Source organism: Schistocerca piceifrons, chromosome X, assembly GCF_021461385.2.
Source record: "Schistocerca piceifrons isolate TAMUIC-IGC-003096 chromosome X, iqSchPice1.1, whole genome shotgun sequence".
NCBI classification, from domain to species: Eukaryota; Metazoa; Arthropoda; class Insecta; order Orthoptera; family Acrididae; genus Schistocerca; species Schistocerca piceifrons.
This window is the reverse complement of record NC_060149.1, coordinates 744874131-745130498: the sequence shown is the minus strand read 5'-3', so window position 1 is coordinate 745130498 and position 256368 is coordinate 744874131. Positions and strand designations below refer to the sequence as shown.

Here is a 256368-nt window from a genome sequence, read left to right as displayed (position 1 = left end):
TGAATGTGTAATCTCAATTTAAAATGACTCATTCAACACCATTAAGATTAATCATACAAATGAAACTAACTAACTCACAACCAAATCTTGATAGAGATTAACAAAAAGGGGTGGGTGCTTAAACATAAGCATTTATTTTCGACAAAAAATGGAACTACTGGAAGGAATGAAACGTATGTTTGATTATAATTGCAAGCATTGCCTACTTTGTTATCCCAGAATGTGTAGTGGAAGTATTTTTTCGAGTTAAAAATTTGTATGAATGAACCAAAAAACAAACTGCAACTTTCCTTAGAATTATACTTTTACAGACACAAAAAATAAAGTAAATGTTGTGTGACTAGTGTCTCCCATCGGGTAGACCGTTCGCAAGGTGCAAGACTTTCGATTTGACGCCACTTTGGCGGGTCGATGGGAATGAAAAGATGATGATTAGAACAACACAACACCCAGTCTCTGAGCGGCGAAAATCTCAGACCCAGCCAGGAATCGAACCTGGGCCCTTAGCATTGACATTCTGTCGCACTGACTGCTCAGTTACCAGGGGCGGACGACACAAAAAATGACAGCATTCGATGTCAAGTGGGTTAGTTAACGCATTCACTGCTGCACACATTGGGATGGATGATTCACTGTCAGACCATGGCATCAGGCATGAGACTCTGGTGTGGGTGCCAGCAGGTATATGGCATGAGGTGTAAGGCTCTCCTGTGGTCACCGGCAATCTCACAGCAATCTGTGTGTTAATGTTCTATTTCCAATTTTCTGTAATCTCTGAAACATGTCAGACTAAGAAATAAATTTTGTTATTTTTCACATATCTTTGCTTATTGTATGCGCAGAAGTGGCTTTGTTTTTGCTTTATTTTTTTAATTGGTATTGGTACAAAAGTCCCCATCCTTGAACCAAAATGTTAACCATATACAAGGCACTAATACATTTTAAATATGTACAAATGCTTTAAAATTTATAAATATAACTATGATTATTATTTTATAAATCAATATCACATAGGTGAGTTTCTCAATTATCGTCATAATAAAATTGATTATGTTATTTATGTGTTTTTTAGAAAAGATAAAAATTACACATGTCAGTTACATTGTTTATTGTTATGAAGGGCTTGCCCAAGAAATGGGAATGTTGGGATGAAGTAGGTGGTAATGAGTGGTTTATGAAAGCAAAGTATGGGGAAATGGTTACTCTGGTTGCTTGGGCTATTAAATGATTAAGGGAAGTGGAGAGATGTGTGGAGCAGCAGAGTGTGTATCCCACATCAAAAATGCTGCTCTGGGGAAAACAAGACATGTATACTGAGCTGGGGAAACTTGTGACCTTAGCCTATTCATGGGCAAGTGCTCTACCAACTGAGCCATCAAACCACAACTCACTATCGTCCTCACAGCTTTACTTTGGCCAGTAGTTCATCTCCTACCTTCCAAGCTCAACCAGTAAAGCACTTGCCTGCGAAAGTGAAGGTCCTGTGTCTGGCACAAAGCTTTAAGCTACCAGGACATTTCATGTCAATGCACACTCTGCTGCAATTTTTTTCACAAAACCTGGAAATGTACACATATTTCAAATAGTTTTCCTAAGCCACATCTGATGCACCAGAAACAAGCACATGCTATACTTCCAAACACGAAAATCATTGTTGACCCACTGTCTATGTCATATAGGAAATGAGGTTTTGTCTTTGTAGCATGGGCCTGGCTTGCTACATATAACTAAAAAACCTCACAAGAGAAGTGTGCCTCTTGGTGTCTGCACTGCAGCAGCTGTCTGCCCACATTGTGATCCTATTTTCGAACGTTTTTTGGATTCTTTTGTGAATAGTTTAAACTTCAACAATAACAAGCATTATATCACTGTTATCGTCTTTTCAGGTACTTTCAGGTGCCATTAAAATAGTATATAATTCTATTTAAAAATAAAGCTTGCTTCAGTATCGCAATTGATACAAGAGTTAAAACTCTTCATCACATACTAAAGTACATGCCCTTTAGCGTAATATCATTTGCCTAAAACCTCGTTTTGGTATCTGGAACTGTTTATGAAATAAATGAGGTATTCTGTCTTAAGTGACTCACCCTGATCTGTGTGTGTGTGTGTGTGTGTGTGTGTGTGTGTGTGTGTGTGTGTGTGTGTGTGTGTGCGTGTGTGTCTGTCTGTGTTGGGGTCTGTAATAAATGTGTTTCCAGTGCTAAGTGCTTTAAATTACTGATGAGCCTAATTTGGATTTGGAACTGATTGTGATTGTAATGTGATGTGTTTCTAAATGTTTCCAGCAGTTCCCTACGGCTATTCAAGGATGACTCTTTGCTGCAAGAATTTCTAGATGGCAACAAATCTCAGCATTCAGCTTAAGCACACTGACTGATGTTATATACAAAGTGTTAGGGGCATAAGTGCAGATATTGTGATCATTGGTTCCTTAATATTTACCCAGTTCAGTGTGTTGTTTTTTCCTCTCTATGTTTCAGTATTCGCACATACATGTCACATAATTTACTACCTGATGTTTTCTGTATGGTCATAACTACCCCACTAAGTGGGCTATGCCTATCAGTATAGACAAACCGTTTTGTGCCCGTGTGCCACATTTCAGCACTTGACCTGTTACCCAAGGAAAAATAAGCATTAATTGCTTGCACTTGGCGCTGATATTGGCTATAAGTATTAACCTGCAATGGCAGTAAATACTGATGTAATGTTGTTCAGTCCATTGTCCTCCGTTTCCAATAAAAATATGTGCTAAGTCGGCTGGAGCAAAATGCCCAGATTTTGCTACCATCTACAAAACTCAGTGCAAAAAAGATTCATCTTTGAATAACTGTACGGAAACCCAAAAAAATTTAGGAACTCAGCGCATCTTCACCGCAATCATTTCTAAAGCCATAATCAAGGTCATCAGTGAGGTACAACACATCACGCTGGAAGCATATTTATTATGGACACCAACTTCCAGACAGCACAGAACTCAGATCCCAAATGGAGTGTGCTGCTATTTACACAGACATCTAATATTCCAGAAGATAGAAATATTATAAACATAATATGAATCTAGAACCTTCCAGAAATGATAATTATCAAGTTACAAATAATTACTGACGACTGGGTATGAACTGGAGAGCCGCAACAGGGTAGCCAGCGACATTAAACATTATGCTATTTTGTATGCAGCACAGCTCACTGCAGTATACACATTATGGAAGAATCGCACCTTGGCTTAAAAGCAAATACACACAAAACAATGTGCATGAGTGAGAAGAGAAACTTACCACTTTTGATTTTAATTCTATATGGCTGACCATCCTTAAGTATTACTCGATTGACTGGTTGATTTTTATTTGGTCCCATTTGATTATTTTATGTGCAGAGAGTGTATTTTTAATATATGAACAGTCATATTATCTAACGACTCAAAATACTTAGCTTGCATGTCATCAACTGAATACAGAAAATTGCCTAAAATTAACAGTAATTTCGTATACATTTACCTGGGGTTAACATATAGGGCTTAAAGTTATTTAAAAACTTCTAAAATCAGGTAACCACAACAAATACTCAGGAAAACATATGATCGTTAGCATAATTCATGTTGATCTATAGTTCTATATCAAGGTATAAATACTATTTTCATAAACTTCTTCTCACAGCTACCTACAATACATACATAATCATAACAACCCATTCCCAATTATATATGTATAAATTTCTCTACATCAGAATTCTTTCCACACTGAGTAAGTGTTTCCTCATATTTACAGTCACTTAGACTCTTCGTTAGATACTTTATCAGTTCTATAAGATTAGTTGTAGAGTGGGTAATGGGCGAATGGATGACTCTCGTTTACTAGATGAGTCCTGAGAGTCCATAGTTTATCAGCAAAGGCAATCATCTGCAATACTACTTTGTGACATAATATGAAATGTTATTCGCAGTTATCAGTGATATGATGGGAACTGGTGTGACAAGGTTATTGCAAATACTAACAATAATTGTAATAAAATATTAATACTTGGTTTTTAAATGAACACAATGTCATTTCTCTGTATTGTTGTTTATTTATTTACAACCCAGGTGTGGGCTTTTATGCCATTTTTAAGTGATTGAGTTTATGTCATTCACATATACTGCAGGACATCAATCTAATTTTATTAACTAGAGGTACTCGCACTATTATTTACTGATCTTTTTACAAAATGATGATTTTACATCTGCCATTTCGTGAGGAGCGAATATTTTTCTTAATTTATGGCAATTTTGAGCTTGGTGTCCTGCAATATATGTTAATGACATAAGCTCAATAACTTTAAAATGGCGTAAAATGCCGATACTTGCTTCTTAATTAAATAAACAACAATACAGTCAAAAGATGGTGTGTTCATTTAAAAATTATTGTATAACTGTTGCTCAGCAACATCAAAAACTGTTTAATAATATTTGTAATGAATACTTTTGAATTTCTACACAGTAGCTGTACAATACATAAATATGGTAATAAATACACTTTTGTTCATTGCAGATACATTTTTGGCACATTTTGTTTTTGACTAGTAACGATATTATTAATGTTTAATGTATCTCAGATTCCTAAATCTGAACGTTTTTCAAATGGACTTGTGACAACGCAGGTTGATGACCAACATCCTACTTTGTACGCACTCCTGTTTCGTGTATTAAGGTCTATATAAAATTTTCACTAACTTTCTTTTCAAAATTCCGACATTAATGATCCTACATTAAGCACACAATGTGCATATTATCAAAATGGTAGAAACAAATTTCCCCAACAAAACTTTATTACTCAAATCATTCAGTTTGTCCAGGCCGCAAAGAGCTAATTAGTTTCATCAGGAAAGATGTTAATCAAAAGTTATTGCAATTATAAAATTTCATGCATCTAGCTATAGGGAAAGTCTTATGAGCTGTTAGGTAAATTCAGAGGGCTATTTTCCTCTTTTCAGTAAAGTGCTTACATTAGCCCAAACTGCCTTAGTTTAAAAGATATTGGTAATTAAGGGTTTCGCCTGATCGAAACTTTCAGTTCCAATTATAGACAAACCACCACAAATTCCTGAGATCTGTTAAGATACTTTTGATCGTCTGACGTCTCTGAATCCAGTGACAGACATACTGACGAGCAAGAATCCCTAATTAAAAATAACTAAATTTTCAATAACCAAACTGTAACATATGAGATGGATCCCATGGTCAGAAACCCAGTATTCCCACTACGTAGGCACATATTAGTACTGCATATTTCATTAGCTGCTGCTCATACCAAATAATATGTAAACAAAATATTATCATAATCTTGTTAGCCAGTGAAATGCAAACATTCTCACCTATTGCATTTATAAACTCTTTTAGATTAAAGAAGCTGAACAATATCCTAGACCAAGTATTTGTAGGGCTAAACCTAGCGTCATTTCAGTCAGCCTTACTTTAGTTTACACACAGGGTTGTTACTGGCTGCATACAGCCCTTGTCCCTGTTTTGGTTCAGTTTAGCCTTGGGACAGATTAGTGCTAATATTTAGATTCTTTTAATGGATACTGGGTTGGTATACTTTATAGACAAATGTGTGGTTTCTGTTTATCTGAGGAATGTTGGTGGTTAAACAATTATTGAGTGGCATATTTACTAAATCACATGGGAAAATTCTTTTGAAAACTTGATACATACTGCATGCACTTTTACTTTCTGACAAGATGAGAACTATTAAGCTCCATGTATGTCCACACTATCTGTTTGTAAGCAATGGAGACTATAAGAGATCTGGTCATCACCAGTACCATCTTAAAAATGTGGTTAAAGATTGGTAAACTTCCAATTTGGAACTACAAAAAGAACCACCGGCATACTCATTTTCAGGATAGATCCTACAACAGCATTTTCAGGTGGTGATCCAGTGAAACTGCACAGCTACCATATGCTAATATCACAACAGGCAGATTTAATTATGTGGCATAATGATCAGAATGAGATTAGTGCATAGTATTTTCTAACCCTTAATAACGGTTTTAAAATAATGTAAACAGTATTTTGACAGAGATTGCTGAAGATTACTGTAGTATCCAGTTTACTATTCCTACATCATGAAACTATTTTTGAGTGGACTACATTATTATCTGGAAACATTGTTTCCACATCTATACCCCATAAGCCACCATACAGTACGCAGTGGAGGGTACCCTGCGCCAGTACTAGCCATATCCTTTCCTGTTCGCCTCGCAAACAGAACGAGGAAAAAAGACTATCTGTATGCCTCCATATGTGCCCCATTTTCTTGTATCTTATCTTCATGGCCCTCACTCAAAATGATTGTTGGTAACAGTAAAATCTTTCTGCAGCCAGTTTCAAATGCCTGTTCCTTAAATTTTCTCGATGGTTTTCCTCGAAATGAACGTGGCCTTCCCTCCAGGGATTCCCATTTGAATTATCAAAGCATCTCCATAATACATAGACGTTTTTCTAACCTACTGGTAACAAATCTAGCAACGTGTCTCTGAATTACTTCGATATTTTCCTTTAATCTGACCTCATGCAGATACCAAACTCTCGAGCAGTACTCAAGAATAGGTTGCAGTAGCACCCTGTATGCAGTCTCCTTTACAGACAAACTACACTTTGCCAAGATTTTCCCAATAAGACGAAGTCGACCATTCACCTTCCTTATCACAATCCTCACATGTTCTTTGCATTTCATATCAGTTGGTAATGTTACACCCAGATATTTAAACAACGTGACTGTGTCAATCAGGACAATACTAAAGATGAATCCGAACATAACAGGTTTGTTTCTCCTACTCATTTGCATTAACTTACATTTTTCTACGTTTAGAGATTGCTGCCATTCATCACAACACTATAATTTTTCTCTCTGTGATCTTGTAACCTCCCATAGTCACTCAACTTCGACACCTTCCTGTAAACCACAGAAATATCAGTAAACAACTGCAGATTGCTGTCCACACTGTCTGCCAGATCATTTACATATACAGAAAATAACAGCAGTCGTATCACACTTCCCAGGGCTCTCCTGATGATACCCGTGTCTGTGATGAGCACTCACTGTTGAGGACAATGTACTGGGTTCTGTTACTTAAAAAGACTTTGAGCCACTCACATAGGGAACCTATTCCATATGGTCATACCTTTGTTAACAGTCTGCAGTGGGGCACCGTGTCAAACGCTTTGCGGAAATCTAGAAGAATGGAATCTGTCAGGTGCTCTTCAATGAAGGGCCTCCATCCATTGTTTGCAGTACATCATGTGAGAAAAGGACAAGCTGAGTTTCGCGCAAGCAATGATTTCTCAAATCGTACGGATTCATTTACAAAAGCTTTTCGCTCTGAAGGAAGTTTATCATATTCAAACTTAGAATATGTTCGATAATTCTGCATTAACAGATGTTAAGGATATTGGTCTGTAATTTTGTGGGTCCAATCTTTTACCCTTCTTATACAGTATACAGAAGTCATCGGCGCTTTTTCGCAGTCGTTTGGGACTTTCTACTGGGTGAGAGATTCGCTTAGTAAGATGCCAAATTTTCAACTATTTCGGTTGTTTCACTATGACAGGGATGCTTATTACTATGTCCTTCACAATGGACTCTGTGCGATGGTAAAACGATGGTATGTTCGTGTGATTGTCCTGAGTGAACGAGTTCTTAGACGCGAAATTTAAAACTTTGATTTTCGTTTTGCTATATTCTGCTGCCACATAAGACTGGTGAACGAGTGGCTGGATGGAATCCTGAAACCCGCTTAGCGATTTTACGTAGGACCAAAATTTTCTCAGGTTCTCTGCCAGATCTTCCGCTAAGGTGTGACTGTCGTAGCTGTTGTATGCTTCGTGGCTAGATCTTTTCACAGACACACTAATCTCTACTAAGTTTTTCCAGTTTTCATTGGTACATTCTCTTTTGAGCCGAGAGAGTGAAATCCTTCGCTTCCTCCATATTTTCCGAGTTTCATTGTTAAACCATGGTGGGTCTTTTGCGTCCTTATTCCATTTATTAAGCATCTACTTCTCCAGAGCAAGATTTACAATCTGCTTAAACTCTGCCCATATTTCCTCTTCATCCATCATACTGGAACTGAATGGTGTCCAGTTTGCATTAAGAAGATCGTGACAACTGCTTATCTGCTCTTTCTAGCAGAAACACTGTCCTAGACTTCTTGTCTGATTTATCAACTTTCGTAACAATAGTAACTACAATGACTAATGATCACTAATCACCATGTCTATACTGATGCCATCGATAAGTTCTCGCCTGTTGTAGCTACAGGGTCTAAGAGATTTCCCCTGCTTGTGGACTGCTGAACTAGATGCCCATGTCAGTTTTGGAAAATGTGGTAAAAAGTACTTCCCAAGTGTGTCTGACTGTATCGCCTGTCACAATGAATCCAGAGGCACCCCCGTCTAGACTTGGTAGGTTAAAGTCGCCTCCAGCTAGTATTGCACGATCTGGACATTTACACGCTATCATTATATTTTTTTTACTGTAAACACTAAATGTAGTTAAATCTTTACCATGTAAGAAAATATGCAGCTGAGCACTTCCATCATGACTACTAACTGGTATTATTCAAATTATGGAACAGATTTTTTATTAGGAAAACGATTCAGGTTATTTTTATTTTTTGACCATGATAACTGCTTGAACAAGATCATGCTCAACATTGAACGCTAATTTTCTTTTCTTTCTTTAGTTCCGGCAAGTAATCTACTGAATGGACCAGAAAATTCAGTGTGCCACACCGTAACAGTTCTGTAATTCAAATATTAACCACTTCTAAAAGTCGCATTCATTCTTATGAACTTCCATTAGAACATTTCCAGAAACGCAGCATTGCAGGAGACTGTGGAGCACATTGCCAATATGCTACTCCAGGCTTTTTTTGGATTTAAGTGACTAAAGCTAAATTTGTGCCCGCACGGTTGGCCGTACGATCTAACGCATGACTTTCCAGGTGGGAAGGAGCGCCTGGTCCCCGGCGCGAATCCGCCCAGCGGATTTGTGTCGAGGTCCGGTGAACTGGCCAGTCTGTGGATGGTTTTTAGGCGGTTTTCCATCTGCCTCGGCGAATGCGGGCTGGTTCCACTTATTCCGCCTCAGTTACACTATATCGGCGATTGCTGCACAAACAAGTTCTCCACGTACACGTACACCACCATTACTCTACCACGCAAACATAGGGGTTACACTTGTCTGGTGTGAGACATTCCCTGGGGGGGGGGGGGGGTCCACTGGGGGCAGAACCGCACAATAACCCTGGGTTCGGTGTGGGCCGGGGGAGGGGTGAAGTGGAGTGTGGTAGTCGTTGTGGGGTTGTGGATCACTGCGGCTGCAGCGGGGACGGAGCCTCTCCATCGTTTCTAGGTCCCCAGTTAACATACAATACATAAAATACAAAGCTAAATTTTCACAAGACAATTCGCATTCATAACGAAGGCTCTAATTAAGTTAATACATTTGTTATCCTTTGATGGTTTCTTGGCTAAACAAATTATTATTTATGATCAATAACTGTTGCCTCATAGATCGGTAGTGGGAAGAACGGTACTTACAAAACCACATACTGGTATATCAGCTTCATACACTTTTCACCTTTCTTTCCTACATTGAAACTCTTCATTTGTATCAAAGATTGATTGTAGAGTGTTTTGTAAATTCTTAACCTCTAACTGCTGAGGTATGGTCTGTGAGACCGACACATGTTCCATCACATGGTTACGATACTTTCCTGTACTCACTTTCCTGCCACCCTTTCAGCAGCTTCTGAAAAGTGCAAGCCGAATTAGATAATAAGTAATCTACCAGCAACAACTCGGTTGTCTCGAGAACATTACACTTGATTCTAGAGGCTGAACAACCGTTATCTGATCCTGCCTTGCCCTTACAGACGTACAGCAACAGCAGGACCATCCTCATTCCTCAGAATGTCCTTACTATTTGCCACCTGTAGAACAAAATTACTCCATCACCCCCACCCTACTTCCGAGAATGCACGATCCACAAAAGAACAATATCAGCAATAAAGACATGAAAAACTAACAGCTCCGCAAAAAACAACAAATGTCCCTACGACAATAAAAATGCATACTCTATCATATACTAAACAAAAAACAAAAACTCACAAAATTCCAATTATACAACTTGCTTACGCGACCTTAATCTATATGGCACAGCATCTACCTTGTTGCTCACCAATTCCAGGTTCCTCCTTCTTACCTTCTATAACTTTCAACACCTGATTGATTGCCAATAACTATGGTATCCCCTCTACCATTCCTTTAAACGGTTTTGTGCGATACATTTGCGGGGAACTGTATCTTCCCATTGACCGGTTATGTCATTACCACGACCTGGAGCACCTGTTCATAATGCACGGTCTGTGGCGGAGTGGTTACACGACAATAACTTACCTGTAACGGACTGGCCTGCACAGAGTCCTGACCTGAATCCTACCAGCTTCGTACCAGACCTCACCGACCGACATCGATACTTCAGTGCAGCACTCCGTGAAGAATGGGCTGCCATTCCCTAAGAAATCTTCCAGCACCTGGTTGGACGTATGCCTGCGAGACTGGAAGTTGTCATCAGGGCTCAGAGTAGGCCAACACCATAGTGAATCCTACCATTACCGATGGAGGGCGTCACGAACTTTTAAGTCATTTTCAGCCAGGTGTCCGGATACTTTTGATAACATAGTGTATTTCCTGCAGGTGTTTTATTAAATGGCCCGAGGGACGTCCAACCTAACATAGAAAACGGACTGGACGCTTCTAGTAACCTTCGCAACGGAACTTTGTGATGCGTAATGTCGGCCCTCTGCACGGAAGGCACGCAATACTTAACATACTGCTCCAAGTCACTCTTTCTGCTCCTCCACCAAATCTGCTCTGGTACACATCTGTCCGTCACACGTCACCCACCATGGCCTGACAACATATGGTCGTGAGCTTGCTGCAGACCTTTTTTCCGAAAACTCGCTGGAACCATGACACTTTGTCCACCCTTCGTCACTTTACACAGCATACCCTCATGCACAACGAAATGTGGCAGTGTCTTAAATGCCTGGCACTCCTTGCCCCACGCCTGTGTCTGCTGCCACTCTTCAACGCTAGCGTACTTAACATCGCTACCCTGCAGCTTAAAGAATCTGCATTTGCGTGTGATCTCCCTGGCTTACGGATTATCTGATACTCGAATTCTTTAGCTTAAACGCCCACCGAGATGGATATTTCAAACCAAGCAACCATTTCAATGAGGCATGGCCTGTCACGACCTTAAACTTCCTACCATACAGATAACATCGAAAATACCGTATATGACCGCCAGCATCTCTTTCTCCGTTGTTAAGTAGTTATGCTCCGTCTAGTTTAAATTGCTTTGAAGTGTAAGCTGTGATCTACCATCTGTCCCAAACACAACCTACTGCCTCATTTGAAGCATCGCACGAAAGGATAAACTCTTCCTCGAAATCCTGAAAAACCAGTACTAGATCTGAAACTAATATTTCTTCAATTTTTCTAATTCCACCTCACATTCCTGCGACCAATGGAATTTCGCCGCTTCTTCAGTAGTTTGTTCAAGAGTCCGGCTATTTTCGCAAAGCCAGAGGCCAATGAACAACTCTACCTGCTTAGTTGTTTGTGGTACAGGATAATTTTGAACTGCATCTGTAAGACGAGAATCGGTCTGTAAGCAAGGCTCGCTAATCACTTGCTCCAGTTAGTTTACCAGTGATTGTGCAAAATGGCACTTGCCAACACTTAACGTCAAACTTGCTGATCGTAGTCTATTAAAGATATCCTCCAACAGTCTCACATGAAACGTTAAATCCTTTGAATAGACAGTTATGTCATGGCCCCTCTAACAACCGCTGAAAAGTTGCCAGTGCGTTCTTTAGTCCAAATGGAGCGCTGTTGTAAAGGAAATGCCCTGCTGGGACGATAAACGCTGTTTTCGGCCTATCTTCAGGCGTCACCTCCAATTGATGGTATCCTCTGCTGTGGTCCTTAGGTATGAAGAACAGCTGCTGACCTAGATTATGCAAAGTTTCCGTGATTCATGAATTGGATAAGCATCGAAAATGATTTCTGTGTTTACATATCTGTAGTCACAGCAAAAAGATGTGCTCCGAAGACTATCACTCGGTTCTATGATCCCATCTCGTAGTTATTGTTCAAAAAAATCTTCTACCAATGGTTGAAGCTACTTTTCTATACGGTATAGCTTCCTATAAATTGGTGCGCTATCGCCTGTCAGTATGTGGTGTTGTGTCAGCGGGGTCGCCAGTAACTCTCCGTCCGCACACAATAAATCACTGAATTTCAACAACAAGATACCCATAGTCACTCACATGCACTAAACTCCTGAGGATAAAACAAAGGTGAACCATCCAACTCCTCATTGCTTAAGATCGGCTCAACCACATATAATGTCTCGCTTAGCAAATCGGTATCCACTGAAGCACACACTATCTTTCCCATACCTGTTTGTATTTTATTCAGCTGATCGATCTTTTCTGAAAACACACGCAGTTTAGTTGGTCTCACCCCCACGATAAGTGAACCTTCCGCCATTGTCTCAGTTGCAAGTGTTTCCCCAAGCTGAAACAAAGTCCCAATGAGTTAACTGTGCACTGCAAAAGATCAATCTCAGCCTGATGTTTTTTGTGAAAGTCTAGCCCGAGAATCACTGAAAAATCTTTACCTACGCATGGCAACATCTTCATGCTTTCACTAAATTTAGTTTGGTACTGTCGTACCCAATGATCCCACCCTATTATCGCCAACCGCACGTTACCTATACCGTGGTGGCCCCAGTCTCCTCTTTCCCGTGAGGACCACACTGATAACGGACACCTTTGCACCTGTGTCCACCATAATTATGTGTTTCCTGCCACGCATTAAGCACATTGTATCCCGTCTATGCACTAACTTGTGACGTGTTAGTGGTCTATCGGGACTGCCTTCCGACGGTTAAAGCAATTCTGTTTGCGTTTAACGGCTGCCTCCCTTGCCAGTGCTTTCCACCCTTCCTACCTCTACACTCAAATGTCTGGTGGACCACTTCGACACACACATAGCACTCTGGTTGCTTTCACGGTTTCCTTACATGCCCCTCCTGACCACATCTATAACACTTGACTTCAGAAGCGAACACGCTGTGGGACACTCTCTACTTTGTGGTCATATTCGCCACCTCTGTAAGTGTTGCTATCCTAAGAGCTGACTGAGTCCTCTGCTTCTTCATCCATACTCTCTGTAACATTTCAGTGGGTATGCCACGCAAAAAAAAAAACCACCGCTCTATTTTCTGCCTCCTGTAACAGTACCCTATTAGCTTCTGTATTCTGGGTCCATACATATGTCTTTGCATTTAGCTCACAGATGCTATCCGAGAACGCTTCCACAGACTCTATGCATTGCATCGACAAAGTACTTAATTTCTCCCGGAAACATCGTGCACTGTTCTGCTTTTGGTATCACTGGCAGAATCTAACGGCCCAGTCCTGTAGCGTAAGTGCTTTACTCAATATCTCGTGGTAAACAACATATGCTTTGGCATCTCCTATCAAACGCATATTAGCAATATAGAGGATTACTTCATCCGACCATCCATGTGCTTTCTCAGCGTCCCTAACAGCCTTAACGAAAACTGTCACGTCCTCCGTGCCATTCCCGAGAAGGCATTAATCACTGCGACACAACTGCCGGGTCGTATGGAACAGAAGGCACTCTCAATCCAAACTTACTTCCCCACGACTCTGATTGCGACTGACCGTGACTCTCTTTACGAACATCTAACTCAAGATTAAGTTCGAAATTTCTCGTTGCATGCCATCAAACTGCTCTAGTAACGCTTGCACTTGCTCAGTTAAAGCAGCAACTGCATCTAAGGCAGTAGCGTGTGTTTCCACCTTTTGCGTTCTCTGCTTCCATCCTAATTCAACTAATATCCTAAAAAAAAAGCAGAATACAAACACCCATTTAACCCTACAGAAAAATGTAACCTCAAATTAATTCCTCCGTCGAATCATCGACCACCCACACTCAGTACAGCTACTATATAGATAATGTGTGATGACAGCGTACAGACCGGCAAACGGAAACGAGGTAAATGTGTTACAGGAGAAGCTAATGAAATGGCTGTACTAGCAGCAATGCACCACAACCGACAGATAAGTGCCCAGCAACTACACTACTACGTACGGAACAAACGGCTGCTACAGCTCTGGTACGAAACAAATCGTGCCCAGACAATTTGCAAAATGAACACCTTACTGGTACTAAATTATCACGTCAACATGACCTCTAAACAAAAATAAGTCCACAGGTTCCTGTGACTTCACAAAAGTAACTCTAAATATAGTGTACTCTACCTCACACAATTAACTCTGTCAATGAGAACAAACATCGAAAATAATACAAATAAACCTTAGACTCACTGCACCACATCGTGCTGAGCTGTTACCACTGAACCTACGTCAAGTGCCGCTGCTTCACCCACCACTCAATTCTCTCACCAAAATATAGTGTTGGACATGGACGAACAATTTCCGACACAATGTATTGTGCTGGAAAGCAAAATGACCACTTCCTGACCCCCCCGAACTCAGGGGTTGTACTATATCTGAACTACCGAGAAGTATGGTTTGGGACAGAGTTGTGACTTACGCCAATACATACAAAGAAACCCCGGCAAGTGTGTCATTGATTTTATTACATCGAAGGTACACAGCGGGCCTTCCATTGATCCTGGAGATGGCACTGCGTGGCATGCGTTCGTGAGTCAGCGCAAATGTCAAAGCTGGAATCTACTACACCATCTTCTGGCCACCCAGCCTTGCAGATGTAGTGTCCCTACTCATGCCACTGAGACATGGCTGGCTGCTCTCTCAAGTGCAACTCGCGGACCCCATTTAGAGTGCTGAAGGGAAACACCCGACCACCGTTGCTGTAGTGAGCCCACCAGCTCTGGCCGTCTGCCCAGGGCAGCTCGGTCAGTGACCACAAACAGCTGTGCAACCGGGAGGCGCGCGAGTTAAAAGACCCAGCCCCGCCCCTGGGGACAGCAGCTTGCGGTCTGCCAGACTATGTTACACAGAGAGCTGAGGCTAGCAGCCCTCTCGCTCCTCGCGCCAAATCCCGGTCTGCCACACATTTTCACTCATTGCCGCTGATTTCACGTCATGTCCCAATGCAGTTGACATCACCCATCCCTTCCCTTTCCTTTCCTTTCTCCCCCTTGCACCTTCAATTTACATATGACGTATCGCAGCTGCAGATTCTGCTTGGTGTCTGTTCTTTTGGTCATGTAGTTACACATGTTTTGTCTAAAGCACTTTCTTTGTTTTACCACAGATGGTGCTGTAATCGGAAGAATATAAATTGGTATGCAACCGTAATTTACGACGTGCTACTGAATGTCTCTTGAATTTCCATTGGCACATGGATGCGAGGGTAGGAAAGGTCAGTATTTCATAACTTCTAATTGAAAACCACATTCACAGCGTTGTATTCCTCCATCTTGTCGAACAGGGGACTACTCGACGCGCCACCGTGGCCGCGTAGCGAACTAAGACGTATCGTAACAGGCTGTAAACTATTACCAGAGCCCCTGTATTGTGAAGATGTATAAAAAATAGTGGCTCTAGATATTACAATACTTGTGCAGTGTTTATTGCCTGCACACCTACCTATCATCTGGAGAACAGGGGTGCGAGTGGACGATAAAAGTTGCAACCATAGAAGAAAACATTGAAATGATCCTGATTTACGGAGACTGTAGGAGAAATGTTGAGGCTGCTGTATGCCGAGCGTTTTCCAGAGAAACCTCTCTCTCGTTCGTTCTTTTACAAGGTTGTCAGCGCCTTCATGTGTGATGACAGTGTACAGACCGGCAAACGGAAACGAGGTAAATGTGTTACAGGAGAAGCTAATGAAATGGCTGTACTAGCAGCAATGCACCACAACCGACAGATAAGTGCCCAGCAACTACATCGCGATTCCAGTATGTTTCAGATGTTTTCCAGATTAGGTACCCATGTTGTTGCAATGTGGACAACCGCTTATACATAAGACTATATGCAAAGGTAGCCACGATTACCCTCTGACAGCTATTGGACGCTAGCTACAGCAAGATGATCCTTGTACATTAAGCCTGCACTGCAGTTTTATATTCTAATGGCGGCACCCTTTATTTCTCCCCTTGTTTGGAATGTTTTACAGCTGGTTTAATATAATGTTCTTATGTATATAGGACTGGCATAATTTAATACATATTTTATTCATTCTGCATAAATTCAGACTTTCTCCTGTAGTTATATGGTTTTGTAGCATGTGGTCCCACTGTCATTACAAAATACTTTACGTTAAGCATGGATCTAGTGCATAAACGAGATGGTCTCTCTATATGAGTCAGTTTATACTTAATGTGACATCTGTCATTTGTGCTTTTATAACAACTGTAATGTTCTGTCGGACAGACAGCCTGATGATGAGCCAATGCCTGTAACACATCAATTAAGTTTCAGTAACAAGTGGATCCTTGCTATTTAGTAACCTGACACAGTATTAATAGTATACACAGTTAATTGTAGAGTGGTTGCAGGTCTTCTGTGCAACTTGTCTCACAAACTAAACTAAAATAAATAGTTTTTAACTTCCTAGTTCTATAGTTGTGCCAGCCATACTCGTCAAACTTTTTCTCTACATAATAATAAATAAACAGATAGCTTATCCAGAGTTTGTACTCTGACGAGGAGTTAAGGAGTTCTTATATCCTGAAATTAAATTCTTTCTCATCAATGACAGTCGCTATGCTATTAGCCAATGAGTCGCTTCTCAGTCAAAGACCTTCTGTAGCAACAGATTTTGTAATGGAAGAAGCTAGTGCCACACTGCTGTCACTAGCAAGTGACCTAAAAATGATGTGTCATTCGATGCTCTCGTGTACTCTACGGCATTGGCCCCTTACCTAGCTTGCATGTATTTTACGAATCTCTTGCCGAGTACAAACTCCCAAACGACTGGGAAAAGGAGCAGGTGATTCCAGTACGTAAGAAGGCTAAAAGAACGGACCCAAAAAATTACAGTCCAATATCCCTAACTTCTTTTTGCTGCAGAATCCTTCAACATATTCTCAGTCTGAATATAATAAATTTTCTTTAGACTGAGGAGCTTACATCCACGAATCAGCATAGTTTTAGAAGGCATCACTTTTGTGAAACTCACCTAGCCCTTTTCTCACATGATACACTGCAAACTATGTATGAAGGCCAACAGGCAAATTCCATATTTCTAGATTTCTGGAAAGCATTGGAAATAGTGCCCCATTGCAGGCTGTTAACGAGGGTAGAAGCATATGGAATAAGTTCAAATATATTTGAATGGTTCCAGACCTATTAAATAATAGAATCCAGTATGTTGCCCTCGAAGGCCAGTGTTCATCAGAGATAAGGAAGGGTATCGTCAGGAGTGCCCCAGAGAAGTGTGACAGCACTGCTGTTGTTTTCTATATACATAAATGATTTGGTGCACGGTAAGGTGTTGAAGTTGAGTGACTTAAGGAAAACACAAGACGACTTAGACAAAATATCCAGTTGGTGTGATGAATGGCAGCTAGACCTAAATGTGGAAAAATGTAAGTTAATGCCAAGGAGTAGGAAGATCAAACCTGAATGTTTGTATACAGTATTACTAGTGTTCTGCTTGACACAGTAAGTCGTTGAAATATATGGGCGTAACGTTGCAAAGCGATATCAGATGGAACAAGCATGCAAAAACTATGGTAGGAAAGGCAAATGGTCGACTTCGGTTTATTGAGAGAATTTTGGGAAAGAGTGGTTCACCTGTAAAGGAGACCGCATACAGGAGACTGGTGCGAGCTATTCTTGAGTAATGCTCGAGGGTTTGGGATCTGTACCAGGTCGGATTGAAGGGGGGCTTCAAAGTAATTCAGAAGTGGGCTGTTAGGTTTGTTACCGGTAGGTTCAAACAACATGTTAGTGTTACAGAGATGCTTCAGGAACTCAAATTGGAATCCCTGGAGGGAAGGAGACGTTCTTTTCAAGTTAGACTTCTGGAAAAATTTAGAGAACCGGTATATGAAACTGACTTTAGATCGATTCTACTGCCACCAATATACCTTGCGCATATGGACCGAGAAGATAAGATACGGGAAATTAGGGCTCATTCGAGGCATATAGACGGTGTTTGCAAGAGATAGAGGAAACGAAATGACTAGAAATGGTAGAGGGTTCTCTCCGTCATGCACCATACTCTGGCTTGCGGAGTGTCTATGTAGATGACAGAGGCCATACTGATTTATTGTATTTCGCAGTTTTGGTACTACAGTTCACAGTATGCCTTTTCAAGGCAACAGCACATTGCAAATTTATCACAAAAATGTCAATCTCGGCTCGATTTCTAATAATTAAATGTCAGTAATGATGATCAGCGGTAAAAGTCTCAAGATACTCCAGTATGAACAATAAAGTGGGCCCAGGTTGCAAGTTTTTGGCATAGCGTATAAGTAGTCTTAAACATGGATTATGGTGTGTATTGAAGTAAGTTCATGTCCTGCTATCTCCTAAAAATTTTTTTCACCTTACCATTTGTAACACATTCTGGGACTTGACCGCTCTCCCAGGAATGAATTTCTCAGATTTTGTGATTTTTGTCTGATTAGAAAACGAACAATGAAATTGTTGCTGGTGAAACAACCAATATTGACATTCATGTTCTTGCTTGTCAAAAATATTTGGCCATTTTTACCAAATTTATCGCGATTTCAAAGGGAATGGTTAGGCAGTAATCTAGGAATACGATTAATGGCTGCCAGTGAAATAGGCAGGGGTAACATGTGAATTCCTTGCTTGTTACAAATAATTGGTTACTGATTTTCGAGTATGTCATAATGTTGAGGATATGGTTAGCCAAGAAATTAAGAGAACAGATAAATTTTTTTGCGAATTTATATTCTCTGAACATCACTGACTGTCACTAGCACTACGCCAGGTCGTCAAATGTTTAAAAATGATTTTTCCTAATGAGTATCTTTGGATGGGACAATACATAACTAGTCAGAATTACGTTTCAGCCAATTTCAGCTCCTTGCCTCACAGGAACACCAAGTATCTTTGCCCGGAAAGATTTTGGTGGTTGGGAAATAAGCGCACTTGATGATTTAAGCCGAATTTAGACACAGAAAAAGTTGCAACATGCATATCCCCAACAAAACCTGGGCGAGCCAAATGGTCTGTCGAAACCTCCTGCTGGTTCTCTGTCATGATACTTACACAGAAACTAAAATACAATGGATATTATAAAAAGGCTCTACATATTACCCCCTAAACATTGTTTGATATTTGTATGTATATATTTTCTCAAGTCAATAAATGTCGATTTTTGAAACACCAAGGTCTTTAGAGCTGGAGAACATGCTCGGATTAGGGCAAGGATGGGGAATGAAATAAATCAGACATGCCGTTTCAAAGGAACCATCCTGACAGTAGCCTGGAGTGATTTAAGGAAATCATGGAAAACGTAAATCTGGATGGCGAGATTAAGGTTTGAACTGTCATCCTACCAAATGTGAGTCTAGTGTGCTAAGCACTTCGCCATATCACTCAGTAAGTGCAAAATTCACCATACAATATTTCTCAATGAATCAGTTATGAACTGTGGTCATCAATAAATACTATTCTTGTTAGTTACTCCAATCTGATGCTACATTCTGACTTTTTGTATCACATATGAAATATTATAACCTCACTTCGCCCATTTGATACTTTACTAGGTGTAGTGATGTTTTGCTGGTATTCTTTCTGTTGTGAACACACCACTAGCTGACCTTTCCATTAATGGACGGGATGTTAACTGGCTCCTCAGAATAATGATTAATTACACAAATAAAAACAAAGCAGAACTGTTGAAGAAGTGTCTTACTTTCCCATGCACCTTTCAGTATATTTCAAAACAGCACGATAACATCAGAAGAATACCATATCACTTAGTTCAGTATTGGATGGATGAAATCAGAATATGAAATACGTTGCTTCTTACAAAAAATTGGAGTACACATAACTACAAAGTTGATGGGGTGAATATATCATTATTGCCACTACCAAAGGAATGAGCAATGAAAATAATAATAAATGTTCTTCACGCTTTTATATGGTAAATTTCTCAAAACCCTAAGTGAAAAAATACGAAAAGTGGCATCCAAACATTTTGAAACATCAAGATTTATTAGCTCGAAAAAATGTATACATACAAAGACATCAAATAATATTTAGAAGGAAACATGTCACCTTTTTACTTCTTCTGTTGTGTTTTATTTTCTTTCTCTGTGCTGATAACATAAAAACTCTTTTTCTCCTTCAACAGATCTGACTTTTTCACTTTCATACAATCATCCCCTTTTGAGGAAGAACGCTCACAGGAAAAACATTCAAGCCCTCATGGAAATTTTGGAACATCTCACGAAAGCACAGCACACCATAAAATTAAGACAAAGAATACCCAATAGCACAAAATCCACCAATAGAACGCAACGTTACGTTACTTTTCGATGATAGCTGACGATACCACTTCGTCTCCTCCACCAACTACATGAATATTCTTTGCGAGAATCCTTCACAGTGACATCGTAAGTGTAGGGAGTCAAGGTTACGTTACTTTTCGATGATAGCTGACGATACTAATTCCTCTCTTCCACCAACTACATCAATATTCTTTGCGGGAATCCTTAACAGTGACATCTTTTTTCACTATGTTCCGTTTCAGTCTGAGTGAATGTCACAATCTGGAAGGTGTTGTGGGATGTTTTGACGTGAACCTGGATCTACAGTGTGAATGGTACTTCAGTAATTCAGTAAGAATATTACAGTTATAATAACTGTGTACCTAGTTGCCAGATATGTAGGTGTTAGTGGAAATTTAATGTGGACTAGCATATCATTTTGAATATGTGTATCTGACTTTTGTGTAGAGGAAACAACAGCTCAAAGGCACTTCAAAATTAGATTTACTCATTCGAAAATAGTTTTCAAGCTACATTTCCTCCTGCGTCGACTACTCTTTTATTAATGTGCGACCCCTCCAAACGATGTCTACGACAAAGCCTTTCCAGTACTAAATATTTGTGGAACTGTTTTCTTTTGATTGACGTTTCAGTATGCTTTAATACTGCAGAACTATGTTTTCTCTTGAACGAATTATTTCTGTTGATGTCACCTTGCAAACAATGCCAGTGGATATTATGGTTGAACGGCTAGATATAGTTACTGGACTTCGAAGCCTATGATGTGGAGATGCATATGGAAGTTTACAGTTTCTGTGGAAATCCAGCTTTATTTCGCGCCGGTACAATGCGTTTTCCGCGCTGTTCTGAGAATGAATGTAAACCGACAGTTATCACGTTTTTGTACTCTCTTTTGGTATCAGTTACCCTAACACAATAACTTGTTGAAGACGATTAGCGTTGTTTGAGATTATTCAGAGTTGACTGTACAGAATAAAACATCAAAACATTGCACAATTTCAAATGGTGGCATGCACACAGACCATCACCGAAAAGGAACCGGAAGTTAAGGTCAGGGTTTCTCGGGAAGAAAGTTTTGACATTGATGCTGATCGGGGGAAGAGTGTCATCGTCTGCCAACATCGAAAGTTAACTATGTTCACCGCACTCACTCTTGTTATAGCAGTGAATTACATGCTTTTGCATCTCCTTAGTCTTCATTTTGATTACTTCGTTTCGTTTTGTGTGTCGCTGCAAATGTTCCATGATGACTGGGATATTTTTTACATTGACAGTTCCTCCAAAACAGGCGAGGAATCTGAAAGTGAAAAATGATTTAGGTATTTCAATAATCGAACTGAGTGGAATCTAAGTGGAAATGTCAGCACTATTGAAGGTGCTAAGTGCAGTTGTTCCTCACGTTATTTACTACATAGGAAAAAATCACAACGTTTAGGGGAGACAGGCTCTATCTATGGATTTATTATTGTCTGATGTGTTTTTATGCATATATTTTCCCTAGTAAACAAACCTTGACGTTTTGAAATATTTCAGTTCTCAGCAGTTTACCATATAAAATTGTATTCTGACTTTTTGTATCACGGATGGAATTTCATCAGCTCACTTTCACTGTTTGGGGCTGGGCTAAGTGAACTGACGTATTGATGAAGTACTGTCTAGTGTGACACTCCACCATTTGATGCAGATGTCGCTTAATGTTCTGTTCTATTGATGTCTATTGTAAATGGGTCTTAATTCTGTTTGCACTGTGAAAAGGTTTTCTGTTCCCTGTTAATAGTAACCTCTGTTAACTTGTATTGCTATTATAGTACATTTATAGTGTTTTATACCAGACCTGCCCAGGATCTGCGCTCCCAGAGCGTGCTAGCTCTCCATGAGTGCTGCTGAGTCTGCTGAGCGCTCTGGCTTCTCCAATCACTGCACTATTCCCAGCAAGTGTGTAAGAGAGAGTGCTTTATGCTGATTGCTGCACACACCAGAAACTTAGGAAGAGGTGTTTGCAACACAGTGCAACTATTTCTACGAATGTGTGTACTGCAGCATCCTTTTAAAGCAAGAGTTTATCACATGTGTTTATTTTCAACTTTTTATTTTTCTGCCAAAGCAATAACTTCTATTACACAACTAAGTAGGTGCATTATATAGTGTTAATATGGCTAGCAGAACTACATAAAGCTTTATCAACAGCTGTGTTGTTTATATGTCGATTTCTGAGTATGTAATACATCCAGGACTACGGTTCGTGTACAGTCAAACCACATACAGTCACATAAATTAAAATTTGTTACACCTTAACGTGGGTGATAAAAGTTATGTAGATTTCGTAATTGGAGAAAAGGCGGTCGTTGAGCTGGGTATTACAGTGTAGATCTAGCAACTCAACTTGGGTGTAATGGGTACATTAGCAGCCAAAAGCGGGAATGGTCTGACAAGTAGCTCAAAATCCATCTTCAGTGGTGGAATGTCTTCAGATCTCCTTGATAAATGTCTGGTCCACAAATGACTGGCTTGAGTTATGAGAAATGTTCCATGTCAAGAACTTTAAGATGATTTTTCCATATGATTTCCTTTTGTTTCATAGTATCAATGTTGTCCACTATATCTGTTATAAAATGATTCTCCCCTTGGATTAACACAGTTATATTCTGATTAAAATTACTTGTTAGTTGACACTCCACGCGTTCTAGCTGGTTTCCTCCATTCAAAGTTCTCAACGCCACACCTGAACAGTTCGTCATTGCCAAACTGTCACAACAATTAGTTCTTTTCCAGTTCCTTGTCTGGCTTTCTTTCTTGATGTGTTTGTGTCCCAAAGCCTGGGTCTATCACTTTTATTGCGTATTTCAGCACAAATGCTAACCACACCAAAGGCCCTGCGGAGTGGCTATACGGTATGAGTGCCGTGTCATGGATTGCGCAACCACACTTGCCGGAGGTTCGTGTCCTTGCTTGGGCATGGTTTCCTTAGGAATTCACACACACACACACACACACACACACACACACACACACACACAGAATGATGCTAACGAAATATGTATGTTTCATACATAGCACTAATCAAACACTACTAGATCTTTCTGCACAAAACGTGACACAGTGTCATTCATACAGATATTATGATCACAGATTGGCTTACATTAGATAAACTTCACACAATATTGTGTGAAGCCAAATTTTTGAAGGCTGTTAATTAATCCCCGTGACTGGGACTCCAGAGTCATAAATACAATAACCTTTTACAGTGTAGTGGCATAGTGGAGTGGTTAGCATAAACACCTGACATGTAGAAGATCGAAGGTTCGAATCTCGTCAAATACAGCGAAATATTTTTTTTTGTCTAAATCTTGACAAAAGACTTTGATTATCATTCTTCTTCTTCTTCTTCTTCTTCTTCTTCTGCTTCGTTAGGACCCTTCATGATCACTTGTGGTTTGTTTTGCACGTCTTATTTCTTTCCAATACCTCTTCATTCTCTCACTTCCTCGGTTTCTTTCTTCTTCTGTTAAAAAAAACTTTGATTTTGCTGTCTGGACACCTGTGTCCATCCACCAACCCTTTATACTTCTTCCTGTCCTATACTACCGCCTGCAGATTCTTTTCTTTTGTTCCTACAGCCTTCCAGTCATCTCTGACTTCCTTCACCCAGGTGTTTCCCGTATTGCGTGTTGTATTCCATATCTTCTTAGTCAACCTCTAATCATGCATCCCCATGATGTGCCCAAAAAACTCTTAACCTCCTCTCCCGTATCTCGCTCGAAATGGTTTCAATATTTTCATACAGTTTCTGTCGTGGTCTGTGCATCCAGATATCCCCACGTCTTTTGGTGCCCCATATGTCTCAAAATTTTCTACTTCTCCTTCTTGCCGAGTGTGATGTTTCAGATGCATACAGAGCAGCATTTCTTACAGTTGCTGTGTAATGTCGCAGTTTGGCATTCCGTGACAGATTTTCTTGCCATATGTTGTTTTCACTGCGTACTGAAGCTTCTGCAAAAGCTGTGCCCTGTCTACTGCGCTACTGTTGCTCTGTATGCCACCAGTTATCTTCTCCCCCAAATAACGAAAACTGTTGACTTTCTCAACCACTTGGCCATCTATCTTCCAGTCAGACTCAGTGTTCAATGTCTTCGTCTTCTTATATGCAATCTTCAGTCCGACTTTTTCTGCTGTTTCGGATAGATTTTTTAGTGCTGTCTTTGTCTGTTCTACTGTCTCATTTAAAAGTGCCATGTCATCTGCGAATGCCAGGCAGTCCACTGTTGCATTATATTTGACTTTGTACACTATTTGCACACCTTTGATCTTCATGTTATTATCTAGTTGTCTCCACTGTCTCACTACTTCGTCCAAAACCAGGTTAAATAAAGTTAGTGACAGCCCATCCCCTTGCCAGACTCCTGTTTTTATTTCGAAGCTGTCTGACAGCGTACTGCGATGCCTGATCCTGGCTATTGCTTAACATTTCCTTTATTATTGCACGTGTTTTAGCATCCAGTCCTCTGTCGTCTAACACATCAAGCAGATTACTTCTGTCAACTGAATCGTAGGCCTTTTGGAAGTCCACAAATGTCAGTATCATCTTTTTTCCTTTCCTGTGTCTGTGTTCTATCATCCTTTTTATTCCAAATATCTGTTCTGTACAGTTCCTCCCTTTTTTAAAGCCACACTGGTACTCTCCTATTGTCGACCCCAGTTGTTCTTCAACTCTGTTCAGCAAGATTCTCGACAAAACCTTGTATCCTATGTTCAAGAGAGAGATTCCCCTGTAGTTATTCAGTACTTTCTTGTCCCCTTTCTTGTGTAGTGGTATTATAATGGCTTCTTTCCACTCTATGGGCATTTTATTATTTCTCCAGATATCCATTATTATATTGTACATCCTTCTTTCTATTTCAGGCCCACTCCACTTGATCTCTTCAGCACAGACACCATCATTGCCAGAAGCCTAGTTGTTTTTGAGGTTTTTAATTGCTTCTGCTACTTCTGCCCTGCTGGGTACATTGTCTAGACTATCCTTCGTCCCTAGAGCGTAAGTGTGTCCACTTTACTGTCAGTACTTCAGCATTCAGCAAATCTCTAAAGTACCTAGCCATTTTCTCTCACACTTCTTTCTCGCCTATTTTTATTTTGCCATCTTGTCCTATTACAAAGGGTTCTTTTGCCGTAAAGCCTTTAATTCTGCTCTTCATTTCTCTGAAAAAGATCCGTGATTTGTGTTTCTGCAAGGCTGTGTTTGCTTCTTCAAGTTTCTCATTCCGTCTACTTGTCTTGGCATTTCTGATAGTTTTTCTAGCAATTTTTGTCGCATTCTGGGCGTTCGACCAGTCTTCTTGTTTTTTACAGGAATACAATTTCATTCATGCTTTCCTCCTGGTCTCGAATGCGTTCTCACATTCATCCATCGACCACTCCTGCCTCCTTTTCTTGTTGTTAGTAGCCAGTCGCACTGTTTCTTCTTCCATCAAATCTCTCACTCTCTTCCAATCATTCTGAACTACCATTCTCTTTGTATACTCTGCTCTGTGTTGTTTCAGAAGATCTAGGTCCTATGTTTCCTTGCTCTGTTGGGTAGCCATCTGCATTTTGTTTCGAGAAAGTAGTGATCTGATTCCATTCTGCTATTTTTCCTCACTTTCGTGTTCATAATCTCTCTATGATTCTTATCACTGATTGCTACATGGTGTAGCTGTTTTTTCCCAATCCTGTTTCCAGGGCTGGCCCACGTGGTTTTCTTGCTTGCCTTAGCATTCTAATGAGTGGTCATTATTCTCATCTTGTGTCTCCTACGCTAGTCCACTAATCTCTCACCATTCTTGTTTGTTCTCTTATGGGCTGGATAATCTCTCACAGGTCCTCTAAACTTCCTTTCTGTGCCTATTTGCGCGTTAAAATCTCCTACGAAAATAGTGACACCTCTTATGTCCACATCTGTCACTACTTTATTCAAAGTGGACTAAAAATGTTCAGTTCCTACTTCGTCTTTTTTGTTCTTCTCATTTGTTGGTGCATGGCATTTATTGTTGTATAGGTTTTGTTTCCTATTTTCATTGTCAGATTTGACAGCCTCTCGTTTATGACCTTCCACGCAGTGATACTATCCAGGTATCTATGATCCACTACAAAGGCTGTGCCAAACATAGAAGGTTGCTTTGGCCCCCCAGCAGCAGGTTTCACTTTCAGAATTATGGTTTAGATTGGATTTTGAGCTTCTGCTAGGTTCGCAGTTTTAATTTCGCACATGATGCAGGCTCCCCAGAATCCGATAGCCTGTTTGACCTCGGTCAACGAGGGATTAGCCCCCTGGGCGTATTTGTAATTATCACGTTTCATGACTGCTTCGCAAGCCGACGTTTCAACTTTGCCTACCACATTTGCAGAAGTGTGGTTACTACTAAGGTGGTTAGCCCCAGAGGATGTAATCAGGCAGCCCCACTGGGATCAGACGCCTTTTGTGACCACTTCACTGGAGTACAGACGACACTCAGTTGTGAGAAGGTTCATCCGTCTTGATGACAGTTGGGATTCGCCAGATCTTCTTTTGAAGTGACTGGCCATCTTCTTTCACCCCTCAAGTCGTTGCCCTTTGCACGCTACGATTTTGATTGAGAATGATAAGGAAAAAAGATAGGCTTAGGATAGTATAAGATAGGATGCAGGATATCGATAGGTCGTTGTGGGACATTATATCATTCTTATTTAATTAACTGGTTGAAATGGAATTTTTTTATTTCTGATACTTTGCCACGTCATTTTGATCATTGTTCTGAGTTTTTTCTGTTCTTACCTTTCTTCCTCTCATTCTTTTTTCGTTTGGAATTTACTTATGTCGCCTACAATCTGCAGCCAACTGCCTACCAGGATTGCTCATCGGTTAGTAATGCAGCATGTGAGGATTATTTCTGGTAACGAGTGACAGAGAGAAATTACGGATTGCTTTTACCGCTAAGAGTGAAATTTTGCTGCTGAAGATGGCTGTGCAAACAAATATATTACGAAATTTTTCTGTCTTGAGCTTCGTCATTGAAGTTAGCCTTAAACGTCATGAACGAAGCAATCGTGATTTTATTTTCGCCTCAGACTGTTGATAGCTGTTTTTTCAGATACACTGCACGTCAGGGGGTTGTGGTTAGGTTACTACATGAGTTTAAATCCAGCGCCACAAAAGCCATTGTCTGCCACAGTTCAGTCAGTCATTGGTCACTTAAAATCGGCTGTCGACAAAGCATCTTCCATTTCCGTCACACCCCGTGGCAGCTGCTCCCAACATTTCTCTGTGTTACACATTAACAGCATTTGTGAAGTGTCAGCTGTGTTCGTACGTCGTTTGTAACTCAGCAGTAGTCAGAGGCAGGCGTGGTAACACTGTAGTGGCAAGCGACAGATGTCAATTATCAAGTAATTTTAAATCAGGCTAAAATGAATCCAAATAATCAGTGACATTGATCATAACAGGTTTTGTCTCCACTCCACTTATGCGTAACTCATTGTTGTCCGCAATGGCCGCCTTGAGTTCGGCAGTCTTGGCTGTCGTTCATCAGAAAACAAGTTCATTATATCATCTTTGTGGTTGGAGCTGTAATGACGCTCCAATAAGATTTATCCCAGCCAATAATAGAGCAATACCATGTTAAGCACTTTGCATGGCCAATAAACAGTACGAAAATTATGGCAATTCCGATTTGGTATTGAACAATGTGGAGTATCTAATTTTCCTTTTTTGACAAATGGGTAGACGCCATAGTATTCCCAATGCAGAGTATAAATCTAATTTAATGCAAGTAATGTGGCGAGCAAATTGCTTGTCATCTGACAAGCCGACTGCTTTGGTATGGTGATGTCCAACTGCAGCCTTCATTTCCCGTTTCCCGTCACCTCTCAGCCCCTCTTGCTGCTGCACTCAGAGCACTAAGCAGGAGCACAACTGGAACACTCACCTGTCTTATACTGATAAATCATTAATGGTTTCGCCATTTTAAGGTTACTGCATTTAATTGAAAGTACTTCAAAAACATTTCAATTCTCTCAGCCCAGCCACAAACAGTGAAAGTGAGGTTATGAAATTGCTAAGATGGTGAAACCAATAATAACTGATTTGAACAGCTACTGGGTGTGAATTAGTAATTTCTATCCAGCACCTTTTACACATTACAGTAACAGAAATTATTATGCAGAATGGAAGGAGTTGTCAAAGATAAATGTTTTCAGTTTGTTTTCAAATTTTAATTCGCTATCTGTCAGGCGGTTTATGTTGCTGGGTAAGGTATCAAATACTTTAGATGCAGCCTTGTGCTCCCATTTGGTGGTAACAACAACCATAATGAGGGGTAATAAATGTTATTTTTCTTCTGGTATTGTAATTATGTACATCAATGTTCCTTTTGAACTACAGTGGATTATTTGCAACAAGTTTCATTAGGTGGTAAATTAACTGTGAAGCAGCAACCACAGTGTCCAACCCCTTAAACAGGTGTCTACAAAATGATTGTGGGTGTGCATCACATATTTCTCTTACAGTACATTTTGGAGCAATGAAGGCTTTCTTTTCTAAAGGTGATTTATCCCACAACATTATTCCATAAGACATTATTGCACGAAAATATTTAAAATATGTCAACTTATTGATTTATCTCTGCCCAAGGTTTGCAATGATTCCAAGTGCAAATGTGGCTGAACTAAGTTGCCTTAGGAGCTAAAAAAGGTGCTTTTTCCAGATTAAATTCTCATCACTAGGGAGACCTAAGCATATTGGAGTGTTCACCCTTCTTATTATTTCCTCACCATGTGATACACCTGTTGTTGGTGTACTACCACTATATGCGAAGAATGGAATACATTGTGTGTTTTTAAAATTGAAAGTAAGACCTTTCCAGGATAATGAGTCAATAATACTTTTAAGAACATTGTTTACCATTTCTTGGTTTTCTGTATGTATAGTTACATTGATTACTGTCATCTGGAAAGAGAACTAATTCTGCTTGTTGCATTTTAGATGGAAAATCGTTTACACATATGACGAACAATAGTGGATCCAAGATTGATCCTTTGGTCACCCCATATGTGATTTCTCCACTGTCAGAATAATGTCCCTGGACTACATTGGTTGAATTACTGAGTACAGTTATCTGCACTATTTTAGTAAGATATAACATTATCCATTGCTGGGCTATACCATTAATCCCATAAAACTTCAATTTATCTAGGAGAATGTTGTGATTGTTGTCAAATACCTTCAATAGGTCGCAGAAAATACCGACTGGTGCTATTTTATTATTCAATGGTTGTAAAATTTGGTGAGTGAACGTGTAAATGGCATTCTTAGTAGAACATCTCTTCTGAACTCCAAACTGTGATATGCTGAGGATATTATTGTTGCTCAGGCGAGATATTACTTTAGAATACACATCTTCTCAAAAGTTTTAGAAAATAATGTCAGCAGTGAAACAGGTCAGCACTTATTAACATCTCTCCTATCACATTTCATATGGTGGTATTTGACAATGGTGTATTTCAGTCTCTCTGGAAAAATGCCTTGAGTTAACGATGCATTATGTATTTTCGATAAGACAGGGTGTATTACATGGGATCAAATCTTTAGTACTCAATTGGAAACATCGTCAAAACCAGATGGGTTTTTGCTTTTAAGAGAATATATAACTTTATTTATTTCAGAAGGGAAGTTGGTGATACATTCATATGACTGAATTTTGTGAGAATTGCTTTTGCAACATACTGCTGTGATTTTTCTCTTGAACTGTTCGTTCCCATGCTTCTTACTAAGTTTAAGAAATGATTATTACAAATATTTGCTACCTGTAACTCTTCATTTACAGCCCTTCCATTCATTTCAGTAGTGATATTATGTTGTTTTGTGGCTGCTTGTCTTGTGTCTCGTTCCACTACATTCCATACAGCCTTAAGTATAATGTTGGAATCACTAATGTCTGACATAATGGGCATGTTCCTTTATTTTTAACAACTTTAGTAATTCTGAGTAGTTTTTGTAGTGTATAACTACTGCAGGATCTCTCCTTGTTCTTGTCAACAGACACATTTCCCTTTTCCTTTCACAGCATACTTTAATCCCTTTAATGATCCATGGTCTTTCACATGGCTGTTAAATGTGCTTTCTGATTAGCTTTTGTGGGAAGCTATTTTCAAATAATGATGCAAATTTGTTATTGAATGGATGAAATTTCATGTTAGCATTTCATTATAAATTTCATCCAAAGTCATCTCGTTTGAAATGTCATTGAAAACCAGAAAGAAATTTTCGCTCTGCAGCGTTTTTAGCACTTCCCTGCAAAATGCAAAGGTCTTGAGTTCGAGTCTCAGTCCTGCACACAGTTTTAATCTGCCAGGTAGTTTTATTATTGAAAACATTTGTCCTAGGGTCTTTAATTATTGTAATTGATGTCCATTGAGAAGTATCCAGAGTGTAAGGCAGTATCTTATCCATCTTAACTAACTGTGATTAACGTTCAGAGAGGGCATTTGCTACAGGGTAAACAGTTATTTTCTTGTTTTGAGCGCCACCAAAGAAGAAGTTAGGGTCACAATCTTTTTATCCACCTCTGTTGGAAATTGATGTACTGGGATCAAATTGCAGGATCCCAATAAGGTTTCCAGATCATTTTTCGTTTCGGAATCCCTTCAGTAATCTACACTGATATCACCACAGACCATCAATCGCTTGCTGCTGTCTGACAGCTAGCATAGTAAGGAATCGAAATTACTTATAAACAGTTGAAAATTTCCCAGTGATGATCTGTCTACAGTTACAATTAAAAATGAACCAGTTTTCAGTATTAATTTACAAGCGCACATTTCTATGTGCTCGTCACCACAAAATTTACTGGTCTCAATGTTTTGAACTTGTGTTCTGTCTTAATATGTCTAAAAATGTCTCCTTTCCCAGATTAGTTCTGCATGAAGAAGCTCCTAGGGCGTAATCTTTTGTATGAAACCTATATAACCCTGTATTTATGAGGCGTTCAGACAGCCATAAGAAATCTATCTTTTCAGAGTTCTCTAAATTTTCTAAACAGACAAGAAGCTCGTTCACCTTATAACGCCAGTCCTCTAACATGTTGATGAAATAAGCTAAACTTACTTTTCTGTGCAGTCTCAAGTATTTTGTGGGCTTCTGTTATTCTGACTTCTTTCAAACCAGTGTGTTGAGTCTTGATTCTGACTTGAAAACAGATTGTTTTCTGACACCAGTAACAACAGGGACCTTGCCTTGTGTGATGATGGCCCCTCATACATTTTCTGCAACAATCTCCTGTTCAAATGTTGGCCATGCTCAGTATATACTCCTTTCCCAATTGTAGCAACAGGCACTGCACTCATGAAATTTCATTTCAGTCAGCAGTAGTCTGCTCAACGCAGTGCTCACATGGTTCACAACAGTCTTAACTCAGCACTGGTCATGGCGCTGCAGGAACTCCACAAAATTCACAGATGTGTGGGTAGCTGCTACACCTGTTAGGTTATCCATAATGGTGTAATTTCTGTCCATAACACAGACTGTTATCCACTCAACCTACTACAATAACCTGATCGCCTTTGCCAAAATCTTTACACAAATTTCCAATGTCGTCTGCCTTCTGGCTAAGGCTAGGACTTGGCTTCACAATACTTGTGATCAGGTATCTTGTTCTTAGTTTATACTGTACCATCTGGCCTACACCCCTCCAATATCTACTACCTAGCAAGAAGACTTTTCTTCCTACTCCCTTTTGGTACTGACCTACACTTAGTTTCTTTGCTAGAAGTCTGCTGCACCAATGATTCTCCCCCTCCTACTTCAGGTAACGAGTCAAATTTATTTGCTACTATTAGCTCAAATGTAGATGAAGTTGAAAATATGTTCTCCTTTTGCCCATTGCTTGTTGCAGTTTGCAAAATCGTTTTCCTCCTTCAGCCTTTATAGTTCAAATTTCCTGCGTTCTAATTCAGTGTGAAGGGCGCAAATCTTTGCCTCCTGTTCTCTTGTCTTTTCTGCGTAGCCTACAGTTCTGTTCGGAGTGTCTCACGTCACCAAAACGTGTAGCTGCGCTGACGTTTTTGACCATCATGTGACCATACCCACGCAGCTTCAGACAACACATGCCTGCACATGTTCTACCAATTTGAAAGTAATTGCTAGAAGTGTGCTACTCTTTCCTACTCCCATATCACCTGCTTTTTCTTATTTTTTTTGTTCCTTTTGTTTTATATTTGCTGCTGGAATTTACTTACTTCTTCCACAGTTTATACTGTTAAATAGATGAATACAGCAAGAAGGTTCAAAATGATGTAGGCTGCAGCAATTGTCCACAGATGAAGAGGCTTGCACTGGATAGGGTAGCGTGGAGAGCTGCATCAAACCAATCTTGGGACTGAAGATTACGAACAGAAACATTTTTTTCTATGTGTGTCAGAAGCACCATGGATACAGGAATATAAAAAAATGAATAGCACACAGAAAAAATTAATTACAGGCATATGAAAATATATATACAAATCTGTGTGCACAGAAACAAAATGTTATAGGCATTTGGCCCATAAGCGGGCTACGTCGACAGCATTTGGGGTTGCCAACATCAGCTCCTCTAAAGTGCAGTGTGAAGGACATTCAGGGCAGCTATACATGTGCTGGGTCGTCTGCACCTCTCCACAGTCGCAGAGATTAGATGTAGTAGAATATCCCCACTTCAGAAGGTTATCTCTTGACTGTGCAGTGTTGGTGCGTAGCCTGTTTAATGATCTCCAGACCACCCAGTCCTCATCGTAACCTGGTGCCAATTCTTCCTTTGGTTCCATCCAGTGCCCTTCTCCCGACCGCTTCCATCTCTCCACCCTAGATCCAGGTTGTTCGCTAAAATCTTCGGTTGCTCTGAGAAAACTGCGTCTAGATTTCAAGCCTTTGGTGGCTGGCTGAGTTTTGTGGAGGGGGTGGCTCTCTGCCATCTCAGCCCTCGCTCTTTCACTATAGGCTGTCGCTTCTCTTCGCACTGCAGGAGGTGCAATCCCAGCAAGATGGTAGAGCTTGTCTGTTGGCGTCGGTTTCAGACATCCAGTGACGAGCCTGCAGGTCTCGTTCAGAGCAATGTCGACCTGTTTAGCGTGGGTAGGGTTGTACCAGACACTGCTTGCATATTCGCCTGCTGGGAAGCAAACTGCTAGTGCTGTGGTCCTCACTACCTCTGGCTTTGCGCCCCAGGAGGAGTTCGTTATTTTCCGATTATTTCTGCTGCTCACCTTCATTTTGGTGTTAATACAGTGCTGCTTATACGTCAGAGCCCTGTCTAGGGTTACTCCTAGGTATTTGGGGTTAACGTAGTGTTCTGTAGGATTGTCATGTTGCTTCTGGAGTGAAAGGATCAGCCGGTATACAACCGCCCAGGGGACGCCCGAGTATGTGTATTGCATTCACATATTCTTCGTGGAGGCTCCTTTCTTGTCCCTCAACAGCAACACCTATTTGAACAGTCACAATGTCGTAACAGCAACATTGTGACTGTTCACATAGTCTCCTATTACTTGCCCATTACATAATAAAAAAAACAGGAGCCTGCATAACGTAAATACAAGTTAATGGTAGAATAAATTAATTCTTAAACATGGGCTTATAGGAGGTTTGAGTCTTGCATCCTTCAAGCTCTAATAGCCTGTTTTGTATTCTGAAAACTCGCTTAGCTGTTGCCAAATTACCTCACAAAATGACGCAACATTGAAGGTTGAAAAGAAAGTAGGCATGGTAGGTATCCTTAATTGTTTTTTGCGTGACATCCATATTTTAAATATCATTCAGGCTGATGTTATTTACATTTTCCATCACATACTCAGTGACAGATAAATAAGTACACTGCACCAGCCGGTAATCACACACCTAGATCTCAGAGGACATGGTCAGCACATACTCAGTACGTGTACAGCATGCTAAAAAAATGGTTTCATCCTCCAAAAAGCAGAAACTATTCTAAATGAAAAACAGTTGCTTAAACGCTACACTTTCTTCTGTTAACATTTTCTTGTCTGTATCAGTATCTATGAGAACTATATTATACACTAACAATATTCCAGTGGAAAAAAATCTCTCAAAGGAATATTTAATACAGTGTGTGACTGAATCATATAGGGCATCCTTCTCTATAATTTGCAACATTAATTGTATTACCATTGCACGCTAAAAAGATGCCTTATTCCGAAAGTAAACAAAACTTGAATGAGTCATCCATCACAAAAAGGTGATGTACACAGACATGATCATACATATGGTAATAATCTTGATTTCGCTTTTAGGCTGAATAAATCTCAGTAGCTTTAACTTCACTGGAATGATGATATCAAAAAGTACCTTTATCAGTCATACAAACATCTAGAAAAATATTAGTTTTGTATCCTGCACTAAGCAGTAACAGGGAAGTGTTTATGAAATTTGAAGGTTTTTTACTTGGTTTAGACAAACAGTCACACAATACTGAAGTAATTCATATGCATACAGTTATAATTACACTTACAATGTCTATGTAAATGTATTTAAAATAATCCCCAATGTGCCAGCAGTGCGTGGTATCGTCTTATTGTACTACTTTTGCAGGAAAAGCTGCAATGCTATAACACATTTCCCAATACTTAATGCATGATGATAATTAACTAGATGACATACATTACAAAAAAATGTTGACCAATGTTTAATCTCGAGCCTACTTCAACAACAGGGTCATACACATCTGTTACAAAAATAGTACTCACATACTTTCTGTCAGGTGAAAATTGTTAAGCACAACAGAAATGTAATTGGCACCAATAACAGTCAGCCATTTGTAGTATACTCGGTAATTTGTTTAGTGGATGTAGATAACTGAAGGATCAAAACGGGGAAAAGTATACAAATTTCAAAGCTACGAATATACAGTCACATTTAACTCGAGCATAGAGTTCAGCACCAGATGTTCTTCTGTCAATGCAGCCAGTCATGTACAGCAGCTAGTCACGTGATATCGGTTTCTGGTCCAAAACGTCAACGCAGCCAGGCGTTTTACTGGCACAAGGCTCTCGCCAGCTCCATGGGAGGTCCTCGCTGAGTTCCTCATTCAGCTCCCCGTTACAGTCACCCAAGTGAAATTCAAACCCACAGTCTTCACATATCATTTCCTCCTTGACTACCCTCCGGCAAAATCCACACTTTTCACGCATTGCAAGTCCGATCACTGCTGAAAAACAGAATTGAATCACTTAACACACTTCACATAACACTAATTTTCGTTATTTACGAGCCACAAAAATTCGGCCAACAGGTTAGGGCTTTCAGGAATATGATATAACGTAAAAATCAATTATTTTCCTAACAACAAGAACTCAGAACTCACTTAACTGCAGCATGTCATTTAACTTAATCGTGATAGAATGTAACTTTAATGTACGCAAACTGAATGTAGACAAATTATCAGTGCAAAAGTTCCTAAATGAACAATTAACGATTTACGCTACTTACTGGAAATATGTACTTAATAATGAATGGACAGTCTCTACTTAAATTACCGAGAAGAAAAACGGAACAGTGAAATGCGATTCTCTAAGTTACCCGAGCCAGAACGTAAACAAAGCTATGACTACAAGCCGACCTTACAATCGTTTCGCGTGTCCTGGAATAATATATAAAGAAAAGTGATAACTTTAATAGTAAGTTTAAAAAAACACTAATACACTACTCAACGAATAATTTATATTGCACTAACTGTTATTACAATTTAAATAAGTTATCTTTACGAGAACGCTAACGCTCGACCGCCTCGACTGACGCGGACTGATTACCGTTGTTTACGTTGCGCCGTCGTCTTGAAACATAAAGTTCTTCATTTTTAACCATTTTTCTACGAAAGAAATGGTTTTTGTAATACACTAAATGTATTCTGGAGCGATGCCACAAATATTTTCTCTTCTGCATTCGACTAGTCGAATGCAATTAATCGATTATACGGTTGTTGCGTTACTCGCTGTGGGTGTGCTTTGGATGCCGAGAATGTTTGATAATACGAAAGTATTGACCCGTTAGGAGTGTCTGAATCGATAGGCAGGGTCTCGGTGTTGAAGCGTTTGCAAGTCGGTTTGTTTGGGAATATTAGGCGGGGATGCGTGTTGATTACTTGTAGGGGACGTTTGTTTGGCGTTGTACCCGTTGCAACGTCAAAATATGTAGATGGAGTTCTAAATTGTCGGTGTAATAGCCGTTAAGTCGGCGACTTGTTATGGCCGTTTAAGTTCGTAGTTTGCTTTGTATAACATCTGCCGCGTATATAATCGTTCATCAATTAGTTAAACATGGAGGAAGACAGGCCACCCGCAAACAGCATCGATATGCGTCGCGTTCTGATACAGGCATTGGGCGGTATTTCACAAGAAAAGAAGAAAGGCAAACAAGTGAAAAAGCAAGCAAAGCAGCTGAACACTCCTGTAGGAGAACAAAGTCAACGCCGAGAGACTAACACAACCCAAGCAGGACCACACGAAGAAGAACTGTAAGTGTGAACAACTGTCACACATTTATTTGCCATTCTTCCCAGAACTGAGTCTCACTTGTTTATTCAAGAGTTGAAATTTTTGACATTTCAGGCATAGAATGTTTATGATCTAATCAGAAAAATTTATTTTTACAGTAGTAGTTTTTCTTCCAGTTCATCTGATAGCCGTAAAGAGATGTATTGATACTAGATGAACTGTGTAAATAAAAAAATTCCCTTGTTCGTTCCATTCGGTTTTGACGTTTTTTTGATGTCCATGTTTGGAAAATATCTGTGCTGGGTGTATACATGGACGTAAAGAAATCATAATAAAATAATATACCTATACACAGTAAAATATTGTTTGTGTACTGTGTATTCTTAATTATGTTATCTCTAATGAAATGAAAAATCTGTATTTGTTTTAGCTGCGTGAGATCTTGTAACATTATTTCCCTTTTACGCTACTTCCTTTCTACTTTCTTGTAGCCGGTAAAACTATTGGCAACTAAAATGGCCGACGCTCTGCCTAAATATATTTTTCTCATGTGTGTAATGTAAAATAAATATGGAAGTGTATATTGTGATTCTGCTAACGATTTAATATTCCATTGATCGACTATGACTGACGTTCTTAAAGTGGAGTTAAATGCAATAGATGTTTGGCAACAGTACTTTTCAAATACTCAACATAGGCCTACCTTAATATTGTCTAAGAATCAAGATTGTCTCTCTCTTCATGGTGGTGTCCTCTCTGGCATGAAATACCAGCTGCAGTTCACACTTTGTAATTGGTACAGTTTTCAAATTAAACCTTTATATTACATTGCTTTCAAATAAGTCTTTGCAACTTTATTTCCTCTCAAGCCCGCCCCCTCCCCCCCCCCCCCCCCTCCCGAAGTGTTGCATCAGGGATTATTGCAAAGCAAGGGGAAAAAAGCAGAAGCTTAATAAATACACTCTCTGGGTAAAGCATTTTTTTTTGTAATGTTGGTGTAGTTTGCAGATGGAACATTGACGCTAAGAAATATGGTAATTGTTGATTGACTGATTGTGAATTCTGATCAGTGAAATACTGGTATAGTTTTATATTCTGTGGTTAGTCCCTTCCATGACATTGCAGAAGCCGATCTCGCTCCCCCCCCCCCCCCCCCCCCCCCCCCCCCCCACGCCTCTGGGCATTCCATGCTGTGTGATCTAGAGGGTTGTAGCATGACAATCACGGATTTTGTATTAGCAATCAAGCCTGATCCCTTGGAAAACTTTCACTATCATTAATTAAATAATCCCGGAGATATAATGATTTGTTTGTCCTCGTAGCACAGCTCTCAGTGGTCCACCCGTGAGTTTTCGGCCAATTTGAGAGATACCATCACCGGCAAGATTTTCTTGAAAGTAACAAAACTAAGCAAACTTTTACAACTTGATGCGCTTACACGTAATAAAAAAAAAAGATTTCCTGAGCGATGTGCCAATGGATAATTTGAAACGTAGTCGGCCGAAAAAATAAAGTAAAACAAGGCTGGTAAGTTTAGCTCTTAATACTTCCGGACGTGAATGCAGAATACACCTGAAACCTTACACCCAATAACTTTACCTAAACAAAGTGACAGTGTATGAAATTTAATTCATAGTTTACAAACTGAGCGCAAAGTTGACGATTATTCTAAAATTCTTTTAAAACGCTTCCATGTGAAAGACCCTGTTCTAAACCACCTAAAAACTATATTTGGTTTTGCAATGCCAGCATATAATGCACTAAAAACAACAAGATGGAAGTGTATTGAAAAAGAGCCCATATTCCTCTGTTACTTAAGATATCTGACATGTCTTTATTCTACAGTTGTTTAGTACCCTCCCTAGTCTTGATGACTAGGAAGTTAGATAAAGTGCAAATAACTCGAGAAACGTCAAACTGGGACTGGCTGATCGTGACCTATTTCTGTTTTTCTGTTTCGTAAATTAACTGTGCATTACTAACCCAGCGGATATCATGGTAGTAAAGCTGTTGCACAACAGCTACAGCACACATCGTATAAATAGCCCGTAGGTTTTATACCATTGTCACATTGTGTAAATTTTGGTTAAGTTCATAGCAGTTTTCTAAAATTTTTTAATGGATCTGTGTTACAGAGAATTATTAGTGTGTCCATTATTGTGTAATGCTCTTGGTGTGCTGGTTTAATTCTGGTTTAAGGTACAGCGTACTTTGTGTTAGCATAATATGCTGTTAATGCGGAACATTAGTGTACTGATGGAATTATTGTATAAATGTCTTGCTATGATCCATGGTGGCTTAACCACTTTTGGTTCCTTTGAAAGTGAGAAAACTAGCATACCCATCACCATAGGGGTCACGCCCGATAGCTGTGCAAGAGCAGCCACGGGGAAGTTTCTTTACCACTGGCTCCAAAGCTTGGTAAAGATTTCTTTGCACAGGATCCCAAGCTGATGATACATTTCTATAAGTGTCAGAGGCCAAAGCTACAGGTAGAAAAGTTCCCTTGTATGATCCTAAGCTTATATTTATTTCAATTTTTTACCTGTTTCGTCAATTTGCTGTAGAATGTCGTCCGGAAAACGACACTACTGGCCAGAGGATGTCACTGATGGGATTGACCGGGAAGAAATTTTGATAATACAGAGAATACACTTTTCAAATGTGGTTACTTCAAATTATTAGAGCCACAAAAAATAGAAAACTATTCTTTTTATTGTACTCTATATTCGAATTTCATTTTCTATAAAGAGAATTTTGTACGAAAACTTCCTGGCAGATTAAAACTATGTGCCGGACCGAGACTCGAACTCGGAACCTTTGCCTTTCGCGGGCAAGTGCTCTACCAACTGGGCTACCCAAGCAAGACTCACGGCCCGTCCTCACAACTTTACTTCTGCCAGTACCTCTTCTCCTAAATTCCAAACTTTACAGATGGTCTCCTGCTCAGGTTCACAGTTTTAATCTGCCAGGAAGTTTCATATAAGCGCACACTCCGCTGCAGAGTGAAAATCTCATTCTAGAATTTTGTATAGCCAAAAAAATTACTGATTTGCATTTTTTTAAATTTTTTTTATACTGAAGCTATTTCCTAGTCATCAGGACTTTTGATAATTTCCCCAGAGAGCATTTTTTTGCCTTTTATAATCCCACTGCAAAACGAAATATAGTATTTTAGGTGGTTGAGAGCATGGTATTTCTAATGAAAGCAGTTTAAAACATTTTTGACATTTCTAGAAAGATCGTCAAATTTGCGCTCAGTCTATAAACTATTGGAAAGCAGTAGGAGAATGAAATTTTATATTATAAGACCTTGTATTGGTAAGTTACTGCGTGCAAAGCTTCAGGTTTATCCCGCAATCACTTCCGGAGAGATAAAGCAAAATACTGCCTTTTCTTCCAAAGCCTTTTTCTTTTGCCGACTTTGCTTCACCTAGTCGTAGTCTTTTAGCGCCTTATATGATCGCAGTCCAAAACAAATTTAGTTTTTTAGGTGTTTCAGAACGTTGTCTTTCTTATGAAAACGGTTTAACAGAGTTTGCAGAAGACACTTTTGTAAAAGTGGGCCGGCCGCAGTGGCCGTCCGGTTCTAGGCACTTCAGTCCGGAACCGCGTGACTGCTACGTCGCAGGTTCGAATCCTGCTTCGGGCATGGATGTGTGTGATGTCCTTAGGTTAGTTGGGTTTAAGAAGTTCTAGGGGACTGATGACCTCAGATGTTGAGTCCCATAGTGCTCAGAGCTATTTGAACCATTTTTGTAAAAGTGGGACGCAAATAATCATTTTTGGCGTATTTAGAAAATTCGTCGACTCTTCGCTCTGTTTGTAAAGTAATGGAAAGCAGTATGAGAATGAAATTTTATATTCTGAGGCCTTTTCTTGGTAAGTTATTACGTGCAAAGTTTCAGGTGTATCCCGCATTTACTTCCGTAGATATGAAAAGCTAGACTTCACTTTTTTTTCGAACGTCTTATTTTTCAGCTGGCATTGCTTCAAATTATCCATATGCAAATCGCCCAGGAAATTTTTTATATTACCTCTCTTAAGAGAACGCAAAAAGTTGTACAAGATTGCGTAGTCTTGTTTCTTTCTTGGAAATATTGCTTGAGATGATATATCTAAAAGTTGCGGAAAACTCACGGGAGTACTGTTCGCAGCTTTGCCATGGGTCAAACAAATGACTATATTCCTGGAACTATTGAATCAGTGATCGTGAAACTTCTGTGGTTTCGATTAATTACTCAGTGCAAGACTCTGAACTGGTCCCTTTTAAAAGTACACAGCCAGAGTCCTTCCTTGTCCTTGTTCATCCCAAGTTTCTGGTCCATCTTTAATTACCTCATTGATGACAGGACATAATTTATTTTCCTTTTATAATCCTATGGACTGTGGTAACCAAGGGATTCAGAGCCTTTTGACAGTCATAAATCTATTGTTTCAGTACTGTATCACTTGCTGCAGAAAGTTTGCTGTTATGGAATACTCATCCTGAGTTGCCATTGGGTGGTTAAGTTAGATATGATAGACAGAAAACAGCACTGTATTCTAGTTAGTCATCTGCAGACATGAAAATAATTGACATACTGTTTAAGTTGTGTATAAATGATTTTTTCAAGTAATAATGCCTGCAATGTCCAGCTTTGCACAGATAACTTACTTTTTGTTTTGCTCATCACTTGCGTGAGACTGGACGACACAAGATAATACGTTCAAATTGCATTGGATTATCAAATTCTGGCTATGCAAGTTTTTCCACCATCAGGATATGAACTGTACATTTCTGAAATAATTATCATTACACCAGGATGTTTTGACTACGGAGGTTAGTTACACAACATTAATGGCTTACTGTATCGTCGAGAGAAGATACCTGTATGAAACTGTATCTTTGAGAGAAGATACAGTAAAGGTGATTACTGTACAAAATGTCATGGTACTTGAGAGTAATGCGACATAAGATGCCTGGAGCTTTTAAAAGAATGCACGTTACTTTGCGCTTTCTGAAGTAAGCATTTACCATGCTGGTGATGGAGCAGCTGGTGGACACCTAACTGGAAAAATATCACAATAAAAGTACTCATCCTGAAATAAACAAATAATCCATAGCAAGACCGGAATGGTTAAGTGATCTGTACTCACTTTGTAATTTCTATTGATATTAAGAGTAAAGTAAAAGCGTGAGGCTGGACGACACAAGATAATACGTTCAAATTGCATTGGATTATCAAATTCTGGCTATGCAAGTTTTTCCACCATCAGGATTTGAACTGTATATTTCTGAAATAATTATCGTTACACCAGCATGTTTTGACTACGGAGGTTAGTTACACACAGATGTCTTGAACACACCAACAAAAAAGTTAAGCATCCAGAAGAAGTTAAATGACATGAAATGAAGCTTCATGTGATGAAAGATTTATAGTTTTATTTCAGTGATTACTTCATAAAATTGAATGAACTAGAAATTTTGCAGTATATGCACAGTGCTGGTCCCTCATTGGTAGGATGTTGCTCTCTCTAGAACTTGATGCATGCAGTGATTTGGTTGGGAAATGTCATACAGCTATTGTATAATCTTGTGAAAAACTGGCTGTTAATATGTATACTGACATTGTGATGAGATTGGCATACAAACTGCTGCAACAGATGGACACTCTAGACCGGCAGTACACCCGTGGATATTTTGATTATCAAATACGCCGGGAGAAACTCAAGAATCACAACAGATGTTCTGTCTGGTACAGATTGGGGATCCTTGCTGGTCAAGGGATAACCACATGTCGTGCAGACATGTCACAGAAACACAGATCATGTGTGGATTAATGGTGCCAGAATGCTGTCCCATGTGAGTTAACACATGACTCAGAATTTCTTTGGTTTACTTCTATCCCACTGAATTTCCCTGAACCACTATCAGAGGTGACGTGAAGTCATATGTGGTAGCTGCTCACACCATCACACTAGAGAAATACCCATGTATCTTTTGAAAACATTGGCAGAATGTCTCTTGGCCATGGCACACATTACTGGCAGACGCTGGTAATCCAAAGTAGTGCTTAATGAAGATTGAAGATTCATCATTGAAAATGATGCCGCTCTTCAGCATTAAATGCTGTGTGCGTACGGAGCCATTCCAAATCCGGCAGTCTGAGTTGGTGTTGGGTACCCTTTACATGGGATAATAGTTAAGCAGCCCAGCTGCTGCAAGTCTCCGACCAATAGTGTTGGCTGATATGGGGCATTACAGTGAAATCATTATTTGTGCATGGGGAGCTAAAAGTATGAATTTACAGCACATGTAGTTTCCCCTCACATTCCCATTCATTACAGCATTTGGCCACTCGTCCACAGTACTCTTACCATCTGACACATCTTCAGCCCATTAAATACCCCGACTTGCTTCGTAACAGAGTAACAACAGTAATTCAGTTCTAGAAGTCTCAGACCATAAATCTACATTATCATTTACATATCCATTCATAACATATACATGTATGGAACTGCATCTACATTGGATCATTACTTCCAGGTGCTTAACGTTTTACGTCTGTATATTTGTATGTGAGGAACTGCAGGTACCCATGATAATTCTGGCTGCACAGAGGTGTCTGTGCTTAATGGACTGGGGCATCATGGCAAGTCGTATTTAGTTTCACCACTGCTGGAAAAAAATTAGGCTAGTCCATAGATTTAGAGGTTTCTAATTCACTCAAGATTTATTGTTGCAACAGTGCATATGGAGTGCATGAAATGATTACATTACAGATCAATAACACAAGTAGTTCTGAGGTACATCTACATGATTACTCTGCAATTCACATTTAAGTGATTGGCAGAAGGTTCATCGAACCACAATCATACTATCTCCCTACCATTCCACTCCCGAACAGCGCGCGGGAAAAAACGAACACCTAAATCTTTCTGTTCGAGCTCTGATTTCTCTTATTTTATTTTGATGATCATTCCTACCTATGTGGGTTGGACTCAACAAAATATTTTCGCATTCGGAAGAGAAAGTTGGTGACTGAAATTTCGTAAATAGATCTCAACGCGACGAAAAACGTCTTTGCTTTAATGACTTCCATCCCAACTCGCGTATCATATCTGCCACACTCTCTCCCCTATTACGTGATAATACAAAACGAGCTTCCATTTTTTGCACACTTTCGATGTCCTCCGTCAATCCCACCTGGTAAGGATCCCACACCGCGCAGCAATATTCTAACAGAGGACGAACGAGTGTAGTGTAAGCTCTCTCTTTAGTTGACTTGATGCGTCTTCTAAGTATCCTGCCAATGAAACGCAACCTTTGGTTCGCCTTCCCCACAATATTTTCTATGTGGTCTTTCCAACTGAAGTTGTTCGTAATTTTAACACCCAGGTACTTAGTTGAATTGACAGCCTTGAGAATTGTACTATCTATCGAGTAATCGAATTCCAACGGATATCTTTTGGGACTCACGTGGATCACCTCACACTTTTCGTTATTTAGCGTCAACTGCCACCTGCTACACCATACAGCAATCGTTTCTAAATCGCTTTGCAACTGATACAGGTCTTCGGATGACCTTACTAGACGGTAAATTACAGCATCATCTGCGAACAACCTAAGAGAACTGCTCAGATTGTCACCCAGGTCATTTATACAGATCAGGAACAGAGAGGTCCCAGGACGCTTCCCTGGGGAACACTTGATATCACTTCAGTTTTACTCGATTTGCCGTCTATTACTACGAACTGCGACCTTCCTGACAGGAAATCACGAATCCACTCGCACAACTGAGACGATACCCTATAGACCCGCAGCTTGATTAGAAGTCGCTTGTGAGGAACGGTGTCAAAAGCTTTCCGGAAATCTAGAAATACGGAATCAACTTGAGATCCCCTGTCGATAGCGGCCATTACTTCGTGCGAATAAAGAGCTAGCTGCGTTGCACAAGAACGATGTTTTCTGAAACCATGTTGATTACGTATCAATAGATCGTTCCCTTCGAGGTGATTCATAATGTTTGAATACAGTATATACTCCAAAACCCTACTGCAAACCGACGTCAATGATATAGGTCTGTAGTTCGATGGATTACTCCTACTACCCTTCTTAAACACTGGTGCGACCTGTGCAATTTTCCAATCTGTAGGTACAGATCTATCGGTGAGCGAGCGGTTGTATATAATTGCTAAGTAGGGAGCTATTGTATCAGCGTAATCTGAAAGGAACCTAATCGGTATACAATCTGGACCTGAACACTTGCCCGTATCAAGCGATTTGAGTTGCTTCGTAACCCCTAAGGTGTCTACTTCTAAGAAACTCATGCTAGCAGCTGTTCGTGTTTCAAATTCTGGAATATTCCATTTGTCTTCCCTGGTGAAGGAATTTCGGAAAACTGCGTTCAATAACTCCGCTTTAGCGGCACAGTCGTCGGTAACAGTACTATCGGCACTGCGCAGCGAAGGTATTGACTGCGTCTTGCCGCTTGTGTACTTTACATACGACCAGAATTTCTTCGGATTTTCTACCAAATTTCGAGACAATGTTTCCTTGTGGAACCTATTGAAGGCATTTCGCATTGAAATCCGTGCCAAATTTCGCGCGTCTGTAAATTTTAGCCAGTCGTCGGGATTTCGCGTTCTTCTGAACTTCGCATGCTTTTTCGGTTGCCTCTGCAACAGCGTTCGGAGCTGTTTTGTGTACCATGGGGGATCAGTTCCATCTCTTACCAATTTATGAGGTGTGAATCTCTCAATTGCTGTTGCTACTATATCTTGAATTTGAGCCACATCTCGCAAAGTCAGTTCGGAAGGAATGGAGATTGTCTCTTAGAAAGGCTTCTAGTGGGACTTTATCCGTTTTTTTAAATAAAATTCTTTTGCGTTTGTTTCTGGTGGATATGGAAGAAACGGTACTGAGCCTAGCTACAAATACCAAAGGTGGAAGACAGTTGTAACTTATTGTACCCCAGACCATAAGACCTGGGTGGGGCCAGTGTGTCTTAGTTGAATGCACTATACGAGACAGCACTCACCAGATCTAGGTTGTACATGAAAACGTCCATCACTTGCGTCCAGACAATCTATTTTCATCTCTGAAAACCACGGCGTGCCATTCCATCTTCCAAGTAATCCGCTGACGACACCAGTCGAGCTGTGCACGTCGGTGCTGTCGCGTGAGGACAACAGGCTAGAATTGTGCTTGCCCATAGTCCCACTGCTAATAACCGGTTCGCAACAGTTCGTGTTCATACGTCTGAGCCTATAATCTGTCTTATATGTGCTGCGGTACTGTACGATTTTGCACTGCTGCCCTTATAGTACTACGATCCTGGTGTGTGTGTGTGAGCTGCGTGGACCAAGAGCGTGGAAGTCCAGGACCTCGTCTACGGGTGTGACAATGTTCACCTTATACCAGCATAGTTGACACCTAACGAAGCACGTCCAACTTGTGTGGCAATTCTCCTAAAGGACCAGCCCCCACTCGGAAGGCCACAATTTGACCCCTTTCGAACAAGCTCAGTTGGCTGTAGGAAGCTCGAGTGGCTCTCCGTGGCATGGTTGCCTGTTTGTTTCACATGATTGCACCACACTAAGCATTCTGGCGGTGAGTGTACCCTATTGAAGGGTAGACACAAATAGCGCTCTGGTAGCTATGCTACTACGCTAGCTGTTGACGGACGACGTTGAAACCATTATCAGTACATCTACACTATTGGCCATTAAAATTGCTACATCACAAAGATGACATGCTATAGATGCGAAATTTAACCGACAGGAAGATGATGCTGTGATATGCAAATGATTACTTTTCAGAGGATTCACACAAGGTTGGCGCTGGTGGCGACACCTTCAACATGATGACATCAGGAAAGTTTCCAACAGATTTCTCATACACAAACAGCACTTGACCGGCGTTGCCTGTGAAACGTTGTTGTGATGCCTCGTGTAAGGAGGAGAAATGCGTACTATCACGTTTCCGACTTTGATAAAGGTCGGATTGTAGCCTATCGCGATTGCGGTTTATCGTATCGCGACATTGCTGCTCGCGTTGGTCGAGATCCAATGACTGTTAGCAGAATATGGAATCGGTGGGGAGGGCAACACGGAACGCCGTGCTGGATCCCAACGGCCTCGTATCACTAGCAGTCGAGATGACAGGCATCTTATCCGCATGGCTGTAACGGATCGTGCAGCCACCTCTCGATCCCTGAGTCAACAGATGCGAACGTTTGCAAGACAACCATCTGCACGAACAGTTCGACGACGTTTGGAGCAGCATGGACTATCAGCTCGGACACCATGGCTGCGGTTACCCTTGACGCTGCATCACAGGCAGGAGCGCCTGCGATGGTTTACTCAACGACGGACCTGGGTGCACGAATGGCAAAACGTCATTTTTTCGGATGAGTCCAGGTTCTGTTTACATCATCACGATGGTCGCATCCGTGTTTGGCGACATCGCAGTGAACGCACATTGGAAGCGTGTATTCGTCATCGCCATAGCGGCGTATCACCCAGCGTGATGGTATGGGGTGCCATTGGTTACACGTCTCCGTCGCCTCTTGTTCGCATTGACGGAGCTTTGAACAGTGGACGTTACATTTCAGATGTGTTAGGACCTGTGGCTCTACCGTTCGTTCGATCCCTGCGAAACCCTATATTTCAGTAGGATAATGCACGACCGTATGTTGCAGGTCCTGTACGGGCCTTTTTGGATACAGAAAATGTTCGACTGCTGCCCTGGCCAGCACATTCTCCAGATCTCTCACCAATTGAAAACGTCTGGTCAATGGTGGCCGAGCTACTGGCTCGTCACGATACGCCAGTCACTACTCTTGATGAACTGTGGTATTGTGTTGAAGCTGCAGGCAGCTGTACCTGTACACGCCATCCAAGCTCTGTTTGATTCAATGCCCAGGCGTATCAAGGCCGTTATTACGGCCAGAGGTGGTTGTTCTGGGTACTGATTTCTCAGGATCTATGCACCCAAATTTCGTGAAAATGTAATCACATGTCAGTTCTAGTATAATATATTTGTCCGAGGAGTACCCGTTTATCATCTTCCATTTTTTCTTGGTGTAGCAAATTTAATGGCCAGTAGTGTACTATTCCCCAGGTGGCGTATGCCGTCATCGCGCCAAAATCGACGTCGTCTTTGCAGCTGTACTATTTTTTTTCCGGCAGTGTACTTCAGCGAAATTTGTTCCCGTAAAAAGAGAGCTTTGAAGTAATTATCAAACGTTACTGGAATGTAAGAAAGAAATAATGTGCAAGACGACTGGAATAACAATGAAAGAACTGTAAAAGCGCCTCCACAGACCCTGGCGGGCCCTTCGACACCGACCGACCGCCGTGTTGCCCTCCTCCAGTACGTCATTGGATGCGGTATTGAGGGCCGTGCGTTCAGCACACCACTTTCACTTTCCCGGTCGTTGTCAATTTTCATGGCCTGGAATCGCTACTAGTATGAGGGAATTGTATTTACGAATATTAGAGTGTGAATGGTGAGCTTGGGAAGTGGCGGCATGTATGTCTTTTATTTGTGTTTGCCTTGCATGACTAAGATATGTTGCGTTGAGTTGGGGGAGGAGACCAAACAGCGAGGTCATCGGTCTCATCGGATTAGGGAGGGAAGTCGGCCGTGCCCTTTCACAGAAACCATCCCAGTATTTGCCTGAAGCGATTTAGGGAAATCACGGGAAAACTGAACGAGGATGGCCGGACGCGGGATTGAACCGTCGCCCTTCCGAATGCGAGTCCAGTGTGGTAACCACTGCGCCACCTCGCTCGGTTATGACCAAGGCAGTTTATTGTTATAAGAGACTTGGCAATACCAGTTTTGTCTGCGTAGGTCGTACAGCCATTGGTAAGTGTGTAGGTAGTTTTGTGTTAGCAGAAGAGCCAACACCGAGTTACGAGTGGAGGCCGAAATGCACGCGTGTTAGCTCACGCAGGCTGGCGTGAAGAGGGAAGAACTATACTGACGTGAGGTCTGGAACATGACAAGGAATGAGAATTCAGAAAGCGGATGTAATTAGTTTCATAATTAACTTTAATCCATTTATGATGACCGTCGCTCTTGACGGTACATGATTCACAATATCTGTTCAGAATACATTCTTGAAGTAATTATAGTAACTGAATATGGCGCCTTGCTAGGTCGTAGCAAATGACTTAGCTCAAGGCTATGCTAAACTGTCGTCTCTGCAAACGAGAGCGTATGTAGACAGTGAAACATCGCTAGCAAAGTCGGCTGTACAACTGGGGCGAGTGCTAGGGAGTCTCTAGACTAGACCTACCGTGTGGCGGCGCTCGGTCTGCAATCACTGCTAGTGGCGACACGCGGGTCCGACGTATACTACCGGACCGCGGTCGATTTAAAGGCTACCACCTAGCAAGTGTAGTGTCTGGCTGTGACTCCACAGGTGGAGTATCATATAAACTGTAGAAGCAGTTACCCCATTTTGAAACGGCATAGACAGATCCTTGCAGGAGGAAGTTCACCTGATGTATACATTACATACAGTGGATCCACAGCTTCCATGCTTTGCAGGCTCAGTCATTTAATCCATGAGAAAGCCAGAAGACTTTAACTACAATGCATGAAGAAAGTGGACGCCTACAAATGCGCAACTGCAACACGAAATGAATAAAGCAGCCATCAACCAGCAGAATGCTCTCCCAGGCAGCGGTGGCAGAACTGTGTGATACGGACTCTGTGTATCACTGAAACCGTTAGTGAGCCATCGTGATCCATAATAGCTCAGCCACCTCCTACAGCTCGGGGAAGAAAGTCGAAACAGGACCCAAGGCATGCACTAGCCCCATGGCACTCCGTATGTGCTCTGTAGAATTAGGCCAGATGAGTTGGAGTGTGTGGGGCAAGGATTCTCGTGCATGTGAAGTGTAACTCGAAACGTACTGACAGTATTCGCGAGGAATGACATGATGCACTGTCTTGCTGAAAGTTAGTTTCCTTCGTAGGCGAACTGATTCCGCGCGTCTAGCCCATCCTGCGGTTCTCTCTCACCCCGACGGCTTAACCAAGTTCTGCCGTCGTACCAGATACGTGACACGCCGAACTACTCCAGTCGCCGTGGTCTTACCAACTGAGTTTTATTTCATAAATTCTCCAGTATAATTACTTCGTTGATACATTCATTGTTGTCTAAGTTACGCGGTAATGGACTTTGCGGATGTTAAAATAAAGCCACCAAATTGGCAATAATTTAATTTTTTATTTATTGTGACTCACTGTGAGCTTTCTTCATTTTAATAAAGTTAGCTTGTTCCGTACAGGAGACAAGCAACATGGACAGCACCTGATCATTATTTTTATGAGACTGGCACAACAATAGCTCTCGCAACTTCATTTTTTGTACAGAAACCTTTATTCGTTAAGTACCTTTGAAGCGCTGCATTAAAATCCAAGCATACGTGCGAAGAATGGCACAGCCTATTTTTCATTAAGATTAGATTTCACAATACAGATAAGATATTTATTTGCGAAATAGTCTTTTGAAAGTTTTGTATCATTCTCATTTTAAGCACAAATCACTTTGCCCGTACTCCTGATTTGTACGATACGACACTATATTGCAGTGCCTGTGTTGTTCGGAAGTACGATGCAGTGTACCTTAGGACAGCCATTCATATCTGAAAGAACAGGCACTGCGCCGACTACAGCCATTATGAAATACATGAACTGTATTCGCAGTTACGAATATGGGAAACCATCAACTGTATAATGGAATGACAACAGTGAAAATGTGTGCTGGTCCAGGATTCGAACCCGGATTTCCCGTCTATCGCGAGCTGTCGCCTTAGCATTAGGCTATCCGAGCACGACTCACGGCCATACCCAAACATCCATATGTCGTCAACCATGTGCCTGCAACTTGCACTCGTGAATTCATTATGTATATTTCCGTACAAGGGGGATTTTTTAAATTGAAAGTAGCTTGTCCAGTATTGGCGGATAAATACGATATTGCGTGCATGCCTGTCCAAACGAACGTTGCATCGTATTTCTAAACAATAAAGGCACTGCAGTATCCTATTTATCCGCTGACACCAGGTAAGCGACTTTCAATTAAAATGTCTTCGCTGTACGGGAATATACGTAATGAATGAACGGGTGCTGCTTGCAGACGGATGGTTGACAACATATGGAAGTTTGGGTCTGCCCGTGAGTCGTGTTCGGGTGCCTAATGGTAAGGCGACTGCTCACGATAAGCGGGAAATCCGGGTTCCAGTCTCGGTCTGGCACAAATTTTCATTGTCATTCCGTTATACAGCTGGTGGCTGCTCATATTCGCTACTGCGATACATTGTACGTATTCCTGTTTTGTCCAGAAGAGAGCAGAATATCGCCAAAGGCCACTTTCCTGTGATAGATCAATGGAATATGGTCAAAATATTTAATTCAACTCCAATTTTAATTTATGGTTTCGATATTTTTTGCTTTTTTTTCATGTGACACAATTATATATAGTGAGAAGTGCAGTGCCACTTTTTATTTTCGTATGCGACATACGACACCGAAGATACGATCTTTCAGTACCTGAACAACAAATGATTAACTGCAGTATCTGATAAAAAGTACCCAGACATCTTTATGTACCCGCCCGGGTGGCCGCGCGTGTTGATGTGACTTCTTCAGGGACGGGGAGAGGTGTTCTGGCCCAGAATCGGGTCCGCCCGACGTATTAACGACGAGGGGTCGGTATGTCATCCAGCCATGTGGTTTTTAGTCGGTTTCTCCGCATCCCACTGGGTGTATACCGGGCTGGTTCCCGTGCCCCGCCTCAGATACACGCTACACAGCCATTTGGAACGCTTTCTCACACATGCACACTGAATTTACTCTATACGTAGACAAACTGGGTACACTGCTTACGTGTTGGAGGGTGCATGGTAGACTGATGACCTTTTTTTTATCTCCTTAGCGACATATTAAGCATCAGCATCCCTATGTAATGCGGAGTTATCACTATAATCACAAGAGGCGGACCTGCCAGTGAAAAAAAAGGGGGGGGGCGGAGAGTATTGTGTTGTCAGTAGAGAAGCAGTAACCCCAGATTGGGTCGGCCAGGATAGCTTAGTGACTTTGAACGTGGACTGAGGATCAGGTGCCACCTGAAGAACAAATCAATCAAGGACATTTCATTTCTCTTTAAGAAATCCTAAGAAATTTTGGTCTTATGTCAAAGCAGTAGGTGGATCAAATCAAAATTTCCAGACACTCTGTGACCAATGTGGTACTGAAACAGAGGATGACAGACTAAAGGCCGAAATACTAAATGTATTTTTCTAAAGCTGTTTCACAGAGGAAGACTGCTCTGTAGTTCCTTCTCTAGATCGTCGCACAGGTGACAAAATGGTAGATATCGAAATAGATGACAGAGGGACAGAGAAACAATTAAAATCGCTCAAAAGAGGAAAGGCCGCTGGACCTGATGGGAAACCAGTTCGATTTTACACAGAGTACGGGAATGAACTTGCCCCCCTTCTTGCAGCGGTGTACCGTAGGTCTCTAGAAGAGCGTAGCGTTCCAAAGGATTGGAAAAGGGCACAGCTCATCCCCGTTTTCAAGAAGGGACGTCGAACAGATATGCAGAACTATATCTCTAACGTCGATAAGTTGTAGAATTTTGGAATACGTATTATGTTCGAGTATAATGACTTTTCTGGAGACTAGAAATCTACTCTGTAGGAATCGGCATGGGTTTCGAAAAAGACGATCGTGTGAAACCCAGCTCGCGCTATTCGTCCACGAGACTCAGAGGGCCATAGACACGGGTTCCCAGGTAGATGCTGTGTTTCTTGACTTCCGCAAGGCGTTCGATACAGTTCCCCACAGTCCTTTAATGAACAAAGTAAGAGCATATGGACTATCAGACCGATTGTGTGATTGGATTGAAGAGTTCTTAGATAACAGAACGCAGCATGTCATTCTCAATGGAGAGAAGTCTTCCGAAGTAAGAGTGATTTCAGGTGTGCCGCAGGGGAGTGTCGTAGGACCGTTGCTATTCACAATATACATAAATGACCTTGTGGATCACATTGGAAGTTCGCTGAGGCTTTTTGCGGATGATGCTGTGGTATATCGAGAGGTTGTAACAATGGAAAATTGTATAGAAATGCAGGAGGATCTGCAGCGAATTGACGCATGGTGCAGGGAATGGCAACTGAATCTCAATGTAGACAAGTGTAATGTGCTGCGAATACATAGAAAGATAGATCATTTAGCTACAAAATAGCACGTCAGCAACTGGAAGCAGTTAATTCCATAAATTATCTGGGAGTACGCATTAGGAGTGGTTTAAAATGGAATGATCATGTAAAGTTGATCGTCGGTAAAGCAGATGCCAGACTGAGATTCATTGGAAGAATCCTAAGGAAATGCAATCCGAAAACAAAGGAAGTAGGTTACAGTACGCTTGTTCGCCCACTGCTTGAATACTGCTCAGCAGTGTGGGATCCGTACCAGATAGGGTTGATAGAAGAGATAGAGAAGATCCAACGGAGAGCAGCGCGCTTCGTTACAGGATCATTTAGTAATCGCGAAAGCGTTACGGAGATGGTAGATAAAACTCCAGTGGAAGACTCTGCAGGAGAGACGCTCAGTAGCTCGGTACGGGCTTTTGTTGAAGTTTCGAGTCAAGCACTATATTGCTCCCTCCTACGTATATCTCGCGGAGAGACCATGAGGATAATCAGAGAGATTAGAGCCCACACAGAGACATACCGACAATCCTTCTTTCCACGTACGAGACTGGAATAGGAGGGAGAACCGATAGAGGTATTCTAGGTAACCTCCGCCACACAGTCAGGTGGCTTGCGGAGTATGGATGTAGATGTAGAAGCTGCCCAAGTGGACTGTTGGTGATGTTATCGTGAATTGGAAACGAGAAGGAACAACCACAGCTCAACCGTGCCGAGGTAGACCTCATGTGCTGACGGACAGGGACTGTAGAGCATTACAGAGGGTGGTTGTAAAAACTCGCATGAAATCAGCTGAAGGAATCGCTCGTGAGTTCCAATGTGCTAGAATGGTTAGCATGTTCGAGCATGACCTCGTGAGCCTTACATTTCTGTAGTCATTGGAGGTTAGGGTAAAGTCCCCGTACTGCGCGTAAGGTAACTGTAAACTAGGAACGCTGGGAACACTTTTTAACAGCATCTGTGAGGCAATGGTTTGTGGACAGTAACGTTTCTGAATTGGACTAACCTGCCCAGAGTCCCAGCTTGAACCCAGTGCAATGCCCATGGAATGAGTGGGAACGTCGATTTCGCTCCAGACCCTAGTTCCAACATCACTATCTTCTCCGGTTTCGACTCTTGAAGAATGGGCTACCACTCTTCCACAAACATTCAGACACTTTATTGAAAGTGTCCCCAACAAAGTTCAAGCAATCATTAAGAGGAACGCTGGACACAGCCCATCCTAATGCCCACTATACTCTATTCATCATAAGAATAAACATGATGTAAGCGAAGACAAACGCGATGATGGCAAGAAGCTGTAGCACACGTACACTGGTGTTGTTACGCTCTTGGAAAGTTATCTTACTAATAAGTTACGTTAAATGAAACTGTAAGATATTCTAATGTATTAACAGCCATAAACGTTTTTCTACACTGCAGCTATGTAGCTTTTATTTCAAAAATTGTTTACAGTCACAGTCTCTGTACTGTTGTGCTCTGATTGACGCGCTTTTAACACGCAGAATGAAAATGGACAAGACTGCTTCCTTCTACGTAGTGAAACACGCGTTTGGAACACGGTTAAATAGTGCCGAGAAATAGGTTATTGTTAATGTTTTTCATAAATTTACGGAAAAAATTGGCTTTGAAGTTTTCCTAGGGTCTGTATTTGATACAGTTGAGATGCAATACACATGGATGTACAACAGAATGAGTAGCGCAACAGACTGATAATCTGGTGCAGTTCATAGATCGCTGGTTCATGTCTCGACTTGGTCATTTTTTTCTTATTTCAGTTTGAAGTACCTACATCTCATTATCGTAAAACACGTGATTTTTTTATGAATAATGCACGTCTTCTTGTTTCTAATTACATATTGCACGCGAAATTCCTGTTTTGATTTCAAATACACAACTGGCCTAAAAATTGCTACACCAAGAAGAAATGCAAGATGATAAACGGATATTCCTTCGACAAATATATATTATATTAGAACTGACATGTGATTACATTTTCACGCAATTTGGGTGCATAGATCCTGAGAAATCAGTACCCAGAACAACCACCTCTGGCCGTAATAACGGCCTTGATACGCCTGGGCATTGAGTCGAACAGAGCTTGGATGGCGTGTACAGGTACAGCTGCCCATGCACCTTCAACACGATACCACAGTTCATCAAGAGTAGTGACTGGCGTATTGTGACGAGCCAGTTGCTCGGCCACCATTGACCAGACGTTTTCAATTGGTGAGAGATCTGGAGAATGTGCTGGCCAGGGCAGCAATTGAACATTTTCTGTATTCAGAAAGGCCCGTACAGGACCTGCAACATACGGTCGTGCATTATCCTGCTGAAATGTAGGTTTCCGTAGGGATCGAATGAAGGGTAGAGCCACGGGTCGTAACACATCTGAAATGTAACGTCCACTGTTCAAAGTGCCGTCAATGCAAACAGGAGGTGACGGAGACGTGTAACCAATGGCACTCCATATCATCACGCTGGGTGATACGCCAGTATGGCGATGACGAATACACGCTTCCAATGTGCGTTCACCGCGATGTCGCCAAACACGGATGCCACCATCATGATGCTGTAAACAGAACCTGGATTCGTCCGAAAAAAATGAGTTTTGCCATTCGTGCGCCCAGGTTCGTCGTTGAGTACAGCATTGCAGGCGCTCCTGTCTGTGATGCAGCGTCAAAGGGTAACCGCAGCCATGCTGCAAACGTCGTCGAACTGTTCGTGCAGAAGGTTGTTGTCTTGCAAAAGTCCCCATCTGTAGGCTCAGGGATCGAGACGTGGTTGCACGATCCGTTACAGCCATGCGGATAAGATGCCTGTCATCTCGACTGCTAGTGATAAGAGGCCGTTGGGTTCCAGCACGGCGTTCCGTATTACCCTCCTGAACCCACCGATTCCATATTCTAACAGTCATTGGATCTCGACCAACGAGAGCAGCAATGTCGCGATACGGTAAACTGCAATCGCGGTAGGCTACAATCCGACCTTTATCAAAGTCGGAAACGTGATAGTACGCATTTCTCCTCCTCACACGAGGCATCACAACAACGTTTCAACAGGCAACGCCGGTCAACTGCTGTTTGTGTATGAGAAATGTTGTAAACTTTCCTCATGTCAGCACGTTGTAGGTATCGCCACCGGTGCCAACCTTGTGTGAATGCTCTGAAAAGCTAATCATTTGCATACCACAGCGTCTTCTTCCTGTCGGTTAAATTTCTCGTCTGTAGCACGTAATCTTCGTGGTGTAGCAATTTTAATGGCCAGTAGTGTATAAATTCTTAATTATCGATATTTTATGAACGGTTGGTAATAAGTGTTGCTTAAATTAAGAAAACATAACAGTTCAATTTTTTAGGACAAAAATGGAAAACCAAATGCTGTTTATCTGAAGCGTGTCCATTCTTTTATACCACAGGTGTAGTTTCACACGAACCAGTGTTATAAGTGTCGTAGAAACATGAAAAGCGATCATTTTCACAGCATCGAGCACACCATACAAATGCTGCATTTTTACATTTACCGCTGTACCATTACAATATGGACGCAACATAACTGATCTGGAGCCAACTTAAGAGATTTGTTGCGAGAAATAATAAGACTAAACTGCCAGACGTACTGGAACTAACGCGCGCAGCTTTTTCACACGCCACTGCCGATTACTGGCGGGGTATAGAACGGCGCGTCATAAAAAAGAGGAGAAAATGCGGTGTCTGGGTGGCTTCTTGGATTCTGTTGTTGATCGACTCGTTTTCAACGTAGTGACAGTTCCAGAACTGAAATATAATTCTCGGATTCGGATAAGGAAGGAGCTAAGAGATTACCAGACGACTGACTGTAATTAATACCTTCAGCGGCTTCATTATTCAACAGTACGGTGAAATCCCTGCAGTATGCTTTCGCATCACGCATAGCTCGCTTAGAAAAATTACCCTTTATTTAAGTTAGGAATTTTCATCACTCTTGTTTGGAATTAGAATGCTATGTTAGATGAGAACGAGAGCATTTTATGCTCTCCGTCTGGTTACCTAAGAAGCATGCGGTAGTGCTGGAGTTTTGCCGAATATTGTTTCATTCTCCTTAAAAAGTGAATGCCATTAGAAGCTATATTGTTTCTCTGCTCATCGCCGTTTACGTCTGAACTGAAACTGCTCGCAGCATTGCACGTTAGTTGGACTAGCTGGCGCCGGTAAAGCGATTGTTTCGTATTGTCGCTCAGTCTGTGTACGTGTAATACAGTATAAAACGTAACCTTATGATCGTGCATGACTGTACTGGACATAGCTTGGCTTCCGTCCCACGTGAAACGAAATCCAATGAGATTGAAGCAAACGGAGAAGAAAAAATTAGTTTTATTCATATGATGAAAACAGTATAATACGCGTCCGGATACTTTCGGTCAGATAGTGTATACTCTTTTTAGGTAAAATTTCAAAGAAGGCCTCCAATTTCACAAACGGCTTACTTCAAAATTAGGATTTTCGTTCAGCAAGCATGATAAGTGCAGCTTTGACGATTTTAATGTATAAACACTACTGTAGGCATCTGTTGCAACGATTGAAACTAAATAAAGTAAATCGATATGAAAGAATAGATTTACACGAAAGGCGCAAGTCAGTGCGCCAGTTATGATACAGACTTTCAAACACACCTTTCTGTTAGAAAAAATTTGGATAGCTTTCCTTAAGTACTCTCGGATCGTATAAGAAGTGAGCTTCCAGGAGATGATTCCTTCAAGCACCTAAGGCGAATTTCATCCATAATTGTTCCCTTGAAAAGTCCAGGCGTATTACCCACCCTATTCTTGTTTCAGCTCTCGTCGTCGACTGGGTATTAAATCATAATCTTCTTTCTTTTTCCAGGATATGATAAATAACGTCTTTAGTGTGAACGCTCATGACCTTTAATTACTCATACCTGATTCCGTGTGTATTCCGAACGATCAGAGAAGGTAACCAAAATATAATGAGCATTGGAAACTTGCACTAAGTCGTACGTGGCCAGTGTGGTGAAGGTTTAAAGAGATAATGCAGAGCTACAAAGGCGAAAGGTAGACGAAAGACAAACATGAACAAGACGAAATCGTGGCAGAAATTAGTGAATTCTGTAAATATTTCGTAAGGATTTCTGAACATGGTAGTTCAGTTAGTGAAAGCATACTGCGCAAAGGAGTACATGGAACAGCATCAAAGTATAGCCCAGCTGGAGTTGACGTAGCAGGCCAAATAATTTTGCAGTCCCGCAGCCTTGTATTCCTCCTCCTAAGAATGATAGTTAGCCATCGTGTCAGAGATCAGTTTAGAAGGAGACCAGTTGGTACGTGTTGTGATGCATTATCTGTGATTGTCACAGTATGGGTTGGGTTGTTGGGGGAGGAGACCAGACAGCGAGGTCATAGGTCTCATCGGATTAGGGAAGGACGGGGAAGGAAGTAGGTCGTGCCCTTTCAAAGAAGCCATCCCGGCATTTGCCTGGAGCGATTTAGGGAAATCACGGAAAACCTAAATCAGGATGGCCGGACGCGTAATTTGATCGTCGTCTTCCCGAATGCGAGTCCAGTGTGCTAGCCACTGCGCCACCTCGCTTGGTGTCACAGTATGTTGCTTACTAGATACATTGTGTTTTGGCATGCTCTAAGGTGACCAGTGATTGTTCGAAACTGCTAACAAGCTGTGAAGCTGTTAAATCATTCTCAGTTACAGACTTCGTTTTGACGTTATTTCGGTTTATTATTATTAATATTATTAGGTATTCGTCTTATTACTATTTATTCTTTCAAATTTACAGCTAATTTTGTAGGTGACAAAAATAGGCTGCATAATCCTACAATGTGTTATTGTATTTGTATGAAAAAATTACTGTTTGGTGCACGCTCTGTGTTCATAGGCTTGGAGAAGACTTGTTTACCAATTTTTGGCAGTGCGGTATCAACTACACTGATAGAAGTGTAGTCCACGCTCTTTATGCGAAGCAGTCAGAGCCAATGGTATCATACAAGAGGCTAAAACCGTGAAAATTGTGAGCAAGTGTTGCTTATTGTTGCCACTAGTATTTAATACTGGGTATAGAACACTTATCGAGGGAGACGATCTCTATTTGGAAAAGCTGACTGAAAATCAGCATGATATAATCTACATCTACATACCAAGCCACCATACCGTGAGTGGCGGAGGGTACCCTGTACCACTACTGTCATTTCCTTTCCTGTTACAAATAGAGCGACGGAGAAACGGCTGCCTATATGCCTCTGTACGAGCTCTAATTTTAACTTCGTGGTCCTTACACGAAATGTACATCGGCGGCAGTAGAATCGTTCTTTGAGCCCCAAATGGCGGTTCTCTCAATTTTCTCAATAGTGCTCCTCGAGAAGAACGTCATCCCTCCAGGGATTCCCATTTGAGTTGCTGAAGCATCTCCATAACACTTACATATTGTCCGAACCTACCGCCAACAACTCTAGCAGCCCGCCTCTTAGTTGCTTCGATATCTTCCTTTAATTCGACCTGGTGCGGATCCCAAACACTCGAACAGTGCTAAATAGTGGGTTGCAGTAGTGTCCTATATGCAGTCTTCTGTACAGATGAACCAGACACTCCTGAAATTCTCCCAGTAAACAGAAGTCAACTATTCGTCTTTCCTACTACAATCCTTACATGCTCATTCCATTTCATATTGCTTTGCAACGTTACGTCTAGGTATTTAATCGGCTTGTCTGTGTCAAGCTGCACATTACTAATGATGTACTCAAACATTTGTCTATATTTGGAGCTAACTACCATTCATCACACCAGCTAGAAATTTTGTCTACGTTGTCTTGTATCCTTCTATACTCACTCGAAGACGACAACTTCCCATACATCGCAGCATCGTGAGCAAACAGCCTGAGACTGCTGTTAACCTTGTCCGCCAGATCATTTATGTCTGGGCTATTCCTCCGATTCATATTCCATTCTTAATTTAAAATTTCATTTCTCTGTTCAGGCAGCCGGTCGCTGTGGTTGAGCGCTTGTAGGCGCTTCAGTCTGGAACCGCGCGACCGCTACGGTCGCAGGTTCGAATCCTGCCTCGGGCATGGATGTGTGTTAGTTAGGTTTAAGTAGTTCTAAGTAATAGTGGACTGATGACCTCAGATGTTAAGTCCCATAGTGCTCAGAACCATTTGAACCATTTTGTTCAGCCAGCTTTGTTCTATCATGGTGGTGTCGAAATAGTTAATAAGGGAGTGATTAAGGAAAAATACCCTGAACGCACATACAGTTAATTCATGTTAAGTATTCATATTATTTTTGAGAAAGCAGGTTTAGCTTTCATTTGATTTAATGCGGGTTCTTTGCGTACTGGCCGTAGCCAGTTGGGCCATGTGTCAGACTGCTCGAGGGTCAAGAAATCGCAGCCTTACTCTCTCCCTGACGTTAGCAATACGGTCCTAAGTTCTTCTGGTTTTGTTTTACGTCACACTGATTTTAGCACATTTATGTAAAGAAAATGGCAACTGCCCTGTCACACTTTCATGGCTAGCGTTGCCGCCTGTGGATCACGGGGACCCGGATTCGTTTCCCGGCGGGTTGGGGATTTTCTCTGCCCGGGAACTGGGTGTTTGTATTGTTCTCATCATTTCATCATCATCATTCGTGACAGTGGCTAATTGGACTGTGTAAAAAATTGTACTGTGTCAAAACTGGTACTTTTTATGGGCCCTGATGACTGCGCAGATGAGCGCCTCACAAACCAATCATCACACTTCCGTGGGCACTCCTGAGGATACACTTGCCTCTGATGAACACTCGCCTCTGATGAACACTCGCAATCGAGGACAACATACTGAGTTCTATTACTTAAGAAGTCTTCGAGCCACTCATGTATTTGGCAACCTTGGCACCCTTGTTCTTCTTTTAACAGTCGGCAGTGGGACACCGTGTCAAATGCTTTACGGAAATCTAGGAATAAGCAATCCGCCTGTTGCCCTTCATCCATGGTTCGCAGGATAACATATGAGAAAACGGCAAGCTGAGTTCCGCCCCGGCGATGCTTCCCAAAACCGCAATGATTTGTGGACAGAAGCTTTTCCATCTTAAGGAAATATATTCGAACTTGAATATGTTTAAGGATTATGCAGTAAATCGATGTTAAAGACATTGGTCTGTAATTGTTCGGGCCTATTCTTTTACCCTTGTTACATAGAGGAGTCGCCTGCATTTTTCCCACTCGCTTGGGACTCTGCGCTGGGCGAGAGATTCGCGATAAATGCAAGCTAAGTAAGGGACCAATGCCGTAGAGAAATAATTGCAGTAATCACCAAAAGTGAATAGGAGTAAAGTGTGTGCGATGAAATGGAACATGTGCAAATGATACGCTGTAAATATGCACGTCGGCCACCATATGAGCATAAACCAGAAGGAAACCAGGGTAATGGTGGGTGCAACAGGTGGGCATGCTGGTTTGCTAAATGGACAAGAGAGAAACCTGAAGAGATGGACGCATGTTTCTATCTAGGAAGCTGAATAGGTAAGAAAGGAGATTCAAGACGAACATAGTATCTAAGTGTGCACAAGGCAGGTGTTCCTGTAAAGTGAAACAGCTGCTGACATCCAAAAAATTTAAATCTGTAGACCTTGCTTTCTTTCCCGTTGCCCTTTATTCAGCCAATGCTGGGGAGTGGTATGGTACTTCCCCAGTTTCGCGGAGAACCAACCATACCCGTATATAGGCTATTATTACGATGGCGTCGCTACTCCCAGAGGCATTTTGAAGCTACTGCCAGCTGTCCTGCGTGGGGGAATCCGTGTACCCCTTCTCTATGCGTTTAGTGTAATCGCACGATCAGATGTGACATCTTTTTTTAAAGTATTCGCGCATCGTTTATCTGAGGCGAGACGTGGGGACCAGATGATATTTACTTAGGTGGATGTGGTATCTACCTCAGTAGATGTGGAAAACTGCCAGGAACCACATCGGCCCCCGTGGTTAACCCGCGAAGCAGTTTCGATTCGGGGCCGGTGCGCCTCCCCGTGTCCGAGAAGCAGACGCTTTAACGCGCTCGGCAACCCGGTCGGGTAATTCTTGAGATTAAAAAGGTTAATGTAAAGCTATATTTGGAGCGCGGTACGGGTGCTGAATATGAACGCTGAGGAAGACAAATTAAACGATTAGAATGAGACGAAGGTGATACGGATTGATAGAGTAAGGTACGAAGAACTATCAAGGATAACAAGTGTCTAATAAGGAACGGAACTAAATTGAGGGACATAATGGTTTCACGCACATCACGACATGAGCCGTTGCTGAAAATAATAATTAAAACTTTGATGGAGGGGGAAAATCTCAGAAGCAGGCCCAGAAATGACATAAGGCAGGTGCTGTGATGATGTGTGATGCAGCAGTTATGCTGAATTGAAGAAAATAGCTGACATATGACAGGAATAGCGAACCGTATCAAACCAACTTTGAGGCTGATGACCAAATAATAATAATAATAATAATAATAATAATAATAATAATAATAATAATAATAATAATAATAATAATACCCGTGGAGGCCCGGGAAAAGAATAGGCCTCCAGTATGTTCTACCAGTTGTAAAAGCCGACGAAAAGAACAGACCACTAATAGGGCTAACCACCCTTTTAGTGTGATTAGTTGGTTCAGGACAGAACTAAAGAAGCCTCGGACAAGCGCCGTCATGGTCGGGGACGACGCTTGAACCCTATGCCCGCCCACAGTGGTAACGACACTGCTAGCCAACTGGAAAATGATTCAAATCCAAATAGAGGTGTTTTGCAGGATATGCTTCCTGCAACCACCATAGAAGGAAAACAAAGACAGAGGATGAGATGGTCAGATGAAGTTAATCGACACCTCATGTTCTGTTATTACCAAGCAACAAACTTAGGAACCAACACAACTGGATACATATCACAAGTATACACAACATTTGTTACCAGATACCCAGAATTAAAATTTTTAACAGAACAACGACTAGCTGATCAGATCCGTGTAATAATCAAAAATAACAGGATACCCCAGTCAGAATTAGAAAACATCAAACAACAAGTACAACAAATACTGGAACAAAATAATGTGCAATCAGAAGAAGAAGAAAATACAGTAATGGACTCAAACATCCCAGAGCAAACAAACAAAGAACAACATGCATCAATTAAACAGTCAGAGGAAAACGAAATCTTAAGACAGCCACCAGAACAAGCACAAATAGAACACGAAGTGACACACATGTTAGATATAGAAGAAAAATTTCAGCTGACATATATAGAATACAAAGACACAAATACAGACATTAGACCATTCTTGCATAGACCGCCAAATAACCCACAAGTCGAAACAATAAAAACTATCAACACAATCATACACAACAAAATAAATGAAAACACAACTATGGAAGAGTTACAACTACTGGTTTATATAGGAGCACTCACTACACTAAATATACGCGCTAGGCAGAGATCAGAACCAACTAACACACAGAAGAAACCCCCAAAACCAGGATGGCAACACAGGCTACAGATCAGGATAGAAAAACTGAGAAAAGACATTGGACAGCTAACACAATTTATAAGAAATGAAATGTCAGAAAAAAAACGAAAAAGGTTAGGTAAAATCTCACAAGAAGAAGTGATAGAGCAATTAGATTAAAAGAAGCAGAAATCACAAGCATTGGCCAAACGACTTAGAGGATACAAAAAAAGTGAAAATAGAAGGAAACAAAACCAAACATTCAACACAAACCAAAAGAAATTTTACCAGACAATAGATAACACACACATTAAAATAGACAATCCACCAAACATAAGACATGGAACACATCTGGAGCAACATATGGTCAAACCCGGTACAACACAACAGGCATGCACGGTGGATACAAGCAGAAACAGATACATACAAGATGATACCACAAATGCCTGAAGTGATAATTTTGCAACATGAAGTCACCCAAGCAATTAATTCTACTCACAATTGGAAAGCCCCTGGAAAAGATAAAATAGCAAATTTCTGGCTAAAGAAATTCACCTCAACACATTCACATCCAACTAAATTATTTAACAGTTACATTGCAGACCCATACACATTCCCTGATACACTTACACATGGAATAACTTACCTGAAACCTAAAGATCAAGCAGACACAGCAAACCCAGCTAAATATCGCCCCATAACATGCCTACCAACAATATACAAAATATTAACTTCAGTCATTACACAGAAATTAATGACACATACAACACAGAACAAAATTATAAATGAAGAACAAAAAGGCTGTTGCAAAGGAGCACGAGGATGTAAAGAGCAACTGATAATAGATGCAGAGGTGACATATCAAGCTAAAACTAAACAAAGGTCGCTACACTATGCATACATTGATTACCAAAAAGCTTTTGATAGTGTACCCCACTCATGGTTACTACACATATTGGAAATATACAAAGTAGATCTTAAATTGATACAGTTCCTAAACATAGTAATGAAAAATTGGAAAACCACACTTAATATCCAAACAAATTCAAATAATATCACATCACAGCCAATACAGATTAAGCGTGGAATATACCAAGGAGACTCATTAAGTCCTTTGTGGTTCTGCCTTGCTCTGAACCCACTATCCAACATGCTAAACAATACAAATTATGGATACCACATTACTGGAACATCCCCACTCAAAATCACACATCTGCTATACATGGATGATCTAAAACTACTGGCAGCAACAAGTCAACAACTCAACCAATTACTAAAGATAACAGAAGTGTTCAGCAATGATATAAATATGGCTTTTGGAACAGACAAATGTAAGAAAAATAGCATAATCAAGGGAAAACACACTAAACAAGAAGATTACACATTGGATAACCACAGCGACTGCATAGAAGCGATGGAAAAAACAGATGCCTATAAATATCTAGGATACAGACAAAAAATAGGAATAGATAATACAAATATTAAAGAAAAACTAAAAGAAAAATATAGACAAAGACTAACAAAAATACTGAAAACAGAATTGACAGCAAGAAACAAGACAAAAGCTATAAATACTTATGCTATACCAATATTGACCCACTCATTTGGAGTAGTGAAATGGAGTAACACAGACCTAGAAGCACTCAATACACTTACACGATCACAATGCCACAAATATAGAATACATCACATACATTCAGCAACTGAAAGATTCACATTAAGCAGAAAGGAAGGAGGAAGGGGATTTATCGACATAAAAAACCTACATTATGGACAGGTAGACAATTTAAGAAAATTCTTTCTAGAACGAGCGGAAACTAGCAAAATACACAAAGTAATCACTCATATAAATACATCGGCTACACCGCTGCAATTTCATAACCACTTCTACAACCCTTTAGATCACATAACATCAACAGATACGAAGAAAGTAAATTGGAAAAAGAAAACACTACATGGCAAGCACCCGTATCATCTAACACAGCCACACATCGACCAAGACGCATCCAACACATGGCTAAGAAAAGGCAATATATACAGTGAGACGGAAGGATTCATGATTGCAATACAGGATCAAACAATAAACACCAGATATGACAGCAAGCATATTATTAAAGATACCAATACCACAACAGATAAATGCAGACTTTGCAAACAACAAATAGAAACAGTAGATCACATTACAAGCGGATGTACAATACTAGCAAATACAGAATACCCCAGAAGACATGACAATGTAGCAAAAATAATACATCAACAGCTTGCCTTACAACATAAACTTTAAAACAACACATTACCACATACAAGTATTCACCACAAAATGTACTGGAGAACGATGAATACAAATTATACTGGAACAGAACCATTATAACAGATAAACCACCACCACATAACAAACCTGACATCATACTCACCAATAAAAAGAAGAAATTAACACAACTAATTGAAATATCCATACCCAATACAACAAATATACAAAAGAAAACAGGAGAAAAATTGAAAAAAATACATCCAACTGGCTGAGGAAGTCAAGGACATGTGGCATCAGGATAAAGTTGACATTATACAAATTATACTATCAACTACAGGAGTCATACCACACAATATCCACCAGTACATGAATGCAATACAGCTACATCCAAACTTATATATACAACTACAGAAATCCGTAATTATTGATACATGTTCAATTACCCGAAAGTTCCTAAATGCAATATAACATATACCGTACAGTTAAAAGGAAGTCACGCTTGATCAAGGTCCGCGTCACTTTCCATTTTTGACCAGACATAACGTCTGAGAAAAGAAAGAAATAATAATAATAATAATAATCATCCACATTCATACTCCATGGCCAACACACGGTGTGTGGCAGAAGTATGTGGCATACTGGAGCCATTCTATTCCCCTTCCTATTCCATTCACTAATGGTATGCGGTAAGAACAGACTTGCCTAAAGCCCATCGCATAAGGCAGAATGCCTCAAATTGCACCGTAGTGGGCATTACCTAAGTTGTTTATTAACGGGAATAATAAATTTTTTGTGTCGCACTTGGAAATGTGAGTCACGAAGTATTTAGAGAGAGACTATCCACAATGCACGCCGGATTTCGTGTAGCGCATTTCATTGCATTGTGTCAACCATATCTGTGATGCTCTCGCGCCCGAAACTTGAAATAAAAACATCACGAATTTGAAGAAAGTTAGTTTTAAGTATACTAGGTAATGGTCATAATTTCACTATTCATGTGTTTTATTTGAAAGTTAAGCATAGTATGGATCTAGTTTCCACAGGAAATTACAAACATTGAATTGTAGTAGTACCGAAAGCGGAATTACAATGAAAACCTCTAAGTGCCACTGTTCATTACTCAGCAAAAAGATAGCAAAAGTTCCTCTGCGGTTGTAAAAATGTATGTGGTCAATATTTATCAAGCACTGCATCATTCCAATCAAATCTTTCTTCTTTTCTTCACAGATGTGGCTTGTAACATCCAGGGCAGGTAGCTGCATTTTCTTGATGTCTTGTACTCATACATCTTGTCTCAAAGTAAGGATACCTTCCCAGGCCTCAGTTTCATTTAAGATTCTCCTGGTCGTCTGCTTATGTTTGTCTAACAATAGCCACCCTACTTAGGATACGTTTAGAGTAGTTATGTTTACATCACAATCTGCTGCTTTCTTGAAACCTAAGAAGTCAAATGGATTCATGTTACTGACGATAAGTGTCTTTATTTGTGCGGATTGCTGTATTGTGTCCGTTACATGTGCTGGAGAAATACATTTGGTAATTCAAGAATTAACATTCTGCCCAGTTATGGTATAGGTAAATGGAAATGCCGTGTGGCTAGGGCCTCCCGTCGGCGAGACCGTTCGCCTGGTGCAAGTGTTAAAGAGTTGACGCCACGTCGGTGACTTGCGTGTCGATGCGGATGAAAGGATGATAAGGACAACACAACACCTAGTCCCTTAGCGGAGAAAATCTCCGACGCAGCCGGGAATAGAACCCGGGCTGTTAGGTATGACATTCTGTCGTGCTGGTCACTCAGCTACCAGGGGCGGACAATGTGTAGGGTAGCGATCAGTAATGAGACATCCTTTGCTGGACGAACTTTTGCAGGAATACGTTTATTACTTGAACTTATGTATTCATTCCCTCCATTTTTCAGATTTTTCCTCATTCCTGCCACAGTACGTTCTGCTTTAATTCGCCGTATCTTTTCACTCAAACTATTACAGACGTCTGCTGCCTCCGTCATTTTATCTATCACTGAGGAGTAAGCGCGCGGAACATAACCTTTCATATTATGTTAACAGGAATGGCATGTTAAACCACATGCCATCTGTTCACTGAATTTGCTACTACATTTTCGTTCGTGGCATTTGAGCCTTTTGTACGTTATTGGGCTTGACATATAGATCCAGTTTCACACAATACTTCAAAATTCCTTATTATGGCACTTAGAGCCCTTTATATTTCAAGTCTTCAATTCGTCAAACGCGGTTTCTTGAGTGGCGTTCGTCAGTTGATGTATACTGCATTACATTTATCTAAGTTGATGGTCCGTTGCAAGTCGCCATAAGTTTTCTGTCGACGTCATCTGGGCTCAACTGCGTCTCCTGCGAGCAGCCTTGGCTACAGACGTTATCTGCCATCTCGTTTATGTACATCATGAAGAGTAACGATGCTATTACAGTTCAGTGAAATGGGGTGGACGCTGATTTCGCTTCTGACGACAGCTCTGCATTTAAGGACATGTACTGTGTTCTGTTTGCTAGCAATTCTTCAGTCCGGGCGCGTACATGTTCCTAATTCGAAAATCACGTATTTTGTGCACTGGGTGACGGTGTTGCGCTATTTAATGCTTTTCAAAGTCAAGAAACACAGTATTGACCCGCTGACTGCTATGTGAAAGCTCATAGATTTCGAAAATGAACAGAGCATGCTGGATTTTCCATAGACGATATTTCTGAAGTCCATGTTGTTTCACTAAAAAAAAAAAAAAATTCTCCTAAAATGTCATACACCAGCACAGAAATTTTTCCATCGTTGTGAAACAAATTGACATCAGTAAGACAGGACTAGTTTGAACACCTTGAACACCTCTACCGCAAACCTTCAAGAATTGAACAACCTGTGACCTGTTCCAACCATGTTGTTTCAGCGACCACTGAGTAACTGTTGTTAGAAGACTGACCAGTTATCCCTCACATTCGGTATAGAATCATACCTAGCCGCATTTCCTGTGTTTAGTGTCTTCACCTTTTTTTACGCGCTCAGCTATATAATTTTTACGTATGACTTGTCTAATTTGACGTCGGACCAAACGATTTAGGCTCTTTGTGACAACAGCTTATAAGCCTAGTTTCTTAATTCATTTAATATTTCTTGTGTAGCTGTCATTTCACTTTTGTTGATTTCAGGTGGTTGTTGGCAAGGATTCTGCTTCGTTTGAAGCTGCAAAAAAAGGTCTCTGTCTGATTTTATAGTATGTTTGAAAGATTGTTGTTGAACTATTGCGAGTCCTTCCACTTCTTCACTACCATTTACGACAGAAACATATGCGTCATCGATCTTCCATACCCATGTTCTCCCGAGTGCCAAATGTTTGCTGTTGACCGCTTAGGGAATTGTCCATCAATTTCTCACTGTTCTTCGTAAGTAGAAGTATTATTTTGGTTTGATTAACCTTCGGCCACAGCTAGCTATCAGTCATACTATAACAACTTTAAGCAAATGATTCCCATCTGTACATTCTTTGAAAGGAAGTGTTCGTTTCATTTTGTTGTCTGTCACGAGTGTATTTTCCCAGCAAAGACTCAAAATAGTTTCGCGAAAAGACGTTAGAGACAACGTCGCACTAATCTTTCTTCCTGTGACTCGTTCTAAAAGTATGCGTCTCCCAATCTAGAACTGACAAATTGAAATCTCTTATTATTGAAGCATGGTTCGGGGAATTCACGCAATATTTTTCAAATTGTGTCCAAATCGTTTCACAACTTCGGTCTTTGTGAATGGTCAATGGAATAGGCCAGTCAATTTCTTCGCATACTTACGTCATTCATCTTCACTCAGGTTATCACTAATACTGAATGTTATTCACCGAAATCTCATTAGACGCTTCTGATTATTTTACTATACTATCGAACCCAGCAGTGCTTCGCAGTAGCTAAACATGTATGGGAATTGAATACACGTCCTAATATCCTTCTTTCCCCTATCTGTTTCCATCACCTCCTTCCAATCCCCCCTCCCTCCCCTCCCCACCCCTCCCTCCCTCCCAACTCCTCCTAGCGCCCCCCCTTTTATCTATCTCCTCCTTCCCCTAGCGCCCCCCTTTTCTCTATCTCCTCCTTCCCCCTCCCTATGTCCATCCCCCCGCCCCCACCAGTTCTCTGTTCAGCTCCTCTTCCCCACTCGTTCTGTTCTTGAGCCTTATCTATTGTTACTGCCAACGAAACCTGTATGGGTAGTTGAATTCGCTTAAAATGAACGGAGAAATCGGCCGGGATAGCTGGTATACGGGATATGAGAGACCTCTACAGTTGCTGGATCTGTAAAGACAGTAGCTTCAAGGACAGTACCGAGCGAGGTGGCGTAGTGGCTAGCACACTGGACTCGCATTCGGGAGGACGACGGTTCAATCCCGCGTCTGGCCATCCTGATTTAGGTTTTCCGTGATTTCCTTAAATCGCTTTAGACAAATGCTGGGATGGTTTCTTTGAAAGGGCACGGCCGACTTCCTTCCCCGTCCTTCCCTAATCCGATGAGACCAATGACTTCACTGTCTGGTCTTCTCCCCGAAACAACCCAACCCAAGGACAGAATTACACATAAGGAGAAAGAATATATATGGGCGAAGCGATTTGTCTAATGGCTTAAATGCCCTGCAATCGTAGTTAAAACTAACTGCGAGGAAGAAATCGAAATTGCGCATGTTTCACGGCACAGGGTTTTCTTTCCCATAGTCGGTTTTAACATAAAAATCTGTACATTTTTGGTTTTAAAAAATAACTTACGTCCATTGGAATGTGTTAACGTATTGTGTAAAAATCTGAAGTAAATCTGTCAAGAAGTGTAAAAAAATTTTTGCTTACAGCGTTTCCTGTTTAACAATGTAGAAATTTGAAGTACATTGGTCAAAAACTTTTCGAGATTTTTCGTAACAATGTTAAACAATGACTCTTCTCTCTACAGGATGATTTTTTCCACCGTGTACAAACTTTAGCGATTGATTGATGAGAGGGTACGGAACAAGAAAGGTCTAGTGAACTTACGTCCGGAAATGCATGGTTTCTATGCTAGAGACCATTTATTCAAGTATACACTATTACAGAGACCGCGGTCTGCTACGCGCTACACCATGCAGCCACAGTTACAGTATGTGCTCAAAAAGTTTTCCATGTGCCTCAACACATACGTGTATGCGCCGTAACATGTTCTGTCTCACGCGTTCACATCGGCCTGGCTGCATCCGAATAGTGTCAAATGCAGATTGAATACGCTGCTTCAGTGTCTCCACTTCCGGAAAGGGCTATGCGTGCACGGTACTTTTGAGATGGCCTTATGACCAGAAATTGCACGGGTTGAGATCCGGTTAACGAGCAGGCCATGCAACTGGACTCCCTCGTCCGATCAATCGACCAAGGAAGACATGACTCCGGACGTTAATGGCAAAGTGGGCTGGAGCACCATCATGTAGCAGCCACATTACCCTTCGAATCATCAATGGCACTTCTTACAACAGGGGAGGCAGTAACCCGCAAGAAACGCCGACAGTTCCGGCCTATTAGGCGACGTGGAAGGAAGACTGGTCCCAAAATACTGTCGCCAGTTACTCCGACTGCTCCGATGCTGATTATTCGCTGTCACCATACAATGTGCGTTCTGCATACTGTCCCACAGACGACTGTTATGAAAGTTGATGATAACACTCCGCGTAAAGGTGGCCATATCTGTGAATAGGATGGATGACACAAATTCCTGAATCGTGGTTGCCTGGTGAAGAAACCAGTGACAAAGCTCCCGGTGTGGAAAGTTTGTCGCTAGTAAGCCCTTCACACGCTGTAAGTGATAAGGATCGTAACGACTGTCATGGAGAATGCCTCACACGGTCGTCTGGCATACCCTGTACTGGTGGGCCAACTACCTAGTACTAACACGGCAATCGCCTTCCACAGTGTTAATCGCGTTTTACTCCAAGTCTGGTGTCCGAACATTTCGGCTATGCCCTTCATGATTTCCTGCTTTGTGAAACGACCCCGTTTGAGGTATACTGCGAATGCTGTGGTTGTTGTCGGTGGGGATAGGTCTCCTGATACGACCTTGCTGCTCGTTGCCATTTGCCTTTCCGTAAGCAAGCACCATGTCGGCAAGTTCTCGATTAGAATACGGAACCATTGTGTACAACACTATCACATCCGCTACAAGATGAGTCAGCAAGAGAAGTGAATCGGACACATTACCAACGACTGTGGCAGGCGAGAGCGCTAGGGCAAGACGTATGAGGAACAGTACCACCCTTTAGGAGGAAACCATGCACACTGTAACTGTGGTTGCGTGGTACTATGCGTATTAGACCCTAGTCTCTGTAACAAAGTATGGCTTAATAAATGGTCTCTAGCATGGAAATCATGCATTTCCGGACATAAGTTCATTAGACCTTTTTTTGTTACGTATCCTCTCATTGATCAATCCCTACGGTTTGTACACGGTGGAAAAAATCACTCTGTATAGTAGTATAGATTAAATACTCCGGTACAATCATTGTCTGGTCTCTCTCTCCGATTCATATACCACTTTCAGTTTAAAATTTCATTTCTGTGTTCAGCCGGCTTTCTGTTCTATCACGGGCGTGTAACGACACTTAATAAGTGAGTGATTCAGGAAACATACCCTGAACGCATCTACAGTTAGTTCATGTTAAGAGTACATATTATTTTTCCAGAAAGCAAGTTTAGCTGTCTTTTGATTTAATGCTGGGTCTTCACGCACTTACCATGGCCTGTTGGGCCATGTGTCAGACTGCTGGAGGGACGAGAAATCTCGGCCTTAATTTCTCCATGATGTTAGTGATAGATTCCCAAGTTCTGGTTTTGTTGTAAGTCACTGATTTTAGCACATTTTTATGCACAAAACCAGCTTCTTTTTTCGTGCGGGCCTCAGATCTAAGTACCGTTTCTAGTTATATTTAATCGCCTTTGAAAACTGTGTTTCTTAAATCACAAACTGTTTCAAAATTGCCACACTGTTTCCAAAGTTGCAAATCGATGTTCAGTTAATAACTGTTTCTGCTATCTTCTATAAATGTTCGTCCTGTCTCTAGTATTCTCAGCTCATTGTTAGTTCATGTCAGAAGGAATTTAATGGTCGCTATCACACCGAGTAAATAATAAAAAAGTTTGACTTCAGCTATAGAGAAACTGTAGATTCCAGTTATAATTTTTGAGATATTTCATTGTGTGTACTAGAGCTGCTTTTGTTTTTTGTACATTTTTCAGGAATCGATTTTGCTCTGTAGTGGATAATATTCGGACTATATAAAACATGATAAATGACCAGTTTATGATAAACAAAACTTGTCTGAATCTAATGTAAATTGTCACATGTAATTACAATTATTGTACTAGAACATCATTACGTTATTTGAACGTTACATCAGAGAAAGTGATAAAATTAACTAGGAATCCTCACTATTTGGCGTTATCAACTTGAGGTATTTTTTAAACAATTATGTAACCGTATAAGAAGATATATAGCTCGCAGGCAATCGAACTATGTAACAGAGTCATATGAGCACACCCAGTCCACAACAGAACTAGTGTAGATTGATGTTACAACGTAATTGTTTTTAAGGGATCCCGAATCGTCTGTTTGCGTTGTTCATATGGTTCATAATTTTTTTTGGGTAATCTTTGTTTACTGCCCGTGTTCATTCGACGTAGGAAGTAAATGTGTTAGTTAAGCAGTACGTTAAGCTTCTTGTGATTATTATGACATTTAATGTTGCTATCGGATATCTTGATAGTCTGCGTTTGACGAAAGGGTAAAAAGTTTATTGTGGACGTTTTAAAACTTGACATCAACCTCATAGTCAAGACTCGCTCCAGGAAAAGAAATTAAAGACGCAGCCCTCGGCTGGAAAAATCATGGCGACAGTGTTCAGGGACGCAGATGGTGTTATCCATGTTGATTTCCTTGATCGTGGAACAACAAAAAATTCGGTGTTAAATCACAACGCCCCCCATGAACCATGGACCTAGCCGTTGCTGGGGAGGGTTGCGTGCCTCAGCGACACAGATGGCCGTACCGTAGGTGCAACCACAACGAAGGGGTATCTTTTGAGAGGCCAGACAAACGTGTGGTTCCTGAAGAGGGGCAGCAGCCTTTTCAGTAGTTGCAGGGGCAACAGTCTGGATGATTGACCGATCTGGCCTTGTAACACTAACCAAAACGGCCTTGCTGTGCTGGTACTGCGAACGGCTGAAAGCAAGGGGAAACTAGCAGCCGTAATTTTTCCCGAGGGCATGCAGCTTTACTGTATGGTTAAATGATGATGGCGTTCTCTTGGGTAAAATATTCCGGAGGTAAAATAGTCCCCCAGTCGGATCTCCGGGCGGGGACTACTCAGGAGGACGTTGTTATCAGGAGAAAGAAAACTGGCATTCTACGGATCGGAGCGTGGAATATAATATCCCTTAATCGGGCAGGTAGGTTAGATAATATAAAGAGGGAAATGGATAGGTTAAAGTTATAGTGGGAATTAGTGAAGTTCGGTGGCAGGAGGAACAAGACTTCTGGTCAGGTGAATACAGGGTTATATATACAAAATCAAATAGGGGTAATGCAGGAGTAGGTTTAATAATGAATAGGAAAATAGGAGTGCGGGTAAGCTACTACAAACAGCATAGTGAAGGTATTATTGTGGCCAAGATAGATACGAAGCCCTCGCCTACCACAGTAGTAAGAGTTTATATGCCAACTAGCTCCGCAGATGACGAAGAGATTGATGAAATGTATGATCATATAAAAGGAATTATTCAGATAGTGAAGGGAGACGAAAATGTAATAGTCATGGGTGACTGGAACTAGATAGTAGGAAAAGGAAGAGAAGGAAACGTAGTAGGCGAATATAGAATGGGAGTAAGGAATGAAAGAGGAAGCCACCTGGTAGAATTTTGCACAGAGCATAACTTAATGATAGCTAACACTTTGTTCAAGAATCATAAAAGAAGGTTGTATACATGGAAGAAGCCTGGAGATACTGGAAGGTCCCAGATTATATAATGGTAAGACAGAGGAACCAGGTTTTAAAATGTAAGACATTTCTAGGGGCAGATGTGGACTCTGACCACAATCGATTGGTTATGAACTGTAGATTAAAACTGAAGAGACTGCAAAAATGTGGGAATTTGTGGAGATAGTACATGGATAAACTGAAAGAACCAGAGGTTGTAGATAGCTTCAGGGAGAGCATTAGGGAACGATTGACAAGAATAGGGGAAAGAAATACAGTAGAAGAAGAATGAGTAGCTTTGAGGGACGAAATAGTGAAGGTAGCAGAGGATCAAGTAGGTAAAAAGACAAGGGCTAATAGAAACCCATGGGTAACAGAATAAATATTGAATTTAGTTGATGAAAGGAGAAAATATAAAAATGCAGTAAATGAAGCAGGCAAAGAGGAATACAAACGTCTCAAAAATGAGATCGACAGGAAGTGCAAAATGGCTAAGCAGGGATGGCTAGAGGACAAATGTAAGGATGTAGAGGCCTATCTCACTAGGGGTAAGATGGATACTGCCTACAGGAAAATGAGAACTTTGGAGAAAAGAGAACCACTTGTATGAATATAGAGAGTTCAGATGGAAAACCAGTTCTAAGCAAAGAAGGGAAAGCAGGAAGGTGGAAGGAGTATATAGAGGAACTATACAAGGGCAATGTACTTGAGGGCAATGTTATGGGAATGGAAGAGGACATAAGTGAAGATGAAATGGGAGATGTGATACTGCATGAATAATTTGACAGAGCACTGAAAGACCTAAGTCGAAACAAAGTCCCAGCAGTAGACAACATTCCATTAGAACTACTGATAGCTTTGGGAGAGCCAACTATGACAAAACTCTACCATCTGGTGAGCAAGATGTATGAGACAGGTGAAAAACCCTCAGACTTCAAGAAAAATATAATAATTCCAATCCCAAAGAAATCAAGTGTTGACAGATGTGAAAATTACCGAACTATCAGTTTAATAAGTCACAGCTGCAAAATACTAGCACGAATTCTTTACAGACGAATGGAAAAACTGGTAGAAGCCGACCTCGGGGAAGATCAGTTTGGATTCCGTAGAAATGTTGGAACATGTAAGGCAATACTGACCCTACGACCTACCTCAGAAGAAAGGTTAAGGAAAGGCAGACCTACGTTTCTAGCATTTGTAGACTTAGAGAAAGCTTTTGACAATGTTGACTGGAATACTCTTTCAAATTCTGAAGGTGGAAGGGGTCAAATACAGGGAGCGAAAGGCTATTTACAATTTGGACAAGAACCAGATGGCAGTTATAAGAGTCGAGGGGCATGAGAGGGAAGCAGCAGTTGGGAAGGGAGTGAAACAGGGTTGTAACCTATCCCCGATGTTATTCAATATGTATATTGAGCAAGCATTAAAGGAAACTGTTGTGTCTAGACAAGACAGCCTAGACACAATGAGAGGAAGCCGAAAGGCACGCGCTTAAACTCACGCAGGCTGGCGTGAGGTCTGAAACAGGATACGTAATGAATGCTATAAAGAAAAGTACGTAGCTTCTGGAATACTTAACTTTAATCCATAATTGTAGAACATCGCTCTTGATGATACATGCTTCATATAATAAATATCAATTGAATACGGCGCCTTGCTAGGTCGTAGCAATTGACTTAGCTGAAGGCTATGCTAACTATCTTCTCGGCAAATGAGAGAGTCTTCGTCAGTGTAGCATCGCTAGCAAAGTCGGCTGTACAACTGGGCGAGTGCCAGTACGTCTCTCTAGACCTGCCGTGTGGTGGCGCTCGGTCTGCTATCACTGACAGTGGCGACACGCGGGTCCGGCGTATACTAATGGACCGCGGCCGATTTAAAGGCTACCACCTAGCAAGTGTGGTGTCTGGCGGTGACACCACAGAAACAAAAGAAAAATTTGGAGTAGGAATTAAAATCCATGGAGAAGAAATAAAAACTTTGAGGTTCACCGATGACACTGTAATTCTCTCAGAGACAGCAAAGGACCTGGAAGAGCAGTTGAACGGAATGGACGGTGTCTTGAAAGGATGATATAGGGTGTACATCAACAAAAGCAAAACGAGGATAATGTAATGTAGCCTAAGTAGATCAGGTGATGCTAAGGGAATTAGATTAGGAAATGAGACAATTAAAGTAGTAGATGAGTTTTGCTATTTGGGGAGCAAAACAACTGATAGTGGTCGAAGTAGAGAGGATATAAAATGTAGACTGGCAATGGCAAGGAAAGCGTTTCAGAAGAAGAGAAATTAAACATGGAGTATAGATTTTAGTGTCAGGAAGTCGTTTCTGAAAGTATTTGTATGGCGTGTAGCCATGTATCGAAGTGAAACATGGACGATAAATAGTTTGGACAAGAAGAGAATAGAAGCTTTCGAAATGTGGTGCTACAGAAGAATGCTGAAGATTAGATGGGTAAATCATGTAACTAATTAGGAGGTACTGATTAGAATTGGAGAGAAGAGAAATTTATGGCACAACTTGACTAGAAGAAGGGATCGGTTGGTAAGGCATATTCTGAGGCATCAAGGGATCACCAATTTAGTATTGGAGGGCAGCGTGGAGGGTAAAAATCGTAGAGGGAGACCAAGAGCAGTTCAGAAGGATGTAGGCTGCAGTATGTACTGCGAGATAAAGAAGCTTGCACAGGATAGAGTAGCGTGGAGAGGTGCATCAAACCAGTCTCTGGACTGAAGACAACAACAACAACAACATCACAACGCTGCGAACTCTGAAACGACGGCTAAGAAGGGTCCGAAAGGAAAAGGGAAATGTTTTCCTGCTGCATGGCAATGCCAAACCACACACTTCACGTGCCACCACAGAACAACTTCAGAGACCGAATCTCACCACCGTACGGCATCCTCCATACAGTACAGATTTAGCACCGTCCGACTTCCATCTGTTCCAGATAATGAAAGACAATCTGCGGAGACATCGTTATGCTTCTGATGAAGACATTGAGCGAACTTTGAGGCTGATTGTGGAACCAGTGTGTCGACTTCCGTGACGGCTTCAGAAAACTTGTTCATCGTTGGCAGAAATGTATCCAGTTGGCTGGTGATTATGTGGAAAAGTGAATATTGGTAATTAAAGATCACATTCTAAGGATTATTTCTGCGTTTTTTTATTAAAATATTCCCATCCAAACCCAATTAACGAAGGTGGAGGCATTACTTTTCATTCAACCCTCGTAGTAATGTCTGGAGCAAAATCGACGTTCTATCCAATTGCAAAGATGTTCCATTGGGTTCAGGTCGGGAGTGGGGGCGGGCCAGTCCAATTATGGATTGCTATTGTCCACAAACCATTGCCTCACAGATGCTGTTTCATGACAGGGTGCACTGTCATGCCGATACAAACAGTTACCGTCTCTGGACTGTTCCTCCACTCTAGCAGTACACAATGTCCTTCCGCATTTCTTGGAGACTTTACTGTAACCACGAAGGGCGTCCTCATACCGAAGTTGGTTGGTTGGTTGGTTGGTTGATTTGGGGGAAGGGACCAAACAGCAGGGTCATTGGTCCCATCGGGTTATGGATAGGGAAGGAAGTCGACCGTGCCCTTTCAACGGAACCATCCCAGTATTTGCCTGAAACGATTTAGGGAAATCACGGAAAACCTAAATCAGGATGGCCGGACGCGGGTTTAAACCGTCGTTCTCATACTGCAGTACCACCCCCTCCGCACTTCACTCTTGACACCGCACATGGCAGGTAACGTTTTCCAGGCATTCGCCAAACCTAAACTGTTCCATCGGATTGTCACAACGCATAGCGTGATTCATCACTTCAAACCACTCGTTTCCAGTCATGGACTGTCCGGTGACGTCGTTCTTTTCGCCAGCCCATGTGTCGCTTGGCAATGTGTATAGAAATATGTGGCTTATGAGGAGGTGCGAGAACATTGTACCCCATTCTTTTCAACACACTACGAACAGTCGTTGTGCTATCTGGACCGCTGGTAGCACTTTGGAACTCACGAATGATTTCTTCCGCTGATTTAATGCGATTTTTAACAACCACCTTCCGCAACGCGCAACGGTTCCTTCCCGTCATTACACGAGGTCTGCTTGGTCTTGGTTTAGCTGTGGTTGTTCCTTCGCGTTTCCACTCCGCTATCACATCAGCGACAGTCTACATGGGCAGCTTAAGAAGGCTTGAAATGTCCGTGATTTATTTTTGCTCTGGTGACATCCGATCCCTATTCCACGTTCGAAGTCACCGAGCTCTCGTGACCGACCCATTCTGGTGTTACTGCTTCTCTACTGACAAACGATACTCCTCGCCTCCTTTAATAGTGGGGGGTCCGCCTCGCTTGACATGGTGGTCACTTCCGAATTACATAGTGGTTTCCGGATACTTTTAAGCAGATAGTGTACATATAGGGCAATTCTACAATTTGCTGCCTATTTTAATCCACGTTCGTACTGTATACAAAGTAGTATCAACGAAATTAGTAATATTAACACAAGTTAACGCTGTACACCGGCGACATGAAGTCCTTTTGAACTGTGCCGACACTGCCACGGGTAACTACACTGCAGAGCCATACCTACCTAGCATCGTGTAGGGCCCCCGCGAGCGCGAATAAGTGCCGCAACAGTACGAGGGGGTTGGAGATCTCTTCTGAACAGCACGTTGCAAGGCATCCCAGATATGCTCGATAATGTTCACGTCTGGGGAGTTTGGTGACCAGCGGAAGTATTTAAACTCGGAAGAGTGTTCCTGGAGCTACTCTGTAACAATTCTGGACGTGTAGGGGTGTCGGATTGCTCTGCTGGAATTTCCCAAGTCTGTCGGAATGCACAATGGACATGGGTGGATGCAGGCGATCAGACAGGATGCTTACGTATTTGTTACCTGTCAGTCGTATCTAGACGTATCAGGGGTCCCATATCACACCAACTGCAAACGCTCCACAATATTACAGAGCCTCCACCAGCTTTAACAGTCCCCTGCTGACATGCAGGGTCCATGGATTCGTGAGGTTGTCTCCATACTCACACCCGTACACGCTCGATACTATTCGAAACGAGACTGGTCAGACCAGGCAACATGTTTCCAGTCATCAACAGTCCAATGTCGGCGTTGACGGGCTCTGGCGAGGCGTAAAGCTTTGTGTCGTGCAGTCATCAAGGGTACACGAGTGGGCCTTCGGCTCCGAAAGCCCATACCGATGATGTTTCGTTGAATGGTTCGCACGCTGACACTTGCTGATGGTCCAGCATTGAAACATGTAGCAATTTGCGGAAGGGTTACACTTCTGTCACGTTGAACGATTCTCCTCAGTCATCGTTGGTCCCGTACTTGCAGGATCTTTTTCCGGCCACAGCGATGTCGGAAATTTGATGTTTTACCGGATTCCTGATATACACAAATGGCCGTACAGGAAAATTCCCACTTTATCGCTATCTCGGAGATGCTGTGTCCCATCGCTCGTGTGCCGACTATAACACCACGTTCAAACTCACTTAAATATTGATAACCTGCCATTGCAGCAGCAGTAACTGCACAGACACTTCTCCTCTTGTATAGGCGTTGCCGACCGCAGCGCCGTATTCTGCTGTTTACCTATCTCTGTATTTGAATACGCTTGCCTGAACCAGTTTCTTTGGCGCTTCAGTGTATTTCTGTCGTTTCACCCTGTCTCCGCTGTCGATGTCACAAACGCACGTCTGTGCTGTGTCGCTCGACTCGTAGCTAGCTGCTTGGAAATCCTGGAGGTGGAAAAAATGTGGACTACCAGTTTTTTGGGTTGTAAAGGTAGGTGAGTTGGTGACAGATTTCTTGACCACCAAATATTGCACCAATCGTGTGTGTTAAACTCCAAATCCTTGCGATTTTCTCATGGAGTAGGCACATTACCCTATTGATCCGTCCATCGGATGGGGATGGTTAATCGGGAGGCCATGTTAGTGCTAGCTGTGAGTAGTAGTAAACGGATAGAATCCAGCCCTGCGACTGTAGTGGCATCGAAATAGAGGATGACAGTGGCGGAAATAGTAAACGCCTATTCCAGAACTGTTTCACTGAGGAGGATCGCTCTGTAGTTCCTCCTTGAAATTGTCGCACGAATGTCAGGATCACAGCGAAATAGGTGACCATGGGATAAACAACTGAAATCGCTCAATAGTGGGTACGCCACTGGACTTCAGGGGACGCCACCACGATTGTACGTAGAGTATGCGAAGGATCGTGCTCTTCTAACAGCAGTGACCATAGGTTGCTGCAGGAGCGAAACGCTCCTGATGCTGCAAGATAGGCGTTCTGCATTAGACTGTACTTCTTAAAAGGGCCAACCGAAATTGCTTCCTCGTACATACACTACAGGCCATTAAAATTGCTACACCACGAAGATTACGTGCTACAGACGAGAAATTTAACCGACAAGAAGAAGATGCTGTGATATGCAAATGATTAGCTTTTCAGAGCATTCACCCAAGGTTGGCGCCGGTGGCGACACCTACAACGTGCTGACATGAGGAAAGTTTCCAACCGATTTTTCATACACAAACAGCAGTTGACCGGCGTTGCCTGGTGAAACGTTGTTGTGATGCCTCGTGTAAGGAGTAGAAATGCGTACCATCACGTTTCCGACTTTGACAAAGGTCGGATTGTAGCCTATCGCGATTGCGGTTTATCGTATCGCGACATTGCTGCTCGCGTTGGTCGAGATCCAATGACGAATATGGAATCGGTGGGGAGGGCAACACGGAACGCCGTGCTGGATCCCAACGGCCTCGTATCACTAGCAGTCGAGATGACAGGCATCTTATCCGCATGGCTGTAACGGATCGTGCAGCCACGTTTCGATCCCTGAGTCAACAGATAACAACCATTTGCACGAACAGTTCGACGACGTTTGCAGCAGCAGGGACTATCAGCTCGGAGACCATGGCTGCGGTTACCCTTTGACGCTGCATCACAGACAGGAGCGCCTGCGATGGTGTACTCAACGACGAACCTGGGTGCACGAATAGCAAAAATCATTTTTTCGGATGAACCAGGTTCTGTTTACAGCATCATGATGGTCGCATCCGTGTTTGGCGACATCGCGGTGAACGCACATTGGAAGCGTGTATTCGTCATCGCCATACCGGCGTATCACCCAGCTTGATGGTATGGGGTGCCATTGGTTACACGTCTCGGTCACCTCTTGTTCGCACTGACGGCACTTCGAAGAGTGGACGTTACATTCCAGATGTGTTACGACCCGTGGCTCTACCCTTCATTCGATCCCTACGAAACCCTACATTTCAGCAGAATAATGCACGACCGCATGTTGCAGGTCCTGTAGGGGCATTTCTGAATACAGAAAATGTTTGACTGCTGCCCTGGCCAGCACATTCTCCAGATCTCTCACCAATTGAAAATGAAAATGTCGGGTCAATGGTGACCGAGCAACTGGTTCGTCACAATACGCCAGTCACTACTCTTGATGAACTGTGGTATCGTGTTGAAGGTGCATTGGCAGCTGTACCTGTACACGCCATCCAAGCTCTGTTTGACTAAATGCCCAGGCGTATCAAGGCCGTTATTACGGCCAGAGGTGGTTGTTCTGGGTACTGATTTCTCAGGATCTATGCACCCAAATTTCGTGAAAATGTAATCACATGTCAGTTCTAGTATAATATATTTGTCCAAGGAATACCCATTTATCATCTTGCATTTCTTTTGGTGTAGCAATTTTAATGGCCAGTAGTATATATCTCAGCGAAAAGACCATGAAGGTAAAATTGCAGTAATTCAGTATCACACGGAGGCTCACCAGCAATCGTTATTCCTGCGGTCCGTTCGCTACTGGAGCAGGAAAAGGGGGAAATGACAGTGGTACAAGAAGTACCATCCTGCACACGCTGTAAGGCGGCTTGCGCCGTGTACGATGTCTGTTTAAAAAATTCCGAAACTTGGTCCACATAATTTTTCTTACTTTTTACCTATCGTGCATGGTCTCCTTCGAAATATTCTCCTCAGCAATTGATACAGCTCCCAACGCGGTTTTCACTTCCGGAAGCAGTCTTGGTACGCCTTTTGCTGGATTCGCCGTCTGCGAATTTTCTGTTAGCTCGTCTACCGTTGTAAATCTTCGTCCTTTCAACGGGATTTCAACATTGGAAGTAAAAAAAAAAAAAAAAAAAAAAAAAAAAAAAAAAAGTCCGCTGGGTCCAGATGTGGAGAGTACGGAGGATGAGGCAGCACAGTGATTTCGTTTTTTGTGCAATAGTCACACACCAACAGGAATGAATGTGCAGGTGAGTTATCGTGATGCAAGAGCCATGAATTGTCTCGCCTCATTTTCTCTCAGGCGTCGCAACATATCCCGATAGCACCATCGATAAACAGTTTGCCCCTGTGCCACGAATTCGTGATGAGCTAGTCCTTCCAAGTCAAAGATGACTGTCAGAATGGTTTTGACATTTGACCTGACAGGTATTTTTGTTTTTTTTTTTCCCCCTCGAAGAACCTTTCCCGACCCATTGTGGAGATTGAACCTTGGTCTCAACATCATAACCGTAGACCTACGTCTCGTCCCCAGTTACGATTCTCTTAAGGAACATTTAGTTCTCATTTGCGCAAACCGAAAGCTCTTCATAGATTTCGAGGCGAAGATCTTTATGATCTTGACTCATGAGACATGGGACGAACTTGGCAGCAACACGCTGCGTTCCAAGATGATGTGTCAGTATTTCGTGACATAATCCAACTGAAATGTTACATGCTTCTCCAATCTTTCGGACAGTCAGTCTTCAATTGGCACGCACAGTTTCGTTGTCGTTCCTGTCATGAGTGTCATCGGTAGACGTCGAAGGGCGTCGTGAGCGAGGGTCATCTTTAAATTCCGTCCGGCCATTTTTAAACTGGATGAACCATTCGTAACACTGAATACCACCTAAGCACTCATCACCGTAGGCTACCTGCATCATTTGGTGTGTATCTGTAAAAGTTTTCTTGAGTTTCACCCCAAATTTAATGCAGGCGCGTTGCTTCTCTAACTCCGCGATCTAGTAATTCGCAAAATGTTATAACGTTCTACTCAATACAGCACTGGACAATAACTAAATGACATACAACAGTGAAACTTCCGGCAGCTACATATTAAATACAGCCGTGTGCAGAGATGCCAACCGCATTTCGCACCATCACACCATTGGCGCGAAAATAGGAATGTTCCGGAATATTTTGAATAGACCTCGGACATGTTGATATAAGCTATGAGCCGGCTGTAGGTCTCACCCTCTCAAATCTTTCATCAATCATCATACAACACGAACATGAAATTACTCATTTATTGCTATATTTATTAAACCTGTTGAATTCTTATCTGCACAAAGTCTTTGAAAAGTTCTCTCTGTACATGTAGTGCCCTTACAAAGTAAACTGTGCTTATAGAAGAGAGAAAAAGGATAGTAAGACCCTTCAATACCGAGGACTTGATGTTACAAAATGGACTACTCTATGAATGGAAAACAGAACTAGTAGCAGCTAATCCACAGATGTCTGCCAAGCTACACAGGACATGTAGGTGTTAAAAATTGGAAATTTGTGATAAGATCTTATGGGACCAAACTGCTGAGGTCATCGGTCCCTAAGCCTTCACACTATTTAACCTGACTTTAACTTACGCTAAGGACGGCGCGCACACGCACATGCCCGACGGAGGGCTCGAACCTCCGACGGTAGGAGCCGCGCGGACCGTGACAAGAAGCCCTAGACCGCGCGGCCATGTGGCTGTTAAGTCCAGACCATGTTAATAACGATTTTTGTTACTTTCTAGAAATGTTCTTATTATCTCTGGTATTCTCAGCTCTTTGTCACGTCATGTCAACAGGAATTTAATGGTCGTTCATGTACACATGAACCCTCGTGTTCAGCCTTGCGAGGTGTTCTTTGTTGATTCCTATTCTGAACACATTAACGATACTTCTCTGGCTGTCTGACTGTAGACTACTGGCGAGTTTTATAGCGCATTCCTGTACCTTAAAGCCTCCGAAGAATGATTTCCTTCAGAGGGTAAGTGCTATCAGCTCTGACGTCCATAATATGTATCATCTGACCAGAAGTATCTGGACCCCCTATGTAGTGTGGAATTGACCACTAGATATCACGAAAGGCAGCCCACCAGTATCAGCGGAGGCGGGTAGTATTAGGTTGTCAGTAGAAAAGCAGTAGCAGGAGAATGGGTCAGTCCGGAGAGCTCAGTGATTTCGAACGTGGACTCATTGGATGTCCCGAGTAACAAATCCATCAGGGAATTTCAAACCTTCTAAAAGTGTCCGAGTAGACTGTTGTTGTGAGGTGGAATCAAGAAGGAAAAACCACAGCTATACCAAGACCAAACATGTACAGGACCGTCGAGCACTGCAAAAGGTGGTCGTAATAAGATCGCATGAAATGAGTGAAAGCAATATCTCGTGAGTTCCTAAGTGCTAACAACAACCCAGTTAGCACAGTGACTGTGCGTAGGACGTGAAAAGCAATGGGGTATAGCACGCCACACATTTTCGTAGTCAGTGCTAAACGACGCTTGAGGTGGCATAAAGAGTGGACAGTGGGTGATTGGAAACGGCTGATTTAGGATGATGAATGGCGTTACACCCTGCTGTGGGTCCAGGGGTTAGAAAAGGCCCGAGGTATTCCTGCCTGTCGTAAGAGGTGGTGGTCCCCTGTAGGATTTGACCTCTATTTTTCAAAATTTTCCCGAAGAGCGAACCAATTGGCGAAGAGCGCCTTACATGGTGCATAGTGTCCATCATGTGTTGAGACCTCTTGCCTCCTTCATTGACATGGATCTGCACTTCCGCTCATTCTCCAGCTGTTGGGCGAGGTCAATTTCTTGGGTGCATTTCCCTCCATCCTCTGTGCAGTATCACTTTCTGCGCTGTCTACGATAATGGACTTCTTAGTTTGCGCCTGATATCCAGCAGGGTAGCCAGTCCGTTGTAGTGTGGCCACCATGTACCCTTCTGGTTGTAGCCCCCTGACCACACAAGGAATGCTCTGCTGATGCCTGTGCCGTAAACTCCCCACGTATGCCAAGGAGTAGATGCCATCATCCTGGGCATCGGGACTCCTGGCAATGGCCATCCTACCAGATGGCCTTTGTTGCGGCTGGGTGGCCCCCTTGGGGAGGGCCCCTGGTCGGAGTGGGTGGCGTCAGTGCGGATGACACGCCATGAAGCGTACTACGTCATCTGTTGCTGGCCTCTAAGCGATCTGGGTATAACTTCAATGCTAAGACATTTAACCCCAAATCGTCCTGCTCACAGACGCCTACCCATCAGGCTGGAAAGCCTTCACCTCTGCTGTCACCGCTGAATCTGACCCACATGGTACCATTAATTTTATCGATGAGTAGGTCACTGCAACAATTGGTTTCTGTGGCTGGAAACACAATACCTCGTTCTTTAGGGTGCCCCGGTGAAAGACAGTCCCTTGGTGGTTGCCGGAAGTCGCTGAGACAATTAAAGAGCGTCGGCGAGCTCTCCAGCGACGTGAGCGGCACCCTTCCCTAGAGGACCTAATAGCCTTTGAGCGGGTCCGTGACCGCGTTCGCCAGCTTATAAAACGACGGAAACAGGAGTGTTGGGAGAGGTACGTGTCGACCATTGGGTGCCATACGTCACCTTCCCTAGTCTGGACGAAGATCAGACGTCTTTTTGGGTACCAGACCACAACAGGTGTCCCTGGCATTAACATAAATGGCTTGTTCTCTACCGACGCAAACGCGATTGCCAAGCACTTTGCTGAGCACTGTGCTCGAGCCTCTGTGTCGGAGAACTACCCCACAGCCTTTCCCACCCTCAAACGGTGGATGGAAAATTCCTCTCGTCCACTACACGCCACAGTGAACCCTATAACGCCCCATTTACAGAGTGCGAGTGCATCAGCACCCTTGCGAATTTCCCCTACACAGCTCCTGGGCCAGATCGGATCCACTGTCAGATGATTAATCATCTCTCGTGTGACGACAAGCGAAATCTCCTCGTCATCACTAACCGGATCTGGTGCGATGCCGTTTTTCCATCGCAATGGTGGGAGAGAACAATCATTCCGGTGCTCAAACCCGGTCAAAACCCGCTTGATGTGGATAGCTACCGGCCCATCAGCCTCACCAACTTTGTTTGTAAGCAGCTGGAATGTATGGTGTGTCGGCGGTTGGGTTGGGTCCTGAAGTCACGTGGCCTACTGGCCCCATGTCAGGGCGGCTTCCGTCAGGGTCCCTCGATCACTGATAATCATGTGTCCCCCGAGTCTGCCATCCAAACAGCTTTTTTCCAGACGCCAACATCTGGTTGCCATCTATTTTGACTTATGCAAAGCGTATGACACGACCTGGTGACATCATATCCTTGCTACATTGTATGGGTGGGGTCTCCGGGGCCCAGTCCCGTTTTTTATCCAAAACTTCCTGTTGCTCCGTACTTTCCATGTCCAAGTAGGTGCCTCTCATAGTCCCCCCCCCCCCCCCCCCATATTCAGGAGAATGGCGTTCCGCGGGGCGCTCCGTATTTAGTGTCTCTTTTTTTAGTGGCTATTAACGGTCTAGCAGCAGCTGTAGGGCCGTCGGTCTCACCCTCTCTGTATGCCGATGACTTCTGCATTTCGTATTGCTCCTCCAGTACTGGTGTTGCTGAGTGGCGCCTACAGGGAGCCATTCACAAGGCGCAGTTATGGACTGTAACCCACGGCTTCCAGTGTTCAGCTTGCCAAGTCGTGTGTCATGCATTTGTCGGCGTCGCACCGTTCATCCAGAACCAGAAGTTTACCTTAATGACCATCCACTCGCTTTAGTGGAGATATATCGATTCTTAGGACTGGTTTTCGACGCTCGATTTACTTGGCTACCTTACCTTCGTCAACTTACGGGGAAGTGCTGGCAGCACCTCAATGCACTCCACTGCCTGAGCAACACCAACTGGGCTGCAGATCGCTCTACGCTGCTGCAGCTCTACAGAGCCCTTGTTCAATCCCGCCTTGACTGTGGGAGTCCGGTTTACGGTATGGCGGTGCCCTCAGCGTTGCTTTTACTCGACCCAGTGCACCACTGTGGCGTTCGCCTAGTGACGGGAGCTTGTAGAACGAGTCCGGTGACCAGTGTCATGGTGGAGGCCCGAGTCCCTCCATTGAAGGTTAGGCGTGCACAACTGTTCGCCAGTTACGTTGCACACGTTCGTAGTTCTCCTGCACATCCGAATTACCGTCTCCTTTTCCCAACCACGGCAGTTCATCTTCCGCATCGTCGGCCCAGGTCAGGGCTTACGATTGCGGTTCGCGTCCGGTCCCTTCTGTCTGGAGTCCTTCCCTTTACCACCTCTCCTCGAGGTCCATTCACGTACACCTCCATTGTGTACACCTAGGCCGCAGATTCTTCTGGACCTTTCATATGGCCCTAAGGACTCCGTTAACCCTGCGGTTCTCAGTTATCACGTCCTCTAGATTTTCGACTTGTACCGGGGCCATGAAGTGAAGTGGTTTACACCGACGGCTCGCTGGCTGATGGTCACGTAGGCTTTGCCTTGTTCATGGAGAACATATTGAACAGCACTCCTTGCCAGATGGCTGCAGAGCTGGCGGCCATATCTCGTTCTCTTGAGCACATCCGCTCATGCCCTGGCAAGTCATTTCTCCTGTTTACTGACTCCTTGAGTGGCCTACAAGCTATCGAGCAGTGCTACCCACGCCATCCTTCGGTAGCGTCCATTCAGAAGTCCATCTATGCCCTGGAATGGTTCCGTCGTTCAGTGGTGTTTGTGTGGACCCCAGTACACGTCGGCATCCCAGGCAACGAATTTGCCGACAGGCTGGCCAAACAGGCTACGCGGAAACCGCTTCTGAAGATGGGCATCTCCGAAACTGACCTGCGTTCTGTCTTACGCCACAGGGTTTTTCGGTTTTTGGAGACGGAATGGCATAACAGTACGCACAACAAACTGTGTGTCATTAAGGAGACTACGAATATGTGGAAGTCTTCCATGCGGTCCTCTCGCAGGGAACCAGTTGTCCTCTACCGTCTCCGCATTGACCATACGTGGCTAATGCATGGTCACCTCCTCCGTCGCGAGGACCCACCTCTGTGTCGCTGTGGCTCACAAATGGTCGTCCACCTCTTGCTGGACTGCCTACTTTTAGCCGCTCTGCGGCGGACTTTTAACTTTCCCAGCACCGTACCTTCGGTGTTGGGCGACAGTGCCTCAACAGCTGCTTTAGTTTTACTTTTTATTCGTGAGGATGGATTTTATCATTTGATCTAAGTTTTAGCGCATGTCCTTTGTCCCTCTGTGTCCTCCACCCTAGTGCTTTTAGGGTGGAGGTTTTAATGTGTTGCAGAGTGGCTGGCTTCTCCATTTTATTCTCATGGTCAACCAGCCATGGTAATCTGCTCTCTTGTTTTGATCTCTTCTACATGTTTCTTGCGTCTCTCTGTCGTTTTCTTGTACGATTTTGTCCATTTTAGTGTTTGTTGCCCTTCTGTCATTCTTGTGGTTTTCTCCTTTTATCCAGCTGTTTTTTTTGTATGTCTCGATTATTTTACTCCAATCCTTGAGGAATTTTTTTAATCGGAACGAGGGACCGATGACGTAGCAGTTTGGTCCCTGCCCCCCTCCAACCAATGGCGGTACACCCTGTGGCAGTCGGGTGGAAGGGCTGGGGTTTGGCGAATGCCCAGAGAACTTAACCTGCCATCTGTAGTGCTAATAGTGAAGTACGATGGAGATGGTTTTTTGATTGGGGGGAGGGGGGGGTGGTTTTCGTGGTTAAGGTTTGGTCCACAAACTCACATAAGAAAACGATGACTGCGGAAAGGTGTGAACACATTTTACAGCATTGTGTGCTGCATACAGTAGAGGGATTGTTCAGAGACTACTATTGTTTGTGTCAGTATGACCCAACCCAAAATGTAACAGCTTTGGGATGAGTAAGAACGTCGATTTCGCTCCAGAGCCCAGCGTCCTACGTGTCTTCCTAGTTTTCGGCTGTTGAGGTAGAATGGGCTGCCACTCTTCCACAGAGATCGAGACATTTTATTGAAAGTGCCCTCAGTAGGGTTAAAGCTGTCATGTAGGCGAAGTGTGGACTCGTCCCATAATATGTTCACTGATAAGTGTCTAGATGCTTATGGTAAGATAGAATACTAGCAAAACAACGGGCCAATGTTCTTGGGTGGGCCGTAAGTCTGTTGTCAAAAATGCGTTTGGTGCAGTAATATTAAACAAATGAAAATACAGATTTATTATCAACACAGTAATACATTTATAGAGTTCAGTGAACCTACAAAAGATGCTAAAAATTGTTTCCATACTGTTCTAAGCAAACATCGCATCTTTTCAACACTGGCTCATAAATTTTGTAGCAGATCTTCTGGCACAGTAGGTTTTCAAATTCTGATGGGGCGCTGGCTAGCGTGGCCGAGCGGTTCTAGGCGCTACAGTCTGGAACCACGCGACTGCTACGGTCGCAGGTTCGAGTCGTGCCTAGGGCATGGATGTATGTGATGTCCTTAGGTTAGTTAGGTTTAAGTAGTTCTAAGTTCTAGGGGACTGATGACCTCAGATGTTGAGTCGCATAGTGCTCAGAGCCATTTGAACTACCCAGTCTGCCAATCCAGTCATCAAAATTTTCGTTTAGAAAGGCACTCACAATAACTCCATAACGCAGAGGGAGTTCAATCTTGTGGCCATATCAACTTTTATCTAACCAGATGCACATGTTCAAAAGTTCTAACACCACTTCTTGAAGTATTCCTAGATAACTTAAAAGAATTGGCAATAGACAGCAGTTACAAAAAAAAAAAAGTAAGTTAGCCCAGTGCTGAAAATGCATGCCCATAAACTCACGCCAGGAGAGTTTCTCTTATCTCATCGCTACATGGGGATTCGTAGAATCTCGGTGTCCGAAGCTAAGTAAGCGGTTAAGAAGACCAAACAGTTAAGGTCATGTCTCCTACTCACTTCTCAAGACAGAATCAGTGTGCTCCATCCGTCTGCATATGTTGTTGTTGCGGCCTTCAATCCGAAACCGGTTTGATGCAGCCCTTTATGCTATTCTATCCTGTACACGCATCATCATCTCCAAACAACTAGTGCAACCTACATTCTTAATCTGCTTACTGTCTGTATCTCTTGGTCTCCCTCTACGCCCCCCCTCCCCAATACTTCCCTTTAATACTAAACTGGCGAGTCCTTTATGTCTCAGATGTGTTCTGTCAACTGTTCCCTTATTTTAGTAAAGTCTTGTCACAAATTCCTTGTCTCCCCAGTTCTGTTCAGTACCTACTTATTAGTTACATGATCTACCCATCCAATTTCTCTAATCTTAGCATTATTCTGTAGCACCACATCTAGAAACGCTCTATTCTTTTCTTGTCTAAACTTTTTATTATCCACACGGCTACGCTCCAGGCAAATACCTTCAGAAAAGACTTCAGCACACTTAAGTCTATATTGGGTGTAAATAAATTTCTGTTCTTCAGAAATGATTTTCTTGCCATTGCTAGTCTAAATTTTATGTCCCCTCTGCTTTGGTCATCATCGGTTTCTTTACTGCCCGAATATCAAAACTCATCTACTACTTTAAAGTGTCTCGTTTTCTACTCTAATTCCCTCAGCACCACTTGATTTGATTCTACTACATTCCATTATTCTTGTTTTGCTTTTGATGATGACCGTGGTGTATCCATCTTTCAAGACACTATCCATCCCGTTTAACTGCACTTCCTAGTCCTTTGCCGTCTGTAATAGCATTACAATGTCATTGACAAACCTCAAAGTTTTTATTTCTTCTCCGTGAACTTTAATTTCTACTCCAAATTTTTCTTTGGTTTCCTTAACTGCTTGCTCGATGTACAGGTTGAATAATATCGGGGACAGGCTACAACCGTGTTTCACGCCCTTCCTAAACACTTCTTTCCCTTCATACCCCTCGACTCTTTATAACAGCTGTCTGATTTTGTGCAAGTTGTACATAGCCTTTCGCTCCCTGTATTTTACCAATGGTACCTTCAGAATTTGGAAGATAGTATTCCAGTCAACATTGTCAAAATCTTTCTGAAGTCTGCAACCCTATAGACGTAGGTTTGTCTTTCGTTAATCTATCTTTTGAGTTAAGTCGTAGGGTCAGTATTGCCTCCCGTGTTCCCACAGTTCAACGGAATCCAAACTGATCTTATATAGATTAAATTGTGCGTGCAAGTGAGAGAAAATATTATAAATGTTTGCGTAGCTTGCGTCTGAGTCGGAACGTGAAGCAAGCGCGGTATTCACTCAGTGGGATGTAGCAAACGTCTAAAAACAACATCCAGACTGGCCGGCGCACAGACCACTTCTCATTAATCCGCCGGGTGGATCCAATCAGCACATCCAATCCGGGCCCGGCATACCGGTGAACATGGTTGTCTGTTCACTATGCCATTTACATTAAAGTTGCTTCACCGCTCCAAAGAATGCTTTTGTATAACTTGGCGTCGGCTTCTTGTCGAATTGTGTACAACTCGCAAAATTCCATACGCCTGTCCGGATCATTTTCATTGAGAGCTTGAAGTAGGCTTATATAGCCTCAATTTCATTTTTTTTTTTAATCCTTCGTAGACTAGTTTCTGCTACTCCATATTCTTTGGACGCTTTTATTTGAGATTTAGTCCGTGATTGCACAAAACATCGCGTGACAACATTAAGAATGTTCTGTTGTAACAGACTTCGGCCTATTTGAACGAGGAAGCTCGGGTACTCATCCAGTATCTTCAAATCTTAAATTTAAATCCGGGTACCTTGTCGAGATGGAGGCTGTAGATTTGCAAAAGTTCCTCAAACAGACCACAAACATCACTGTAATCATGGTCATATTTTCACAATGTTTGCGAAACAAATAACACTGTTCTGTAGTTACTCCTATGTTCATTGTTTGTCAGATAACAAAAACCATTACCTCAAACTGCTTGAATCAGCTGACTTAGGAGTACTACGCACTAGACAAGTTCACAACTGACTGCCACACTCTATGCAGATCAAAGTCTAAGCATTGCTAGTGATGAATGACTGTATTATTTGCGCCATTTTTAACAACAAAAATGTGTAGAACTGTTTTTCCATTCCCTTAGAAACAGGTTTTGAACTATTTAAGACAATTTGACATAGTTGTATTTTTTGTACGGCGGGCATAATTTCGACCAGATGGATGACAATGCGATGTGGAACCTTTTAGTTGTATCCATAGCAAACCTGATTACGGACAGTTTTGAAGGTGTCGCCTCAGACATTCTTCTCTCTAAGCGTAGTTGCTTTTGTCGCTTCGTCAGCAACACATTCTGAACTGAAAGGCATAAAGAATTGAAGATTTTCGATTCTTCGATCAGTTCCGTAACGATGAACAAATGAAGTTCAGGATATAGGCCGAATAATTAATTTGAATTTATTGACTCATTTATTCTGGCTGGATAATGCGTTGCTCGCCCTTGACGTCTTCATCCGTCAAACTTTGAATGGTTGTTTCTGCAACAATGTGTGTAGAAATCGCACTCACAAGTTAATGTATTTGCATACTCACATCCACCGTCATATGGCTCAGATCAGCATTGATGAGGGTCCTAGTTTTAAAATCGAAAACCGCCCAATAGTGCGTATCTACCACAGGAACTGAGTCACTTACGAAATGTCTTCCGCAAAAATAGCCATTACCACAACCAAAATATCGAAGGCTTTGTGGAGGTGGAGCGCAGTAAGTAAAGATCGTCTGTTAGTTGCACTTTACAAATATTTCTGGCGTATATTAATAAAAGTTTTATTCTAAGGTCCAGAAATACGCACGTCATGCATAAATAGATAACGCTGATAATATAATTAAACGTATATGGAATGTGATGAGAGAAAAGACTGCCAACCCAAGTAGCACCAACTTCCTTTTATGAAATTAATAGAAACGTAAAAGTGTTCAAAACCAAAAGCTTGAATGGTATCTGTTTTATCCAGAACATTTCTTAAACAGCTACTCTACTACTCTACTTTGATGAGTCATGTACTTCGTGATATGTAATGCTTCACTGCCCCACGAAATTTTTCCAGATGGATTAAAAATCCCATTGTAGACCTCTTCATAAGAAAGATGTCAAGAAATGTATGTCTAATTATTAAAGTTTCATTTTTAACACATTTCCAAAAATATTTCGTGAAAGTAATGTACTCAGTAGTGGTGTCAAATTTCATGTTGAAATAGTTGCTGGTAAACCTCTCGGGATGTGAGGTCGTGGTCCAAGAAACTCTTCTCTTGATGACGTTTCGTCCACGACTGATCTGGACTTCCTCAGAGACGCTCCTGCGCTGAGTCTTGCCGAACAAGACTCAGCGGAGGAGCGCCTCTGAGTATCTCCAGCGCACTCGCGGACGAAACGTCATTAAGAGAAGAGTTTCTTGGACCACGACCTCACATCCTGGAAGGTTAACCAGCAGCTACGTCATCCGCTCGTGAAAACCTGCATTCTATGATAAGTAGAAATAATTCACTTAGTGAATCACAGTTTCGGTTCCAGTATAGCTTCTCGACTGAGAACGGTGAGTATGCATTTTTAATGTTACATTATCTCGTCTCCCGAGATGCTGTGACGTCACGTGAATTCTCACCAACGGCGGCGGTGGGAATACATCCTCGGCTACCGTCGAGCGATGCGCGAGAGGTTTTGCACCACCAGATAGGAAGCAAACGTCTGTCGGCGGACCTGAACCAGCATCACCACTGCAACAGCTGTAAAACAGCCTTAATAAGGATCTCCGTCCTCATTGTTACCCTCGAGACAGGGGTTGAAATTAATATAAATATATTAATGCTGAATGCCTTGTAATTTAACGACACTGGAAAAATTACTAGATTTCACCACTTGTGTAATAGTCAATACAGCATCTCCAACTGCTTTCCTGCAACTTTCGCAGGAATCTTTACGAAGACAGAACTGGATAACAGTTCAGGGTCGAGAGTCACACCAAAACCAAAACATTTCGCGAGTTTTCACGCCAACAAGTCATCTTACAATGAACCTCGCTAAGTTCAAATGGCTCTGAGCACTATGCAACTTAACTTCTGAGGTCATCAGTCGCCTAGAACTTAGAACTACTTAAACCTAACTAACCTAAGGACATCACACACATCCATGCCCGAGGCAGGATTCGAACCTGCGACCGTAGCGGTCACGCGGTTCCAGACTGAAGCGCCTTTAACCGCACGGCCACACCGGCCGGCCCTCGCTAAGTGCCTCACTTCCACGTAACACCATATGGAGGCAGCTAATAACTCCAAGTTTGAATAAGAGTTATCTACCACATAAATAAGCTTCGTGTCTACAGGTTGGTCCATTGATCGTGACCGGGGCAAATATGTCACGAAATAAGCGTCAAATGAAAGAACTACAAAGCTGCAACGCTCACCTACAACAACCGGAGGAGCTGATAAGAACGCACTTGCGAATTGTTGTAATCTTACCATATTGGCAGAATAATTGTATCGATCACTGTGTTTAAAGCATTTCCGATTTCAGAAATTTGAAAAACCTGCAGACGTAACCTGAGCTCCAGAAAGCACCTGAGACGGCTGCTTGCCTGCTCTCAGAATTCATGAGCTCTAGCAGTTCCCTAAATTGATCCAACGTTTAGGTCTTACAGCCAATCAGTCTGAGGTGCAGAATTACTTCCTACATTTGAGTTAATACTCCTTATTAGTCATCCTGAAGACCGGATTATATGCATTGTAAAAACCTAAAAATATGCATGAAAAAGGCTAAAAAATGCATGAAAAGTGTCGAGATCAAATAATAATAAAAAACATGGTAGTTACTGCGTGCATTATGTTTCTGAGTCGAACCTGTTCATATCAGTTATAAGGAAGAGCGCCGGCCACGCGAAGAATCGGTGATATCATTTTCTGAACACTTTCTTGTAGAGGTTAGGAAGGGGGCCTTTCTGGGATTATTTTCTAAAAGTTTGCAAAATGGAGACGCAACCGCGTTTCAAGAATTGTCGGTAACAAGCGGATGCGATGCGAGTGAGTCGCAGCGAAACAATCGGTATGTACAGGACCAGCTTCGAGATATATCGCAAGCAGAAGGGCACGCTCAAAAACTCCGTAATATTTTATTGAAAAACATACTATCATGAATTTTTTGAACAGCATTAACTTTTAGTTAATACTATTGGAACAAAGCACCATTTACAACTTATTTTACATTTTTCTACTATTGTAAACATAAACGATCTAGTACTGTTTCAAATGTTCGGTAGTAAGATTGTGTCTAAGATCACTCAAAACATCTTAAAGTCAGAAAAGGACCGTTCAACATCAATTGAGGTAACTGGACGGTATTTGAATTTGGATGCCATATTGGCACTTATTGTTTCTGGCGAAAGTTCACCCGTCCTATTAATAAAACTATCAGTTTGGCACAATGGTTCAGAGCCTGCGTTATTGTTTAAAATGTTTTCAAACTTTTATTTAAGTTTTCTTGAGAATACTTCCGGTAATGAATTCACTACAATAATTTTATTCTTTAACTGAACAGATTCATTCAACGCCAAACCTTGAGTTTCAAGCATTTTAACACTTGCAGGTATATGGGAAAATGAGTGCTAACCCAGCAATGTCTTTTTCAATACCGGGATCATTAAAAGCTTCCTTTCACTAGCAAACTGCCAAAGCCTCTACACTATCGAAGTCGTTCACTAACCCGCTAATGGCCTCGAAATGTTCATCGTAAAACAACACAGCTTCGACCCACGTACCCCAACTAGTTACCACTGTTTCGGGAGGTAAAGGCCCATTTGGGAGTTATTCTTTGTAAGTCTTGATGCGAGCAGGAACCTTTAGAAATACTTTCTTTGTGGATGAAATTAGTTCATTTACATTAACAAACGTGTAATGTACTTCTTCAGCAAGACGATGTATTCCATGAGCAAAGCACGTCACATGAATCGAATTTGGATAAAATACTCGGAGGGCTTTTCCTGCTTTGATCATATACGGAGCAGCATGTGAAATAAACACCAACACCTTTTTATCTACAGAAGATGGTGGAAATATTTTTCTAATACCCTCATTCACAAATCTGGCGATCGTAGAATGACGTACTTTTTTAGGTTCTTTGCAGGCCGCTAAATAGGAAGAAGAGGGCTCTTCTTTTAAAGCACCAACAATTAAATTTGCAATGTAACGGACACAAGTGTCTGTAGTTTCGTCTACTGAAATCCAGATAATGTTGTCCTTGAGTTCATTTATGTAAATTGTCAGTATGTAATTTTTACTCAATGTTGATTTATTTTGTGAGGGTTGATTTCAGAAATATTTGCGTAGGAAGCCTTTGATGTTAGGGTTTGTAAGTTTGTGAAGAAAAATATTGCTTGCAATGAATGTTTCACATAGATCCATGTTCAACAGACTTTTTTGGTTACTGCTGCTGCAACTTGCTGTTGTCAGAAGTTGTCGTGGTCATTTCTTCTGCATTCGTGCGATAAGAAGACTTGTTTTGACATGCTGGTCTGTTTGAAACTTTTTTGCATGAAACGTTTTCCTCGCAAGCTCGACGACATAAAACAATTACGTCATACGTAAATGTTCGAAGATGATCAGCTATCCACGAAACGACGTTTCTTTTTCGGGCGGCATGGCGCACAACACGTTACACACAACACATAAAATATTGTAAACATAGAGCGAAAATATGCATCGTCACTAGTTTTTAGTTAAAATATGCGTATCCAACAAGCAAATGTATATAATCCGGTCTCTAGTAATCACCGTTCTCCGCCAGATAACACTTTTCTGGAAGGTTCTGTGATTGTAACTGCTGTGGGGTGTCAGTCTCAGTGGCACTACACGTTGACGATCTGCTTATACAGCTCCACATCATTGCATACTATGGAATGTCAAATTCATAGATTTACACTATCGTTCAAAAGTTTTCGAACGCCTCGAAAGTAAGATCAGAAAAGCTAGTTATGATTCAAATACGAATTAGCTATATTGTTTCCCCAATGTCATGTTCAGTATAAGGTTTAAGAGTAGTGTTCCACGTTTTTAAAAATGAAATAATTCAAAACATAACTTTCCGTTGTTATGCTGTTCAGATTCCAAGCATTGCACGCCGCTAATTTTGTATTGTGGAGATATAATCTTTCCTCGCTAGAGGGCGGTCATAGGACGTCAACAAATTTGTGCACGGTTACAGGTAAGAAAGGGGCACGTAGTGATGCACGAGCAAAGAGTAAACTACAATGGGTGTTCAGTGTAAACAACGATAATGGGATGAAGAAAGAAGTTTTCAACAGAAAAACGTTCTGAAATTGTGTCTTTACGTGCAGCCGGTCTTACTATGCGACAAATAGCACGTTAAGAACATATTTCCTTGGGATGTGTCCATTATACCTTGTAGAGGCATGCAGATACTGGCCAGAATAGGAACCTACCTCGAAAGGGCAGGTCAAAGGTCGCATCAAAAAGTGATGACAAACATATAGTACTCACAAGTAAATGTGATCGCTTCAAAATAGCGTCAGTTTTAACAGCAGAACTCAACCATAATAGGAAAAATCCGGTGAGTGTAAGTACTGTGGAAAGATGTCTTCAGGCAGTGAACCATAACAGGTATGTGGCGGCTAAGAAACCATTACTGACGGCTATTAATAGTCAGAAGAGGTTACATTGACCAAGACAACATGGAAGTTGGGCAGTAAATAAGTGGAAAAAGATTCTTTTCACTGACGAATCCAAATTTGAAGTCTTTGACACAAAGTGACACAAGTTTGTTCACTGGTTGCCAGGTGAATGAATGTTACAACAATGTATATCTCCAACATTAAACTATGGAAGGGGTTCCCTCATGGTCTGGGGATGTTTTGGAGGCGTTGAGACTGATGGTCTTGTACAACTACACGGAACAAAGAAGAAAGAGGACTACCATCGCATTCTACAGTAATGTGCAAAATCATGTCGAAAACGTTTGATTTGAAGGGATTCGTCCTACAGCAAGATAACGACTCTAAACGCATTTCAAATCCGTGTGAAGCGTACTTGGCAAATTAAGAAAAAAAAGAGGGAACTGAAAAGAGAATATGGCCTAATATCAATGTTCATCACTTTCTGGACCAGACTAATGGCGGCATATCACCGCAGAAACCCTGATGAAGCTGACATGCCTTGTGTATGCAAAGCTGTGATTAAGGCCAAAGGAGGCTACTTTGAGGAGAGTAAAATTTAAGTGCATGTATATAGTTTCAATAAAATATTATTGAAAATCAGACTTAAGAGTATTTCTAACATTTCTGGTTAGAGTTTGCATTTTTTCCTCAAAAACGCTGATGTTCAAAAACTTTTGAGCAATAGTGCATATGGAAGATACATGACTGGGCTAATAGGGGAACAATGTTTGTTCTGGTGCAGTTTTAATTTGTTCAATATGGTGGCTGTCTGTGGGGGTTCCCCCCCCCCCCCCCTCCTCACTTCCTCTCTGGAGAGGAAGGATGCAAAGTACTGTCTTTATTTATTTATGTGTGGAATGTGCTATAGCTCCCTCTTCTCCTCCACTTGTGACTTGGCAGGAAAAAGACTGGCGAGGAAGATGCTGTCTTTATTTTTGATGGGAAATGTGTTCAATTGACGAGATGTTGGTGTTGGACAGAGAAGAGTTTAATAAGCTTACAGCTGAGGACTGTGCCCTTAGCCTCCTACATGAGGCATGGAAGGTGATAATGGATGAGTATAGGGGAAATATCTTTCAGCAAATAATGGTGATGCAGCAGGGTGGACTGAGGATGCATATTGCAACTGCGGGAGACAACTTTGTCCTGTGCCACTACCCCATACTGAATGAACTAGAGATGCTCTCCTTTGTGTATGGGGCCCAACTGAGGATGCTTGAAATGAGTTTTGTTCCCCTTCCTGATCGTGCGACTTGAATATGTTCACCTTGCTGTGTACGCTAGTCCACAATACCACTCAAAATTGGCGGGGAACTGTCCTACAGTGACTTGAATATGTTCACCTTGCTGTGTACGCTAGTCCACAATACCACTCAAAATTGGCGGGGAACTGTCCTACAGTGGCTGCCGGAAAGAATGCTACTGATCTAAAAGTGCAAAGTTGGTGAGGAACTTGTACACAGATACATGGTAAGAATGGATACAACAGCATACTCAAACTATCACTGAAGTGTAGGAAGGTCAATACATGCTACCACAACTGACGGAAAAAGCTTCACCACTCTAATTACACAAGTAAATTGTTGTGAAAAAACCACCACTCATAAGCAATGGATCATAATGCAACATACACACAGGGAGCTGAAAAATCATTGTAATAACACTACTACTGCAAAAACTGACCCCAAAAGTTCTTGCCAGGAGTGAGTGGTGGCAGCTGCACATGTGTTGACTTTGTTGTGTGGATACAGGTTAAGTAACTTAGAACCAGCCTTACCTTAAACCCCCCCCCCCTTCCCCTTTGTAGGGATACTGGTTTTACTGGTTTTCCAGTCCTGTTCTAACCTGCCGCTGTTGGTACACAGACATCCATCTGCTGCCCGTGATATACTGTTTCTGGTCTGCAGAAATAAGTCAGAGATGGACTTGAACAAGAAGACGCTTCCTGCAAGCCATTAAACATATTTCTTGGAAAGACTGGTTACCTGAACCACCTGCGAAATACCTAAGTATTTGTCACAGATGAGGAACTGAACAGTCAACAGTGGTGTGCTTTCAAATGTTCTGGATGTGCTGGCACTGTCTGTAAATGGTCCTCCACTAAGTAAAATCAGTCACATTTAGGGAAATCTTTATAGTAGTTGTCTCATTGTGCGCCGATCTGCCTGCTCTGCACCTGACAGATGCAGAGCAGTGCCCACATTTGCTATATGTCACTTGCTCCTTGTGATGTAAAATGCTGCATGCGTGCTGAAAGTGTTGCCGTTCTTAGCAGCTCTTTACCTAAAAAAAATGACTCAATAAACAAGAACACTCATTTGCTGCATTAAGTATTCCGTCAAGTATTCTCATGGTGTGATTTTTATGCTTGGTAGAATGGATACTGTACCAACAGACGCTTAGTACAATGAATGTTGTACCAACAGACTTCACCTCACATCGTGTAAAGTGTGTGGTCTTACCCTTTTAAAACAAATACTGTGACGGCAACTGTGCAAATAGTGGATATAATACGAAAATCATAGAAACCTCCAGCTAAATGAGTGTAAACTTACTCTCATGGTATGAACTTATGCTTGCTGCAATGAATGTTGAACCCAGAACATTGAATCTTACTTAGAATACCACAGAATAAGCACTTAACCCTATCCAGTAGTCCTTAAACATGCATTAAGCTAGCAAGTTCCACACACTGTGCCGAGTAGAAGACTTCACGATAATCAATATTGAACAAACAGTCCAGGATGGATAGACATGTTTTTCTTGTGACTGGTTCCAGTGTGTTTCTCAGGAGGCGAAGGACGTAGTCCTCTTGTAAGTGAGCAACTATTAAAAAAACAGCAGTGACTATGTTATACTAAGAATGCATCCTGGCCTTGGTTCGGATCCATCTACTGGCGATGATCTGCTTTGGTCGGTATTGGGTTGACAATTATACACTGTTTCAGGTCTGCAGAAATCAAACATACATCTACGAAAGGCTGACCCCCTGGAAGAATAGAGAAATACTTGACTGTTTGTCACTAATGGCTCAAATACAAATTTTTGGGAGAAGAATAGCCAACAGCATCCTACCAACCTCGGCTACATCTTGTCATGGGAAGATGCAACTCCAGGGGGCTGTAACTCACCAGAGGGCCAGATTCCGAGATAAGTGGCCACTGAGGTCGGTGTGAGTGGTCACTATTCAGTATCTTGATGCCGACCAACCCATACTGCCATGGCCCACTTCCAGCAGCCTCCCATAGCCCACACGCTCTCCTAGCCTCTCAGTGCTTAAATTTAGTCTGTGGAGATCTGCCATGCATGTCGCTACTACATAAATTGCAGACACGCAAATATCAGTACAGAACAGTGGCTTTTACTCTATTTATTCACATATTGCGAAAAAACAGTCAGTTTTGCAAGCAACAGCAAGCCACAATTCACATCTCCTCCCACCCCATTATTTTGTAACGTCTAACTAAGAAGAACTACAAATCCAGTGTGAGATATTGTTGTCAATGAAGGATGAGCAAACTGCCGACGTTGGAGCTCTGTAATAATCATTTTTGTCATATTTTACTCAGTTGTACATATTTTCCATCTATTTCCACGATTTTTACCCAATTACTCTAGTTCCAAACTACTGCTCTTGAAGACTGGTGGCATCAACAGAAAATCTTGTTGTGTTGATCTCATGATGCTATCCACCAATTACGTTGCACCATGGTTCTCAATTTCTGCATTGTTGCTAAACCACCTCCTCCATTACTTTGTGAGTATAAAAAATGGACGAGCTGGCTGTTGTGGTCGAGTGGTTCTAGGCGCTTCAGTCCGGGCCCACATTGCTGCTATGGTCGCAGGTTTGAATCCTGCCCTAGGCATGGATGTGTGTGATGTCCTTAGGTTAGTTAGGTTCAAGTAGTTCTAAGTCTAGGGGACTGATTATCTCAGATATTAAGTCCCATAGTGCTTAGAGCCATTTGAACCATTTAAAAATGGACATACTGTAAACCCTGTTGCACTGTCTACAACACATGACAAATACTGTTTTGTTGTGTGGGAATAGCCAGCAGCAGAGGGGGATGCAAAAACCATGCTCCGCAGCTGAAACACTTTATAAATTCGATAAGATTCTATTCTGACTGGCCATCTCTTCCTATGTGGATGAGAATCACAGTGTTCTCACATTCATATGGTAGAGTCGGATATTGAAAGATGTCACCAACAGCTTTGATGATTACTGTCCCAGCAAATGAATCGGATCCATAGCAGCTCTCTGCACTTTATTTTGAACCCAGTTTCCCCTTCATTGAACCTATTGCCTAAGAATCCTCAGTAAAACTCCAGATGGTCTCTCTATGCATCTTGTACATACGCCTCAGCCTTTGACTACCACCTTCTGTGTCTTGTGGAGAAACAGAGGGAGTTGAGGTAAGATGACTAGACTGTGTATTAACCACTCGGTGGAAGTGTGAGCATGTTGTTACAGGTCCACCAATCGTGTACACGGTGTAAGATCATCATTAACCAGTGCTACCTCCCAAAACACGAAGCAGTAGAGAGAGACAGTGTGTGAGCAGTTATGGTGGTGTTTATTATTGTCAAATTTGGAAGACTTCAAATCATACAGAAACTGGAAGAAATATGCGCAGGCTGTTGCTGGTCACAGCAAATTGGAGTGTTTACAAATTAGAGGTACTACCGTCCAAACGAGATGACCGCTACATTGTGCGAGAACACTACGTCAAACTGCAACTGCATTTAACAGGACGCAATATCACAGGACAGCTGCATGGTTGGGGGTTCTGATCACCTGTGTATAATGTTCTGCCAACACCTAAACAGTTTGTGAAGAGGTCAAGAGCATAGGGATTATGATCGGGTATGTTTCTTAGATGGAAGCAGTATCACATGGCATGATTTCAAAATCTGTGGACACTGTCAACATTACTGTAACCCTGCACATCTTTCAGGTCTTGGATAACCACATGTAGAGGAACTCTTGGTGTGATAGGATATTGGTGTGATACGATATTTGGCACAACGTAAATCTCATCAAGGATTGGTAGTATGCAGTACACCATCAATTGTGTTGGTGTGGGAATTGAATGATATACCACACAAATTTCCTACCAACTCTGCGAGTGTGTTGCTGAGCATGCTTCATCTTACCACTCTACCTGCGGTCATCACTTCTGAGCTTATAGGTAGCAGTGTAAACGTTTAGCGACCTGAAGGCATCAGCACCAGCCATTGAAAATGTGTGTGCGTCTAACATCTACACAATGATATGGACACTAAATGAAACTTGCACTGTATTTTCATTCCAATGCCGTAACTACTGTTCTGCGAAAATTAGCTCTCGGCAAGAGCAGTACAACTACCATAAATTACTTGTGTATATCTGAACATTCAGGTGAAATGAATCCGATGGGTAAGGAGTGCTACTCAAACGACAGCCAGTTACACATGTAATGATTGGGGTGTGTGTGTGTGTGTGTGTGTGTGTGTGTGTTTGTGTGTGTGTGTGTGTGTGTGTTTGTGTGTGTGTGTGTGTTTGTGTGTGTGTGTGTGTGTTTGTGTGTGTGTGTGTGTTTGTGTGTGTGTGTGTGTGTGTTTGTGTGTGTGTGTGTGTTTGTGTGTGTGTGTGTGTTTGTGTGTGTGTGTGTGTTTGTGTGTGTGTGTGTGTTTGTGTGTGTGTGTGTGTGTGTGTGTTTGTGTGTGTCAAAAATGCACTGAAAAGTGTTAAAGGGCAGTTTATCAACGTCAACTGGATCAACTGGAGGAAAGGGAAAGTATGTTGCATGAATGAACACACACACATCGACTGTACCAGTCTGACTATACATAACAGTAAGACGGCTCTGCTAGTGAAATAAGAAGAGGATATGATTTTTTTTTTTTTTTAATCTGAAGCTAACTTATTCGGACTAAGGATGGTGTCATCTCCTGAGTTAGAGACTCAACCAATGTCTTCAAATTTAAATATGGATGAGTCTCATGAAGAAGAATCTGATGGTTGCAATACTTTCAGCTACCTAGTTTCGGATACTTTTCAGAGGGGTAAATAAACGGTTAAGTTCATTCTCTCTCTCTCTCTCTCTCTCTCTCTCTCTCTCTCTCTCTCTCTCTCTCTCTCTCTCTCTCTCTCTCTGATTACAATGTAGATCTTTTTGTAAAGTGAAATTGGTATCGCCATAAAAACTATTACAACCTGAATACAGAGAGGGAGAGATTGCTGTGGTCATATTGGGCAACAATTGGATGCAGGAGGCAGCAGATGCGAGGTCTTGTCTTTGTTGGTAGCCAGTGCCAGGGCCCACCCTGGGAAGGCTGATGTGACAATGACCTGTTTTGACAGCTATTCATTCCGGTGGACATCTCCGTCATGAACTGACGCCAGTCTCATCTGTGTTTCCCATCTCGGTGGACTAGTGCAGCGGTGTCAGCCATGAAGTGATGCTGGACACGTGCCACTTTCCTCGATGAGGCAGCTGTGAGCTGTTTGTTTCGCATTTGCTGGCTCTGATTATGCAGGAGGATAGTGAGTGTGGCTCATGCAGTTATCCACGTCGTCATCGGGCACTTCACACCGTGGCTCTGAGGATTTGATGATGTAAGTATCTCTTTCTCTGTAATTATTCACTTAACAGTAGTTTGTTTGTGTTTATTCATCTACATACATGTGTAGTTTGAAAGACTGTGATTGTGAGTATCGTATTTTCTTTTTTCATAACATTCTCAGGCGAGGGGGAATCATATGTGGATGAAGAAACATTTTCAGCAGCAGCAGCAGAGATGGAGAAATTTTACAGAGGTATGTGATAAAGTCGTTGCACCTTCAATCAGCAGTGTGTGTGGAATTCAGTATCTAGAGTGCTTTTCCCACAGTTGAAAAAATACTTACTTACATTTTGAATCATATGTGCTTCAGCAATTTTAATGATATAAGCAATGTTTTTGCTGTTTTACACAGAGGACGAGATCTGGGATGAAGTAGGGTCTTCCTCAACAAGATCTAGTGTGAGGAGGAGGAGGAGGAGGAGGAGGAGGAGGAGGAGGAGGAGCTGATCAAATGTGAGTACATAACCGTGTAAAATTTAATCCTGAATGCTTTCTGTGAGGAAGACAATAAAACTCGTCCTGCAGACGACCGAACTACCTCCCACTGTAGCCTCTTGTCCTTGGACAGTTGTTAAAGAAGTTAAGAGTGCATGGGGTCCTTGTGCCAGCTGTTTTATTACCTCCCTAGACTTTAACTGTAGCTCATATGCATCTGATAGCTTAATTTGAGTCCTCTTTTTGTGTGTGTGTGTGTGTGTGTGTGTGTGTGTGTGTGTGTGTGTGTGTGTGAGAGAGATGATTCATTATTTGATATTGAGAAGTTTCTAGAGGTTTGACGATTTAATGAGGGTTATTAAAGGTGAATCCCTTCTTAACGACATAACAGATAAGTTAGGAAGTCAACCCTACAAGGTGTGATCTGCAGTCTAAATGAACTGAGACCTGTCGTTTGCTATACGTGGTTTTCTGCCACAAATGTTGGAAGCTAATGGTCTAACTGAAATATTGAAGTGAGGTATCCTCAAAGTGTCTTAGTCACGTAGTAAGTAGCACCACCCAGACAACTTAATTTTTATGAATTACCATATATAGAAATAAATTAGTGTGTCATTATTGTCTCCTGTCTCTGCATTGTGTAAATAATATTTTGAAATGCAGGGCAGACTTGGATGCATTGTGAATTATCAGCTGCCATTCAGTTTCATTCATTATGTATGTATTTCACGCATAATAGTCAGTTGTTTTGAGTTACAATATTCTATAGAAACAGTAATAACCTTGTCAGTATTGTGGATGAGTGTTTAGTTCAACTCTCTGATTAGTTATTCAATGAGATGGTGGTTGTTTAAATATATGTGTGAACGTTGCTCACTCATACAAACTTGTAGAGCTGCTCTTCTGTGCTGCATGTACTTTCATGCAGCAACACCTGAAGACAACTACATTATTCACCCAACATCATCTAGAAGCATGATTCTGTTTCAGAAATGTATTGGAAATGTGACCCCTTCTGTGTAATCTATCGATATGTGATGTTTCAAAGGGGTGTATCCTACCTGCACAGTCTATTAGACTTCTTTAGGGTGGAGAGAAATTTAAGAGGAATCCAGCAAAGAGATCCCACGACATTTCTAGAAGTGTGGATCGGAAATAAAAACGAAGGAATATCTCTTATTGGAATATGGTTGAACCATCTTTGTTTTTACCTGGGAACACTATACTGTTAACCTCTACTGCAGGTAAACGAAGACAGATTATAGAGCAACTTAACAAAGAGAAAAGTTTGAAATTCAAAGAAAATACATAGTTTGTGCAGTCTGTAGCACAATAAGGACTGAGGGTCTGCATTACAGACTGAATATGGGATTGCAAATCTAAAAGATTGAGTTTCATCTGCTTCTATCCAGTGAGAATTACATATGAAATGCTATGACCCAGGATAGCTAAAGTACCCTGAGCTGAATACTTTCATTATCTTTAATCACTACTTTGAGCAGCTCAATCTGCCACAATGTCTTTGGTGTTATATGCAAAACATCTGTGATATCACTTTCACGTGGAGATTGTTGTGAACAAATATCTGATGTTAAAATTTTACTAGTGCCCAAGACCGACTCATCAGGGGTTACATGCATGAGATGTGAAGTGATTAAATGACTGTGCAATGCGGCTAATTTCATTTTATTATTATTTGCAGGTGGTACACCCAACTCACCAAGATCACCCTCACCACCAAGGTTGCACCTACTACCTCTGGAAGACAGCCCCCAATCACTACCTCCACCACCAAGGTGGCACCTACTACCACTGGAAGAAAGCACCGGATCACCCTCAGCATCTCCACCACCACTGTCAGCGAAGTGGAATGTAACATCATATGATAATGACTATGATGTTGATCTTGCAGTCACTTACAACATGGGTCTGGTTTTGTGTGTGTGTGTGTGTGTGTGTGTGTGTGTGTGTGTGTGTGTGTGTGTGTGTGTGTCACTTAAAACAAAACAATTTCAAATCTTTCAGTAACAGTTACATGGTCTACCATAATAATGTGTAATGTATGATACTTGTAAACTCACTGCTGGTGCAGGAGATTTTGTAAAGCATTCGCAGATTATGCTTCGAAAGGCTCGTCCATCATTCAGTTTGAAGATGTTGGGTAACTCTCCAACTCAGGAGATGACACCATCCTCAGTCCCAATAACATTCCTGCAGATAAAAAAATGATCATATCCTCTTCCTATTTCACTAGCAGTGCCCTCTTGCTATCATGAATGGAGTCGGACTGGTATGGTTAATGTGTGTATGTGTGTGTTCGCTCAGTCGCGCGACAGACTTCCGTCCAGTCTGAGTTGTTAAATTGCACGTGCGCATGCGCATATATCTGTTGTTTGAGGAGCACTCCTTAACCATAAAAATTTATTTCATCTGAATGTTCAGATATACACCTGTAATTTATGGTAGTTGTACTTATATGGCTGGGAGCTAATTTTCGCAGAATGTTAGTTGTGGCATTGGAATGAGAATACAGTGAATGAATGTTTCATTTGGTGTCCATATCGTGGTGTAGGTGTTAGTCCTGCCATATTTCAAATGCCTTGTGCTGATACCTTCAGATTGGTCAATGTTTACGTTGCTACCTGTAAGTTCAGATGTGATGGCCACAGGCAGAGTGGTACAGTGGTGCATGCTGTGCTACACGCTGACAGGGTTGGAAGGAAACTCGTGGTAAATCACTCCATTCCTCCACCAGCGTGGTTGATGACTAACGGTGTACTGCATGCTACCTGTGGTTGACGAGATTTATGTTGTGTCAAATATCCTAACGTACCAACAGTTCCTCTACATGCCGTTACACATTGTAAGTCCTGAAAGGTCCACAGTGTCATACTGATGTTGAATGTGTCCACAGATTTTGGGGTCATGCCATGTGATACAGCTTCCATCTAAGAAGCGTACCTGATCGTAATCTGTATGCTCTTGACCTCTTCACAAACTGTTCAGGTGTTGGCACACAACTGTTCAGACCCCCCAACCATGCAGTTGTCCTGTGATATTGCGTCCTGTTAAATGCAGTTGCAGTTTGACATGGTGTTGTTGCACAATGTAGAGATCATCTCGTTTGGACAGTAGTACCTCTAGTTTGTAAACACTGCACAATGCTGTGACCAGCGGTAAACTCCTCGTCTTTCTTAGAGATTCGGTATGATTCGAAGTCTTCCAAATTTGACAATAATAAACAACACCATAACTACTCACACTCTCTCTCTCTCTCTCTCTCTCTCTCTCTCTCTCTCTCTCTCTCTCTCTCTCTCTCTCTCTCTCTCTCTCTCTCTCTACTGCTTCATGTCTTGCGAGGTAGCATTGATTAACAGTGGTCTTACACCGTGTACACGATTGGCGGATCTGTGACAACATTCTCTCTTTCCACTGAGTCGTTAATACACAGTCCAGTTGTCTTAACTCAATTCGCTCTGTGCCTCCATGAAACACAGAAGGTGGTAGTGCATCACTTCTGGCCAATGTTTAAATTAAGTTGGAACAATCACACAGACAATGTTGCATGGATGGCGAGTCAAAGACTGAGGAACGTGTACAAGATGCAGAGAGAGACCATCTTGGCTTTTACAGTGGATCCTTAGCCAATAGGGTCAATGAAGGGGAAAGTGGTTTCAAAATAAAGAGCAGAGTGCTGCTATGGCTATGATTCGTTTGTTGGGGTGGTAATCATGAAAGATGTTGGTGACATCTTTCAATCTCAGACTTCATCCTATGATTGCGAGAGCAATGTATGATTCTCATCCATATAGGGAGAGAGGGCCAGTCAGAATAAAATCTTACTGAATTCATAAAGTGTTTCAGTATCTCCCTCTGCTGTTTGCTATAACCACACTACAAAACAGTATTTGTGTCATTTGATGTAGACAGTGTAACTGGCAGGGTGCATGGTACATCCAGCAACAATACGGAAATTGAGAACCATGCTGCAATGTCATTGGTTGGTAGCACCCCGAAATCAACACGAGATGTTCTGTTGATGTGACAAGCCTTCGAGAGCAGTGATTTGGAACTAGAGTAATTGGGTAAAATTATGAAAGTTGATGGAAAATATGTACAACTGAGGTAAATATGTCAAAAATGATTATTACAGAGCTCTGACCTTGGCAGTTTGCTCATATGTCATTGACAGTAATACCACAGACTGGATTTGTAGTTATACTTAGTTGGATGTTACAAAATAATGAGGTTGGAGGGGATGCGAATTGTAGCTTGCTGTTGCATGCAAAACTGTTTTTTCCCGATATATGAATAGGTAGCGTAAAACCCACTGTTCTGTATTGATAATTGTTTGTCTGAAATTTATATAGTAGCAACATGCATGACAGTTTACTTACAAGACCTCTACAGACTGTAATTTTAAGTGCTGAAAGGCTTGGAGAGTGCATGGTCTAAGAGAGGCTGCTGGAAGCAGTTGGTGGCAGCGTGGGGTGGTTGACGCAATCTCAATGGCTGCTCCCATGGCATCTGCTGCCCCGTTGAGTGCAGTCCTCTGGAAGACATAGCCGACAGCCATACCATGCTGTTGGTTGTTGTTCTCCCAGAGAGCTGTCTTTGCTCCACCCATGATGGATAGTCAAGTATTCTAGTATTCAAAATTGAATATATCAGTCACATCTGCAATACACTTTTTTTTTATTTTTTATATGAGGTTACCAGTTTCGGTCTGTTTTAGACCATCTTCAGATCCACACAGAAATATTAACCTTCAGTAGAATCAGAAGGATGTAGTAATATACAAAATGCATCTTAAGTAATAAAAGATGAAAGTATAACCATGATGTAGATTGTGGCTGTAAACAGAGCAGGTGCTGCACCTTCACGAATGCTAACTGCTAAGGAGTGACACAGCAGCTGTTGCTTAAATACACGATGCTCCCTCCACCCACTGCACACCAATTACATCAGCGATAGCCAATCAGGCATACAGGACATCGGACAGTTTTTACAATAAAGTATATATAAAATGGTCACAGAAAAGCTTACAACAAATAAAGAAATAGGTGCCTTACATTATATAAAGTATCTGGTATACATAGTGTTCCATCAGTCTGTGACAAATGTATTTATAAAAGAGATATCCAATCATAATTTGTTGTGAGAACATAAATATACATCTTTGGGCTTTTATCATTAACTCGTAGACAGATGGCGGTTAGGTGACGCTAAAGGTTCCCACAGAGAAGGTGTGGTCATATTGATATGTGCCATCCAGCAGGAGAGGATCTGAGAGCTTTAACAGTGGCTAGAAGTCATATACGTACTGGCATGCAGGTTGACCTGTAGAAATGCATGCAAGTGATTGCATATTGCTCTTAGATCATAATGCCAGTGAAAGTAGTGCTTGACTGACACCATTATTTGTCATCAAAGGGGCGTGGAGGTGAGGGTGTGTTTGTTTGACGGGGTCGATTTCAAAGTTGTGACTTTGACTAGTTGTTACCAACTATTGGTATGTAAGTCTGACAACTGTCTTATTGTATGTCAAATCCTCCAGATGATATAATCCATGGAACTCACAAGATAACAAAGTATGATGCCTGAAGCATTAAAAGGAAAAAAATATGTAAGTTACGTCAAAATAAGTTGGGCACAAAATCTCATTTACCCATTAAGGTAGTCAAAGGTGTAAAATAATGAACTTTAGAAAACTGAAGTTTAAAAAACTCTAACCATAGTTGTTTGCGGTTATTCTGTAAAATGGGCATACAAAATGGCTGATATACAGAAATATAGGTTACAACACTATGATGTAATACATCATGGACCCATCTAAATGGTCGTAAACGTGAAACAGTTGGATAAGTGGTCAAAAGTTAAACGATACTGCAAGTGTAGTTGTTTACAGTCACGAAATTTCAATAAGGATAAAGTTACAATTTTTATTTGTAGAAGTAAAAGAGGAATAAGTAGAAACTGAAGAGAGATAGTGTTCTTTAGTTAGTGTGTGGTGCAATCATCATGAAGTGAAGCACTGTTCACAAATTGAGTCTATTAAGATAAAATATGAAACATTTTGTTAAATTTACAAGGGGAGGCCACTACGTTGGCATGACGAATTTACTTCAAATTTTGTACACCTTTAGTAGGCCGTTAAAGCAACGTAATGTGCAAGTAGTAAAGTTCGCTACTGTGGCAATTCCGATAAAATCACAGGAGAAGTTTTACGCCTCTATTATGCAACTGCTGTATCTGTACGGAGGGGCTGGTTGTAAGAAGTCATGGCGGTCAAGCGGTTAGTGTTCGCGGTTTGCAAGTGGGTCATGTAATGGTTTGATCCTGCCTACCATTTACTTTTTAAACTATATTTTTTCATCACTTGTCACATTATTTAATTTATATGACATTTGATAGGTAATATAATGAAAAAAGTGAATTTTCATGAAGTTGTAATGAATTTCATGTTATTTGACTATTTGCTATTTGTAATCCAATTTTCAAGAACGGTATGAATGACATTATTCACAATCAGTACTATAGTAAGTCACAATGTGCTAGACCATGAGAGTAATGCACAATTACTCATCGGATGTGCTCTAGACATCACACATTGCAGGATTGTATTTGTCATACAGACATGGAAAACATAAATTGTGAAACTGCATGTAAATACACTTTTTTTTCATTATATTGCCTCTCAAACGTCTTATAAATTACATAATGTGAAGAGTGATAAAAAAATATACATAAAAAAATAAGTGGTAGGTGGGATTCTAACAGCCGCATCAGCCACAACCTGCTTGCAAACTACAAACGCTAACCACTTCACCACCACAACCTTTTACGACCGGCTGCTTCACACAGATACATCACTTATGTAATAGAGGCATAACACTTCTTGCGATTGTCTTGGAATTGCCAAAGTAGTGCACCTTACTACTTGCACATTATGTTGCTTTAAAGATCTACTAAAGGTGTAAGAAGTTTGAAGTAAATCTGTGATCCCAATGTCTTGGCATCCCCTTATTAGACTAGTACATACCCTTAAGCTCAAGGGTTTAGTTTGTACAATCTGTGCAGCCACTGGTACAAGTTAGGAGAGCAGATTCCTATCTTGTATCCCTTGCAGATGTTGAGAAAATTAAGCATATAGTGTATATTTTTTCCAGAATTCCTATTGTTTAAATGGGATACCAAGAACAACGTACAGCAGCTGAGAGGATGGCATTGTTTAAATATTTTTGTAACTTACTGTGGAAACTAGCTGTGTGTTTGCTATTGTGGGACACTTAACTGATACAAGTTAGGGGGCAGAAGCATGATGTTATGCAAATCGCACCTAAGTGGTTTGTATTGAATCTGCACCAGGTGTGCAACACAATCTTGTAATGGCCCTGATATAAATCGTATGTGGGGCAGCTAGCCTCTTGTATAATTTATTCATTAAATTAATTGATCAAAGTTCTCCTCCAAAAATGATGATGGGAAACGGTTCTGGTGGGTGTGATTGTTTAGCAGATGAATGCCATCCTAAAAATGTACAATTACATTTATTTTCTTTAAATAGAATACAAAGTTGATCATGAATTTGTACAAGGAACAATAATGATATTAACATAAACCAAACAAGGAAGTAATCCTCACTGAACTGAGGTATTGGCAAGAACGTAGTACAAATGATTCTCATTGAATGTGATGTGCTTCTCTGCTACAAGGAGGGAAAGCAAAGGGTTGAAATGTATAATATTCATAAACAGGTGGGTAATTGGATGCTGTACCACAATATCATGTAAGGAGGCAAAGTGGTTCTACAGCTGCTACCATCTACATCTATACTCTGCAGAAACCACTGTGAGGTGCATGGCAGAGGGTATGTCCCATTGTACAAGTTATTAGGGTTTCTTCTTGTTCCATTCATGTATGGAGCTCAGGAAGAATGATTGAGTGCCTCTGTGCATGCAGTAATTATTCTAATCTTATCTTCATGATCCCTATGTGAGCAATATGTAGGGGGTTGTGGTACATCCCTAGAGTAATCATTTAAAGCAGGTTCTTGAAAATTTGTTAATACACACATGAAAAAGGTTTTGTGTCACCTTAGTTCTGAAACCTGTACAGAAAATTGGAATATAAATTCACATAAACATCATTTCTGACCTTTTTATTGCTAATGAAAACCACACATTGCATGTTGTACCACCATACACCGAGACCTTCATAGGTGGTGGTCCAGATTGCTGTACACACCGGTACCTCTAATACCCAGTAACACGTCCTCTTGCATTGATGCATGCCTTTATTCATTGTGGCGTACTATCCAGAAGTTCATCAAGGCACTGTTGGTCCTGATTGTCCCACTCCTCAACGGCGATTTGGCGTAGGTCCCTCAGAGTGGTTGGTGGGTCATGTCATTCATAAACAGCCCTTTTCAGTCTAGCCCAGGCATGTACTATACGGTTCATGTGTGGAGAACATGCTGGCCACTCTATTCGAGTGATGTCGTTATCCTGAAGGAAGTCATTCACAAAATATTCACAATGGCTGTGCGAATTGTCGTCCATGAAGACGAATGCCTCGCCAATATGCTACCAATATGGTTGCACTATTGGCCGGAGGATGGAATTCACGTATCATACAGCCTTTTCGGCACCTTCCATGATCACCAGCGGTGTACGTTAACCCCCACATAATGCCACCCAAAAACATCAAGGAACCTCCATCTTGCTGCACTCGCTGGACAGTGTGTCTAAGGCAACCAGCCTGACTGGGTTGCCTCCAAGCACGTCTCTGACAATTGTCTAGTTAAAGGCATATGCAACACTCTTCACTGAAGAGAACATGATGCCAATCCGGAATAGTCCATTTGGCATGTTGTTGGGCCCATCTGTACCGTTCTGCATGGTGTCGTGGTTGCAAAGATGGACCTGGCTGTGGACGTCGGGAGTGAAGTTGTGTATTGTGCAGCCTGTTGCGCACAGTTTGAGTCGTAACACGACCTCCTGCAGCTGCACGAAATGCATTATTCAATGTGGTGGCATTGCTGTCAGGGTTCCTCTGAGCCATAATCCGTAGGTAGCCGTCATCCACTGCATTAGTAGCCCTTGGGCGGCCTGAGCGAGGCATGTCATCAACAGTTCCTGTCTCTGTATCTTCTCCATGTCTGAGCAACATTGCTTCGGTTCACTCCGAGATGCCTGGACACTTCCCTTGTTGAGAGCCCTTCCTGGCACAAGGTAACAATGCGGATGCGATTGAACTGCGGTAGTGACCATCTAGGCATGGTTAATGTACAGGCAACATGAGCCGTGTACCTCCTTCCTGGTGGAATGACTGGAACTGATCGGCTGTTGGTCCCCCCCCCCCCCCCCCCCTCCCTCTTTCTAATAGGCGCTGCTCATGCATGGTTGTTTACATCTTTGGTCAGGTTTAGTGACATCTCTGAACAGTCAAAGGGGCTGTGTCTTTGTTACAATATCCAAAGTCAACGTCTATCTTCAGGAGTTCTGGGAACTGGAGTGATGCAAAACTTCTTTTGATGCGTGTAGATTTTCTCGCGTGTAAATTTTCTCGCATATGGTGGTATTCTATTACAACGTAACATCTGAATAACTTGCCTCTAGAATTGTTAAGCATCACATAAGACACAACAAATGGTGATGTTTGCTCCTGCAGCCTTAAGAAATGAAACCAGATGTAACATAATACTGGATAGCAAGCTGCCTGATTTGGGGGTGAACATTCGGTAAACACGAATGGTTGCTGCTGCTACAGGTCATGTGAGATTGGCTGAATTCGTACTGTCGAGGCCTATTTAAAGGGTGTAGGCTACAATATTGTGCCTCTCGCATGAATCTCACTTCACTATTCCTTTGTAGCTGCCAGTCATGAAGTAATTCTGAGCAGAGTATCTGTATTACCAAACTACTTTCCAGGAACCCAGGGCACAGTTCCCAGGCCGATCTGTAGGTTGCCTACCTAACAGCTTCCAGAGGCAACTAAAATTTGATTTTCACTATTTCACATAATTATTGACCAAATTCAAAATGCTGTCATAATCTACTCATTATTACGTATAATATTATGTTAAAAGTTGAAGAAAAATTTTAGTTACAACCTTTTTGTCTCAGGTGACATAAGTAAGTTTGCAAATGCCTGGATTAAACATCCAGCATTTGAGAATGAGAGCACATGGCGACCTACAGATTTAACAAATAATTTCAAACCAATTACAGTCTTTTTCGCTAACTGCCTCCCCCTCTCACAAAATGATGGAAGGAAAAAAAACAATTATCGCTTACTACATTTCCGCTGTTCGTGCAGTAAAACGGCTGCACCAAGCATGATGTTTAACTTTATTACTTCTTTACTACAAACTCAGTTTTCATCACAGTTTGCAAACTGTCACTACATATACACACTGAATGTACCTGCAAAATTGTGATTTTACGACACACAGTTCAGGAGACATGTCATAAAAATTCATATGTGTGATAAAACAGCTTGTGATTAAAATGCAGTGCAAATTGCCCAGTTTGTATTCATGCGGCATTTCATAATGAGAGTGCTTAGGAAGACCCAACAACCTTGAAGCATAATTTCAAACCTTTCCTAAACTTTTTCTATTAAATACTTAAAGCAAATATTTAACACACAAACACATATGTAATAATACATTTGAAATTATTTTGTACGTGTTCATTTGATTCCTTAAAAATTGGAGATGTATTAGTACAGTCCTATTCAAATTAGTTGTGAATGGGCTGGACTGCTCCTAAAAGCAGTACATTAAAAGGACAGTTACATTGTTGCCTGTTGAGGGATTGCCAGTTCTGCTGCGCCAAGCAGCCTGCAAGTTTTTGAAATTTGAAATTTTGGCACACGGCAGTAGGGTAACCAGTTTTTGTATGTAAAAACACAGGACATTTCTGAAAAATAGAAATAAAAAAGGGACAAAACATGGCAGTAATAATAAGAGATATACTTCATATATATCAACACTGCTGAAAACTAACGTTCATACACATAAATAGACATTTATTTTAATAACATACTTAAAAATATACATATTGTCATGTTGAATCATATTCTAATAAATAGTCTTTCCCAGAATTCTGCCAGAATTTAAAAAAAAAAAAAAAACAGTATCATAGATATGGGAATAAGAGTGAGTTTGGTGCAGTTTTAATTTATTCAAGATGGCAGACCCTTCCTCCCACAGCTGTCTTCTGATCCCCATCTGGGAAATCCACAGCCCATCAGAGACATCCATTCCCTCCCCATACCACCCACACTCTCCCCTCCTCCTCTCTCCCTCCTGGAAAAAAAGTGTTGGGAAAAATCGCTCAGACTGACATGAGCTGTTGGTGTGGAAGGACATGGCATAGTTTAGTTTCTTTCTTTTGGCTGTTATCCTGTTGGAAATTGGTGGGAAATGCTCAAAATCTGTTCAATTAATAAAATTTTGGTATTGAACAGAGAATAATTTAATAACTTTATTTCATGTAAGCGTTCAATTGAGGACTGTGACCATAGTGCCCTACATTAGGACTGGAAAGGAAAGATAATGGAGGATCATAAGAAGAGAATACTTTTCAGCAAATAATGGTGATGCGGTGGCATTTTGCTACTCATGCAGATAGTGGTTTTGCCGGAACTGTCTACCTTTTTAGAAGTGGACAGTAGATATGCTTAAGAGATCAATGTATGCTCAACTGAGCTAGTTTACAGTGTCACCACAATTGTGTGTTTAAAATTGTGACATCATGGATGAAAAAACTGGCGGAAAGCAATGGCAAAATTGCATCCTGTCAAGTGATTTTGAGTTTCGGGATATAAGGCGAGTACGTTAACCTACCGGTCCGTCAGTGGAAGGAACATGAAGCATCGTCAACAGCAGGCAACTTCAACCAGTACGTCCCAACTGAACATAAAAATATGGAAGAGTAAGTACTCATTACAAGTCTTAGCTGTTGCGTCTTCTTTGTCCAGTGCCATTTTTTGTCGCCATGTAATGGTTCTTCTCCTTTGTTCAACAGCTGAGATGACCTCCAGTTTGGCCAGACCTGCAGCTGTGGCAGTGGCCTCTGACTTGGCAAGACTGCAGTGACCTCCAGGTTGTTGGAACCTGAAGCAGCAACTGGCACGTGGCATGTTTGAGCATGACAAGGAGCTGCTGTTGACTGTCACTCATCAGTGAAGACACCCAGTCGGTCCCTGACTTGCGGAAGTGCGCTGGGGTTCTCATCAAGCTATGAAACATATGCACCATCCATTGAGCCACAGAACATTCCAGTGACACTGCAAGGATAATGTGTGAATGGGGTGGATGAGAAGATACCAGTTGGTCCTTGTGCACTACTGGTAGTCATTTCCAGATCTAATTTAATTGCTAGTGGCTCAAGACATCTGAATATAGGCACAGAAGCAGCAGACAGTGACTGGTGTGTGGTGATGATGGAGATCGAAAATGCAATGAAGACAATGTGCAGATTACTGGACTCGAATGGAAAGAACTGTCATGTAATCAATGCTAAGATGACTACGGACCCCAGTGTAGCAAAATTATATGGATTATGGATGGTGATACATCTTTGTTAGAGTGTCCAGAACTATAGCTACTGTGTAATCAAGCTATGTACAATGACAATGTGAACTATATACATTTGTGTAGTGTACATGTAGATGATTTAGAACAGCACTTTAGTTCTTGTATCAGTGCCATTCCAAAGTTGACTGATAGCTATGAAGGCCATCTGCACTAAATTTACATGTGGAGTAGCTGAGTTTTGTGATGCTCTCATCAGTTTGAGAGAAATATGTGCAGTATTTAGTGCATACAAGAAACAGTTATTCAAGAAATACTGTGAAAAATCAGTGAGTTTTTTTGTTAATGTAATGCATCCTATGTACCATTGCTGAAGTGTAAATAAAATAAATAAAAGTAGTATATATATACAGTTGCAAATCGTGTGTTATTTCTTATATTTCGTACCTCATAACCATCTCATTATAATGTAACCATTTTAGCTCAGTCAGAAAGGTGATTGGGCTATAGCGGCTACATATTATTATTATATTCTTATTCTTATTACTATTATTACAAATGTTTCATCTATAAAAGTCAGTTGCACGCCAATATGTGATTGGTATCGTGACAGTGTGGGTGAAGCATCCTCCTCACAGGGCTTTGTTGTAAGCGCGTGGTCCTGTGATGGTGTGGAAAACAACAAGAAGAAGCAGAAGAAGAAGAAGAAGAAGAAGAAGAAGAATGGGATACTCCTACCTGATAATATATACATGATAATTGTGGGTCCATCTAACTGTAGCAAGTTGTTCTTATGTCATTGCTAACACTCTGGGATGGAATCTGCTTTGAACAGTGCTGTTTCAGCCCAAATCAGGAGATATTGCAAGGCGTTGATTGTGTAACATACACCACATTCACTGAAAGCAGCGATATCCCTCCACCAGAAAAAGTCAAACACCATGTTCATATTTGATGATGTTGATGTGGAAAATCAGGACCGAATTTGAAGATATTTCTATTTCGGGCATCATGTGGGCATCGACATACTTTATTGGAATTAGACATATTCCAGAATCCCAAAACAGTTGGCGAGGGATAGTGCAAACCTCAGTATAGCCTTCAAATGAGACAGTTTGAATTTTAAATCACATTTACCAAGAACGTGTAATAACTGATATGTCATTCAATGAATTTGTAAAGATATTTGGAGATTGCTGGAATCACACACATTACAAGTTTCTTTTTATTCATAAAACAAGAAAACTGAATAGTGATAGGTGTACATGAAATTATGACAGGTGACGACATCGGTACACATCACACCGTGGACTAGTTCGCATGCATATTGAGCACTCAGCCTGAGAGGATGGTGGGTATACATAGACAGAATACTCACTTGCACATGCACGGAAAAATTTAGGTTCTCAACCGTAAAGTTGGGAATGTACACAAGGAACTACTGACATATTGTGAGATCCTTGTGAGATTGATCAGTTCATTAAGTGATACAATTAATGTAATTTAAAAGAAAGTAAACAACTTAACTGTAAAGGTTGATGCAATTGAATAGAATGTACATGACGTATACCCCATGTAGAACTCTGCGTAGTATATAACAAGATGCTGACTAAGCATAAAGTTGTTGAGACCCAGAGGGCCATGCAAGAGAAATTACAATGAATAAGATTAGGACATCTGGACCAGGAGAAGACACTAAGAGGAACAGTTAAGCATATTACAAAATCCCAAGGGACCTCTTGGTAACATTATGTGATGATGATGCCATTGCCAGTTTTATTAACCGTCATAGTGATGCTAATGATAGAATATATGACATCAGTAGGGTAAAAGCATACATGCTGGGCATGCAGCCTGTAAGTTTAACTTGTAACACAGTACAAATTGGTGATAGGAAATTTCAAATACCAGGTCTACCAAACCTTATTTTTCTAAGACTTCCATAATCCCTAAGTTATTAATCAAAAGATCTGGACATGTGTGGTGAAGTATTGCATTTGGCAGATGTACGTCAGGAAGCAAATGGAGTACGAAAAAGCTAAACCAGCACAAAATATAAAACCTATGTTATATGCTGAACATGCACCGGTGATGGTATTGACACTCACTATGAGTGAATGATTCCCACAGTATGTACACTGGTGTCCAAAATTAAAGTAACAAACAGCTATTACCCCGTCATGTGTGTAAGTCATGATATAATCATACGAACTCTCAACAGGTGTCAGTACATTTGTGTTCTACTCGGAGGGTCACATTCCTGTCAACATGCAATCACGGCAGCAATGATGTCAGGAAACCTATGAAACGTGATAGTGTTTGCCAGTTAGACCCACACCCATAATCGCTATGTACACAGTCACAGACAATGCATTGGGTGTAAGGGCATGGTGCTACCACCTTAGTACTGGATGCCTCTATCAAGGCAACCCATGTATGGAAGGATTCAGCAGAGTGGCCTTTATTGTTGGAGACCTGCTGTATGTGTACCTCCGATGCATCTTCACAGAAGGGTCCGTCTAGAGTGGAGTCATCAACATGCCACCTGGACGGTCAAACAGTGAGCCAATGTTCTTTTCACAGGTGAGTCCCAATTTGGTCTGCAGAATGAATCTCGATGGATTCGCATCTGGTGGGCATGTGGAACATGATTTTGGGATCCAAACAGTGTGGAAAGAGACTGATATTGTGGAGGACCACAAGGGTGTGGGCAGGGATTATGTTTACCACTCGAAAACCTTCTGATGAAATTGGCAACTTTTAACTGCTGTCAAGTATCATGAGATCTAGGGATCTCGTGCGGTTGTTACAAGGTGCTGTGGGCCCACACTTCATACTGATGGACGATAATACTTATCCATAGAGCATGGGCCGTTGATATTTTCTTGGAAATGGGTGTGGCCTGCTCGCTGTTCCGATTTAAATCCCATAGAGTATGTCTAGGATGCACTAAGGAGACACGTTGCATCACATCAGCATCTACCAACCACTCTCCAAACAGCTCTGCGGGAAGAAAGGGCATTACTGCTACAACATGAGATTTATGACGTCATTCACAGCATGCCCCGTCATTGTCAGGCCTGTTTTGCTGCCAGAGGTGGCTACATCCCATACTGAGTGCATTAACCAGTTGTCAGAATATTTGTGCAAATTGATTAAGTTCCAAAAAACGAAGCACATTTTTATCTACCGCTATGCGTGTAGCAGTTGTTTATGTTCTATATTCTTTACATAGTTTCTACCTTACTATCACCTGTTCATACTGTTTCGTGGCAAAATAAATGCAACTATGCAAAATTTCTGCTTGTTGCTTTAATTTTGGACATCAGTGTGTATTATGACCACCCCAATGAGCTAATAAATTGGCTATGACTGCTCATGGCATTGGTTGCTTCTAGTAATACAGCTTACTTGAATGATGAGGAGTCAGTAATTTCTGAGCTTAGTGACAGAGGAATCATTGAATAAGCATGGGGGCAGTATTTTGAGAATTACACAAACCAGCACACAAAACGTACTCTCATAGACAAGTTATGATTAAAGATTTGGATGATCTATGCCAAATGGATCTTGTAGATATGAGGGAATATTCACATGTGACTGTGAAGTACGAGGGCTATCCACAAAGTGCATTACGTTTTGGAATTAAAAATAAATAAAGTATTGGAATTTTTTTTATTATGTACAGATGAAAGTCACACTTAAAAACTACTTTTCTACATAGTTGCCATTTAAATTAAGGCACTTATCGTAGCGATGGACGAGCTTGGAAATTCCTTCGTCGTAAAATTCGGCCGCCTGCGCCTTCAACCATGTGGTTACCTCTTCTTGAAGCTGTGCGTCGTCATCAAAACGGTGCATAGCCAACCACTTCTTTATTGCTAGGAATAAGTGGAAGTCGTTCGGTGCCAGGTCGGGACTGTACGGCGGATGAGGAAACAACTCCCACTTAAAAGTTTCGAGATCTTCACGAGGGGCATTTGCCGTGTGGGCCCGGGCGTTGTCGTGAATCAGCAAGATCTTTGAGCCTAACTTTCCCCTGCGCTTGTTTTGTATTGCTCTTCTGAGGTTGTGCAGAGTTTGGCAATACCTTTGAGAGTTTTTCTTTCCAGGAAATCCACAAAAATCACAACTTTTCTGTCCCAAAAGAGGTAACCACGTGGTTGAAGGCGCAGGCGGCCGAATTTTACGACGAAGGAATTTCCAAGCTCGTCCATCGCTACGATAAGTGCCTTAATTTAAATGGCAACTATGTAGAAAAGTAGTATTTAAGTGTGGCTTTCATCTGTATATAATAAAAAAAATTTCCAATACTTTATTTTTAATTCCAAAACGTAATGTACTTTGTGGATAGCCCTCGTATATTTTAATGGTCATTGATACACACTCTAAATTTGCTTGTGTACTACCTGTGGAAACAAAAGTGGGAAGAAATGGTAGACAAGTGTTCGCGCATTTGTTGCAGAGAGGAATGAATCGATGGACCATGGTGGAGAGTTCGGCTACAGATATTTAAAGACCATGATGGGGCGGTGTGGGATACACTACTACTCTACATTCATCCACCTGAAGGCGAATATCATAGAATATCTGAATGGAACAATATAGAGTTAAATGTGGACGCAATTTAATCTTCGCAGCTCATACAGACGGATAGATACCTTCTCACAAATGATTGCGAAGTATAATCAAATCAAATGTAGCACAATAAAAATTAGACTAATTGATGTTCTTGATAATGGACTCATGGCTACAGCATACAATTGTATCAAAATGCTGGCGCCATTAAACAAAAATTTTATGTAGGTGATTTGGGACGTAGCTCAAAACACAAGACTGCATTTGAGAAATTATACCTACCAATCTGATCAACTGAGATATTTAGTTTCCAAAGTGCAAAGAACAAATCCCAGAACCTACATCTTAAAGAATAACAGTGGTACTGAAATTAATGACTGCTTTCACAGAGAGGAAATGCAGAAGAGCTTGGAACCAGATGTGTTTCTCGTAGGACTTGTCATAAAATATCAAGGGACTAGAGCACTAGTTAAATGGCTTGGTTTTCCTGCAACACTGATCAGTTGGATTGATGCAGACCATTTTCAATATTGACGGGAGGCAATGAAAACCTTGTAACTCCATCTGCCTGTCGAAATGTAGTGATTCCAGTGACCAGTAACTTCATTATGAAAGAAAGATTTGAAGGTGCATGGATTTCTGTAATCTGTCAATTGCTAGATTCTTCTTATTGTCACACATGTGCTAAAAGTATCTGTATCACTTTCTATATTTTTTAAGAAACCTCTTTTGCTTCTGTAAAACTTAAGAAAATGGAGTTGCTAGGCTCTCATTGCCTACCATTGATACAATGGGGTGCACAGACCACAATCACCACAGGAGTATAACATACGTGATAGGAGATGCATTAGAGGTTGTGTGGTATGCTTCTCAAGCTGCTAGTCAAATTACATGTTATGGGATATAACTAATGTGAACCCGAAACAAAGCTTCAAAAACACTTGGCACATAGTGATACGAAGCTTAATCTGTTTGACAAGGTGTGTTTGGAACATGACCTTGCATGTGCACCAAATAAATAGATCGAATTTTATCTGATAAAGCCAAGGAGAAGGGATATTGGTTTTGGTCAACGCTGCAGCATTTGCAGTTGAAAACACCATGCATAGTAAAATCAAGTTCGGCTTGGGTACGAATCTCAAGCAAATTATAAATGCAGAACATACACATTAAGGAAGAAGAAGAAGAAGAAGAAGAAGAGGCAGGGGTGCTTTAAAAAAAAAAAAATTGGAACCTGACAGCGATGTATGCAGCTAAAAGCACTCTGAAGCTTTAAGGAGCGGTTAAAGCACCAAGGGTTGTGCTACTACGCAGGACGTTCGGTGCAATTATACCATTCCTCATTCCAGCGCTCACAGGTCTCTCGGCAGTGGGTTTACTGGTTGGCGGTGCTGCAGTTATCTCCAGGACAGTCAAGAATGCACATAACTCCCAGGAGCAACTAGAGAAGTCAAGAAGACGACAACATGATGGAAGTGGCAACCATCAGTAGAGGACTCTACCTAAACCCCTGACAAGAAAGGACTAGCTCTCTTCATAAATAAAAAAAGGCCCCTTAGCCATCCTACCAGATACAGCACTTACAAATACAGATGTGCTTAAGTTTGTCAGAAAAAAAGTTCAACATTCCATGATTCCACATTGTGTTTATGTGGGATATATTACTGAAGACATTGTGAAAATCCAGGGAATGAGCAATAGTGAATTTAGATATTGCTGGAGGACGTGGAACCCACTGGGTGGCTTATTTGATTATTTATTTTCATAGTTTACGCCCTCATTGGAGCACTGAAATCAAATGTGATACAACAAAGTCTACAATGATTAAGTTTAGGTCTTAGCAGTCAGCAATTTCTTCGTTTTCTTCATTCGCTGTTATCTGGCTGCTCGTTCTTCTGCAGGTATGACGCACTTCTTCCGTTCTGATGGTTTGAATGTCAACCGTGTGTATTTGTTCTTCAGAAGCAGTTTCTCTTCTCTGTGTTGAATTTGGTGTGTGGTGGTGTTCAGTTCATCCGGATCACTTTGTGCTTCTTTAAACCATATGTTTTTGGTTTTATTGTTTCAGAAGTATTCAAAAAGTTGCTTCAGGATTCTGGTATTTGGTAGGCGAGATATGTGGCCAAAAAATGCAATCGTTCTCTTCCGCATTGTATCAATAATGGATTCACTTTCTTTATACACTACTGAATTGGGCAAAAGCCTCCACTGCCCATTAACTTGATATTTTTTGCTGATAATTGTTCAGAGTATTCTTACATCAACTTTCTGCAATTTGTCAGTTGTTGCTTGAGTATTTAGTTTGAGTAGTGTTTCACTTGCATATGCTGCTTCCGGTTTAACGGCGGAGGAGTAATGTCGAAATTTAGCATTTATTGAGAGAGAGCGTTTTTTTGTAGGTTGCCCATGTGGTTCTCTGCACTCGCAATGTAGTTCTACACTCTATTGCTGCTCTTTCACTAGCATTCCAGGTAATAATCTCACCAAAATATTTAACATTTTTACTACTTTAATTTTTTGATCATTATGGAGTATGATATGGGATGTGTCAACTGGGAAGCTGGGCATCATTTCTGTTTTCTCAAACGAAATTTGCAATCCAACCTTTGCTGATAATCATTCTAGTTGTTCTATCTGAACCTTTGCTTCATCAATATAGTTTGCTAACAGCGCCAAATTATCTGCAAATGCAAGGCAGTTAAGTCGAATCTTTCTTCAAATCTTAACAAATGGTGGGCATATCTTGTTCCATTCACGCATGATTTTCTCCATCACACAACTGAACAATAATGTCAGTTGTCAAAGGCCAATACGAATCTCAAAACATTCAGAGAATTCATTTCTGAACGTTGCTCTAGCTTTGGTATTTCGAAGGGTGACTGCAATGAGGTTGACAAGTTTCTGATGAAAACTAAATACTTTAAGAACTGACAGTAGAGATTCACGGTGGATACTATCGTAGGCTTTTTTAAAATAGACAAAGGTGATCACTAGTTTCTTGTTCTTGACGCTTTGATGGTTCGCTATCCATTTGAGACTAATAATTCGATCAGGACAGCATCGATCTGGACGAAAGTCTCCTCGATATTCTCCTAGTTCACCATGAAGCTCTTCATGAATTCTGAAACAGAGAACCTTGGAAAAAAAATTATAAGTAATATCCAGCAGGGATATACCCCTATAATTATTTGGATCTGATCTATCTCCTTTTTTGTGTAGTGGATGGATTATTGCAACATTCCATTCCTCTGGTAACGTCTCAGTATTCCAAATGTTAGTAAGGTGTTTGCTTAAGTTCCGAATTATTGTAAATTTGCATATCTCCAAAAGTTCTGCCACTAGTTGGTTCTCACCTGCTGCTTTACAAGTCCAAAGTGAGTTGCTGCTTGCACTTCATCTGGATGTGGTGGTATAGCTCTTTCTAAATGCGTTTTATTTCTTGGATAAGGGTCCAATCCCAAACGATGTTCAGGTTCTGCGCTATGTAGTAACTGTTTGAAATATTTAGCCAGTATCATTGAAGTGTCATAATTGTTATGTGCTACCTTGCTGTTTGTATCCTTCATCATAAGAGTAGGTGGAGTGTATTTCGACTGGTACTGTTTAAATGTCTGATAGTTACCTCTTGTCTTGTGGCGATTGAAAGCATTCTCGATAGATTTTAGCGAGTCCTTACGAAATTGCCTTTTGACCCTTGTAATTTCTTTGGCAGTTGATCGTCTAGCATTTATTAATTCCTCCCTGGAGCTTTCAGTTTTTTTTTTTGGGGGGGGGGCGCATTTAACCAGGCCTTATGTTTATGTTGAATCGCTACATCGCACTCCTCATTCCAATAAGCATGTTTCTTGCGTTCCCGTACAGGAGCTACTTCTTCAGCCAAGGCTTTTAATCAATTGACAGTGGCTTCTAGATTATCACTGGAAGGTATTCTTGATCTCTCGTAATATATCTGATTATTAATAAATATAACTAGGGTCTTATGTTCTCTTTGTATCTAACTTTTGAGGTTTGCCTTTTCTTTTAGGTGTCAGTTTGATTTTAATTTTTGAAATGTAGTGGTCTGAATCAACATCGACACCACGCAGCAATTTAACATTATAGATTTCCTTATGAAATTTCTGATCCATGGCCACATGATCTATCTGGAACTCTATAGCTTGACATTAGGGCCACTAGGTGGCGTATGTGTAAAAATAAAAAATAAAAAAAATTGTCCTGTTTCGACTCATTTGGTGACCTGCAACCTCCGAACCTCCGGAAGAATTACGGTACTTCAGCAGCAGAAAAAAGTATTATGAAATTTGAATGCTACCAAGACTTCAATACTTACCTGCGTAGTCATCTATGCGTCATGTTCCTGACATTTATGGAGGAGGATATATAAGGAGATGGATGAAGCAGCCATTCACTAGTTAAGATGCAGACGCAATGTAGTGTACTCTGACGTTAAAAGAACGATTGTCAGTATTATGTGCAACTTACTTCCCAACAATTGATTTAAACACTGGGAAATGGAGTATTGGGCTGGAGACATACAACAGCCTCCCCAATGTCACAGAGGCTAACACACTGCATCTGGAAATTAATGATAGAAAAGAAATTGTGAAAATAGAACCCAGATGATTTAAATGAAGTTTTGAAACCGTGGAAAGCAGATCAAGCTATGTGCAAACGACTGCACACTTAAATCCGAAATAGGACAGTGAATGCAATGATTGACTTTAATCAGAAAGACGCAATAGGACAACTATTGGGTTTCACAAAATTACAGGTTTTGAAAGAAAATTCTAATAAGTTTTACAAACCTGATCAGACTGTGGATATACTCCCTGCCATTACAATCTGTGTCAAGTGTAACATTGCAACGTACACTTGACTCATCAATAGATTGATTCATACAATATAGGAGATATTATATGAACTTAACGAGGTTGAAATTGACTATGTCTAATTTATTCATAGCATTAACCCTTAATACATATGTCTGTGCATCATCCTCGGGTTTTAATGAATTAGAAAATGCAGGGTGGTTCATAGATGAGCCAGTGGATAGAACAGTGGACGAGTACAAGATATTTACTGCCTGCATACCTCTGAAACTGCTTATAGGGTACTTTGAATACATGCAACAAATAATTATGAATGCTAAACAGGAACTTACTGTGGTACAGAGTGCGACGCATAACAACTCATACTTTGGAGGAACCCGAGGAGAATGAGATTATTATTAAAAAAAAAAATGGTACGGAAAAATGCCTCACATCACAATAGCAGATGGGAGTGTTTGAAGCTTTTAAAAATTCTTATCCTGGTGCAGATCTACAGTTAAGTTTCTGTTCATGGGAACTGTATGAATACCCAGTGCTGCTGATGGGAGCCAGACAAACATTGGCTATTAAAGCCACCTAGTTTATTCATATTTGCATTTCAGACCAATGAGGTAAATAGCAAATGATTCCACTGCATTCGACTATTGCAAGTTAACTAATGCCTGGGTCTACTTGAATTCAGAGTTCTACCTATATGACAATTTACTGCTGCAGTGGGATGAAAATGTATACAGTCTAGCATTTGAAATGAACTGGAATTCCATGCATGTTACTATGATGGTGGTGAAGGGAAGGATGCCTACTCAGCTCATAGAAATTAAGGAGCTGACACTGATTATCGTGTAGACTTCTCAAAACAGATTGACATAATAAAATCAAAATTTCCCAGACTGCACTGTGGCATATGCTCAAGTTGTACATGACTGCGTGATTAAGTATTACCTGCTCACTGATGTTGTGCAGCGAGCTGTATAAATGAACAGTGTTGTGCCACACCCAGAGCAATTCACTATGGCTTCTCAAAGTGTGAACATCAGTGCAGGCATTCAAGGTTTCTATGATGATGAGTGCAGACAGTTTGTATCTAAATATATTGCATTCATAGTATTGACAAAACATGGTAGTATAGTAGAGACATTTTCAGCAAGCTGTCTCTGAAGCTTTTCAAGGATGCGACGTGAGCTAAAACATGGAGCAGTGCAAAGTGCACATAGATACGTGCAATCTACAAGTATGCAGCTATTGAAGACCTGGAATTCTAATGGTGCTCTGTGCTCCATCGACTTGCGAAGAAGTAGTGTCAAAATAGTGTTGTGTATGCTTATGAAAATGTAAAATTGCTTTTAAGTTGGATGTGAAATAAATCTTTTATCTTACATTCTGTGTACTTTTTTACTGATTTTATCCTGCTCCCCCATCGATACGTGTGTAGCTATATATATATGTGTGTGTGTGTGTGTGTGTGTGTGTGTGTGTGTGTAAGTTAGCCCAGATACTACATCTGTGGTTCTCCTCAAACACAGGTAAAATATACGTGTTTGCTGTATGTGATTGGAAGCAGACATGGTCATTTGCCACCTGCTCCCATAACCCAATATGTGCAGCACAATAGGTGAAATACCATGCAAACAGTACATATATTTTGTTATTCTCCACCTTAAACTTCACTTTCTTAATAGCCCTCATGTTGAAAACTGCCTTATGTGTGTCATGCACACTATTTATATACATAATAAACTAAAAAAACAACAAAAAGCAATCCAGTTCATAATTTTTTTTTATGGGTAGCACTGGTTGAAAATATTCACAATATTTTCCATGGATTGAGTGTTGAATATATCTACACGAAAACTAGTGAGACTAGGATTACTGTTCTGTTTCCATGGGTGTGCAGGGACTATTTAAAGTGTACACATTTTTTTCATCGAAAAGTACTGTTAACAAATATGCATTCTGTCAGCACACATGTTGTGTATATATTTTACACAAGTTTTGTCTATTTGCATTACCACTGTACACATTGTGTGCATATATATACAGGGTGATTTTTCCACCATCTACAAACTCTTGGGATTGATGAATGAGAGAATATGGAACAAGAGAGGTCTAATGAATTTATGTCTTAGAAATGCTTGGTTTCCATGCTACAGACAGTTTATTCAATCATACATTGTTACAGACACTGCAGTCTAATATGCACTGTACCATGCAGCCACAGTTACAGTATGTGTTGAAAATGGCTTCAATGCACCTCAACGCATGCATGTTTATGGCGTAGTGTGTTCTGCCTCACACATTCACATCGGCCAGGCTGTGTCTGCACAGTGTCAAAGGCAGCATGAATACACTCCTAGTTTTTCCACATCTGGAATCAGCTCTGCGTACATGGTTTTTTGAGATGGTTCCATAACCAGGAATCGCACGGGTTGAGATCTGGTGAATGAGCAGGCCATGCAACTGGATCTCCTTGTCCAATCCATCAACCAGGGAAGACACGATTGAGATTCATCTGGTTGTTAACAATGAAGTAGGCTGGAGCACCAGCATGGAGCAGGCACATAACTTTCGAATCATTAGTGGCGCTGCTTCCAGCAGGAAAGGCAGTCACCCACAAGAAATACCGACAGTTCTGGCCTATTAAGCAACATGGAAGGATGGCTGGTCCCAAAATACTGTCACCATTTATCCCGGCTGCACCGATGCCGATGATTCGCTGTCACCGTACCAAGGGGGTTCTGCATACTATTCCACAGATGACTGTTATGAAAGTTGAAGATATGACTATACATAAAGGTGGCCTCATCTGTGAATAGGATGGATGACAAAAATCCTGGACTTGTGGTTGCCTGGTGAAGAAACCAGTGACAAAGCTCCCGATGTGGAAGGTCGGGAAGGTCTGTCGCTAGTAAGTCTTGCACACGCTGTAAGTGATAAGGGTAGTAACAATTGTCATGGAAAATGTTCCACGTGGTTGTCCGGCGTACTCTGTAGTGACGGGCCAGCTGCCTGGTACTGACATGGTGGTCACCTTTCATGGTGTTAATCACATTTTCCTCCAAGTCTGGTGTCTGAACATTTCGGGTACATTCTCCGTGATTTCTTTCTTCCTGAAATGATCCTGCCTTAAACAGTGGAAAACTGTAGTAGCAAACATTGAATTTCGTGGTTATTGTCGGTGGGGGATAGTTCTCCTGATACAACCTTGCTGCCCGTTGCCATTTGCCTTTCCATAAGAAAAATACTATGTCAACAAGCACTCGATCTGAATATGAAACCATTGTGTACAACGCTGTATCACATCCACTACAATGTGAGTCAGCAAGAGAAGTGAATCGGACACAACATTACCAATGACTATGGCAGGAGAGGGTGCTTGGGCACGATCCTGTAGGAAGAAACCATACATACTGTAACTGTGGCTGCATGGTACAGCATGTATTAGATTGTAGTCTCTGTTACAAAGTATGATTGAATAAATGGTCTCTCGCATGGAAACCATGCATTCCCAGACACAAATTCATTAGACCATTTTTTTCCGTGTCCTCTCATTGATCAATCCCTAGAGTATGTACATGGTGGAAAAATATCACCCTGCATATTTATGAGCACACAACTATGTCAGAACATTTGGTATTCATGTATATTTACACTAAAAATATTTACACTGTGATAAATGGATCACACTATTCCACATAAAACCACTATTCGCAGACACTTTCATCAAGTGAATAATTTGAGTATGGGCGAGTTTCAATCCCATCCTCATGGGTGGCCCTCTCATTGTCATGAGGCGAGGGACTGATTTTAGGTTGCAGAACGGTGTACACCTAATGCCCTCGCAATTAAATACTAGTTTGCTGTACCATGTGCTGCGGCTTTGGTGGAGCACTGCAAACACCATTGTAAATGCATTGCAAGCAATCTTCAGTTGTGAGGGTCCTTGATGCCACACTTTGCTGTGATATGCGTATATTTTGGACCTGAGACCCACAAACTCCACAATTGGCAACCCTTTCTTCTCATCTTTCATTAGGACGATAACTGTCTTGTTTTGTGGAACACTACTGTAAGGATTATTGGCCATGTAAGGAGACATGTCGAATGCATTGGTGTGGCACCTTATTACATCATGTGGATTCGTTTTCAGACAGCCATTGAATTTCGCCAGTAGGCAGCAGTTGTTGTATGGCATGCCCATGTACGTTATTTGCATCAAAGTACATGATGTAGTTCAAATCAAGGGATGTGTTGACCTCCTATCCATCCATGGGTTATTTGCTTTGGTGTTCCTATCGACACATTGGCAAGGTCCACCATAAAAATGGTTCAAGTGGCTGTAAGCACTATAGGACGTAACACCTAAGGTCATCAGTCCCCTAGACTTAGAACTACTTAAAACCAACTAACCTAAGGACATCACACACATCCATGCCCGAGGCAGGATCCGAACCAGCGACCGTAGCAACTGTGCAATTCCGGACTGAAGCGCCTAGAACCGCTCGGTCACAGCGGCTGGCAAAGTCCGCCATAAATCCAGTACATAAGAAAAGAAGCATGTCAGCATTGGCCTGTAGTTTAAGGTCGTTTTCTTGAGCGCAGCATTCCAAGACAACCCAGGAGCTGTGTAGTAAAAGCAGGATCCAGCGTGTATGTGGTCATGCATACACTCTGAAATTCCTCGAAAACATCAGCAAGAAAATGCACATTTGCTGTAGTGTGCCGCCCATATAAAGTATTACATACTCCCCTAAATTTACGGTGTTGAACTCTTGTCAAAGATTCACAGCTTGTTCATACTCTGCATTCAATATGGCTTTGCTGGTAAGCGTACTGGTGAATCCAGTTACGTCGGGTAGTCTGTTTTCGTTGAGTTTTCCCATTCAGTCCCGATACCCGTATGGAAAAACCACCTTCCTTGTCACATATTGAAACTTTGTGTTATTGGAATATGCACTGTGAGTAATGTGCGTATCCTCCTTCGGCAGAGTTTCCACAAGTTCCATAGTGGTGCCTGCATAAAATGTAATGAGCACAGGAAACGGAGCATAATTCTTGGCGTCATTCATTTAGAGAATGAAATATGTGGTGTCACCGCCAGACACCACACTTGCTAGGTGGTAGCCTTTTAAATCGGCCGCGGTCCGGTAGTATACGTCGGACCCGCGTGTCGCCACTGTCAGTGATCGCAGACCGAGCGCCACCACACGGCAGGTCTAGAGAGAGACGTCCTGGCACTCGCCCCAGTTGTACAGCCGACTTTGCTAGCGACGCCACACTGACAAATACGCTTTCATTTGCCGAGACGATAGTTAGCATAGCCTTCAGCTAAGTCAATTGCTACGACCTAGCAAGGGGCCATCACCAAGTTATATTGAGATGATAATACTGTATCAACAAGACCAATGTTCACCAATTGTGGATTAAAGTTAAGTATTCCAGAAGCTACGTACTTTTCTTTATAGCATTCATTACGTATCCTGTTTCAGACCTCACGCCAGCCTGCGTGAGTTTAAGGGCGTGCCTTTCGGCTTCCTCTCATTGTGTCTAGGCTGTCTTGCCTAGACACAACAAAATATATTTCTCAACACTGTCAAGTAGGGCGCTGACCTGATTATTCTCTATACCGAAATCAGTGCTCAGTGACAAAGTGAGCATCATACCCGCTCAAATTGTTTGAAAAGAGGGGTATGTATTGTGGTAATTTATACTTCAGGTTGCATATGCTGTGGGATAGCCCCTGTTAAGAGACAGTGGTCCCTACAAGGAGTTCCTGGTTTCCAATCTAATGGCTACCCCCAGATATGACAATCAAGTGGCCTTCGTTTACAAATCATCATTCTCCTTCCCCCCCCCCCCCCCCCCCAGGGGTTCACTACTCCTTGGTGAGTTCGTGCCTCTGTACCACAGGGCCCAAGCCTTTGGAGCACCTCTTTCTGTGCTTCATGTCTGTCCTCCTGCTATTCTTTTTCCCTTTCACTGGAGAACACGTCGTAGATATTTTCGGGAATATGCTCTGAAGTTTCAGTAGCCTGGCACTGGAACAGTCCCTCGTCTGTTTTTTCCTTCCTCCGCTTCAGCATTTGAGGTTTCTCTTTGTCACTTCTCCTTCCCAAGCCAGCCCACGCTTTTGACGTGTGACATGTGACATGTGACAGGGCACCGCGTATTTCCGAACCCCATGTCGACAGGTAGGGTTCGTATGTACCCCCTGTTACAGACCAGGCCCAGGGAGGGATGACTGCCCAGATATTACCTACCAAATTGCCAACTGGTCCCTCTGTCGGGAGTTAGGGAGTTGTGATCTGAGGTGTGAACAATCACCTAAGGCAAGTGAGCCCATCCCTCTGAGGGTGCCATCAGAGACCATGACAGTCATGGGGTATTTTTTCGTAATGGACCAGTCATCTCCATGTCAGTCAACATATATTAACTGTAAATTGATTGAAGCTAAAGATTCAATGACTGTCCCAGCTGAACCTTGATTCCTCATGGTGTCATGTACTGAAGAAAGTCAGTCTTTCGCTACAGTTAATTCGCTTATTAGGCAGAAAGGTTTTGATGCAAGTGGAGGCCCTGTGAAATCCTGCTCTCGCTTACATAATGGGACTTTGCTTCTGGAGATCAATAGTGATTTTCAAGCCCAACAACTACTTACAGCTTTGCTCCCCCATGGGTATCCTGTTTGTATCAAGGCCTGTCGTATACTGAATTCCTCAAGTGATATTATTTAGCCTCAGCTGCTGGATGGTCTTACACGGGGAAATCCAAAATTATCTCTCTGATCAGGGCATCACTGTGGTCCACTGTGTAATGAAAAAGGTTGATGCAAACTTAATGCTTCCACGCACAGGTTTTCTCACATTTCACGTGTGATTGAGTAATGCTTTCATTCAAGATTAAGGCAGGCTATGAAATCATCACGATCGAACAGAACATTCCAAACCCAATGCTTTGCTACCAGTGTCAACATTATAATCACATTCACATATCCTGTCAAAACATGGCCAAATGTGTTACTTGTGGTAGAGATGTTCCTGAGGGTGATTGCCCACCTGCTTCTCCCCGCTGTATCAGTTGTAATGGCGATCATGTCACGTCATCCCAAGAGTGTCTCATGTATCTCGATGAGCTTGCTGTTCAGATCTGAGTGAAGGGAAAAGTATCCTAAGCTGTTGCTCACAAGTTGTTGATTACTTGAAAGCGGTGAATTTTACCATCCGGCACTTATAGTACTGTTCTTGCTACACCTTGCTCTAGGAAGAACATAGCCTCGCAGACTTGTGACCTCCAATTCAGTACTGTAGTTGTAAAATCGCCCAGTATCACTGTAGCGTCCTCATCTTCTTTTCTTACAGCTGTGCAACATGCTACCAGATCGTCAGCCCCGGCAGCGAAATCACCTGCTATACAGCTGGCATATCAGAAAGGACAAAAGGAACACTACTGTGAAGACTTGTTAGCCCCTCCAGCCAACAGACATTTTAGTTTTCGTCTGCCAACCGTAAAGGCTCTATAAAATTAAAACAAAGGGAAATGGTCTTCTCCTTTGCCGATTCAGAGATCGTCTTCAGCAGTTTCGCCGTGTGATACTCTCACCCCGCCAACGTCCATTTTGGCGGTGCACACCGCCAACCATTTTTCTGCCCTGTAATCTGCAGGCCGAACCAGTGAGAATGCCGATGACTGTGTAGATCTCATGGAACAGGATCCTCAAGCCTCTGTGGCCTGTAACAGTGGGTCTTCACAAGCTGGCACTCGACAGCCGCCGAGGTGACTGCTCTTTGTTTGTTCCCTCCGGCCCTTTCCCATCTATGACTGTGCTCCCGTGGAACTTTTGTTTCATTAGATCCGACGAGGGGGAATTATTGATGTTCTTGACATCGTAATGTCCAGTTGTTTGCTGTCTGTAAGAAACGAAATTACGTCCTCGTGACCGCTTTGACCTCTCGCGTTTGTGTCTGGTCCACTTTGACCTTCTCCGCTGAGGATGGCACTCCCTCTCATGGGGGAGGCATGCTGATCATTCAGGATGATATCCATAGCCAAATCCTCTCAGTGAACACCCGGTTGAAAGCTGTTGCAGTCCAGATTTTCCCTTTGTGACTTCTACACCCCTTCATCATTGGCTGTTATGAGGGCAGACTTACTCCAGGTTATTGGCCAGCCGCTTCACCAATTATTGCTGTTCTTTGACATTAACACCCACCATCCCCTTTGGGGTTCTTGAAGAATCTGTATGAGATGTTCTCTCTTGGCTGACCTCCTTAGTCAACTCAGCCTCACCTGCCTTAACACTGGAGCACCTATTGGGTGAGGCAGAAAGTGTGGACATTTTTATAGCAGACAGTATTCACGCTCAGGTAGTAGAATTGGGGGAACTGATGTCACATGTTTGGTAGCTACTGTTGTTTTGTTTAGTCGAGGTCATGGAGGTGTAGACTGGGCAACATTGTGTGTTTCCTTATGATAGTTTTGTGCGTAATAATGAGTCTATCGCTGCTTTGCAGCATGAGTTTCGTCGCCATTTCAGTCTCGCGTAAAATGACACACCATTTTACGTTGGGCTGAATCATTTCGTTTCCGAGGAACAGTGATGAATAGAAAACCGCCACTGGCTCCTCGCTTAATATACACTGCAAAAAATGTTGAAAGAATTTGGCAAGCCATACTCTGTAGCCCTGGTTGATCTGTTGGGAGACATTCTACTGAACTGCGCCTCAGTAATCGTTCAGTTAGGCGTATTTTGCATATTGATCTAGGGTTTCACCCCTACAATATGCCAATCGTGCAACAGTTGTATGTACCCTAGAGATTATGTAAAGCGGCTAAATTTTGCTCGAGAAATGGAGACCATACTTTAGCAAAATGACAACATTTTTTTTATTTTTTATTATTAGTTATGAAGCTCATTTTCATTTGAACGACATGGTAAATCAGAGAACTGTCGTTATTGGGCCTATGAAAATCCAAAACTAATGGATGAGAGGCCATTACATTGTCGGAAGGTGACTTTTTGGTGTGTGCTGTAACTGGTACAGGTGTCATTGGTTCATACCTTTTCCAAGAAGATAATGGAAACACTGTAACTGGAACCTCAGAACGTTATGGACAGATGATCACTGAATTCGTTCTACCTGAACTAAGAAAAAGCATATTCCTATATGGCGAGTTTGTTTCAGCAGGACGGACCACAGCTCACACAACAAGAATGTCAGTAGAAGTTGTTCTGATTGGTTTGCATGGTCATGTAATTTCCCATTTGGTGACAGCTGGTCTCCCCGTTCCCCAGACCTGGCTATGTGCAACTACTTTTTATGGGGTTACCTTAAGTCACGTGTATACAAGAGTATGCCATGTACACTTGAAGAACTGAAAGAAGCAATTCGTGTGGAAGTCGTTCAAATTGACAGAGCAATGTTGGAGAGAGTGGAAGCCAACTTCCAAGAGTGGCTTGAGAAGTGCATCACTGAAGACGGCCATCACTTGGAAGTTGTTGTTTTCAAGCATTAATTTTGTAAAATGGCAACATCATTCCAGTATTGTTCTGTAAATAAAAAATTTTGAAGCACAAGTAATTATATATATATATATATATATATATATATATATATATATATATATATAAAATGTCTGTCCTTTGTGCCTCACCCTGCACATTCCTTTCAGGCTCCACACACACCTATTCCCATTTCGATCTCTTGTTCTGTACTGCCCAGCTTGCCTGTTGTCCTGAGTGGTTCATTCTCTCAGACACATATTTGAGCAACCATTTCCCGTGCGCTATACGTGTGGTTACTCCTGACCCACCTGGGTGTTAACACAGTTGGCATCTTACTAAGACCAACTGGAGGCTTTACTTTTCCGTGGCAACCTTTGACAAACAATATTTCCCCAGTTCTTATGAGCAGGTAGAGTATCTTGCGAACATTATCTTTACCACTGCAGAATTTTCCATACTGCGCACTTCTTCTGTATTGCGCCATGTCTCAGTCCCCTTGTGGAGCAAGGTGTGCCACAATGCGATTTGTGTGTGGAGACTTGCATCCATCATTGTACAATAAAAACTGTATCCGTTATAAACATTTGCTTGCACAATGTCGTCGCATTCTCGGGAACAGTAAAAAAGCTAGCTGGATTTCCTTTACTAGTTCTTTCAACAGTTTCACTCCCTCTTCCGTAGTGTGGGACAACCTCTGTCCACTCTCTGGACTAAGGTTCACTTCCTGATTCCCAACCTCATCATAGCAGATGATGTCATTGTGGACCCTACTGCTATCCTTGTTTTTGCAGAGATTTCGAGCGCCACCCAGTATAACCCCGCCTTCCTCCCTCAGAAACGAGCAGTGGAGGGTCATGCGATATCCTTCTTCTCTCAGAATCGTGAATGCTACAGTGCCGCCTTTACTATTAGGGAGTTCGACCATGAACAAACCTGATCCTGATCTTCCACCCCAGGGCCAGACGATGTTCACATTCAGACGGTGCAGCACTGTTCTCTTGTGGGCAAGCACTTTCTCCTTCATACATACAATCGCATTTGGCCACATGGCACTTTTCGCAGATGCCGATGTGAATATCCATACCGAAGCCTAGTGAGGACAAACATCCTCCTTCTAGCTACCGCCTCATTCCTCTCAGCAGCTGTGATTCATGACCAGCTGGTATGGTGGCTCTAGCCTGACAATTTACTAACCACTGCACAATGTGGATTTCGTGCGTGTCATTCCACAGTTGACCATCTCTTCACTCTGTCAGCCCATGTCATGTACGGTTTTCTGCAGAAATACTGGACTGTTACTGTATGTTTTTTATTCGGAGAAAGCATACAACACCTGCTGGAGGACTGGTATCCCTCATGAAAGTATAGGGGGTGGATCTCGGGCCACACATGGTCAAATAGCTGTTGTCTTAGATAGGAAAAGCAGGTCTTTTTTTAGGATAAATCCAGGCAACAGGTTAAGAGCATATGGACTATCAGACCAATTGTGTGATTGGATTGAAGAGTTCCTAGATAACAGACCGCAGCATGTCATTCTCAATGGAGAGAAGTCTTCCGAAGTAAGAGCGATTTCAGGTGTACCGCAGGGGAATTTCATAGGACCGTTGCTATTCACAATATACATCAAATAGTTCAAATGGCTCTGAGCACTATGGGACTTAACTTCTTACGTCATCAGTCCCCTAGAACGTAGAACTACTTAAACCTAACTAACTTAAGGACATCACACACATCCATGCCCGAGGCAGGATTCGAACCTGCGACCGTAGCGGTCGCGCGGTTCCGGACTGTAGCGCCTAGAACCGCTCGGCCACCTCGGCCGGCTCACAATATACGTAAATGACATCAGAAGTTCACTGAGGCTTTTTGCAGATGATGCTGTGGTGTATCGAGAGGTTGTAACAATGGAAAATTGTACTGAAATGCAGGAGGATCTGCAGCGAATTGACGCATGGTGCAGGGAATGGCAATTGAATCTCAATGTAGACAAGTGTAATGTGCTGCGAATACATAGAAAGATAGATCATTTAGCTACAAAATAGCACGTCAGCAACTGGAAGCAGTTAATTCCATAAATTATCTGGGAGTACGCATTAGGAGTGATTTAAAATGGAATGATCATGTAAAGTTGATCGTCGGTAAAGCAGATGCCAGACTGAGATTTATTGGAAGAATCCTAAGGAAATGCAATCCGAAAACAAAGGAAGTAGGTTACAGTACGCTTGTTCGCCCACTGCTTGAATACTGCTCAGCAGTGTGGGATCCGTACCAGATAGGGTTGATAGAAGAGATAGAGAAGATCCAACGGAGAGCAGCGCGCTCCGTTACTGGATCATTTAGTAATCGCGAAAGCGTTACGGAGATATAGATAAATTCCAGTGGAAGACTCTGCAGGAGAGACGCTCAGTAGCTCGGTACGGGCTTTTGTTAAAAGTTTCGAGAACATACCTTCACTGAAGAGTCAAGCAGTATATTCCTCCCTCCTACGTATATCTCGCGAAGAGACCATGAGGATAAAATCAGAGAGATTAGAGCCCACACAGAAGCATACCGACAATCCTTCTTTCCACGAATAATACGAGACTGGAATAGAAGGGAGAACCGATAGAGGTAATCAGGGTACCTTCCGCCACACACCGTCAGGTGGCTTGCGGAGTATGGATGTAGATGTAGATGTAGAGAAGGGTTATCACAACGACTTCATCAGTAATTGACCATGTGGCCACAAATATGGACAGGGAAAAATGTAATGTAGCTGTAAAAGATCTCTGACTATCAGACCATCTCTGTCAAATAACAACAGTAAAGTCAGGCATCGAATCATTCCGTAAACTACGAGCCTACAAACGACATCTATCAGAAATCAAAATAAAAGATTTTTCAAAAGAACTAGAAAAACAAAGCTGGGACGAAGTGTATAAGGAAAGCAATGTGAATTGTGTAAGGAAACCAATGTGCATATGAAATTCTCTAAATTCTCCACATTGCTTAAATTGAACTTTGAAAAGGCATTTCCAAAAGTATGCACGTCTGTATCAACATCTCACAAAAACATATGGATAACAGCAGGTATTAAGAAGTCCTTCCAATCACTTAAACACACCAGTTCCATGAAAAAGCTTCGCAATGATCCAGAATTCTTAAATTACTATCATAGATACAAAAAGGTCTATAGGAAGGTGCTGATTGATGCAAACGTCATTTAATGACAAAATAATATACGATGCAGAGAATAAAAGCAAAGCAGTCTGGGATGTTATACTGCTAAGGGAGGGGGATAAAGTAATAAATGATCCGCAGCACTTAGCAAACTATGTAAACGAGCATTTTTCAAGTGTTGCAGAGAAGTTACAGCAGAAGTTCCCCGAAACAAATATAACACCTGTAAATAATGTTGCACTAAATACACTCCTGGAAATGGAAAAAAGAACACATTGACACCGGTGTGTCAGACCCACCATACTTGCTCCGGACACTGCGAGAGGGCTGTACAAGCAATGATCACACGCACGGCACAGCGGACACACCAGGAACCGCGGTGTTGGCCGTCGAATGGCGCTAGCTGCGCAGCATTTGTGCACCGCCGCCGTCAGTGTCAGCCAGTTTGCCGTGGCATACGGAGCTCCATCGCAGTCTTTAACACTGGTAGCATGCCGCGACAGCGTGGACGTGAACCGTATGTGCAGTTGACGGACTTTGAGCGAGGGCGTATAGTGGGCATGCGGGAGGCCGGGTGGACGTACCGCCGAATTGCTCAACACGTGGGGCGTGAGGTCTCCACAGTACATCGATGTTGTCGCCAGTGGTCGGCGGAAGGTGCACGTGCCCGTCGACCTGGGACCGGACCGCAGCGACGCACGGATGCACGCCAAGACCGTAGGATCCTACGCAGTGCCGTAGGGGACCGCACCGCCACTTCCCAGCAAATTAGGGACACTGTTGCTCCTGGGGTATCGGCGAGGACCATTCGCAACCGTCTCCATGAAGCTGGGCTACGGTCCCGCACACCGTTAGGCCGTCTTCCGCTCACGCCCCAACATCGTGCAGCCCGCCTCCAGTGGTGTCGCGACAGGCGTGAATGGAGGGACGAATGGAGACGTGTCGTCTTCAGCGATGAGAGTCGCTTCTGCCTTGGTGCCAATGATGGTCGTATGCGTGTTTGGCGCCGTGCAGGTGAGCGCCACAATCAGGACTGCATACGACCGAGGCACACAGGGCCAACACCCAGCATCATGGTGTGGGGAGCGATCTCCTACACCGGCCGTACACCACTGGTGATCGTCGAGGGGACACTGAATAGTGCACGGTACATCCACACCGTCATCGAACCCATCGTTCTACCATTCCTAGACCGGCAAGGGAACTTGCTGTTCCAACAGGACAATGCACGTCCGCATGTGTCCCGTGCCACCCAACGTGCTCTAGAAGGTGTAAGTCAACTACCCTGGCCAGCAAGATCTCCGGATCTGTCCCCCATTGAGCATGTTTGGGACTGGATGAAACGTCGTCTCACGCGGTCTACACGTCCAGCACGAACGCTGGTCCAACTGAGGCGCCAGGTGGAAATGGCATGGCAAGCCGTTCCACAGGACTACATCCAGCATCTCTACGATCGTCTCCATGGGAGAATAGCAGCCTGCATTGCTGCGAAAGGTGGATATACACTGTACTAGTGCCGACATTGTGCATGCTCTGTTGCCTGTGGTTCTGTCAGTGTGATCATGTGATGTATCTGACCCCAGGAATGTGTCAATAAAGTTTCCCCTTCCTGGGACAATGAATTCACGGTGTTCTTATTTCAATTTCCAGGAGTGTACATTAATGACTTTCTCAGTAGTGTTACTCATGGTGAAAAAATCCTCTTCGCTGATGACAGCTATATTATAATTACTGAGAAAACAAGAGAACTCCTTGCCGAGAAAGCAAATGAAACTCTCAAGGAAGTTTATGATTGGTCAATAAGTAGTAAAGTGACATTGGACATAATGAAACCTAATGCCATGAATTTCAGTTTGAAGAGGAAAATTGATAATGTTAAATTAAATGTAGATGGCACCTCTAAAGACTTGTAGGAATGAATATTGATTCTCGTTTGAAGTGGTGTGAACACACAAAGGTACTTGCGAACAGAATGTCAACAGCATGTTATGCCCTTAGAATCCTATCATCAGTGTGTAACATGCAGTGTCTTTCTGTTACATATTATTCATATGTACACTCAATTCTTAACTATGGAATTCGTTTTTGGGGAAGAAATGCACGAAATATGAACACAATTTTCGGGTTCATTGTAAAGATATGTTCAGAACACTGGGGATTTTAACTGATCCATGTGAATACATTTACCACTCAGTTGTACACATCAAAAATAACATTGGTAATTACTGCACAAACCATGTAACAAGAGATAGACTCAACTTACATTTACCAGGAAAAAATAAACATAAAACTCAAAACATCGTCTTCTACCAAGGAATAAAACTGTACAATTAATTACCAAAAGAGATTAAAGAAATTGCCAAAATACACTTATTTAAAAAGGCATCTTAGAAGTACCTGTTATGCAATACATTTTACACATTGAAGGATTATTTAGTTAAAACAGAGTAGGGGTTTGATAAAAAATGTAATACAAATAAATAATAATTATTATAAAATATCCAATATTCAACATAACACCTTCACTTTATGTTTTTTCCTTCTTTTTTTCCTTTCTAGAAATACTTACCCCCAAGCTATACATAGCACAATACTAACACCTGTTACTCTTTCTGAGCTCAACGTCTCAGTTGTTATAGAGGGATGCTGACTCAGTTTTTCGGGATAGCAAATGGGATGTTGCGGTACAGAAAATGGCCCAGAGATCAAAGAGAGAGAGAGAGAGAGAGAGAGAGAGAGAGAGAGAGAGAGAGAGAGTGAGTGTGTGTGTGTGTGTGTGTGTGTGTGTGTGTGTGTGTGTGTGTGTGTGTGTGCAGTGAGTGAAGTGTTATGAAACAATGTGTGTATAGTGTGTGCAGTGACTGATAGTGAGATTTGAGTGAACAGTGTGGCATTACATTATTTAATAAGTTATTTGTAAAAAAAGTATTATACACCAGGAGTAAATCTAATGATTGTCTCTAACTAGAGGTCTGTAAATAGATGTGTCTATGATTTAGCTTATTTCAAATTGATCTAAATTTGTAAATACTTTGACATGTCCTATATCCTTGTAAAAAGAGATCTATGGATGAATAAAGGTACTACTACTACTAATACTACTTACTTTATACACACAGGCTTCCAAGGCCGACTGCCCCATTCTTTCAGGAATTTTTAAAAGAACGAATTTTTAAGATACATGTGAGTTTGGCCTTGTTGGACAGCTTTATCCAGGAGAATGGGATGCCTCAAGGTTCCATCCTAAGTGTTGTCGTCTTTGATGCAGTCACTAACCCTATTGTGGACTGTTTCCCACCAGGCATCTCTGGTTCCCTTTTCATTGTCGACTTTGTGATCTGTAGCAGTTCTCCATGGACTTGTATTCTTGAACAGCGTCTTTAGCGTAGTCTCAATCATGTTTGCTCATGAAACATCGACAATGTCTTTCACGTTTCCACTGACAAAGAAGTTTGAATGAATTTCTGGTGGTGCAGTGGGTTTCTTCCACCGTCTTTACATATTAGGCCTGTTGTGTTCCCTGAAACATTGGGGTTGCGCTTGGATATCGGTAAGAAAGTATGAAATCGTGTAAGACAAAACTGATGCACAAAACAATAAAAGTCCAGAGAAAACTAAATAAAAAGGTTAAAGTTAATGACAAGTAAAGGTCTGCAGAAAAACGGGACATTTGGCGTCCCATTAAAAATTGTCGGGACAGCAGGACACACAACGTAAAAAAAGGACAGTCCCGTTAAAAACGGGGCATCTGGTCCGGAGATGTATCTCATTCATGAATTCCAGAATTGTTACGTGATTTTTGTAGAACACAGAGACTGTTAAACTTGATACTTGAAGCGAGTAAAATACTGAAAAACATGAAAAAAGTTTTTAGTTTCTACATGTAATTTGAGGCGTTCGAAAGTTATGTTGTAGAGCTAGGTATTTTGGTAATTAGCCAAAAGTAAATTTCAGTTATTTCAGTAGTCTTCGAGATATGGCGTGTTAAGTTTCTAACTGTTCCTCTGGCATGAGAAAAGTTTCATTAATTATATGTTATTGACAGAAAAAAATCATAACACCAAGAAATAATTAACGTAGAGTGATGAAACTTAATGTATACATTTTTCTAGGTAACGTACTTAAGTGATGAACGTTGCAGGTTCACAGGTTAATGTGAGTGCAAGAAAAGCCATTCCAAACGTAAAATGCTGGTACAATAATAACAGGGGGAACAGTCAGAAAGTTGAATGTGAGCGTGCATGTATTGTTTCGTACAGGCGACTTGTCGGTTTGTGGGATGGAGTTCCATGCCTATTGCACTTGGTCGGGCAGTGCAGGGACGGTTGATACTGTTTGTGGATGACCCTGGAGTCGTCAAAAATGTAAATGTCGTGTGACTAAGGCCTCCCGTCGGGTAGACCGTTCGCTGGGTGCAAGTCTTTCGAATTGACACCACGTCGGCGACTTGCGCGTCGATGGGATGAAATGATGTCTGATTGGGACAACACAACACTCAGTCCCTGAGCGGAGAAAATCGCCGACCCAGCCGGGAATCAGACCCAGCCCCTTAGGATTGACAATCTGTCGCGCTGACCACTCAGCTACCAGGGGCGGACCTGGAGTCGTCGTCCGATGATGTCCCATACTTGCCCGTTTGGAGACAGATTTGGTGATCGAGCAGGCCAAGGCAACATGTCAACACTCTGTAGAGCATGTTGTTTTAGAACAGCGGCGTGTGGATGAGCGTAATCCTGTTGGAAAACACCCCCTGAACTGCTGTTCAGTAGGTCGAGTCGCCAGACTCACATATAAAGTTGCAGTCTGGGTGAATGAGATAACCACGAAAGTGCTCCTGCTGTCATGCAAAATCGTGCTCCAGACCATGACATCAGGTGTAGATCCAGTGTGTCTGGGTCGCTGACAGGTTGGTTGGAAGATCACCTGGCCTCCTCCCAACAAGCAAGCGGCACCAAGGTAGAACGTGCTTTCATCAGAAATTGTAAAGCCTTCGGCACACAGACCGTGGTGTCGAACGTTAACGTGGAGCGTGCCAAGTTCAACGTGCTGCTCAACGCTCAAGAATGATGCGATTTGTGCATGCGGTACGTGGGCCCCAACGTGCTTTACGCGATCGCAACGCACTCCAGCGGCAGTTGAGGGATGCTTCTAGTTCGTAATCACACAGTTTACTCAACGGGCGCGCGTAAAATTCCCATGCTAGCTCTATTAAAACGCACATTTCCTCCATCGTCCACGAAAAGGAAAGTACCATGTCCAATTAATAAAGAAACAGGCTTATAAAGGTTCCATTACAAACAGTGCATTACAAATTTGGAATACTTCTCTGCATGCAATAAACATTATGCCATCACTCCCACATTTTAGTAAAACCCCAAGGCCAGTCTTACTTGATCACTATTCCTACGCAGCAGCAGAAACTTTGAAACATGTGAACTATAAGGCGTAAAAGAAAAAGGAGCAAAATATCATCATACAAGTAGCGCAAGCTGTCCTGTAGATTAAGCCAATCCAACAAAGTCACCCCTCAAAAAAAAAGGTGAACTTATATTTACATAACATCAAATATTATAGTACATGCTTATGTTAAACTAATAATAAAGTATCAGAACCTAATAAAAACACGAATGTTAGGAAAAAAAATTTTGGGTGGATCAAGACGCGAACCACTGCGTCGCTATAAAACACTTCATTGGCCAGTGACTCTACTCCTTACGCTAAACCAACAACACACCTTTTTCAACTAATCAGGGTATGTTACCCTGTGCTGAAATCCTTAATCGTAGATATGTTACTAATTGAAATTTAATTATAACAAATTGTACCAAGAACAATGCGTTTTGGGTGGATCTTCAGTGTGTCGCTGCCTTCAAATAGCCTACTCTCATAATACGCAAGTTACGATAGCTCTTTTGCCACGAATATGATGTTTCTCATTATTTTATTGTAACGAATCACACAGTTAACAACGGGTTTTCCTGTGCTTCTCAATTTGCTGGTGCTCAGAAACGGCATATATACATATAGGCTTGAAATGAATGCCAATATGGCGCCTCACAACTCTGTACTGAAGGGACACGGAGTGCTTGTGACGTAGGTGACGTTGTGCCATCTCATTGGTCAACGCTCAGACGCACGCTCAGAATATCTGACATGCTACATATTGCTCTGCACGTTCGGAAAGACTCCCGAGCGTGCTATTCCACGCTATGACGTCACAAAATTGGCACCCTCAACGCTCAACGTTTGGATGCACGGTCCGTGTGCCGACGGCTTAAGAGACGTCCACTCTGCACAGCAGGGAGACAGGCGTCTAAAGCTAGCGAAATGAGGGATGCTCAACTACCGGACCTACCGATAGATGGCTCTACCAGCTGATTACTGTCGTCTGTATTGCCCGCCATATTTGAATTTGGCAAGAAGTTTCTCTCGGTCTGTACGGTGTATAAGGAATTACGGATTATCGAAATGGTGATTTCTTGTTCCGCTTTCAATTGTACGAAGCGATGGAGTAAGGAAAGTGACTTACCATTTCACAGGTAATACGACTACCGATACAATACGATAAAAATACAGACTTAGTGCGTTTGCTAATTCGATGTTTTTGAATAGGTTTCCTCTAAAGCACCCGGAGCTACTAAAGACGTGGATTACTTCCGTGAAGCGGAAAGATTTTAATCCTACGTCTTGCAGTTTTCTTTGCGGAAACCGTTTCCGACAAGATGATTACGTAGTGAGCCCTGGAACGTGGAAGAAACGTTTCAAACCCGAAGCAGTGCCATCAGTTTCCGACACATTTGATGCACCAAATAAACAGCCACGACGACATGTTGTTAGGATTTTGAGTGACAACGATGATTCTACATTTGAGGTAGCTAATTACTTTCCTCGCTGTGTGTGCGCTTTTTACTTTTGTGAATTTATTTCGTACGCTACATAGGTCTAAGCAATGTTGTAATACAGGTCCATATTTTTGTTTTTAGCGTTCTGTCATGGAATCCGTGCTCGATTTGCCGATTGCAGACGCTACTGATTGCGTGGAGAATGTTGTCAATGAGAATTCTTCCGTGGAAAGCATGTTCCACTTATCCAATGCAGAAGCTGCGAATTGTGTCGAAAACGTTAGTATAAGGATGTTTTCACTCCCCCAACGTTTTCTTATAATATTTTTTCATCAAGCCTTGAGTTATTTCAATCGTATATAACGAAATTATTTCCTTATTTAGAGTGCAGTTGGTTCTTCAGTAATTGATTGTGGTATACAGTCGAAAGTAGAAATGGAAGACAAGGCGACCGAAACTTGCATTTTTTTTCTCAGACATTGTGCACGAAATAAAACGTAAACTGAAGTGTGTCCGTGAAAAACTTCGAAGAAGAAAGTGCTTTCCATGGATGACATCATAAGTTCATTGAAGGAGAAGGGGCATCTTCCTGAGAAGTTACATAACTTCCTCAATCATCAGAAAGGAACACAAGTGGAATTAGTGTGCAATGTAGTGAACAACTCTGTCTCATCAAAGGGTAATAGATACACAACAAATGTGAAAATGTTTGCGATGACTGTGTACTTTTATTCACCAGCAGCATATGAATACCTGAAAAAATTAATGCCTTTGCCCCATACATCATTGATTTCAAAATGGGTGGCAAGTGTAGACTGTGAACCTGGCTTCTTAAAAGATGTTTTCAAGTACATTGTAAGGGACCAGTTCAGCGATTCATGTCTAATTGTAGACAGTATGGCAATTAGGAAGCAAGTAGTTTGGTACCAAGGAACTAAGCAGTACACAGGTTTTTTAGACTTTAGTGGGGAAGTGCCTCAGTAAAAGAAGTAATAGAGCCATCTGAGGTTCTGGTTTTCATGCTTGTCTCTATTAAACAAATTTAAATGCCTGATTGCATATTTCTTTATCAACGGTGCCCAGGCAAATAATCAGGCCACACTGATAAAATCTGCTTTAGAGAGGCTGCATAGTTCTGGCATTAGGGTTTGGTGTGTTACATGTGATGGCTGTAAGGTAAATATAAGCACTTTACGTTCACTTGACTGTACTTTAAATTTTTCCAGGGGTGATTTTAAAAGCTACTTTCCTCATCCTGTGGAAAAATACGATGTTTAGTGTATCTTGGACATGTGTCATATGATTAAGTTTGCCAGAAATGCTCTAGCAGAAGTATCTGCTATTGAGTCTCCAACTGGCATTATTAGATGGCATTTCATTGAGCAATTGAACAAGGTACAACAAGAAGAAGGTATGACATTTGCCAACAAACTCTCAGGACAACATATAAGTAGTGTAAAGAGAAAAATGAATGTTTCATTAGCTGCACTTGAGTTCTAGCGTGGCAGATAGTATAGAGTTTTTGAGGAGGGTTGGTGATCTGAATTTTAAAGGAAGTGAAGCAACAGTAGAATTTTTGTATTATATTGATAGGATTTTTGATATTCTGAACTCCAGAAATCCATTAGGTAAAGGGTATAAGAGCCCCCTGAGACTTGACAACAAATCTTATTGGCTTGGTATTTTCAGACACTGAAAATTATATCAAAAGCTTAAAAATCATTGGTGTTCCATTGCTGCTCCATGCAAGAAATGTTAAGTCTGCATTGGAATGTATTTATCTCTATGCTTTTCCCAATATGGCCAATAAAAATGCATTTGTAAATTTTGTTAACTGGGGAAAACTGTTTAAAACAAGTGACTGCGTGTACTCTGTTGTAGAATACTCAGAAACTGTTTCAGATGTTTGTGATTGCTGGGGATATGTGTCAGAAATATATACAGGCCAAGATTTTGCATTGTGTTAAAATTAAATTTGTAGATTACCCATTTCCTGCTCCTGCTCATGATTACCATTATGAAATTGGGATTGAGGATTTACATCAGACTCAACTTGTTTGTAAGATTGCATCCCTGTACTCCTGCACATGCTTAAAAACATATGAGAAAAAAAGCCCGCTGAGAAAATTTTAAACAACAAATCAAGTATAAGGCAGAAGTTAAATAAACTCATATTGTTTAACCATGTATAGTGCTCAAATTGGAAAAGATTATGTATTGGGACATTTCATGCAGATGGGTGTGACATTTTGACAGATTTTTTAAAACTATTTTGTCCATAGATTTGTTGTTGTATAATGATGAACTTCAAACGATGAATCACATTGAAGTAAAATTAACTCTTTACATCCTGAGTAGATATTGTAACAAAATTATAATTATTTATTATATAATCTTATTTTAAGATGTTAAGTGTTACAAAATATGCACTTGCATTAAAAACAGGTGATTTGTGTGAAATTAATGAAAAAAAGTTCTGAGACTTATTTGACAGATAGCTTTCAGTGTGAGAAAATATTTCCCTCAATAACTATGTTAACTTGAATTTTTCACTTTAAGAAAACGGTTTAATCACAGAATGGGTGTGATCTAATGGAGTATGCAGTGGCCCTATGTTTCAAACAGTAATGTTTGTGGATACTCTGAAACATAAGAGCAATAAAATTGTTACTCTCTTAATTCTTGTTTTAATACTTTTTAGAATGAACACAATGTTCCAATTGATCGTAAGCATTCTTATTACTTTAGAACCATTCTAGAATAACGGGGCCTGATTCAGGCAAAACCTAATTTTCTTAATTTTGTCTTTATTTTGCTAGGAAGCCTTTCTATTATATTTTCCTGTGTTGAGGGAGGGGGGAGGGGAAGAGAATGCAAATAGTCATATAGAATTATCTTTCTAGCACTACAAATTACTGAATACAGTGATTACAGTTACACTTGGAAATCTAGGAAATTTCAAAAAATGGTTCAAATGGCTCTGAGCACTATGGGACTTAACATCTATGTTCATTAGTCCCCTAGAACTTACAACTACTTAAGCCTAACTAACCTAAGGACATCACACAACACCCAGTCATCACGATGGAGAGAAAATCCCTGACCCCGCTGGGAACCAAACCCGGGCGCGGGAAGCGAGAACGCTACCACACGACCACAAGTTGCGGATTAGGAAATTTCAGTATTCATGTTACGTGCCTAATTTTCATCAACATTTACCTTAATTATACAGTTACACTTTTTGCTGATTTGAACTGTGTACTACATGTTAAAAAGATTTTGTTTGGTCATAGTAATAAAAGCAATTTTTTTTTTTTGTCATGTCCCATATGAAACTGAAATTATCAAGTTACAATGACAAAGGAAGGAATTAACATTAACGAATCTTACTTCACAGAAATTATGTAACAATGGTTACACTTTTTGCAAGTTAACTTCAACATAAACCATTCAGTTTTCCATTCAGAGCGAAAGCAGTTGCATGAGTCACGTAAAGAACAAAGTTTCCCATAGGGAACTAAAGAATTTTACATTTGAGTTATTGCAGACCCAAAGTATTGTGATCTTCATATTTCTATTTAAAAAAGTTTGTAACTCAAATTCACAGACATTTTGGAATCTGTACATACATGCGTGTAACAATGTACTTTTCATGTGTCATGTGGAACCTTTAATTTTCTGGTTTAAATATAATTTATTTCATGAATTACCTTTAATACCGACAATGTCTGAATGCAATATTTGCCATTTAGAAGAAGAGATATTAGTGTACAGAATAACAAACCTCATGAAAAATGCGAGAGATTGTAATGTACCGAACTTGGAATGGCTCTTTATCAATAGCAGGTAAAAAGAAGGCTTCTATTAAATGTTCAACGAAACCAGTCAGTACCTCTTAATTCACCATAGAGGTGATACAGTAATAAAAGAATTTACTTTTTTCAGAATTTCTGCTAAGTATTAAAAGTGTGAAGACCTATTCAATAAGTATTTGCTTTACCAATAACCTGTAGTACAAGCACATGTATAAGCAGGTAATTAAGGGAGTCAAGACTTATGTTAAAATTAAAGATACTGACTGGCATTACTTGCTCACAAAACATTGTAGTTGCTGTACAGTTTATGCTGTAAGTGGTGTACCCAATGTGATTCCTGGAGGACATAATATTCTGTTATCCTATGGGAATGCACTGCTACCACACCTGTTGAAAGTAAGTTTTGCTGTGGAATAGTTGTATCAGACGTCTGTACCAGAAAACAAATCTCCACTGTGACACCCTCATGTTCTTGGTATGCTATTAGGTATTATTACAGGAATACTCTTCACATGGAGGAAGGGGGGAGGGAGGAAGGGAGAGAGAGAGAGAGAGAGAGAGAGAGAGAGAGAGAGAGAGAGAGAGAGAGATGGGAGAAAATCATGTTCTTAGAAGGAGCAAGCTTTACAGCAGCATATGCTGTTAAAAGCATAGTGAGATTTTCTTTTTCATCATTTCCAAAGTTGTACACAACTTTCTTGCACTTTTATTTTATCACGTTTTTCCCTTGAGAATGGAGAAGAGAGAGGAAGAAGAAAAAAAAGAAAAAGTAAGCGAGCTTTCATAAGAACTGAAAACTCTACTTGTGTCATTTGTTATTTTCAAAATGTTACTCTCTTTCCAAATGCTGTTCCATTTTTTCAAACCAATTCTGAATGTCTCAGGTTATTACATATTATTTACTGTACATTGTCCAGCAATACTTCTGTTGTTACTGGATAGTTTGTAATTTGGCACTACCTTTGTACCACTGGTATTGGCTAGTGTACTTTTTCAGATAAGAAAGTCGACTGGACTAGAATGTCCTGTCAGTATAGGACAAATTCAGACGATATGGAACTTTTTACACTAAATTTGCAATATAATGTCATCCTTGTCTAACACAGATTGTAGCAGCCATTGGGGTGCCTGCGTGGCCAGCTTCTACAGCTTTCGCTTTCAGGTTTGTTTTTTGCTTGGGCCATATCATGACAACCAGTCATTCCAGTGATAGACACCATGTCAAAGACTGGAACCAAGATTCACAGAAATAAAATTCCATGGTTGTAATTCATAGTGTAATTAATTTTGCTCACTGACATGTTTTGAATTCAATTTTAAAATAAAACCATGGTACCAGTCATTATTTGGGTGTCAGACTGGAAAATTACAGTTTTAAGACACCCCAACCTTAAAATTAACAGCTGTGATCAATGTTATTTTCAACAAGTTCCTTCACTTCCTACATCATGGATCAGTCCAATATAATATTATTACTACACTTAACTTCCAAATGATACAAGTTATGCATTTAAGAGGAGCCTTAACGTTGGCCTTTGTGTTTGTCTCATTTAAATATATTTCTTGTCTCGTATCAAAAACTGAAGTACTGTCAAAAACTGGTGCTTCTACCTTATCACTCAATTAAAATACACTGTGTCATATACAGGCGTTAATAAAATCATGGCATTTAAATTTCTGATCAAAGAGAGAGCCAAATTCGTAAGTGAATGTTGCAATTACAGTGTCAGCATATATGGAGATCGGTAGTGCATCACTTCAGATAAAGAAAAATAACAGTTTTTCTTTTTATAACTAAGTAATACTTTAATAGTTCAGTTGTAATTTCTGTTGTCAGTAAAGATACGCCTAAGCAAACGATGTCAACTTTTTTTCAAGACACGTCTTCACTGTTTTTCCACACTTGATTTTCCGAATTATAACTGTAGTTAAAAGCTTTGGCAACCAAGGTAATTTGTTGAGCTCCATTGAATCTTATATAGTATTTTAAAACGGGCAAATAAGTAAAGCACTCATAAAATTAATAGTAAACAATTTATAGATCAGCTTGTCAAACTTCCAAAACACACTCGAATTTAGGAATTTCATAGCAGAACTGTCACTATTTTTTCTCACTATATTAGAAACACTTCATTATGTTGATGTGTAGATATCTAGAACATCCAATATAAAAGACTTATCAGGGCGCAGAACGAAAAACATTTTCATCCGTGTTTTGACACTTCGTTTTTCGCCAAACTCAGATATGGCGGACACTCAATGATGTCACTGTGGTGCCAGCTGCTGCTTGAATTGTCGATGCTGGCGACGCCGAACAAGACGGTCTTCCCTCTCGGTAGTCCCCCGTGGAGTCTGGAGCCCGGTCTTCTCGCGACCGTTCATTTTCGTGATCACCGCCGCCAGCAATCACATATGTTGGCTACATCCCCGCCAAGTCTTTCTGCGATATCGCAGAAGGAAGATCCAGCTTCTCGTAGCCCTATTACACCACCTCGTTCAAACTCAGTGACCTGTTGATAATGGCGTCTTCGTCGCCTTAAAGGCATTCTTGACTAACATTAACTGACTACGTGCAATCTCAAAGATAATTGATGCCCTCACCCTCACTGCGCGTATTAAAAGCAAACATGATTTACTACTAGCGCCACATTTATGCGACTGACGCGAAATTTGAATCGACGTCATCTTTCATATGTAAAATCACTTCTAGCAAATTATGTGTATCTCTCACAACTCCTTCTTCGTGTTGGGATTATAGAAATAGTCTGAAAAGCTCATAAGGACGTTGCAGGGTAGGTTGTGCTGAGAAATAAATATTCAGGAAAAAAACTGATATTTTGCGCTGTTTCCGAGTTATTAGCATTGAATTCTGACAGCCGGCCGGTGTGGCCGTGCGGTTCTAGGCGCTTCAGTCTGGAACCGCGTGACCGCTACGGTCGCAGGTTCGAATCCTGCCTCGGGCATGGATGTGTGTGATGTCCTTGGGTTAGTTAAGTTTAAGTAGTTCTAGGGGGCTGATGACCACAGATGTTAAGTCCCATAGTGCTCAGAGCCATTTGAACCATTTTTTTGAATTCAGACAATCAGGCGGTTGTCTGTGCAAATCCAATTGGCTCGCCAGATACAATGAGTGTCAGTTGTCCTCGTAGCGTAGATGATAGCACACGAGACTGATCAGCCTATGGCTCGTGTTCGATCTTTAATACCGTCCCATGTCCAGTTTTTGTATCGCGCTCTTTTTGTTGTAGGAACCCAATTGAAGAACGAGTTAGACAACACCGTCTCTGGCGGAATGCTTGAATTTGAGCGCGCAAGTGAGTAATTGGCTAACTTCAATGCTAATTAACTCGGAAACGGCGCAACGTACCGAATTTTTTCGTTACGATTATTTCTCATCACAGCCTACCCAGGAACACCCTCACAAGCTTTTCAGACTGTTCCTGCTTGCTGCGCAAATACTGGGTCCACGTACGCGTACACCATAATTGTATTGTATTGTATGGGAACTGGGGACCTAGAAACGACGGAGAGGCTTCGTCCCCTCCATAGCCCTCAGTGGTTCACAACCTTACAACAGGCTACAGGCAGTCCACTCGCCCCACCGCCTCCCCACACCGAACCCAGGGTTATTGTGCGGTACGGCCCCCAGTGGACCAGTACAGACGACTGCCCGATAATTAACGTTAACTATAACCCCGGCATGTAATACTGCAAGGTAGAAACGCATCACGAAGATGTGGTTACGGATATGAGCGCCGTTGCTGCGTTGACGCTCGCTCCGTGTCGTACCAGGGTCAACAGCGTACTGCTGTGCAGTATCGATGTAAACATTAGTTGGCTCAGTGGTCTGCAGTGAGTTGTTCCGTTTACGTTGTGTGATTGTACTGCAGTCTTATTAAATCTCTTTACGTTCGAATACGTTTGACCTACGCACATGTCACATTTAAAGTACGTGTTACTGTGATTTTTGTGGTGCTGTACAACAAGTTTTTTCTTGCAGATATTCTGACACAATCTAAAAATGGAGGCCTGTTATTTCACAAGGGAAATGGCAGACGTGATTAACTGCTATAGTTTAGCAGATGGAGTTAATCTGAGACCCCATAACCTGTACATTGAACGAATTCCAGCATTCTGGGTACCACCTGTTAACCTGTTCAGCCGACTGTTCCAGTGTCTCGGAGAAAGGTTCCGTAGCACGTAACAAAGCAGTCAGTGGAAGGCCTCATTCAGTTCGCACACCTGATATGTAGGAGCGTGTTATAGGTGCAGTGGACTATGGCTGTTGATAAAATATCAATACTTTTTTAAAAGCCATCGATATCCATCGGCGATACTTTCTGCCGACATATCGATATCAAAATGGCAATACCGGTGCCGATATTTCTATTTTATATTATATGTTTTCGCAATTTTCGGTAAATGTTTGAAATTGTAGCAGAGCACAATTTTACTTCCACTGTGTGAAGGACTCTTATTGTTTTTTGAGCTTTTACCACGTCCAGTCTTTCTCTTTGACTGGGTGACACAAAGAAGAAATCAGATCCCACGGAGGGGGAGGGGGGGGGGGGGGTAATAGAGTAACAAAATTTCCAATGTGAAGAAATAGCATAACAGTTGCATTAAAAAACAATTTTTTACGCAACTAGTGTGCTAGTACTTCACATCGGCATTCTTGAAAAACAGTTGCTAAAAATAATGAACAAAAATCTAAATGACAAGATTGGTCTTTGTGGTGGGCGGAGACTTGTGAGGGGAAATGCTGGCGTAAGCGGCCCTCGGCGCTACTAACAGACTGCAACGTTTAACTTCACCACGCTGTTTTGACACAACAACTGCTAGGTCGTTGGCGTTTGTAGAAATGAAAAAAAACAGGGACGTCGACATGAAGTGTTCCGGACAAATCCGATATTTGGCGAAATCGAGCGACGGACCCATCGGACACCTTTCATTGTGCCACTTACATGTAGTAATCATTGTTAGCAAAGTGGTTATCGCCAAGAGTGAACGTGCATCGTTTTCTTTTCAATTCTTGCTCTATGGGGGATAAGCAGGCTGATGGCTTGTTGATATACAGAATATCTAGTTATAAATTAATACTTAAATATACAGTCCTAAAACGGGCAGTATATTTACAATGTGCAGCCGATGTTTTTATAGATCGGTACGTCGATATTTTTACCGTCGACATATCAGTACTTTTTTTCTATATGTGGAGGGCTGATAAACGATTTCTTTAAATATCGACATATTAGATGCCCAATATTTTTAAAAATATCAACAGTTCTAAAAAAATGGCTCTGAGCACTATGCGACTTAACTTCTGAGGTCATCAGTCGCCTAGAACTTAGAACTAATTAAACCTAACTAACGTAAGGACATCACACACATCCATGCCCGAGGTAGGATTCGAATCCGCGACCGTAGCGGTCGCTCGGTTCCAGACTGACAACGTATATCAGCAGCTGAAGATGTTAGTCATCCTCTGGTCTGGCCGGTACGTCATAAGCAATTGTATCTGTACCATGTTCAGCGCGTCCAGGCCCTTCGGACAGAAGATCATCCTGCCAGAGTGCCGTTCGGCTAGTGGTTCTTGCGACAGTGTGTTAGCAGATCCACAATTTGCCTGCAAGATTTTAGTTAGTGATGAGGAAGGGTTTACATGAGACGGCATTGTAAATTTCCATGTGTGGGCCGATGAAAATCCCCATGCGCTTCAAGAAACAACGCATCAGGATCGATTCTCAATCAGTGTATGGGAAGGCGTTCTTGGCGATAGATTACTAGGGCCATACGTGCTACCACAGAGATAACCGGTGCTCGTTATCACCTCCTGAAGAACCTACTACCTATCTTGCTGCAGGATGTACTACCCTGTCAGGACAGACTACAGATGTGGTTCATGCCTGATGGCGCACAAGCACATTTTCTCTGCATTGTGCGTCGGGTACCCGACGAGTACATTTGAAAATCGGTGGATTGGCCGGGAAGGTTCAATACCTTTGCTGCTCGTTCCCTGGTTATGGGGACACATGAAGCAATTCGGCTATGTCACTCCAATAAACGATGTGCAGACACTACGCAGTCGTGTCATCCGTGCATCTCAGCACATTCAGAAACAACGAGAGCGATTTGAAAGAGAGTGCAAGTCCTTGCATCGAAGGGCAGAGGCATGCCGTGAGCTGAATCGACATTATGTTGAGCATTTCCTCTGCGCAAGTGTTCATATGTCAGAATGTATGCTTTGAAGAATCCATAGTTATAAGACATGTTTTTCTTATTTGGATGCGTACAATCATCCCCTGAAATACTGCATAGTGGTGGGACAGAGCTATAATCGTGTTAGGTCCAATTTTGCTTATAAATATATAAAAATTATGTCCAATTGGAAACAGATACTAAAGAAAACTGTGTAATTTAGAAGAAAATATTTTACTGAAATGTTGAATAGAATAACAAATTATAGTACAGTATTATGCAACAATGTAAACCGAAGTTACTATGACATAGGAAGCTTCATAAAATCTAACAGTGTCGTCTGATGAGTCAAATTTTTGTCTTCTCACACAAAGCTTCCTCGTAGCACGGTACTAAATATTTTATCCCCTTTTTGTAGCGGAAATGCGCCTCTTGTTGGAGCGTATTTTTTCTAAAATTTGTAACTGTTTCTCAATTCCACTGAGGCCTTCTATCAAGTTTGCAGCAGTCATTTTGATCTTCTGGCTGAACTGGGTCTATAGACTCGGGACAGAGACCTCTTTGTTTTGTCTCATAACTTCATGCAGATGCACAAACGATCGTCTCGTGTAGTAAGCTTTGAATGTTGTAACGACTGCCTGGTCCATAGGTTGAAGCAAGCTGGTTGTATTCGGTGGCAAAAATACAGCTTTCACTCGTGGGCCGAAATTAATTACAGTAACAAGAGGATGCCCATGTTCGTTGTCGATTAATAGCATCACTTTAAATGGGATTTGTTTTAACTGGCAGTAACGTTCGACTTCTCAGGTATGAATTACTGACCAAACCAGTCCTCAACAAGAGAACCTGTCATTCAAATCACGGGCAACCCAGCTTTATATGTATTTTGTAAAGCTCTTGGATTGTCTGAGCGATAACAAAGAGAAGTTTTAATTTACAATCACCAACTGCATTCGCGCTGTCCAGCGCCATCAATAGATCTTTGGTGGCTTTAAAATCTGGTCAGGATTTCTCTGCACACGCGATGTAAGTTCTCTGACGCATCTTCTTCCAGAGCATATCAGTTTCATCTGCGTCGAATATGGTTTGGATGTTATAGCCACCTATTATAATCACCTTGATCTTCTCTGGACAGAGTGACACGCGCTTGCCGCTTCTCCATTTCCTGCGATGTTATGCCAATTATGACGACTTTTGGATCGGCTAAACCAACCGTTACTAGCTTTAAACATTTAAGCTTTCGATGCCTCGCCAGCTTCTTTTAGTCTCTCAAAAACCATTTTTGGTAAACATTTTTGGAAAGCAGTGATCAATTAACTGTTATATTTTGACTAAAGTTCAGTCTTGATCACACCATGTATGTTTTAATGAGATAGGTAACCGGTTTCGGTTCTTTCTACAAAACCATCATCAGACCTGTGGATAAATTTTAAGAAATACTAGATACCAATCTTTAAATAAAATGAAAGTGCCTAATGATGTCAAAATTTAACAAGATAATAAAATTAATTATACCCATGGCGCCCTTAGGATGGTAGGCGGAGCTTTCCTCGCTGCTATACAGTCAACCGATGGTTATGAGTGCTGAGCACGAGCTTAAATATGCAGAGGCTCCGCCTACTTCCTGTCACACTACTTCACAACTGCCAATCAGCGTTCATAATATGACGCCATCGTCAAAGTAGGAAATACACTAATAACATAAAATTGATTCATTTAAATGTCTGATTAACAGATAGTTAGTATGTCAACAGCTTATTTATATTTTGGATAAAAACAGTGAACTACGATGTGTAATAGTTGTGCCCTCTATGGGCAACCTTAATACTATTACAGTGCCAGTTACATCAAAGATGTGAAAGTCCTTGGCGTTGTGGTATACATCGATTATACCGAGTCGCCTACATCACAATTGCATCTTTGTCGGATGCTGCAGAATCGTCTTATTTTAACTGTAGTTTTTATAGCAGTAGGGTAGCAGCCAAGAGTACGTTCCACATTATGTATATCTGAATAACTGATGAGACTGCTGATTAAATTTTTTAAAATCATCGATCTAATAGTTTTTATAATAATCAATGTCAATTTAATAATTTTTTTAATGTTGTGCAGCATATTTTACATACATTGCTTTTGCCATGGGTATAACTAGTCTTATATTTAAAAAAAAAAAAAACAAAAGAGTAGATGCTTTTATTATAGAATTTCGTCAAAAAGGTCGTAATAATATTTTTCGCGAAAATCTAATTGTTCATTGAGCAGCATTGATGATTTGGTTTTCAAATGAGCATATATCTCGATTTCTTCTAGGATATTCATAAGTAAGACTTTATTTGCATAATGAAGAACTTGTAAATTCTGTTGTACTGTCCCCTCAGCATGATTATTGAATGCTATGTGATGGCCAAATACAGATTTTGTTGGTGAGGTACCAGACGTATGTTCTTTGTACCTTACTGCAAAATTTCGACCTGTTTGGCCGATATATATTTTCTCACAGTCTCTACATTGGATCTTGTACACTCCTGATCTGGTAGATTTTCCATTATCTTTACTTACGGTATGTCTTAATTTTTGTTGTAAAGTATTGACATTTGTAAATGCTATTGTTATTCCAGAATTTTTGAATAAATTAGTAATTCTATCTGATATGTTTCCCATATATGTCATCTTCATATATTTTGTATTACCTATTAGTGGAGTACTTTGTGATTGTTGTACTTTATTAAAAATGATATCTACCTGTCGTGTGTCGAAAGAGTTGGTTTTTGCAATTTGTTTTAAGATGGTCATTTCCTTTTTGATCTCATTAGCTTCTAGCGGTAATTTTAGTATTCGGTGTATCATAGACTTAAAAAATGCTTTTTTATATTTGTCAGGATGACATGATGTGGCATTAATAATAACATCAGTGGTTGTAGGTTTCCTGTATATGGTGAATAAATGTTTCCCATTGTTATTAGTTATAGTGAGATCTAGGTAGTTAATAGATTTTCGATTTTCATGCTCAACTGTAAATAAGCTGTTGACATACTAACTATCTGTTAATCAGACATTTAAATGAATCAATTTTATGTTATTAGTGTATTTCCTACTTTTATACTTTGACGATGGCGTCATATTATGAACGCTGATTGGCAGTTGTGAAGTAGTGTGACAGGAAGTAGGCGGAGCCTCTGCATATTTAAGCTCGTGCTCAGCACTCATAACCATCAGTTGACTGTATAGCAGCGAGGAGAGCTCCGTCTACCATCCTAAGGGAACCATGGGTATAATTAATTTTATTATCTTGTTAAATTTTGACATCATTAGACACTTTCAAAACTCCTTTGCCAATTTACAAATTTTAATTTTTCCACCAAAGTCTTTGATTATATTAATTTATATTAATTTTACATTCCAAAGGTACTGATTTTCTTTTCTTGTTTGAGGCACGTGAATCAGTTCTGCTTCGTTTTAATGACATAGATAGAATGCATCAGTCAAGCCAGATCCTTGGATAAAACGATTCCTCAGGAAACACGTTCGAACCTCTCGTAAGCCGGGTTTATTTCGTAAAACGGGGTAACATAGGTCGGGGTATTACTGCATTAGCGTAAGACTGGCGATAAATAAATGGACAGATTTTTACATGTTTAGAGACACCATAAAGATCTATGACGAATGTTAATTACTGAGCTTTTACGTAAGTTGCATAGGAGGTAGAGACTTCAAAGACTGGTCTGTTGCCGCGGAGAGTGGAGCGCCGTGGTTGCTGCCTACATACTGTACTTGTCGCGACAACGTTGCAACTTCGGATCTTAAACGTCAAATGCCAGCGAATTATACTATAGTCAGCGACAAGAGCACTACTGACTATTTCCGACGCTCATATACTTAATCTGAGTCATAATGGCAGACGCGCGTATGATGGTGCGAAAGACATTAAAAAGTCAGCTCGCACGACACTGTTACTCGTAAAACTGGTAGCAACAATCTTTCAGAAAGAAAGTCTTCATTACGCAAAAACATGCTGTAAGAATTGTGTGTGGTGCTCACCCACGATCATCTTGTAGACATCTGTTTAAAGAGTTGGGCATTCTGATTACTGCTTCACACTATATTCATTCCCTCAGGAAGTTTGTTGTAAATAATACAGTATAGCTCAAAAGGAACAGCGATGTACCTAATTACAGTACCAGAAGGAAAAATGACCATTACTCCACATTGAGACTGTCTTTAGCACAAAAAGGGGTGCACAATGCTACAACAAAAATTTTCGATACTTATCCACTGACATGAAGTGTCTGACAGACAGCAAAGTAAAATTTGAAAACAAATTGAGGAAGCTTCTCCCCGAACACTCCTATTCCGTAGAAAAATTTATATTACTGTGATGTGTAAAAGGTGGGAGGGAAGGGGGGGGGGGAAGAATTACTAACCCTCATCTGTATATCTTTTTCCATTTTGTAATTAAAAAAATAGAAAATAACGTAGAAATGTCCAGAATGTAACTATATGTGCAAAGTAATTTGCGATGTGAATGTAAAATGACTCGTTCCACATCATTACGATCTATCGTGCAAAATGAATCATGGAGCCGGCCGATGTTGCCGAACGGTTGTAGGCGCTTCAGTCCTGAACCGCACGACCGCTATTGTCGCAGGTTCGAATCCTGCTTCGGGCATGGATGTGTGTGATGTCCTTAGGTTAGTTAGGTTTAAGTAGTTCTAAGTTCTAGGGGACTGATGACCTCAGATGTTAAGTCTCATAGTGCTAAGAGTCTTTTTTTTTTTGAATCATGGAACATGCAGCTGACTTACTAACTAAAATTAATGAGCACTACTCAAAGGAGACAAACAATTACACTTTATTTCTACACAGAAGCACGTAAGAAACGACTAAGCCGAAAGCTGTTTATAAACTAGGTTCTGCTACTGCTGCTGTCTACAACTCACTGGTCAATGACCACAGAATTACTGATAGAGGGTTACCAGATAAAATTATAATTGAAGGCCAAACTATCTGGGAAAAAATCAAACCTTCCTAAAAGAGCCAAACTCATTTTTTTCATATTTACCTCACCCAAAAACCTCCAGATCAAAGACATCTCCGCTGGGCAATAGTAGAACATATATATTCTCAAGAGAGAAGTTCGGCATTTCTGGAACTTAAGCGAAGCTTTGCGACATCCCTTTGTGATTAGGAATCGTGACCTGATGCTCACAATAGTGTCAAGAAGATTTAGATTTTATCTTAATAGAGTGAAAAACAGAAAACATTCTCTGGACTACAACATTGCTGTCGGAGGTATCAAGCAAGTATGGACAAACGTCGATTCTTCTGATTATGTGACCGTATTGCCAATGTGTAAAAATTTCCGACTTTTGGGCCACTGTTGCAAAGTATCAGATAGCAAAAACACCCTGAGGAAGGCCATTTGCAATGTGGCCGAGACGTCGGGGAATTTTACACATTGACAGTGGGGTCACATACAGAGAAGAATTTTATTGATTGTAACAACAGCCGCGGAAGCGTACACTTAAGCTCTTTAAATCCTTGATGTTGAAGAAAATCCATGCAGTGTTTTTCGGAATCCCAAAGACAGCTTCATCGTTCCAGTTAACAAACAGCAATTTCTATATTGTTCTTCATTTATGCTGACTGTGTAACCAGCGAGGTGGATAAATGATAACTCGAAAGATATGGACCTTTGAATTCTCTTTAAAATTATATCAGGATTTAATTTCGACAAATTTTCAAAAATTTCCCATGCCAACGAAAATCCTTACGTGTCATGAAGAGTTTCCTCTTGCATAGACATGCACCTCTCAACTCAGTTCTTTGTGAGCCACAATACTGTTCCATTTCTGAAAGAAACAATTACATTCCGTCCGAAATTTGACTCCAAAATTTAACTAGAAGAATTTTCTTCTTCTGTCCATTGATATCAAATAGTTTGTTCTGTGCGTTCTTGTGGTGTCCGATCACCTGTTGGTGCAGCTAATGGTGGCCTGCTTTTGCTAACTGAAGAAGACTATTCAGCCTTCCAAATTCCTGTACAGCACAAACAACAAATAATTTTTACAGTCAGATGTCATTTCCTCCATCAGTCTCAGTTGGATTTGGCTATTTCGTCACACTGAAATACGCTTTTATTTCTTCTCTGTTCACCAAAGTATTGAACGCAGCGTTCCCAAACACAAGCCATCGAATTGTGAAAGGTTTTTCAAAGGCCTATTCGATTTGGCTCAAATTCTATAGCAGCATTCATAAGACTAAATAGTTCTTTATTCGTTCCTAGTTCACTACGACAAAACCATTTGGGGCATTCAGACAGAGAAGTAACATTTGAATGATGCTAACTTGCTTATTGCATGTTGAATGCTTTGGACTAGTGAATGACAGACGTATTTGAATTGCACACAAGACTGAGACTCGGCTTTCAGCCTCGACCAGATAGAGTTACCGCAACCTGTCGTGTTTGATACACCTTCTGACACAACACCCACGCAGCTTCCGAAGTTCTGCTCATAGTTTTTGATTTCCTCTTCTATAAAGAAGAAATTGATATCTATTATATCCTTTCTCACCACAATCAGACGTAGAAGCGCATTCAAAATGCCCTTCGACCTCTCACTTAGAACCCCCATGGGGCCTGCAGCCCTTTTTTGGTTATGTGCGTGGCGCCCACGAGGCCCCGAGGTATTGCAGCCCTTCTTCTCTTCCAGGTTTCATTCCCTTCCTCATATCCACTCCTTCCGTTTATTCCCTCGGTTACACTGTTCGTTTTCCATCTTGTCTTTCGTGTTTCCATTCTTCCCTTTTTTTCGGCTTTGGGTTTGACTTAAATTTTGTTTTCGTTGTGTGAGCCATTTTGGAAAGAACTCCCTCTCTCCCGTCGCGTCTCCCACGTCAGTTCCTGTCGCCCCTCCTCCCCCCCCCCTTTTCTGGGACTCCTGACAACACAGATCAGCCTTCTGGTATGTGAGCTGTCTACATCTGCATCTACATCGATACTACGCAACGTACCGAACGGTGCGTGGCGGAGTGTACCGTGTACCACTACCAGTCATTTCCTTTCCTGTTCCACTCGCAAATAGATCGTGGGGAAAACGACTGTCTGTATGCCTCAGTATGAGCCCTAATTTCTCGTATCTTATCTTCGTTGTCCTTACGCGCAGTGTATGTTGGCGGCTGTAGAAATGTTGCTTCAAATGCCGGTTCTCTAAATTTTGTCAATAGAGTTTCTCGAAAAGAACATCGTCTTCCCTCCAGGGATTCCCATTTGAGTTCCTGAAGCATCTCCGTAAAACTTACGTGTTGTTCGAACCTACCGGTAACAAATCTAGCAGCGCGGCTCTGAATTGCTTCGATTTCTTCCTTCAATCTGACGTGGTATGGATCACAAACACTCGAGCAGTACTCAAGAATAGGTCGCTTATATGCGGTCTCCTTTACAGGTGAACCAGTCTTCCCTAAAATTCTCCTAATAAACCGAAGTCGACTATTCATCCTCCCTATGACAGTTCTCACATGCTCGCTCCATCTCATATAGCTTTGCAACAAGGCCTACGAGAGACAGGCTGCGGCACATTCGTCACGAAGGAAGGCCTGAGCTCGCTCGCTCGCTCGGCTCAGCAGGCAAACTATGTTTCTGCTTAAATTAACTCGTAAATAGGTGTGTACATATAAATGAGAAATGCATCTTCTACTGGAATCCGCTATTATGGAGTCTTACTGTTATTAATCTGCCGGCTGGGGTGGTCCAGCGGTTCTAGGCGCTACAGTTTGGAACCGCGCGACCGCTACGGTCGCAGGTTCGAATCCTGCCTCGGGCATGGATGTGTGTGATGTCCTTAGGTTAGTTAGGTTTAAGTAGTTCTATGTTCTAGGGGACTGATGACCTCAGAAGTTAAGTCCCATAGTGCACAGATCCATTTTTTTTGTTATTAATCCTACAATGACCGGAAGTTCATAGGCCTGTAATTTGTTACAGCTGTACTGGGGTACAATAAAATTACAATCATGCCAAAATGATTATATCCTGTGATATCTTGCATGATATGAGGACTGTTAAGCAGAAGAGACGAAATGCTATAAACACGTACTGAACTTTAAATTAAATTTTGTTGTAATACTCGTAATCAATATGTCTTCATAATGCCAGATTCCAATAGAAGATGCAATTCTAGTTAGTACTTAAACACCCAGATGCCAGTTAACAGGTTTAGAAACGCATTTTGTCTGTAGCTGAGCGAGCGAGCGTGTTCAGGCCTACCGTCGTAACGTACGCGCCGCGGTCTTTGCAACGTTACACCCAGATATTTAAACGACTTGACTGTGTCAAACAAGACTCTAGTAATATTGTATCCGAACAGTACAGGTTTGTTCTTCCTTCTCATCCGCATTAACTTACATTTTTGCACATTTAGGGCTAGCTGCCGTTCATCACCAACTGGAAATTTTGGCTAAGTCGTCTTGTGTCTTCCTACAGTCACACAACTTCGACACCTTACCGTACTCCACGGCATCATCAGCAAACAACCGCAGATTGCTGCCCACCCTGTCCGGCAAATCTTTTATGTGTATGGAAAACAACAGCGGTCCTATCACACTTCCCTGGGGCACTCCTGACGACACCCTTGTCTCTGATATATATTCGCCGTCCTACTGGGTTCTATTATTTAATAAGTCTTCGAGCCACTCACATATCTGCGAACTTATTCCATTGCTCGTACCTTTCTTAACTTCCTGCAGTGGGGCACCGTGTCAAATGCTTTCCGGAAATCTAGAAGTATGGAATCTGCCTGTTGCCCTTCATCCATAGTTCGCAATGTATCATGTGAGGAAAGGGCAAGCTGAGTTTCGCACGAGCAATGCTTCCTAAGACCATCTCAAGAGCCGGCCGAGGTGGCCGAGCGATTCTAGGCGCTACAGTCTGGAACCGCGCGACCGCTACGGTCGCAGGTTCAAATCCTGCCTAGAAGTTAAGTCCCATAGTGCTCAGAGCTATTTCAACCATCTCAAGAAAATTTATTGTATGCGAACTGAGAATATGTTCAAAGATTCTGCAGCAGACAGAAGTTACAGATATCGGTCTGTAATTTTGCGGTTCCGTTTTGTTACCCTTCTCGTATACTGGAGTCACCTGCGCCCTTTTTGCAGTCGCGTGGGACTTTGTGCTGGGCGAGTGTTTCACGATAAATGCAAGCAAGGTAAGGGGCCAATGCCGTAGAGTACTCTTTGTGAAATCGAACTGGGATTCCATCCGGACCTGGTGATTTATTTACTTTCAAATCTTTCAGTTGTTTCTTTGCGCCAGGAGTGCATATTACAACGTCGTCCGTACGGGAGTCCGTCCGACGGTCAAATGTCGGTATGTTGTACGACTCTCCTATGTGAACGAATTCTTGAACGTAAAATTTAAAACTACTGTTTTCGTTTTCAACTGCCACACCAGACTTGTCAACAAGGGACTGAATGGAAGCCTTAGACCCGCTTAGCGATTTTATATAAGACCAGAATTTCCTCGGGTGCTCTGCCAGATCTTTTACTGAGATGTGACAGGGGTAGTTGTATGCTCTGCGCATAGATCTTCTCACAGACGCCCGAATCTCATCTAACATTCGCTTGTCGTCATTTGTGCGTTGCCCTTTGAACCGAGAGTGCAACAGCCTCTGCTTCCTCAGCATCCTCCGAATTTCGTTATTAAACCATCGTAGGTCTTTTCCATCATTTACCCACTTGTTAGGCACATAACTCTCCAGACCATGATTTGCAATCTGCTTAAACTTGGCCCATAATTATTCTTCACCCATCTCACTGGAACTAAGTGATGGCAATTCGCTGTCTAAATGAGATGTTAGTAATTGCTTGTATGCTCTATATAGCAGAAACACTCTCCTAGCCTTCTTGACTGATTTATTAACTTTCGTAATCTAGAGTGTTATAATGACAACATGATCGCTAATCCCCGTTTTTATAATGCCATTGCCGATAAGGCCCGGTCTATTTGTAGGTACAAGGTCTGTCACCGCCTTGTGTGTGTCTAGAAGTGGTTACTCATCTTTTTGGGGTATCGAAACTCCAGGCAGGTGGCCCTTGCCGCTGCAGGGTGGCGCCTCCGGGGTGAGCACCTGATCAGAGTGGCTGGTAGCAGGGCGAACGCTGCACATGAAGCGTGCTAAGCTCCGTACTTTTGGCCACTCTTCCACAGCCATCTCTTCAGACAGGAACGGTTATCTCTCTGCCGCTGCTTTTGCTTCCTCGGCCTTCCCTCTCTGGCCACTCCCTGGGAGGAAGGGCAGGCCCACTGGCTTGGGGCGAAACCCTTTCCCCGTCTCTTGATTTGTTCTTGGAAAGACGTGGAGACTTTCGCCGCTACCAAACCTCTTGTTTTTGTAGAACATCTCGAAGTTAAGTTTGGCGATGTTGACTCACTTAGTAAGATGTGATCTGGTGGCCTACTGATTAAAACCTCTTCTGCCAATCGATCAGCTTCCCTTCGTGCTTGTGAGTGCTTAGGAGACGTCCCAGTGGAGCATTACTCCTCACCAGTCCTTAAATATGACCCAGGGCATTATTTTCTACTGGGGCTCTGACGAGGAAACCCATTCTAATCTGGAGTGGAGCGGCGTTTGTTACGTCTGGCAAGTACAGAGGTCTCCTCAGGACAATCATTTTGATACCAGCACTTTCATTCTGGACTTTGAGGGTTACCCTTCTGGAAAAAGTCAAAGTTATGTTTACTATTGTGATGTGAGGCCCTATATCCCACGTCCTGTGCACTGTTTCCAGTATCTCCATTTGGGTCACATCTTTGCGATGTGAGACAAATCCTATTAGTGGCGACTGTAGCTGCCCTCTGCATGTGTGGAGTCCTTGCACCCGACGACCCAAGTGCATGAACAGTTCTGGCGCAAATTCTCCTCGCTTCGTAGATTTCCAGATCTACAAAAAGGAAAGGAAGATTAAGGAATACAAAGCAGTCGACCGTCTATCCAACTTTGAGGCTCAACAGAAATCTGACTGTCTCCACCTGGTATCTTTAACGTCAGTCTTTGCTTTTGTTGGGTCCTTTCCTCCTCCTCCTCCTCCTTTCTTACATCTATCCTGCCCCCCTACCCTTTCGTCCTCTGTGGCGGTTCCTGTTCCCTCTGCTCACAGAACCTCGTCTGGAGAAGGAACCCTCTGCTCTGGCACCCACTGGGGATCAGGCTCCCTCTGGGAATATCCCTCCCTGGCATCTCCAGGGCACGTTGTGTGGGTTTCACGGCTACTTGTTCTCTTTCAGATGCTGATACTGCTGTGACTTGCTCTATTCCTGACCACACCACCTCTCGCCCTCCAAACGAGAAGTAGATGCATAAGTCTTGGGATGAGACACCCCCAGACATCCCATGGGGTGTTGCCCCCTCCCTGTAAATCAAGGTCCAATCTGACATTCATGGATGTCACTCCATCCTTACCAGTGATGGTCACTGAATCGGCACGATGACCAATTATGGCCCAATCGATGGCCATCCGTTCTCTTGTAGTATTCTCCTCCAATGGAACTGTAATGGTTACTGTCGTCACCTTCTGGAATTGCAGCCACTTCTTTCTTTCTACTCAGTAACTTGTGTTGTATTGCAGGGATCTCGTTTTGTGGATACTGATTCACCAACTCGTTTCCAAGACCTCTGTCAGAACCAGGTCAGCCCCATGCGAGCCTCTGTTGGTGGCTGTATGTTGATCTACAGGGACACGGTTAGTTCCTCTTCATACTGCGCTGGAAACAGTAGCTGTTTGGATCCATTTGGACTCTGTGGTGATGATATGCTGTGTTTATCTCCCCACAAAGTGGCTTCCTACACTTCCTGTTCTTCTTGCCCTCCTTCCACTGTTCCCTCCTCCCTTCCTCCTCCTTTGGGATTTTAACACCCATAACCCTCTGTGGGATGGTAATGTGACCACTGACTGGGGCAGGATTGTTGAAGACCTGCTGGCAGGGGTTGATATCGGCTTCCTCAATATGGGAGTCCCCACGTACTTTAGTGTGGCACATGGCACTTTCTCAGCAATTGATCTTTTCATCTGCAGCCTTGCATTCCTCCCCTATATTCAATGGGGAATTCATGACGATTTGTGCAGCAGAGATCATTTTCCAGTCATCTTATCTTTTCATCAGCATCACTTGCCTGGACACCATCCAAAGTGGGCCTTTACTTATGTGGATTTTGATGCCTTTTCCTTGGCTGCCATCCCAACCGCTCCACCCCACGACAGCATTGGTGAGTCTGTTTGGAGTTTGACTGACATGATCCTTTTGGCAGCTGCTTCACTGATTCCTTCTTTCTCTTGTTCTCCCAGAAGGAAGTCTGTCCTGTAGTGGACCCTGAAATTGCTGCAGCTATTGAAGACCACTGTCATGCCCTCAAATGCTACCAAGAGCATCCATCTCTTGACCACCTCCTGGCCTTTAAATGGCTTCATACTTGGGCTTGTTATGTTCTGAAATGCCAGAAATGGACTTGTTGGGAATGATACGCCACTGCCATACGGCCACACACTCCCTCTTTGCAGGTATGGGCAAAGATCGGGCGCATTTTTGGCTGCTGTCCTTTTAGTGTCCCAGGAATTTCCATGAGTAGTGTTATCCTCACTAGCCAGGACTCAGTGTCAGTCCACTATCTGCCCACGTTCCATCTTTTCAAACATTATCTGGAACTACTCCCCTTTATCTTTCCTTCCTCACCATCTGGAGCCTTATAAAGCCCCATTTAGCAAGTGTGAATTTGCTAACTCCCTTGCTGTCTGCCCCGACATGGCTCTTGAGCCAGTTCAGCACTTATTGATGGCTAGCAAACGTCATATATTTGCCCTTTTCAACATTTTCTGGAGAGTGTTGGAATTATCTTCCCATTGGCTAGAAAGCATCGTTATTCCAGCTTTGAAATCAGGTAAACCAACTCTTCAGATGGACAGCTATCATCTGATCATTTTAACCAGTGTCATCTGTAAGTTACTTGAATGTTTGCTGAGTTGAAGGCTGTGTTGGGTTCTTGAATCCTGGGAAACTTTGGCTCAGATCCAGGATGGTTTTCGCAAAGGCCACTCTACTGCAGATAATTTAGTCCACCTGGAGTCTGCTATCCAAACGTCTTTTGCCTGGTGTCAACATCTTGTTGCAGTCTTTCTCAATCTGCATAAAGCTTATGATACCAGATGGTGCCACCAAATCCTTGCCACCTTACATGAGTGGTGTCTCTGGGCCTGCTTCCGATTTTTATCTTGAACTTTCTTTCATGTCACACTGTTCAGGTACAGATCGGCACCTCCCATGGCAACTCCTACCTGCAGGAGACTGGGGTTCCACAGCGGTCTGTTTTTAGTGTCCCTCAATTTTTAGAGGCTATCAGTGGTCTGGTGGCGGCTGCAGGGCATATGATGACCCCCTCGTTGTATACTGACATTTTTGTTCATCTGTGATGGTTGTTGTTGAAAGCAGACTGCAAGGAGGAATACACCGAGTGCAATCTTGGGCTATCACTCATGGCTTCCATTTTTCTGCTACCAATACCCTCGCTGTGCATTTCTATCAACGCTGTATGGTCCAGTCTCATTTGGATCTGCGCCTTGATGGCCAGTCCCTCAGTGTGGTGGACTGTCATCTTTTTGTGGGCCTCGTCTTTGATGCCCAGTTGACATGGGTTCCCCATCTTCGTCAACTAAAGCCATCATGATGCTTCCACCTCAATGCTCTTTGATGTATTTGCAACACCAAATGGTGTGTGGACCACTCTACTCTAATACAGTTCTACTCAGCATTGTTGTAGTCCCTTCTAGAATACAGGACTATGGGAGTCTCTCATACAGCCCCAGAATCATCTTCAATGTTACAGATGCGGGACCTGATACACCATTATGCGGTACGACTGCCAATTGGTGCCCCTCAGATACACTCCATGATCAGCCTTCTAGCAGGGGCAGGGGTTCCACCATTGTGGGTTCTGCACCAACAACTGTTGATTGTTTGTTTGTTATGCATCTGCTACTCTCCTGAGCACCAAAACTACCTTCCCCTCTTCCAGATATGGAGATCCACCATCTGCAATGGTAGCCCTAGTCTGGATTTAAAGCTCCATCTGCATCGGGTCCCTTTTATCTGAACTCTAGCTTTTGCCTGTACCACTTCTTCTCTGGGCCCGCTCATGTACACTCTGCTGCATACCCTGTACACAACTGTGTCTTGACCTTGAGCCCTTGGGCATATTTGTTCCTACACTAGTGAGTCCTGCCTCATCTGCAGGGTCTCTTTGAGCAGTTTACAAGCTCTTGACCAGAGCTACTCTCGCCATCCCTTGGTCCTGACTGTACAGGGCTCCCTTTTTGCCATCGAACAATGTGGACACTTGGTGGTCTTTGTCTGGACCCCAGTCATGACGGGATCCCAGGGAATGAACGTACTGACAGGCCTACCAAATTGGCTTCCGGCAAGCCACCTCTTGAGATCAGTATTCCAGAACTGGACCTTCAGTCGGTGTTATGCTGTCAGATTCTAGGGATTTGAAATACGAAATGGTGTACTCTTGACTTTGTCGAACAAAATTCTAGCAATAAAGAAGCGAACAAATTTGTGAAGGTCATGCATGCGGGCCTCTTGCAAGGACTTCTTCATCCTCTGCAGGCTCCACATCGGCTGTACTTGCCTGCCCCATGGTCATCTCTGTCGCAAGGATGCACCCCCCCCCCCCCCCCCCCCCCTCTGTGTTGTTGTTATGCCTGTTCGATGGTGATTCACATTTTGCTGGACTGTCTTAACATAGCCACCCTTTGGTGGACTCTTAATCTTCCTGACTCACTACCCCTGGTGCTAGTGAACAATGCCTTAGTGGATGACCTAGTCTCACGGTTTATTTATGAAAGACGTTTTTACCACTCCTCTCTCTCTCAGGGAGGGCACTTCAGCCTTATCGGCTCGTTGAGGGGTTCACAGGATGCCCTTTTACCTACTCTGCCTCGAATGGGCAGTGGCTGTCTGGGTTAAGTGATCCATGCCAGCCCTCTCCCTACCCGCTCTTTTGCACTTATTCCCCCTATTTCTGTGTTCTGCTTGACTTGGTGTTCTTTCTCTGTTTACCTGCGCTTCTCTCGCCCTCTCTGTGTCATTAGTCTTGGGTATTATTGGGTAGGGTATATCTCCCAATGCACTTTCTGCATTTGGGGCCTTTAGCTACTGCCTGGGTAGGTGCACCTTGCCTGCTTTTCTTCCTTTTCCCCCTTTCCTTCTTCCTCGTTCCTTTCTCTAGGCTTTACTGATCTTCAGTAAACATTGGGGTTTTCTACCTTTGGGTTTCGTGCACTTGCCTCTTCTTTGGTGTGTAGTTTGGTTCCATGAATCATTAAACCAACAAACCTCTCACTCAACATCTGTCACCCACAAAAGTGGTTTTGAGCGCAAATGTCACTAACTTCATACACAAAGAGTGTATTTCTTATTCCAAAGGTCTTCAGTGAGATTACTAATCCGCCCCCGGTAGCTGAGTGGATAAAAAAACTGAGTGGAAGGATCAACAAACGAACTTGAACGGATGTCATTGTGATGTCCGCAACGACCAGACACAGAGATCAACAACGAAAAAAAAAAAAAAAAAAAAAAAAAAAAAAAAAACAGAATATCAATCCTAAGGGTCCGGGTTCGAGATTCCCGGCTAGGTCGGAGATTTTCTCCGCTCAGGACTGGGTGTTGTGTTCTCCTAATCATCATCATTTCATCCCCATCGACGCGCAAGTCGCCGAAGTGGCGTCAAATCGAAAGACTTGCACCTGGCGAACGGTCTACCCGATGCGAGGCCCTAGTGACACGACATTTTTTTACAGTGAGATTGCTTTTGGTGCAGATGAAATTTCATTTTTTTTAATCGACGAAGTGCCTTTCATTCTATCATACGAACTTTAATGAATTACAGTGTGTTCCCATGGTCATGATCTATGGTAATTTCAATCAGTTGGTCTACAATGCAAAGAACACAGTGACAGGGATGTAGGCATTATGTAGCTCTGCCGGATTATCATCTTACCACTGAAATTTCTTTGCCTCTAGTTCCATGTGAAATTTTGATGGAATATTTTCTTTGCCCTTTTTTGATTGTTAATGATGTAAAAGATTGCTACTGTTAGGTATACTGTTGCAGTGGCACAAGTTGCAGTATGTTGCAGTATGTTGCAGTCGACCCGTCGTTAGATTTTTTTAATCAATAAATACCATTACTTTCATTTCCTGCTTTACTTGTGACTCCACCACACAGCTGTGTTATAGATAAAAAATGTGAAATTTCATCTCAGCATTGTAAATTGCTTTGCACAAACACTTGCACAACGCTTGCAAGATGAAAGCAGAGCTGACCATTTGCAGCATAGTCGACAGGACCGTTTGCGGACCTCTGGTACAGAGCCTAGTGGAGGGTCTGAATCAGAGGCTCAGAAGGTTCTGCAACAGTGTAGGCTGCAGATTCCTCGACTTGCGCCAAAGGGTGGGTGGGTTTCGGGTTCCTCTGAATAGGTCAGGTGTCCACTATGCGCAGGAGGCGGCTACACAGGTAGCAGGGGCTGTGTGGCGTGGACTGGGCGGTTTTTTTTAGGTTAGAGGGTCTCGGGAAAACACTAGAAGGGCTTCAGTCACAAAGGGTGCAGGCCGAGCACAGGAAGAACGTAGATACAGGACTCATTGGTATAACAGTTGTAAATTCTCGTAGCTGTGTTGGGAAAGTACCAGAGCTCCAAGCGCTAATAGAAAACACTGATGGTCAAATCTTTGAAAGCTGGCTAAAGCCGGATATAAGCTCAGCCGAAATTTTTGTGAAGAACCTAACGGGTGGCGTGTTTGTTGCTGTTAGAAGTACTTTAACTTGTCGCGAAATAGAAGTAGATTAGTGTTAGTAGAGTTAGTGTGGGTGGATGTCATTGTTGGCAACGGGATAAAACAATGATTGGATCCTTTTACCGACCTCCCAATTCAGATGATACAGTTGCTGAAAGGTTTAAAGAAAACTTAATTTACCCTCGATATGTTAGCGATATTACATGTGTAATTCCGGAGGTACGCATAAAATATCATCCGAAATTGTGCTAAACGCATTCTCTGAAAATTATTTCGAGCAGTTGTGCATTTTCAACTTCTCGCGGCGGAATAAATAGTCCATTAAATTTCGGGCATGCAGCGGCGCAAATAAAATTTCCACCACTGATATTTCGGCCGCGTATCGTCTGGGCATCCTCAGAGTGAGTCACGAGCCTGACGACAAGATTTTTTTTGTTTATTGTAATTTTAAAACCTTTACAGAAAGGTAGGCCGGCAGCAGCCTATCTATGCCGCTCTTCGGTCACAGAAAAAACAAACATGAAACAGGAAGACGTACAAACAAACATACATGGAGGATAAAAACAGGAGGCATACATATTAAAATAAATGAAGGCGTTCAAGGACGTACTGTTTATATAAAAACGTTCAGCACTGTACACAACGGAGACACACAGTTTCACACGTGAACGGAAGAGCACTGAAGGAGAAACACTAACTGACGGGAAGACAAACACTAGCGACGATCTCCAGCGCACTAAAAACATACTGTGCACACGAAAAAGCCAGGGGCCTGCCAGAGGAAAGAGGTGATGGTAGGAGGGAGTGGGTGGGGGAAGATGCCAGTGCGAGAGAAGAAGGGTGGGGGAGGGTAGAGGGTGGGGGTGGTGTGGAAGCCCAGGGTGGGGGAGGGAGGGAGGAGGGAGAGAAGGGAAAGTGGGAGTGCTGGAGGAAAAACACAGGAGGAGGAAGGGGAGGATCAAAGCTGGTAGGAGGGCTAGATGGAGAGGACGAGAGCATCATCAGGGAGTGGGAGTTGGCGGAAGCCACCTTGGGCAAGGGTATGGAGTGTGGAAAGCTGGAGAGTGGGTGGGATGGAGATGTACAGGTGCGGCAGTGGCTGGGGGTGGGAAAGGATGGGAGAGACAAGCGGGTGAGGGGATCAAGTTTACGGGAGGTGTAAAGGATCCGTATCCGTTCAAGGAAGAGGAGGAGGTGTGGGAAAGGAATTAAGTCGTAGAGGATCCACATGGGGGAAGGGAGGCGGATGCGATAGACGAGACGGAGCGCATGGTGTTCCAGGATTTGAAGGGACTTGTAGAAGGTAGGAGGGGCAAAGATCCAGGCAGGATGGGCATAACAGAGGATGTGGCGGATGAGGGATTTATAGGTGCGGAGGATTGTGGAGGGGTCCAGACCCCATGTGCGGCCAGAAAGGAGCTTGAGGAGGCGGAGTCGGGAGTATGCCTTGGCTTGGATCGTCCGGAGATGGGGGCTCCAGGAGAGACGACGGTCAAGGGTGACGCCAAGATACTTGAGGATGGGGGTGAGGTTAATAGGACAACCATATACGGTGAGGTAAAAATCAAGGAGGCGGAAGGAAGGGGTGGTTTTGCCTACAATGATCGCCTGGGTTTTGGAAGGATTGACCTTGAGCTGTCACTGGTTACACCAAGTGGTGAACCAGTGAAGATGGGATTGGAGAAGGTGCTGGGAGCGTTGTAGGTTGGGGGCGAGGGCAAGGTAGGCGGTGTCATCGAAGTATTGGAGAAGGTGTAAGGGGGGTGAAAGCGGTGGCATGTCCGCCGTGTAAAGAAGGTGGAGAAGAGGGGAGAGGACGGAACCTTGGGGCACAACAGCGGAGAGGTGGAAGGTGTAGGAATCCGTGTTATGGATGGTGGCATAGGAAGGACGGTGAGAAAGGAAGGAGGCGATCAGACGGACGTAGTTAAGAGGAAGGGCGAAGGTTTGGAGCTTGAAGAAGAGACCGGAATGCCAGACACGGTCGTAGGCGCGCTCAATATCGAGAGAGACGAAGATGGCGGAGCGACGGGAATTTAACTGTTCAGTGAGGTGGTGAGTGAGATGAAGGAGAAGGTCATCGGCAGAGAAGGACGGCCGAAAGCCACATTGGGTAGAGGGAAGGAGGCGCTACTGGTGGATGCGTCGGGTGAGGATGGAGACGACAAGCTGCCAAGCACGACCTTATATGCTCCACCGCGGCGGTACTGCGCATGCGGATTTTTTAAATCTTTCCGTCACTGTAATTCATCGAATGTCCTGTATCAATCCAATGTTCGGGCTCAGCTGACTTGTCTGGCTGTAATAAGCGTGTGTATCTTCGATGCTCCACACACCTCTCATGAACGGTGCGCATTGTTTGACCTATGTACGACCTCTCACAATTTCCGCAAGGAATCTGATATACACCCGCTTTACAAAGCTGTAAATCGACCTTCCCAGAGCCGAGTAAAGCTGCAATCTTCGTGGGGGGCCGGAAGATCACGTTAACACAGTGTTTCTCAAGAATACGGCCTATATTCGGGGAAAGAGCACCCACATAGGGCGAAAACGCGCTAGATCTGAAGGAATTACTATCTTCTTCCCCATCACATACCTGTATTCTAGGTTTTGCACTGAATGCTCTACGAATTTGTTGCAGAGAAAATCCATTCGATTTAAAAATGGTCTTGAGGTATGTGAGCTCTTCTTGCAAATTGTCTTTATCGAATGTACAGTGCGCCCTATGCCCTAAGGTCTTAAGGACACTTATGGTCTGTGAAGGGTGATGGCAGCTACTGGCATGAAGATATAGATTTGTGTGTGTTGCTTTCTGATACATGGCATGTACTAATGTCCCATCAACTTTACGGCGAACGACAACATCCAAAAAGGGGAGACATCCGTCTTTTTCTATTTCTGTAGTAAATTTGATGCTAGCATAGATGGAATTCAAATGCTCAAGAAATCGATGTAATTCATCCATCCCGTGCAACCATACCACAAATGTGTCGTCCACGTACCTCCAGAAGACCGTTGGTTTAAAACTTGCTGAGTCCAGGGCCTTGTCCTCGAAGTCTTCCATGAATAAATTAGCTACCAGAGGGGAGAGGGGGATTCCCATAGCAACGCCATCAATCTGCTCATAAAATTCACCATTAATGTGAACAGAGATAATGGCTTTAATTTGGACAAAGCATGGAATCCGGCTCTTGGGGTAATTAAACTGCAGAGAAGTCGTCATGGTGTCACCGCCGCCGATCATACATCGATAAGCGAATCGAATGTCTGTACGCGCATGTGTAAGCGTATTTCTTTGCCACCGACCAGCATCTGTGATCCGCATGCGCAGTACCGCCGCGGTGGAGCATATAAGGCCACGCTTGGCATCTTGTCGTCAGTCCTGTGACTCACTCTGAGGATGACCGGACGATACGCGGCCGAAATATAAGTGGAGGAAATTTTATTTGCGCGGCTGCATGCCCGAAATTTGATGAACGATTTCGAACAGTTAGTTCATGAGGCCACGCGAATAGTAAACGGTTGCGAAAACACACTTGACCTCTTAGCAGCAAATAATCCTAAGTTAATAACGAGCATCAAAACCGATACAGGGATTAGTGAACGCAGGGTTGTCGTAGCGAGATTGCATATTGTAATCCCCAAATCCTCCAAAAATAAATGAAAAATATACCTATTCAAAAAAGCAGATAAAAATTCACTTGACGCCTTCCTGAGAGACAATCTCCGCTCATTCCAAATATATAATATAAGTGTAGACCAGATGTGGCTTGAATTCAAAGAAATAGTTTCGGCAGCAATTGAGAGATTTATACCAAATAAATTAACAAACTACGGAGCTGATCCTCCTTGGTACACAAAACGGGTCAGAACACTGTTGCAGAAACAACGAAACAAACGTGCCAAATTTTAACGGACGCAAAATCCCCCAAGATTGGTGATCTTTTACAGAAGCTCAAAATTTAGCGCAGACTTCAATGCGAGATGCTTATAACAGTTTCCACGTCGAAACTTTGTCTCGAAACCTGGCAGAAAATCCAAAGAGATTCTGGTCGTATGTGAAGTATGTTAGCGGCAAGAAACAATCAGTGCCTTCTCTGCGCGATAACAATGGAGATACTATCGAAGACAGTGCGCCAAAGCAGAGTTACTAAACACAGAGTTTCGAAATGCCTTCACAACATAAGATGAAGTAAATATTCCAGAATTCGAATCGAGAACAGTTGCTAACGTGAGTAACGTAAAAGTAAATATCCTCGGAGTAGTGAAGCAACTTAAATCACTTAAATAAAAGCAAGTCTTCTGGTCCAGACTGTATACCAGTTAGGTTCCTTTCGGAGTATGCTGATGTATTAGCTCCATACTTAACAATCATATACAACCGTTTGCTCGACGAAAGATCCGTACCCAAAGACTGGAAACGGCCAGAGGTGGAGCCCCTCCACGCCCACACCGGCATGATGGCCAACACAAAAGGTCTACTGCCATCTCTGCATAAGGGTTAGTATTCACTAAAGTGAGGTGTCGCAGGATGTGGGTACTGCGATGTTTGCGTACGTCTGGTTAGGATTAACCATTAATACGCGCTCATCTGGAGATAGATTGGTCGAAATCTGACGAAGGGTAGCGGTTTGAAGGGCAGAGGAAAAAAAGTGCCAAGGCAAGAGCCAAGGGAAAAAAACCTCTGCGAAAGTTAGGTCGGGCGGCAAGAGCAGTAGCGGTTGTCTTGCTGCCTGCGATAGGTTGTGCAAGGATAGGCTTTGTTAGTAGTGGGTATCATGCATGTCGATACCTTGACGTTGTGCGTTTGTGCTGCTCGGCGGCTGGCGCTGGGTGCTGGTACAGAGTCCTCGTTCAGCGTCCTGCGACCTGCAACAGTTATGTTTGTTATCGGTCTTGTGTCCGATAGGTCATATACCGGAGGCACAGTGTGAGGGAGTGTTGGGAGATTGTTCGTGCGTCTGTGGGCGAGCTCGTCGGTGTCCCTGCTGTGGCCTGTTGGTCGGCTCTAATAGCAGCTGGTAGTTGCCAGTCAGTATTGCTGTTATGCAGGGGCTTACCGACGTTTGTCGCTGTTTGCGTATGTTAGTTTACCATAGGTGGTTATGCCCTAGCTAGCAGTGTCTTTGGTCGCTTGTGTTTCCACCTGTGGTTGTGATCGTAGTTTCCCAGAGTGAGGATGAAAGGATTGTTCGAGTGTCTCGAGTTCCTGTATAGTCGTGTAGCGTGTTTCTTGAATACTTCCTTGAGGGTATCAAGGCGGTATTCATGGTGAAGATCCACGGTGCGTGTGTAGCGTGGAGCATTGCTAATGATTCGTAGCACTTTGTTCTGTATGATCTGCAGGCGGCGCAGTCGTGTGGGAGCTGCATATCCCCAGACGGGAGCTGCGTACGTCATCAGAGGTCTAATCAGTGTAGTGTATAAGGACCTCGACACCCTCCTATTCAGTGTGCTTTCCTTGTTGAGCATTGGGTAGAGCTGTTTGAGCCTCGCGTGCGCTCGGTTGGCAACGTATTCGATGTGGTCCCCCCATGTAAGTTTCCGGTCCAGCCAGACACCAAGGTATCTGACTTTCTCTCGGAAACGTATTGGGCGTGTATGTAGTGTTATCGGTCTACAGTGTTGGTGTTTGCGCAGTAGTTTCGGTCTGCGTGTGAACAGAACTGCTTCGCACTTGTCGACGTTTACTTTAATACGCCATCGCTCCAGCCAAGGCTCAGCTGTTCTGAGTGCTGTCTGTATTCGTGAGTTGATGTTCGACGGTTTCCAGTCTTGCGCGAGGATGGCTGTGTCATCCGCGTAGACGGCTAACGTCGTGTTTCGTGTCGCTGGGTAGTCATTAATGTACAGGTTAAACAAGATGGGCCCCAGAATGCTTCCTTGGGGTACTCCAGCTTGGATACCGTGTTGTGTTGATTGTTTATCCTGCACGTTAGTGTTGAAACATCTGTTCGTGAGATATGAGTGTATGAGACGTACGAGTCCGTCTGGGAAACCAGCTTCGCTTAGTTTGCGTATGAGTCCGTTGTGCCAGAGACGATCGAAAGCCTTTTCGATGTCTAGGAACACGGCCCCTGTGGCTTTGTTCATGTTGTAGCCGTGTGTTATATGTTCGACTACGCGGAGGAGTTGTTGTGTTGTCGAGTGGTGATTCCTAAAGCCGAATTGCTCCGGTCTTAGGGTGTCGTTGGCGATGCAATGCCTAGTGATACGTTTTAGTATTACCTTCTCAACAATCTTGCTGAGCGAGCACAGCAGACTGATGGGACGGTAATTTTGTGGGAGGGAGTGGTCTTTCCCTGGCTTCCTGAACATCAGGACCTTGGCCGCCTTCCAAAAGTCAGGGAAGTGTTGGTGTGTCAGGATGGCATTCGTTAGGTGTGTGAGGTATTCTACGGCTTTATCCGTGAACTCCTGGAGGACACGGTTTTGAATGCCATCAGGCCCAGGGGCTTTTCTAGCGTTGGTGTGCTTGATAGCCCATGTGACTTCATTTGTGCTAGCACGTCTGATTACGTCGCGCGAGGGCTGGGCTACAAGTCGTGTAACCTCCTGGTCCGTTTCAAGTGTGAATGCTGGGTCTGAAGGAACCAGATTCGGCATGAAGGACGCTGCAAGTGTTGTGGCCATAAGCTCTGCCTTCTCCGTCGCGGAGTAGGCTGGGCCGTCTGGTCCTTGTAACGTGGGAATGTAATGTTTCTCCCTGGTGAAGTGTCTGGCCAGCTGCCACACGCCAGGACGTGTGGTATCCAGCCGAGCGAGTCTCTGTCCCCATTGTTCGTTTCTGAATGTTTGGATTTTATTCCGTATTATGCCCTGGAGTCTGTTGACGTGCAGTTTATAGAACGGACGCCTGGTACGCTGCCAGTATCTCCTGAGGCGGTTCCTCATTGAGATAAGGCCCAGGATTTCCTGGGGCAGGGCCGTCGAGTGTTGTCTTGGTGTTGTAAATGGAATGGCGTCAGTCATTGCGTCTTGGACGGCAGTTGTGAGAGCCTCCACAGCCTCATCGATTTGCTGTGTGTTGTTAATTTCGTGGGTGTCAGGAATGCGACTATCAAGCGTTTCCTTGAACAGTGTCCAGTTCGCACGTTTGTAGTTAAGCATCCTGCGTGGTTCAATGTCCTGCAGTGTCTCTTCCATGTGCAGTATTACAGGCATGTGGTCTGAGTCCAGATCGTTTTCAACCGTTAGGTTGAGTGTGCATGTGATGCCCTTTATGAGGGCTATGTCTAACACGTCTGGCCTATGTCGGGCCTGTGTAGGCACGAACGTCGGAACGTCCGGCCCAAGTATAATGTAGTTTCGGCCTAGTGCGTGTTCGTACAGTTTCTTGCCGTTGGAGGTTCGTATTCGTGAGTTCCAATCGGGGTGTTTTGCGTTGAGGTCTCCAGCGGCTATTACCCGCGGTGCCATGTTGAGTACTGTGCTGATATCGCGTGTTACTATGTTTTTAGGAGGATTGTATAGCGATACCAGTGTGGTGTTGGCTCCGTTGAACTTGACCCTAACGGCCGTAGCCTCCAGTCTTTCAAGTGCTGGGAGCTCGATGTTCGTGTGGTCTATGTCTCTGTGTATAATGATTGCCGTGCCGCCTCCCCTCCTGCCATCCGCTCGGTCGGTACGATAGACGCAATAACCTGGGAGGTTTAGTTGTTTGCGAGGCGTAAGCAGTGTTTCGTTCACAAGAGCGATTCGGATACCCTTTCGCTCCATGAACGCGGCCATCTCGGCTTTTTTGTTTGCGATCCCGTTGGCATTCCAAAACAGGATCTGTGTGACTGTGTTTAAGTCTGCGTTTCGGGGCTGGTGTGGTGTATTATCCATGTAGTAGTGTAAAGAGCGGTGTGATAGTGGCTTGGAAGCTAGTCCAGTTGAGCGTACCCGACATGAACTGCATAAAGAGTTGTGAGACACACCCCATAATCTTCGTGACTATTTCGGTGGTCGTGCGTCCGGGGAATAATGTTTCCATTATTCTCTGGAATGTTGTTGTGATGTTGGTCATGTCGGCCTGGGAGTTGTTGGTCGTGTTAGCGGCCGCTTGTTCCAGTGTTGGCGTTTGGTGAGGGCTGGCCTGCGAGTCGGTTGTTCGTGTGGCAGTTGTGGGCGGCTGTGTATTTTCTGAGGTGAGTGGGTGTGTTATGTGGGTTGTTGAGTTGGTGTCCGGGATGTGTTCGTGGGTGTTGGTGTTCTGTTGCCTGTGTAATTGTTGTGGTGCGGTCGTGTTCCTCGTGCTGCGGCTGTTTCTCCTTCTCCTCCTCCTCTGGCGCTGTGGTTGTCCCTGTGTGTGTGCGTTTTCTGTAGCCTGTGGTGGGCTGCAGTTCGCGATCTCAGGGGGTAGGGTGGTGTTGTTGCTTGTCTCGTGCGGTGTGCCCGGTGCGGGTGTGGTGTCATTTGTTGTGCATGTCTGTTGTGTGCCTGTTGCTGGGGGTGTTTGCTGAGCGTGTTCTGAGCTCTGGGGCTCCTCTGCCCGTCCCGCGCTGCTGGGGCTGCCAGCGACCGCTCCAGCGAAGGATAAACCACTTCTTACTGGGCGCGGGGGCGGTTTTGGAACTGTGATGGCGGTTGGTTTCGCATGTTTGGCGATTTTGCGCCTCAGAGCTGCTTTGTATGCAATGCACCCTCTGTAGTTTGCCGGATGGGCAGCACCACAGTTGGCGCACTTGCGAGGTGCTGTATTGGGGAGTTTGCAGCGTTGGGTTGTGTGACCGCCGGCGCAAATGCGGCAGCGGGGTGCGAGACCGCATCTGATACCCGCGTGCGCATAGCGCTGGCAGTTGTGGCATTGTTGGGGGGTGCGCGGCGTGTTGTACACCTCTACATTAACGACCATGTGAAGAAATAATTTTAACTTCAGCAGGTCGCGGGATTTGGCCGTGTCGGCCAGCTCCGCCATGTAGTTATGTGACGGTCTCGCTGTGCCGAACTCTGACATCCGGTTTACCCGAATGCACTCCCACCCGAGAGCAGAGAGTTCGTTGTGTACCGTGTCGGTCGGGGTTCGTGAGTCTATCCCCTTAATCACGTACTGTTGTGTTTTTTCCAAGACTGTCCTGTACGTGAAGTGTTCTACCTTCCTTTCTTTGAGAAAGTCCAGTAGATTCGTGTAGTCTGTCTTGTTCGCCACGTACAGTGCGGCGTGTTCCCCGGTGAGCTTGGAGTAGTATGTTGTGGGGCTGTGCTTATTGTTAAATTCTCTGTTTAGGAGACTTAGGTCTCCATAGTTGTGAATGATGACCGGTGGGAAGCCGGTCGCGGTGTTGTTAGTGTTCTGCGTAGCTGCGTGTATGTTTGTGGTTGCTGCAGTCGCAGGGTTGTTTGTGTTGGTCCCTGTGTTGTTATTGTTTGTTCGCGGCGTGGATGGTGTTGGCAGCAGCGCTTGGCCGTTGCCTCGTGAGTTTGTGGGCTCACTTGTTTGTGTAGTTGGCTGCTGTTTGCGCCTTGGGCCGACCTGCTGCCACGGCCCGTCTTCATCAGTGTTTATTGTGTCCTCTGTCGGCTCTGGAACCGGTTCCGTCGGTGCCTGGGCCGCCAGAGGTGAAATAGGGGGCATGTCCTTCTGTTGTTCAGCAGGTGCCTGTGTGTGTGGTGTGGGTGTTTCTGTTCGTGTGTTTTCGCTGCCCATCAGCTCTGCGATCAGCTCCAGCTGTTCCGCGATCTGCTGGTCCTTCAGGGCAACCTGCTCCTGGAAGGTGGACAGCGGGACGGAAATGATGGCGGGAGTAGCCGGCATTACCGCCTCTTGTGCTGCAGCTTTGCTGCGGGTGAGTGGCGGGGAAGCACAGGAAAGATCGGACATCTTCGCTGTTTCAGGAGTAATTATTTATTTGGATAGGGAAGGATGGAACACGACAATTTTGCGCTTTTTAAGGAGCGACAATAATGCTTTTTAGCGATAGGGCTGTGTATCCTGTTCCTACAGAAGAGGGGGGTCCCTACGACCTATCTGCGCGGAGTGCAATGCGCGGCGCAAGAGAGCGCGGGTTGAAGAGAGCGGCCTACAGTGCGCGGGGTTATCCGACGTGAACGGGCCCCTGACACTGAGATTACCCTACCAAAGAACGGGAGAGTCCCGCTGGGGAGGTTTGCAACCGAAGTTGCAGGAAGTGGAGCCGAAGCTCTAGCCACTTAGCGCCCGAAAGCGTTAACCAGCTTGCGCGGGTTCGTGCCGCTCAGAAGAGCGTCACTGGCAGCTACGCCAGTTGTAGCTTATTGGGGACCACTCCAAGGAAATTCAGATGTATTCTTTTTTGCCGGAAAGAGACCAGTATGGTGATCCTGTTACAGGCTGTTCATAGCGGTCACAAATTCAGGCAGAAAGAAGCGAGAGTGGCGCTTACGCCAAAGTACTCCAAAGTTAGCTGACACAACACTAAAATGCGTAAAATGCTCAAGCAATTGCAGAAATTAATAAATATTACAGACAGTCACAGTTCATTTTTACGAAGATATGGGAAAAAATGTGTACTCTGAACCCTGTATGCAAGCTAAGTACTATTGGCTTGCAATAGAAATACAGTCAAAGTGTTCTTAGACATGTCATGATAAAATCTGACCAACACTCAAGCGTCAGCTCACTGGTCAATTACTAGGTCGCTAGAGGGGCCACGTTGAAGAGTGTAACTTCGTCCACTCTGCAACATGCTGTAAAATTTAGATCAAGTGAGTTGGCTATAACTACTAAATCTGTGCTCAGGAAGCCACCATATAGTGTGTGCTGAAGGAAGGAAGCCACCATGTGGTGTGTGCCGAAGGGTACATTGTTATCTCTCCACTACACTGATCTAATGGTGAATGGTGCGAAGGAAGAATGGTTGTTGAAAAATCTCCGTACTAGTTCAAATCCCTCGTGCTTTTATGGCCTTTGCGCAAAATATTTGTAGATGGAAGCAATGTATTAGAGTGCAATACGCCTCTCTTGTACCATCTACACTGTAGTTTTAATTTGGTGAACATATCTTACTCAAGGGCTGCAGGTGACAAATTCATTGCCAGACTTCTATATCTACATTGGGGTGTACTCTGCTAGCCATCATATGGTGTGTGTCACGTACCTCTCCTTATTTTTATTCCATTTATGAAAAGTATGCAAGAAGAATGTCGATACCACTCTTCATACAATCAAATAAATATAATTTTCCACTAGTAGTCATTCTCTGAGATTACATTGTACAAAGTAACGTGTTTCTTGACTCCTATTGTGAAGTAGGTTGTCTCAGATGCATAATACTTTCTTTGTAGAATTTATTGCTGGTGCTCTCGCTATGATTAAACAAAATCATGACAACTGTTTTTGGAGTACAGACCAGTTATTTCGCATATTTGAACTAGAATCTATCAGTATATTTGGCGATTAAAATTGTTTTTGAATTCCTGGGAAACATTTATTGATCTCAGTTTTGTATCTGCGCAATGATGAAGTACTTATGATTACCAAGACTGAAGCAGTTTTGAAAAAGAGTATTAAGTACTTCATCCATCATTTTATCATATTCCATTTCATTACCACTTTCCTCTACCCCTGTCCTTCTCCATCCTCTCTCTCCGTCTCTCCCCCTTCCCTTCTGCTCTCCATCCCCTCACCAATCCAAATGTATGGTAACTGATAGTAGTACCGAATGTATCAGCATTGGAAACTGTTTATGATAATAAAATATGTTTATGTGTTAACATGTTCAAAAGCTGAATTAGACATGTGGCATTAGTCTTCATTATTGTCTCATACTTTCCCACCTTATTGGCTTATATATGTTGATTTAGTGCTAAAACGATTTCCTTTGTCAAAAATGCTGATTGTATTTGTAACTGCATTCTAACAAGTCTATGTTTTGTTTGCAGCGTTGCTGAAGAATATGAACAAGATGGGCCAGTTGAACACGAAAAGCTTGTTGAGCCGACTGAAAAAGACAAGCAGTATCAACAGGTCAAGTCAATAGAAAAAGAGAAGGTAGCTGAGCAGGATAACCAGAATGAAGAGCAAGAGAATATGGAATTTGAGCAGGAAATGGCATTTGAACATGAAATGGCATTTGAACCTGACATTGCATTTGAGCATGACATTGCATTTGAACACGACATTGCATTTGAACATGATATTGCATTTGAACATGACATTGCAGTTGAAACTGACATTGCAGTTGAACGTGACACTGCAGTTGCGCAGGAAATTGCAGCTGAAAAGCAAACTGAAGTTCAAAAGAAAATCGAAGTTGAAAAGGAAATTGAAGCTAAACAGAAAATTGCAGTTGATCAGGAAATTGCAGTTGAACAGGAAGTTGAAGTTGAACAGGAAGTTGAAGTTGAACAGGACTTTATAGTTGAACAGGAGGTTGAAGTTGAACGGGAAGTTGAAATGGAACAGGATGTTGTAATTGAACAGGTTGTTGAAGTCGGACAAGAAGTTGAAGTTGGACAGGAAGTTGAAGTTGGGCAGGAATTTGGAGTTGGACAGGAATTTGGAGTTGGAGAGGAATTGGGAGTTGGAGATGATTTGGGAGTTGGAGATGAATTGGGAGTTGGAGATGAATTGGGAGTTGGAGAGGAATTGGGAGTTGGAGAGGAATTGGGAGTTGGAGATGAATTGGGAGTTGGAGAGGAATTGGGAGTTGGAGAAGAATTTGGAGTTGGAGAGGAATTTGGAGTTGGAGAGGAATTTGGAGTTGGAGAGGAATTTGGAGTTGGAGAGGAATTCGGAGTTGGAGAGGGATTCGGAGTTGGAGAGGGATTCGGAGTTGGAGAGGAATTTGGAGAGGAATTTGAATTTGGAGTTGGAAAGGAATTAGGAGAGGAATTTGGGGTTGGAGAGGTATTTGGAATTGGACAGGAGTTTGGAGTTGGACAAGAAGATGGAGTTGAAAAGGAAGTAGGAGTTGAACAGGAAGTAGGAGTTGAACAGCAAGTTGGAGTCGAACGGCAAGTTGGAGTCGAACAGGAAGTTGGAGTCGAGCGGGAAGTCGGTGTCGAGCAGGAAGTCGGAGTCGAGCAGGAAGTTGCAGTCGAACAGGAAGTTGCAGTCGAACGGGAAGTTGCAGCCGAACAGGAAGTTGCAGTCGAAAGGGAAGTTACAGTTGAACAGCAAAAACAAGTTGAACAGAACAGCATACCACTACCTTTCGAATGTATGCATGGATCAGATGGGAACTGTGTGAAGTGCAGAGCTCTAGCTGCATTTTTGAAGCATCCAATAGATCCAAAACGTGACAGAATTGTTTTTGTAGTACCTAGGGAGCTTAATCCAGTTGTTGGTAGAGCAACAGTATGTCACAGGGCAATTTTCCGCAATTCAAGGTTGGTAGTTATGAATAAAACTGTGATCTTATTTTGTACTCAGCTAAAAAATATTGTATTGCTGCCATCCCAAGCTGCTTAAACTGCACAATTAAGACATCACTGGTTCAGTTACCTTACAAGTTTAGTTTTTATTGTATCTCTGGTGCTTGTTAGGCTGTTCCTTAATAGTCACATATATGAATTTTGTTAAATGTTCAAACAAATTTACAGTGCTTACCTTATGTAACGTTGATTGGGCACTGATATGCTAAAGAAATATGCAGAATACATGTCCTTGATTCCTGTTTGTTCCTAACATTTCTCTAAAAGTAATACCATATCTGCTGGAGATGGGTAATGTTCACTTCCTGTAGATAGTCCAGCCACATGTTTGGGAACCAGTTATATAATGGTTAATTCCCTTGTTCGCTGGATAAAAATGACAAATTCAAATTAAAAGTAAACTAATTAAATATTAACTAGCTACTTGCACTTCAGTGTAGTAGTTACAATGAAATTTGTAAATGTATGATTGCATTAGCAGCAGTTTTGATACTTTTCAACATGTTTTTCCTCACTTTTAATACTTCATCTGAGAAATTGTGGCTCATAATTTCTTTCTTTCCATCAGTGCTTCCTTCTGTTTCGTGAGATGTTCATTATTCTTTTCCTGGGTGCCTTTAATTATTTCAATTACATATTTTGCACTTACAGTACAAACAGTTGGCCCTAAGTTCAAATTTCTGTGTTTTAATTTTTTAAATTAGCTATTAGTTTAACATTTTAGTTAAATGCAAATCTGCATAGTGAGACTGGAAGCAGATGAACTTAATTCTTGATTTAATGGGATCTAACCTCTCAGTGAGCTACTGCTTCATTCTTTTAGTTATTGTCATCAACTGCTGGGCTAGTGCTCCTTTAACATCATACTAACGAAAACAATTTTACACTAAATGGGATATGTAGCACAGATGTTATAACATCATGTCCACATCTGGGAGGAATAGGTTCAAATCTTCAGCCATGGTTTTTCCAAATTCATTAAGCTGAATGCTAGAACCATTCCCTTTGTTTATCATTGTACTACCATAGTTGGAGTTTTGTTGCCAGTGGTATGTTACACTGTTATCTTCCTTCATTTTTAGGAGATTAACTTCAAATACTACACTGTTTTTGAATGTAAGAATCAGACAGATAACCCCAAATAGCTTAAACTAGAAGAATTGCAACCAGATCATTATGTAAAGCCACGTACAGAGTAACACATTACCTTTGTGTTCATTCTCTTTGTCAGTAATGCTATTGCTAATTACACTATATTTTCTCTTGATGTAAATTTATTGTACTGCTCTATTAATTTATTTTCAAGTTACAAGGGGTAACATATTTTAGAAACAAACCTTGGACACTTATGAAGTACTTTAGTAACTAAATATGGTCATTTAAAAAAACGTGCTTTTACAAAATTTAGCAAATTGTCAGACTTATTCATGTATTTATGTATTCACATGACTGGTTTTTATATACTCAGCCTCATTATACGTTGTTAATGGTTTATTATGTTGGATGGTAAAAAGAATTGGGTGAAGTGATGCAGTACCCTTTTTCCTCACCGTCAGAAAAACTTCATGTATTAAAGCAAGTTACACGACTTCTTGCTGTGTGCTTATAGAGGAATTCTGTACAACTTGGTTCGGTAGTTATAATCTCTATAACTTATGAAAATGGATATTTGTACAGGGTTGGACAAAAATATGGAAACACCAAAACCATAACACATTACCGTGCTTAATTCGGCATGGGAAACTCATTGGCTTTCCAAACAGCTTCTGTTCATCTTGAACTGTATTGTTTTCAAGGGAATATTATACTGTTTTTCCTGCAAAATAGTGCAAGTTCAGGTAACAATGATGGAGCTGGATAGTGATCAAGCACCATCCTCTCCAACGTATACCACAAAGGCTCAATAATATTGAGATCTCGTGACTGTGGTGGCCAGGGAAGATGCAACATGTCAGCCTCATCCTCACAAAACCAGTCCTTGATGATGCAAGCTGTGTGAAGAAGGGCCCTGTCATTGTGGAACACTGTATCAACAACAGGGAACAAACATCGTACCTTGGTATGAACGTGATTAGCCAGACTTGTTGCAGAAACCATGGCAGTCATGTAACCTTGCAGAGTAACGGTGAGGCCCACGGAATACCAAGATACAGGTACCCAAATCATCATCGAACCCACTGGCACTTGTATCACTGAAGAGTGGCTTTAGAATTCCAGCTTGCCCAGCAGTTCTGTGCTTATGGATCACCCTTTATGTTGTTTTGATATTGAAAGGCTTCAACTAGTGTGATGATCAGTTCTATAGTGACTTTTGCAGCTGTGGTTCCCTTATCTTTAATCACAATCCTCCTCAGTGGCTGTCTGTCATGATCATTCAACACACATTTTCATGCATGTTGTGATGTAGTGGATGATGTTCCTCTGCTTTCCCTGTATGTGGTATAAATATTCAATATTGTGCCTCCTAAACCACCCATCATAAGACCACCAACAATTTGGCCACATTCATATTCACTTAGCTATGACATAAGGCCCTCACAATTACACAGAACATGACTGAAACTTGCAACATATTGATGACATTTGTGGTCAAATACAATGGCACAACCCAGCTATCATCTGTATTTATGTTCAAGCATGCATTTCTCATAGTGTTTCTGTGTTTTTGTGCAACCCTGTATAGATAACATCTCTTCATAAACTAATGAACTGATTTCAACTAAAATCGTTTCACATATCACTTGCTATCTGGAAAGAAGCACAGTGGGAGTAAGAACCACTTACCTCTCAAAGGCATGGGGAGGGGGGCATGAAACAGAAGCGTAACACACTGCGTGCAAATATACAGACTATATTTATCCAATATTTGAGAATGAGAGCTCGTAGCAACTTTAAGCAAACTTTATACATAATTTCAAACCTTTACGAAGCTGTTTCTCACTGAAAACCCCCGCCCCCCCCCCCCCCCGACAAAAGAATAAAAGAAAAAAAAGTATGTCTGAAAGAACAGACACCACACATTCATATAATTTGATGGGACTAGCTGGGCAATAGATCCACTGTCTTCACTGCAGATGCACAAATATGTCAGACCTACTGTGGGAATCTCATAGAGCGAATGTGGAGGAAATGGGCAGGGACTGTGGATAGGTGACACTCAATGGGAATATGGATCGGCCATGAGGTGTGGTGAGATAGTCTGCGTAGTTGTGGTGATGCTGTGTCCCAGATGGTGCAGTGGTTAATGCATGTGCATAGTAAGCAGGAGATCCTGGATCCGAATCCTGGTCTGGTCAACATTTTCACTTGAAACGTCCTGGCAGATTAAAACTGTGTGCCGGACCAAGACTCAAACTCGGGACCTTTGCCTTTCGTGGGCAAGTGCTCTACCAACTGAGCTACCCAAGCACGACTCACAACTTCACTTCTGCCAGTACCTCGTCTCCTACCTTCCAAACTTTACAGAAGCTCTCCTGTGAACCTAGCAGAACTAGCACTCCTGAAAGAAAGGATATTGCGGAGACATGGCTTAGCCACAGCCTGGGGGAAGGTTCTAGAATGAAATTTTCACTCTACAGCGGAGTGTGCTCTGATATGAAACTTCCTGGCAGATTAAAACTGTGTGCCAGACCGAGACTCGAACTCGGGACCTTTACCTTTCGCAGGCAAGTGCTCTACCAACTGAGCTACCCCAGCACGACTCATGCCCCGTCCTCACAGCTTCATTTCTGGCAGTACCTCGTCTCCTACCTTCCAAACTTTACAGAAGCTCTCCTGCGAACCTAGCAGAACTAGCACTCCTGAAAGAAAGGATATTGCTGAGACATGGCTTAGCCACAGCCTGGGGGATGTTTCTAGAATGAAATTTTCACTCTACAGCAGAGTGTGCTCTGATATGAAACTTCCTGGCAGATTAAAACTGTGTGCTGGACCGAGACTCGAACTCGGGACCTTAGCGTTTCGTGGGCAAGTGCTCTACCAACTGAGCTACCCAAGCACGACTCACGCCCCGTCCTCACAGGTTCACTTCTGCCAGTACCTCGTTTCCTACCTTCCAAACTTTACGGAAGCTCTCCTCCCCCTGACTGTTGCTAAGCCATGTCTCCACAATATCCTTTCTTTCAGGAGTGCTAGTTCTGCTAGGTTCACAGGAGAGCTTCTGTAAAGTTTGGAAGGTAGGAGACGAGGTACTGGCAGAAGTGAAGCTGTGAGGATGGGGTGTGAGTCATGCTTGGGTAGCTCAGTTGGTAGAGCACTTGCCTGCGAAAGGTAAAGGTCCCGAGTTCGAGTCTCAATCTGGCACACAGTTTTAACCTGCCAGGAAGTTTCATATCAGCGCACGCTCTGCTGTAGCATGAAAATTTCATTCTAGTAACATTTTCACTTGTCACTGCTGATTCTGCATAATGTCCCAATACAGCTGACAGCAGTGATCCCCTCCCTTTCCTTACCTTTCTTCCCCTCTCCACCGTCAATTTATATATAATGCTACAATTTCGCTATTCATGCAGTAAAACTGCTGCATCAGGCATAAGATTTCAGTTTATTACTTCTTTACTACTATCTATATTTGCAACACATTTTGCCACCACTGAATGTACCTGCAAGATTATGTAATTATGAGACACATAGTTCAGGAGATATGACATCATAAACACGAGATGTGTGAAAAACTAGGTTTTCTTAAAATAGAGTGCAAATTATCGAGAATAGACTCATCCAGTGTTTGATAATAAGAGCACTTAGTGACTTACAGCAAACTTGAAACACAATTTCACACCTTTTTAAACTTCTTCTTGCTTACATAAAGTCTAATGTTTAACACCTACATTTCCTCCTCCCTCCTCTCTGTTCATATCCTCCTCCCCTGTACATCTCCTGGCTTGATCTTAGGTTCTGAAAGACGCTGACAAAATTACTGGCTCACTGCAGAGCTCATTCTCATGACCTGGACAGCACAAATGAGAGACTTATTGCATGTCATACTTTTAAAAGTAACGGATAGAGAGAAGGGTGAGGATGAGGTAGATGGATTTGGTGGCAAGGGTGGGGGTGAGGAGGAGGAGAGGGTGGGCAGTGAGAGGAAGGACAAAGAGATAGATTAGGAGAAGATTGGAATAAATAAATGCCCAGCAATGCCTGGTATCTCAGCTGGTTAATTGTGTAAGGGTAATTTTGTATCCTGCCTGGAAGGCGGCGTATGGGTCTGCTCCTGTAACTGAATGGTAGGCCAAATATAGGAAGTGAGAAGGAGCAGGAAATGGTGAAATGCTTCGGGACTGCGTATGGGTTATAACTCTTTTACCTAACTTTGCATACAGATGAGCATGTAGGTGCCAAGCCATTCATCAAGTTACAAAGGCAAAATCTGTAGTGGCTCGCCCACTAGGAAATAGAAACAATGTTGCCTGGTCATCTACTCGGAATCAAATGGGCTGAATCTGGAGCGGCGCTCATAGAGCTGCACAGCGCTGGCTAGAGGGCGCTGTCACCTGTGTCAGTGTCGTAGTGCCAACCTACGAATGTGCGCCTACGCCGTGGCATCATAGCTATTGATACCACATCCCTCCCTCCTGAGATGATGCAGCGTCATTGAGTATGGCTTCCGACGGCCGGTGGAGGGACCCAGAGGTAGTGTAACTGAGGCGGCGGACAGCGGAACTGCTGGGCCATGCTGCCTACCCACGACTCCGAATTGCTCACGAGGGGGCGAGGAAAACGCCCCTTGGAAAACCTGCCCAGGCCGTGCACCGCCACTGAATAGGCTCAGATGAGGAGGTGGAGCAACGGCCTCCATGGGTGACGACGGCAGCGGCGTCGTGATGGCAGTGTCAGTGTCAGCGTCCATCGGTTCCGGCACTGTGGAGGAATATGGCAACGGTCGCGGCCCGAGGTGGGGCTGTGGTGGCAGTGAGAGGTGCCCTTCTGGTGCAGGTGACCGGACCGGCAGTGGTGACAACGGCAGGAGCACTCACGGCGGAGGCGCGAATGATGGAGGCGCCGTCGGTGGAGTCTTGGGCTCAGGCAGTGGAAGCCACGAAGCCTCCAATTCTGCCAAAAAACAACCAGCAGCAAAAACCTGAGGATGGCACAAACGGATCTGGTTCCGGTGTCGCTTCACAGTGCCGGAGGGACCAGAAATGACAAATAAGGTGTGGCCAAGCTGGCGAAGAATGCGCCCCTGCTCCCAGCGCTGCCTGCCAGAGGAAACATGATAGAACACCAAATGCTATGGCGCCAAGCCAGAACGAAGTGCAGCAGTGGGAGAGCGTGGTGATGGGTGCAATAGCTGCACGAGCGACCGATGGACGCGGCCATGTAGCAATTCCGCTGGGGAACGGGTGCCATGTGGCTGGGAGCGATATGAAGCAAGGAAAGTCCAGAGTGCGTGCTCGCGAGAGTGCGTGGCATGCAACTTGCTCATCTGTGACTTAAACATACGCACAAAGTGTTCAGCCTCGCCGTTCAACTGGGGGTGGAATTGGGCTGAGGTCAGATGGCGAATGCCATAAGCAGCACAGAACGCTTCAAACTCTGAGGACACAAATTGGGCGCCATTGTCGGAGACAATAACTTCAGGGAGGCCCTCAATGCAAAAAATAGACGTCAAAGCCTGAATAGTGCTGGCAGATGTAGTAGAAGACATAGGTACAACAAAAGGAAAGTTGCTGTATGCATCAATAACTATCAACCAGCGGGTGTCCCAGAAAGGACCCGCAAAATCAGTATGAATGCACTGCCAAGGTGCAGTAGTAGTCAGCCGTGCAAAGAAGCGCTGGCAGGGAGCAGATTGATGCTCCGCGCAAGAGCAAAAATTAGCAAGCAAATTCTCAGTTTGTTTATCAATGCTGATCCAAGTGCAGTGACGACATGCTAATTGTTTCATCTGCACAATACCCCAATGACCAGTGTGCAGCAATCAGAGGTTTTCCGACTGCAACGAATGAGGTACAACCATACGAGACTGATCATTGTCAGTTCGTAACAAGATAACACCGTGGTGTACAGACCATTTGTGACGTTGCACAAAGTAACACTTTACAAGGGGATCACTAATCTGGGTAGCAGATGGAAGCTATTGAGTACGAATATACTGCAAAAGAATCTGCAAAGAAGCATTGGCGGCTGTCGCGGAAGCAATGCGACGAAAATCCACCGGAAAACCATCAGCTAATTCCTTAACTTGTGAATCAGTGAACATGCATGACAATTCAGACAATCAAACACTGCGTCAGGACCGATAGGTAAAGGAGACAAAGCATCAGCATTGCCTGAATTGCGAGGCCAAAAATGTTCAAATGCGTCCATGCCAAAATTGTTTGTAGCATCACTAGAGCGGAACACATGGAAAGACACTGTACATGTCATTGCACCATACGTGGCTTGCAAACTACACACGCCGAGCACTGAGATTTCCTGTCCAATAATTGCAGTCAGCGTGGAATGCGAATGATGAAGTGGGGGCGAACCAAGCAAGTCATATGTTGATTTGTTCAGTAAAGAAACTGACGCACCAGTGTCCAGCTGCATGTGAACAGAACGTCCACAAATGTGCAAAGTCACAAAAAGTTTCCTCGCATCGCGCTGAATGCGAGAAGAAGTGTCTGGCAAAACTTGATGCACATGAAGAGCTGTAGAAGCACGTGATGCAGCAGGTTTTCAATAAATGGCATTAATGTCCATAGGCTGATGTGAATCATGATCACGGCAGTTTCCATTGCGGTGACACCCACACGAGTCACGCGAACGGGAGAGAAGTTGTGAATTAGAATTTCTCTTACTGCACACAGCTTACACATGTCCTTTCTTATTATAAAAATAACACTGTGCTTGACAGGATGGGCAACTGTCCTGTGGGTGGGCATAAAAGCAGTTCGGACATGATTTCAGTTTCTGAGTAGGTGCCAGGTGTGAAACTTGTTCACATGTGCACGAGCGGCGTGGCGTGGCTGGCTGTGCTGGGGCCGGGCGGGAGGGCACGTGTTGTGCCATGCTAACAGTACACACACTCGGGGTCACGTTGAATGTGGAAGCAGCCATGTCTAATGTATCTTGTCTGCCTAGCAAGTCCACTACTTCCTGCAAAGACGGGTTTTTAAATTTTAGGATTTGTTCGTGGGTGCAGTGATCTGCTACATTCTGCACAATAGCGTCTCTAATCATGATATCCACGTATGAGCGTCCACACGAGCAATTAAAGTCACAATCAGATGTTAGTCCCTGAAGGTCTACTAACCATGATTTATTGGGATGAGTAGTGCCACGCTGGAGACGAAAGAATTTGTAGCATGCAGCTACCATATTTACACTAGCACGGAAGTGGGAGTTCAAAGTGTCAATCACTTCATCGTAAGTTTTAGTTTCTGGGTGGGTGGTGGGAAACAATTTTACGAGCACACGGTGTGACACAGCACCTGCGTTGGTAATGAAAAAGGCAAGCCGCTCTGTACCTGGCATGTTGTATTCTGTGAAGTGTGCCTCGAGCTGGGCGATGTATTCTGGGCAACGTTCAACATCAGGATTGAAGGCACAAAATGGCGGCACTGGAGGCATCATCAGTGTTGGTACAGGCGGTGGACTCAGAGGTGCCGAAGTAGCTGCAGTTTGTAGTGTGACCAGTCCATTTATGGCAACAAACAGCTGCGATATTTGCTGAGCCTGAAAACCTACTAGATCGAACAGTGAAGCCTGTTCCTGTGGCGAAGCCATGGTTTACACAAATGAAAGTCTTATAGCGAACGGTGGAAGCAGTCACACTGGGCTAGCACGAAAAGAAAGCAGTACGGAGCAAAAAAAATAAGAGGAGAGGAAAATAAATTTTTTGTCCCTGCTCGTCGCCGACTTTTGTATCTCACCTGGAAGGCGGCGCGTGGGTCTGCTCCATAACTGAAGGGTAGGCCGAATGTAGGAAGCAAGTAGGAGCAGGAAATAGTGAAATGCTTCGGTACTGGGTATGTGTTATAACTCTTTTACTAAACTTTGCATACAGATGAGAACATAGATGCAAAGCCGTCAATCAAGTTACAAAGGCAAAATCTGTAGTGGCTCGCCCACTATGAAATAGAAACAATGTTGCTTGGTCGTCTACTTGGAATCAAATGGGCTGAATCTGGAGTGACGCTCATAGAGCTGCACAGCGCCGGTTAGAGGGTGCTGTCGTCTGTGTTGGTGTCGTAGTGCCAACCTATGAACTTGCACCTACGCTGTGGCATCATAGCTATCGATACCACGGGTAAGATGTTCAGTGTCAGCAAGAATGGGCCAGAAGTAGATTTACTTTACTTCTGTTTCCCAGGAATCATTTTGACATCTAATTTTTGTCGTTCCTCATCTAAGAATGCCACAACACCTACAGTATCATTAGAAGTTCACGACTTTGCGCAGTATTTGATAAAATTATTGTCCATTCCTTTTATGAACTCTCAATGAGTCACTTATTCTAGGTTTAAATTTTTGTGAGTTTGAGACAAACTCAGGGCATTGACAGGCAGATGTCTTGAATTTGCCAGTATACTGTATTACCAGATGTGGTGCTGTTTGTGGTGGTGTGGGGCATTTGGGCACTGCAGGAAATTGTAATCTACATCAGCAGATAGCTGGTAACGGCTGCAGGCAGAATATCCAGTGCTCTATGGCATCTTGTACTGAATGTGCCAGCACTCAGTCTAGAGCTGAGGTGTTATTGGAGGGAAAGAAGCCTCTCTCAAAGAAGTAATGCAGTCTCACAAAACGTTACTCATGTAAACACAGTCAATTAAGAGGAAACATATCAGTAAAGAGAAACAGCAAAATGTGGAAATTTGTAACTGATTATTTATTTCAGTCATAATTTTATGGTTTAACGTAGGACATAATTCATGTAATTTGTAACAAGTATTTGAAACTATTTTTAGATTTAATATTTTCTAATAAGGTGTGTTTGATGTTTTATTCACTCGTTAAGTTAAAAAATGCCTAAATATGTGTGTGTGTTATATAAATTGTCAAAAGATAACTTCATTTGCCTATCCCTTCTGCACCCTCCACCCTCGCACCCTCCACATCTTCCACCTGAAGTTCTGCATGATAGGTACCTTCTCGGACATTCACCTCATTATATTAACATTGAGGTAGCCATACGTGGTGGCGTAGTTAATACTATAATCAAGCTGAAAAAGTAAGACAGAGGAATATGTGTGGAGAATGTTTATCAGGAAAGTAATTTTGAATAAGTCCCAAGGACGTGTAATAAGGGCATTGGTTGGTTGGTTTGTGGGATGGAAAGGACCAGACTGCTATGGTCATCAGTCCCAATAAGGGCATTAATGTTCTCAACATAGAGCAGTGTCTTATTCGGAATGGTCAGTGACACTCAAAGGTGTTTTGCAGTTGTTCCTATTGTTTACAATGAAGTATCATTGTTCAATAGAGCAGTTTTCTTTAGGTGTGTGTAAATGTAAGATACTGTTCATAAAGAAGGTAGGGAAGCTTATAATATTAATTTGAAACATTTAGAGCTTGTCACATTGCTAAAGTATATGGGGCTAATACTTTGAGCCAATGTGAAATGGAGTGGGAATGAGAAATCAGTTGTAGGCAATGGGAAACCAAATGAAGGACTCTGAGTAGTTCTAGAGTTCCACTGTGCCATCTGGATACCTTGTTGGGTATGTCTGACAGCAGATGTTAAATGAATGTAGTTACATGCTGCTAGGCCAGTAAAGCCCATAGAAAATGTAATGAAAATTTAAATGGAATTTAAATGGAAATCTCTTCATGGAAGACAATATTGTTGAACCTGTGTTGGGTAAATATAGTGAACTGGAATTCAAGGCAGGTCGTGTAACGATTCCATTTCCATCACATATCTTGTATAAGGATACTAAGAATAAAATAATAGAAATTATGTTCTTTATGGAGTCAAGTAGCCAGACAGACAGACAGACAGACATTGCCATTGTCATTTTTCCTTACTTCATTAATGAGTGCAATAGGACAGGGAATGGCTAATACTCATACAAAGTACACTTGGCCATCCAATGTATTATCACTTGCAGAGTATATATGTAGATGTTTTTATAACTTTGTTATTCATGTTGAGCCAGTCACGTGCAAAGGCATCACAAAATTAATTTCACTCCTGTGACACCTGCTGAAGATATACATCATAACATGATTTCTGGAAAAGATGTAGAAATAAAATTAATGAAATACCTAATGGCATAATTACTTGAAAGTGTGTGCTGTCATTGCTATTAGTATGATTAACATGTTGTAGTTACAACAACGAAAGTTACTTGTAACAATTCTGAAGTAATTTATTCCTTTTGCAGTTCGCCTGGTTTCTATTTGCAGTTACCAACTGATATTTATAAAGTTTTGCCTGCGTCAGAAGTAAAACGTGGAGATAATAGGTAGTGTATATTCTGTCTAGTTTCTGTTCTATACATTTCTCTTAGTCTTACATAGTTAAATTCTAATCAGTCAGATGGCAAATTAAAATTTCTTGTTACACATAATAAATTATTCTGACTTTACAAATGCTTTTGAAGGTGTATGTAATAAAATTTTCCTTTCTGTATGCCCTGAAAAGTTAATGCTCCACTTTTGCCTCAGCCACTGCCTTTGTCAGTACATTTGATACTACTGAAATGAGGTGGGCTGCATCCAGCTTTTGTGATGTACTTCCTATAATAAACCATATAACTTTTGTGCAGTAACACAGTTCAATAATAAAAGGTTGTTGTATTTTAGGGAACCACATTTTTATGTGAGACTGGGAGCTTGTTACTTCAAGGCGGTACCTGAAGATGAGTAAGTATGCATATGAGTAATAATGTATTATTTCTTTTAAGGAACTTCGTAAGACATCGGGTGAGATTTGTTTTGAATGAACCCGTGATGGTTAATAGTAAATAAATATTTTAATAGTGAGTAAATATTTTAAAATTTTTTTGACAATATAAACATTATGGTTACATGCATCAGTCGGCATTTTTATTTCTGTTGTCATTACACCAGTAAATTCTCAGAAATCTTCATAGCTATAGCTGCTGTATATCTTCTAGTTGCAAATCTGAGTAAGGTGGCAGAAGCATAAATTGTGTTTCCTAATGCTGTTTTAATTTCTTTTACTTTGTACAGGTAGACTGGAGGAAGTAGTTCTGTAACTCTTGCTCCTATGTTATAGAAGCTTAGTGTGTAATGATATTTCTGTTGATAGGGCAAGGAGTCATTTTTTTCATTTTTATGATGAAGTTAATAATTTTAAACAGAAACAGACATCAACAGTGTCTTTTATTGGCTTCATGAATCCTTTAAAATAATAGTCTATAAATATTGGAGAATTATGGTTCCATACATTCTGTTAGATTTTCTCCTCAAAGTGCTGTGTTGTGGATAGAATTTAGTACAACAATTTGATTAAAATAGCTTTGTCTTCATGTTTCAGCAAGTCAAGTGGTAGGGGCAAGTCACCAGCTGATCATAGTTCTTTCTCGAGCATCACATGCTTGTGGTGTTGCCTTGCTTGTAGGTACATGCAGATCCATATCAAGTATAGCTGCGTGCCAACCTGCAACATTGACCTCTGCTACTGCAGCCTGTCAGTAACAGAGTTATCTCATTCGAGCTATAATTACTTGATGCTTCTTAGGCTGTTGTTGGGCTCAGTGGTGGAACATTGTGTGTCATAAGAAAATGGGGATCTTGGATTAACAACCTGGTTGACAAAAATTTAAAAGAAAAAAAGCCCTTCGATCCCAGTGCTGTATGCCAAGGAGTGCATGAGTGCAGAAACGAAATGCTGTTTACTGAGCCATCTCTGAAGCACCTACTACACCTCAGATGTACTGGTCTTGCTCGACCATGTCGACATCAGTTTCTTTAGCTTTTCAAGGGACTTCAGTGAAGTCTAAAAACACTTACGCTGGCTTTGTGGGCTGGCATGTAATAACACCATCCACCTGACAGGTAGAGAGCACTGGGTAGTCAACAAGCAGTGTGCCTGCTCATAAAAATGTAGTGAATAGTAACAGAACAGTTAATGTTTTTGACAATCACATTTTTAGCATTAAAAGAACTGATGAATCATTTGAAAAAGTGTAACTATTTAATATCTAAGAAGACACAGTTACATTTACAGATTCTTAGGGCTGTCAAATTACCCGCTCCCCTCACTTGCTCCAGCATTTCCAGAATGATGAAGACGGGTTTTTCAATGTGGAATGTTTTCTGATCACCCAAAGTACAGACTTTTACAACAACTGAGATCTCCTTGCAGTCTCCCACTGTTTGGAAAAAATGTGTGGCATTGAAGGATGAATATGTGGACGAGGACTAATGCCCTCACTAAATTTCATGGTCACAGCCAAAGGCATCCTCGATGCGGGGGAGAGGGGAGGGGGGGGGGGGGGTGGGGGCAAGAGGGTGCACTTACCCAATCCTGGAATCTGGATCACAGACTCCTTAATCAGAATGGGATTCTCAACCTTTTATAGAAATGATTGTCTATTATACTACGAAACCCCAAATTCAGCAATGCCGAGAGGATAGGGGAATACTATGTCTTTAGTAAGTACTTTGATTGTTAGAATGTTGATGATACATTATAGCATTTCCTGGGCATGGCGGCAGTTTCTGTACTGATTTACAGCGATGGTGGATGGGCACCTTTAGAGGACATTACCAAAATGCAGCCCCAAATCTTCTCATCACAGTGTAACATGTAGGCTGTGTGTTACCAGTTGTATAGTCCATTTGACATGATTCCACAACACCACATGGAACTAATGAAACAAGGACCATATTCGTTCAGCCCTAGCTTGGTGAGTCAATTCCACCAGTCAATTTGGGATTTGTTTTTGAAACATTTCTCTTCACAGAAGCTCTCCTGTGAACCTTGCAGAACTAACACTCCAGAAGTGAGCTACCCAAGCATGACTCACGCCCCATCCTCACAGCTTTACTTCTGCCAGTATTTCGTCTCCTACCTTCCAAACTTCACGGAAGCTCTCCTGTGAACCTTGCGGAACTAGCACTCCTGGAAGAAAGGATATTCTGGAGACATGGCTTAGCCACAGCCTGGGGGTTGTTTCCAGAATGAGTTTTTCACTCTGCAGCGGAGTGTGGCAGAAGTAAAGCTATGAGGATGGGGCGTGAGTCGTGCTTGGGTAGCTCAGATGGTGGAGCACTTGCCCGCGAAAGGCAAAGGTCCCGAGTTCGAGTCTCGGTCCGGCACACAGTTTTAATCTGCCAGGAAGTTTCATTTCTCAGATTCATCTTGTTGAACAGTCAGTTCCACCAGTCAATTTGGGATTTGTTTTTGAAACATTTCTCAGATTCATCTTGTTGAACACTGACCCTGGTTTACATTCTACCCAAATAACCCAAAAATACAGCTTTCAAATTACATTTGATTGTACTTTCGTTATGACAGTCGGCATTAAATAATAGAAGCCATGAAAACAATGAAATAAAACTATTAGCTTCAGCAGACATGAAGTTTTGCGAGCAAAACTGATGCTATCAAAGTTGAATAAGCATTATTTTTATATGTTTATTTCCTGTTTTTCCAATTAGAGGAGTATCAAACAAGGGCATTTTTTGATGGATGTTTTTGCTAATATCCAATAGGATTTCTTTCAGTATCAACACACCATTGATGTATGAGTAAAAATACATTTTGCAAATATTATTGAACTACGTTTAGTAACTTGTTGGATTTCACAGATACTAATGAAAAGGGCTTATCGTTTAGGTATGGTTAAAATACATACTGAGAGTATAACTGTCAGACATATGAGGTACAATAAGTTTTGTCTATTCCATGTCAGAATAAGTTATTAGGATGCAACACATTTTTAAAGTCCCTGAATTAGTTATATTAAAATGTCAATTTTAGAGTCTTTTCCCCTCTTGGATGATTTTATACAGATGCTCATAGTTACAGCATCATTTACCCTAGGTGATAATTAAAACGCTATGACTACCCCATGTAGTATGTTTATTTTCATTTAAATAAGAAATTTACTAGTACAGTTAAAGAGAACATTAAAAACATAAACACATTGTATAAAATCATATTCAAGACACATTTTAAAGGGGAAAACCTATGTGAGTACACTCAAATGTACATACAAGGTGTGACAGTAAAGTAATGAGACTGATTTTCTTTGCAAGATGTGGCAACCCTGCAGGCTTGCATAGGCATAATATCTTTGATCTTGGTCTGTAAGCTGCTTCTAGTCCAAGCGGGACATCGATGCAGCTGCTCAGGCATGAGTTGTGCTGTAATAAGTTAACACGTGTTCGTGTCTCTCGTCACGGAAATGGAACCGCATAATATTGCGCAACTGTATGCCATTTCTTTTTGCGTTAACTTGGGTGAAAACGTGACGACAACTTACGGTAAGCTTCAGAAGGCTTTTGGAGAGGAGGTTATGTCAAGAGCTCAAGTTTTTCGTTGGCATAAAATGTTTAGTGAAGGCAGAACGAATGTTGAAGATGAACACCACAGTGGATGACCATCAACCTCACAGATGGATGTCAACTTGGCCAGGGTGCGTGAACTTGTATGATCTGATTGAAGATTATCCATGAAAATGATTGCATAAGAACTGAACATCAATCGAGAAATGGTTCATCTGATAATAACTGAAGATCTTGGTATGAGAAAGATTTGTGTGAAAATGGTCCCCAAAAATGTCACACCACAACAGCGAGAAAACACGAAAAAATGTGGCATCCAATCTGTTAGAGCAAACGGAAATCAATCCAGAATTGTTGAACCGTGTTATCACTGGTGATGAAAGTTGGTTTTTTTAGTACGATCCAGAGACAAAATGCCAAAGTTCGCAATGGTGCTCAAAGGGATCACCCAGACCAAAAAAAGCTCACATGTCAAAGTCAAAAGTGAAATGCATGCTTCCGTGCCTCTTTGATTCCAAGGGAATTGTTCATAAAGAGTGGGTGCCTCCTGGACAAACAGTTAACCAATATTACTACAAAGAAATTTTAGAAAGACTTCATAAAAGAGTTCTTCGTGTCCATTCCAGCATTGCTGATAATTGGATACTGCATCACGATAATGCACCATCCCATACTGCTCTGTCAGTACAGCAATTTTTAACCTCAAAACAAATTTCAGTACTACCACAGCCACCTTATTCACCAGATATCGCTCCGTGCAACTTGTTTCTATTTCCAAGAGTCAAAACGGCAGTCAAGGGACACCATTTTCAAACAACGCAAGATGTCCAAAAAGCTGTGATGAGGGTCTTGGAGGATATTACAGAAGATGAGTTCCAGAAATGTTACCATCAATGGCAGAAGCACTGGAAGAAGTGTGTGCAATCAGAAGGGAACTACTTTGAAGACGACAACACTAAACTTGACTAAAACGGTAAGCAACATTGTTTTCACATCAGACTCATTACTTTATTGTCGTGCCTTGTATAGTGTACCAAAGCAGACTGTGTACTGGGAAGGACAGTGGTGTATTGTGAAACTATGAAACTACTTGAGCTGAACTATGCATACATACTTGTTTCAGTATTGTTTTTCCAGAGAAGAAAATACTACGGGCTATAGAATTCCATTCTTAGTGTTCCATTTTTCATTTGATCTTGGGATCCCTAAGTTCTTTGTCTGTTTTCCTCTGAAACACAAGTTTGTTGGGCTATAGATTACATGATATTAGCATTTTAGAACACAATGAAATCCCTCCCAGTTAATCTTGAAAAATGATCTGTATGTTTTTGTATTATTAATTTTTGCCAGAAACTATGCTTTTTGGATTTATACATTGTGTTTATTTCATTTTCAGTAGTGATGATGCTAAATATTATAGAGAAACAAACATAACTGAAGTCATTTGTCTGAACCAGTTTTTAAATTTGATGATATATTCAAGTCAGTTAGTCATTTGGTTCCGTTCTTCCCTTTTATTCTGATTCAAATGCTTTAAGCAATGTTTCCTCCAGTTCTATTTTAGCAGGGTGCATGTAATGGAAACAGAATGTTAAAATTAGAATGTTTTAAATGATTATGCACTTGTTAGGGCTTCCTGCTGTAATTTCCTTTGCCTTGTAAGTAATATATTGCATACCCTTTCTAACAAGATGCTGTTTCTTCTGGATTTCAGTGGCATCAGTGATCACTATCGTGTAAGAGGTTTTCAGAGAAATGCTTCAACAGCAAAAGTTTATACTTCTGAAAAGACAGAAAATAAAATGAACCAGTATTCATTTATTTTGAAGTATTTAGTCATGTACAGTTTTTTATTCCCTTGTAACCCTTTGTGTTCCTCGCCATACCATTGGAACATAGTGAGCAGCATCTTGTGTGAAAAAATTTCAGATATATTAATTACTAATAGTTGATGCTGCTAAAACAGATTACTTCTGAAAAGAACTAGAAAAAGTTGTGAAGCTAATGATCAAGTTATTTTTAAATTTTTCAGTACTGTCAGGGTGTCTACGACCCGGGACAACCGGGAGATCTGGGAAAAACCTGGGAATTTTTTCATCCGGGAGAAAACCAGGAAAAACCCGGGAATCTTTTTGAGTTCCGGGAATTTTTCATTGTTTTAGTTTTCAGTTAAATTTTTGTGACTTTGACTGGTAAGAACCAATACTCTAACCAAAAAATTTACTGTATCCCGCTTCTGCAGAATAATACTGCAGCAACAAAACATGAACGAATGAAAAAAAACGAAAATAAAACTTAAGTCGCAAAGAAAATGTGCCATATACAACAACAAAACACAGTGCTCTTACAAGCGTCTGCCAACAGCAAAGTGTGTCAAAGGCTCTAGGAAGACTGTGCAGTGCTTCTTAACATCAAATTGCCTCCAATGAGCGTGACGTGACAGTTTCTTACATTAGATTCATTTTAATGCAAGATCTTTTAATGTTTCACACGTACGAACATGCGGGCTTCCTGCGTCATCGTAGCTGCGCAAGTGCAGTGACGCCTGTTATCTGGCGCTCTCTGGCAACTGCTGAAATGTACCTTTCTAAATGGTCACGGAAAAATATTGCAAATATTGCTTTGAAAAGTGTTACTTTCAAAGTATATTTCCTTTTATGTAAGATAAACTATGTGAGAGAGTGTACGATGAATTTCTTAAATCACAGAGCGTTTCACTCTCATTTAAAAATCCACTGTTTGGGGATGACCATATGAAGAATTTCGAGCCCAGAAGATCAGACATTTACGTCGTTATTAAAAAAATTTACTGACACATTTATGTGATGTATGACGCGCAAAAAAGATCAACAATACATGTGGAAGCTTAGCTCCTCTTGCAGCTTATTAATCTTAGAGACCAATGTTATATGTGATAGCTTTGTTTTTCTTGTAGCAACAATTGTACATTAATTTAATCAATTAATTTTTCTTATTTGTGTGTTAGTGCTACTTAAGAGTGATCTGACTACATCACGTGTCAAATGCTGTCATCAGCTGGCGAGATCAGGTGACATGAGCTGTGACTCGCTTACAAAAGCGCGTCGCAATCTCGATTTTAATGCTTTGGAAAGCAACATGCGGTGTTTGGTGGAATTCGAATTTATACCTTCGTAACACGGAACACGGAAATATGCAGTGCATGTGTTGCTGCACATCAAAGATCTTTCCAAAACGTGTTTTTTCCCCCTGAGTTTCATTTTCTAAAGTGCTGGAAAATTCTACACAGGTGTATAAAACCATAAACCATAAAAGGATTGACAAGTGCCGAGAAAAAGTATACTGTCACTTAACATGGAAAAAGTGTATTTTCACCCGAAAGAAAATGTATTTTCAACCGGAAAATCTGGGAATTATTTTTCCTTGTCCATGTAGACACCCTGACTGTGAAAAGCACTTCTCTATTTTAAATACAACTTAAGTTAGTGAGATGATAATCTCAACAGCCATCAGCATTGAGTTTTTGATATTTAGTGCTGATTCTAATAAATATGTGACTGAATAGCTAACCAAATTATAATAAAATTCTTTCTATTTAAATTATATGGTGAGCAATGACCATAGATTTTTCAGTGTCTCTAGTATTTGCTTTTTCAGATAGGCAGAAGAGTTTAGAGCACCTTAGTTTACAGTGAACACAATGTTTCAAACATTATATTATAGAAAAGCAATGACAAGCAAGAGTTACTGTAGAGAATATTGCATTATAAGCATTTCTTCATGCGCTTATATTCAGTTGTTGTCTCCCATTTGTGTGTGGTTTGGAACTAAAGCTGATATGTAATGGTGTGTGAGCAGGGATGTAAATCATTGTTATTATTTAATCTGTGTTCATATTACAGTACAGAGACATCAGAGGAGAAATCAACTAAAGAAGGCCCACAGCAGCAGCAGTCCAATAAACGAGCTCTCCCAGATGATTTTTCTGACAATACTGCAACAAATAACCAAAGTGGTACTGGTAGTAAGAGGTATTAATGACAACTTAAATTTGTATAATAATTTATTTCATCAACAATCATTTAAATGCATGTTAAATATTCATATTACTGGTTATGGCAGACAACTGACATCTTCAGTTGTGACAAAATACTATACACTATACAGTTATTTTACAAACATTTACAAAAGTCACATACTTCCAGTTGACTATATATCAATTTTCAAAAAATGGAACTTTGTATTGAGATATAGTCTCTTGAATAGATACATAAAGTTTATTCTTTAGAAGTGTATTTATGGAACAATATTCACATTAAAATATTTTGTAGGCATTGTCGAGGACATGATGTTCCAAGATCTGCTTCTGCTGCCAATGTACAAGAGCATACCAACAGACTTGAATATGCACGCATCAGAAGCCCACTCTATGTCAACGTAAGAGGAAGACGTTTCAGAATTGTGGATGTTATGGGCTATGGACCATCAAGTGTTATGTGCCGGGTAATTAAGTTTAAATAAGACTTTTGTCAGAAAGCTTGTTTTATTTTATATATGCTACAACCCTTTCAGTGTCACACATTTCTGAAGGTTTCAAAAGAAATTTCCAAGTGATTTTATAATGAATTATAGAATTATAAAACTGTTGTAATGTTGTACGGACACAATATCAGAAGTAACACCAACCAAGTTTTGTTTTGCTTCCACATGAAGAGATCCTCAATAACAATGAATGAAGTATGGAACAGTACAAATAACTATAGAGCAGATCAATATACAGTCTCGTAGGTAAGCATACAATAATCAAGTAAATGTAAGTGAGGCCAAGGGCTTATGTTGGGCTGTTGTACACACAGAGGTCCAGGTTGTGTAGTGACCTCTCTAGGCTGGCTGTGGAGGCACGTGTATCATGCACTGTTTGAGTATGCTCACTCACACTATATAATTACATTACTCTTTCCCTCTTGAGGAGAAGTGTTCATGTAGAGATGTCCATGTCTTCATCAGTAGGTGACGACTGCTGGAGCAGGTGTCATGCTGGCACAGGAAAATATGGCACCCACTCCACCATGAGAGATCAAAGGGAGCATTGGTGATGGTGCTGTACCCATGTCCACATCTGGTCAGCCACTCAAAAATGTAGGCAGTGGAGAAGACGACTCCGGTGACAGGGGCTGTGAACATGAAGGTGGCTCAGCATTGATTACTCTTCAGTCAGCCCCCAGAGTGAAGATGGCACTGGAGCTGGAGGAGGTGTGGACCATGCCATGTGGACCAGCACAGATGGTGAATGTGGCCACAGGAGCAGAGGGCTCTCTGGTGCACTGTCAGTCACACGTGGTCGGAGCTGGTTGTTGTGTCATAACACCAAGCCATCAAAGGTGTGCACGATGCATTGCCTGAGAAATGATGGATGACTGCTAATATCCACTTAATGCACTGGTCAGACCTGCAGACCCAGGCTATGGAGCCCGGATGGAATCACTGTGTGTGGGTGCTGATGGGGGGCTGGGTGTTGGCCAGAGCAGATTAAGTGGCATATGGGGCTGGCAGCTGTGAAGCAGCTTGATCAGGCTGCGTTCACTGACTGGAGTGAACCTATATGAACTCAAGAACCTATCAAGTGCTGCGTCAAGACAAGATTGAATGATATATTTTTTCATCTGGGTTTTGAATGTACAGACCAGCTGCTCCACCTCTACATTGTACTGAGGATGAAAGGGAGGGGATATAACATGCCAGATGCCACTCACTATCTGTACAAAAATCTTCAAAATCGTGAGACACAAACAGTGGACCGTTATCTGTGACAAGTGTATACAGCAGTCATTCTAAGGGAAAAAAGTCTTTGAGAGGTCTGTGACTGTAGCTGCCATGGATATGGATGGGCAACAAACCACATAAGGGAATTTTGAGAAAGCATCAGCTTCAAGCCAAAAGGAGTTAAGGAAAGGTCCCACAGAATCAGCATGAATACACTCCCAGAGGCGCTGGAGCCAGGCCACAGGAAAAGAAATACCCATGCCGCCACTTGATGGGTGGCACACTGCAGACAGGCTGTCACAATGCATGTGATCTCATTGTTAATACCTGGCCAAAACACATAACGAGAGGCCAGCAATTTTGTCCACGGTATTTTGACTTCAATGTCTAAATGGAAGCACAACAGTTCATCCTGATTAAATGCTTTCATCCTGATTAAATGCTGGATCGGGACCAATCAGCAACCAAGAAAGAACATCCGCATAAGTGTGTTGTGGTGTGGGTTGTAAATGAATCTCATATTTATAGCATGACAAAATCAGAGCCCAGCATTGCAGGTGGTGAGCTGCTTTGTCTGGCAAAGATGCAGAATTGTTGAAAAGAGAAACCACAGGTTTATGATCAGTAATCAAATGAAACTTAGAATTTTTTAGGAAAATATGAAATTTTTTGAGCGCATACACAATAGCAAGGGTTTCTTTTTGTATCTGTGAGTAGTGCTGTTGCATCTGATTCAGAGTTTTGGAAGCATAAGCAATGGGGCGTTGGGAACCATCTGCATATTTGTGCATGAGAACGACCCTAAGGCCATACAGGGAGGCATCTGTGGTGAAAACAAGATGATGGCCTGGTTGGAAGCTAACCAAGCAAGGTGCCAAGTGTATTTAATAGGGTAAAAGCACTCTCACAGGTGGGCGACCAGTGAAAAGGAACATCTTTCTGTAAGAGAGCATATGGCTGGGCCAGTGTGGCTGCACCAGGAAGACATTTATGGTAGTATGCAATCTTCCTGAGAATGGCTTGCAACTCTTTGATGTTGGTGAATGCAGCAAAGCTGTAATGGCTTTGATGTGCTAGAGTAAAGGCTTGACACCAGCATGCAAGACTTCAAAACTGAGGGCGATGGTAAGTGGATGAAAAAAATTGTGATTTGTCCAAGTTACATTTCAAACTGGTGGCCTGTAGCACTGTGAACAAGGCACAAATGTTCATCTGCTGAGGAACCTGAGACCACAGTATCATCCAGGTAGTTAATGCACCCTGGCACAGAAGTTGTGAGTTGCTCCAAAAATCATTGGAAACTGACATGGGTGCTAGCCACACCAAATGGCAGTCACTGGTCTTGATATAACCCAAAGGGGGTATTCACTATGAGAAGACATTTGGTATCATCACCCAGGGGGAATTGTAAACAGGCTTCTGACAATCTATTTTGGAAAAAATATTGGCACCTGGAAAGCCATATAAAGAGTTTGTCCAGGCAGGGTAAGGGATAGGTATCAGTAATAGACAGTGAATTTAACACCACAGAGCTGAAGGCTGCTGTTAGTTTTCTTCAGAATTACCAACAGAGTAGTCCTATCAATAGAGAAGACAGGTTTGATAACACCCAAAGATGTAACTAGATGTAGTTCTAATTTGTCTTGCACCTGTAAAGTTACTGGGACTGAGTGGGCATGAAAAAAACTGGGGCACACCATCAGTTTTGGGCATGTCGTCGGTTTCATTGTGATGTGAGCTTTAAAATTGGTAGCACACCCTAAACCTCCATAAAATAGGGAGGAATATCCTCAGCAGAATGTGCCCAGTTGTTGGTACAGAACCTGATCAGATACCAGATCCATCCATCTATGCAGTGTGGTGCCTTAAATCCACCAAATGCCAAATCGGGACTGGTATGGTACTTCTGTGTGTCACATCATCTAACTGAGGTGGAACATGGGCACCAGTGTGATATGTGCCTAAAGGGATGTGGAAAGCAACCTAAAAATTACATCCAGGCTGGTCAGCACACAAAACCCCTTAGTTAAACTGCAAAGCGAATTTGATCATGGGCTGATGCTCCTGCCCATGTCCTAGAAATGGATGCTTTAAGGTGCTGAGCTATCTGAGCAAGTCAACATTCACTTGTGATTGGGAAATGAAAATATTAGTACTTAATAGGGAGCAAGTTATGCATTGATCCCACATATGTCTGTACTTGTAGGGTATTTGAAGGCTGCTATTATGAAGATGTTCATTGTAATTGGAGCCAGAGTTGGGTGTTAAGGCATAACACGACTGTAACAGCCTATCTGTGACACACATTTTAACTAGTGCCAGTTTGAATCTGGAAAAAAGAAAATAATCTATGTAATCTACATGAGTTTGTAGTATCAGCCACTGCCCAGATAGCCACACTTTGAAATACACTCCTGGAAATTGAAATAAGAACACCGTGAATTCATTGTCCCAGGAAGGGGAAACGTTATTTACACATTCCTGGGGTCAGATACATCACATGATCAGACTGACAGAACCACAGGCACATAGACACAGGCAACAGAGCATGCACAATGTCGGCACTAGTACAGTGTATATCCACCTTTCGCAGCAATGCAGGCTGCTATTTTCCCATGGAGACGATCGTAGAGATGCTGGATGTAGTCCTGTGGAACGGCTTGCCATGCCATTTCCACCTGGCACCTCAGTTGGACCAGCGTTCGTGCTGGACGTGCAGACCGCGTGAGACGCCGCTTCATCCAGTCCCAAACATGCTCAATGGGGGACAGATCCGGAGATCTTGCTGGCCAGGGTAGTTGACTTACACCTTCTAGAGCACGTTGGGTGGCACGGGATACATGCAGACGTGCATTGTCCTGTTGGAACAGCAAGTTCCCTAGCCGGTCTAGGAATGGTAGAACGATGGGTTCGATGACGGTTTGGATGTACCGTGCACTATTCAGTGTCCCCTCGACGATCACCAGTGGTGTACGGCCAGTGTAGGAGATCGCTCCCCACACCATGATGCCGGGTGTTGGCCCTGTGTGCCTCGGTCGTATGCAGTCCTGATTGTGGCGCTCACCTGCACGGCGCCAAACACGCATACGACCATCATTGGCACCAAGGCAGAAGCGACTCTCATCGCTGAAGACGACACGTCTCCATTCGTCCCTCCATTCACGCCTGTCGCGACACCACTGGAGGCGGGCTGCACGATGTTGGGGCGTGAGCGGAAGACGGCCTAACGGTGTGCGGGACCGTAGCCCAGCTTCGTGGAGACGGTTGCGAATGGTCCTCGCCGATACCCCAGGAGCAACAGTGTCCCTAATTTGCTGGGAAGTGGCGGTGCAGTCCCCTACGGCACTGCGTAGGATCCTACGGTCTTGGCGTGCATCCGTGCGTCGCTGCGGTCCCGTCCCAGGTCGACGGGCACGTGCACCTTCCGCCGACCACTGGCGACAACATCGATGTACTGTGGAGACCTCACGCCCCACGTGTTGTGCAATTCGGCGGTACGTCCACCCGGCCTCCCGCATGCCCACTATACGCCCTCGCTCAAAGTCCGTCAACTGCACATACGGTTCACGTCCACGCTGTCGCGGCATGCTACCAGTGTTAAAGACTGCGATGGAGCTCCGTATGCCACGGCAAACTGGCTGACACTGACGGCGGCGGTGCACAAATGCTGCGCAGCTAGCGCCATTCGACGGCCAACACCGCGGTTCCTGGTGTGTCCGCTGTGCCGTGCGTGTGATCATTGCTTGTACAGCCCTCTCGCAGTGTCCGGAGCAAGTATGGTGGGTCTGACACACCGGTGTCAATGTGTTCTTTTTTCCATTTCCAGGAGTGTACATATGCTTCCAGTTACGCCGCTGCATTTCCTACAGCTGCCACTGCAGGACAAGGGTGATGCCACAAACGATTATGCTGTTGCCAGTGAGATGCAAGCATTCCCTCTCCGGAGCTGTAGCAGTGGGTGTATTAAAGCTTGAACATTCATGCACTGAGCCATTTTTATGTTTTTCCCAGCTCAATAACATTTACAGATTTTTATAGTGGCCAGGGCATGACATCATCTGTGTAGACATTGTATTGAAGAGCGACATATTTATAAATCTTTTGTATGTGTATATGTTTCAATATCCAAAGCCACTGGTAGTGACTGATGCTGCAACTACAGCTACAGAGTTATGTATTGTTTTTACTATTTGATATGGGATGTAGAATAAATTAGTCTCTTCATCCTCTGTTCATGAACAGCATCTGTTATGCACTCCTGTATCCACTAAAGAACCACACAGTGTGCAAAAAAGAAGTTATAGCAGAGTGTAGCTAGTAAATCACATAGGGGATTTTAGGAATATTAATTTTTGTGTAGTTGGCAAGTGTTTGAATAAAGAGAACTAGTTTTCACCAAAGAAAAGGACAGTTATTTGTTAACAGATATTGTTTAACACTCATTTACACACGTCATCGAATTGTACTCCAATACACACCTTGTATCTGTGAGATACACATTTAGTTAACAGAAAAAGTAATGTTTTGGGTTCCCCAGGTGAAAAAGTACACATACAACATCAAAGTAAGGATTTTATTTATTAAATAAACTATGTATAAACTTTTTGAATAAACTAGTTCATAGAAATTCAGTCAAAAGAGTTAAACCTGACTAGTACTACAAGGACTAGTAAAAAAGAAACAAACAAAAAAATGTCCCCAATAACCCCTACTTTTACAGAACGTCACTCTGAATTACTTTCATCATTGTCATGATCGATTTTACAGCTACCAACACAAAAATAGTTGCTTAGTTGTAGGCATAAATATTGGCCACGTCCTTTGGACCGTTTTGTTTTCATTGTCCCAGCAAGGTTGGTGGCACTTACATTTATGGGCTTCAGCATCAGATGTTGCAGAATTGCTTGAAGTTTGTGGTATTTGATCTTGAGGAAGAAGTTCTTGATGACGTAAGGCCATAGTGGGAGCCATGATCACCTAATGCAATGATCCATTTATGCCCTTTTTCTCAAGCTGAGGAAGGAAGAGTCAGAGAGGTAGAATATTTTGTCAATTTCTGAGGCAAATAGCTTAGCTGTTGATACCAACTGTGTTTAGACACTGCCATTGGCCACCTTTTCATGCCTCTGTGGACACTAAGCAGAACAAATTTTGTCAACCATGTCCACATCAAGTTTATATTTATTATAATACATAATCATTTCTGGTTTTCTTTTTTCCCCACTTACTTCATCAATTGCTCCATCCAGATACATACTGGAAATCTGGAGCATATTCTTCTTATTCTTTTTGTTGTGTGGCACATATGAAACTATAGTGCCTTCTTTCTTGAAAGCAAAATGCTGCAGAATGCCTCTCTGTTTCTTAAATCTTTCATTTCTTTTGGAATTTGCCATTTGATCTTTTTTAAAGTCCCCACATACGACAGGCTGTCTTTTGTTGACAAGGACCGAAGGAGAGTAACATCACTGAACCAGTTTTCAGCTGTTATATTACAACTGGATTTTCTGAGAGGGGCTACAAGGCATTGAACAACATCCACAGAGTTATTACTAACCTGGAAAGGGCCATCAGGTTGCTTGCCTGTATAAATTTCCTTGTTGCATGTATAATACATGCTTGAATCTACAGCAGCAAATATTTTAACTCCATATTTGGCTCTCTTGGGAGGTATATATTGAATAAAGTTGCACATACCCCTAAAAGCCTCCAATTTCTCATTGATGGTGAAGTCTTCTGCTTGATATATCTCTTTACACCTCTTGATGAATTTTTAAAAATTGCCCCTTATAGGGGCAAGATAATTAAGTGCTCTATTCTCTTCTCTGGTTTGCCTGTCATTGAATTTTAGAGTTTGAAATAAGAAGTGAGACCTGTTGATGCCTGTGGTGAGACAGAGTATCTCAATTCAGAATCCATCACCAGCCCATAAATCTGAAAGGTGCAGTTTCCCTGCTTTATAAATTCCAGCAGTATAGAGAACACCAATAAATGCTTTTATTTCAATTTTGTCAGTCTTTTTAGCATCTCTTCACATGAATAATTATGTTGGATGCTATCAGTATATTTGTTAGTGAACATTACAACTATTTTTAACATGCTGTCATAAAATAAACAGAGCCAGCTTTCCAAAATGATCTGTGACTCTTTTGCCTTTCCGACTGTGCCTGGGAGTTGCTTTTTGAGACAAATATAAGAGGTTTCAATGTCTCTAAAATTAGGTGGAGGTCTGAATCACTTTGTTCAGTGTGATAATTCTCTTCGTATTCTTGAACCTCTCCTCTCAGTGTCTACTCCATCTTGTGGAACCTCTAGAATGAGGTTTGATATTCCTTTCAGGAGCTGAAGTTAATGAAAGTAGACTTTCTTTGTCATCACTCTGCTCAAAGCCATCAAATAGAAGTTGGTGAATTTGTTGGATGTTGACAGGGTTATCAAGATCATACTGTGCTGTTTTTGTCACTATTTTGAATCTGACAGTAAAAAATCTGGGTTTTGGAAAAAACAAATTATGTACAAGTACCTTGGACAAAGTAAAGTTAGTCAGAAAATTTGGAATAGACAAACTAACATAAATACATGTATTGTATCAGAGGGCTACATGAGTATGTATCAGGTACACAAATCGCATTTTCACAAAAATAATTATAATCACAAGGTATCACAATCTACACTAAAAAGAAAATTGAAGGGTAAAATAAAAAAAATGAAACATTTAGAAATACTTACTAAAAAACATGAGACATATCTATCAGATACAAAAGTAAATTAATTGCCTCTCATGTGTGGGATATGCAACAATGCTTGACTAGCCTGTTAAGGAATATGTGCTTGAGGAACAGAAGAGAGGAAGACAACATTGCCCGTGCATGGCTAAACCTGTCATCAAACATGCTCAAACATGTATCTGTCACATACTTAGCATGTAATGGAGTATTAATTTAACTCATCAAAAATCCGTTAGATGATTCACTTTGAAATGTTATTTCAAAGTTGTTGTTAAATTTTCAAATAAAAGGATTGAAAATTGTTGGAGTTGTGTGACATTTTTTGAAAATTCATTTTCTGGCAGAAATGTATTTGAACTTTTGAAATGTGGTTATGAACATGAACTAACGAAAACAATAAACTCTTACCACTAATCTGCTATTCCAGGACTGACCTATCATACTGTTGCCATTGTGATAGAAATCATATCCACTAGTTTATCATAGAACAACTGAAATATTGGTTGTGGCAATTACATGAATGCACAAAACTTTAGAATTCCATTTAGCCTTACTTCAAGCAGTTGCATTGCTTTGATGATTTGGGAGTTGATTTCATATGTGTGCTGGATACTCTTACTGTTTGGTATAGTAACTTCTGGGCAGTTGACAAGCAATAATTATTGTGATGCCTAAGCCTCAATGACTTTGTTCTTGCAATGTGATGTCTGCATTGCATGTTTTACATTTAATGTGTTGAGAAATAAAAGAGAAAATGGAAAGTAAATTTATAGGCCTATAGTGCGATCCATACTTCACATCAAAATTTTGGTCACTGAATTTCAGTTTCTTTGCAGAGGCAGTGACTCCTTCCGAACTGCTCTCAGCCTCATATCTATTATTTGGACGCTTTTATGACATACTGCTTCAGTGCTGCATTGGATAAGATCACAAATAAACTATCAAAAATAAATACTGCACACAAAAATCAAGTTTCTAAGCAAACGAGTTGTCTTCTTGGTACATGTACTGATGCCAAGCTAATGTATTATTGTTTTGAAATGCTTCTAACTATATCCAGACACTACAGGGGGTATAAAGTTGGTGAACATGGTGTAAGGCCATCTGAGGTGCTAGAGGAGGAGCTCAGAGTTCCATTGAAAACTTTCTTTCAGGGATTAGACTTTGTGCCTCATATTTTAGAAGGTTCAAAGCATCTTCTAAGCCAGAAAAAAAAAATGATTTCTTGGAAATTCTATGACGGTGTTACTACTTAAAGATTAAATACCCCAACTGTGTACAACTACAGAAGCTCAATAGTCAAGGAAATACCTGGGGTTGGTGACTGGTATTTGCTGACATGCATAGAACTGTGAACTGGTCTAATGCTAGCCATCCATGTATGTAGCATTCTTTAACATGCTCATGCCTCCTGGATGGTGCTAAATAGTGAGAATCTGAGGGAACTCTGTCAGCTATTCCTAATTTGTTTGGTGAGCTCTCTGGCTGTAGCATTGCATGTATGTTAGGCAAGCTGCCACTCTTGACCATGGTTAAACACTAAGGTGGCTTGCTGAACTTCACATTGTTGCAGATGAAATGTTGCATATGGCTTGAAGTGATGCAAATGTTCATGTTTTTGCACAGTGGGTTGCATTCCAGCTTGTACAATTTGGTTGCTAGATGCACTATAATAATGAGAGACCTGTAGAAGGATGCTCAAGTTCTGACTTGCTCTGCATCAATGCCCTTGCTCTAGCAAGAGCAGATGGATCCTGTCAATGGGAAGGGAGAATATGACTAAATGGGTATTAGGTTTACCCATGTACACAAGCTCTACCAGCATGAATCAGTACTTCCCATGCTTCTCATTTAATCAATGTGGTTCATAAACCCCAATCTTTCAACATTAGCATTGGGATGAATGTGTCAACATGAGTGCCTACACATAACCAATTATGAGACCTCAAGTGAATAGTCCACAAGAAGAACTAACTTGTAAGAATAACAAAGTAACAGGATATAAGTTCATCTTGATTCATTGATTTTAATCAAAAGACAGAAGGTGACATCCAAAAAAGGTATCTCTTTCCTGTGTTAGTTAAAATGTTAGGGTCTATCAATGTGGCAGTGAAAGCAGCTGACCTTCATGTTGGTACACCACTGTTTTAGATGGCTACCACTGAGGCAAAATTTTTAAGATAAAAATAAATAACAGCTATCTGACCACATTGATGAGGGGTGCAGTATTTCACATCTGACATTATTCCCACCCAATATAATTAATCCTAGACCATCAAATTGACCACTCTTCTTTGCATTTTCAAGTTTATTTTCCAAACTTTCGTGTGCTAGAGAAACCTGTTGAGCCTCGACCTACGAACCACTCTCACCCATTTTCTTTCCCTAATTCCAGCATGCACACTAGAGACAGTGATTGTGTGTGTGTGTGTGTGTGTGTGTGTGTGTGTGTGTGTGCCATTCTTGTTTGTGTTTTCTACTTTAGGAGAAGGCCCTTTGGCCAAAATATCAAGGGTATAGCAATCTTTTTGTTGTGCTTGTCTCCTCTATGTGGTGAGTAGCAATCCATGCTTTTGATAATATTGTCATTATTCCATCCTGTATTTTCTATTGTTTAAATAATAGATTAGTATGCCAGAATGGCTCAAATTAATTAATAGACATGGACATTATAGGCAAATTGACTGAAAATTGTTGCAGCAGTGTTCACCAGTATTGCGTACATTTTCATTCCTGTTCACCTAACAAACAGGTAGCTGGCAGTGATGATTGTCATCCACACAACACTGAAAATCATATTATTTGCTCCATATTTTCTTCCTTGTGGCCCATTTGATGAAAGAGCTCCCATAGAGCTAATTAAATATTTCTCCTTGTCATTCTTCCTTGTTTTAGATTTGGATGCATATTGTATGCTGTAGACATACAAAAACAACTTACCAGGGCTTGTGTTCTTGAATGCCTTGTGTTATTGGAACATAGTTGTCTTCTGAACAGAAATCAAGTGGTAGATTTTAACTAACCACAAGATTGCTCTTACTTATTAACATTTCCATTTGCTTCCTTACCCATGCTGACATTTCTCTTGCCCATGCTGACATTACCAAATATGAAATGTCTGCTGATCTTCAGTCCAATGACAATTTTCCAGTATTGCTATGTCTTTTAGACATAGCAGTCCTGAAAGCCAACTGCCATGTTGAATGCTCAGTGGAGTCAACTGGACTGTTTCAACAGAATAGTGTATAAAACCGTTTGTTAACTGGGCTGTTTCAGTGGAAATAGTGTCTAAAATTGGTTGGATCACATCACAAACATGATTTTCCATATCACTCTGAATCCACACAAAAAGTTCAAGATAATGTAGGAAATAGCCTGTCCCCTATTGAAATGACAAATGTTGGTCTGTAATATGAAACAGGTGGGCAGCACTACAAAAATTCAGTTCCGGGCTCTCAGAAGATAAGCTAGCAGCCTTTCAGTTCATTAGGTCAGAGGCCTGGCAGATGATGAAGATCGGAGGAAAAAATCATTGTAAGAATTTCTGACTTATATTTTTCAATTCCTTAAAACTCCCCAGGAGAATGGAAATTGAGGAGATGTGATAAAGGGATACTGAAGAATATCTCTACCATATCAAAGAAAGCAGGTGTTGACAGATGTGAAAATTACCGAACTATCAGTTTAATAAGACACAGCTGCAAAATACTAACACGAATTCTTTACAGACGAATGGAAAAACTAGTAGAAGCCAACCTCGGGGAAGATCAGTTTGGATTCCGTAGAAACACTGGAACACGTGAGGCAATACTCACCTTACGACTTATCTTAGAAGAAAGATTAAGGAAAGGCAAACCTACGTTTCTAGCATTTGTAGACTTAGAGAAAGCTTTTGACAATGTTGACTGGAATACTCTCTTTCAAATTCTAAAGGTGGCAGGGGTAAAATACAGGGAGCGAAAGGCTATTTACAATTTGTACAGAAACCAGATGGCAGTTATAAGAGTCGAGGGACATGAAAGGGAAGCAGTGGTTGGGAAGGGACTAAGACAGGGTTGTAGCCTCTCCCCGATGTTGTTCAATCTGTATATTGAGCAAGCAGTAAAGGAAACAAAAGAAAAATTCGGAGTAGGTATTAAAATTCATGGAGAAGAAATAAAAACTTTGAGGTTCGCCGATGACATTGTAATTCTGTCAGAGACAGCAAAGGACTTGGAAGAGCAGTTGAATGGAATGGACAGTGTCTTGAAAGGAGGATATAAGATGAACATCAACAAAAGCAAAACAAGGATAATGGACTGTAGTCTAATTAAGTCGGGTGATGCTGAGGGAATTAGATTAGGAAATGAGGCACTTAAAGTAGTAAAGGAGTTTTGCTATTTGGGGAGCAAAATAACTGATGATGGTCGAAGTAGAGAGGATATAAAATGTAGGCTGCCAATGGCAAGGAAAGCGTTTCTGAAGAAGAGAAATTTGTTAACATCCGGTATTGATTTAAGTGTCAGGAAGTCATTTCTGAAAGTATTCGTATGGAGTGTAGCCATGTATGGAAGTGAAACATGGGCGATAAATAGTTTGGACAAGAAGAGAATAGAAGCTTTCGAAATGTGGTGCTACAGAAGAATGCTGAAGATTAGATGGGTAGATCACATAACTAATGAGGAAGTATTGAATAGGATTGGGGAGAAGAGAAGTTTGTGGCACAACTTGACCAGAAGAAGGGATCGGTTGGGTAGGACATGTTCTGAGGCATCAAGGGGTCACCAATTTAGTATTGGAGGGCAGCGTGGAGGGTAAAAATCGTAGAGGGAGACCAAGAGATGAATACACTAAGCAGATTCAGAAGGATGTAGGTTGCAGTAGGTACAGGGAGATGAAAAAGCTTGCACAGGATAGAGTAGCATGGAGAGCTGCATCAAACCAGTCTCAGGACTGAAGAGCACAACAACAACAATCAAATAACTGGATGGTTTTATTTTCTAAGGGATTATTCTCTTTTTTTTTTTAGTTAAAAAGTGAAAAGTGGGATTTTCTATTCAGAACAAATATATTTTTCAAATTCTGTTGTTACATTGTATTGCTACTTAAGAAGTAGCCTCCATAATTAGTGTTTGGACTTGTGGTTTATGAGAGCCCCATACAATCATTTCATGTACATTTTTATTGTTCCACTTTCAATTTGTAATTACTTTACAAAGTTGTAATGGGGCACTTGCAGCTTGCCATGCACAAGATAATCACATCACATTTCAGCTACAATACCTGTTGATCATTGTGTTTCTTCTCTTTACAGACTATAGAAATGCAAGAACGGAAAATGTATGCACTAAAATGTGTGTTGGTATCAAACGATGCTGAAATAGCTTTGAACCAGCAGAATGAAATTGATATCTTGAAGCACTTGAAGACATGTCCAAGAGCAGTTACCATGTTTCAGTAGTAAGTTTCTTACAGATGTTTATTAATGACTAAGGTTATTCTCACTTCCACAAGACTCAGTGCAAACATTTCATTTATACTGATGTAGATAAAAATGACAGTAATCTCTGTTTCAGCAAGGAATACCAGGCTGTACGGTCACTGTTCATTCAGCTGGAAATGGGAGATGTGGACTTGTCACAACTAATTGAAAGCGTCGATGATTTAAACATGCATGATATTTTGTATTTTTGGAATGAAATGTTAACAACAGTCAATGAAGTGCATAAATGCGGTGAGTGCAAAGATTATTGTAGATTAAATGAAATTTCAGATTTATGTCTATAAGCAGCCTCATTTATTGTGCTGATGATGTTCCAGGTGTTATTCATGGTGACTTAAAACCATCAAATTTTGTGTTCTTCCGTGGTGTATTAAAGCTGACAGACTTTGTATCGTCTTACAAAACTGTACTTCCATGTGACAAAATTCGGAGGACAAAGTATCATGGAGCAGTGAATTACATGAGCCCCGAAACAGCCCAAAATAACATAGTGAGTTGAAAAGTGGCAATTACTCGTATATAAGATAGATTTGTGTATGTGATTGTATCTACAATTTTTTCTTGATTTACATTGAAAGTTGCCTTTGTTTGAACACTTAGAATGAGTAACTGATTTTGAAGGATTCTGCTTTGTATGTGAGACAGTTGTAGGTTTAAGTTGGGGGATAAAGAGAAATTAAACAGTGAAATATCATCTTACAGTACCAAGATGGTCACATTATTTGAATCAGGCTTCTCCAGTTAAAACAAAGAAAAATCCAGGGTGGAATGTAACAATATTATGGAGGAAAGCATAGTTACTACTCACCATATAGTCGAGACACTGAGTCACAGATAGGCACAACAGTAGCCACAACAGTGGCTTCAGTAGCCAGAGACTGTGGTCATGTGTGTGTGAGTTGTGTGTGTGTATGTGTGTTTTGTCTACTTGTGACGAAGGCGTAGGCAGCTGAAAGCTCACTTTCTGACAGCCTTTTTGTTGTGCCAGCTGCAACTTAGCATCTCCACTGTATGGTGAGTATCAACTACCTTTTCATAATATTGTTACATTTCTCCAGTTAAAAGTATGATACACTTAATACATTGCCTCACTCAGTTTCTTTTTTTTTTTTTTAAAGTGAGAAATTTCCAAGTAATATACTATTTGAAAACAATATTGAAATACTCATTGCACAATATAAATGGTGAAATCAGTAAAGGTAACCAATAAATGTACAGTGAAGATGAAGAGCGCTGAATAGCCCTCTACCCAAGAACTTGAACATAGTAACGTAGCTGATGAACTTGAGCTTTCTTTAGAGCAAACACAGTGAGCATGTTGTGTTATTTGGACTACAGTGCTTGGATAATGTGGCTTCATGGAATGGTTACTAATACATTACTTAATGGTTGTTTTGCAGAACAAACAGACTGAGTATGTGAGTCCATTTGCATCACAGTGCTTGGAGAATTTAGTTCTGTGTGAAGTAGTTTATACAAATAGTAAATCTCAACTAGTCTTCATTGGAAAAGTGGGAGGAGGAAAGAACACATGTACTCATAGTTATTGTCCAAATATATACTAATAATATGATATATACTAATACTATATATACTGTTAATGTAATAAATTGAAGTCACCACCAACTACACTGAAGAGTCAAAGAAACTGGTACGCCTGCCTAATATCATGTAGGCCCTCCGTGAGCATGCAGAAGTGCCGCAACACGATGTGGCATGGACTCGAATAATGTCTGAAGTAGTACTGGAGGGAACTGACACCATGAATCCTGCAGGGCTGTCCATAAATCCATAAGAGTAGAAGGGGGTGAGATCTGTTCTGAACAGCACGTTGCAAGGCATTCCAGATGTGCTCAATAATGTTCATGCCTGGGGAGTTTGGTGGCCAGTGGAAGTGTTTAAATTCAGAAGAGTATTCCTGAAGCCACTCTGTAGCAATTCTGGATGTGTAGGGTGTCATATTGTCCTGCTGGAATTGCCCAGGTCCGTCGGAATGCACAATGAACATGAATGGATGCAGGTGATCAGGAAGGATGCTTCTGTACGTGTCACCTGTTAGAGTGGTATCTAGACATATCAAGTGTTGCGTATCACTCCAACTGCACATGCGCCACACAATTACAGAGCCTCTACAGCTTGAAAAGTCCCCTGCTGACATGCAGGGTCCATGGATTCATGAGATTGCCTCCACACCCATACACGTCCATCCCTCAATACAGTTTGAAATGAGACTCACTCGATCAGGCAACATGTTTCCAGTCATCAACAGCCGCCCAATGTCTGTACTGATGGGCCCAGGCAAGGCATAAACTTTGTGTCGTGCAGTCATTACAGGTACACGAGTAGGTCTGCAGCTCCGAAAGCCCATGTCAATGATGTTTCATTGAATGATTCACTCACTGACACTTATTGATGGACCGTCATTGAAATGTGCAGCAATTTGCAGAAGGGTTGCACTTTTGTCACATTCAACAATTCTCTTCAGTCGTCGTTGGTCCCGTTCTTGCAGGGTCTTTTTCCAGCCAGAGTGATGTCAGAGATTTGATGTTTTACTGGATTCCTGATTTTCACAGTACACTCATGAAATGGTTGTACGGGAAAATCCCCACTTCATTACTACCTCAGAGATGCTGTGTGCATCACTCGTGCCCCGACCCTAACGTCACGTTCAGACTCACTTAAATCTTGATAACCTGCCACTGTAGCAGAAGTAACCGATGTAACAACTTTGGCAGACACTTATTGTCTTATATAGGCATTGCCAATTGCAGCACAATATTCCGCCTGTTTACATATCTCTCTATTTGAATCCACATGCCTATACCAGTTTCTGTGGCAATTCAGTGCATATACTAATAATAAAACTATAAAACCATTGTGTCTGTCTGTCTGTCTGAACACTCTATTCTTCAAAACTATTATACAAATTTTTATGAGGTTTTCATGACGTAGCTGGGGCTATGTATAGGCTTTATTTCATCAAAATTTCTTAGTAGTTTGGATATTTAATAATCATGGCTTAGTACATGGATGGCACTGTTAGTTTTTTTTAACTAACTGACAGACATATTTTTGCAAATTTATGTCAGTGACAGAATTAAATGCCACAGTCTTACCTTTATGAAGATGAGCTAACAGTGGGTAGGATATACAAATTTACTTATTTTGCTTTGTGTATTAAAAACTTGATGAACTTGCCTTGCTTCATTCAATAGGCTGTTTTTATATTGTGTGCTGTGAAAAACAAATTTATTAAGTTTGCTTTGTGATTTGGATGCCTACTCATTACATTTTGATTTCATTTTGTTTATGGATAAAAATGCTAAGGAAACTGAAAGCTGTGATGGCAGTGAGTGCAGTCAGTTAACTGTTGTAGTGTATCTTCACTATGATATGGCCTCACGGTGAAGATACACTCCAGCAGTTCATCGATCACATGAATGGTGTCCATCCCAACATTAAATTTACTGTCGAGATGGAGAAGCACGGCAAGCTACCATTCTTGGATGTTTTGGTTGAGCAGAAGGCAGGAGCTTAGTGTGGTCATTCAGTGTACCGGAAACCAACACACACTGATCGGTACTTGAACGCCAATAGTTTCCACCACCCTGTACACAAGAAAGTGGTTCTGAACACGTTGGTTCGTAGAGCCAAGATTATCTCTGACAGTGACCACGTACACTCTGAATTGCAGAACTTAAAATGTGTTTTCAGGGAAAATGGATTCAGCGAAAGAGACATCACAAGTGCTCTCAAGGGCAGCCGATGAAAGACACCTGGTGAATCAGTAGAAGAGGCCAAATGGACTGCATTCCTGCCATACTGTGGAGCAACTAGCAGCAAGTTAGGGCGTCTGCTGCAGAAAGATGGGCTAAGACCAGTGTTCTGGCCCGCCCCCAAGATACGAGATATGTTGCACCCTGTTAAAGAAGACATTGCTCTTTGAGTATCTGGCATGTATGGTGTACCCTGTGAATGTGGGAGCATGTATATTGGACAAAAAATTTGCACGGTTGCAGGACGTTGTACTGGGCACAAGCACCATATAAAACAAAGGGAGCTTGAGAAGTTGGCCATAGCGGAGCATTGCCTAGAAAATGGATATAAAATACAGTTCAAAAATACAAAAGTATGCACCTACATATTGTGACTCCGCTATAAAGGAAGTGGCTGAGATTTGTTTAAACAACAACAATTTCAACAGAGACCAGTGGTACACACTCAGCAGGGCATGGGGGCGGGCATTGGACATCGAAAGAAAGCAAAGACAGATGCACGACGCTGGAGCGGCAGTTTCCAACTTGGCGCCTGCCCCTGGTGCCGCCTGGCATCACTGGTGCTGCCACGGGCAATAGCTTTGCTAGCTGCCTGGGGTGATTTACGCACACGCGCCACATTGGGTGTATCTGATTGGCTGCTGATGATGTCATCATGCCTATATAAGTGAGAAACTGAAGCAGCTCCGGCAGTCAGTGAACTCCTGTCGGTGATGGCAGAGATGGTCATCGAAAGCTCAAGGATTTTATTCGAATTAACATGGCTTGAAAACCGAGAACGTTTTATTAAATCATTAGTTCCCTCTACACTAATATTCCCAATACCCCACCTGACCTTGCCACATCAAACGCTGCAAAAACCACAGGTTATCCAACAGTAGTTGAATGCTTTTCTCTTGGCAAGCTCCTTCCATACTCTGCAAAAATACTTAATACTCACTTGTGTGATAGGAATTTGTTATGAGGAAAGTGGATAGAACACTTGACATTACTAATCACCTATGAGTATTTCAACTCTGTTTGAGTTGTTAAGTCCTTAGGAATTATGCAAGCAGTTAATGTAAATGGAATAAGACTTGTTTACATAACACAGGAATCGTAATTTAGGTTTTTCTTTTTCCAAATTATTTCAGGAGATGCTGCAATGGATCCTACATACTGAATGGGCAATGATTTTTCCTTTCCTTTTCCTAATATTAAAGTTGTACATCTCTCTCTCTCTCTCTCTCTCTCTCTCCCCCTCCCTCCCTCCCTCCCCCTCCCACCCCCCTCCCTCCCTCCCTCCCTCCCTCCCTCCCTCCCTCCCTCCCTCCCTCCCTCCCTCCCCTGCCCCTCTCTCCCTCTCCAAGATGGCGACAATGTCTGGTTATTACATCAAATCTGCAAGAAACTAACTGCCAGTTTTTAATGCTCACTTACAAAAATTTGACTTCCATTACTTGTCTTCTCAGATGCTACTGTTGTGTACCTCATTATAACTATGACTGTGGGTAAATTACATTCTGTGCAATCCAGATGTATAACTAATGACAAGGTAGTGAGCAACTAACCAACTGCATGATTCCAACAACCATGGATCGAAAATTCCTGATGCTGCCATGGTGCTGGTTAGATTGTTTGGAACAGCAGCTATTGCTGCAGCAGCAACAGGTGCATGTGAAAGGGTGAATCAGCCATCATCCCCTGCATAACCACCACTTAAAAATGCAAAAGAAGAGGGATATGGGTAATTCTATGATAAGTCGCCTCATTTTGTAAGTTTTTCTGCTCAGGCATCATGGATTTTGTTCAAATTTTATGTGAACATTTGGACATGTGTCCAACGAACATTAGTAAATTCATCAAAGTGATACTGGTCAAGATATAGTCACTTGTTTGGCTGAATATGCAACTTAGCGCAGAATGAGTGTGAATTTCTGGCAACAATGAGCTGTTATATTTGAGGCAATATTTTATTGAAAGAAATGGAATTTGGCCATCTCATACACCTTTATGCATTCTCTCAAGAATAACAATTCAAAGAATTTTAAAAGCCATATTCAACAGAAATTTCTTGGAATAATCGTCTGAAAAAATGGACACCCAAAAAATTTCCAAAGTTTTCCTTTTATATCTTAGGGACTAAAAGTGTGACAAATGTGAAACTGAGTGTGTAGTAATGTAATAATGCAAGGTTCTCAAAATATAAAGTTTCAATTATGTACCAATTTTCAGTGCTAAATAAATGAATGGCGAAATTGACAATTTTGTAAAAGATAAAAGATGTATTTTTGACCTGATTTTGTAAAAAAATATGTTTTATAAAGCTTTCCCAACTTCTCTCATCAGAAACACAATGATTTTAACCACAAAAAAGTGTATTTGATTATTCAATGCGGGCTAGCAATGCTAGATAATTTGAATCAAAATTGTGAGTGAAAATTGTGGTAGTAAACACATGTTGAACATTAAACTTAATACACAATAGCTCAGTAGCACAAGGATGTAGAATTCAAAATGTCATTCACCTACTATGTTCTAGTAGTCTACAAATTTGTAAATAAGATGACAATTTTTGTGAAATGTGAAAAATGAGTATGTTCAACAATTCTTTTAAAAACACTATTTTCTGTTAAAGCTTCAAAACCAGTCTCATTTGAAACAGCATGTTTTAAGCCCCCCACCAACAAACAGTAGGTTTCATTTCCAACATGGGCTAACAATGCTACATAAACTGAAGTGAACTAGCTGGAAAAATTACATTGCGAATGAAGTTGTTTTAACTTTGGCTTCTTGTCTCTAGTTCATTAAAGGCATGATAAACATGAAACTTTGAACAACAATAACTTAGCAACATAAGGTTTTTCAGTATAAAATATCATTCACATATTGCTTTCTAAATTTCTTCAAAATCAGTTCAAACTTGATTTTTGTAAATACCTCAAAAACCGACCACATTGACTAGTTTTAGAAAATATGTTTTCCATAACTGATTTCAAACTAACCTCAGTTGGAAAGAGCATGTTTACAAGCATCCAGGAAATCATGTTCAATTTTCCAGTGAGTGCAAACAGTATCTGAAATGTACCACAGCAACAGGTTAAATTTCAACAAATTGCTGACCGTGTTTTGTTGCACATACTTTTATTTGTACATTGACAAGTAATATGTCACTATATTGCGTTGGTATACAGTGATACTGTTTACAGTTTACGCTGTAATCAGTTTCCAGAAAATGAACTGCAGTAAGTGGCTCAAAAATTAAGAAAAAATGTTAACTACAATGTAAAGAAGTTTAAAATAACAGTTGATATTACTTTTTCCTTGCCGCCTATATGAGATACTCCTACAGATAAGAGAATTGGAGATAAGGTACTTGGCAACCGGCTTTGTAAGCAGATAGGTACCACCACAAGCATGTGTGACGCCTACAATAATGGGGTTGCTGGTCATGTTCTTCAACCAGTTGTGACAATGCCACCATGGACCGACACAATATAGAGTGATATTACTTGTCACTTTAAAAATTAAAACCACGTGCAACAAAACACGGACAACATGGTACTGCAATGTAGCCTGTTGGTGTGGTACATACTCACAAATTTGTCCATCATTTTCAGGTATTGTTTTTGCAAGTTGGAAAATCAAATGTGATTTTCTGAATGCTTGAAAATGTGCTCTCTTCAGCTGTGATATGTTTGAAATCAAGAATGGAAAACAGATTTTCTGCAAGCAAGTTGAATGTGATCTATTTTTGTAATTCTTTATGAAAATCAAGCTTGAACTGGTTTTGTACAAATTTGGAAAGCAGCAAGTGAATGATAGTTTTTATTGGAAAACCTTACATTGCTAACTTGTTGTGTTCAAAGTTTCATGTTTATTGTGCCTTTAATCAACAAGATACAACAAGCCAAAGTTAAAATTTTATTCGCAGTGCGATTTTTCCAGTTACTTTGCCACAATTTATATAATATTGTTAGCCCATGATGGAAATTAAGCCCAGTGTTCTGTAGGGGCTTAAAAAACATTTTAAATGAGACTGGTTTCTAGCTTTAATAGAAAACTTTATTTATAAAATAAGTGTCGAATATACTCTATGTCCAACTTTTCACAAAAATTGTCATTTTTCTGAAGAATTCGTAGATTATTCAAAAATAGTACATGAATGAAATTTTGCTTTCTACATCCTTGTGCTACTGAGCTATTATGTGTCAAGTTTCATTTTTAGGATATGTTAACTCTATGAGACACGATAATCTGAATTTTTCACATTTTTCGTACCACGATTTTTGTGCCCAACTTTGATTCAAGTTATCCAGCATTGTCATCCCCCTGTTGGATAATCAAATACACTTTTTTGCAGTTAAAAGCGTAGTCTTACTAATAAGACTAGTTGGGAAAGTTTTATAAGCAACAGTTTCTTGCAAAATCGGGTCAAAAAATTCCGTACTTTTTAACTTTTTTACAAAATCTTCAAATCTGCATTTAATTTATTCAGTATTGGACACTAGTATATAAATGAAACTTTATATTTGGGAACCTAGAGTTGTTAGGTTACTACTTGCCAAGTTTGATGTTCATTATACCTCTAGTCCACACAATATAGGAAGCCAAACTACGAAATTTTTTTCGGACACCATTTTTTTCAGGCGATTATGCCAAAATTTTCTTTCTGAATATGCCTATTAAATTCTTTTCATTATTATTGAATGCATAAAGTTGTACAAGATGGCCGATTTCATTTCTTTCAACAAAATACTGCCCGAGATGTAACAGCTCAAAGTCACCAGAAATTCACACTTGCTCTGCGCAAAGTAGTGCATGGGGTCAATCAAGTTATTATATCTTGGCCAGTATTGCTTTGATGAAGATTAAACTTTATCATTGTTCGCTGGGGACCTCTCTATATTTCATTTTACTGCTCAGGATGAGGTTCTTATCATTTTAGATAATATCTTGTTGTAAGCACTTCACTTATGCACACCATTCACATCCATTCTTTTTCTTCAACACAAGGTTGTGTAAATAATTTTGAAACTATAAAAATTTTTTCGTTTAAGTTTTTGCCATCCATACCCAATTCTCTTATTTTTGATATCTCCACTCAAACACAAATTAGATATACAGCAATGTCAAGGAATGCTAGAGCGAGTTGTACTGAGTATGTGAGCTGCACTATCGCTAGTTATGTATAAGCTAAATTATTTGCTTCAATTCTGCAGGGACTTAAATGGTTGCCTTTAATGTGCAGTAACTTACTGACACCTAACCTATTCCTGACCACAATTATTCACTGAATTAATATACTTATCCACTGTTGTCCTTCTTTGGTGTGTCACAAATATTCATTGTTATTAACAACCTATTTCAATTGTGTTATAAATTACAATCAAGTAGTGCCATCACTACCCATACTATTTTCCCATGACTTCTCAGTTCCACATGAAGTAAATACCTAACTATGTGGATTACCTCAGGAATACAACAGTATCTCATGCAAATTGAACAAATGCAGATTCTTCTTAAGCCATGTTGACCATGTCAACTTCTTAGATTACCATGTAAAAGCAACTGATTGGCAATATCAACCAACCTGCAGGAACATTAAGTCATTTCTGAGAAGTGAACTAAAGTATTATGCAAAGTTCATCACATGGACCACTTACATTATGTAACCTTTGAACCTACTGCGAAGAAAAATCGCTTGTTCATTTTGTCAGAGGGATGTATTGAGACATTGTCTGAACTCTGGCATAAACCACAGTCACCAACTTCATGCCATGTAAGCAGTTGGAGATGGCAACACATATCTCCCAAAATGGCATCATAAAGGTTCTTGTTCATAGACAATATGATGGTATCACACCAGTATCTAAGGAGAACACTGATGAAAGAAGATTATTGGGGCCAACTGGAAACAGATGGATGAGGACACAGCATCAGGGGTGATACAGGAGGTTACAGTGGAGATCAGCATTATCATCATTAATATGAAAAAGACACCAAAGAAACAGCCTCCAAACACTGAGTAAGAAAAGCAGTGGATTTTAAGCCACAATGACAAGGCATACAATGACATCATAGGAAACACTCATTCGTTCCAAATGAATCTTGTGATGAGACATACTGCTGAGGGCCAATAGCTGCTGCTGACACGATTATAACAACGCAGAAGCATTTACTATTTGCGTACACTTAAGCACTAATGAAGAGCAGCAAGAACTGATATAGGATGAAGAAAAAGCGAGTGAATGAGAGATGATCGTTGTTACTGTCAAGGTGAAAGTATGTAGAGGGAACACTAAAGGCTTTGTCAGTTCTGGTGGCAAGTTGTATGCAATTTCAAAGGGGCAATATGAAGAACTAAACTAGGAGGTAGCTATACCTTCCAGTTGGTGGCTTTACAATAAGGTCCTGTTAGAGTGCATGTCAAACCAATAAAGTCTTTAAGTACTGTTAAATATCAAATTTGAAGAATTTCTGCAGTGATTCCAAAATTACAGATAGTAATTATTATGGGCTCAGACTAGTTAGCAAAACACAAGGCAGAAAGAGATTTTGCTGTATGTGAGAAAGGGTTTATAAAGAAGACAATAGAAGAGTACTTAAATTTTCTGTAAAAGTAGTTATTGATAGTAATCAAGGTTTTATGAGTATTTATGAGGAGAAGAGAATGGGAGCAAAGAGGAAATTAGAACCATTAACCTAGTTGGAAAGAATAATGGCACAGAAAACGAGGAACTAGGCGTATTAACTGCAGCAAAAGTACAAGCAACAGACGAGCCCGCAAAATTATTATTACGACACTAGCTGAGAAACTTGGCAATAGTTGTGTATTTATAGCTGTGTTCAAGACTTTCTTTGTATGGAATTTAGTTTTGATTTATAGAGCTTCTTTGTACACAAAGTTTGCAGCAGTATGACTGAGGACATGAAAGAAGAGCTTGTTTGGTTCACTAACATGGCAGAGAGCCATGCAGAACCAGCCATGTGAAAAGTGACTGACACTAAAGTCATGCCTGCAACACACAGTTTCTGGCCTTGTTTATGGTCACGGCATAACATAAGATCACCAGTAACTGTACTCATTTAAAGTGAAATGATAAGTGGGATTCAGGGTATAAAAATTCACTTACTTGCATCTCTTCCTATCAAAATTTCTACTTTTATGGTTTTATGTTGGAGAGAAGTAACTTTAAGCCCCTGTAAGTGAAAGGTTCTGAGGAGCAAGATAATGCAGGATGCTGTTGATCAGAGTTATGCCATGCCTCCCTTTTGGAAGGAGTTGCCAAAGAGCAAGTTAAAGCCTGATTTTCTGAAACTGCAGAAAGCCTTGCCACATGATCTTCAGTGGATTATTGAGACCGCACAGGCCTCAGTCTTTCTACCTGCCAGAAAGATGAGGCATGCGCCACATTGGGTCGATCTGATTGGCTGCTGATGATGCCATCATGCCTATATAAGCGAGAAACTGAAGCAGCCCTGGCAGTCAGTGAACTCCTGACGATGATGGCGGAGATGGTCATTGAAAGATTGAGGATTTTATTTGAATTGATGCGGCTTGAAATCCGAGAACATTTTATTCATGTATGCCGTCGCGAAAGACCCTGAGGACACATAACTAATGATTTAGGCAACCAATTGATATAGTGAGAACTTTCCTCTTGTCACTTACAAGTAATTACAGGGGAATAATCAGGCCTGTCTGCATGTGCTGTTTGTAATTTAGGAGTTCCATAGCCCTCAATACAGGTGTGTCTGTCATACTATGGTGGAAAGAAATGCTCATATAATCTAAAATTGCCATATATTAGTAAGTATAAGGATTGATCAGATGAAAAGGTATGAAACATCTTAACAAACAAACCAGTTGAAATTTGCATAGACCACTTGGGATAATGAAGTGAAACATTACTTCAAGCCAGAGACAAAGCAGGATGGCATGCAGTGGAAGCATGCACCATCACCTCCCCTTAAAAAATTCAAAGCTTTGCTGTCAGCAGGCAACATGATGCTCACACTCTTTTTTAGAGGCTGGTGCTGATAGAATTCCACAAGCTCAGAAAAACCATTTACAGTGATGTGTAGTATGAGATACTTTGTAGCCTACACAATTCCATCAAGAGCAAATGGCCTGGGCTAATCATGGAGGGAGTGATTCTGCTTCACGACAATGCATCCCTACGTCTCCAAGGTCACACAAAGTGTAATGGCCAAGTTAGAGTGACAGCAGCTTGAACATCTCCTCTCCAGTCTGGATATGTCGCCCTGCGACTTCCATGTGTTTGGGCCACTAAAAAACCATCGCAAATTGATGTGCTCCAATCGTGACAATGAACTTAAGATGCATTTAAGCACCATACTTGGTTCACTGGGAAACATTCAGAATTCAATCACTGTCATGTTCTTATATTTGCAGTAGTGTGGAATTATCAGTTTATTTGTAGAAATTGATGGGGAGTGTTAACAGCTTCATGCAGTACTTTGTGACTGTTTGCATTGGTAACTGTGCAACAAGTGTAATTTAGATATTGTCTCTTTACTCAACAGTATTAAGTTATTCTTATTTATTTTATAGATCACCTCCAGAATGTTTTTAATTTCACAGCACATTTATTTATTTATTTATTTATTTTTTTGGCAGCCTTTTAAAAATGTAACTTTTAGCCACTATATGGCTGTTCATATTAATAATTCTTTCTTGTGTTTGCAGTCTAGTTTCAAGAGTGATGTCTGGAGTTTAGGGTGCATATTGTATCACCTTCTGTACAAAGTTACACCATTTGAACATATTAAAGATCTTGATCAGAAGATATCGGCTATTAGTGACGCAGATATACCAATAGAGTATCCGTACAGGGCTGATTGCCCTAGGGGTTTGACTGAGGTTTTACGCCAGTGTTTGATACGGGCTGAAGATGCAAGACCATCTGTGGAAGAAATTATCAATTATCCATGGCAGTGAAGGTGAGCAACAACATTTTCATAGGTTAGCTATCAATTATGCTAATAAATATGTAGATATAAGGTAACTGCAGCCTCTCAGCTACAGCACTGAACATTGCCAGATCTGTCTTTATGCTTCGTCATGTTGGTTTTGAAGAAAGTGCAGTGTGTTACATTTTTGTATTGATTAGCTACATTTTTAAAATTATGGGTAGCTTTCAATGTTGCTCATGAATAAGTCTTTTATTTTACAAGCCTCTCTGCATAGGACTTGGGACAAATACAGTGCTTCACGTTACATGTTTCAAATTACTTATCATCTGGTTATTACTCCTTTTTAATCATATGTGTACTCTGTAGATCTACCATAAAAATAAGATGGAGGAGGGTGCAGTTTTGTTCATTTAATATATACTTCTATAATATTGTACAGTAGTTTCTGAGTCTTCCATTAATTTTGACATTTTCAACTGGCAAGCTTTCATGAAGAATGTTGCTGCTATGAACACTCAATAAAGATGTAATGGGGAGTCCAGCACCTCAAGCTCTAAAATATTAAAATTATATGTGTGGCGTTGTGGTGTCTATTCTTTTGGACATGTCCGAAAGAACAGACACCAATGTGTTGTTGAATGCCACTATTGTCACTCTGGGCAAAAAGTCCATTGTTTAATATTACACTCATATACTCCCTTTACAAATCTGCACATACAGAAAATGGTCTTGAAACAGCTAAAGTCCATATTTACAGACATATATTTGCCGAGGAGTACAGTCTCAGTTTTTGTCATTCCAAAAATAGATCTCTGTCATCCAAGCATGGCCTACTGTATGGCTGGAGTCAATAAAGATAAACTTACATCTAATTATATCTCACCTTTTAACAAAAGATGTGGCTTGAGAGGAGGAGAAACAAAATAAGTAGTGAGCACTAAAGTCAGATGGGGATTTTGTAAGTTGCAACTTCGATCTCCAGCAAGTTTTGTTGGCATCAGCTGATCCCACAAAAAATGCTTTGTTTTATGAGCTACAATTGAAATCTTTTAGTTTTGCAATGAATGGTGTAAAATAAAACAAGAATATTGTTTAATCAACGAAACTAGAGGGAATCAGGGAAGATGTGAGATTGCAAGCTGTTTGTACGAATATTTCAAATTTCTCCATGCAGTGGTAAACTGCATTTTCTGTTTTAGTAATCACTGTGGAACACAGAATCCAAACAAATTCGTTGCTACACTGTGCTTCATTGCTGCTCAGGAAATAACTAACCTATAAACCACTGATTTAAAATTCATGGTTATTGGTTTATATTGAAGTGGAATGCAACTCAGTGCGTTTGGCAGTCACTGAAAAAAGGAAAACAATATGCGAAGATTATCATTTGGTAGTATCATCTGAATTGACACATGACTATTAGGAAAGATGATGTGAATGGGAAACCAGTTGGATGATAGAGGATGTGCTGACCAAACTTCACAAAACAGCATCCGTTTGTCACGTGATTTAAAGAACATTTTGATGAGGTGTATAGAACTCTGGACTATTAACAAGAAAAATCAACAATATCTCATTGTCAGATTGTCAGACACCAAATTTTTGTACATGTCTGTCCTGCCCATAACAAGGGAAAAACACAAACTTCTGAGGAAATAAAAAATTAATTGGCTTTCATTTAGAAATTGGTGCTATAAAAGCAACTCGCCTGAGAATGAATTGAAATAAATAATACTTTGTCATACATATTTTAAATACCAATATGACATGGAATCTCTAATTATTCAGTTGAGAAATAATTTATACTTGGTAAGGAGTTTGAAAAGTCCAGTTAGTTGCCAGGTTGTGTGTTTCAAGGTGGGACTAACACATGATTCAGTTAAAAAGTGTGCTCGCAACTGCATTTGAAAAGGGAATTTTGTAGTGATAAACAGATAGTTCCATTTTGCAGAAAACTGAATGTTAAGCAATATGTAAAAGGAAAGTCAATTTGTGTGAAAATCAGGAATGGCCTTTGATTTCCTCTTATTTCAAGGCACTGGTGAAATACTTCACACCCTTCCTACCTTGGATGGCTAAGGTTCTTCTGTGATTCTACGCTTAAGTCAGAGGGTATCTTTTACAGGCCAAAGATTGTAAGTTAATAGCTGCTTTTCATCATATGCTTTGCTGTAAGTATTGAAAATGATGAGTACATATATATGTGCAGCTGGAACCATAAGAATAAATCACTGTGGCAATTTCCCTCTTACACCAAAGGAGAAACCAAGGTGATACAGTGAAGAAGTTATCAGTGTACATAATGATGTCTTTGTTAAATTAATTGACAATAAAGACATTGTGCTGTCTTCTAACTATGGAGGGATAGTTATTGAGGAGCATGCCACAAGGTGGGATGAGAAAAATGGAAAATATATCGAAATCTTAAGGCCTGAAATTGTCAAGAGATGTAATCATGGATCAGGTGTGCTTGATATTATGCACAAGCTACTGGGACTTTACTGAATTCATGTAACAGGGTGTATATGACCCGGGACAACCGGGAGATCTGGGAAAAACCCGGGAATTTTTTAGAATTCCTGGAATTTTTCATTGTTTTAGTTGTCAGTTAAATCTTTATAATTTTGACTGGTAAGAACCGATACTCTAACAAAGGATATTACTCTAGCCTGCTACTGCAGAATATTACTGCAGCAATATAACATGAATGAGAGGGCGGGGAAACGAAAATAAAGCTTAAGTTGCAAAGGGAAATTTCCAAATACAACAACAGAACACAGTGCTCATACAAGTGTCTGTCAACAGTAAACTGTGTCAAAGGCCTTAGGAAGACTATACAATGCTTTGTAACAACAAATTGCCTCCGATGAGCGTGACATCACAACTGTTTACATTAGATTTGTTCGAGCAGTGGTGAGTGGGCTCATGTGCATGCACAGTGGAGTCAAGTATGACTAGTGCGTTCTCCCACTTCTGGCTACAGTAGTGTGGCTGTTAGCTGTATAAGCAGTAGCAGCAAGCAGCCAGATGCTACCCAGAAAAATTTTACTGTTGCTCCCAAGCTGCCAGATTCACGCATGTGTTGCAGGCCTGGATCTAGGGTTTGGGTTTGGGTTTGGGTTCGGGGGAGGGGGGGGGGGTGTATCTGCCCGGGCGGCAATTTCAATGGGGTCGCCAAATTTATATTCTTGAGGAAAAAAGCCTTGTTTCACAAAGTGCCTAGCATCCAGCGCACATTGGTCTATCGATTATTCACATGATTTTGAAACGCAACCCTGTTGGCTCTTAAACATGTTTGAACACATTCTAAGTTGATTACAGATTGAATAATAAGTTTATTTCTGAATGCGTGCGTAGTGTTTGTGCCCGGGGAATCATGGTCGCATCTGGAAATAAACTTTCCATCCTCGAGGGAGGGTCAGTTGGAGGGAAGGTCTCCACTATCTAATATTGCTCATTTCCTATAGACAAAAGGGGACAGGCTACATGAGCTGAGTGGCATAAACCTGAACGGGCCAATGCCAATCGCTGTTTGTTTATGTGGTTGACTGTGTTTACGAATGATCAGCTTTGTTATAATTACTAGCGAAATCCATAGAATCAGATTACCAGAGAGGAAATAAATGACAAACAGGAATAACAGGTAAGGAAGATTACGTATTATCTTCTTGGTATACCCAGAAAAATGACATTGTGACAGAAAATGTTTGGCCAGATCGTTACGCAAGTAAGGGCCACTTAAGTTCTATTCTGGGAGAAGCGTGGAAAATGTGTTGTATGAACACGTAATAACGCCTAACTGTAGAATAAACACGGGATAACGAAACAAGTGATTCTGACAGGATGAGTGACTTTAACCAGAGAATAAAATAAAATAGAATTAATTATAACAAAATTGTTTGTTAGAATGAGGAAGAAGAAGAATGGGGACATCACACAAATTATGAAAGAGTATGACAATTCCAAATTTATACAAATATTTCGTACTACTACTTTTCAGTTTCATGCTTGAGAAGCTGGAGTGTATGAATGAAATGTGAAACTATTTCCTAACATAAAGCTTTTTGCTTGTAGTAGGCCTAATAGGCATTTGCTATTGGTACTTTGTGAGTTATATCCTGTTGCACTATAAAAATGACCATTTGTGCCCAAACAGTCTCGTTTATTTGGTGTGTATTACAACTGCTGCAATATTAGACAGGCCTATTTTGTTTCATCTAGCGGACACTGGCAAAATACACTTTTAAATATTAGATGACGTTTAGATTTTTCATGTAGCAAAATGTTTGACGAATTTTGATGAGGTATTAGATCCTTTCGCAGAAAGGGAAGCACGGCATGTAAAGCTGTAGCAAGATTAGAGAGAAAAAAATGCTAGGACCTAAGGATTGAAGAAAAGTGTACTGTCTTACTTATCCCTTGTCTTTACTGGTTTTATGTATCCTATATTTAATTTTATGTCACACAAAACAACAACAGGCAATAAAGAGTGCAAATTTTCTGAAGAGTCATTGTTCTCCTGGTTACAAATAATCCCATCCACCACTAATTGAGTTTTTGTTTTAAAGAGAGGCAGGATGTCAGAATGGCCGACTGAGAGCAGGAGAGGCACCACAGGATGTTTTAATTTGAATTGTCCTGAATATAGTTTGGTGGTATCCATTACAGACTATACACATTTGAATTCCACAGAGCAAAATATGGTGATGTGCGATAGATGAATGCTGTGTGAAGAGGCAGGGCACTGCACGTTGGCACACTTAAGACCTTGAAAATATATGTTTTATGTATCAGCTCCTTCAGGAAGATGTGCACTACAAAATGAACATATTTTTGAAAAGTCGATTATTTTAAATTTTTGGCATCGTATCTCAAACTCTCGAGGGAGGGTCAGTTGGGGGGAAGGTCTCCACTATCTAATATTGCTCAGTTCAGAAATATCATTGAGCCGAGTCTGATGTGCAGAGCAGTCTGAGTTTGAGTACGGCTTGTTTAATGTTTAGTGATTTTGCCGCTTCCTGTTCCTTCACAGCTCTCATGTCAAATGAAAACAAAATGGATTTATGTGGTTGGGAGCTATCAAGTGAATTAAAATACATTCACATAATTATGGAATGCTAAAATATGTTATTAATTTCAGATCTTATTTTATTTCCATCTTTCTGAAAATCAAGCATTAATTGCCTTGTTGAACAATGATGTTATTTTTGTCATTTTGTTAAAGAAATTTGGCTTTTATTAAAGTGAATGGTGGTTTGAAAAGCATTACTTTCAAAATAAATTTCCTTTTACACAAGATGAACAGTGTGTGAGAATGTATGATGAATTTCTTAAATCACAGACTGTTTGACTCTCATTTAAAACTCAGCTCTTTGAGGATGAGCCATTTAGAAGAATTTTGTGCCCAGAAGAATGACATTTATGTCCTTATTAAAAATTTTACTGGCACATTTGTGTGATGTATCTTAAAGTGTAACATGCACAAAAAAGCTTATTGATCTATAGGTAGTGGTGAGTGTGCATGGTAATTACGATGATAAATAATCACTCTCACTCCTGTCACTTATTATGAATACTTTTATTCTCACAATGCATGTGGCATAGAGCTCGTACTACAGAGAACTGATCTTGCTGTGGTACGGGAGCAATATTTTTGGGAGGAAGAGCCAATAGTTCTAAGTCCCCACAAATCTTCGAGACCAATATTATATGTGAAAGCTTCACTTTTCTTGTAGCAACACTATGTATATTAATTTAAACTATTACTTTTTCCTGTTTGTGTGTTCACACTACTTAAGGCAGTGATGTTGCTATTAGCTGACTAAATCACGTCTCCTATACTCTGAATATCCACTGTCATCAGCCGGCGAGATAACTTGACATTATTCATTTTAACATTTGCAACATTTCATTACAGTGTTTCATTTTAAAATTGAATTGACATTTCCCTTCTAGCCAGACACATGATATGACTTATTTTTGAGGTATCACTCTGTAACATCACAATAAGAACAAATGATGAGAAAATATATATATGAGCAAGCAAACTGTATTCACAATGTCGATCTCATTTTCAGCATCCCATACACAATTCAGTTCACAATGTCCTTTGTGATATTCCATTTTGAACACAGCATGAACTTAAATAGCCGTAATCTTATGGTAGCAATACACATTCAGCAGCGCATTGTGTGATGTAAAAAAAAGTAAAGTTTTCATCAACCCAAAGGTTGATTTCAACACAGGCACAGCCATGTATGCCACTGCCTTCCACTGGACAGTCTGCACTAATACACCAACAAATTGGGCAACTTCATTCATGATGTTGTCGTGGGCACATCGAATCGTGATAGCTCCTTCCTGTCATTTTGCCATGTCTCCAGTGGCAGAGGATCACATGACTGCCTGGTATCGTTTCTACATGATATATTGCACTCTAAAGTGACTAGTGTGCTCTTTTAAGGAGGTGACTAATATTTCTGCAATAAGCTGCAAAGGGATTGGAAGATTAAAAAGAGAAAAAGAATTTTCAAAACTTTGGGTAATTTTCAAAACTTTGGGTAATTTTCAAATATTTTTTATAATTAGTTGCATATTGTGTTACCTAGTCTCTTGTTACATCCAGATATATGTTTTGTGAGAGTGCCTGTCCATCAAAATTCAGACTATTACTTTGTAATTTCACTTTAGGTGTAGTATAATCACTAAAGACTGATTTAGTGAGTCTTCATGCCACAATGACTATTGTGTGCAATTCTGCATCTTCTTATTAATCTTTTGTTTTTATGTCACTATGCACACCACATCCTCTTGGATATCTGTAGACAGTGTGGTTCCCTTGATACTATTGACATGGTGCCATTTTCTGTTGCCGCAGATATCTTTTCAACTTTAATTTTGTTTATTCCTAATCCTTTATGTTAATACCATATTTACTCAAGTAAAAATGCTATTTTCCCAAATCTGTCATTAAAGGGAAAGAAAATGCAGTGTCATCTTACATGTGCAGGGGAAACTTTGGTAGTTGATATCAATATTTTTCATTGTTTAGTAGCTCATACTGATCATTAAAATTACTGCTCATTGTTTTTTCTTATATTATATTTTTCACCATATTTTGTGTTAGCATATGAAATTTATGGAGATAAAAGTTTTAAAAAATAAATAAAAAAAGTTATCACAGTATTCAGTTGTCTGTCTGACAAAGCAGTAATGTTTCTTGATGTGAAAAAAAATGATGAGTTGCACTATGGTTGAGAGTCTACGTTAAACTGTGTGTCCTTGTATAACTGTTTGTGTAAGTCAGTTTAGAGGTCACATGAAGGCAGTGGCATACCATGTCTGTGGTTGTGTTGAAACTAACCTTTGGGTTGATGACAACTTTAGTTGTTTTACATCACACAATGCACCACTGACTGTGCATAGCTATCATGAGATTACAGCTATTCTAGTTCATGCTGTGTTCAATGCAGAATATCACAGATTGCTCATATTTATATATCCTCCTCATTTGTTCTTATTGTGCTGTTACAGAGTGATATCTCAAAAACAAGTCATATCATGACTAGAAGGGAAATATCAATCAAATTTTAAAATGGAACATTGTAATGCAATGTTATAAATGTTAAAATGAGAACAATGTAAGTTTTTTTATTTTTTCTAGTGTATTAGAAGTCAGCTGTAGTAATTATAGAGGAGTATTCCCAGAAATAAGGGTCTTGTAAAGCTCTTAGCTTATGAGGAACCATCAGGCAGGTACTGCTAATCAGTATTATTAGCTGTGGGCTAAGCCAAATGGTAACTAGACAATCTGTAGATGTAAACTTTGGATAATGTACATATTAAAAGTGTGCATTAAATATAGGTATTAATTACTGTTGGTGTATTTATAAAGCAGTTTTCTTTGGCGCACTAACAGTGACTACACACAAGTGACTTCAATCCCCTCTGTATTCAGCTTACACATTGTGGAATGTAGTTGGAATTACACAGAGTGCCCATGTAACTGTCACAAAAATGGTTTCTGTTCAGGAATATTATTGCATCTATTACCGTATCTTTCACCTGTGTCAGTTTTTGTAATTAATAGCGATGCATCCTTGTCAAAGAATATTTTAGTCACTTTATTCATAATTTAGACATGAAGGAATTAAAAACATTAGCTGCCAGTGGGCACTGATTTAAATCAATGAGTGAAGTTGAAAATTTGTGCCAGACCAGGATTCAAACTGGGTCAATTGCTTACTAGACAGATGCACTGACCACTGCGCGATGCAGACACAGTGATCATCGCACTCCTATGGACAACCTTAGTGTACCCCCTGTCAGATCCAACTTCTCAACTTATCCACACACTATTGTTGTAGTGCCCCTTGTCAATTATTCTCATTACTCATGGCATTTTGATGATCTCACAAGAGTTTGAGATTGGTGAGCATTTGCACTGAAGGGGTCTTTGGGTGTCCTCACCTTAATCATATATGTGGTAGCTGTTCTTTTAGACATGTCTGAAAGAACAGACATCACATATATATTATTCATAGTTTCTCACTGTATTCAGTTTTACTTTGCTACCAGTCAACCTGTCTTTTTTTTCTAGGTATCCTGGAGAGAAGGTTAAAGCAGCTTGCCTGCCCATTTAATGGACTGAGATGTGTTAATGGCAGCCTAATACCTTTCAAAAATCTAAAAAAACACAAAACCGAGAAACAGAGATGTATAACTATAATTCAGTTAACATTATTATGAAAAGGAGAGATTGCTACTCACTGTATAGAGGAGATGAGGAGTCACACACTATTCTTTTCATAATATTGTTGTTTTTATTATTGTCCCCAGTAGATTCATTGTGAAATAGGTAATAAATGCAGATATTCAGTCCTGGTGATATAGTTTGTTATAAGCAGAAGCTACAAAGGAACTTAACTAAAATTACAGGACTTAAATAGCTCATCAGTGTTAAACAAACGACTGTAAATTAATGTAATTCTCATCATTATGCATTGCATTTATTTCTGTAATGTATTTGACATGAATAGGAATGAAGACTATCAAATTCGAGTAAATATCACTAAAATATGGAAAATACTATCCCATGAAATGAGTGGAGTGAAGAAGTATGTTTGTATGTGTAAGGGAGAGGTTGAAATGAAAGGTTATACAAATTTATATTGATGAACAACCATCTAGTGAAAATTGTGGTGTTTTTGAGTGATACTTTTGATGTATGCACAAAATTTTAGCTCTCATGCATCCTCATCTTCATCACAACTATATCATTCTTTAGTGTTCCAGTCATCTTATAAGTGTGTGTTTGTTCATTAAGATACATTTTGACTAGTGATAATGCCGCATGCATGTGTATGTGATGTTTTAAAACCACATGCTATTGGAACACCAAGTTCTACACTCTCATAAACATAGCTTATGTGAGACTATTAACCACTTCCAACTATTTTTTCTGATCATTTGTCTTGTTATAAAACTAAAAGTTTAAACACTGTTGCCTGCATCTCGTGGTCGTGTGGTAGCGTTCTCGCTTCCCACGCCCGGGTTCCCGGGTTCGATTCCCGGCGGGGTCAGGGATTTTCTCTGCCTCGTGATGGCTGGGTGTTGTGTGATGTCCTTAGGTTAGTTAGGTTTAAGTAGTTCTAAGTTCTAGGGGACTGATGACCATGGATGTTAAGTCCCATAGTGCTCAGAGCTATTTAAACACTGTTGTGTGTTGTTTTTATATCTTTCAACAAAGGCAACACAATATTAGCTCTGCTAAAACATTGTCATTTTATTTAGAAATGAATACTGTGAAGCTACACATAAACTCTAGACAGTGATTAAAAATAATCCCAGGAAACATATGGTGGTATCTTATTGTTTTAATATTGACTAAGCATCTTATACTAAATGTGTGTGTGTGTGTGTGTGTGTGAGAGAGAGAGGGGGGGGGGGGTCAGAAGTAAAGGTATATAAGTACACTTCTTTTAGTTTTTGGAAAACTGGAGTTTAAGTTCACAAGATTTTAGAATTCCCTTGTACTTAATTTTTGTTTTATTTTAATTTTTTATACAAGACATAAAAATACTTTGTAGAATTTTCTGTTTGCTTGCTGAAATAACAGGTAAATATACATGTTCAGTATTATGTTGCAATTTGTAAAAGTCTGTATGCACTTGTATCCCTTTGCTTCCAGAATATTGTGAATCAAAAAGAATGTAAGTTATGTTTTCTCTATAATGCTTTTGTTATTGGTTGTTGTCAATTCAGTTGTCATAAAATTGCTATTTAAAGTTACAACAAAACATTTATGTAATGTTACATGAGCACCATGCCTTTCATTCATTTTAATAGTGAAAGAAAATAGGAAAGATTACTGTTTAATATGTTATTCCATTATTGTATATTTTATTGTCCCATCTGGGTTACTTCCTTTTTCTTATGTATCATAGAAAGGTTATATAAATATATAAACACATGGAAATAACTGTTTTGTAACATCTTGTTACTAGTTTTCTCTTTATTTACAGTTTAGCAGTGATACTTTACCATGCTCTAGATGCACTATGTCATTTTTGTACGAAATGTTACTTGTTCTCCTTTGTTTCTGACACCCTCAAATGCCTTCTTTGAGTGAAAACTTGGTGTTCTGAACACTGTGCTTTCCACACACTTGTGAAAACTTGGCAGAAAAAGTAAGACAACTGCTGCATTTACCAGAGTTTCAAATGTGACTACATTGTCTAGAAGAACTGAAAAATAACAACAGTGTTGTGATGCAAGCAGTTTATAGGGGTAAACTTCAAATACCTCTCCCTTTCAAAAGACATCAAGTAATTGTCATTCTTTTATTTGGTGAAAAGTAGAAAATTTGGGACATGGGTTCAGTACAGGTCTTTACTACTTGTAGAGTGAGAGTAAATATGGCACCTATATTTGAGGATTGTCTACTGTTGAATACGATTGTGAAAGTGCTCAAAGGAAAATCATATCATTTGTATTGTCCAGAGAGAATAATGCCTCATTTGATAATTAATATGAGAGGATAACAATTTTACCAGATGCTCTTATGCAGTATCATTTGGCAGCTTGGTGTATGCATTTCTGATTTACATTCACTTGATCTCTATGGACCGGGAGTAACATTACTTCTTATGATCATATTGTAATCAAGTGAACTGTGTAACTGAAAAGTGTGTGTGTGTGTGTGTGTGTGTGTGTGTGTGTGTGTGTGTGTGTGTGTGTGTGTAAATTACAAGTAGTACTGTGTATAGTTCCTAGTTGTACTTTTAAGCTGTGTTGTTGTGCATGATATATGCTTATATTATTGAATTATCATTACTAAATGTCATATACAATGTTAAACATTGAATTTGTGTATCAAGATTTTTATGTCAGTGTTTGTTGTGATGAAAGCAACACTTACTGCTGAACAAATACAATTTTTTGGCTTCATGTTTTATAATTCCAGTTTTACCCTTAAAAGGGAGAACTGCTCCTGTTACTACTACTGCTACTAGTACTACTACTACTACTACTGAGCATTAATGAACTATGCTGAAACATGTGATTTGTACAGTATGTTAATGTAAGATGAGCTAAGTTAGGGGTGTCATTGAAAGACAATGAAAGCTGGCTATTATGCCCTTGGGAACGACAGTATGCTTTTTCTTGAGTAGGTTTGTCTATACAAGTACAAGTAAATAATTTATTTGCATTTGCTGAGTTATAACTGTTGTTACTAAGAATCTTGTTATCATATATTTCAGTTCACCATCTCTCTCTCTCTCTCTCTCCCTCCCTCCCTCCCTCCCTTCCTCTCTCTCTCATTTTCATGTTTTAACCATAAATTTTCAAGTAACTATCTCTCTGTTCCTGTCCCTGCATCACAGGAAAGACAATTCAGTTGGCTCTATTGATAAGTAGAGGTTTTTCCCACTTCAGTAACCTACAGTTACAAGCCATCATCATTTTTAATTTCTGTATGTAACTTCAAAAATAGTGAGAATTGTCTTGTGTCGTGGTTTCAGGTATCAAAACAACTATCAGTTTGGATGGATGTGTCATATTTTGAGTCTGACGTAAGGATTGGATTAGTTTACACATCTAGCTGGAAAATAACAACTATGTACCTTATGGGCACAGTTGTTCTGTGCACTCTGTCCAGCATTTACTTTTTAACTTCCTGATTTGTTAAGTTTTCCTTAAAAACAGAAAGAGTAATACAACAGAACATTGTTGCTTTTCTGGAGCCACAAGGAATCGTGCTTTTAACAAGCTGGTAATTTGAGGAAGGCTCTGACTGAAATGGAAAAAAGAAATAAAATGATATTTTGAAGAAAGGGATCATGGGGAGAAAGCAATGATAGTAAAAAAAGAATGGAAACTCAGTCTTATTTTCAGTTACAGAGATACAGGCAAATTAAGTGAAATGGATGTGCTCATGAAAGGATCACTGCAAAATATAGATGTAGGTGTGGAAAAATGTAGACCCTCTATTTAAGCGTAGGGTGAAATACAGTAGACAACAGAATGTGGATGTTCAACATACAGAAAAACTGAGAGGTTGGAGCCTATTTGATAATGGGTGAGTTATGTCTAAGAAATCACTGTCAGTTCCATATCTTGCATGAGATATTCACCTATAGCTTCAGTTGTTTTCTTTATTTGGTACCTACAACACTAGATGATGTGTGCTGTATGATTGGTAATCAGATTTCCCATTTCCACATTGGAAAAGTATTGTTTGTTCATATACTCAAAAAGTTTATTGATAATCTGATCTATTTAGAAGGTGGAACGATGTAATGGCAATACACGAAAAGTAATCTGAAGTTGTGATATTGACTAAGGATGTGAACCACAAGTAAAAAGATTATGGAGGGGAAAATTGTGTTCATTATGTGGCCATTTGAATAACAACCTGGAAGTTCAAGATGCTGTAGTGTAATTTTGTTTCAAGGAAAGTTTGTATCTTTCATGTAGTGATTGTTGCCTGAGCTAAATACTTAAGTATAGGATAAACTCAAGTCTCTTAGGTGCTGCATTGTCATCACCTGAGACACTGTACGAGATAGACTTTCCACAGTGGCATTGTGGAAGTAAAATAACTGACCTTTTATGCTTTTAGAGTATTTTAAATTTGTAATTGGACTTATTAAAAATGCTTCCACTCTTTCCCCTCCACTCATCAGAACTCACATTCCTTTTGTATGAGATGATTCTTGTTAACTGCACAGCATGAAATTGTTTATGTTGAGCAGTTTTTGTTGTAAAATAATATTCACTGTTATTGAGTGTTTTGTGTCTATTAGATAATATTTAAATGTAGTAAATGTATTTACTCTATGCTGTGGAAGACATGTAGACAGTATATGCTTTTTCATGTAAAAATTATTCCTCACTGATGTTTAAAGCTTTCCCAATGTACTGATTGTTCCATAAAAACACGGGAGAAGTGCCGGATGTCAGCAACATCCTGCTACGACATTTCGGCGCAGAGTCTTCTGGTCATCTCCAGGTGAGTACCGCTGTAGTAGTACTACTACAGTGGTACTCACCAGAAGATGGCCAGAAGACTCTGCTCCGAAATATCGTGGCAGGACTTTACTGACATCCAGCAGTTCTCCTGGGGTTTTATGGAATTATTCCTCCCTGTTGGCATCATTTAGCCTATATTCTTCTTTTGTGGTTCAGCAGCTCATTGTAAGACTTGTCCTCTTCTACAATTGTTGCTGGATCTCTCCAATTTCTGGAAACCATTTTCCAGAGATCTTCAATGACTCCATCCTCCCATCTGATTTTAGGCCAACCTCGCACTCTCTGTCCTCCTTGATTTCCTCGTAATACATTTTTGGGTACTTCCGCATCACTCATCAATGATACATCCCCCCAGCCCACCTCAATCAGGATGATTTCACTATTTTTCTGATCGGTGGGTCTTTGTAAATGTTGTACAGTTCATGATTGTATCTTTTCCTCCACAGTCTTCTTTCACAAATTGGGCTGATGATTCTTCACACAATCCTTCCAAAAGCTTGTAGAATACCTCTGTCTCTTCTTCCTCAGATTCTTCTGTTGATGCATGCGCATTAAATATAAAATAATTAAAGAATTTCCCTTTTATCCTGATTATTCATAATTGTGGGCTAATATGTGTAAACGCAGTTACTAAGTGTTTAAATTTGTGATGTACCACAAACCCTGTGCCAAAATCGTGCTTACTCTCACTGCAGCTGTAAAATATATTAGCTTCTCTCTTTTTTAGAATCTGGCTTCCTGACCACCTTACATCTTGCAGCACTATGATACTCTGCTTCAGTGTGGTTGTTTGATCCAGTAGCACTCACAAGCTCCTGGTCGGTACATAGTTCTCACATTCCATTTCCAATATATAAATCTGACTTATACTTTATGTTTTCTTTTTTTCTCCTCTGACTTATTTGTCCATTACTGTCAATCCCTTCCATGTCGGGCCCATCTCCTTTAATCAGTGCAGCTTTCCTTTGTTGAAGTTTTGCAACATATGTTTTCTTACGGATAGGGGTGTCAGCCCTATGTCCAACCTCTGCCAAAGGATGAGTGATGTTTTATTAGGGTTTTCTTCCCTTAATCTTTGGAGAACCAACCCCACCAGCTGCGAGGCAACAGCTTCTCTCTTTTATTAACCTCAAGAGGGAGGGTGCCTCTTCTACCAGCTGTGCCGTTCCGAAGGACTCCTTTCTGCCGTAGCTGCCATTTGAGTCTTCACTGTATCCCTGACTTTGGGCTCTTGCGAGATACTGTCACCAGAGCTAGGTGATCCAATTTTTTTTCCATGCTATTACTCATGCAGCTCCTCTTTACCCTCTCCTTGCAGCACCTCGGGCTTGCCACAAGTATAGCGAAGTTTGTTATGTGATAATATGACTGTTAATGTGTATTACTGACGTGTATGTATTAGATGGTGTTTAAATGTAATAAAAGTATTTACTCTGTGCTGTAGAAGGCATGTAGATAGATATGCTTTTTGTGTAAATATTTATTGTGCAAATTTGTCAGTTTTGACATCATTTAGCTTATAATTGTAGATTAAACCAGTGAGCCAGGTGAAAGACATGCTTGTAAACCTGACACCAGAAGAAACTATAATGTTTTTTTGTCATTAGACTAAATGTCTAATCTTATTCAGATGTCTCTTGTAAGAATGTTCAAATTTCATCACATAGTGTTTTGAGCATACTAGAAGAAATTTTGTTTATCAAAGCTGTTGTGCCATGTATGAATGAAAAAGAGGGATACATTTTTTATATGACAAGAATTTATAATCTGTTGAATTGTCTTTCTCTCCTATGTGCACTGTGTAGGATTTGTATGCAACTAAGTTATTTTAAACCACCATACCTAAGATTTCATCTATTGAATTGTGTTATTTTCTTATGTGCACTGGGATGATTTTGTGTTATCATGGTATGTTAGATTGTCTTACCTAAGATAGGAAATTAGTACTGTACATTTTCCTCTTGTATTATAATTTGAAGTCTTAATTACTTTAAGAAGTAAGTAAAAACTGAAATTAGACTGCTTCTCTAACATTTAGATTATAGTTTGAATGAACTTTCAGCGCTGTATTAAACGTGTGAAGAGGGAGGAAACTTTTGTACTTGTAGCTTTCTCCCCTCCTCTTTACTGTCATACTTAGTACTACATATTATTTAATTTGTTTTAGAGTTATGAGTATAGAGCTTAAAGTTCAAGGAATAAATGTGATACCTACTTGATGTGAAAAGTGCAGCTTGTAGATAACTAATAACCACAAAACAGCCCAACCAGTATCCACATTAAATGTTGGAGACAAATTAGCGATAAGTTCCCTTGCAGTAGTAGCCACCAAACATTCCTTTATTATTTGTAAAATGGGAAATACACAAAAGGAAACACGTTTTATGTCTCTTGCGTTTTGGAGCCGTTTTATGGATGCAACATTTCCCCTCCATATGTTATTCTTCATAAAATTAACCTCCACTTCTTATATGAAGATAATGTCACTCATTTTATGAACAAAATTCCATAAATGAATTTTTTAGATTGCCGTCAATTCAGTAATGATCGGGTAGTATGGTATAAGATCTGGCAAACATTTTAATTGTTTAATTTCTACAGGAATCAAAAGATAAAGATGGAGAACTATAGTATAATGTAAATGAGTCACTTGCTGAGCTTTACAAATTCCTTGAAAAGGGGCAATTATACTCTTCACTGTTCCATATATAGGAATTCCTCTGTGGTGAAAAATTTCACTCGTTTTTCAGTGTGTAACAGTAAACTTTCATTTCCATACAATCTCAATTTCAGGATGTTAAAGATTGCCTGTCTTTATGTTTTCTGAAATTTGTTTGACGTTACAATATTTTAATACCTTTTTAAATGTCTTTCACATTACAATGTTTTGACAACTACTATAAATTACTTAACGTGGCAAACTTCTAAATAAGGATCAGAAATGTCACTAACAGTTCTATGTTCCTCTCAGGGTAAAGATGCTTTACTTCATTGTGGTTTGGACACCTTTATGTCTGTTTCTCAGACATATCATGATAAAATGGCGCTACTGTTATCCTGGCTTACTGATGTTTAGTTGGGCAATATATCAATATATGTATGTCTGTTGTGCTTGCATGGAAGTCCTTGATGTATGTGTACAATTTGTGGACTGTAAGCTCCATTTTAAATGTAATTTGTGTCCTTGGTACTTAGTTACCATATAACTGAAATAAAGTGTCTTGATGTATTGCACATATAATAGCTGTTTTAATTAAATTACCATAAAAATTATTCTTACATTGTAGTTGACAACCCCCTCTTCCCAATCAAAATGTCTTGGTAACTAAGTTTTTAGAAACAGCCACAAGTCGCACTTTGTAATTTTTATTTACTAGTTCTCCTCTTCAAATGAACCAGAGTATGAGCAGAATATATAGTTTGAAGTTGAATAACACCTTTAAAGATTGAGTTTAAAGTTGGCTAAGAGCTATAAACAATTGGCTGTAGTATAGTACTTATGTTTAAGGTACACCAGTAAATGATAAATTGACAGTGCCAAAGCTTGGTAAGGTTAGGTAACTATTAATGTTTTTTTATAGAATTCAGTAAGAACAGTCTCAAATCTTTTGCTACTAAGCAGCTTGTGCTCCATCTGTTTGAACTAGGTTAATGATATAGTGTGCTGGATGTAGAGGTCTGCAGGCCCAAACTGTAATCTTCACTTAGTTCTAGTGTATGTTGAGACCTAGCTAGCCACCACGTTTGCTCACGCATGTGGTAGTTCATGCATCATGCACTTGGTAAGTTATCACCCATGTGAAGGCAAGTGCAAGAACTACTGGCTGCTTGCAACCGGGCCACATGAAATGTGAATGATGAGGAATCAGTGCCATTCATGTAGCTTCACCATCTGATTGTGGTGGATTTGAGTTGTATCATGATGTGAGATTCAACTCCTAAGCACTAATGACCATGCAGCTGAGAGTGTAAAACCTACAATCTTAGCATATAAGATCATGTATTGTTATCACTCCTGTATCACAATATTAAGTTTTTGATCCACATGTCATTTACATTATTAACTAATTCAAAATTCAGTTAACCAATCAATCTCACTTTCTACCAGAATTAGAGAAGGGAGACGCTCGTAGAGGTATAGAGGAATGTTGGATGGAGCAGAACAGTGCTAGGATCCATACAGATATGCCAGGAGAGAAACGAACTGAAAAGAAGAGTTCTGCAAAATTATGTAGCAGTCATAGGAAGGGTGTAGGCCAGTGACACAAAGAAGAATGAAGCTGACAGTACCAGGTCACAAGATTTGTGAAACCAGGTGTTAATCTTATCCAGGCAACAGCAAGCTTTGAACAAATGTGTAATGATTTTAGCAATGATGATCATGAGTTAGTAGTTGGAGGAGCAGAAAATAGCATTGCTAATAATGTAAAATACAGTACGGTGTGTGACATGGACAAACGAGGAGCAACTACTGAACACACAAGTATGGGCTTTGTGTAGGTCCTGTGGCACTATGGCCAGTACAGGTTAACTCTGCTATAGAGTGATTAAACACAGAGATGAACTGGCTCCTTGAGATGGCTGCACATATTGATGCTATTCCAGTGGAATATGGGGCTACACTTCTTATGTCCTACACCTGAACAGGAGAGGTGAAGACAAGTTAGCAGTTGTACTAGCAGAAAGCCTGAGGGGTATGTAAGTCTGCTTTTTGGCAAAATTAAACACAAATTATGTACAAATAAATCACAAGTAGCTATAGTTCCTGACTCCTCAGGAAATACACAAAATGAAAGACTTCTGGTATTTGATACTTCTTGGTCTATGCAGTACTCTGGAAGTTTGTTGAATAGCTCACATATTAGTGTAGAAGCACAGGGTTTGTAGTTTCAACTGGGAAGCACTTGAATATGAACGACACACTCAGTCCAGCCATATGATGTCAGTACATTCACTGAAAACATAACATTTGGTTGAACTGTGAGCAAAGACAGCATTAGGTAGACAGGCAAGTCTGTGTGCTAGCCAAACACCAACAGCAGGCAACAACAAAGTCCAAATCACAGTCTGTGAATAAACTATTTAACACAGAGACATTGTCAATAGGTACACCAGAGACCTTGCTATAAACATCAGCTGGTTGTGACAAGTGAGAGTGGCAGTTTGAGGCAGTCATTAAATCTGTTGTGGGTGTTTTATCACATGCCCTGGCCCAGTGAATGTATCCTTCTGTGCTGTGCCTAGTGCCCTCGCAGACTATTGCACGATTATGTCAGTTGATCTGTTGGTGTGTCCAATGGGATTACAAGATGGTCCACCAACACACACAAGGCAAATCTCTGGGATTATTGCGGTCAGATAATGTCTTAGCAAGTGCCTGATGCCAGAAATTTTCATGATAAATTTTGATGCTTTATTGTGCTGCCTGTTGGGCAGAAAGAAGGAATTACTGAATTGTGGCAATTTTAAAGTAAACTTCTTAAAGAAATCTGGCTTGAAAAGTGATCTACAGATGGTTTAGACACTTACAATTTAGTATCAATCATAATTTTCCCTACCTGAGTAGTTTAAGAGAGCAGTAATATGTTAGATAATGTATTTGTAACAATGAGCAGAAGTTGAACACACATATGCATTTTCTATGGCAAATGGATTGACAGAATGTGATTCACTATCAGTCCTATTACATAACTTACATGTACAGTACAATACCACTGAATGAAAAAAAATTAAGGTGATCAGTGACAAGCCAAAGGACGATTGTAGAGGAAGCTTAAAAAATGTTGACTGGGACAGACTTTACACAAGCCTAGTTCCAAATGTGAATTTAGCATATTTGCTAATAAGTAGGTAATCATTTTTGACAGCAGATTTCTTAAAAACATAATCAAAAGCAGTACTACAAAGTCTTCCACGAAATCTTGAATTACTATAGGAATCAGAGTATGTTCAGAACAAAAAAGGGGACTTCATAAAGTAACTGGAACTAATAAGGGTTTCAAAGTATTTCTGTATATATCTGTATTATTTACAGTGCTGTATCATCTTCAGACAAGTTGTCAAAAGATCCATGAATATGCGCATCTCAGAAACTGAGAAACTGACAGATGAGACAAAGTCAGCATGGAGTATTGTTAAAAAGGAGACAGGGAAAGAAGCTATCTGTATAAAAGAGGATGGGATGTTACAAATGACATTTCTTGTACAGCAGATATTTTTAACAATTACTTTTTAAAAGTAGGAAAGTAGATGCAGTCGAGACATTCAGTAGAGAAAATGTAACATTACACTGAAAAAAAAAAAAATCCAAAATAATGAAAATCATCATGGACCTCAACAGTAAAAGTTCATACGCAGCTATAGATTTCTGTAATCAGACACTAAAAGGTTGTGGCCCTATAATATGTTAATTCTTATTTACATGTGTAACAATTTACACCATTATGTCGGAGTAGTTTCCCAGGCAAATTAAAATATTCAATTTGTTAATTCTATCTATAAAAAAGGCTATTCCAGAGATGTCTGTATCCATAGACTAATCTCATTCTTCATATAATCTTCCGAACTGTTTGAAAAGGTAATCCACTCCAGGGTTGCAACCACCTATGTGATAATGATTAGTCAATCATAGTTTGGATATCAAAAAGGGTGCTCTACGATAATAAAATTTTTAAATGATAAAATACTAACAGTTGGTATCTACTGTGACTTACTGGAGAAACCTTGATTGAGTGGGTAATAATATTCTATTAGAGAAATTATTTTTTGTAGAATCCATGTTTCAGTGCATATCTGATTTAGTTCATGTTTAAGGAACAGTATTAGAAAATTATTCAGGAAGAAATGACAATGGGCAGTCCACAGTGTTTCATCATGGGCCAATTACGGTCCTGAATCAGGAGACACAACTAGCAGATGATACAAACATTATTGTGAAGATGAGCAAAGAAACATCAACTATTTTTTGCTGAAGATTTTAACTGATTTTGCACAAGTGGATTACATTTAAAGTATGAAAAACTGCAGCTTACTCAGCTTCATACTGTCAGAAATATCCAGCTCATTAATGTAGAGCATCAATAAAAATAAAAAAGGTAGAAGGCTATAAGTTTCTATTCACTGATGTCCTATCATTGCTGTGTTTAGTCCTAAGACTGGTTTTATGAAACTGTCCATGATGGTCTATGCCACAGGTGGGCAACTGGCGACCCACAAGCCGAGTCTGGCCTGCTATTGGTTTCAGTCCAGAGTGCACAAAAACCTCGTGGGAGAGAGAGTCTGATGCTCACATTGTACTCTGTCCCTGACACACTTTCGGATATTCGCCATTATGTTGTTCACATTATTTCAGTTTGGCTTCTGTAAAATACAGCAGATATATGCTAAGTTCAAGTGATTTAGACTTTTAAGCTCTTTAAATTTAACAAATAAATGATGGCCCAATTTATGAGGTCATGCTGAAAGGTAATGCCTCTGAATTTTTAATTTGAAGACTCATAAAGGTTTTTAAATAAAACAAACTTTATTAACATTCTAAATCTTTATTCTTCATGTCTACATATTTATTTCTCAAGATAGTGATCCTGGCAACAAACACATTTCTCTCGATAAGAGACCAGTTTGTTCATAGTGTCACTGTAGAATGTTTGATGTTGTTGACTGAACCACAACCTCACCTCTGCTTGCAGTGCCTCATCACTATCAAAGTGAAATCTTCGAGGGTCTTCTTTAAGTGTTGAAAACAGATGACAATCTGATGGGGCCAAATTGGGACTGTACAGAGGATGAGTGACAAAAATGAATTTGAGGCATTGGATTGTTACAGATGCCACAGCACTCGTGTGTGGTGCGGCATTGTTCTGTTGAAGGAGAGGGTGCTCCATGTGTGGACGAGCTCTTCGAATTCGTTTTTCCAGTTTCTGAGGGTCTCACAGTACCTTGCAGTGTTTATGGTGGTGCATTTAGGCATGAATTCTAAATGCACTACACCTTGGACATCCCAGAACACTGTGAGCAAGGCTTTGCTACTGATGGGATAGTATTTAACTTTTTTGGGATTGGAGATCCATTGGAGTGGATGTCCATAGATTCTTTCTTATTTTTGGGGTGAAAATGGTGAAACCAACTTTCACCACCTGTCACAATGTTGTTAAGGAACCCACCAGTCTCATGCCTGAAACCCAAACGAAATTGTTGACAGATGTCCAATCTCCTCTGTTTCATGTCAGATTTGAGCATCTGAGGCACCCACCATGCACACAGTTTTATGTACCACAGGCTGCAATGGTGGCCTGTAAACACTGTTGTGTTATGCTGCAATTACCCTTGATTTGTCTGTGTTACCTGACAATTTTCTCTGATGAGCTCATCAACCTGATTCCAGTGAGTCTCGTCGGTTACTGTACATGGTTATCCATTCCAAGCTGTGTCACATGTGTTGAGGTTAGCACCACCATTTCCTTAATTACGAGTAACAACAACCCAGTGGCACAGCTTTCATTCTTCTATGGATTTCAATTGGAGGCATGTTTTCCGTGGTTAGAAACTCTATTACAGCATGCTGTTTCTCATGCAGTGACATATTTATGCTACACACAACCATGTTATATGCTGCAATTCAGAGCCCTCTAGTGGCAGAGGGCTGTAACTTGTGATAGTGAAGCAGGAAAGTTGACTGAGTACGTGTGTAATATGCATTACCTGAACCAATACTGAGAACAGAATAAAAAATTTTGGAGGCATTACCTTCAGCCTGCCCTCATATTGAGTATTACAGAAAAAAAAAATTGTACATGTGCGGTCAGTTATAAAAAGCGTTTTTGGAGAGATATTTCAAAAATGCTTGCTAATAATGTTTGTAGATATTAACACACCAAGTTTCAAACTCTCTAATTACCTAGCTGTGGCCAAAAATTGCCAAGTTACCCCTAATTGTGTGTTGGCTGGTGTTGCCTGTCTCTTTGCCATATTTTTTTCTGTTTCTTTCTCGTATTAACATTAGTAAACAATTCTGGTCCATCATGACATATTAGATCACTGCAACTGTTTAAACTGAAAGTAGTTTGTAATGATTTAACTGCAGCCAGTTCCTTTTACTATTGGTATTTATTTCTCAATGTTGACATTTCAGGATGCTTGGTACCCCATCTTTAGATGTGTACATTTATTTGTGTGTCATGAACTTTATTTCTTTACTAATGGCATTGCAGAATTTCTTAAGATAAGTTTTTCAGACAGCTGTTGTAAAATATCATAAGTAAAGAAATAATGTTCACAACATATAAATAAATGTAAACATATGTGGAGGGGACAAACATAAAATAAATGAACTCTCACAGATGTGATGTGAGGCATAGTTTTTGGCATGTCATGTCGGGAAAGGGGTGCCACTGATACAGGTG

The 256368-nt window shown here is 41.3% G+C and overlaps 1 protein-coding gene across 1 annotated transcript; it reads left to right on the top strand.

The window, feature by feature from the left end:
• Positions 1-36618: 36618 nt before the first annotated feature.
• Positions 36619-243775, top strand: LOC124722688. Its single transcript, XM_047247830.1, has 11 exons — positions 36619-37081; positions 185886-187334; positions 198692-198772; positions 199113-199172; positions 206669-206797; positions 207098-207269; positions 220551-220696; positions 220813-220970; positions 221057-221229; positions 233208-233461; positions 242034-243775. Exons 1-10 carry the CDS (start codon positions 36885-36887, stop codon positions 233457-233459), a joined length of 2817 nt encoding a protein of 938 aa, XP_047103786.1. The 5' UTR covers positions 36619-36884; the 3' UTR covers positions 233460-233461; positions 242034-243775.
• The last annotated feature ends 12593 nt before the right edge of the window (positions 243776-256368 follow it).

What these genes read in the sequence shown, in the direction of transcription:
- LOC124722688 (XM_047247830.1), top strand. Translation starts at nt 36,885, where the DNA reads ATGGAGGAAGACAGGCCACCCGCAAACAGCATCGATATGCGTCGCGTT. An exon ending in GTAAAACGTGGAGATAATAG is followed by an intron (nt 198,773 to 199,112) that starts GTAGTGTATATT and finishes GTTGTATTTTAG; the next exon opens with GGAACCACATTTTTATGTGA. An exon ending in CAATGAAGTGCATAAATGCG is followed by an intron (nt 220,971 to 221,056) that starts GTGAGTGCAAAG and finishes ATGATGTTCCAG; the next exon opens with GTGTTATTCATGGTGACTTA.